Below are 247542 nucleotides of genomic sequence, written 5' to 3'. Positions count from 1 at the left end.
AAGCTTGGGGTAGGCAAAAGTTTCTTAACTAGGATACAGAAGTACTAACAAAAAAAAGAAGAAATGGTAAATTGCTTATTGTAATAAAATGAAAGATAAGCAATTTTTTGCTATTGCTGTAACAAATTTAGAGACAAAAATAATTTATTATCCTAAAGATCTGGAGATCACAACGCTCAATTGGCTAAAATTAAGGTTTCGAGAAAGCATTGTTGCTTCTGGAGATTCTGAGAATGCATTTCCTTACCTTCTTCAGCTTATAGAGCCTCTATACATTCCTTGGTTCATGGCCCCTTCTTCCATCTTCAAGACAGCATGCCTTCGTTGGCGTGGCTCAGTGGATTGAGTGCAGGCCTGCGTTGCAAGTGATCGGCGTTTGGGTTCCCAGTCTAGGCACGTGCCTGGGTTGCAGGCCAGGCTCCCAGTGAAGGGCCCACGAGAGGCGACCACACATTGAACTTTCTCTCTCTCCCTCCCTGCCCCTTTTTAAAAATAAATAAAATCTTAAAAATAATACTAAAATTTTCAAAAAAATACTTTTAAAAAAAGACAGCAGCAGAACCTCTTCAAAATTTTCTCTGACTCTGCTTCTATCATCAAGTTGCTTTCTCTCTGACTGTCATCCCTTGCTATTATAAGGACCTTATGACTACATAGGTTTCACCTAGATAATTGAGGGTGATTTCCAGCATCTCAAGATTGTTAACTTGATCACAGCAACAAAGTCCTTTTTGCCGTGTAAGGTAATATACTCACAGTTTCCAGGAATTAGGACATGGACATCTTTGGAGGGCCATTATTCAGCCTACTATAGCTATCATTAAAATGAAAGCCATTAAAAAGCTCATTAAGAAAGTAAAAAGATAAACCGCAATGCATACACTTGACAAAGGACTCATTCCAGAATACATTTTTTTAAAAAACTCAAAGTCAATAAAAAGATAGACGATTCAATACAAAATTAACAAAAGAAGACAACTGCACTCCACAAGAAGCCAATAAACACATGAAAAGGCACTCAACTCATCACTCATCAAGGAAATGCAAATAACAGTACACTCTAAGGATGCAGTGTAAAATTAAAAAGACTACACTGAACACCCATTAGAATGGCTAAAATTAAAAATCCCTACCACAGCAAGTGCTAGTGAAAATGTGAAGTAACTGGACTCAAATGTATTACTGGCTACAAACTGCTACAGCCACACTGGAAAAGAGTTTAAGTTTCTTATAAAGCCAAACATACCTAATATATAACCGAACATCCTACTCCTAAATATTTACCAAAAGAAATAAAAATTTATATCTATGTTCACTCAAAAAACATATGAATGCTTATAATAACTTTCTTTATAATCACTAAAAGCTGGGGACAACTCATATGCCCTTCAACTTGATAAACAAACTGGTACATCCAAACAATAGAGTACTATTCAACAATAAAATGTAATTAACTATATATAAACACAAAGTCATAGGCAAATCATAAATGCATTTTGCTAAGTGAAAGAAGCCAGACACCCCACCCCACCCCCCAATCTCACCCCACCCCACCCCACACTCCAGTCTCTAGAGTTGACAAGAATACATTGCATCTAGCACACACACACACACATTGTGGTATATATATATATAGGTATAAAAGGGCATAATCACTTTTGAAATACCTATTTGGTTTGGCAGTACCTATTAAAGCTAAATATATACATCCTTAAGGTGCAGCAATTCACACCTATGTATGCATATGTCCACAAAAGGGTATCTACAAGAATGCTCATAGCATCTGTATTCACTGTAGTAAAAAAATGGAAACCCAAAATCCTATCAACTAAAGAAAGGATAAGTAAATGATTGTATTTCATATGATGGACTATTACACAGCAGTAAAAGGAACAAACTATTGATACTTGCAACAACATGGATAAATCCATTGCTAGATGTACTTTCATGGATGAAAAATGTTTTTAAGATTTTATTTATTAATTTTTAGAGAGAGGGGAACGGAAGGAGAGAGAGAAACATCGTTGTGTGAGAGAGAAACAATCGCCTCTCACATGCCCCCAACTGGGGACATGGTCCACAACTCAGGCATGTGCTCTGACTGGAAATCGAACCGGCAACCTTTTGGTTTCTTGGCCGGCACTCAGTCCACTGAGTCACACCAGCCAGGGCAGAAAAATATTTTATTAAGTGAAATTGAGCAGACATAAAAGACTACATACAATATAATTGATTCCACTTCTATGAAGTTCCAAAAAAGGCAAAAGTAATCAACAATGACAAAAATTCAGAATAGTAGTCAACTGTTGTAAAGAATACATTGGAAAACAACATCAGGAAATCTTCAGGGACATGAGGAATTTTTTTTTAAATAAATTTTTATTTACCAATTAGAATTAACATGTAATATTATTTCCATATGTAAAACATAATGATTAGACACGTACTAGGAATACTCTATTTGTCTGGTCAGTGGTTATAAGGGTGGTGCATATATAAATTAAAAATCATCACTTGCTTTACACAATTTATTGTATGCGTGTTATATCTCAATTTTAAAATTAAAAAAGAAAAAATAATCTTATTTAAATCCTCACTTATAAAGAGGAAAAAATCAACAGACAAAATGAAGAACAAAACTTACAAATATTGGCAAATATGTTGAACTTTAAAGATAAAAATAAAGGAATTGTCTATAGGAAAAAACAGGGTATCTTCAAAGGAAAAAAATACCAAGTCAACCTTCTCCTCTGCAATAGATGTCAAAAAACAATGGAACAAAATCTATAAAATCCTGCAATAAAATTAATGTGATTCAGCCCTAGCTGGTGTGGCTCAGTGGACTGAGTGCCAGCCTGCAAACCAAAAGGTTCGATTCCCAGTGTAGGGCACATGCTTAGGTCGCAGGCCAGGTCCCCAGCAGGGGGCGTGCGAAATGCAACCACACATTAATGTTTCCTTCTCCTTCTCCTTCTGTAAAAATAAATAAAAGTTTAAAAAAATTAATGTGATTCAGTGACTCTTTATCTAGTTTGAAAGATAAGAAACATCTAAATGCAAAGTTAAGATAAACATCAAAGTCTGAATTGAATTAATAAAATAACTAGTTATTAGAATACCAAGGCTAGAATAACTGCCAGAGAGAACAGATTTTTCTACAAAAGAATAGCATTAATAGAGTTCTTATCAACAACCATAAATACAAAAGATTAGGAACTTATATCCTGAAACCATTGAGGGAAAATAACTCTCAGGTTAGAATTTAACCCAGATAAATGTCATTCCACGGATGATATATCTATAGTTCAGACGTAGAATAGAGTTTACCACCCAAAAACCTTCAATTAAAAAAAAAGCAGAGCCCTGAGTAGTGTCACTCAGTGGGTTGCGCCTCCTCCCCTGGATAAAAAGGGTCGCCGCTTCCATTCCTAGGTTGCAGGCCAGATCCCTGGTGGGGGCGTGCAAGAGCCAGCCGATCGATCTGTTCCTCACATATTTGTGTTTCTCTCCCTCTCTTTCTCCTTCCCTTCCCCTCTCTCTCAAAATAAATAATTAAAATATCTTTTTTAAAAAAGCAGAGGGAGCCCTAGCTGGTGTGGCTCAATGGATTGAGCACCGGCCTGTAAACCAAAGGGTCTCCAGTTCAAATCCCAGTGCAGGGCACATGCCTGGGTTGTGGGCCACGTCGCGAGCAGGGGGCTGCAAAATGCAACCACGCGTTGATGTTTCTCTCCCTCTGTCCCTCTCTTCACCTCTCTAAAAATAAATAAATAAAATATATATTTTTTTTTTAGCAGAGGGAAAGAGTGGAATAAAAGAAACAATAAAAAAATGCATTGGTGAATTCAATTACCTATTCCTTAACAGTGAGATTCATCTTAACAGTATTTTAAAAGGAAAAAATCCAGCTATGTAGTGCTTACAAGAGACACCTACAAAACAAAGCTCTATTGAAATAAAGGGATGGGAAAATATTTACCAGGCAAATATCAACCTAAAGAAAACTGTTGTAAATATTAATAGACAAAAACCTCATTTAAAATGAAGTTGGGAGGCAAGAAGGGCAAGCTCTCACACCCTAAGTGGATTGCAGAGCAGACCTGGAAGAACTCTGTTCATAATAACTCTCCTAACCTTCTCTTCTTCTCTAAAAAAGAGTTTCCACTCCTTTGTTTCTGGGGACTTGATCATGATTCACCATTAGATCACCTTTTCCAAATTGTAACTCTTTGTTGCTCCCAAATAAACCCATTTTGCTAGAGAAATATCTGGCTGTTTGTTTGTGATCAACACTATTATAGCAATAATAATGTCAAAGTAATTACATCAAGGCCAAAACACATTACAAAGGATAAAGCAGACATTAGATAATAATAAAAAGAATAACTTATCAAGAAAATAATCCTAACTTCTTAGAAGCCAACATCACAGCCAATCAATATATAAAGCAAAACAGTTCAAAGAAAAATTGACATATCAGCAATCATAAATGGAAGATTTCATTTTATTTTCTTTATTTTTTCCATAAATGGACAATTTTAACACACCCCTACCAGAGACCAAAAAAAGCAAGCAAAAGTTGATATAAATTTTTGAACAATAAAATTAACAAAAGCACAAATAACCAATATGAGAAATGAAAATGAGAACATTGCCCAAATTACAATAATAAACACTAAGAAATTTTCAAACTTTCAGAAGGGACTCGGTAGAATAATAAACAGCAACTTTACCTGTATCTCCTTTAGTTTAATTGGTTTGGAGGAAGTGAGTAGAGAAATTTGTGCACCAGTCAATATTGCTTATTTGTGCAGTGATGTGAGTTTCAAACTATTTTCTAGAAGTCATTTTAATTTGAGATTGAAAATCCCTTGCCTAATTGAAATGGGTCACAGACCTAAATAAGAGACAAAACAACAAAATTTCTATAATAAAACTTAAGAGAAAAATCTTAGTGCACTTAGATTAAGCAAAAACTAAAAAGTGCATTAAAACATAAAACATGAAATAATAAATGGTAAGTTGGATTTCATAAAAATTAGCCCTGACTAGTGTGGCTCAGTGGGCTGGGCCTCGTCCTGCAAACTGGAAGGTCACCAGTTTGATCGCCAGTCAGGACACATGCCTGGGTTGCCAGCCCAGTCCCCAGGTGAGGGCATGCAAGAGGTAGCCTATCTACGTTTCTCTTGCACATCAATATTTCTCTCCTCCTCTTTTTCATTCCCTTCTCCTCTCTCTAAAAATAAATACATAAAATCTTTTTAAAAATTAAAAACATTTGCTCTTCAAAAGACACCATTTAAAAAAATGAAAATGCAAACCAAAGATATTTGCAAAAAAAAATTCTAATATGGGAGTAGTATCTATAATATATAAAGAACTCTTACAACTGAATGATAGGATGACAAATAAATCAACTTTTTGATTTTTTAAAAGACCAAAAGACTTGAACAGACACTTCATCAAAGAAGATATAAAATGACAAATAAACACAATGCTCAATTACATTAGTAATTAAATAAATAGAAATCTAAACCACAATAAGATACCACTACACAAACAATAAGATAACTAAAATTTAAAAAACCAATGATACTAGTGTTGTCAATAATGTGGAATAATGCAACTCTCACAGTATTGATGGAAATTGAAAAATGGTAAGACCACTTTAGAACACAGTTATACAGTTTCTCATAAAGGGAAAATGCATTTATCTTAAGTTCCTACAATTTCAATCATAGATATTTACACAAGAATAATTAAAACATATGAAAGCCTTAAAAATAACAACCAAAATCTGAAAAAAAAATGTCCATGTGGATATATATGGTATAATAGTAATTATAGTATATAGTATAGTATAGTATACAATGGAATATTACTGAGCACTAAAAAGGAACAAAATGATACATGTAACATGAATGAATCTCAAAAGCATTGTGCATAGTGAAAGACAGACACACAAAAGACTATATACTATATGATTCCATTTATATAAAATTGTAGAAAAGGCAAAACTAAAGTGATGGAAATCAGATCAGACTTTGCCAGAGGCCAGAATGGGGAACAGGCAGTGACTCCTAAAAAGACACAAACAAATTTTTACTTATTGATTTTAGGGGGAGAGAGAAACATTGATTTGTTGTTCCACTTATCTAGGTATCCACTGGTCATTTCTTACATGTGTCCTGACCAGGGATCAAACCCACAACCTTGGAGCATGAGGACAATGCTCTAACCAACTGAGCTACTCAACCAGGGCCTATATAAGTAAACTTTTAAAGGTAACGGAAATGTGATAAATCATGATTGTAGTGGGAATTACATGATTAGATACATTTGTCAAAGCTCTTTGAATTGCACACTTGAAATCTGTAGGTTTTAATTGTAACTAAATTATACCTAACTGAAATTGACCAAAGAAAAGTACAGGCTGGAGGAAATTTCTTTGATTTGAGAACAGAAAAAAAAAATTTGTTATTTTTGTTTCCTTTGACATATAATGAAAAAATAAATAAACATACAATCCAAAAAGATAGGTGATGAGATTTTCCAAGAAATAAACGTGCCTAAATGGTCAAAAGGTAACATTTAGAACTGTAATCATTATGTTGTATACCTGAAACTAATATAATGTTATATGTCAGTTATATCACATTTTTTAAAAACTGGAGTGTTGTATTCTCTTTTACAAACACAAAGTCATGATGATTAAAGCATTTAGAAAGATAACACCCCCTTACCCAGACCCATGTGGCTCAGTTGGTTGGAGCATCGTCCTGTAAACAGAAAGGTCACAGGTTGATTCAAATCAGGGCACATGCCTAGGTTGAGGGTTTGATCCCCAGTCAGGTGTGCAGGAGAGGCAGCCAATCAATGTTTCTCTCTCTTAGATTGCTCTCCCCTTCCCCCTACTTCCTTCCCTTTTCTCTAAAATCAATATGCATGTCCTCAGGTGAAGATTAAAGAATAAAGATAACCCTCCCCTAAATAAAGGATTGCAGGTAGATAATGTGACATTAAATTATGAGCATCATACTAACGTTGCAGACTCCAACTTTTCTCCCTCACTATGTACTCTTACTGTTTATTGATTTACTATTTTGCTGTGGGTTTTGTTCAAATAAATTCTAATGAAATGCCTTTCAAAGAAATCCCAACAAAATAAATTATATCAGGTTTTGTATAAAACTTAATGATGTATTCCTTGGTCTCAAGCTGAAAATCAGACCTTGTACATTCATTTCATGGGTGATAGTCAAGCTAATCAATTTGGTCATTCGAAAGTTTGTAAGTGCAAACCCAGCACATGTGCATGGGTAAAAACTGAAATTTCATGTATTTCACTTTGAAAGAACAGATTGCTGACTATCATAAATACCTCACTTCAGAGGGATTAAGAGATGTGCCAGGCAAAATCATAATTTGGACTATTTTGGTACATAATTGCTTATTTTGTTATCCGGAACAAGGAGTGATTGTCTATACTTAATGAGCCTCAGGCAAAATTAATTCACTATACTGTACCCTGGGATACTATATTGGAAATAAGTGGTCAACAAACAGAATGTAGAGTACCAATATGGTATGGAGGAAAGTAACCAGGAATAAGGCAACCAGGGTTTCTCCCCAACACCTGCTGTTCCCATACACCACAACTATGTAACATAATTGTATTATTTACCAAGGGAAAAAGAGGGTGGGGCTGGGGTAGTGCATTACTCTGCTCAGGCTGCCTTAACAAAATACCACAGACCAGGTGGTTTAAACAACAGAAATTAATATTCTCACAATTCTGGAGGCAGCAAGTCCAAGATCAAGTTGTCAGCAGGTTTAACCTTTTCTCCTGAGTCCTCTTATCCTTGGCTCAAAAATGACCACCTTTTCTCTAAGTCCTCACATGGCCTTCCCCCAGTGTCTGTGTGTCTTAATCTCTCTTTGGATAAAGATACCAGTCATATAGGATTAGTGTCATATCCTACAACCTCACATAATCTTATTTACCTCTTTCAAGACCCTATTTCCAAATACATTCAACATATAAATTTTTTTTTGGTGGGGGGGAACACACAATTCAGTCCATTACATGAAGTTTACTGACACTCTAGGGTTCTACAACCCTATCTCTCCTTGCTTCTTTTCGAATAAACAATACTATCCAGGAATCCCCAAGGTGGGTGGGGTTAATGTTCAACGGTTTAGCAAGGCCTACACAAGACAAGAGTTAAGAGGATGGAATAAATCAGGAACCCTTCTTTAAATTTTACCATAATTGATGGTGGAGAGTTGTGATATTGTATAACAGGCTAGACCACCCACAGGTGAGTTTTCAGTCAGGTCTGATTATTATTTAACACAGGAGGGGAAAAAAGTATTTCTTATACACGTGAAGCCAAGCCAATGAAGAATGTCAGAATTATTTTAGTGTGGAGCAAACTATTATCATGAAATTATTAAAAATTACCAATGGCTAAAAATGCAAGGTGCTTATAGTGCTTGGGGGAAAATATAACAGCCTTTAGTGAAATCATACGTTCTATTTTTCTTCTTTTTCATAAGCTTCAATATTTCGATTATGGTTTGAATGAATGAATCACTTGTTAATTTTGAAAGCTGCTGAATCAACACATCCTTGTCTACTTCCCTTTCTCAACTTCAGTAAGATGCTAAAGGTGTCTGTGATAATCAGAGCAGTCTTGGAAGCTGTGGGCCTTGCCAGCAATAGCAAGCATCTCATTCTTTCAATCTAGTGGTAAAACGAGGGCTAGAGATGGCCCTTCCCTGAACCTTGTCCCTCCAAGCCTTCTTAAGAGTTTTATAAACCTCTTACCGTTGGCAATATCTAATGCAATTTCTCTTTTCCTGAATAATAAAACTGAACAAAATAATATTTAAAAGTTCTAAAGACAAATGACAATCCATGTAAGAGTTAGTATTTCTTTCATTAGAAGTTACAGAAAATAATTCAAGATAGCATAAGAGAAAAAGAAAAATGAGTAAAAAAATAAAAGAGTAGGTTTACTCATAGAACTAAAAAACAAATGCATTCAGGACTAAGAAAGTACTAGTACAAATCATTTGTTAGGCTAGCAGAAACCAAGGCAAGTGTTTTTTAGTGTCTTGTTTCTTTGTCAAAAAAGGCTTCAACTGTTTTGTTTTGCTACCCTCTCTAAATGATAGAAAGAAGTTGGCAAATTTGGCTCCCAAGTTTTTCATCTTCATCATTCAAGATGCCCATCTTGAGCTCAAAGTCTCTCAATTTCAAGCCCAGATTCTTCAAAGAGAAAATCTGATTAGTCCAACTTGAATTGGCTCTTCTTCCCAAGCATGACATAGTAGCGGAGACGTGTTCAAACAATAATAGCATGGCTGCTTGAACCACCTTGAGATCGGTGTGGAAAGTTTCCAGAAAGAGTAGATAATCAAAGAAAACAATCGTGTCAGGTGTCCACTACAACTGGGAAAATTTTGCAATACATAAACATATAGAATGGGTGCTGTCCAAGTCTACCATGTACCTGTGTACAGGTTACTCAGCATCTGGCTGAGAGTTAAATAGAGGATAAAATCCCACAAATCCAATGTCTGGACTTCCTAGGGGAGTTTCTATTGATTACTCTTTTTTCTTCATATGATCCGTACTTTCCTGATTCTTTGCAAGTCTTATTATTTTGTTGTTGTTGGAAACAGGACATTTTAATTAACATAAGTGGCAACTCTAGAAATCAAATTTCTCTGTATCCTCCCCAGGGTTTACTGCTGTTGCTATTTGTTTGCTGTCATTTGTTCATTAGTATAAGAGATTTTCTGTGCTATTTCTGTAATATCTGTATTCTTTGTCATATGTAACCACTAAATACCTATTCCAGTTACTTTAGTGGTCAGCAAATAATAGGACAGAGATTCCTTTATTCTTTCAACCAATAACTAGCCTACCCTTTGCTGAGTAGCTGTGTATGTGCTGGGGCATACTACCAATTCTCTGGCAGGCAGTTTGCAACTCTGCCTTAGCCTCCAATTCAGCCAGAGGTAAGACAATAGGGCCATCTCAGGATCTCCTGGAGTGTGTGGACAAAGCTGCATACATGTGAGTGTTACCGAACAGATGGACCCGTGGCGGGGTAGGGGGACGGGGGTGCCCAGATGCTATTACTGAAACAACCCCCCCCCACCCGCTTACCCGTGGTCCCTCGGTTGTAGGTCGTTTGCCCACCACCCTTAGAATTATGGCTCTCAATAGCAGAGTTTGGTGAAAAGGAAAGGAACTATTTATTCAAAAGTTATACAGGTTTGATTAATGGCTAAATGTCGTTCTTAAACCTCAAAATCCCTTTAAAACACCCACCAACACACACAGTGCTGCCTTCTCCTCTTTGCCCAGTTAGGCCAGTCAGGCCGGTCAGGAGTACCGTCCTTCCTTCAGAAGGAAAAGAACAGAAGTCCGGGGCTCGGCTAGGCCGGCCTCTCGCGGTTCTCAGCACCATCCACTGCGTCATCGCAATCTCCAGATCTTAATCCATAACCATGTGGCACCTTTTCATGGCCCACTAGCAAGAGTCCTTTCTCCCCTCTTTCTTCCCACGTGATCTTCACATTGTTCCCCACAGTCTGTGTCCCTTTGTCTCTCTCGCAGGCCCCTGTCTCTCCCACAGGCCCCAGTCTCTCCTCCTTCCTCTCCCAATTACATTCTGTATTAATTAAGTCTTTCAAATCTTCCTGATTAGCCTTGGTGATATGCAAAATAACCCTCTTTGCATATGAGGAATAAAGCTATCCTGTTATTGACATGCAAAATGACTCTCAATGGCCCTGCTCCAAGTCTCCCATCCCCTGTGGTGGCCTGCCTTGAGGTGGGGAGAATATATTTTTCTTGGACACCCCAACTTCTGGACCCCATTACAAACACCCTTTGGGGGGCCCTGGATGTGCCCCGTTATGTGAGGCCTTCCAGATTTCCAAAAATACATCATTGTTTTCAAAGGTCTCCTTGGACATCTCATTCTCCAGACTCCTTTTAAGTTTTTGATTTAGCCTTTTCCTTGCCCCAACAGTTATTGCTATCACAGCCACTGCAATGGTAAACAATTGTAACTGATAGGTTTTGATAAATGCCCTGAGGATAGGACAATTGGCATGCAGTGAGTTGAGTCAAGTCAGAAACTTACTCAAACAACAGAGATAAAAAGGGGTGGAGGTATTACCGAATAGCAAGTGGGGTACTGCTGCCTGCCTCCACCTTCTAGGCAATTTTCAGGAGGCAGATGTTTGGTGAAAAAGGAAAAGAGTCTTTATTCAAAAGCTACACAACTTTGGAATAACAGCTTTCCACAGGCATTAGTCACTTAAGCGTATCAACTAAGGCTAAAATCTTTAACTCTTGAGTCCCCCCTATCATAAACCCACTAGTTTTTAATTATCTTATATCTATAAAATTAGTTTATAAACTGAAACAACATAAGATACAAAGGCTACACAGTTTTGGAAGAAATGCAGGCTTCTGCCTCAGAGCCCATCCCAGAGAAGAATAACCCTGCCACCCTCTGCCTCACCAGACCAGTTCTATCTAATATGCATGTGGAGTTCCTTCTCCCATTTAAAATACTGTCCTTTTGGAAATGCAGGCAGATACAGCAGGATCATCCAGGCATCCCAGAGGAAGAGCAAGAGAAAGTCTCTTCCCTCCTGTTTAAATCTTCTGTCCCATAATTCCATGTGTTCTGGAGGCATCCAGCTTCTCAGCCAATCCTGTCATAGACTGGCAGCTCTGCACATCCCCCCACCCTCCTCCATGTCTCTACCTGAGGAGGCGGAGATCCGTCAAGTGCTGTGCTATCTTGTTTACCAATGCCTCTGGCAACGCCCTCCTAAGGCCCCTCTGTCACTCTTCCCCAGTGACCTGGTAAGACCTCTCTGTATCAGGGAGAGGATGAAAAGGGGAAAGGGGGTCAATATACAGGGTAGGGCAGAAGTCGGTTTACAATTGTAGCATGTAAAATAGTGTTTATTCTTGTAGTATTATTTATTGTATTATTTCCCACATGAAGAACTTAAACCTACTTTTGCCCTAGCCTGTATGGTGATCAAAGGAGACTAGATTTAGGTGGTGAGCACACACTATAATACACTGATGATGTGTTATAGAATTGTACGCCTGCCCTGGCTGGTGTGGTTCAGTTGATTGGGTGTTATCCTGCAAACCAAAAGGTCATGGGTCCTAGTCATGGTCAGGGAATGTGCCTGGGTTGCAGTTCAGTCCCCATTCAGGGTATGTGCAAAAGGCAACCAAATGATGTTTCTCTCCTCTTTCTTCCTCTCTCTAAAATCAGTAAAAAGAAAAAAAGAGTTGTACTCCTGAAATTTATATAATGTTATTAACCAATGTCATCCCAATAAATTTAATTTAGAAAGATAAGAAAACCCCTGAAAATTGAGCTTTTCTAGAAAGTTTCCAGCAAGTTTAAATAGTGACAGTTCTCTAGGGATGGAAATTTTGGGGGTGCCCCAAATCTTTTCTACCCCTTCAAGCGGTGCTGGGATACTGCTTTTCATAGCCCTGTGATTTCCAAGCAGTTTTTTTTCGAGGCTACTTCAGAGCTGAAACTGGAAAAGTCAGCATTTGTGCTGCCTGCCCCTACCAGAACCAAAAGGATTAAATCTGTATGAGTGCTTTATTCAGATGCCATCAATCTGAAAAGATGGCAGGTTATGTAGACTCAAAAATCATCTTAACCTCTCATCTCAGGCCAATCCTTTTATAAGGAGAAGAAAGGGTAGGTAAGGGGTTTGGAAAAATGGCTAATTGGATAAGAATTGCAGTCTGGGGGATGATTTTCCCAGTATCTGTTGGTCAATTCTTTACCTCTGTCACAGAGGTTCCCTCCCTGGAACGCAGTGGCTCAGATACCATTTCCATTGCTTGCAGAACCCCTGGCGCACAAGGTTGAATTGCTTGAGGACCTCCTGGAGTCACACGGTCATACGTTCCAGCTTCTGAAACAACAGCTTCCCACCTGTATTAATCACTTAAGCCTATCAGCTATGATTGATGCTAAAATCTTCACTTGACCTTAGCCAAAAGGCCAAGAAGCAGTGAAGCTAAAACATTTAACTCTTGAATTCCCCCATCAGAGCAAGGGGGAGAAGGATGAAAATAGGCAAGTTAAAATACCACAAATATTGCTATTTGGAGGTTCGGTTGTTTTTCTTGAATCAATGTTTCTTGATTGGTGAAAGTCTTCAATTAATTTGCAGAGTTTGGGGAAAAAAATGATTATTTGATTGTTTGCAATTTCTGCCAGCATCCTCAATGTTTTTATGGAGGAGTGGTCTTTGAAGGTCCCTACTCTACTGTTCTGGATGTGACTCCCATTATTTATTTTATATCTAAGCTTGAGTATCCACCAGTTGTGAGACACTGGGCAAATTATAGAAATTGTTGTCTTGAGAATACTAAATGAGGTTAATCATAAATTACCTAGCACAATAGTGACTGTTTAAAAGTGAGTGTTCAGGAGAGGACCCTGAGAAGATGGCAGAGTAGGAATCTGTTTCCCAACCTAGACAACAATTGCACTGGCAGAATCTGTCTGATATAACTATCTTTGAACTCCAGTCTATTATCAACTTCCAAGAAAAGATGTAATGGAAAATTGCAGCTAATACTGGTCAATTTCATTTCTTAGGACATGAGCAGCTGCCTACACTCTTTGGGAGGTAATTAGACTTAGATTAGGTCAAGAGTGCCCTGGCCAGGTGGCTTAGTTGGTTGGAGCATTGCCCCATGCACCAAAAGGTTGTGGGTTCAATTAGTGGTGAGAGCATCTACTTAGATTGTAGGTTCAATTCCAGGCCTTGGCCCATATGGGAAGCAACCAATTGATGTTTCTCTTTCACATCGATGTTTCTCTCTCTGTCTCTCTGTCTCTCTCTCTCCTCTCCCCCCAGTACCCGTGGGTGAGGATAAAACATAAATAAGTAAAACAGATTAGGTCATGATGGAGTTAGTGTGCCTTATAAAAAGACAAAAGGGGAGATAATGAACATGTATCACACAGAGGAAAAGGACATAAGAGGATACAGCAAAAACACAGCCACCTGCAAGCCATGGATGGTGTCTTCACCAAGAATTTCACCTTGCTAGCACCCTGATCTTGGCCTTCCCAGACTCTAGAATTGTGAGAAATAGATGTTGGTTAAGCAACCCAGCCTATGGTATTTAATTATTGCAGCCTAAGCTGACTAAGACATATATCTATATTTTCTTTTTGCAATTCAATTTTTGGGGTTTGTTAAGTAAATCTCTCCTTAACATTTAATCATAAACAAGATCCTTGTGCTGCACAACTTCAGGGGGGCACTAACTAATATGGATTACAACATGAGTGGTACTCTCAGGAGTTGTGCAATACAAGAGTTATATTTTTCTTCTGAGTTTTTAAGACTGTACTTATTTATTTTTAGAGAAAGGGGAAGGACAGGAGAGAGAGAGGGAGAGAAACATTGATGTGTGAGAGAAACATCCATCAGCTGCCTTTCACATGCCCCCTACTGGGTACCTGCCCTGCAACCCAAGCACGTGCCCTGACTGGGAATCAAACCAGCGACTTTTCAGTTTGCAGGCAGGCACTCAACCCATTGAGCTACACCAGCCAGGGCTTTTTCTTCTGATTTTAAAGGTATACTTTTACATTAAATCATTAAACTGTGTGGAATTTATTATGTGTATATCTGAGGTACAGACCTTATCTTTGCTTTCTATATGGAGCTGTCCCATTGCTATTTATTATACATTTCATTCCTTCTCCACAAATTTTTAAGTTTATTTTAAATTTGTAGTTTACACAATATTATAGTAGTTTCAGGTATACAACATAGTGAGTAAGCATTTGTTCTCCACTAATTTTTAATGCCTGCCTATCTCTGGGTTCTCTAATCTGTCCCACTAAATAGTTTTTCTTCAGTCAATGTCACACTCATATTAATTACTCCTGATTGTTAAGTGTGCTATTTTTCCGGATCAGTTCTGTGTTGTAGAGATCGCTATTTGCTCACTAACCAAGTCAGGTTGTTTTTTTCCCTCTACATATTTAGAAGGCTAAAATTTTTCAGTATTGCTTAAAGTGAAGCGGGACTAATGACACATTGGTGGAAAGTGGTATTTGCCACTTCCAGACCTGGCTCCTAAAAATATCCCTTGAGATTCCCTCTGCCTTCTCTCTAACCCCTTCTGCTGGTTGGATACAGCGGATCCAATTGAAGACTCTGAAGTCCTATGGGATGATGGATCCACTCTTGTGTTCCTGGGTGGCTAAATGGAACAGAGTCTACCCTCCCACTTGTTCTTCTTCCACTGTCTAGTATTGCACTGTGACATGCGTTAAAGATAAACTTTATTGTGCTAAAGCTCTGAGTTACTGCAGGTGTTGACTGTAGCAATTACCCCACCCTAATTATAACTTTCCTTCATGTTCTTTTTGGATTCATCTTGCCTGTTTTGGGCCTTTCTGTAGGGTTTTCAGAGTCAGTTTATCAAGTTCCTCAGAGTCTTGTGAGAATTATAACTGGAGTTATACTGTATTTATAGACTGATTTGGGAAGAATTTTTGTCTTTATATTGTGGATATAACAACTATCATATGTCCATTTATTCAGGTCTTTTATGCCCTTTGATAAGTTTTATAATTTTTCTCCTTTAAGGCATTATACATCTTTCATTTGTTTCTAGTGGAATTTATTGCTGATACGTTGGAATTTATTGCTACAGTGAATATGATTTTTCTGATTACATTACCTGATTTATTATTTATACTTTAAAAGGTCACTACTGACTGATCTTATGTTCAACAACACACTGAGCCTTTTCTTGGTTGTAATAATTGTACCTTCCCTTAAATTTTCTATGTGGATAACATATCATCAGCAAGTAATGAAATATTTACTTTTTGTTTCCTGATGCTAATATCTTATTCATATTTTTTGTCTTGTATAAATTAAGTCTTTCTCATTCTCTAATCGTAGTTTCAGAACAAAGCAAAGAGCTCTGGCCAAGTGGCTCAGTTAGTTGGAGCATCATCCCATACCCAGGTCAACGCACATACCTTAACTTGCGAATTTGATCCTCAGTCAGGGCACTTACAGAGAAACATCAATTTATGTTTCTCTCTCAAATAGATGATCCTCTATCTCTTTTCGTTCCTCTCTCTCTAAAAGATCAATGAATACATCCTCAGATGAGGATTGAAAAATAATAATAAAATAAATTTAAAAAATAAGAAAAGAAAAGATAAAATCTTGTAGTTTCACTTTTTATTTTTATGTCTTTAATCTACCTGGGCTTGGTATTTTTATTCCTATATTCTAATATGAAACTATAGATTTTGTATGTTTATCATATTCACCTTCTTGAACTCTTATACTAATTTCAATAGAATTTTTGTCTATTCAGTGTTATTTTTCTAGACAGACAATTCAGGCGAGAGCTATCTACCTGGCTTGTAGAGGGCTTCTTGCTGTGTCCTCATATAGTTAAGAGAAAGAACTCTGGTGTTCCTTCCTCTTCTTATAAGGGCGCCAGCCCTAGTAAATTAGGGTCCAACCCTTATGGCCTCATTTTACCTTTACTATAGGCCATGTTTCCACATATAGTCATGTTGAAAGTTAGGGTTTCAACATAAGTATTTTGAGAACACCAACATTCAGTCCATAACAGGTGGTGTTTCTGAAAAACTGTCAAGGTTTTTTTTTTCTCTTTTTTTCTATGTTAGTAGATTTTTAAATGTTTACTTTGGTATATATTCCTGTAATAAACTTTAGCCACTCTGAAAGCAACAGTTAGAAAATTGTGGTGAATTGAATTGAGTCACCATTCTTAGAGAAGCTAGAATATCTCCCAGAATTCTCTTCCCTATATTGTTCTACCTTAGTGTTGGCCATGAGAATTAATGTGAGATTTGGCAGAAAAAGTGAAGCAGTTCTGAAGAGTACTGGCCACAGAGTATCGACTCGACCCACAGCTTCTCTGAGTCTTAGGTCAGGCATGAGTTCGGCTCCATAGAGATTGGTACCATTTTATTCTGAAGGTTATCCATATCATTGAACTTAGAGGTGGTGAGATAAAGTAGGATGCAATTTGTCCTCATTTGTTCTAATTTGTCTTTAGGGGTTCCAGTTTGTGTTTACTCTTCCCTACTTTGCACCAGTTTCTGCATTTAAATCATGCTGACCTATTGCAATGTTAGGCTCCCCTCCAGACACAGAGGCAATAGCTTTCCACAGGCCTCTTTATAAGCCCTCTGAAATATATGAAGTCTAATCCCTATAATTAATCTCTTAACACCATTATCTCTTATGGGATTCATAGTGGTTCTGCTTTCCAGATCATACTATAGCTGATACAAAAATACATAAACTATAGATTTATGAACGAAGTACAAACTCCTTTGCATAGCATATAAAACCTTTAGCCAGCTTTTTATCAAATGCCTGTCCTTCTTTTCTTTATGTCTATCGTCCCATCGATCTGAACAAACTTTCTGCTTATTACATATAGTTTGCTATTTTATTTATTTATTAAAAATGTTACTTCTTTCTTTTTAGTGAAAAAAAGAAGGCAGGGATAGAGAGAGGGAGAGAAATATCAATATGTGGTTGACCCTTGTGTGCTCTCTACTGGGGGCCTGGCCCACAACCCAGCCGTGTACCCTGACTGGGAATCGAACCTGCAACCCTTTGGTTTGCAGGCCAACACTCAATCCACTGAGCCACACTAGCCAGGGCTATTTTTTTTTTTTAAATGGGGAACCTGTAATGTGAACTGTAGTGGAGGGTACAATATAGGAAGGCTATTTTCTAAAATTTTTTATTTATTTTCAGAGAGGGGAAGGGAGTGAGAGAGGGACAGAAACATCAACATGAGAGAGAAACATCAATTGGTTGCCTCTGGTATGTGCCTGGACCTGGGACTGAACCTGAAACCCAGGCACGTACCCTGACCAGGTTCAAAATGGTGACCATTTGCTTTGCGGGACGTAGCCCAACCAAGACACTTCTTATCAGGGCTGTTAGGAACATTATTGCAGTTGTCTTTTGGTACACATAGTACAGCACCTTTTATATCCTTCAATTTTAACACTTTTGCAATATATTGCAATTATTATATTATATATTTGTTTACCACACTAGTGTGAATTCCCTGAGGGGCTTCGTACCCTCAGTGTCAGTTACATCACCCAGGACATAATAGGATTTTTAAAGTGGTCATAAAGGAAAGAGCACATAAAAGAATCCTTTTACCGTTATTTAATATTTATTCATTGTATTTTTAAAATTTTTTTTATTGTTCAAGTACAGTTGTCTCCATTTTCCCACCACCACTTTCCCCTGCCCCACCCACCCCCACCTCCCACCCTCAATCCTTCCCCACTTTGGCTTTGTCCATGGGTCCTATATACATGTTCCTTGACTTGACCCCTCCCCTTCTTTTCTCCGTTATCCGTCCTTTCTTCCCTTTCGTTACTGTTGATTTTTTCTTTCAATGTTGCTGGTTATATTTTTCTTGCTTGTTTGTTTTGTTGATTAGGTTTCATTTATAGGTGAGACCATATATTTGTCTTTTACTCCCTGGCTTATTTCACTTAGCATAATGCTCTCCAGTTCCATCCATGCTGTCGGAAAGTGTAGGAGTTCCTCCTTTCTGCTGCATAGTATTCCATTGTGTAAATGTACTGTAGTACACTTATCCACTCATTTATTGATGGGCACTTAGGCTGCTTCCAATACTTGGCTATTGTAGATTGTGCTGCTACGAACATTGGGGTGCATACTTCTTTTGAATTGGTGTTTCAGGATTCTCACGGTATAATCCCAGCAGTGGGATGGCTGGGTCAAAAGGCAGTTCCATTTTTAGCTTTTTGAGGAAATTCCAAACTGTTTTCCACAGTGGCTGCACCAGTCTGCATTCCCACCAACTGTGTACTAGGGTTCTCTTTTCTCCACAACTTTGCAAGCACTTGTGTTGGTTTGTTTATGATGGCCACTCTGACCAGTATGAAGTGGTATCTCATTGTGGTTTTAATTTGCATCTCTCCAATGGCTAGTGATGCTAAGCATCCTTTCATACGTCTCTGGGCCCTCTGTATATCCTCCTTGGAGAAGTGTCTGTTTAGGTCCTTTGCCCATTTTTCAGTTGGACTGTTTGTCTTCCTGGAGTAGAGCTGTGTGGGTTCTTTAAATATTTTAGAGATGAACCTTTGCCCAAGGTATCATTGGCAAATGTTTTCCCATACAGTTGGTTCCCTTTTCATTTTGCCAATGTTTTCATTAGCTGTGCAGAAGCTTATTTTGATGAAGTCTCATTTGTTTATTTTTACCTTTATGTCCCTTGCTCTAGGGGGACATTCAGTGAAATTATTGCTGCATCGAATATCTGAGACTTTCTTGCCTATGTCCTCCTCTAGGACGTTTATGGTATTGAGACTTAAATGTTTAAGTCTTTTATCCATCTTGAGTTTATTTTTGTGCATTGTGTAAGTTGGTGGTCTGGTTATGTTGTTTTGCATGTAGCTGTCCAGCTCTAACACCATTTGTTGAAGAGGCTATTTTTACTCCATTTTATGCTTCTGCCCATTTTGTTGAATATTAATTGACCATAGATATGGATTTATTATTTTTCAGCTCTCTATTCTGTTCCATTGATCCATGTGCCTGTTCTCATGCCAGTATGAGACTGTTTTGATTACAGCGGCCTTGTAATATCGCCATTGTATTTCTTAAAACTGATAAATGTACTATTTTACCCTTCTTATGGTCAAGTGTAAGAAGTGGGCCTATTCTTAGAATGCTTTACTCATTGTGGCTATCATTTTGTAATATGTACAAATACTGAATCATTATTTGTACACCTGAAACTAATATAATGGTATATTCAACTATATCTCAATAGAAGTGCTTCATATGAGGCACTGTACTGAAAGTTCTGAAAGACAGTAGTATCCCATATACTTTTTTAGATGCCTCTTTATTTTACTTTTTCTGTGTTCCATATATTTTTCTTTTTTTTTAATTTTATTTATTTTTATAGAGAAGAGAGGGAGAAGAAAAGGAAGACAAACATCAATGTGTGGTTGCCTCCTGAACACACTGCACAGGGAACCCAGCCCACAACCCAGACATGTGCCCTAACTGGGAATTGTACCACAGATCCTTCGGTTTGCCAGCTGATGCTCAATCCACTGAGCCACACCAGCCAGGGCCCATATATTTTTAAATATTTATTTTTTAAAGAGATAGGAGGGAGAAAGAGAGGGAGAGAAACGTGATGTGAGAGAGAAACAGATTGGTTGCCTTCTCATGCCCCAACCTGAGGAAGGAACCTGCAACCCAGGTCTGTGTCCCTACCAGGAATCCAACCAGTGACCTTTTGGTTTGCAGGAAAATGCCCAACCAACTGAGCTACACTGGCTAGGACTCCATATATTTTAGTTCATATTTGAAAGGCACTTTGGGATCTGATTCAATTCATATTCATTACATTTTAGCAGAAGTTATCACATCTAAAACAGAATACTTATATGAAAAAACTACTTTTTAAATACCTAAACATTAATAATCTCAATTTTCTTTCTTCTTATGCTTATTTCCTTGACTGGAAATGTATACTACCAGCAAATGGAAATTCAACAGAAATCATCAGCTGGAAATTCTTAATGATTATTACCTTTAGACCAACATACTGTAAATCAGCTTATTACAGAAGCTTAATAAAGTTGTCAAAATTAAAACCTAGATTATAAACACCTAAACCCTTTTAAAAGTATGCATGATCGAGTAGATTGAAATTGAAAAGAATGTTTAAGAAGAGTAAGCAGTACATATTAAACAGTCTTCCTAGTTTGAGTAAATTAAAAAAATTTTAGTTTCTGTGTTCTGTTGAAAGTCCAAGATTTAACATGTTTTTGTTTGTTTGTTTTTGTTTTTGATGGTGGGAGGGTTGACTGGCTCCTAGTTCTGCTACTGAGTTGTGGGGCCTTCAGCAAATCAGCTAACATAGTCATTCCTATGTCTCATACGATAGGCAAATACCCGGCACTAAGTAAGCCATAGTACTACCTGACGGCACTCTGCTTTGTTATACATAATCTCAAAGTTAGTACGCAAGAAATTAGACCCCAATTTTTTGACTCCGGCCTCGCCACACAAAGACACCTGTAACAAGCAACACTGCGCGTTCCTCCGGCTGAAGCGAACGTGGTCTCGAGAATTTGCAGAGTGCAGGGAAGTAGGAAGGAGGGATTTCCGCCGCAACCGCTCAAGCGCTAGCCGGATCAAGCCCAACCGGAACAGGTGGGAGGAACGCCCTTCGGGAGGAGGTGTCCGGAAGCGCCAAGTCGGAGAGACTACATTTCCCACAAGTCCTCGGGACAGGGTGTGGGGCGGGCATCAGGGACATTACCGGACTGGCCTTGCCGGGCAATACCAAGGTAAATACCGGCACTGCGACTCCGAGGGAAGTGTAACTTAGAGTCTGTGCCTAGATTTGTACTAGTAACCCTCCTAACCCTCCCGAACTGACAAAAACGATCTAGTGACTTTGGGGTTTCAGGGCCGCAGGACTCCAACCCCACGATCCATATCAGTTACCCCACAATGGGCCTGGGGGCGCTTCCTAGAGGCCTTCGTATGCCGGACGTTGTGCTAAAAGGGTGAAGGTTCAGGTACCCCTTTCTAGAGTTGGCGATCCGTACAAATTCCTCGTTCACCCCTCCCCTGCGCTCTGTCTCCTATTAAATGGGGGTGGAGCTGGGCTGTGCTCAGCTCCCTGCGACTTGGTGTTAGAGGTGGTGCCGGGGAAGGTGCTTTTCTTCCCCCCGCCAGGCTAGTAGTGGGCGACCTCCCCTTTCCTTCCTTTGGTTTTTGTTTGGACGTCTTTGCCTCGAGCGGCTAAAGCGCTCGAAGTCTTGCGAGCCAAGCACTGCGGAACACCATCCAGCATACTTAGGTCCTTTTATCTACCCTTTGAGGTGATAAAGATTGCCATCGGAGAAGCTAAGTTAATTTGACCTAGGTCGCAGAACTTAAATGTCAGAATTTAAGGTTCGCACTAATCCTCTCCGGATCTAAACCCCTTTGCTTACGTCCCATCATCTTCCTCTAGCCTTAACCTAACAGAGGGCAGGCCCTGGTGACCAATATTTTGTTTTTGTTTTTGTTTTTTTTGCCAGCGGTATCGACGCCCACCTTTGGGCCCAGGGGAAGCAACCCGCGTCGCAGGTGAGCTGCGCTGGTGCGGACACATCTCTCCGGTGTTGAGCACGGGTCCTCTGGCGATCCATCTCACTTCTCGTTTCCCCTTTCTCCGGCCCTTCTCGGGGCACCGACGGACAGCTGTCTTTAACTCTGCGGTCCCCAGGCGGGTGGGTGGAGTTTGCTGCGAGGCAGCGGCAGCGAGTGGGTCCTCGGGTGGCTCCGGGGCGGGGCTGTGGGGAGTTCGCGGAGGGACTGAGAGACCCGGACGCGATGGGGGGTGTGGCTGCTCCGCGAGGATCCTGCGGGTGGGAGAACGGCTCCGCGACCACCCGTGGACGGAGCCCCTCCGCCTTTTGCTAGAGATGGTCTTCCTCTCGGTGAGTTCTGTCTTCGCGGGCTGGCTTCTCGGCTTGGTCACGCCCCCGGGAGGAGGAAGGAGCCGGGCCACCTAGGTCTCTGTGGCCTGGATAGGGCAGGGGAACTGACCAGCTGCGCTCCTAGGCCTCCTCCCTTTGGGCATGTTGATCCGCGGCTGCGCTTCGTGTTCTAGTTTCATGCAGGCTCTTGGGAAAGCTGGTGTTGCTGCTTCCTGATTCCAGCCAACAGACCTTGGGACCGAGACTGGCGCTGGCGGCTGGAGATGGCGGACAACAGATCCGTGCATGAAACCAGGTTTGAGGCGGCGGTGAAGGTGATCCAGAGTTTGCCGAAAAATGGTACGTGCACTGGGGCCCCCGCTGAAGAAACCTGCAGAGGCCTGAGGTTCCGGTTCATGAACCTTACCTCCTTTAACCTTTCTTCTTTTACTCTTGCTTATTTAACCTACTTCTTTTCTGCGTTTAAAAGGAATGTAAGTAAAGGGAGGCATCAACTGTGATTTAATTCCCTGCTGATCTTTCAAGCCTGAGACAAATATGTTATCCAGATTTTAAGTCCTTTATATTGTTGAAAACCAAAGTCTTGTTTCTTATTAACTGCAGTTTTGGGTGTGATGAAAAACAACTGGAATAGGCTGCCTGGTGCTGCACACTCAAAAAGTCTATTATTTAAGCCTTTTGAAAACTTTTGATAAGAAGGGAGAGAGAGGAAAGAACAACTACATTCATTTGTAAAATGATTTATTTTAATAAATATATATTTACTGTTTTTGCTGTTGTACTAGTTTTTTTTTTTATACTAATATTGGATCTAGCAGGAAAGTCATTCACGTTCTTTTATATTTAATGTGTCATTTCTGTAGCTACTTAGATTTTTCTCTGTTACCTTTGATTTTCTGCAGTTTGACTAGGATGTATCTAAGTATGGTTTTCTTCATATTTATCCTCTTTGGAGTTTGCGGTACTTTTTGAACTTACAATTTTATGTCTTTGACCAATGTCGGGAAGTTTAAGGCCATTATTCAAATTTTTTTTTTTCCCCTGTGGAGAAGCTTAGAGAGGGGGACTTTCATTTTTTACTTCATATCCTTCTGCAATAATATATGAAAAACTAAACCTGCATTTAAGTGATGCTTTTAAGTGCCATTATTGTGCCAGAATGTAATACTAACAGTCCATTAATTAATGTATGACTATAGTATTTAATACTATGTTCTCTATTTGTATTAATCATTTGGCCGCATATTGAATATTCAACACCATTGAATAAAAATGAAGTGCAGATTCAAAACATTTGGAACATATACACAAAATAATATTTTCTTTGTAATCTTCAAACAGAATTGGAGGAGGACATGTGGGGGATTGAAAGATAGGAGTAAACAAAACATAAAGAAATATTATAGAAACATATTTAGGTGTTGAGTTTTTAAAAGCCCAGTTAAAAGGGTTTATGGAAATGCATGATTCTTAGAGTTTTGTGTAAGTTGTACCTTTATCTTTTCCTCTAAACTACGTGTTTTAATATATTTTTGGAAACTGATAAAGCTAGACTTGATTTCACTAGTCTACTTCCTACCGTGGATGACATTACGTGTCACTTATTTTTGTTTTTTTCTTTTTTCTCTTTTTATGTTTGTTTTTTAAAAATTTACATATCACTTTTTAGAAACCCATGCAAATGTAAATAAAGTTTCTGTTATGTAACATTTAGGAAGGTATTGCAAAGTTAAGATGCCCTGCCAAATGGCACCTGTGTTGGACAATGTTTAGAATACCATTATTCCCTGGAACTAAACTGATATTAATTGAGGCAGAACTATTGTTATAGTGAATTATTAAATATTTTTACATTACTTTTAAATTGTTTAGTATGCCCTGAACTGCTTTGCAAAAAGTAAGATTTTATAACTTCTTTCCTTTTTGCTTAATCTGTATTTAAGGACTAAGGTTATAATGAATCCTGTAGCATCTGTGTTTGGTATTCTCTTGGCCTTCAGAAGTTTAAATTCTTCGATAATATTTTAAACACATGCATCAAATTTATTATGTATGAGCACCTTGAGGACAGAAATTATACTTTAATCCAGTGTTTTACTAGAATACATTTCAACATATGATTTCAGTTTTTGCTGTAATCTATGCTAAAGTATATATCATCTACCTTAACCAATAAACTTTTACATTTTATTTGATTAACTTCTTGAGGGTATTATAAAATGAGGCTTTTGATGTTTGAATTTTAGATTTTTGTTGCTTAAATAGATAACCATTTTTAACTGTAGTATTTTCATTTTTTTCCCTTTGCTATATAAAGAAGCACTCTATCATTGAAATAGTGTATCTAATGGATACTCTTAAATGAGCATATGTTACGTAGATGATGATTATTGTGGTTTTGAAATTAATTATTTACTCTTGGCCAAACCTGAAACATCAGCTCTCATCTTGTGTGTTTTGTAATTTTCTTGTTTATATACTATCAGCTTTTGGTTATTACATGTTTTCTGTTTATTATATAATGTATAAAGTTTTAAAAATAGATTTTTACAGTATTTATTTTTATAATTACTGGTATAAAAGTAATACACACTGAAAGTAAATTTATAAAAATATCTTACCTGAGGATATGTTGATTGGTTTTAGAGAGAGAAGAGAGAAAGATCAATCAGGTGCCTCCTGTAGGCACCCTGATGAGGGTTTGAACCCACAGCCTAGGCACATGCCCTGACTGGAACTGAACCCGCAAACTTTTGGTGCATGGGATGACACTCCAACCAATTGAGCCACCTAGCCAGGGCTGAAAGTAAATATTTTTAAAACAAACAAGGGAAAAGGAAAATAAAAATAATCTGTATGCCTACTATACAGAGAGATCGTCTTTTAACTATTTGATGTGTTCTACTATATTTTTTATGTATTTAACTACTTGCTTTGCAAAAATGGATTGTGCTGGATAGGCTGTTTTTAAACTGCTGTTCCACTCTTAGTTTATAGTAGATCATGAAACTTTTCTCATGCTATTATTAATATTTTTTCTATAATTTTTAAGGGTTATACTTATAAATTATCATATGCTAGAAGGGTCTCATATTTATTTAGCCAAGTACTTATTATAAAATATTTACAGTCCAATTTTTTCTTTGTTATTGAGTATTGCGCTTGTTTATACAAATTGAAAATTTTAAACATAAAGAGGTTTTAAATATGCAAAAACACATATGAAGACTGTTCTTTAAAGAAATTAATGGGTCCAAAATTACAGAGGTAGGAAGTGAGAAATCGATTTTATCTTGGATTAATTCTTTTTCAACCACAGTACACTCTGGTTGGATTTAGTCAAAGTTCCTTAGCCATTGAAAAATTGAAGTTTGGCCAAGAAGAGTTGAATTTCTTTTTTCTTTTCTTTCTCATCTATTGCCTTCTTTCTTTCTTTTGGAGTTGAATTTCTTACTGTTACAATTTTATTAAGCAGAGTAAACATTTAACTCTATCATTTGTGCTAGTCACTTATGGTTTGTTACAATCTTTGAATAAAAAAGCCTTATTACAGTTGTGTAATACAATTATTATATATTTTAATATACTTGTGTTTATAAATGATATTTGCCAGTTATTTTGGTTACACCTAGGGCATGTTTGTTCATTTATTCTTTTATTTATTGAATTGTGTTTGGCATTGTTATTAAAGTGTAAAATCTCAGAGTTGTTGTTTTTTAATTGAAAGAGTAGTACAACTAACAGAACTATAACATTTGTTTTTATAGGATAGAAATAAATAATTATCTGAAGTATTAATGAGATATTAAAAAATCACAATTTGTATAACTCAGCAACTTTGCAGCCATATAGTATTAATTGTATTCTACAAGTCATCCTTATTTAATGTTTGTTTCCAATAGGTTCATTCCAGCCAACAAATGAAATGATGCTCAAGTTCTATAGCTTCTATAAGCAGGCAACTGAAGGACCCTGCAAACTATCAAGACCTGCATTTTGGGATCCTATTGGAAGATATAAATGGTAATTCTATATAGAAAGCTATGAAGGAAATTTTATTGTAATGATTGTTATGTATATGGTTATATGTTATTCTGTACATAAAATGTTCTGGGTATAGGATACAATTTGTATCCTCCATGTGCTCTTAACCCAGTTTCACACAAATAGGAAAGTCTTGGAGAAGAGAGGAAAGCAATAAAACCAAAAGGGGTAGTTGCCTCAGAGATAATAAAGCCTTTTCCTTTAGCCTTTCCTTTTTTGGAGTTTTTCTTTTTATTATGCCAAGACCAACTCCCAAACAAAGTCGAAGAAACAAAACAAACTCTTCTGCCTCTTCGACCTGACATGAAAAATAATGACTTTTGCTTGTCAAGTGGTATTGTTTGCTTTGAGAATTTAAAATAAAAAGTAACTAGGAACATAACTCAGGCACTGTCATACTGACATTTTATCTAAGCCGTCTCTCCTGTCCTATTATACTTGAATAAAAATTTGATTTTTAATATACTTATGAGAATCATAATATATCCAGAGATACCTTTAGATATATTTTTCCAATTGTCTAAATTTGATGGTTTGTTTTTTTAAAGGTACCTGACATTTAAGATTTTATTTATTTATTTTCAGAGAAGGGAAGGAAGGGAGAAAGAGAGGGAGAGAAACATCGATGTGTGAGAGATATGTTGGCCTGCAACTCAAGCATGTGTCCTGACCAGGGATCGACCGGGAACCCCTCGGTTTGCAGGCCAACACTCAATCCACTGAGCCACACCAGCCAGGGCTATTTGATGTTTTTAATGCTTTGGAGGATGTTACAAACGTCTAACAAAATGTCTGACTACGCTGTTTGTTATGAATAGAGTATGCTAATTGGTGAAGCGTGTCTTGAGAGCCACATATTTTGATGGCTAAACTTCTCCCTAAATTGGAAGTCCTTCAACTCCTTTGAGGATTTCTTAGTTGTCTGCTTTACTATGAGAGCTTCATAAATAGTCATAAAATAATAGGTTAAGGATAATAGCAACATGCTATTTAATCTGTTTTAAGAAAATTTATTTACCATTTTCCCTCAGAATTGACCTTTGGTGGAGTTAAATTGCTTCTGAGGAAAAAAATATAAAAAGAAGTTTTCATTTTAGGCAAAAGTTTTAAAGGACTATTCTCATTATCCAGAGGTCTAAAATTTTCCTTTCCCTTATATTTTTATTTTTTTAGAAGTAAAAAATCATTTCCATCTTTCAAATGTGTTAGGCTGTTATTTAAGTTAATGGACACTTTTAACCAAAACTCCTATTGTTGAAAACATGGCTGTGACAGTTCTCATAGAGGCTTCTAAAATACTTATTTCTGTTATTCTTTATAATGATATTAAAACCTTTAAAGAGTTCTTAGCAAATATTTATGAATAATTTATAGTCTATATAATATAGTGTCTATATCCATAGTCTGTAGAAGGGTGACATACTTATTATTTTAAAATATTGTCTAATTTGCCAGTTTATTCACTGTGATACTTTTCTCCAAGGTGGTGTATTTAAAGAGATCCTTTAAAAATATAACATGGCTTTAAATAGAGCTCATTTTAAATTAATGGCCCTATACCATCAACTATAAACTATTCTGAGCACTTTAAAATCAGCTTTTATTTATTTTATTTTATTAATCCTCACCTGAGGATATTCCTTGATCATTTTTAAAGATTTTATTTATTTATTTTTTAAGAGAGGGGAAGGGAGGGAAGAAAGGAGGAAGAAAAATCAATGTGTAAGAGAAATATCGACCAGCCTCTCACAGACCCCCAACCAGGGACCTGGCCTGCAACCCAGGCATGTACCCTGACTGGGAATTGAACCGGTGACCCTTTGGTTCACAGGCTGGTGTTCAACCCACTGACCCATACGAGCCAGGGCTGTTCATTTCTTTATGGAGGAAGGGGGAGAGAGAGAGAGGGAGAAGAGAGGGAAACATTGATGTGAAAGAGAAACATAGATTGATAGCCTCCTGTGCGCTCCAGGGCCAGTGATTGTATGATGCACTACAACCCAGGAATGTGCCCTGACTGAGAATCCAACTCATAACTTTCCACTTAGAGGAAGATACTCCAACCAACTGAGCCATACCAGCCATGGGAAAAATCAAGTATCTTTTAAATTCGTAATTACAGAGCACTTCCAGCCAAGATGGAGGTGTAGGTAGATACACTGCCTCCTTGCACAACCAAAATAAAGACAACAACAAGTTTAAAAACAAAAAATAACCAGACTGCCACAAAATCGAACTGTATGGAAGTCTGACAACCAAGGAGCTAAAGAAGAAGCATTCACACAGGCTGGTAGGAGGGGAGGAGATGGGCAGCATGGCCAGGCAGTAGCTGATGGACCATGTGATCCCACATGTGCATGCAGGTAAACTGGGAGGAACAGCTGGGGAACAAGACAGACCGTGCAATCCAGGGTTCCAGTGAGGGAAAAGAAAGCCTCAAAACCTCTGGCTGTAAAAAAAACCTGTGGGGTTTGTGGCAGTGAGAAAAACTCTCAGCCTCACAGAAGAGTTCGTTACAGACACCCACAGGGTCCTAGAACATACACAAACTCACCCTCCTGGGAACCACCACTAGAAGGACCCAATTTGTTTGTGGATAGCAGAGGAAGTGACTGAAAGCCGGCTGGGAGCCAAGCAAGCGACCTTGTTCCCTTTCGGACTTCTCCCCCACATACAGTGCCACAACTCAGTAACCTGAGTTGTCACTCTGGCAAATACCTAAGGCTCTGCCCTTTCCAACATAACAGGCACACTGAGACAAAGAAATATGGCCTAAATGAAAGAACAGATCAAAGCTCCGAAAATAGAACTAAGCGATGAACAGATAGCCAACCTATCAGAAGCACAGTTCAAAACACTGACAATCGGGATGCTCACAAAATTGGTTGAGTATGGTCACAAAATGGAGGAAAAGGTGAAAGCTATGCAAAGTGAAATAAAGAAAAATATACAGGGAATCAACAGTAAATGGAAGGAAATGGGGACTCAAATCAATGATTTGGAGCAGAAGGAAGAGAAAAACATTCAACCAGAGCAGAATGAAGAAATAAGAATTCAGAAAAATGAGGAGAGGCTTAGGAACCTCTGGGACAACTTTAAATGATCCAACATCCAAATCATAAGGGTGCCAGAAGGAGAAGAGAAGGAGAAAGAAATTGAAAACTTACTTGAAAAAATGATGAAGGAGAACTTCTCCAATCTGGTGAAGGAAACAGACTTCCAGCTCAGAGAGTCCCAAAGAAGTTGGACCCAAGGAAGTACACACCAAGGCACATCATAATTACATTATCCAAGATTAAAGATAAGGAGAGAATCTTCAAAGCAGCAAGAGAAAAGGAGACAATTACCTACAAAGGAGTTCCCATAAGACTCTCAGCTGATTTCTCAAAAGAAACCTTGCAGGCAAGAAGGGGCTGGAAAGAAGTATTAAAAGTCATGAAAGCCAAGGAACTACATCCAAGATCACTCTCTCCAGCAAAGCTATCATTTAGAATGGAAGGGCAGATAAGGTGCTTCCCAGATGAGGTAAAGTTAAAGGCGTTCATCATCACCAAGCCCTTATTATATGAAATATTAAAGGGACTTATCTAAGAAAAAGATGAAGATCAGAAACTATGAACAGTAAAATGACAACAAACTCACAACTATCAACAACTGAACCTAGAAAAGAAAAACAAACTAAGCAAACAACTAGAACAGGAACAGAATCACAGAAATAGAGATCAGAGGGGAGGGGAGAGAATGGGGGAAAAGTTATAGGGAATATGAAGCGTAGTTGGTAGATACAAAATAGACAGGGAGAGGTTAAGAATAGTATAGGAAATGGAGAAGCCAAAGGACTTATATGTACAACCCATGAACATGAACTAAGGGGAGGGGAATGTGGGTGGGACAGGGGATGCAGGAGGGAGAGGAATAAAAATGAGAAAAAAATGGGATGACTGTAATAGCATAATAAAATATATATTAAAAAAAAATTGGTCAATGAGGCAGGGCCCCAGGCTCCTCGTCCTCTCCTGCAGGGGGCGGGGGGCGGGGCACGAGGAGGGGAATCTCCCCGGTGGTCAGCTTCCCTCGCTATAACAAGTCTTGGCATAGCCCTGGCTGGTGTGGCTAAGTAGATTGAGTGCTGGCCTGCAAACCAAAGGGTTGTGGGTTTGAATCCCAGTCAAGGTACATGCCTAGGTTGCAGGCCAGGTCCCCAGTAGGGGGTGCATGAGAGGCAACCACACATTGTTTTTCCCTCCCTTTCTCTAAAAATAAATAATATATATATATTTTTTTAATTAAAAGAAAATAAATTTGTGGTTACAAAATAGTCATGGGGATGTAAAGTACAGCATAGGGAATGTAGTCAACTGTTGTGATAACTGTGTATGGTGTCAGATGGGTTCTAGATTTATTGAGATAATCACTTCATAAGTTACATACATGTCTAATCACTAGGTTGTACACCTGAAACTAAAATAATATTGTACATCAATATAATTGAGAAATATAAATTATTTTTTTAAAAAATAAAATTAGATGTCTGTTTGTTGTTATGTGGATAATTTCATTTCTAGGGATGCTTGGAGTTCATTGGGTGATATGACCAAAGAGGAAGCCATGATTGCATATGTTGAAGAAATGAAAAAGGTAGGGAAAAAAATTCACAGAAGAAAATAAAAATACTCAGAGCCATTCTAATTTAATTTGGTTATCAGGTAAATTAGTTGCTTTGTTTTAAGAACAAAGAGATTGTAATATATTGAAAGAGAGAATCTAGATTATTGAATTTATTAGGACTTTATCTGTCTTATCAAAGTTCATCTTAAGGTGAGTGTTTTTTCCTTATGTCACATTGGGGTGACATCATAGTCTCCCACCCCCCACCACTTCCCTGTCTTTCTGTATATCTTCTCTTTTGCAGAAAGTGCATAAATATGAATATCTCAAAATATTGACATCCCTTACTCAGGAATCTGAGAAATACCTGGACTGTCTTGAAAGCATTTCTGCTTTGGAATTGTTTTATTTAGGAGAAATAGTTAACAAAACTGCTAACAGTGGTCTCAAACACCTTTTGACCCTTAAATTGAGATAGTAACATCATTTTTCCTTAGTAACAGGCACTTTGCCATCAATGCAAAGATCCTTTAGAAGCAGAATAAGGATGCTTTTAGTTTCTTTGATAACAACTAAAAAGTGCATCCCTTATTAACTAGCTTTTTTAAGTCTGTTCAGGGCATTGCTTAGAGGTGCAAATTTATGAAGAAATTGTAGATTTAAAAGATGGACTTAGTACCATTTTATAAAGGACTGTTTTTATGTTGGAGATGGATCAGAAGGTATGAAATCTAGGTCTATCTATAATCTTCAATTATCTTTGAACATAAAATCTATAAAAAGAATAGTTTTTGGGGGGAGGCAGGTGGTTTAATAGTATTAATCTGTAGTAATTTCTATTTAGTAGATTCAAAGTAGTTTTTGTTTTGTTTAATCACATCTACATTGCTCAAAATTGTGCCATTTGTTACATTTTCACAATTTTTGTTTAACGGACTTTGATTATAATGGCACGGTTTGGTTCTTTTGGCTGTTAACTATAGCAGTAACATAACAACAAAGGAGCCTTTCAAAAACAGAAAGAGAATCTAAAGACTTTTTGGTTTGATAACTATTCCTTTTTCTTTACCTTAAATATCATAATTTTTACAACACCTCAGTAATGTAAAGCTGAATTGACACATTAAGTAAAATTTACTCATTTTTCATATTGAGTTTTATTAATACATGATGTAACCACAGTTAAAAGTGGGAGTGGGGGTGAAAAAAATGTGTCCCACTTTTTTTTTCCAAGAAAGATTAAAACTATACTGCTGTCTTTTAGCTGTCTTAAGATGCTTCCACTGTGTCTATAGATTTCTGTAACTACTTCCCTAATTAAAAGAAGACACCAACTCCTTTGGCTGGGTAGCTCAGCTAGATAGATCACCGTTTTGATGCACCAATGTTGCGGGTTCTATCTCTGGTCAGAGCACATACAAGAAGCAACGAATGAATGTATGAGTGGGTGAACAGCAAGTTGATGTTTCTCTCTCTCAAAAAACAAAACAAAACAAAAAAACACCAAGTATCTTTACTGAGACTTTATTTATAATTTTCATTTAATACTATGAATATAATACATTTTATAGGAAACTGTTATAGGTCAATCTGAAATATTAAAATATGCATAGATTGAAAATTTTGTTAGTGTTTTCAGTTATTTTCAGAGTTTAGCATTGTGGACAGCAGTAGATAAAATTGCATCCTTCCAAATAATCGTGTGAGTGTAGTACGTTATCCCAAAGATTTCATAACTAAATTTGAGGCTTTTTAAAATAATAATAATTTACTAACTGAAGCAGCATTGAATTATGTTCTCAAATATAGGTCACAAATCATGGTACTATTGCTCTTTAGAATTACTCTTTTAGTGTACATCTCGTTCCATGTCTTTTAGTGTACATCTCGTTCCATGCCTAGTTTTATTTATATGTTTTAATACATAATGATTTACAGAAAATTGCTTTTTATAATTTATAAACTGTTTGGTGAAATATCACCAAAAAAGTTGCTAGAATAAAAAATTATTTAAAAATAATTTAATAGAATTTTAGTTTTGAGGGATAGAGTAATGTAGTTTGGGATGTATAATCCATGTTTCTATACATAGTTTATTTTGATTTATAATCAAAGGGAAATACAAAATTCTATTTTCTGTACAATTTTACAGTTTATCTTATGGGGATTTCCAGGAAATCAGACAATACTTGAATAATGTGCATTGTGTCTATTGAGTTTAAAGAGAGATCAATGTACATTCCAGGACCCCTAGTTGATACCTAAAACTGTAGATGGTATTGAAACGTACATATACTGTTTTTTTTTTCCCTATACATACATACCTTTTCATTTAAAGAAAGCATTTTATGGCTTCTCTTTTGGCATATTTCATTGACATCAGTCACCAGTTGGTGGCTATTTATTTGAATCCTTGTCAGTTAATATGCCTTCCTCTTTAAATTCGATGATTATAAATTGGCCCACAGTTATGAAGGTGTCTGAAAGTGGTTATTATTTCCTAGTTTTGGAAACAGTACCATAGTTAAAGAACAATTTTATACTAACCCAACAGTTTTCTATTTTATTTAACATTAGTGCCCTTAGGGTTTTTGGGGGTTTTTTGTTTCCCTTTATTGATTTGGGAGAGAGAGAGAGAGAAAGAGAGGTCAGCTTGTTGTTCCACTTATTTATGCATTCATTGGTTGATTCTTGTATGTGCCCTGACTGGCCATCATGAACCCGCCACCTTGTTGTATGGGGATGATGCTCTGACCAACTGAGCTACCCAACCAGGGCCTAGTGCCCTTCACTCTTAAATGCACAATTTATAGATTATTGGGTAAAATTTTGCATGAACTTTATGTGAAATAGTCTTTAAATGGGAACGCTTTTAAGTCTTTATTGTACTTGAAACTTTTCCAGGAGGTTATATAAGTATGTATTAATACAGATACTTTGGGAGTCTATAAATGAACTTCACATCTCATTTATCAATATGTAAGTTGTAAATGTTATATTATTTGATAGTAATTTAGATCAGATTAATAGTTTGTGATTTCACAATATTTGTTTCTTTTGATTCCAGATTCTTGAAACTATGCCAATGACTGAGAAAGTTGAAGAATTGCTACATGTCATAGGACCATTTTATGAAATTGTAGAGGACAAAAAGAGTGGCAGAAGTTCTGATTTAACTTCAGGTTGGACTATTTTACCTCATTTTCAACTCAGCAACTGATATATTATGCATGCATTAATAGTTATATGTCTTAATTTTTTTTTTTTTTTTACTCTCACATGCCAGTCCGACTGGAGAAAATCTCTAAATACTTAGAAGGTAGGAATAATGAAATCCATATAAAATTGTGTTTAAAATTTACATACCAAAGAATTCTACACAAATTTATCTAACTTATAAGCTGGTCACTCAAGAGTTTTAATTCAAGCAAATACATTGCATAAAGGTTTAAAATATAAATGCTTAAGTTTTAACTCTTAAGTTATAGAAACATGATAAGTGATTCACTTAGCAGGTATAAAATTGTAACAGAATTCATAGTTTTATTTTGATGGATTATATTTTCTAATTTGCTTTTCAATTTTATTAGCAATGCCATGGCTGAATTTATTTTCTAGCTAATATTGCTATTATTTTGTTAATCCTCACCTGAGGATATGTTTATTGGTTTTTAGAGAGAGAGGAAGGGGGAGAGAGAGAGAGAGAGAAAGAGAGACATTGATATGAGAGAGTAACATCGATCGGTTGCCTCCCATATGCACCCCGACCTGGGATCGAACCCATAACCTGGGTATGTGCCCTGACCGGGAATTGAACCTGCAAATTTCTGGTGTATAGGATGATGCTCCAACCAGCTGAGCCACCCTGCCAGGGCTCTAGCTAATTTTAAAGTGCTATGTTTCAACAAAACAAGTGAATTCACTAAGCTTAGTTTTTCTTTTTAGAATTCTCTTTTTGTATCCTCTGTAAAGAATGGAAAGGTGTATTTTTTACATACTAGCAGGAGTTGAATACTATGCAGATTTGCAGGTATTAACTTTAAACATGTGCTCTTTAAATTATTTTTAGAAAGCTGAATGAAATGAACCCATGAGAGTCATTTTAAATGAAAATTATCCATGTTTTAATATATATAGTATCCCTCCTTTTTTACCTGTCATCTCTATTTTCAAGGCATCTTTTACTAATTGACGGAAATTACAGTGTTTCTGAACAGTAATCATCCTGTCCTGTCATAAGGTGTGCAGTTTGTCTGCCACAACTTCTGGTGACTGCTTACTGGGCATAATGCTGTACCATACCTTCTATATCTGATTTGCCTAGAGGAGTCAAATGCTTTCAGAAAACCTTCCTTATTCATGCTTATTCAACTCAGAAAGAATACTGTGTTTCTCTGTATGAAGTATGTTTTTAGGACACAAAGGGGCATAAATTTAGACCTGTTTTAGTAGTGTCTAGCCTACTGGCCAGAGGCAGGTGTTTGAACAACCAATTATGAAAACAAGGAAGAGTGAGTAATAATAATAATAATAATAATAATAAAGATTCAGGTTCACAACTCCTTAGCTATAATTAAAAAATTCAAAATGCTTGATAAACCAGAGTTTTTTTTTAAAATAACTCATTTGGCAGTAAAACTTGACCTCACATGAACTAATTGAAAGGGCAAACCCTGACCTAAAATGACATGAAGCTATTTTAACTATCCCATCTATTCATATGTTTCGCTGAAAAAAAAGTTAGCTTTTTTTTTTGTCAAGTGAGAGCTTCCTAAACTCTGTTAGTGTTACATAATATACAGTATATATAGTGTATGACCTTTGCAAAATTAGAATATTCTGGATTTTGAACCATATCTGAATCCAAGGGTGGTAAGGGACATGGACATGTAGCATAATGTATTTAATCTATACCATGCTAATGTACATTTAGATCTTCTGATCTTCAACAAATACTGATGAAATTAATCATGTGCAAATGTCATTTTAATATTTGGAAGTATATTGTAAGAAATAATATTGAAAGTGTAATTGCTAGATGAAAGGATATTGGTATTTCATAGGTGTTTATAATTTTGTAAAATATTACCACATTTCAGGATAGTTTGTAACATTTATTTTTTTTAAAAATAAAGCATTTTGTTCCAAATAGGTATTTAGGCCCAGTAGAATAGATGTATATTTTCCACATGGGCTTTTTCAGAATATACTTACATAGTAAGTTTTGAAATTAGGAGTTATGAGCTGTCCAACGTTGTTCTTTTTCGAGAGTGTTTTGACTATTTTTGATTCCTTGCATTTCCATATGAATTCTAGAATCAGTTTGCCAATTCTTGCCAAAAGTGCCAGCTGGAATCTTGATAGGAATTGCAATGAATTATAGATCATTTGGGGAAGTGTTTTCATTTTGACATTATTGCCTTCCAGTTGATTTATTTAGATCTTTAATTTCTTGCAACAGTTTTGTCATTTTCAGTGTATAATTCTTACACCTTCTTTTTGTGTAAAATATTCTTAAGTATTTTATTCTTTTTCAGGCTTTTGTATTTTGAATTGTTCTCTAATTTTTTTGGATTGTTTATTAGCTTATAGAAATACAGTTGATTTTTATGTATTGACTTTGTATCATGCAATGTAGCCAAACTATTTATTAGTTCTAATAGTTTTTGAAGATTTCTTAGGATTTTCTCTATAGGAGAGCATGTCATCTGCAAAAAGAGGTTATTTTACTTGTTTCTTTCCAATCTGGATGCTTTTTATTGTCTTCTAGCCTAACTGCCCTGGCTAAAACTTCTAGTACAATATTAAATAGAGATGGCAAAAGCAGATACCTCTGTGTTATTCCTTATCTTGGGAGCACAAAATTCATTCTTTCTATGTTAAGTATGGATGCTAGTTATGAGTTTTCTTCATTCCTTTTATCAGATTGAAGAAATTCTCTTGCATTAATTTCTCCAATATTATTATCATGAAAGAGTGGTGGATTTTGTCCAATGCTTTTTCCGTTTCTGTTGCAATAATCATGTAGGTTTTGACCTTTAGTCTGTGAATATGATGTGTTACATTAATTGTTTTTATTATGTGGAGTAACGCTCTTTAGTAACTGTGCTTTCTACAACTCTCATCACAGGGCTGTTGTGATGCTTTTTTTTGCTGCTGTCAAGTAGTTTTTGGCATTCATCTATTTGGTGGCTAGATTTAGGGGATTCCCTGTTACTTAGTTTTGTTGAAGATGTCTGTGAATGGTGGGTATTTCTGTTTTTTGTGGAAGATCTTCCACCTCCTCCTGAGTACGAACTGGCTCCATCCAAGTTAGAAGAGGATGTGGATGTTGTTTACCTTATTTGAGATTACCATGCACTGTAGAAAGATGTGCTTAGCTTTTTTTCAGGTGACAGAATCTGCAAATGGTGAGAATGGAATTCACTTCCTTTTAAGTAGAGATGGAAAACGAAAGAGTGATGCCTTAATTGAAATGAAGTCAGAGCAGGATATGCAGAAAGCCTTAGAAAGACATTGCTTGTACATGGGGCAGCAGTATGTGGAATTAATTATATGAGATAAACAATGAAGATATGGATGCCTTAATGAAGAGCCTGCAGGTCGAATATTTACTTGTAAATGATGGTGGGGTTCGTTTGAGAAGACTTCCTTATAGTTGCAGTGAGAAAGACATTGTAGATTTCTTTGCAGGACTGCATATAGGTAGACATTACTTTTGTGAAGGACTACAGAGGGATTATAAAAAAGGAGAAGTCCATGTTCAGTTTGAAGAGCCGTGAATGGTCAACGAAGCTCTATTGAAACACGGGGAAGAAATGGGTAACCGATACATAGAGGTATTTCTAAGCAGAAGGAATGAAGTTGGAACACATGTGACTTTGGGCAATAGGACAATTTGACTTTTTATTTATTTTTTAATTAAGTTTTTTTGGAGTGGCATTGGTTAAAATGTGCCTTTTAAAATGATCACAGTAACTGATAATTTTTTTTTAAAAAAGCTTGTATGTAAAGACATAATGATTTGTGCAAAAGAAAAAAAATAAGTTGTATACCTGAAGCCCTAAAGATAATAAAATTTAAAAAAATTTTAAGGTAGTCCACCTATAATATTGATTTGACTGTTGTGAAGGCCAAAAATAATATATTTATGTTTTCAGTATGCTCACCTGTAGAAACTGTCTCTTAATTTACCATGTGTAAAGATCATTCATCTGTAGCTTTACTACTTTTTTAAACTAGAATTTCTTTTTTTGTTAAAACTTTTTAAAAAAGATTTTGTTTATTTATTTTTAGAGAGAGGGGAGGGAGGGAGAAAGAGGAGGAGGGAAACACCCACTGGTTGCCTCTTGCACACCCCCATCTGGGGACTTGGCCTGCAACCAAGCATGTGCCCTAACTGGGAATTGGACCTGTGACCTTTCTGTTCCTAGGCCAACACTCAGTCCACTGAGCCACACCAGCCAGGACTATAGCTTTACTATTTTGACTGATGTTAACTTAAAAATAACTTGTCCTCTGCCTTTTCAGAAAAGTTTTAAGATTGCTTTATTATTTTATTTATAGTCAGACAAAAGAATACTGTAATTATATGTCAGCATGTTTACTTCAAAATTATTCTGTTACTTGTAAATCACAGTGTTATTGTATGTTATATCATTAGAGATTAAATGCTCATTTTTGTATTTTAGATCTTGGCAATGTTCTGACTTCTCCTCCAAATGCCAAAACTGTTAATGGTAAAGCTGAAAGCAGTGATAGTGGAGCTGAGTCTGAGGATGAAGAGGCCCAAGAAGAAGTGAAAGGAGCAGAACAAAGTGATAATGGTAGTCTTTGGATGATGGGATAATAATTTTACAATTAAATAAGATAAAAGGACATGGAGAGGCTTGGGCTGATTTGGCTTTGTATGGGAACGGTGGGATGTGGGTTGTTGACCCTGTAACCAGACTTGTTGTGGATCAGAAGGTCTGCAGAATTAGGGACAGCCATCCTTACGCATAGATGGAAAACATGTCCACTGAAGGCTAACAAGAATATGCCGCTCTTTTAAAGGTAATGCCTGAAATGCTGCATTAGAAACATATTCATTTAACGTATTATTTCCAATACGAATATTCATGTTACCAAGAACAGAAGACAACCATCCTCTTGTCAAGAACAGAGTGGAACCCAGAGAATAGGATATAGGCAGAAATTTTGATGAAGAGGGAACATTGGAATTGGGGGCCCTGTATTATTAGGGTGTCCTTATTAGTAAGAGTACCAAAGATTCTTGGGAAGACTTTTCTAAAAAAAAATTTTTATTGTATTTTTTCCCTGTTACCATTTATCCTCCTCCCCACTGCAGTTACCACACTGTTGTCCCTGTCTATGAGTCCCATTTTTGCTGGGTCCCTCTACCCCCTAATGCCCCTCCCCAGAGCTGTCGGCCTGCTCTCTTTGGGTCTGTCTCTATTTTGCTTGTTAATTTAGTTTGTTCATTAGATTCCACATATGAGTAACATCATACCTTTCCAAGGCATTTGGCATTTGTCTTTTTCTGACCGGCTTATTTCAGTTAGCATAATGTTATTCAGATCCATCCATGCTGTTGCAAAGGGTAAGTTTTCTTTTTTTACTGCTGAGTAGTATTCCATTGTGTAAATGTCCCATAGTTGTTTCATCCATTCATCTACTGATGGACAAGGATGACTGTTTTAGAAAGGGGAGGCAGAAAAACACTTAAACAAACTCTACAAACTGTAATTTTGCCTTTCTATTTCATTAAGGTATGAAAATACCTTTTTTGAAGGATTTTTTTTTAATTGACTATATGTACCTCTTTGTCCTACTGGGCCTCATAGAACAATTTGCCTATGCTGAGAGAGTGTGAAGACCTTGATAGCTTATCTCTTAAAGGAGGGTTTAGTAAATTAACAGGGAACTGAAGCAGTTTTGAAACCAACACAGTTTGTGTGAGTTCTCAGTATATAAAACAGCCCTTTTTTAGGAGCACCCCATCTCTGATCCAAGTAAGAAACCCTTCAGAGCAACTATGGCAGGTTGAAGAAATGACTACTTGATATTAGAACATATACAGAGGTTGATCTAATGTGAACTTTTATGAATCTCTCCATTTTCACATAAAAGATAGGAAAATGATGAAGAAATCCACAGAGCATAAGAATTTGGAAGTTGTTGTCAGTCAGGGCTGTGATAAAGACGGCTGTGTTCAGGATGTACAGAATGCTATCCACGCCAGATCTTCCCTGAGTGGCAGAAGCACCGAGGAAGCCACACCCGTAGATCAAAACTTGGAGCAAACTGGAAAACCTGCTGTCTGTGTTCACCAAGGTATTCTTCCAGAATAATTATTTGTCCAGCCTCTTTCCTATGAATAAGATATTCTTTTGATAATTTCAGATTATTAGGAGCAATGTAGAGTTTAAAATCTCTTATTCAGTAGTATCTATGGATTTATTAATTTTACAAGGGTGTATACCTTTGAAAGACAGTGAATTAGGGCATTTATGTTTTTAATGAGATTTTAAAATTGTTTTTAAGTGACATTTTAAAATAAAATTGTAAAATTTTTACTTTTATTCCTGATTTTTTTTTAACTTAAATCCCTGATTATATGATACCTTTGTTCTCCGATCAGCTAGGTAAATTATGCTCTTTTCATATGGTCAGGCCCTAGGGGCCAGCATGTAACATAATATGTATATGGTGAATTATTAACACTATTGCAATTCAGCCAAGAAACTGAGAAACATAATTTCTAAGTGTTACAACCAAACTTGCAATAGTTGCCTCAGAATTTAGACTTCCTAGCTGCTATTCAGTTTTTTCTTAAAGGTTATTGAGTTCTATAAGGTTTGACCTGGACAGTATCTTTGAATAGTTCCATAATAAAATACTTTGATATCTTCTCAAATAAAAATTATCAACTAAATTTAAAGTTTTGGTAAGTTAAAAGAAAAAAGGTGTGGCTTGGTAAGTCAAATTTGTCTCCCAGTGTGAAAATAATATATAACTAATAAAGTTTAAAAACAGAGTAAGTGCATTTTTTTCTTCAGTTAGAGAATAATTATTCTACCTGGGCATTTATTCATATGTAGATATAAATGATGATCGTGTTGAAGATGTTTCAGGAATTCAGCACTTGACAAGTGATTCAGATAGTGAAGTTTACTGTGATTCTATGGAGCAACTTGGACAAGAAGAGGTAAAAATTACATTTTTTTAATTGGCAGTTTTTCAAAGTGGTATATCAGAATTTGAAACATAATTTCTGTTAATACCAGATGTACGTTTTGTTGATCACTTTGAAAACATATCTTTAAAATATTTAAGTATTTGTATTTTAAATTATTTTTGTGTGAATTAGGAAGTATGCTAAATTCCTGAATAGTCAAAAAATTTAAATACTATAATTTAGAATATTTGTCAATATTCTGAGAGAGATGGGATGGGGAGGCAGAGGGTAAATTCTTTATGGTAGTTCCTATGTTTAAAATATTGATTAACATTTTTAGAAAACTGAATAGTTTTCAAACAGATCTGTTTTTCACATTGAGTTTAATATGTTGAACTGAAATACTTTTCAAATTTTAGTTAAGATTCAGGATTGGAAGCTAACATTTGAAAAACTGTTAAAACTACATAAATTTTTCTTTGACCACTTTTTCTGATAATGAATGAGTAGTGCGGTTTTGACAGCTATATTTATGTTTGGTGGTTTTGAATCCTTCTTCCACTATTTCCCTACTCTTGTTCTAACACAGTTCAGTGTGTCTTATAGAAAATTATCTTTTTCCTCCCTGAAGTAATGGCTTCAATTTTTTCTCTTTCTGTTTTTCTTTCTTAAAAAATTTCATAATGCAAGTAAATTTACCTCTTAGCTTTCTCAAATTTAAAAACACATGAACAGAATACTTTTTAACTAAGGTCGAATACCAATAACTAGCACAGAATAACGATAAGAATTCCAAACTTAGAATGAGCTAAAATGAGTGAAGAATGTAGCGATAGAAATCCAGATTTCCTTTTATTTTTTTCTTTTTGAAAAGGTTTGATTGGGGAAAGTTGGTGAAAAAAGACTGGCTGAGATTTATCTCAGTAAATATCTGGCTACTAGATTCTAGATTTCCTCCTATTTTCTCTTAACATCAATTGATGGACTAAAATCCTTCATGAGACTCTGTCTGAGCTGGTTCCTACTTACGTTTTTCGCCTCTGTTCGCACCACTCTCCTGTTTGGGCTTCGCTCATAGCCACCCTGGCCTTCTCTCTGTTCCTCTAATATGTCAAGTCCTTTCCCCTTCTGTCCTCCAGCACCAGCATCTTTATATACATTTTGCTGGAATGTAATTCACCACTCACTGTCCATACATGGAAGTGACTCCTAGACATCCTTTAAACCCTAATTCAGATGTCCCTTCCTTAAGGAAACCTTAGATAAGATACAGCCCCACCACATTACCCATCCTGACCAAGTCTAGGTTAATTATAGGTTGTCACCCACAAATTTCCTAGGTGGGTTCTTTTAAAAGTATATTTAATCTCTATGATCAGTTTAGGAGTCCTTGAGAATCAAGATGTTTGTCCAAATTCTTTTTGTGGATAACTAATATCACATTCATTTATTGTTTGCTGATTATGATTTGAACATTTTCCTTTTCTCATTAATTTCTGCTTATAAAAGTACTTCTAAAAATTTTATAATTGCCTCTTGAATGTAGCAGTTAAGCATGCCCCTTATCCCCAACACACATACACAGAGTAAATGATACTTTTAAATTTTTTGATGTATTTATTTTGTTGCAATAAAGTGTTTAGCCTGATAATATGATGTTTAGGATTTGTTTCAGAATAACTCACTGGGGATGGGCATGAGAGTCATAGGTAAAATAAAACAAAGCTTGCCCTGAAGTGATAATTGATTAAACAAAGTGATTGGTACTCTAGTATGTTTGAAATTTTCCATGATAAAAAGTTTAAAAAATGAGCATTATAGTTGTCTGGAATATTTCTTTAACCATGTATTGTATTTTCTAACTTATGTAGCCTCTGTAATGTTTTTTTCCCCCTCCTTTTCCTTCTTCCATGAGAATGTTGAATTTATGTTCTACATACAATTGCATTATCATTATTATTGCTTTGTAATACAGTTATCACTTCATAATGAGTTACTTTTGCTGTACTTTCTTATGACTTATGGAATAATATGTTCTAAAGAGTCATTATTTCGTCCTTAAGCTTCAACTGGTTTTTATCCATTGAGGTATTAGCCAATCTGCTAGTATGATTAAAATTTTGTTTTATTATCTGACCTATTGTTAATCTAAGCTCAATCTTAAATAATATTACTTTTAACTTCTTTATCTATGACAGGTAATCTGTAATACAGTATTTTCAAAAAGTGTAATATTATCATTTTATTTTCTGGATTTTTGTAGTGGTTTTTGAATACAGTAATGGTTTCACCTTGTTTTATGTAATATTTTCTTGCTTTCTGTCCTTTCCAAAGGGTTCATTGTCTGCAAGCACTATATCCCAAAGGTTTTACTGAATTTCTGAGGCAATAGACAACCTCATGCTTTCAAGGGCCTTATCTCACTAAACAAAATAGTGTTGAAAAGAAAGTCAATTTTTTATTTCACAGTTTTTCTTTTCAGTCCTGTTTAAATAAGTTGAGTAACTTACTGATCCCTTTTTAAAGGTTGAGATTTTGAAAGAGCAGATTATTAGCAGTTACTGCTTTGCAGAAGCTGAAAGCAAACCATGTTCTAGAATAACCACTTAATGTAACAGACAATTGTGTGGAAGTACTGTTCTGAAAATGAAATAAAGATTTGGAGATAGGAAATGTTTTATATATACATACATAGAGTTCTGATGTCATTCCAAACCAGTATAACAATGTACATTTGGAATTTTGTCAGGTGAGTTAGAAATCTAAGGTAAAAGACTAAGAGAGAAAAATATTTTAGGTCTTTATTTTCTTCCCCTTTGTTTTATATATTCACCTTATCTATTAAGCAGCACTTCTCAAACTTTAATGGGGAGCTTGTTATAGCACAGATTCTTGGGCCTGAACCCCACAGTTGGTTGTTAGGTAGGTCTGGGGTAGGACCCATACATTTCCATTTCTAAGCAGCTTTCAATTGACGCTGATGGCATTGCTGGTTGGTAGACCACACTTTGAGTAGTATCTAAGGCATAAGAAGCTAGAGTCCTACCAGAATAGGTGATGTGAGTAGAGGATTGATACTCATTACTCCCATTTCACCTTTTCCTTGCTTTCGTCAAATAATTTTGTTTACTCTTTCACAGAGAAGATAGAAGGCACTAGGTTATTACTCCTTCAACTTCACACCTGGACACTTAACTTCTTTCACTTCCTGACTATAAGTTACACCCATTCAGACCTTGCCACCTTTTTTCCCACCTCAGTGGAAGATCTTCTTCCCATCTAAGGCCAGTTTCTCTAATGTGTATCTTATTTACTCCCACTTCTTTGGAGATGTTCATTTTTTATATCCTCTAGACTCTTCCCAACCATTGTCCCTCTTCTGGTGCTTTCTTCTAAAGGTATTCATATTCTTTCCATCTTTAAAACAAAATTCTCTTTCAAACTTATGGTGCCCTCTATACCTTTATGGCCAACCTTTCTGTTGGTCGTTGTTCCTTCATGGTATTGATCCATTTCAGATAACATGCCAGCGTGCCTTTTTTGCTCATTTGAATGGATTCTTTACATTTTCTATGTCACTTAAATATCATTAAACATTAGCCACTCTCTTGTTCAATATATTTCCTTGGCTTCCATTACACTATTTTTAAGGTTCCTTCCTTCCTTCCTCCCTCCCTCCCTCCTTTCCTCCCTTCCTTCCTTCCTTCTTCACCTCTTAGCCTTGCTCTGTGGGTTTTTCTTCCTCTTGTTTGACCCCTTAAATTTGGCATATATCCCTAATTATTACTACTTTGGTTTCAGCCATCATTTACATGCTAATGGCTCAAAGTGATACCTCCAACCTATATCTCTCCTGAATTCTAACTGCTCTGTTAGACATCTTGCCTAGGAACCTCAACTTTTTTCTTATTTTTAACTATATCATTTTCTCTTTTTGCCCCCTGAGACCTCCTTATTTTCTATATTTCTTATTTTGGTGAGTATCACAAAACCAGCTAGTCTTTTCCTTTCCCTATTCCTCACGTTCAGCCTTCAAGTCCTATAGATTCTATATTCCAAGTCCTATAGATTCTGTAATCTCAGAAGTTCTCACATCATCCACTGTCCCACTGCTACTTCATTGGTGCATGCTGTCATCATTACCACAGCTTTGAATTGGCTTATGCTCATCTGTTCAAGTTTAGTTCATATCATTTCTTCCAGTAAGCTGTCCTGACCACGCCCCTACTCAACTCCAGTATGAGTTAGACACCCCTCCTATGAGCTCCTATAGTCCCCTTTGTACCTCTTTTTCATAACACTTATCAAACTGCGTTGTAAGAATCTTCTCTCCTTTGCTAAAACTATAAGCCTCTGGCAGACAGAGATTTTTTCTTTTTCAAATTTATCCCTAGAGTTTTAACATAGTAACTAGGATAAAAATGCACATTTAAATGTTTCTTGGATGAATGAGTGACCCATGAGAACAATTCATTGACATAACATCTCAATTCTTTGCTCATGGATGATCCGTTTCTATTTCATTTTTTCCCTACATATGGCAGAAGATGAATTGAAGTAATTTTTTAGAAAAATAATATTTATAATAACAAAAAAATTTTTTAAAGGCAGTAATCTATTACCAAGAAAACTTTGTATAATTTATGTTTATAGCTTTTAACTACCTGTTGTTTTGAATTTGTAGTCTTTAGATAGCTTTACATCAAACGGTGGACCACTTCAGTATTACTTGGGTGGTGATCCCAATAAGCCCTTGGAAAATTCTGGTTTTCCTGAAGATGTTCAGATTTCTCCTGGAAATGGCACCGTTGGGGAGATGCAGGTGGTAGCAGTCGAAGGAAAAGGTGAAGTAAAGCACGGAGGAGAAGATGGCAGAAGTAACAGTGGAGCGCCACACCGTGAGAAACGGGCTGCGGAAAATGAGGAATTATCTAATGTCAGAAGAGGAAGAGGTGTGTATTACTTTTAAGATTTTTATTTATTGTTTTGAGAGAGAAGGGAAGAAAGGGCGAGAAACATTGATAGGTTGCCTCTCATACTCTCCCATCTGGGGACCAAGCCCGCAACCCAGGCATGTGCCCCAACTGGGAATTGAACTGGTAACCTTTCTCTGGGAGGAGGATGACCCACCAACTGAGCCACACCAGTCAGGGCTCTTTTTTGTTTTTGCTGTCTTATAAACTAACTAGTGAAATGGGAGGTTCTAGATAGGAGAGCCACTAGACCTGTCAGTCTATGGAAGGAATGTAAAAATTATCTGTACATAACATCTGACCATTTTTCTTTATGTCTAGTTCTCTTCTTTGATTCCACAAGCCATAGTAGTGTGTTCTCAAAAACTATGGGGGAAAACATTTCTATTTTTATATCTTTTTTTACATTTTTTATCTATTTTTATATTTTATATGCTATTTTTTGAAGTAGCCAACTTTATGTTTTATTACTCCCTTGAACAATCTCTTACCAGTTGCTCCACCTGTGCTGATGCTTATTTTACTCACTTTTGGTAAAAATTAGAATTTTTTTTGGTTTTTTTTTCACATTTCCCCACTTAGAGCAAAAAATATCATATAAAGATCAAAAGTTATGTAATAGAGATAAAAGAACATTTAACAATTCAAAGGTAAACATTAAGAGCAGTAATGTGATAAGGTAATAGTTGAATGTGGAAGAAAAGTAAATAATTTATCATTGTAGTAAAGAATGAATAGATATTGTAAAAAAAACAAGAAAGAGAATTAATGGAAAGACAAATGCCATATGATCTCACTGATGTGGAATCAGAAAAAAAAAAAACCAACAACAAAAGACTTAAACCACGGAACAGATTGGTGGTTCCCAGAGGCAGAAAGCGGGCAGGGGTTTTGAGGTGAGCAAAACAGGCAAAGATGGTCAAAAAGTACAAATTTATAGTTATAAAATAAGTCATGGAGATGTAATGTACAACATTGTAACTACAATGATACTTTATTGTATATTTGGAAGTTATTAATGAGAGTAGATCTTTAAAGTTTTATCACAAGAAAACAAATCTGTACCTGTGTATGGCGATGGATGTTAACTAGACTAATTGTGGTGATCATTTCACAATATATACAAGTATTAAAAAAAAAAAAAGAAAGTCCCTGTTTAACTTCATAAAGTCATAAAAACTTAAAGAATAATCTGTGTATGTGGTTTAACAATCTACATAAAATAAATTAAGACATGGCTTTGGGAATGCTGCTATTTTAGGATTCCAGGATGCTAAAGGGCAGTGAGGTAGGTGATTATTGTTTAAAACAAAAGAAACAGATCTCGCCCATTATATTAGCAAATATAAAAACTTAAAATTTTTATTTCTGCAAACAAAAGGTAACATGGTAGTACCTTTTTTTTTTTTTTTAAGATTTTACTTATTTATTTTTAGAGAGGGGGAAGGGAAAGAGAAAGAAAGGGAGAGAAACATTGATATGTGGTTGCATGTCCCCTACTGGGGACCTGGCCCACAACCCAGGCATGTGCCCTGACTGGGAATTGAACCAGTGACCCTTTGTTTTGCATGCTGGCACTCAATCCACTGAGCCACACCAGCCAGGGCTAGTACCTTTTATATACTGCAGGATAGAACGGTCTCAGCCTTTTTGAAAAATAACTTGTAATACTCGTGAAGAATCTCCACAAAGTTGTTAACTCTTTGACCCAGTAATTCTTCTGTGAATCTATTTTTCCTAAAGAAGTCAGCAGAAATTTGGACAAGAGTTTATGTACAAGGACATTTATTTCAATGTTATTTGTAATTGTAAACTTTTGGAATCATCCTAACTACCTAAAAGTGGATAAAGTAATTGAGTAAATTCCTTCATGTATTACTAAGGAATTTATGCAGCCATTTCATTGTTTTTGAAATAAAATTTAGTAATGTAGATAAATGTTTACAGTATTTTTTAAAAGTAGGATACAAAATCATATACAGTCTGTATAGAAAGAAGAATGGATGGATATATAACAAAATTTTAAAAGTAATGAGATTTCAGTATTTTTATGAGAAAAACATTTTAACACCTTTTGGGAGGCCTACAATAACTAAAATGGAAAATTAAAAAAAGAGAAAATAAAGCTATTTAGTGTTGTTCTTAATCCTTTTAAAAAGAGAGAAAATAAAGCTATTTAGTGTAGTTCTTTTTTAAAAAGAAAAAAAGCTATTTAATATAGTTTTAAAAAAGAGAAAATAAAGCTATTTAGTGTAGTTTTTAATGCTCTAAGTGAGATTTCACTATTTCTATAAGAAAAGCATTTTAAAACCTTTTGGGAGGCTTATAATAACTAAAAAGGAAAATAAAAATAATGAAAAAAAGTTATTTAGTGGAGTTTTTAGTATTCTACTTAGTGTAATTTTTAGTGGTTTTTAATATTTTAGTGTAGTCTTAAAAACGAGAAAATAAAGCTATTTAGTGTAGTTTTTAATACTCTAAAGAAAATCTTCAAATTTCTTCAGTCTTGTTACCTTTTAGTAAAGAATTTTTGAGAATGTACCCTGAATATGATTTGCTAAATATACACATTTAGTTGTGTACTTGTATATTAAGTACATTATAAAACCTTTTTAAAAAACCCAAGAATATGTCAATAGAAATAGAAGTGTACATATATACTCTTTGATCTCAATATTTTATTTTGTGTAGTTCCTGAAATTGCTTCCACTCCATTTTGGAGATTTAGATCTCAAAGAAGTAGTATGAAAATGAATAAAACACACAATTTCTATTTTTACAGAAATAACTTACAACGAACCTATTTTGCTCTCTTACACTAGGGCATAGGATGCAACATTTGAGCGAAGGAACCAAGGGCCAGCAAGTGGGAAGTGGAGGTGATGGGGAACGCTGGGGTTCAGACAGAGGGACAAGAGGCAGCCTCAATGAGCAGATTGCTCTTGTGCTCATGCGACTGCAGGAGGACATGCAGAATGTCCTTCAGAGACTTCATAAACTGGAGACACTGACAGCTTCACAGGTAAGCTTACAAATTTGTCTTATCTTCTACTTGTTGATCCTTCAAAATAGTGTATAATCTGTATTGATCAGATTTATAGAACCCAGTGTATTTTAACTATTTTCTCTCTTTATTTATTTTTTAATTTATTTATTTTTTCAAATACATTTGTCTCTGCCTCCCCCCACCACTTTCCCTTGCCCCCTCCCTCCTTCCCTCCCTCAGCTCTTCCCCTTTGGTTTTGTCCATGAGTCCTTGCTATATGTTCCTTGACTTTACCCTTCCCTTCCTTTTCCCCGCCTCCCCCCCTCCTTCTCTCTTGTCTCTGTTGATTTCTTTTCCTTTTAGTGTTGCTGGTCTTATTTTCCTTGCATCTTTGTATTGTTGGTTAGGTTCCACTTATAGGTGAGATCATATGGTATTTGTCTTTCGCCCCCTGGCTTATTTTGCTTAGCATAATGCTCTCCAGTTCCATCCATGCTGTCGTGAAGTTTAGTAGTTCTTTTTTTCTTTCTGCTGTGTAGTATTCCATTGTGTATGTGTACCATAATTTTTTGATCCAATCATCTACTGATGGGCATTTAGGTTGCTCCCAACACTTGGCTACTATAAATTGTGCTGCTATGCACATTGGGGTGCATAGGTTCTTTTGTATTGGCGTTTTGGGATTCTTAGGGTATGGTCCCAGCAGGGGAATTACTGGATCAAAAGGCAGTTCCATTTTCAGCTTTTTGAGGAAATTCCACACTGCTTTCCACAGTGGCTGCACCAGTCTGCATTCCCACCAGCCGTGTACTAGGGTTCCCTTTTCTCTACAGCCTCGCCAGCACCTGTTGTTTGTTGATCTGTTTCTGATGGCCATTCTGACCGGTGTGAGGTCGTACCTCATGGTGGTTTTGATCTGCATTTCTCTGATGGCTAGTGATGCTGAGCATCTTTTCAAATGCCTCTGGGCCCTCTGTATCTCCTCCTTGGAAAAGCGTCTGCCCAGGTCCTTTGCCCATTTTTTGATTGGATCGTTTGTCATCTTGGAGTGGAGTCAAGTGAGTTCTTTATATATCTTGAAGATCAAACCTCTATCTGATGTATCATTAGCGAATATATTTTCCCATATGGTTGGCTCCCTTTTCATTTTGCTGCTGTTTTCTTTTGCTGTGCAGAAGCTTCTTATTTTGATGAGGTCCCACTTGTTTATTCTTTCCTTTATGTCCCTTGCTTTAGGAGATATATCAGTGAAAAAATTGCGTGGGATATCTGAGAGTTTCCTGCCAATGTTCTCCTCTAGGACTTCTATGGTGTTGTGACTTATATTTAAGTCTTTTATCCATCTTGAGTTTATTTTTGTGTATGGTGTCAGCTGATGATCCAATTTCAATTTTTAACTATCTTTTAGAAAATGAATATGACCTTCTTTTGAAAATACTACTTAAGACTGACCCAAAAGCTAAATGCCGTTAAAAATACAAAATTTTTAGTGTAAAATTAGCCCTGCCATTTTGGAGAAAGCAGTAGGTTGCTTGGTATTAGAAGAATAAGAACTTTTAAATAGTTTAATTTAAGGAACTAATAAAGATATCATACGTAATGCCCTGGAATTCATCATTAAAGAGTCATTCTTTTATAGTAAACAAATCCTTTATCTTGATTTCTTTTGAAAATGCTGTAGAGTTAACATGTTAAGTTATTGATTCTTGAGTATAAATTAGTTTTAGGATCAAAACTTCAAAGCTAAAGAGTATTGTGGAATTACAGTCTGACCTCTGCTATTATTCGACCCTGGAAAATCAAGGGTATTAAATCTTTAAAAAGGCGGTACAACTAGACAATTGAAGAAATTCAGGCAGAACCCAGACAACCTGTATCCCAGGGCAGTGGTCTTTCTACTATGGAAGATTGCTGTTCTGTACTGAATAAAGCTATACAGATGAGTATGGAGAAGGTACTGAAACAAAAGGAAAAGGGTTCATAGGAAAAGACAGTTCACCTTGGTTCACAGTTTTGACTGGACTGTGATAATCCCTGGATTTAGCTGCACTGCTTTTAGGTAGCTACCAGTGATGTGCCCCATGTGTCCCCTGACTTGTTCCTCCTCAAGTAACATTGATTGGAGAAAAGAATAAGACAGCTAGCCACAATGTCTGACCTAGCTTCAAACATGATACAGCATCAAAGCAGCTTGCTGTACCAGATGTTAAGAAAAATATATAGGGATTAATCAGAGAAGATGTGTTTCCATTACAAGATGAACACATTAAATATAGATATATGTAAAGAAACTAATACTGTAGGCTTTCTAACATGCTATTAGAAACGATCTCTGAAAGTATAGACTTAATACTGTAAGCTTTCTAAACAGACATTGTGAATATCTTAACCCTTTACCTAACTTACTCAAATTATCACAAGGTTTTTCAATTATATGCATTTCAATGATTCTGAATTACATTTTCTTATCATTCGATTAGGAATCTCTAGACTTTTGTCAGGCTGTGAACATCCTAAAATAATGTGCAAATTTCTGTATGATTTTGTATTTTTGAAGAGAGAGGGTTCTTTGTCTTCTGCAGATTCTCAACAGGGTTCTTTAATGAAAAAGAGGTTAAGAATAGTGCCTTAAATAAATAACATTATCTTGTTTGTCCAGGTAAGTGTAGGTCATTACTATCAAACTATTTTATTTGCATCTTTCATTAATAAGAAAATTCTACTATTCCTTATTAGCTTGAGAAATTTAGGCCCCTGATCCCATCAAACTATTCCTGTATTAAAACAGAACTGTTAAAGGAAACAAAAAAGAGCTAACTCATGTGGGAAACCTCACTGGTTAATTTAGTATTATAGAACATTATTGTTCTGATAGTCTATATTTTCTTGTTCTGTGACTTTTTAAAAAATAATATTTTGTGCATATTTAATGTCTTGGATGGTTTTTAAATTCTGCTAAAAATTCCTTTGATCTTTTTTTAAAGAAATTTTCTCACTCATCTTATAAAAAAAAAATTTAAAAAGATTCTGACACACTAAGGACTTTCCCCCATTAAAATTAGCATAATTCATGTGTATGAGTAAATTTGCATATCTAAAAGAATAAATTGATGATGGTATAGCAGTAGATAATAGAACTGAAGAAAACTTAGTTCAACACCTTTAGTTCAGCCGATGAAGACGCTGTGATACTGAGAGCATGCATTAGTGGCAGAGCAAGGCTTGTAACTTAGTTCCTGATTTCTCATGCAGTGTGTCTTCCATACCAGTAAGCTGTCTGAACTATATTACTTTTTCGTAAAATAGTTCTGTAGGTTCATTCTCTTAATGAATATTTGTCGAATAGTCACAGACCAGATGCTTGTCTAGGCAACAGACACAAAAATGAAAAGGGAGATAGTACAGTGTGGTTGACCTTCAAGAACACTACCTAAGTTCAAATTTTAGCTCTTCACTGTGACCATGGTTAGATTTCTTAACCTCTTTGTGCTTCATTTTTATTATCTATAAAAAGAAAATATTAATGCCTACCTCATAAGCTTGTTCAGAGGATAAAATAGAGTGCTTTATACAGTGCTTGAAACACACATGAGATGATGATGACAACAATGCTGGTAAAACAGCTTGGCTTCTTCCCTCAGGAAGTTCACAGCCTTAGGGGGGACCTAATTTAAATAATTTTTTGTCTTTATATTTTCTTTGCAATGGTTACTATTATATGAGATATCTTTCTCTTCAAAATGATTTTCAAAAAAAATTTAGTAATCCTTTTTTTAATCTACCAATAGATTACTAATGAAATTTCTAAATATATAAAAGATACATAGAAGCTACTTGATATTAACAAAGATTTGTTGCTTGACCAAACTTTAGTCAGGCTCCTAAACCGTCTCTTAGGCCCATCTATTCACTTCGTCCTTTAAAATCCAGTTTTCACAAGAACCCTGCTTAGTCAGTTTAACGAGAACTGCCCGCCCTCAGTATCTGAGGCTCCTCATCTTCCAACATCACCCAGGTGATCAAATCACCTTGGATTGTGTTTAGCAAGAATCTTGTTAGGTTGGTTTCTCCCTTACCCCTGATGTTTGCTCTTAGTAATTTTCCATCTGTTGATCACTACTCTACTCCTTGAATATAAATTCCCACTTGTCCCTGCTACATTGGGACTTGAGTTTAACCTTTCTCTCCCACTGCAGTGGTCCCTATTCTTATACTGATAACCCTCGTTTCTCCCTTGAATAAAGTCTTTCTTACCATGCTTTAACAAGTGTCATTGGATGTTTTGTCTTTAACAAAATATATGGATAAGTATTAAATCCAAAAATTATAGTGCTAATTATATAAGTATTGTTGGTTACTTCTTAGGTGTGAGCAAGTGTCGTTGGGAATCTTAATTTGCCTTTCCAGACCATTTATTACTTAGAAAAAAAATTACATATAAGAAGAGGTCTGTCCAGAAAAAGTCCAGCCATTTTAATGTAAAGAGAACAGTTTGCGCAACATCAGTGTAACCTGGTAGCCAAGGAGAGCGGACTGGAATACACATGTGTGAAGAATGACAACTTCACTGTACTAGTCAGTGAGGGCGGTGGATGCTGTGGTGAGCATGTGTACTGTGTTGCTGTCACATTCAAAATGACTGAGCAAGTAGAGCAACAAATCTGCATCAGATTTTGCATTAAGCTTGAACTTTCCTCTGCGGCAACTATTTGGATGACTCAGAAGTCTTTTGGGGACCATGCAATGAGTGCAGTACAAATAAGTATGGCACAAATGCTTCAAAGATGGTCAAGAATCTGTTAAAAGTGACCCACAGTCTGGAAGGTCTGCATCAAGCAGAACACCTGAGAATGTTGAACATGTACGGGCTGCAATCAGCAAAGATTGGTGACTGACAGTGTGAGAACTAGAAGCTGTTCTGGGGATTCCAAAAACTACTGTGTCCAAGATTTTGACACAGGATCTTGGCATGAAATGTGTCATGGCAAAATTTGTTCCACGGCTTCTGCTACCAGAGCAGAAGGAACATTATCCTGCAGTTGCCAATATTTTGATTAAAGCTGCTACCAGTGAACCAGATTTCCTCAAGAAGGACATAACCAGAGATGAATTGTGGGTCCACAGCTATGATTTGGTAACAAAGGCCCAGTTGTCCCAATGGAAGCCACCCGGTTCTCCAACCCCAGAAAAGACACCGGCAAAGTTACAGCAAGAATCAAGACCAGGTCAACTGTGTTTTTTGATTGGGAAGATGTTATCCATCATGAGTACACTCCTCCAGGCCAAACAATTAATAAGGAGTACTACCTCAATGTTCTTTGTTGGTTGAGAGATGCAATAGGGTGAAAACGGCCGCAGCTATGTGCAACTGGTGATTGGCAGCTTCATCACAACAACATGCCTGCTCATGCATCACGTCTTGTGCAGAGTTTTTTTGTGAAACATCAAATCACCCAGGTGACTCAGCCCCTCTAACAGCCCAGATTTGGTGCCCTGTGACTTCTGGCTTTCCTCAAAGCTAAAGTTACCTTTGAAAGGGAAGAGATTTCAGATTGTTGATGAAGATTGAAGAAAATAACAATGGGGCAGCTGATGGCGATTCCAGCAAAGGATTTTGCAGTGTTTTGAACAGTGGAAGAGAGATGCTGGGAGAATTATGTAAAGTCTCAAGGTGCCTACTTTGAGGGGGACTGAAGTGTCATTGTACTATCTACAATGTTTCTTGTATCTTCAATAAATGTCTCTCTTTTTCATAGTATGTGGATGGATACTTTCTGGACAAACCTGTAGTTGCATTTATTAGTTCTGATTCTCTCTTAATATTTGTTAGAGGTTGGTACTTTAATGAAGAATAGTTGTATCATTACATTAGGATTTGTTCCCTCGAGATTCTTTCTAAATCATACTGAATAATGGGACCTTGGATAAGTCATCAGATTCCTGGGAGCCCTATTTTGTAAATCTACCCTTTATTTCATTAAGTCTGGAGAAGTGCCATTAAGTAAATCTCTTGTTTAGATATTATGCTTGCAGGGTACCATTACAAGTAACATCATTAAAATCCTTACTTTGTCTAGATTATTTCCGCATATGTAACTTAAGTGTACTGTAACTTTAACTTCTTTAATACCTGAATGGTCTGAAGGATTAATGCACCATTCAGAGGAAATTAGTTTTACCCGTAAGGTATAGTCATACTGGGCCACACACACTTGCCAGTGGGCTCCCTTCCACCCTGGGTCTTGGCACTTGGTGTTCTCTCCATACATAAGTTAGCCACATAGCTTACAATTGTCAGCAAAGCCTCCCCTGGCCACTCTAGCTTCTAAGCTTTCCTTCCTCCAACATGTCTCTCATCTTCCCTTCCTGTTTCCTTTTCCTTTCTTTTTTTTAAAGATTTTATTTATTTATTTTTAGACAGAGAGGAAGGGAGGGAGAAAGAGAGGGAGAGAAATATCAGTGTGTGATTTCCTCTTATCTGCCCCCTACTGGGGACTTGACCTGCAACACAGGCATGTGCCCTGACTGGAATCGAACCTGTGACCCTTTGGTTCGCAGGCCAGCACTCAGTCCACTGAGCTACACCAGCCAGGGCTTCTTTTTCTTTATAGCATTTATCATTACCTGACATATTGTATATTTTGCTGATTTAGTTATTATTTTCTGTAGCCTTTCATTAGAGTATAAACTTCATTAGGGCAGTGTTTTTTGTCATTTTTGCTGTCTGCCCAGAATAGTGACTGACACATAATCAACACTCAGTAAATATTTATTGAATTAATCATTGAATGAGCCAGTTAGTCTTCTAGCATTTCTCTGAAGTTATAATAAATGGAGAAACTGGAGTAATGAGTTGCTAACACCTAGCCTAAGGAAACTTGTGTTTGGGATGAGCTCAGTGTCCTAAATTAGTTTCAATTTCTCTCCTTAGGGTATGCTTCTCATTAAAAAACCTATAACACTCTCTCCTCAAAGGTAACTATATGAGGTGTTAATTAACTCAATTATGGTAATCATTTCCTAATGTATACATATATAAAATCTTCAAGTTGTATATTTTAAATACATACAGTTTTATTTGTCAATTATACCTACATAAAGCTGGGGAAAAAATTAAAACCTACAACACTAATAGTTCATTTCTCGTATCTCTCAGTAAATACCTCTTCTGCTATAATTTGTTACGGATTTCCAAAACAGATCTTTGGATACTTTTTAAATAATCTTTATAATAATTTTAATTAATAATAAAGACTGTAGTTCTGAAATGTGTTTGTAAATTGTAGTTTGTATGGAAATTAAAAAATTAACAAGCCCTGTCCAGTAGCTCGGTTGGTTAGAGTGTAGTTCCAGTATGCCAAGGTTGTGGGTTCAATAATTGGCTAAGGCACATATAAGAAGCAACTAATGAATGCATAAACAAGTGGGACAATAAACTTATGTTTCTCTCTTCCTCTTCTCCCCAAAAAAAGTCAATAAATTTCTTTTTTAAAGAATGAGAAAGTTGATTAGATAATTTAATAAGGATGTAAAAGAAGTAATGGTTTAGGTACATTTGAAGTTTTATTTTGATAATTTTCTAGTATTTGAACTATAATTTAAAAAATAAAGTAAAATAAAAATAAAATCTAGTATTTAAACTATGAAGTGTAAAATGTCAAAGGTACTTATCTGGCTATTAATTTTAGGGACCTTGTCATTTGGTCAATGTGGGTTTCAGGATAATCAAAGCATACTTAACAGAAAAAAAAAACAACTAATATTTCAGTTTTGTTTATAAGATAGGAAATTGAAAAATTACTGTACTTTTTTTTTCATTTGTGAGAGCTAAATCACTTTCATTTGTATTTGTAGGCAAAATCATCAACATTACAAACTAGTAATCAGCCTTCCTCACAGGTAAGAAATCTTCTTTAAATCTAAGTATCAGGGTTTCAAATAAGTTACAATCAGTTTAGATTATATGAGGCCCTTATGGAATTCCAATTGAATTCTACCCTTAAGAACTTTGAAGTTAAAAGGATATTTATTTTGTATTTATTTAAGTCTCAAGTACTCCTGAAAGTCTGTTTACTAAACTATGCTCTGAAATACACATTATCTCTGTCTCTCTTTAACAGGAGTTTTATTATTAGTTATATATTTTTAAATTATGAATTGTTTTTAAGTTTATACATACAATATGTAATAGATTGGTGACTAGCCTATTTTATTTTCTTAGAAATCATCTTGGTGGCCCTTCGAGATGTCTCCTGGTGCATTAACCTTTGCTATCATATGGCCTTTTATTGCCCAGTGGTTGGTGTATTTATATTATCAAAGAAAGAGAAGGTAATATTATAGTTTTATAATTCAAGTGGTGTATACACTCTTAAAATAGACACAGCGTTTAGCTGCAGGTAAAAGGACATAGGTCCAGCCCTAACCAGTGTGGCTCAGTTGGTTGGTTGGGTGTCATCCCACAAAGCTAAATATTGCCAGTTTGATTCCCAGTCAGGGCACATGCCTGGGTTGTGGATACAGTTCCCGGTCATGGCTCATGCAGAGACAACCCATCAATGTTTCTTTCCCTCTCTATCTCCCTCCCTTCCCCAGTCTCTAAAAAAATAAATGAATAAATAAAATCTTTAAAAAAGGATAGGTCAATTTCATAGATAAATTGTCATGCTGAAAATTCTATATTGATCCCGAGACTGAAATTACCTTGGAAATGATATCTGGTGGGTTTTTAGTTTTTTGTTAGACTTAAAATTTTTTCACTTGAGAGCATCTGCTAGTTTTTCTCCCCTTCATTTAAGCAACAATAAGAAAATTATTATAGACTTAGTTTTATGGCTTATGAAGAAACAATGTTCTTAAAGTCTGATGTTTATTTTGGGCTCTTTGCTAATAAAAAGGACAATGGCTATGCCCTGGCTGGTGTGGCTCAGTGGATTAAGTGCTGGTCTGTGAACCTAAGGGTCTCTGGTTTGACTACCAGTCAAGGCATATGCCTGGGTTGTGTGCTAGGTCCCCAGTTGGGTGTGTGCAAGAGGCAACTGATTGATGTATCTCACTCAATGATGTTTTTCTCCCTCTCTTCCCTTCTCTCTAAAAATAAGTCATTATTTTTTAAAAGAACAATGGCTAGGTAAAAATAAATAAATAATGTGTGTGTGCTCTAATGTCTTTGTAGACATTGCCATTTCAGAAAATGTCCAGTTTGATAGTTGATTATCTCTAGAAATAGGAATTATTCTTTTTTGAGGGCCAGAAAGCCTAAAGTTTGGGATGATAGGAGGTAACTCAAATAAATCTGAGAATAATAGATTACAATCCTTGCAAGTGCTCTGAGATTGTTTCCGTTAAGAATACCTGAAGCCAAAACTGTTGAGTTTAAGAAAATTTTTAAAGCACTTTTTTGGGCTTTAAACTATGTAAACTAAGCTACTTTCCAGGGGTGGGCCCATAGACGATTGTTTACCTCACTGATGGATGGCCTCATTGATTATGTTTTTGTACTTTGTTACCGTTTCTCATTAAGTGACAACAGGTGGGGAAAAGAAACAGGGTATTTGATAAGGTTTTAAGTGCTCTCTTAAATATGTGCAGTAGAAACACATTTTTATAAATCTGTAGTTTTGAATAATAACAGGTGTATATTGTTCCTCTACTCAAGAACCCAAGTTTCTAATTCTTACATTTGATAGCAAAGCAAAAACCAAGCATTTGCTCTTCTCTAATGTAGAAGAGATTATCAGCACACTAGTGTAAATGCTCCAATTATAATATTTTATAGTTGGGAGACTGAAATGCATTTGATTTTGGGTGAACTGTTTCAGTCTTCCTTGTTTTCTGCTTTATGTTCATAAATGAACTAAGTTTTTTGATACATTAATGTCTTGGAATATACCTGCTCACTTGCAAAAACTTCAGTAGGATTTCAGAAATATCATTTGCTTTCTCAATATTATTTACTCCTTTCCTGGTCCTCTTGTGTATGTGTCATTTCAGCTGTTGAGATACAGACCTTATTTAAAATTCTTTCTTTTCTTCTGTCACACATTTTACATTTCTTCTACAATAGTTGAGTTTAGTGCTGCATAACATTTTAAATTCTGATTTCTCTGATAATAGGGAAAAAAACCAAAGCTTTTTTCAACAGGAAATAAAATAACATGTAGTAATTTAAGCGAGAGGGAATAGTGGCACTAAAGCCATATGTATACAAACTTTGCAATGCATTTCAGTGTTCCCTTTTATGTTTCATGTGTAGAACGTGGGGAATTGGAGGGTAGAGAAATTGGCATAAGACAAAACCTAAAGTTTAACTTTGGTTAATAATTTATGCCCAAGGTTGAAGTACCTTGTCACTTTATTAAAAACTGAATAAACAGCGCTGGCTGGGTGACTCAGTTTGTTGTCCCATACACCAAAGGGTTGTGGGTTTCATTCCTGGTCAGGGCACATACCTAAGTTATGGTCCCTAGTCAGGGTGTGTACATGATGCAACTGGTCGATGTTTCTCCCTCACATCAATATTTTTCTCTTTCTCTCTCTCCTTCCTTTCTCTCTAAAATAAATAATAATGATGATGATGATGATGATGATGATGATAATGATGATGGCATATCCTCTGGCAAGGGTTAAAAAAAAGGACTGGAAAAACAAACTATACTTTCCTTCAGCAGTCATCCAGAACAGCAGTTATTCTAAAATTATTTATTTATTTTATTTAAAATAATGTTTCCTTTTTAGAGCAAGGGGAAGGGAGGGAGAAAGTGAGGGAAAGAAACATCTGTGTGGGAGAGAAACATCAATCCCCACCCAACCAACTGATCCCGCTGGTCAGGATCTAAAATTACTATTTTTTAACTGTTCCTTAACTTATAGAAATATATACCATTTTTCTTTATATCTCTTTCTGTTGTTTACAGATGTCTCTGAATGGAGAAATTCTTTCCTATTTTTAATTTTCTGATGTTATTATTGCATCATTATCAAGTTTTTCACTCTATGTTATGTGTTTAGTTCTTCCAAATTGCAAGTTTTTTAGCACTGTACTACTGCGTTTGGATGAGATACAGTGTTTTTATGTATTGTTTGCTTATATATGTAACAGATGAACTGGGGTTAGAGACAAGAGTGGTGTTTAATTGGGAGATAAGTTTCAGTTTTGAGGGGATTAGGCAGGATTTAATCTGGCAGGGTTTAACAGTTTTTAATCCAATGTTATAAGAAAAAGATTAGAGAGCAATGTGTATGGTTTGGAGGACATAGGTCTATTTTAGAGGTGAAGAGAAAGATCTAAAAGTCCAGTTAGGATGGGGAAAAGTGTGGGAAAGAGAGAATTTGCCCTACTATCCTGTACAGGACTATGCTGTACCTCATCCCCTAGTACAGTGTGTGGATGTAGTAGGCTTTCAGTAAATAATGTGCTGAATGCATGGCTGAATACCCGCTGTTGGCAGGGTGGCAAACTGAAGTACCATGACATGGAAAAGCTTTCATTTCATCTAATAAGTATGCATCTGGACCCAAACAGACACACTGAGATAGTCCTTTACCTATGTAACATAAGTGGCTATCTGTGGTAAGCTTCAAAAAATTTTTGTTGACATTAAAAGTAATACTTAAGGTCTACCGCTTGATTTTTTTTTCCAGTACAGAAGAATGTAAATTTAAAAGTAAAAGATTTCTCATATCGCTCTACAGTGGATAAAAAAACATTCTTTTTATATGTGAATGAAGTACAACATCTGCAGAGGTGTTCAAAAATAGGCCCTGAACAGTCGCCTATAGTGCCACCTCTCCCCAGCTACCTAACCTTATGGTACTGCTATTAAAATTAGCCATGTGTTAAATACGACAGTAGACCTGGTAAGGCAAAAAGACTGCTCTTTTTTTAAAAAAAAAAAATTGATTTGACAGAGCGGGAGGAAGGGAGAGAGCGGGGAGAGAAACAGAAACATCCATTTGTTGGTCTGCTTATTTATGCGTTCATTGGTTGATTTTTGTATGTGCTCTGACTGGGGATCAAACCTGCAACTTTGGCAGATCAGGACGACGCTCTGACCAACTGAGCTACCCAGCCAGGGCCAAAAGGCTATTCTTTACGTATTACTTTTTATGATTACTTTTCTTTATCAGTCTGCCTAGATTAATAACTTTGCTGTCATATAGTTTCCTTGGAAATACCATGCTTTTTGTAGAGAGGTAATCATTAAAACCTGGCAGAGAGGATCTCAGGAGAAACATATTACCAGTGGAGCCCGGGGTAGATGGTACTGGCCCAAAAAGGCAGGCCCACACTTTTGAGGGAAAAGAATCTCAGCAGTACAGCCAGAGTAGAGTTCAGCAGACTAGGGCAAAGGCAGAATTTTATTCCTATCTTCTTATTTGTTGTTTTCTGTAATTTTTATTTCTTTATCACAACATACTCTACATTTTGCAAGTTAATTTTTTAAAAAAGGAGAGATCAATCTTATTAAGAGGCTGAAAAACATTCTAAAGTTCTGAAAACAGTGATTTATGTCTATACTAACTATTGAGCTGGCCAAAAAGTCCTATAGTTTTTTTTCTGTAACATAAAAGACACATTTTTCATTTTCACCAATAACTATTGATTTGGATATTTTGAGTATGTTGGCTATCTCCTGCGTGGTATAACTTTGATTGTTCTCAATTAATGTCTTGATTTGATCGCTATCAACATCAACTGGTCTACCCGACAGTAGAGCATCATCCAATGAGAAATCTCCAGCACAAAACTTCACAACCAGTTAGTTTTGACACATTCGATCAGTCACAGCACCTTCTCCATATACTGCACAAATCTTGTTTTTTGGCATTTAGGTTGCGTTTTTACCTTTCTTGAAATAATAGAGCATAATAGGCTGAAAATGTTGTGTATCTTCTTCCATCTTCAATATTAAAATGGCTACACAAAAATTCACTAATTTTGATTTTTTTTTAAATGCACACTATTGCAGGTGTTGCAATACAATGTAACAAAATTTTTTCAGACTTAGTTAAAGACAACTAAGCATTAATAGAGCCATCTTACAGAAAAAAAACAAACGATTTTTTTGGCCAACCCAATAGTTCCCCCATTGTAATAGAATAATGTAGAAGATTAGCATTCTTAGACCCAAGTTGTATAACTCTGCAAAGGACTTTGCATAGTTATCTGCATCACATGGGTTCTTGATTAATGTTGCTTACTGTTCAGGCACCTTCTAGTAATGTTTCTGCTAAAACCTACCCAGGCAATCAGTCTTTAGAACCACCTGCAGTTTTATTCCTCCAGGGGCCTTTTTTTCTTTCTTTTTTTAAACTTTATTTTCTTTCTTTTTCTTTCTTTCTTTCTTTCTTTCTTTCTTTCTTTCTTTCTTTCTTTCTTTCTTTCTTTCTTTCTTTCTTTCTTTTTCTTTTCTTTCTTCCTTTCTTTTCTTTTCTTTTCTTTTCTTTTCTTTTCTTTTCTTTTCTTTTCTTTTCTTTTCTTTCTTTTGTTCGAATACATTTGTTTCCACCTTCCCACCACCATTTTCCTCTGCCCCCCTTCCACACCTCCCTCCCTCAGTCCTTCCCCACTTTGCCTTTGTCCATGGGTCCTTGTTATATGTTCCTTGATTTGACCCTTCCCTTCCCTTTACCCACCCACCTCTCCCTCCTTTCCTCTTGACTCTGTTGGTTTCTTTTCCTTTCAGTATTGCTGGTCTTATTTTCTTTGCTTATTTGTTTTGTTAGTTAGGTTCCACTTATAGGTGAGATCATATGGTATTTGTCTTTCGCCCCCTGGCTTATTTCGCTTAGCATAATGCTCTCCAGTTCCATCCATACTGTCGCGAAGGGTAGGAGTTCTTTTTTTCTTTCTGCTGTGTAGTGTTCCATTGTGTAAATGTACCATAGTTTTTTGATCCACTTATCTACTGATGGGCATTTAGGTTGCTCCCAACACTTGGCTATTGTAAATTGTGCTGCTATGCACATTGGGGTGCATAGGTTCTTTTGAATTGGCATTTTGGGATTCTTAGGGTATAGTCCCAGCAGGGGAATCACTGGGTCAAAAGGCAGTTCCATTTTCAGCTTTTTGAGGAAATTCCACACTGCTTTCCACAGTGGCTGCACCAGTCTGCATTCCCACCAACAGTGCACTAGGGTTCCCTTTTCTCCACAGCCTACTACAGATGTTCCCATTTTGCTCTCCTTTGCCCACCTCCACCCAGTTTCTGCCCCCCTTCCCTCTGGCTACCACCACACTATTGTCTGTGTCTGTGGGGCATGCATGTGTGTTCTTTGGTTAATCGCTTCACCTTCTTTCATCCAGTCCCTTCTCCCCACTTTCCTCTGACAGCTGTCAGTCTGCTCCATGTGTCCATGCCTCTGTTTTTATTCTGTTTGCCAGTTTATTTTGTTCATTAGATTTCACATATAAGTGAGATCATATGGTATAAGCCATGAGTTATGTGAAGTTGATCTGATTATTTAAAATGTCACTCCTGCCAAGGAGATGTACCTAACTAGATTGCTACACAGGATAAAGAATGATCCCATTATTTAAGATATCACTACTATGAAGGGGGTTGCCTAAGAGTATTTTCAAAGAGAAGAGGAATAAATCTGCACTGAGCCAGTTAGCCAGTTGGGCATCTTGAGTGCTGGCGAGGGTATAATTTTACAGCTGGGGGAACCTTTCCCAGAACTCAGATCACATGTGATTGTTGTGTCTTGTGCTAACAAGCCCACCCTTCTCTGATAGTTCATCACTCTATCATTAAAACCATCACATTATGCATATCTGAATTGTTGGGGCTTATATGTCTCCCCACCCCCCTCAACTAAACCAAGAGCTCTTTTCAGGACTGAGAGCCTGCCTCATTTATGTTTAAATTCCCAGTACATGCACAGTGTCTGGAAAGTATCAGATGCTTAGTATATGTTGATTAAATGAATAGTTCAGATCTGGCTGGTGTGGTTCAGTGGGTTGAGTGCCAGCCTGGAAACTGAAAGGTCACTGATTCAGTTCCTGGTCAGGGCACATGCCTGAGTTGCGGTCCATATCCCCAGCTGGAGGTGTGTGACAGGCAACCAATCCGTGTTTCTCTCACACTTTGATGTTTCTCTCCCTCTTTCTCTTCCTTCTCTCTCTAAAATATAAATAAAATTGTTTTAAAAAGTCCAGATTGTACATGTATCAGTCTTTTCTAGTTTTATTAAGATTTTTATTTCACAGTTTTTCCATTCTGATAAAATTATGAAATAGTTTTCAAAAATCTGAATTGTGTAATAGCCAACTGGAAAAGGATGAGAATTTAGAAGTTATGAAGGAAGAGTGTACATTTAAATTATTTATTGAAAACTATTTTGATAATGTCAGCACTTGCAATTAGATCTTTCCTATGGAACTATCAGTGACATGGGATTTCCTCAGGATCATTTGTAATTTTATGGCATTATTTTGAATTTGAATGTTATGATTATGTTAGCAAATTCTTTGGCATGGGGTGTGTTTCATATTCAGGTTGCATTTCCATTCATAGGAAATTGGTTTTTACTTTCTTTTTAAAGAAAACTGAACTGAAGAAAATGGTATTTTACTCAAGAAGACTACTGGGCCTGGATGACTGCGGAATGGAATGGATTGTGGAGCTCACAAGAAAATCCTAGTTTGTGATGATTACATTTCTTTTTGTTGTCCAACAGTTTGGTTTGTGTACATATATACATATATATTTTGCACTACACAAATGATAACATTTTAAGGACTAATATTACTGATACTTGAATAATCAATCTCAACTAGGTTGTAAGTAGCATACATAGATTCCCCCTACCCTTGAACTTGAAGGACATTAAATTACTAATTATTGTTTGGTAACTTGTTTACCTGATTATCTCCCATAGAGAAGTATAAGCTGCTTAGATACAGTTGTGATAATGAGATCAGATTTATAACTGGGTATTTTTCATTTTCTAAATTAAATATGAAAAAACATACAAACCAGGAGTGAATGTCAAGTGAGGTTAAATTGACTTTATATCTTAGTCACTGAATTACCATGCCAAGCAGTAGAAAACTTCCATAATCTTCATTGGGTGTTCACAGTTCTGACTTTAGTGTTCAAACGTTATTATAAACTAGAGCTCTATATACAAGGCTTAGTTTTTACAAGTGAGTCACAGACTAGACATAACCTGCTGATGGAAAAGATGAAGAATGGGCTTAAACTAGGCTTGAATGTTTATTCTGAGTCTGGAGATTATTAATAAGATTTTTATTCAATCCTATACATTTATCGCTTTGTAATCATTTGTCTTTAACTGAGGATATCTTGTTTCTGCTTCATCGGGTGCTTTGAAATACAAAATGAAAAAATTACGCTGTTTTTACTAAGGTCAAAAAGGACACACATGAAAATTACTTTTCTGCAACTGGTAAACTACACAGACTGGAACTCTTAACCTCTTAGTGCCTCAGATTTTCCTTCGGGGTATAATATTTGAGAAATACCTATTTCACAGGGATACTAACAGGAGTTGCAAGCTAGCAGGATATGTGCTTCCTTTTGAATAAAGCATACCCACCTAATGTAAATTTAAGTTTCTTTCCCACACCTCCCACATTTAAACTAAAAGGAAGACTGTAATTTAGATTCTTGAAGGCTTTGTTTGGAATTATTTTTCCTGTGTACCTGCTCATTTAGGTGTACTTTCTACTTTAAAAATAACTCTGATTCAAAGGCTTAGTAACAAGTATTTTAAGCATTCTTGGTATGTATGACATTCGGTTTAGCATCATGTGTTCAGAGTGTTTGCAATAAGAGAGAGAGTAATCTGTCTCTTGTATGGAGGGTGGTTCTTCATTTGCCTGCTGAAAAAAAGTATAAGAAACAATTTGATTTTCCCAAGACTCTTTTTTCCATATTTTTTTCTTTCATGTAACTTGATCTTTTAAATTTTTAATCTCATCTTAATTAAAATGTATCTAGAGGGATCTACTAAAATTGGTTTTTAAAAACTCCTCCATTTAGGGAAAAAAATAAAGTTTAGACTTGTGGATCAGACATTATTTTCAAAAATTAGATTATCAATATGGTGTCAAAAAAGGGTGGCTTTTCTCTTAGTATATAAAGAAATAAAATGCAAATTAAGAATGTAAGCGGTTAAATAAAAAATAAAAAGAATGTAAGCAGTTGTGATTCATTATGAGCAATTGGCGCGTACTAACTCTGATGGTTAACTCTTTGTATCCAATTCCAAAGTCTTATTTTATAGTTTGAAAAGCACTTTGCACACAGTTCTTGTATATACAAATAAAGATGTAATTATAGGATATAGTGTTATGGTTTTGTTTAACATAAACCTCATTTAAAATTTTAAATTGACAACTATGGTATTTTTTTTAATCTATACTTCTTTTCAATTTCTTTATTGTAAACCTAAGTTAAAAATAAAAGGTTAATGAGAAATGATATGGTTTTTATTATTTGTTACTGTTAGAATTGCATCGATTATATGTAATAAAGATTAAATGAGAATAGTAGAAATTCGTAGAAAGGAATCATACTCTTTCAAAATAAAGCCATGCTAGTACATGTAATTTTATAAAAATCAGAAATTGGGATAAAGATTAACTCAGTCATTTAGTTGAGAATGTTATTGCTCCAGTCAGAAAATCTGTTTCAATTCTTATGCCATATAGACAACTTCCCACAGCCACTCAATGCATCCTTAATCAGAGGTCTTAGATACATACAGGTGTTTGTAGGTGGAAAATGGTGACAGGGTTTGTCTTTTTAATACAAATATATAACGTACACAGTAATAAAAGTGATGTTAGCTATTCGTACTATTTAAGATATTAGTATTCTCCTACATGTAATAGAAACCTAACTATGTAGCTTGACCAAATAAGATTTGTATTTTTTCCTCATATATAAGGAGTCTGAAGGTAGGAAGTCTAGGGCTGGTAGGTGCTTCCACAATGCCACGAGATTCCATCTGTCTTTCTGTTCTACCATCTTAAGCATGGGGCTTTTGTGTTTAGTCTTGCTAGATGGCTGCTGTGTAGCTTGGTCTAAGGTCTACATTACAGGCAGGCAAAGATCCCTATCAGGGAACTCTCAGGGAACTGTAACTTTCTTGGAAGTCTCACACAGGACACTCCTCCCATCTCATTGGGTCTATCTTTGTCTCTAAAAATATTACTTAAAGAATATAATTAGGTCCTACCTGCATAGCTCAGTTGGTTACAGTGTCCTGATACGCCAACGTTATAGGTTCGATCTCTGGCCAGAGGATATGCAAGAAGCAACTAATGAATGCATAAGTAAGTGGAACAACAATTGATGTTTCTCTCCCTCTCCCTTCCTCTCTCTAAAATCGATGTTTCTCTGTCTCTATGAATAACTCAATTTTTTTTTTAAATTAAGAGTAGCCCTGACCAATGTGGCTCAGTTGGTTAGAGCATTGTCCCATAACCAAAAAGCTGGAGCATCACCCCATAACTGAAAGGCTGCAGGTTCGATCCTGGTCCAGATGCATGTAAGAGATCGATGCTTCTCTCTTGCATCAATGTTTCTCTCCTTTCCTCTATAAAAGCAATGTAAAAATGTACTCCAGTGAAGGTAAAAAACATACTGAAAATAAAGAAAAATTTATAAATTTAATTTTGCCCATACATGGTAGGAAAAGCCATGTTCTTTGGTTTTCAATGCCGCCTTTTTCTCTTCTTTCTCGGTTCCCCCCACCCCCGCCACCTCCCCTGCCCCCGCTTCTCAACCCTTGCTTTCTCACTGAGTTTCTCTCCATTAATCTTTCTTCCCAGTTGTACCACATTTCACAAAGCTGGAAAATGATAAATGCCCTTTTCCTTCTTAAAAACAAGAAATCTTTTAAATATATACATAATACAGGTGAGGGTGTAGCTATTGAGTTTTGGGATTTTTTTTTCTGCCTAGCACCCTTTCCTCCTGATCAGAGCACCACTCTTTGTCCCTTCCTCCCTTTGGAGAGTTTTCCTGCGCTACTCCAATCAGGTGATTCCGGGGAGGCTGCCAAAGGGAACACCCAGCTACGCCCATCCCTGCCCTGCCCCAGGGAATAGTAATAGGCCTGTGACCCAAACCCAGCCAGTGTATATCCCATTGACTGACCACAGGGAGGGTCCTTGGGGTGAGCATGTGACCGTCAGTGAGGCAATCGGAGTTATTTTTTGAGTTCATTTCTTAAAGCTGAGAGCATTTCCTTTTCCAAATTGTCAGTTGGAATCATACAGTATGTAGCTTTCCAGATTGGCTCCTTTCACTTAGTAATGTGCATTTAAGGTTTCTCCTTATAATTTCATGGCTTTATAGCTCATCTCTCTCTATTTTTTATGCCTGTGTTTCAGTAAAACTTTATTTACAAAACAGGCAGGGGGCCAGGTTTGGCCCATGTCATATTGTTGGCTGACTTCTGAGTTAAACAGCTCATTTCTTTTAGCACTGAATAATGTTTCATTGTATATTTGTACCACAGTTCATTTATCCATTCACCTATTGAAGGCCATCTTGGTTGCTTCCAAATTTTAGCGATTAGGAAATAAAGCTGCTATAAATGTCTGTGTGTAGATTTTTCTGTGGTCAGGTTTTCAGCTCATTTGGGTAAATAGTGAAGAGTGCAATTTCTGGATCCATATAGTAAAGCTATTTTTAGTTTTGTAAGAAACAATCTTGCAAAGTGGCTATACTATGTTGTTTTCCCACCAGCAGCGAATGAGAGTTCTTGTTGCTCCACATCTTTTGTCAGCATTTGGTGTCAATATTTTGGATTTTAGCCGTTCTGTAGGTGTGCGGTGGTATCTGATTGTTGCATTCTTTCTTTTTGAATGACAGCCTGTTATTTTATTACCCGAGAGATTCTGGGGCCATATATCCTGCCACTTGGAGGAATCTTAGATGATAAGACCAACAACATCTAGACCTAGGAACTTAGACAAGTCCGAAACAATGAGTTCAAGTCCCTTAATCCATTTAACTCTGAATCATTACCCCTTTCTTTATGCATTTTGTTTATGTGGGTTAAGAAATTTCCATTTTTTTAATTGATTTTAGAGAGAGGAAGGAAGAGAGATCGATTAGTTGTTCCACTTATTTATGCATTCATTCGTAGTTTCTTGTATGTACCCTGACTGGAGATCTAACCCACAACCTTGGTGTTTTGGGATGATGCTCTAACCAACTGTGTACAAGGCCAACACAAGAAATTTCCATTTTTACTTAAAGTAGTTTAAGTTAGGTTTTTGATACTTGTAACCAGAGTCCTGACTAGTATAGGTAGCTCCTGACTCTCAGAACTGAGTACAACTCTGGAGCAGACTGTCTAGGTTCGAATTCTCTGCAATCAAGGGAAAGTCCCTTTTTGTTTAAACTTCCTCATCTATAAAATTTGAATAATATATCATAGGGTTAATACATGTAAAATGCATAGAGCAGTGCTCAAGATGCAGTAAGTACTTTGTGACTGATAGCTATTGTGATGGTAACAATAATAATTGTCATTATTTCACTATCAGTACTTTTACAGAAGCAGGGCAAGAAGACATAAAAATCCAAATCCCTTTTTATAGGCATAGACACCAGAAGCACTGGTGCAAAGGTACAGATATTTTTTTAAACAAGAGAGCCAGTCTCTTCCACTCATCCTCTGGGTACTCGCCCTGTCCTCAAGGACTTTGCCACATTTTTCTTCCCCAGAGGCGACTGCTTCCATCACTTTTGGCTCAGTGTCTTGGTACTGTCCTCTTCAAATAATTCGAGTATGTTTGAACTGCTGCTTTTGATAGTTCTGTCTTAGGCATTATTTATTTACTTCTCTTTATCAGAATGGAAGGTGTCATTCTTTTTGCTTCCTTGACAGTCACTGCTCATGTGTATGTATCCTTTTCATGTTCCCACCTTTGAAAGGCAGTTTGTCAAAAACTGTGGAGGGTCTAAGATTTTAGTCTACATTCAAGCTAACAGGTTTGCCTGCCACAGGTTATGGGTGCCAGTAGAAGGAGGGAGAGTTTGTTACACATGACAACATTAGCAGCGAGGGTATCTGCATTTTTTTTACTGGTGTTCCAATACCCAGTGCCCACAGGGTGATGCCAAGAAGCCAGATGACACCTGCACATATGTTACAGGAGAGGAACCTCGACTTTCGGAACCTGAATCTTTTATAATGGGGAGTAAGCAGGACTAAACTTTATTCCAGAGAGAGACCTTATCTATATTATATTAGTAAGTATCCTGGGTTTATGCAAAAGGAGATTCCATCACTACCTCCCAAGGCTCTTCACTCTATAAGCATCCTTGAAAAGATGGTCCAGAATGAAAAGCAGTCAGTGCCTAACTCACAGGACATGCAGAAATGCAAGAGAGCAATGAAGAATTATTTCCTCACACATTAATATTATAATTATGGTTAGATCATTACTCAGGGTTCATATTGTTAAGGCCGTGAAAAGATCCTCACAGCTGAGCAATTTATTAACCTATGCTCATTTTCCCTTTACTGCACAGCTTTTTATTGTTGCTGGAGTTAACTGTCTTCCCTCCGCCCCCACTTGCTAGTGTTTTTCTTTTCCCTTATCAATACTTCAATCTTTGAGTCTTCCCCAGTTGTCTATATAACCTATCAAGACATTCAGATACACCAGATACGCTACCAATTTTATTGATATTCTATCAATTTCATATGACTGACAGTCTCCTGGGGACTTTTGGTCTGCTCTGAACTTGCTGCCCCCTATGCCTGGCACACAGCTATTATCCTGGCTTCAACCTTGACCATCATGCTTGGGGCTTCTCTTTAACTCCCTCCCCTGTCAGACAGCCTGCTTCCCTTATTCCATGGATTCTTCCTTTAGTTCACTCTTTTATTTTGAGGGAGCATGATTTCCACTGTCTTTCGGAGTAAGGGTGCACAGGAGGGAAGAATTTAGGGACTTTGCATGTGTAAAAATGTCTTTTTCTTTCAGAAATTTGAAGATGTTGCTCTGTTGCCTCTTTGTTTGCAGTTGTTAACTGTTAGGAAGTTTGAAGACATGTCCTATACTTCTTTCTAAAAACTTAATTGTGTAGAAAAAACAATCTTCCTCCTGTGTTTTCCCTGTATTCTTAAACTACTCACACTCACGCTTCAGACAACTGTGTGGATTTTTCCTTACATCAATAAGGAATTCTGTGACATCGGCTGGGTGTTCTAGAATTTAAATCAATTCTGACACTACCTGCAGATAAGCCTCAGATCCCCCAGGCTGAGGGCTCAGTCCCACAGGATTGCTCTCACCTGACTTCAGATACCAATCGCAAGTCCAGATTCTCACCTGTGCTTTTGACCAATAGGCTACAAATTGGAGGTTCCCACAATGCCCTCCTTGGGTTGCATTAATTTGCTAGAGAGGCTCAGAGGTCTCAGGAAAACTTAGTGCTTACCAGGTTACTATAAAAGAATGTGGTGAAGGATACCGATGAACACTCAGATGGAAGAGATACGTAGGGCCACATTTGTGGGAAGGGGCACAGAACTTCCTTGCCCTAAGTGCACCGTTTTCCCAGCATTTCCACGTGTTCACCAACCTGGAGGCACTCCAAGCTCTGTACTTTTGGGATTTTTATGGAGACTTTGTCATGTAGGCATGATCAAACATAAACTCTTTTCCCAGTGTCTCCCCTTTCTGGAGAATGGAGGCGGAGGTGCTGACGATTCCTAGCTTTTAATTGTGGCTTGGTCTTTATGGTGACCAGCCCCATCCAGGAGCTCACCCAGTGTCACCTCCTTAGAACAAAAGACACTGCACCCAGGAAATTCCAAGGGATCCAGGAGCCCTGTGTCAGTAACTGGGAACAAAGGCCAAGTATTAGAATAAAAGGTGTCCCAAATGTTATCACTTAGGAAGTTAGGAATTTTAGGAGCTCTGTGCAGGAACTGGAGGCAGATATATATAATCATGTATATTTATATGTTTTAATATATATTTAATATATGATATGTTTTAATAATGTTTATATATTTTAATATTAAAAAATATATTTTCTTATTATTTCACACCAGTCTTTTTCTTCCTCTTTGGATGCTTATAGGATCTTCTCTTTGCCCCAATGTCTGAAATTTCACTGTGTTAGTAAGTACAGGAAAGATATTTGCTGCAAATAACTTTAAAACCCATTGGTTTACTGGCATTTTTTCCTTGCTCTTGAATCTCTGGATAGGCTGTTCCTCTGCTGGGCTCAGCTTTGTCAAAGCTAGGCTGTGACTTAAGTGCAGTTCTGCTCCATGTGTCTCCTCTGCCTACGTGAACCAACACACATAGTGTCTACTAACCTTCCATTGACCAAGGAAGTCAGATGACCCGTCCAAGATCAATGGAATAGGAAAACTTAGAACTACTCTAGTGGGAACACTGCACTGTTACATGACAAAGGGCGTGGAGTGGATTGGGAACTATAATCCCATCTAAGTAAGTTTCTCTTTTTATGCTGAGCATTTGGCTCTTTCAATGTGCAAATTTATCTCCTTCAATGCTAAACATATTCCTTGTGATTTAATTAGTAATTTCTATTTCTCGGTTCATTCTGTCTGTATAGTTTTCATTTCTACTATCATATTTTCAAGAATTCTTTGACAATTTTCTGAATATTCTTGTCTATACTATACCATGCTATACTATATGCAATATCGTTTCCTTCTGGGGATATTAATCATAATGCTTTGGAGGGGTTTTTTTGCGGGGGAGGGGAGTGCATAGACTTTGTTTCCCTCAAGGTGCCTTTTTCCTCCAAATTGTTTTGGTCTCTATATTTCTAGAGACTTTCCTCAGTATCCAGTAATCTTTGGTTGTTTGCTCGTATTTACGAGTAAAGGACTAAAGGGCTGGGGGGCGGGGGGCTTAGGACTGGTTGGCTTCAGTGAAGGGCTTTCTACATGAGCTTTTCACATCACATCTTTGAATATGTTTAAAGAGGTCTTGGGATGGTTAAATTCCTCAGAGAACGCTGTACAAGTCTCTTGCCTGGAGGACTGAATCCTCACTGTCAGTATTCTTGGAGCTGGCTGAGGGATAGGGGTTAGAGGACTGGGGGTCTTAGCATTTGGTGTGCATTCATTCATGTAAGGACATTTTGATGCTATTACTATATCAGTCAGAGCCCAAAATGGCAAACTCATTTGGATATGTTGAAGAGAGTGTAATAAAGAGCCTAATAATGAAGGAAAGAGCAGGGTGGAAGGAAACCACAAATAGTTTAGTACTTTGTTCAGGCTGCCATGACAATGTACCATAAACTGGACAGCTTAAACAAGAAAAATTTATTTTATCATAGTTCTGGAGTTCAGAAGTCCAAGATCAATATTGACAGGTTGACTTTTTTAAAATAAGATTTTATTTATTTTTGGAGAGAAGGGGAGGGAGAGAGAGAAACTTAGACATACAGAAACACCAATTGGCCACCTCCCACACGCACCCCAAAAGGGGACCGAATCTGCAACCCAGGCATGTGCTCCGGCTGGGAACTGAATCAGTTACCCCTTGCCCTGTGGGATGATGGCCAGCCAACTGAGCCACACTGGCCAGAGCAATGAGGTTGACTTCTTTTGAGACCTGCCTGCTTGGCTTGTAGATGGCCATCTTTCCCCCGGGACTTCACAGGGTCATCCCCCTTTTCCTGTGTCCTAAGCTCCTTTTCTCATAAGGGACACCAGTCATGTTGGATTAGGGCCCACCCTAGTGACCTCATTCAATTTATTTACCTCTTTAAGGACCTTTGTATCCAAAAACGTTCTGAGTGTCTGGGGGAAGGTTAGGACTTCACTATATGAATTTTGAGGTGACATAGTTATCACAAGTACCTGTAATGCCTAGAGGGGTAGTCACAGTAGGTTTCTGTTACCACCCTGTAGGTTCCCAGTGATGAGGGGAAAGAGCATCGTCATATGCCAGAGACAGACTGGGCCTCATGGAAAGGGTCTCCTTATGAGAACTGACACTTTTGGTCAAGGGAGACAGCCAGCCTGCCAAGACTCACAGAGGGGAAAGTGTGGGAATCAGTATTTCTAACCACCGTCTCTTCCCTTAGATCTCTTGGTGAGACTCTCCAATAGCCAAGCATAACTGGAAGCCAGAGTAAAGGGGAGTCCGTTGATGTAGTTGACACCAGTCAGCTTCCCAGGACACAGCAGGCGGGGGAAGGGGGGAGGTGCTCTGGAGGGGCAAATGGAAGAGCTGCAGGACAGTGCCCCTGCCGCCGGGTGTGCTCAGTATCCCCTCTTTACCCTCGACAGAAAAAAACCTGTATTTGGCGAGAGTCAGGGAGGGACAGTCAAAAGGGTGTGTGACGTTGGGGAGAGGATCTGGGGATCTGCTTCTTAAATGGAATTCAACCACAGGCATAGCTCATTTTATTGCACTTGGCATTACTGTGCTTTGCAGATATTGCAGTTTTTACAAATTGAAGGTCTGTGGCAGCCCTGCATCAAGAAAGTCTATTAGCACCATTTTCCCAGCAGGCTCACATGATGGTTAGCGTTTTTTAGCACAAACTACTTTTTAATTAAGGTGTGTACATACAGTATAAACATAATTTCTATATGCACTGGAAAACCAAAACATTTATGTGACTCACTTTATTGTGATATTTGCTTCATTGCAGTAATCTGGAACCAAACTTGCAATATCTCTGAGGTTTGCCTGTAATTATTTTTATTTATTTTTAATTTTTTATTGATTTTTAGAGGGAGGGAGGGAGGGAGAAACATTAATTTGTTGTTCCTTTTATGCATTCATTAGTTGATTTTCATATGTGCCCTGACTGGGGGTTGAACCTGCAACCTTGGTGTATCATGATGACACTCCAACTGAGCTACCCAGCCAGGGCCATGTGCCTGTAATTATTTTAACCATTTGCTTTCAACCTTACTTTGAGATGTTCCTGGTACCCACTTCTGACTGAGCCTTTTTGAGGACTTTTGTAGGATACATTGGATTGACTTGATTCTCTCCATGACTCACTGAGGATTTAGTTTTCCACTTTTTTTTTTTTTTTTTTTACTAACTCATCCTTTTTCTGTGTTCTTTCCTATTCTCTCTGTACTTCTGGGGTGTTCCAGTTACTATGGCTAGATAATAAATTACCCAAAAAGTCAATGGCATAAACAGCTGTCTATCATACACATGGATTGTGTGGGCCCAGAATTTGCACAGGGCACAGCAGGGCTCTGCATTATTTGAGTTGACCCAGGATCAGGGCTAGAGTCATCTGAGTGTGTACTCACTCATTTCGTGGTTGCTTCTGTGCAAATGCAAACAACTAGATGCTGGCACAACTGGGATTCTGTGGTTATTTCTTTTAAAATAATTTTTTAAAATTTCTTTATTTTTAGAGAAAGGAAAAGGGAGGGAGAAAGAGAGGGAGATAAACATCAATGTGTGAGAGAAACACCAGTGGGTTGCCTCCTGCACGCCCCCAGCTGGAAACCAAGCCTACAATCCAGGCATGTGCCATGACCAGGAATCCATCCTGTGACCTTTCAGTTCGCAGGGTGACACTGATACCGGCCAGGGCGGTATTTCTATTTATATGTGGTTCTCCATATGGTCTTTTCAACGTTGTGTCTTCAGTATAGCAGGACTTCTTACATGTCAGCTCAGGCTCCCAAGGTTCGTGTCCCAAGAAGAGAGTCAGGCAGAAGCTGTGTTGCTCTTTCTAACCTAGTCTTGGAATCTATACAGTCACTTTCACCACTTTCTTCATTAGAAGCAAGTCACTAAGGTGGCCCATAATCCAGAGAAAGGGAATTAGACTCCATTTTTTGTGGGAAGAATGTCAGAAAATGTCTGGACATAAAACCCCAACATCAGTATATACCTTAAAAAACGCTACCCAGAAAAACAAAACAAAAACCAAACCAGAACAACAAAAAAACCTGTACCTTTTTTAGCCATATTTCAAAAAAGTAAGTAGCTGCATTTATTGAATCTACCATTTTTTACCTAGAAATCTACCTGGTTTCTTGAATTACTTGGATGCCTAACAGATGTGTCAGACTTAATGTGTCGACCAATCCTGTCCCTCATTCCCCCTTTACAGGGTGTGGGAAAACTGGCCCAGTTGCTCAAGTCAGAAGTTAGATGCCAGACTTGGTTCTTCCCATCCTCTCACCCTCCTCTTCCCATCCATCAGTAGGTACCATTGATTCTACCTCTAAAACACATCTTGAATTCAGGTTGGCTGGATCATTAGCCTACTATTTAATTTCCCACCTTCAAAAATTGCCTTGCCCACAGTTATGACACATCCAAACTGGCTTAGTATTAATCGAGAGGAGACTTGGTGGTAACAGTATGTTTGCACAAACTTCTAGACTCTAAGTACATTTGTATTTCGCTAAGATTAAGATGGTTCTTTCTGGCAAAGTGATGACACCTGAATGTACTTCAAGATGGTTTGGAGAATATGGCAAGGTTTTATATAGTGATGATTTCTCAAATTCAAAATTAAGACAAATATTCTAAGTAGCTGAGTACTTAGGATTCAAATAGTGATCACTAATTAAACATCTTTTACGTTTGCTATGCATGAAACTTAATTCTGACAGAGGTACACCAAGGTACCTTTTCAAACATGTTTTTTAAAAATTTGTTTAACATGTAGTGGAGGGAATCAGTGTTTCCCTCTCTTTCTCCCTTCTTTCCTCTCTCTCTAGAAATGAATAAATAAAATCTTTAAAGAAAAAAACAAAAGACCCTTTAACATTTTTTGTAATATTGGATTGGTGGCAATAAACTCTAGCTTTTTCTTATCTGGGAAGCTCTTTATCTGTCCTTTGATTCTAAATGATAGGGTTGCTGGGTAAAGTAATCTTGGTTGTAGGTCCTTGGTTTTTATCATGTTGAATATTTTTTGCCAAACCCATCTGGCCTGCAAAGTTTATGTTGATATATCAGCTGACAGTCTTAACGGAGCTCCTTTGTAGGTAACCAACTGATTTTCTCTTGCTGCTTTTTAATCCTCTTTTGATCCTGTGTTGTTAACCTTTGGCATTTTAATTATGATGTGTCTTGGTGTGGGCCTCTGGGTTGATCTTGTTTGGGATTCTCTGCACTTTCTGGACTTGTGTGTCTTATGTCCTTGGTCAAGTTTGGGAACTTTTCTTTCATTGTTTTTTCCAATAGGTTTTCAATTCTTTGTTCTCTCTCCTCTTCTTCAAGCACTTCCATGATGCAAATGTTGGTACATTTGATGTTGTCCCAGAGGCCCCTTAAACTGTTTTCATTTTTTTGGATTCCTTTTGCTATTCTGATTGGGTATTTTCTGCTACTTTATCTTCCAAATCACCAGTTTGATCCTGTGCTCCACCTAATCTGTTGATTCCTTCTAGTGTATTCTTCATTTCAGTTATTGTATTCTTCATTTCTGACTGGCCCTTTTTTTAATGTTTTTTTAATCTTCATTTTTGTTTCCTATCTCTTTGTTGAAGTTCTGAGTTGATCTGTTCTTCCTCTAAGTTCATTGAGTATCTTTATAACCAGTGTTTTGAACTCTGCACCTGGTAAATTGCTTGATTCCATTTTGTTTCTTTTCTGGAGATCAGTCCTTTTCTTTCATTTGGGACATGTTGTTTTGTTTCTTCATTTTGGCTGCCTCTGTTTTTTTTCTATGTATTAAGCAGAGCTGCTACATCTCCCAGTCTTAGTAAAGTGGCCTTCTGCAGTAGGTGTCCTATGGAGCCCAGTGGAGCAACCTCCCTGGTCACCTGAGTGGGGGACTCCAGGTGCACGCCTCCTTTGTGCACTGTGTGTACCCATCTGGTGTAGTGGAGCCTTGATTGCTGTTAGCATACCAGTGGAAGGAAATGACTCACAGGACATTCATCTGCAAGGATCAGCTGTGACTACAGTGGAGGAGCTGCTGTGCAGGGTCCACCACACAGACCAGAACTCACTTTCAGCAGGGCTCTGGTGCCAGCTGAGTCAGCCCTTTGAATATGTTGCTGGTTGAGGAGGTTGAGTGGAGTTCCAGTAATTTGAAGCTATCCACTAGGTGCACTGGCTCAGGGGCTTCCCAGGAGGTACAGACCAAGGTTAGCCACTGCCTGTGCCCTGCCTGGGCCAACTGACATGAGCTACAAAGTGAGCTGCAGAGGGCTGCCACTTGGGCTGGGTTTGGAGGTGTCTGGGAGAGGCCAAGCTGCGAACCAAGGCTGACTGCCACTAATTCCAGAGGTGCAGAGCTGGACTCTGGGAGCCTCGTGGGGAACATCTGCAGCAGAAATATCCCTCCCCTCTTTTTTCTCTCACCCGAGGACATTTTTTCATTGTTTTATAGAAAGATAGGAAGGGAGAGAGATAGGAACATCGATGTGAGAGAGAAACGCCAGTCAGGTGGTTGCCTCTTGTAGGCACACTGACTGTGGATCAAACCCACAACTCAGGTATGTGCTCAGAGCGGGAACTGAGCCATGGTGATTCAGCGTATGGAATGACACTCTAACCAACGGAGCCACACAGGCCAGGGCTCCCTCCCTATTTTTAACTGCTACATGCTGGTGTGTAATTTGCCCTTTCCTTGTCTCCACCCCTCCTACCAGGCTCAAATGTGGCTTTTGTATAACCTTAGTTATAGGACTTCTGTTCAGTTAGATTTCAGGTATTTCCCAATGATAGTTGTTTATAGTTTAGTTGTAATTTTGATGTAGTTGCGGGAGTATACTAATACTGAGGTTACCTACTCAGCCATGTTGGCTGAAAGCCTCATGTTTTTCCTTAACCAGTGTTGGAACCCACCACATCTTGACAGGTGTATTAAAGGGTTTAAGTTTAGATAATAAGTCACTTGTACCCTGTGAACACCATTACAGCATGCAGAGTTCCAGGGGGCCACAGCTGCACATGCTAGGTCTATAATAGCAAACTTCCACTTACCGACATGGGCACTTGCCTTGGGAATGTACACATTTTCCCAATTATTCAGTAATGTTTCAAGCACCTGATAAAGCTGGAGTCTTGGGCAATTCTATTAAGGAAATGATGTGGTCCTTACTATTTATTTTTGAATCTTATTGTTACTTTTAATTTTCTTAGCTAGTTTCTTATTTTTAATCTGCCTATACAATCATTACCTTAGTTTTACTGCCCAAGGTCTTTTATGTGGTAGAAGAATGGTTTAAACTGTTTGTGCTTGATTCCACAATTCTTTTTACTACTTAAACATATTATAAAAGAATCCTGACCAGTGTGGCTCAGTGGTTGGAGCATCGTCCAGTAACGGAAAGGAAGGGCTGCAGGTTTGATTCCTGGTAGGAGCATATCTAGATTGCAGGTTCATGTCCAGTCTGGGTGCAGATGAGAGCAATCCCCAGTCCAGACACGTACAATTCCCGGTCCTGGCACAGATCTCCGGTCTGGGTGCATTTGAAGGCAACCAATCATTGCTTCTCTCGCATTAATCTTTCTCTCTCCCTTCCTCTCTTTCTTTAAAAAAGTAAAATGAAGAAAAGTGTTCTCGGGTAAGGTTAAAAATATATATATGTCATAAAAGAACAATAAATTATCCTATATTTTTACCTAAAGGAAAGATATATATTAAACAAAGTTTAATAACTTATTTTAAATATTTTATTAGAAGAAGTGACTACTAGGAGCCTTAAATCGAAGTAGTTATTACTAAAACAAGCCCAGTAAAAATATTAAACCTTGGATCCAATTAAATAGCATAATTATAATGGTCTATTTTTCACTGTAAGTTTTACACCTGTACTAGCTTTTTCAACTGCATTAGCAGGGCTCTTACTGGGACAGTAATGGAAAGTAAAAACATAAATCCAAGTGCAAAAGGAACCATAGTATTAAATATATTAGCAGCATATTTACATATGGTACATTTAAATTTGAACTCCGCTTTTAGGGGGTAAGTATGCTGAAAGCCTCAGTGAATATAACATATGATTTGTGAAGCTTAATCTGTGTGTATGTGTGTGTGCGTGTGTGTGTGTGTGTGTATAAAAGAATGATGTTGACAAATAATATACTTATGTTACAATTATATTTATTAAGTCAAAGCAAATTTTTTATAAAGGATCAGACTGTCTCTGGTAATACTGCCTATGTTTTAAACAAATTATTTTAAGATTTAAACTGTCACGTTTTATTAAGACTGAACAAGCTGTTAAAATTGCTCCAGTATCACACCTAAGCTTTCCAGTACTAGTTTAAACAAATATGTATTGTAGAGAAAGTATCTAAAGCAGTCCAGATAGCAAAATGTGTTCATAAGAAAGTAAGCTAAAACCACAGCCCTTTTGTTCATCCCACATTCCTAAAAGGAGCTGTACTACTGAGTGAAAGAATTTTCCAGCTGTATTTGGAGGTTACAAATGCAGTCTTAAAGGATTGCCTTTGAGACTAGCTTTTGGAGGCAATCATGTACAAATAAGTTACATAAAATTGAAATTGTATGGCATTTTGGTTATTTTAACACCAAACTTAATGGTAAACTGAAATCAACTGATAAGGAAATCAAGCTTAAGTCTCATTTGCTCAAAAGTGTTAGTGCCATTCTAGTTTTACTGATGCATTCATTTTCATAAAGTGCAGTGACAAAATAAATAAGATGAAAGAAGCTTTGAAGATCTATATACAACTTTGAGATTAAGATAAGTTATTGATTATATTCTTGATAGCCTTTTACCTCTGTGGAAGCTGTAACATATATTAAAAGCTCACTGATCGAGGTAAAATGGTTTCCCCCCTTTAAATTAATCTAGTATCAAGGAGTATATAATTATGCTAGGTTATCCCATAAGACAAGGTAAGCTTAAAGGGCAGACTTATGTGCTATAGACTAAATCCAGATACAGTCAGGCGCTGAGCATTATTCCTGGCTTCAAAATAGGATGTATCTGTTTCGCCATCTGGTTGGGGTATGAAAGGCATAGTTTGATGCTGCAGATTTTCCCAGTCCACTTCACTGAAGAGAGGATGATGTTTCAGCTCTTTGGAAAAACATAAAACAGAATATCATGACACCATTACCTAAGCAAGTACTCTTCTACAGGAATGAAGGACACTGCCACACATATATCTTGCCCTACTTTATTATGCCACTTCCATAGGCATTTGTTTGTCTGTTTTTCTATTCAACTACATACTTCTCAATGACACACTCTGTGTCATTTTGTACATTACTTAGTATAGGACAGGTTCACCATCACTATTTGTCAAATAAGTGACTGAATGATTTGCTTTAACAGAAGCCTATCTTTCTTGCTGCCTGCATCTTCTCACATAATCCCCGACTCACTGAGCGAGACAGTGGCCTACTTCCTGCTCTCCCATACAGCTTCTACACCACTCATCTTCCATGATTATGTCCCATTTCTCATTCCAAGTCCTTGCCACCTCTATATCTCTGCAATCCTTAGCACTATCTACTGCCCTGGGTAACTTTAGCAAAAAGCTCATCTGCATTCCCTTGCTGTCTTTGCTATGCTCCATCAGTATCTTTCATGGTGATCTCAACACATACATTGATGACACTTCTGACACATTCTCTTCATGGTTCTTTGACTTCCTTGGTATCACTGACTTGCATTTTCACAAGACATCAACTAAATATCTAGCAGTATGGTCACATCTGGAATCTTTACTGCTTCTATTTACAAAATCTCAACTTTGCTTATCTCTTTAGTTACATTTTCAATAATTGTCCTCTTTACTATTTCCTTTACATACTAAAATGAAAATATGCTCTTCTGATCATTTTGTTACATTTCGTTACTAAACCTAACTTCCCCTTTCAATCCTTCACTTCATAAGGCAATAATAAAGACACTGACAAAAAAAATGAAGTGGCAGTTAAGGCAGTAAACAGCTAAAAAAATCAGCAATCAAATTTGATGGAAATACTGGGAGAAGACTACACAGATGAGGGAGAATTATGGGTCTGTATTGGGGATGGTGGGTTGGGAAATCTGTAACTCTACATATGGCCTTTTTCCTAAACTGAAAGACTGGTAGGAAGAGAGATTGAAATAGCAAAAACAATTTTTATATAGAGAATTTGCCTTTTAATTGTTCAAAATAAATATCAGAGCATGGATTACTTTAGAGTTACTTGTTTTAATAACTCTTAAACTATGATATCTAGATGTGATGTGATGCTTTATGATCCTCTCATCATAGCTATTTATTTAACCTGAATCTTCCAGTTCTAATCTAGGTTAAGATTAACTAAACAAACAGTTGAAGCAACTGTTTTTTAACTGAAGAATACCCCTGTTGTTGGCTTTACTATGTGAACTGTTCATTAAACAAACAGAAGTCTGAGGTCATTGGTAAGAGTACTTTTCTTTTGTCTCCACTTACTTTGAGCAAATTACATTATAGTAATTACTAGGATAGTATGTATATATAATATAATGCATAATATGTAATTACTATAACATAATGTAATTTGCTAAAAAATGGTTTCTCAACTTCAGCACAATTGATATTTGGGACTGGATAATTCTTTGCTGTGGGGACTATCCTGTGCACTGGAGGATGTTCCCGACAGTTGTGGCAGCCCAAAACATCTCCAGACAATACCAAATGGCCTTTGGGGAGCAAATTCACCCCAGCTGAGAATCCTTGTTCTAAAGGAAGTGTTAGAGCTCAGTTGTCAAATATCTGTGCCCTCGCTTTACACAGGTTTTTGCTCAAATTCTAGTCTTCAGAGGTCTTCTTGACTACTCCATCTAAAAAAAAAAAAAAATCTCCTGCCATACCTTGTATTCTCTCACCCTGCTTAATCTTTCTTCATAGAACTTACAACTAGATGACATTATGTCACGGTTATATTTGTTTACTTTCTGTCTTTTCACTAGAATATAAAATCACAGGGATTTTAGTTTGGTTCCTCTGTAGGGAACCTCTAACACCTGTAACAACACTGTCTGGCACCTAGAGGTCACTCTATAGCATTTGTTAAACAAACAAAAAACCAAACAATGGATTTTATTAGAAGTGGATGCAAATGACATAATCCTAAAGCTAAATTTTCTAAATCCTCCTACTTCACATGGAAATGTATTTTGGGACATAAGGCTTATTTGTTTCTTTCCATATCCTGTTACAAAAAGGATCTTAGGGCAGCTCATGAGATTTACCAGTTTCAAAACTGTAGTTTAACCTTTCCCCTGCAGTGGGGAAAAAACACTGAAGGGATCATAATGTACCGAATTTGTCTCATTTGAGGTAACCTGGCACCAGATACACAATCAATAATGGTATTAGAAATGATGCAGTTAGAAAATATAGAATTATAATTTTGGTAAAAAAATGCTTCTTATTTTGTGAGTGGTTAACTTTATCAGGCCCTGATAAACCTAAGACACTGACAAGATAAGATTGTTTCAGGTGCTTACCTGACGTTAAAATTCAATAAGTGATTTATTACAACTTGATCACATTAAATTTTAATATAGAAAAAGGGCAAGTATGTCCATGGATACCCAGAGGGCAAAAATAAACTCAAATTCTTTTTAAACTAATCTAACAGTCAGATTATCTGTGGCATTATACTAGAACTTCGTATTGGGATTAACATTCACCCCCTGAAACAAGTCAAGGGTAAAAGAGTTTATTAACACAAAACCTTACCTTTCATTCCAGCTCTCTTTGTGTCCTCGATGGTTAAAAGTATTTCTACTGCACTTTGAGCATTATCAGATAACTTTTCTTCACCTTCAGGCCAAGGGATATCTACAAATATGAATAAGCCTCTTGATCATTGCTCAAAATAATAGGCAGAGGTAAATTAATCTGTCTTAATAGGAGAAAAAGAATCACCTCTTTTCAGAATATTCTGGAATACCTGTTGTGGTGTTTCATCATTGAAAGGGGGAATTCCTGTTAGAAATTCAAACAAGCAAACTCCAAGTGCCCACCAGTCTACTGCAGGACCTGGAATTTAAGAGTAAGTAGTTGAACTTGCGAGCATTTTCTGCAAATATTTGATCATAATATTTAATCAAATTTGGGCACAATCAAGGCATTCATTTCCTGAGGCTTCCTTCTGGCTTCATAACGTGCAAAACGTCAAATGACCTTCATTATGCAATATGGCAATTACTTTCTTTCCCTATTTCCTATGAAGTTTAGATCAGCAATTAATACAGCTAGTTAAAGAAAAGTTAAATCTATCTTTGGTCATTTATTAATAACTTCTGACATTCTGGATAGTTACTTGCTCTAAATTCTAAAACACGACCTAGTAATGCATTTAATCTACCAATTATCCTCTAAAACAGTTGCAGTAGTTCTCAATTTCAAATTGGGAAATAACATTAAGACAATTCCATATTCCACTCATTTCACAAAGTATGAGATGAAGTAGCAACATTTATACTAATTGGAGGATAGCCTGGTAATTACGCAAAGCTTTTCTTACAGAGTATTTCAATGTGCTTTATTCCTTTTAAGATCACAAATTAGTTTAACAAGGAATATTCACTTAAACTATAGCTTGAGGTAATTAGGATATATCTTAACAAATAGGAAAAAGTGATTTCTAACTAATATTTTTATTGAAAGCACCATTTATATACAAAGATGTTTTAAAGGATTATTTTAAACATGACTGTATAATCTGGTCTATGTTTTTGTTTACTTCTGTCTGTGAATAAGGTGTTTACTGAGCAAAGGTTAAATTTAGTCCAAAAATGGTTAACTTGAATATAAATTTAGAACTGGGATTGTAGTTTAGTGCTAAATTTGCCTAGAAATTACTCTTTAAGCTCAATTTCACCAACTCCGTTACTGTGGTTAAGCAACTGCTCCCCTCCCATTTCATAACAAGTAGGAAAGCACTGTGGAATCTGCTGTTAGGAAAAAATAATCACATGCACATAGAATGCCCTTTCACTTGCAAGCCAATAACCCCATTTTCCCTAAGAACTCAAGATGCAAATAGTAATAGTATGTTTCCATAGTAATCACTATAAAAACATACAAACCACCTCAGTTAGTAGATCTTTTAAGCAGCACTCAGAAAGTAATTAAATGGATTTGATGATATAACTAAACAACAGAAAAGTAGCAGGAAATCCGAAAAAAACATACATTTTATTTATTTTACTTGTTAGAAATTAGGACCCTTTTCCCAGTTCAGCCGAAATGTACGCATGTCAAAAACATACATGTTTTCTCCATGGATATGTCACACATACCCATATATGTAAGTCAAAGTCTAATAAGATCATATGTTGTGATCAATTCTAACAATTATAACATTAGCCAGAGAAAGAGAACTTACTTTACATTACTTTCTAATTCACAACCCACTTCTGTAATTTGTATATTGACATTGTTTATGACTATTTTCTAATAATAATAATGGCATTAAATGGTTTACAAAATTCCAGCCCTTTTGTAGCTGTCAACTGTAATATTTTTATCAAGCCTATTTCCTCTACTGCAATAAAAAAATACATATCTTTACTCTCTGCTACCTTTAAAAGTTATACAAATGTCAGAGGCCTACATTTGTTTTCAGAGAAAAGCAACCTCTGGATGTTCTCCTGCTCAGAAAACGGAAGACACTTCATTTGAGCTAAAATGAAAAAAAGTTTTTTTTTCTGCCATGCGATCTAGTTATACTTTGACTATTCAGTTTAATGTGCTTCACCATATTACTTTAGAAAGAAGCTCACTCACCCGAAGTCAGAAATCCTGCATTTAAGAAAACAGTAGTTAGGCACATTGTATTAAAATTATGAGTTCATTCTCACATCATTCATTGAACTAGATACCAGGGATTGTGACAGATATAAGGGGTACACAGTTGAAATTTAAAAAAAAAAAAAAAAAAAAAAGAGCTTTTTCTCAGGAGAAAATAGCCTACTCCGGGTAAGACGATACAGATAATTTTAACACAATGTTAAGATCTGAAACAAAAATAAGTACAAGAAGCTATGGGAGACTCTGGCCAAAGTTCCTAAGTCTGCTTGTGGAGAGGAAGACTGGAAGACTGTGGAGGCCACCAGAGGAGTCGTAGCTGTGCCTCAGCACGATGCTAGGAAACTGAGAGGTACACGTACGAGAAGAAGCATAGGCGCCAAGGAACTACTCCCTGGGGCCTGGGATCTGGGGGAAGAGGCAGGGAACAGGGAATTGATTTTTTTTCTTTTGATTATAAATTGCTTTGTACTATTTGTCATTTAAAAAAACTATGTATCAAGTTACTTTTATAGAAAATAATAACTTAAAAATATATCACTAGATAACTGAGGTAACTAGATATCCCACTAAAATAGTGGCAAGATCTAATAAAGTAAATCTTTACATTTGAAGCTTACTTTCATATTGTATCCTAAGTTAGACAACATACAAATTATAAGAGAGTAAATGGCCTAGCAAATCTGTGATTTAGCAAAAAGGACACTATACATAAGTCAGTTAAGTGCCCAGAGGAACTTAGTTCTTTGACTAAGAAGGGGAATATTAAGTGTGTCCACTTTTAGCACAGTAGAGATTATTCAAAACAGTGCTGAGTGCTGCTCAGGAAGTCTCCTGGAGTGCTATCTATAGGGAAACCTCAGACACTATGTCTTAGGATACTTTCTCAAGCTTTTGTAGTAGAGAAAAATACAACAATTATAACATAGGTAGAATAATGTAAGCTTTAAATAGTTTCTTTTGGGATTGAACCTGCAACCTTGGTGTACTTTGATGACGCTCTAACCAACTGAGCAATCTGGCCAGGGCTAAACAGTTTCTACTTAAGTGACATGGCAGTGAATAAATAAATCTCCATAACTGACCAAAGGATACTTTATGGAAGAGGTGACATTTAAGCTGATCATCAATGAAAGGAAATTAAACAGGAAGATGTTGGGGACTGGCTTTTTTTTAAACTAATACCTAAGTAAAATAAGGACAATTTGAAAATAATGTGTCTAAGAAGTAGAATGGGAATATAAGGCCTATAAAAGAACCTCTGAGAGATGTGGCTACTATGAGAGCTTGAAGCCCACATGCCATGATCAGTAATCTGGCTTTTAAGGAGACACCATAGTTTTTCAAGGAGGGCAGTAGCATGAACCATGATATGTTTTTAAAAAAATCTGGATTTTGTGCTGCTGCCCTATGGGATGCTCGTGGTCTCTCCTACCTTGGACTCTGGTAAGGAAAAGTGGGGCAAGGGTATATAGGCACAGGAAGAGAACAATTTAAATTGAATCAAAATCTAGATTGTAACATACAAAACAGCTCTGCTCTCTGTGTGTTTTCATTGGTTTTCGAATAAAATGTAGTAAATTTGCAATCAGAAAAAACAAAACAATATGGGGAGAAAAAAGGAGGAGATTTCTGGTGGCAATAATTATAAACAATAGAATGAAGTTGAGAAGACCAGAAAGAAAGCTATTAAATAACTTTTTTTTAGATTTTTAAAAATTTATTTTATTGTTTTAGACAGAGGGGAATGGAGGGAAAAAGAGAGGAAGAGAAACATCAATGAGTGGTTGCCTTTTGTGTGTCCCTTACTGGGGACCTGGCCTGCAACCCAGGCATGTGCCCTAACTGGGAACTGAACCAGCGACCCTTTGGTTTGCAGGCTGGTGCTCAATTCACTGAACCACACCAGCCAGGGCAAGGAAGCTATCAAATAATTGAAAGGAAAAGATGAGGCAGAGATAGTGGGAGAGATGAAACAGTAAGGAGAAATAATGCAGAGATGTAATCAACCAGATATAAATGCCAGAATGTGTGTGTGTGTGTGTGTGTGTGTGTGTGTGTGTGTGTGTATAAAATGTATATATAAATGCCCAATGTCTCTGTTACCACAAAAATGGTGAAACTGAGATAAGGCACAGAGGAAGTGAAAGCTGGATAACAAGTCCAGTTTTGACAGGCAGCAATTGCAAGACCTGTAGAATACTAGATACTAAGGCCATGTGTCTGCTGCCTAGTGAAAGTCAGGATTAGAGATCGGTATCTGGGAAACACTACCATAGATCCAACTGAAGTGATGGGAATGATGAGATTAACAGGGAGCACATGATAAGGGTAAAGGGCAGAATCATTAAGAACTTCCATATTTACAAGAGCTAAGGAAAGAACTGAGGAGTAGCAATAGAGATAGGAGTGAAACTGAGAAAAGGCTGGTAGATCTGTAAATAATGACACCATAGGTGACTGCTAATAAAAATTTCAAGCTTCCGGCCAAGATGGAGGCATAGGTAGAGATACACTTTGTTTCCTCACACAACCAAAAGAATGATGAGAACCAATTTTAAAAACAAAAAACAACCAGAACTGCCAGAAAATTGAACTGTATGGAAGTCCGACAACCAAGGGGTTAAAGAAACTTTTCATTCAGACTGGTGCCCGAAGACAAAGAAATATGGTCTAAATGAAAGAACATATCAAAACTCCAGAGAAACAACTAAGCAATGAGGAGATAGCCAACCTGTCAGATGCAGAGTTCAAAACACTGGTAATAAGGATGCTCACAGAAATGACTGAAATAAACAGGCGCAGATTAAGAATAGTATAGGAAATCGAGAAGCCAAAGAATTTATATATATGCGCCATGGACATGAACTAAGAGGTGGGGGAATGCTGGTGGGAAGGGGGCTGCAGGGTGGAGGGGAATAAAGGGGTGGAAGAAAATGGGACAACTGTAATAGTGTAATCAAAAATACACTTAAAAAAACAAACAAACCAAGAGCATTGGCTGGTGTGGCTCAGTGGATTGAGCACCAGTCTGTGAACCAAAGGGTCACTGGTTTGATTCCCAGCCCAGGGCACATGTTTGGGTTGCAGGCCAGGTTCCCAGTAAGGGGTGCGTGAGAGGCAACCACACAATGATGTTTCCCCGTCTCTTCCTCTCTCTAAAAATAAATTAAAAATCTTAAAAAAAAAAAAAAAGGATTGAGCGTGGTTGCAAAATAAAGGAAGAGGTGAAGGTTATACAATATGAAACAAAGAAAAATATACAGGGAACCAATAGGGAAGGGAAGGAAGAAACGGGACCCAAAACAACAATTTGGTACAGAAGGAAGAAGTAAACATTCAACCTGAACAGAATGAAGAAACAAGAATTCAGAAAAATGAGAAGTTTAGGAACCTTTGGGACAACTTTAAACAGTCCAACATTGGAATCATAGGGGTACTAGAAGGAAAAGAGGAAGAGCAAGAAATTGAAAACTTATTTGAAAAAATAATGAAGGAGAACTTCCACTGTCTGGCAAAAGAACTAGACATGCAAGACCAGGAAGCTCAGAGAGTCCCAAAGAAGTTGGATCTAAGGGGAAACATACCAAGAGACACATCATAATTAAATTACCCAAGATTAAAGATAAGAAGAGAATCTTAAAAGCAGCAAGAGAAAAGCAGTTACCTGCAAAGAAGTTCCCATAAGACTGTCAGCCGATTTCTCAAAAGAAACCTTGCAGGCAAAAAGGGGCTGGCAAGAAGTTTTCAAAGTCGTGAAAAGTAAGGACTTACAACCTAGATTACTCTATCCAGCAAAACGATTATTTAGAATGGAAGGGCAGATAAAGTGCTTAACAAGGTAAAGTTAAAGGAGTTCATCATAACCAAGCCCTTATTATATGAAATGTTAAAGGGACTTATTTAAGAAAACGAAGATCAAAACTATGAACAGTAAAATGACAACAAACTCACAACTATTAACAACTGAACCTAAGAAAAAAACCACCCCAAAACCAAATAAGCAAACAACTAGAACAGGATCAGAATTATAGAACTGGAGGTCACACGGAGGGTTATCAGCAGGGAGGGGGCCAGGGGAGATTGGGGGAAAATGTACAGGGAATAAGAAGCATAATTGGTAGGCATAAAATAGACAGAGGTTAAGAATAGTACAGGAAATGGAGAAGTTAAAGTACTTATATATACGACCCATGGACATGAACTAAGGCGGGTAATGTGGAAGGGGGCGTGCAGAGCTGAGGCGGGTAAAGGGGAGAAAAAATGGAACTGCAATAGCATAACCAATAACATATACTTAAAAAAAAGTTTCAGTGAAATATTCAGATTGCCAAAGCAAACATGGTCAGGCAGAGAAAAGAGGCAAACTTTGAAAAGTGAGGTAGTGAGGGGAAGATAAGGGCAGAAGCTAATTTTCACATTAAGGAAAAAAGCCAGCAAAGAAAGAAAAATAAAAGTTTTTTTGGGGGGTGGGGGTGGGATGAGACAGATGACCACCAAGAGTCCAAAGCAAAGGGAAGCGATTAATATCAAAATGTAGAAGGGATTATGTTGTGGGCTGAACTGAGGTTCTCTGAATTTGATGTTTGGAAATAGGGCCCTTGCAGATATAATTAATTAGGTTAAGATGAAGTCATATTGGAGTAGAGTGGGCCCCTAATTTGACCAGTGTCCTTATGAAAGCACACCAGGTGACCATAGAGAGACAAGAACACTGTACAAAGAGGGAAGATTAGTGATGCATCTACAAACCAAGAAACGTCACAGACAGCTAGCAAACCACTAGAAGCTAAGAAAGGCAGGAGAGCATTCCCCTCTAGGTTTCAGAGGAAGCATGGCCCTGTCAACACCTTGATTTTTAGACTTCTGGCCTCCGGAACAGTCAGACTATAAATTTCTGTTGTTTTGAACCACTCAGTTTGTGGTACTTTGTTACAGTAGTCCCAGGAAACAAATACAGTTCATTTTAGATGTAGGAAGGGAAAATAAGGTAAGTGAAATATCATCCTTTTATTCCTATGTTACATTTTGCAGGATGGTTTGTCTCACGCTTGACCCTTCTGGTGAAGGTATAAGTGAAGGTACACTCTAGGCAGGAATAGGCTTCTGCAGACAGGACAGAATTCTAGGTTCAACTTTGTATTTTTAAGCCAAAACTACAACAGACTTGAGGAGCCATTAGGAGCAAAGATAACGAGGGAGTGAAAGGTGGGGCTTCTTTAGATCACTGAGACTGTACCAGAAGCAAAGAACAAATGGCTGCATGTCTCCTTTCCTTGTAACAAATGTCACATAGAGGAGGAAAGAAAACTGCATGAGTTAATTTCTTCTCCTTTAGGTAATCTAAGTATGAAAGAAATTTAAAACAATTACATTTCAAAAGAAAATGTAGCCCCAGCTGGTGTGGCTCAGTGGACTGAGTGCTAGCCTGTGAACCAGAGGGTCGCTGGTTCAATTCCTGGGCACGTGCCTGGCTTGCGTGCAAGGTCCCTTGGCTAGGGGCATGCAAGAGGCAACTGATGGATGTGTCTCTCATGCATTGATGTTTTTCTCCCTCTCTTTCTCCCTCTGTTTCCCTTTCTTTAAAAATAAATAAAATCTTAAAAAAAAAGAAAAGAAAATGTAGTAATAGATAACATTTCAAAAACTCAAGACATGTATGCCTTACCATGGGCCCTGCCTAATAACAACTCAGGTGCGAGGTAGTCTGGGGTTCCCAGGATTCGCCCGTCATCCACTGGGGCTGCCCCTCTTCTTACACTCTTTGGAGTTCGATATGGAGTTCCTGACTTGACCTGATTTGGGGTCTGCTAATTTAAAAAGAGTTTTTAAGAGACAATTAATTCCTTTTACAGTGAACAGAAATTACAAAACAAAAAAGTGAGGCTGCTGGGCATGAAGGACATACTCAAATTCTTCATCAGTTTTGAAAAAGGACTCATAACTAATTATAATGATAAAAAGTCCTAATATCTAATGATACTCCAGAGGCTAGGTCACACCAACTATTTCAATAAGATATGGACATGAATGAAACAATAAAAAAGTCGACAAGAAAAAAACTCTTGATAGCACAGATTAATCCAAGTTTATGAAGTCACCGAGCGGGGCTGCAGCTGACAAATGACTGAAATGTTAGGATAATACATAAGGCAGAACTAAATGTAAATAACCTCTTGTGCTAACGGGCGTTTGAGTTTTTAAGATATTTAGTTGTCTCATAAGGACTCTGTGAGACCAGCAGGATAGGTGTCATTACATTCCACAGACAGGTGGAAAACAGAGACTCTGAAGTTAAGAGATTTCTAATAATCTGAATAATAAACACAAGTTTTGTAACTCTACATTCCTGGTTTCTACTCTTTATATTATGATATCTCTACAAGGGAAGGAAAAAAAAGATAATAAAAACAAAATAAGAATTGAAATATAGACTTTCAACTTTTTTCTGTAAAGAAGAGATTATCTAAATAGGTACTTAGAAGTAGAGTAGACTTTAACTCACAGTTGCTGGAATCAAGTGAAAATATATGATTATTAATATGTGAATTTAAATATGTGAAAGTGTGTAGAGCAGTACAAATGAAGATGGCATTGTCATTAAGAATAAACATTACGACTAGCTTTACTTTTCTGCATTAAAACTTTCAACAATCCATAGATTTCCAACCAGTAAAACAAGATTATATGCTTAATATCATATAGTCTAGCTGACAGGAAGGAGTGTGGCCTTCACAGTTTATTTTTCTACAATTGAAAGAACAAGTGTTAGAAAGTAATAACATACCTGATAGAAGTAGGGTCTTTCTTTCTGAGTAGGGGTTATGGCCATGGGATATGAACCACTATAAGCACATGACATATCCATCGCATCGAAAGTAAAGCTCATTTTGGATGGTTCTGAGTTATTGGATACATTAATATGACTGTTAAAACTTCGAAACGCTACAGCATTTCTTTTAGAGCAAGTTAATGTTTTCAGCACCTCCGAAGAAGGAGCTAACATTTTTTGGTTACTGTCTTGAACAGCAGGGTTCTCATCACCTTTTGGCAAGGGACTTTTTTGGCTGTTCAGTGATATAGTAAGTAGGTCTTCAATATTTGATTCCTCAAAAGAAGATTCTTTGATGCTATTATTTGGATCTAAAGACTGCCTTTCTAATGGACTTTCCATTATAGAAATTCCAGGAAAAGATGAATCAGAGTCTACATAAATACTTTTAGAAGCTCTATCATCGTCAGAACATAGAAAACTAGAACTTAAGTTGTCATTATGCTTGTCACAGTCTTCATCCAGTTCACACATAAGGTTTTTTGCTATCATTGGGATACGTGTTTTTTCTGGTGTTTGTTGTTTATCCATAAAAGAATCAACCATGTTCTCCTTATTAGCATAGTCATTTTGCTGACTTCTACATTCCGATAGCTTAAGGTCTTGAACTTCAGTTGTTAAGCTTGTACTTTGATTTGTATAACAATCTCTCATTTCATTACCATGCTTATACTCTGTACAACTTTTTTTATACTGTATGGTTTTCTGACAAGGACTGGAGTCAACTAACTCAAAATGTCTCTTAACACTTCTTTTCCCAAGATGTTCTTCAATCATATCATCAGAATCCACAGCCCCCTGATGTGACTGATGAAAATCGGACTGTCTTATGCCAGTGGCCATATTAATATTATTTATATCCAGTTCTCTTGCTTCCCAAGAAACTTTTCCAGAGAAGCATTTTTTAGCAGGGTTTACACAATAGCTTCCACTGGCAGGAATGGCAGTGCTGTTCTGAATGGGAGAAAGGGCTAACTCAAGATCTTTCTTACAGAAACTTCTGGTCTTGATGGCGTTTGTAGATTTTGTGCATAAAGACTTTTCCGTTGTGCTCCAACTCATCATGGCAGAGGCCAATGCTTCCTCACTTTCCTAAGGGGAAAGGGAAGGACCTTTTTTCAGTTACATAAAATTGAGGTTCTTTAACCTGTGTTAAGCCTCTGTCCACTTATATGGAATAAATGACCCAATAAACTGTTGTGCTCCTTATTCCCATTTTCTAATGGAGCAAAAGAACAATGATAACAGATAATTAAAAGCAATATAAACAATTTTAGTATACATTTATATACATTATTTTGAGTGAAACACTGGTTGAAAACATAAATCAAATATTCTATACTTATTTGATAGTGTATTACATGTTTAAATAGAACAAGTTAACAGGTAACATATTTAGACAAATTTGGGGAAAGGCTCTATTATGCATATATCTGTTTTGCATAGGAGTATGGATGATTCTATTTTGAATCGCAAAATCTACAAGACTTGACGTAAATATAATTAATGGAAAATTATAGATAAAAAATATTAGTAATGTAAACATGTATCACTTCAAACAAGTAAAAGAAAGCCAAGCTGATAAAAATGAGGCTAAATTAGTGGTAATTTATAATGAGAAACCCAAAGTAACAGGAGTTAAATCCATTGTCAACAAGCTGAACTGATGACTAATACCAAAATGTTTTTCTTGAAAACTGAGTTCCAGCCACCTGCAGAAGCTCTTGGGTGATCAAAGCTTTGTACCTAATACCGCAAATTGGTGCATGGTAATCGTGATGTTTACACGATTACTCAGTGAGAGGGAATCGTCAGTAACTCTAATAGTGCCTATTTTTGAAATGAGAAAATCAAACTTTATTAACTAAGTAATAACACAGAGCACTTAGTCATGAATCAGAGAAAATTTCTGAATTACAACTGATTGATCTTCGAGCATAGAAAATGATGTATTTGGGATTAGCATAGGGTTATCAGGGGTCCCTTGTTCTTCTGTCGATCATAACTCGAGAAGAATCACTAGAATCCAATCATTGCATTCCTTGGGGATGCAGAAATAAGAGGAACAAGGTAAGGCTGTGTATAGTTGAAAGAGCATATTTCTTTCTTACAGAAATGAAATAATAGTACTGGGAATGCAAATATGGTTTATTCTGTCACATGCACATATTGTCTATAAAGCAGCCTATAAGGAGAAAGGAAAAAAGATTGAGAAATCCTGCCTTAACTAAAAAATTTGACCTTACTCCTAAAATGCAAATACCCAACAATAATAAAGATCATATGGCTGAGAATGAGGAGCAAATGCAATCCAAATTATTTTATCAAATGGAAGGTTTATTCTTTGTGTACTACCATTCTTCTAATCTAACATTATTTTATTGGCATTCTATGAAGGCAATTTTATTATAATTTAAAATTTCAGTTCTTCTCAGCTTTAATTGCTTTTAAAAAGAGAAAAAGAGAAAATTAAGTAAAAAACCTAAGTAAATTCATTCACTTAGCAAGCAATTTTCTTAGAATACATATTTCTAAAATTTTTTTATTTATTTATTTTAGAGAGAGGGGAAATGAAGGAGAAAGAGAGGGAGAGAAACACATATGAGAGAAAAATAGACTGGCTGCCTCTCTCATGCTCCAACTGGGGACCTGGCCCGGAACCCAGGCATGTGCCCTGACCAGGGATCAAACTGGCGACCTTTCACTCTGTAGTCCGGTGCTCAGTCCACTGAGCCAGGGCAGAATAGATACTTTTGAAGGTACATCTACATTATCTTTGTGGTCTAAAAGTCATTTCTGATCCAGAAGAGTTGCCATTCCATTAAATGAGAAACTGGCAGAAAACAGTACAGAAGGAGGTAATGTGAGTTTAAAAATAAGATGTACATTTTAAAAAAATCAACAAGCTAATGTCTGTGTCATGGCAGGGAATTGAAAAAAAAGTCTATTTAGATGCCTGGAAGCCAAACATTTACTATCAATTTATAACAAAGATTTAAAAATTTGAAATCTCATTATGTAAACTGAGAATAATTTTACATTTGAATGAGAAATAGATATTTCAAAAGAATTTAACGGAATGTACAGGAAAGTGAAAACTACCTTGACTGCTGCTCATATAACAGTTTCATTTCCATAAAGCATTTAAAAAGGTAAAATGTTTCTATGAATAATTTCACACACATAATTGGTTATGGTTAAGATAAAGTTCACTCTAACCTGGCAATCCTTTTCCCATCTGGGGCTGCTGTGGCATTCAGATCCCACACTGGACACGAAAGTGTGGGACTGACTACTGGCACTCGACGTGGCCAGCCTTTTCCTAGACTGGAGTAGATGAGAGGTTAGACACTGGACAGGTATTCCGGGGTTGGAGGCAACTATTTCAAGACCTGTAGAAAAAAGAAAATATTGAACTTTATGTCACATCTTTCTTAGTTCCTCACTGAACCTGAATCTTTACAAATAATTAGGCAAAGTGTTACGTATTGCACATCAGAGCTATTTCTTTATAAACATTATCCACTCCACAAAAATGGCTCTTGGTGTTTTTGGTGTACAAATACTGTTCTGAAAGTTAAAAAAAAAAAACCCTCTCAATATTTGTAAAGTAAAAATCAGGACAAAGGAACTGATTTATAATTAGGAAGAAATCCATTTAATATTCATTACCCAATTTGAAACTCTTCTAGAGAAAGGAGCATTGTTAATGTGCTATACACAGATGTGACTAAATTTACCTATAACTAAATAATTAAATCTATAATTAAAACTATAACTTTACTTTAATGTTGAGGTTTATGTGCTTACAAGTGTAAATTATACATATCTACAAGGGATTTTTTAATACCACTGGGTAAAATAAATAAGTAATGGTAAATTGGCTAAGAGTGAGCTATTGGAAAAAAGCAGCACTATCAACATGATGCATGTCCCTTTATCCTATAGATAAATAACGATGCCAAAAATTACTGCTCTTGAACTTATAATTAGACACAATAGACAACCATGCTTTTAGCAAAGATCATAAAATGTAAAAATATGAAGCTTTTATACCTATATAAAAAGATATCTTTATCTTGTTTTCCTTTTTCCAAAATGGGTTGAACATAACTTCAAACCCAAATAAATTTTTTAAAGATTATTTATTTATTTATTTTTAGACAGAGGAGAAGGGAGGGAGAAAGGGAGAGAAATAACAATGTGTGGTTGCCTCTCTTGCACCCCGCACTAGGGACCTGGCCTGCAACCCAGCATGTGCCCTGATCAGGAATCGAACCAGCGACCCTTTGGTTTACAGGTTGGCATTGAATCCACTGAGCCACACCAGCCAGGGCCCACAGAAATTCTTAGTCTTAAGTTTTTTGACTTAATAAATCTTATTAAAACTTTAAATCTAGAAGAATTTCAAAGTCCATCTAAAACAATTTTCTTTATGGGACATAAATCCTCGCAATGGAATTCTTGAAACTCACTGAACACTGACCTTGATATTTGACCCAACTATTCGGCTGCCTTTCCCCATAATATGGAACTTGTGTCTAATTGAATATGTGCATACTGTATATCTACTAACAAGTTCTTTCTGAATTATCGATGCAATCATGCCATTTCCTACTTTGGAACTTTTGATATAGCTTAAATTCCATGACCCCTGTAATGACACTTGACCCTTTCCTATCTATCTGCTAAGTTTTCTTTTTCATTGTACATAGTTCCCATTCTCACATAATACATTTAGTCCCTACGATGTGAAAATGGAATATACTTCTATGTGTACATGCCTTTGTTCATGCTAGGGCCTCTATCTGAAATGTCCTTTCCCACTACACTTGGAGCTATTAAGTATGTGTTTCTCTTTCTGGGTCTGGAAAAAAACCCCTATAGCTTGGCTGTTGTTGAATCTTCATTTAGAATCATTAGTTAGTGTTTGTCAGTTTCTGTGTTGCATAAAAGTAAGTCTCTGTGGCATCTATTTTATAGGATTGTTATTGCTATCTTTTTAAACTTGTAATTACCACAAAATTATAATTTTTCTGAGGCAAGGATGTCTGTTATCCATTTTTATATCCATAGTACCTTGTCTTGCACCTACCTAATTATGACTGGATTAAAGAATTACTAAGGGAGTTACAATTATTTTTTCTTAAGACTAAAGCTATAAAATAACATCAGCATATTACATATTTTAACAGTCTCTGTTATCAAAGCTATATATATGTATTTTAGCCATTTTCATTTTTACAGTGGATTTTGCCAGAAGAAATGAGATTCACTGAATTTGGAGGAAAGGGTAAAGTGAACAGAAAATTGCATTTACAATCAGGACTTGGCTTACCCATTTATTAGTATATAACTAAGCATTTTCAAATACCAGCTTGCCAATTCTCATTGGCAAAAAGAAGACAATACTACATGTACAGATTTGTTGAGGACCAAATTCAAAATGAGGTAACATCCATGAAAACAATTAATGCTAATTACCCTTCAAGCATCATTATTCACATTCCCAAGATAAAGAACATGAGTGCAGAGAACTAAATTGTCCACTGTTGCCACATTATAAAGGGTGAAGTTACGTGCCAAACAAATATCAAATATCCCACTCTCCTCTTCCAGTATTGGACTTTGTCTTTTATTGTGTGCTACTTAAAAAAATTATAACTTTTTTTTGACTATTGTATTTAAAACATTTTTATTTACTTTATTTTATTATTTTATTTATTTTTAGAGAGGGGAAAGGGAGGGAGAAAGAGAGGGAGAGAAACATCAGTGTGTGGTTACCTCTCACACGCCCCCTACTGGGGACCTGGACCACAACCCGGGCATGCGTCTGTACTGGGAATCGAACCAGTGACCCTTTGGTTGGCAGGCCAGCACTGAATACACTGAGCTATACCAGCCAGGGCATATTTAAAAAATCTTTCAAAAATAATTTTACAAAGACATAACAATGTTACAGGTACTACATCTTCTCTATATAAGACTTCTGTAGATCCAATATAGTGATATCTACCCAATGATCGTCCTAACGTTATGGATAATTGAAGAATCTCTCTTTAGTTAGACATTTTGTTCTGCTCTGTGGACTTAAAAATCAACCATAATCCCTGTCAAAAATGATGTCTACATAATGAAATATAGGAATACCACAGACTGTTCAAGTATTTGCATTTTTAAATTATTAAACTGATATTAGAAAGGAACTATCTTTTTTTTAATACTCACATGATTTCAGTAGTGTGCTAGAATAAGGAGTACTATCCTTTTGATCCATAGACATAGGACAGATTAGTCCTTGAGAAAGTTGTGATGTCTCAGACGCATGAGTTGAAAGAACATTTTCAGATTCCTCACTTTTGTCTGCAGCTGGTGGTGGGTGCTTTTAAAAAGAAAGACAAAAATGCTAACATTCATCATCACAATAACACCACCTAAGCGCATAGACAGTTATACCACCTGAGTAGATTAATTGTTACATAATCTAACATGCTCGATATTTACATTCATCTTGATCATTTATTAAGAAAAAAACCAAGAAAGAATGGGATTTTAAATTTTAAATGGTAACCATGAAAGGGTATGCTATATGAGGCTTTAAAAAAAAAAAAAATCAAGTACTTACAAATCCCAAAGAGCTGATGAGAGATAATACTTGTCCTGGGGTTCTTGAATAATCTTGTCTAGGTTTAGCCATTGATGGTGTTATAAGGATATCCATCATATTGATATCTATGCATGGAAAGAAAATATATGAAATTCTTTAAAAACTTCAACTGTCTATATTCTTAAATTTCTTCAAAAAGTACTTACCTGCTATTATTTCTTACCTCTATTTAAAGTAACTTTGGAAAGGCCAAAATCTGTTAGTTTAATATGACCTTCATTAGAAATAAGCATATTGTCTGGTTTCAAATCCCTGCACATACAAAAGATAAATATCAGATAACTAAAAGAGAGCTAGTATTGATGTTAGAATTACTGGGGGGAAAAATTTACGGAAGTTTTGAAGCCCTATTTATTTTCTCTAAAATAAGGCACTCATTGATGGTTTTGAAACTGCAGTAAAGTTTAAGAAGCAAACTATCATTTGTATATATGAATCTACAAGAAAGTTAACTGATTTAATGGTAATCTTTTGCATTATTCATTAGTCCATTAGAAGAAATCAACCTCATTACTTAAAATAAACCTCAAGCCAGGTCAAAATCCTATTTGCCTCATTCAAGGATGTTAAGGTCAAAATTTCATAGGGCAGAGCCACTTCCCTGACTGTCTGCACAGAACAAAACACTGTAATCAGCTGGGATTATAAAATATAGCACTTTTGAATAATGGTATGATGGAAAAATGATTCAATATTCATCATGATAAAATGACATACTCATGGGCAAAGTAATGTATTACAAAAACATGAGGCAGTAAAGGAAGACTTAATGGAATTTGTAAATTTACACAAGTCAGCAATAAACTTTAGATAACCTGGATATATGGGCAAATGGTTATGCAACTGTTTTAGATATACTTTGATTATTTGTATTTTTAAGTAATAGAGTGGAGAAAAGTCAGTTTTTACCTGTGAATGATTCCATGTCTATGAAGGTAATCTAGAGCCAATGCCACTTCAGAAATATATTTCACAGCCATCTTTTCATCAAAATAACCATATATATGTAGGAGAGACTTGACATCTCCACCGATAAGATATTCCATTACCTATCAAAAGGGAGCATAAATGTTACAGAATAAAACCAATGATTACACTAAAATATATATTATTTGAATAATATATTATTAGTTATATGTTTTTAGCATGGTTCTGTACAACACACATTTTCTTGGTATTACAGTATGCATTAATACCAGGTTTGGTCATGTTGCCTTATAATTTTTTAAATATAAATTACACTGTTTAGTCTGATAAAAAATTCGGACTTACAGAAAGGTATAATAGTACAATAGAATGATTTCCCATATATTCTTCATGTAGATTAACACATTGTTAGCATTTTGCCAAATTTACTTTCTTCCTCTCCACACATGACTATACAATAAATAATATTTATGTTAATCATTAACATAATTATATTTTCCCTGATGACATAATAAACGTAACAACAATTATTAACCTCATTAACAGACTAAAGAGTTTAATTTAAAAAACTATATGGCAACATTAGCAACTGGTATCAGTGTATAACTTTTAAATTTTTGCTGAATAAGTCAAGAATAAGTTGACAAGATTGTGACCCATCACTACTAAATTCTTTATTATGTATCTACTAACAAGGACTTTTTCATATAACTATGATGTAATATAATTCTGAGAACTTAACACTAATATAATGCTATTAGCTAATGTAAAGTCCATATTTAAATTTCTCTGATTATCTCAATATTGTCCCCTGAGAGCTGGAACCATGAATGGGATTTATTTGTCATGTCTCTTTAGTATCTTTTAATCTGAAACAGTTATTAGCTTTTTGGGGGGGATAGTGGGAGACAGTGTTTTTTGATATATTATTACTTTTTCATGATTCAACTCACATTATGCATTTTTGGCAGGAATACATTAGAGACGTTAAATCCTTCTCAGTGACTCCCACCAGGTGAGATACTCAACTAACATCAGTGTGCTCTATGACTGATGACGTTAACTTTGATCACTTAGTTAAAATTGTGACTTCCAGATTTCTCCATTGAAGAAGTACTTTTCACCTTCTGTAATTACTTTATTCTGGAGGAGATACTTTGAAATTACATAAATAATCTGTTTCCCAAAAAACTTTCATTCAATGATTTTAGCATTATGTAACGACAGATGATTCCATAATTGCTGTGTGTGGTTGCAAAGCTGTTTTTCCTTCTATATGTACTAGTTTTAAATTATAAAATTTTCTATAGTTTTCTATAGCTGTAAAATATGCCTATTAAGAAGTAAATAAAACAAGGTAATTTCTTTCCTCCTTAGGTTAGTATTTTCCCTGATACATAGAAGTTAGTATTTGTTGATGAAATCAATCATTAAAAAAATTGATGAAGCACAGAATCTGTCCTGTATACTGTGCCAGTGCTGGGAATATAATGCACGAATAAAATGTAGTCACTGCACTTAATGAGTTTATCATCCAATAGAGGGAAATAAATAAGTAAACAGATAAAGTATCTGAGCGTATGAGATGCTTATTTTCTTGTATTCTCATCAACAGTGATTACCAATCCCTTTTATCTTTGTCAGTCTAAGGAAGTAAAGATGGATGTGTTTAAACGTTTGTTTATTTTTAGGGAAATGTAGCATCTTTTCATACTGTTTTTGGCCTTTAGATTGTGTTTCTCCTGTGAACTACTTCTATTTGCTCATTTTCTTTTGGGGTATGTATTCTTTTTTATTGATTTGTAAAATATGTTTACATAGTAGTAAAATTAGCCTTTTGTCTGTCTTCTGGATAATAAAAATTTTCTCCAAACATGTCATCTGACTATGTATATAGTATTTTGTCACATGTTTTAAAATTTAAGTACTGTATTTTGCCATGTAAAATGCACAATTTTTTTGCCCAAGTTTTTGAGGGAAAAATAAGGATGCACAATTATACATGGGTAGTATCTACATAATTGTTTTAAATTCTTTTATTTATTTTATGGGTTAAAAGTTTAACTCTAGAAAGCAATAACAATATCTGTATGCAAAATAATACCCTGCAATATTAGAATCGGCTTTATATATAAATAAAAAACTGAATTAAAAAATAAAAATGAAAGACTTTTTCCTGAAAGTTTGGGCCAAAAATGTGGGTGCACATTATATACAGGAGCACATTATACACAGTAAAATATGGTAAGTTTTATGTTGTACTTAGTGTCTTGCACCATTCTATGATTATAAAAATATATCAGTTTTTTTCTAGTTTAAGGATTCCTCCTTTTAAGTAGAAAGCTCTTATATGAAAGGGGAACAAATGAACCTACCTCTACATCAAGTTTTATACCCACACAGAGAATCATTTCAAGTGACTTAAGGAAAAAGAATTTGAAAGCATATTCCAAGGACAAAAAAAAACAAACCTGCAAAGAAATCCTAAAATGAATCCAGTTGTTTTAGTGTTAGTAAAACAATATTGGTATTGTTATTTTGAAAATATTAGATACACATATATTGTATGTTAAATAAAGCAAATAGGTAATTATGTTAATTTTATTAGGATCTCAGATTCTCAGTGTAAAAAATATACATATTTTTCCCAAACATTTTTATAGTTTATATATTTTTCAAAATGTTAAGCAAAAACTATAATCTTCTATTGAATTGAAAATATTCATGCATTCATGACATTTTTCTCTTTTTATAAAAATATGTGTTCTCTTGTCTGTTCACTGAAAAGGCCTATAGGGGCTGATCACCTAGTGGCAATGAACGGTACTATTCACTATCACCTAGATTGTGGTCTCTAAACACTATTTCACAATAAAAGTAGCTAGACTTCCTTGCCTAGGTCTAGTACAGGACATTTACAAAATGAGCCGTAGGTATCCTGTCATGCCACAAAGAAAGCAAGCTATCAGGATACTAGGACAGTATAAAAAGGCAGATTAACCGAAGGGGTTGTCGCTAACCAAAGATGGTACAATTTGAATATGATCAGAGTGGATTAAAAACACATAAAACCTATGTATTATAAATCTATAAAATTTCACGAATTCATAAAGATACTTAATAAAAACTAAAAGTAACACTATAAACATCTGGAAGTAGCTCTTCTGAAAATTAGCAATGAAAGAAAAATATCTGTATGCAAAATAATACCCTGCAAATTTCAGACTATAGAACTGGATGACAAGAGAAAGTTCTTTATAAAAGAATTGCAGCTATTAAGAGCTGAAGCAATAATTAAAGTGTACAAACCATCGTTTTCAAGCCTTAATAAAATAATGAGCCCTGGTAATGACTCAAAGGAATCAAAGCCACTACGTGAAAGGTTGATCTAGTTTATCATGTTAATCTTTTGACTTCTGTGTATGTTTAAATGTTTCCATAATAAATGTTTTCATTTTATGTTCTTGTTCCTAGCATAGTACCTGGCATACAGTAGTCAATTATTTTTTTATTATTGTGGCTAAGTTCAGTCATACCTTATCTTTTTTTCCTCAAAGTAGCTTCCCATTTCTGAAAAATCTTTCGTTTTTCTCTAAACCATTGCTTCTCACACTTTAATGTGTCTGGGATCTTGTTGAAATTCAGATTCTGATTCAACAGATTTGGAGTGGGACTTGAGATTCTGCATTTCTATTAAGCTCCTGCATGACGGTGACATTGCTTGTCTGTGGATGACACTTTGAGTATCAATGATCTAAACCAGTGATGAAGTCAGTAGACCAGCTATGGTCCTCTATTCAATTCCAGGAATAGAAAATAAAAAAACATTATCGCTATTTACTTATTTCACCAATTTTAGGACACAGCATTGAAAAAAAATCCACCAAAAATCCTGCCCTTCAACCACGACTCTTAGACTAGGGTTGTGGAAACCCCTGGCTGCCATAGGGCTAAGTCTGGGTTGATGCTGCCAGTCATGGCACTGGGAAAGGCACACACACTGCATAGGACACAGGCCGTGTCAAAGGTATGACAGAGCCCCAATAAGAATTAAAGGATCAAGTAGCTTCCTACCTTCTTTGGAAATGACATATGATATTCCCTTCCTTTTCTGTAAAGAGCCAGATAGTATATATTTTTAGGCTTTGACGGATATCTGGTCTGTTGCTACATGAGAATAAACAATATGTAAACAAAAGGAAGGGTTGTTTGTGTTCCAATAAAACTTTACTTATTGACTGAAATTCAAATTTTATATAAATTTCATGTATCACAAATTCTTCTTCTTCTTTAGATTCTTCCCCAACATTTTAAAAAACAGAAGATGTATTCTTAGCTCACAGGCTATAAAGAAACAGCAGGTCAGATTTGGCCCATAGCTTGCCAACCACTGGCTTAAAAGATGGAAAGTAAAATATTCTTATTCTTTGGTTTTCACCTCACTACTACCATGTATTTTTTCAACCCACTCAAAAAGTGAATATCCTTAAAAAGTAGACCCCCATCTCATGCCTTCTCAGAACCTAGGGGTCTTCCTCTGAGGGTGAATTTCAATACAAAGTTGCACCTTTACTCCAGTATCTTTCCCCCGAACATTACCCAGTCTTATCTCCCACAGAGGAGGTCATCACAAACAGGTATTGCAATGCATGCTAAGGTGTTCATTGGACTGTGGTTTAGAATAGTGAGTAACAAAAACAAAAACGAAACCCAACCAGTTAAAGGAAATTACAGAATTCATAAATAAATCTGTGTAATTTTATGTACTCATTAAGGATGAGGTCACCACGAAATGGAAAAAACAGGTAGAATACTATTTATAATATGATCATATTTTATACATTCATTAAGCAACTGTCATTTGTAATATTTAACATCAGTCTAAGTATACTCACAGATTTACTAAAAGATTAGAAATGTATTTAACCTTTAGGTACTAACGGAGTTTTAGAACAGACTATTTTATAACCTATTCTAATGCTCAGGTCTATAACTTGAAGCTGTATATCATGTTCTTCAATATTAGAGTTCTGTTAATCTCAAGTTTTAGGTATAGCAAAAAGTTGAAGTGTGGCACAAATATGTTCCACTGAGTTGCAAGAAAGCTTTAGCATATCAAGGATAAAGGGCTTGCACTCTTAAGAACAATCGAATTGTGAAAAGAACGATCCTTCTGTTGATAAACATATTTCCCAGGTTTAAAACCTGACATTCTAAAGTCCAATTCATTCACAGAAAACTACTTGTATATACTAAACAGAAGCTACCTGAGTTACCAAACATTTAATCCACAGACCGTCTCTGAAGTCAGAAGACCCTCTAGCATTTGTAGTCAAAGCATGTGCTATCCTTACTTCTTCCTCACTGCTCCCCTCCAATTCCTCATTAGAATTAATAGAGTGCAAGCTGCTGCTTTAAATGAAGAGCAAGCACCTCTCAAACTACATATACCCAAAATCTACTCCTTCTTAATATCTTTCTTATTATACACTAAACTTTACATATTTTTGTTCTTACCAAGTATTTTAGCACTATGTGCCCCACTGTTCTTTGTGCTTTACATTAACCTACGAAAAGTTCATAACCTTTGAGGTAGATACTATTATTATCTCATTTCGTAGACATGTGTCATTTAATGAGGGGAATACATTCTGAGAAATGTCTCTATGCATTGTCATTGCGCAAACATCGCAGAGTGCGCTTACACATACCCAGTGGTACAGCCCACTACACACCTGGGTTATATTGTATTGCCTATTGCTACAAGCCTGTACAAAACAACATGAGATTGAATACAGAAGAGAAAATGACATGACCAAGAGAGGCATTACACTCAAGATGTATGAGAGTACTGCTAGAGTATCAAGGCATACTGTTTTACAACAAGCTTTTTTTTTTCCCTGTAAATAGAAAGTACATTGTAAAAGTAATGAAATAATGATAAAAAAGTATAGTATAGTAAGTACATAAATCAGTAATATAGTCACTCATCAAGTATCATGTACTGTACATTATGTGAGCTACACTTCTATATGACTGGCAGTGTAGCAGGTTTGTTTACACCAGAATCACCACAAACACGTGAGTAATCCATTGCACTACAATGTAAAGACGTCACTAAAAATAGGAATTTCTCAGCTCTATTAAAATTTTATGGGACCACTATGCTATACATGGGCTGCTCTTGACCAAAATGAGCGACACATTACTGTAACTAATTTTATATGTACTTGGCTAAACCATGGTACTCAGATTATTTGGTGAAATACCAATCTAAATGTTGCTATGAAGGTATTTTTGTAGATGAGATAAACATTTAAATCTTCAGACTTTGAGTAAAAGGTGATTACCCTCAATAACGTGGTTGGGCCTCATCCTACTAGCTAAAGGCCTTAAGAAAAAAAAAGAGACTGAAGTGTTGTCTCTCACCTGCAACTGCCACCCCCCACCTCAGAAAGAAGAGAGAATTATGCCTCTACATTGCTTTGGGATTGGTGCTACTATGTCAACTTTTTCCTGGATTTACAGCCTGCCAGCCTGCAGTGCAGATTTCAGACTGGCTAGCCTGTATAATCACTAAGGGCAATTCCTTAAAATAAATCCCCCACTACAAACACACACATATGCACTATTAGTTCTTTTTCTTCGGAGAAGACTGACTAACAGAACAGGTAATATAACTGGCCAAGATCCTAAAGCTAGTAAGTGCAAGAGCTGGAATTTAAATCCAAGTACTTTGAGGCCAGAGACTGGACTCTTAAGTCACTGGGTTCAGTGACTGCTGATTGAAGACAGAAAAGTAAGATCGTTTACTCACCAAGTAGATATTGTTCGCTGACTGCAGTGAATAGTACAAATGGACAATGAAAGGACTTTTGCTTAGGGCCAGTGCATCCCTCTCAGCTTGTACCTGATGAGTCATGTTTTTGTTGATCATATCTGCTTTTTTGACAACCTACAGTAGGTAACATGACAAGAGACATTCAGTTTTACTTTTTTATTACAAATTATTCTCAGGGTTGAAATTACCATCATGAAACAACCAGAGGAAGACAACACAGAGATATCATTTGGATTTCATGTTGCAATCAGGAAACTGCTAGAAAAACAACTAACATGGAAAAAATAAAAACCGAACTTTTTAAAGAGAATTGCTTATCTTGATATCAAGTGTCAAAAGTATCACATCCCTTTTGAGGAGGAAAAAGAAGTAAAACAAATGCTTCCTGACTGCCCTGTATATTAGTAGGGAAAAAAGATTCTGTTCTGCTCTTCTTAAAACAAAGTCAAAAGATAGTAACATCCCTAATGGCTTGCAGATAACCGGGAACCTAGACACAGAGAAATACACACATATGTATATACGTGTGTGTGTATGTATAAATTCTGATTCATTGATGGATGGAAATGGAATCATAAAGAGAAAGTTTGCCTAGAAAATAAAATTTTAAGAATGGTTAGAACTATTGAAACAGTGTCAAGTGCTGTCTCATAGAAAATAACTGACTACTCTTTTCAAGTTTCAAGGTAATTGGTACAGAATCAAAACTATTAAAGGCAGAGCCCTAACTGAATAGTCAATAACTTTGAGATCAAGTCTCAGGACTATCTCAAGGAGAAAAAGGCATATTTTTCCAAAGATTCATTATAGTATTTAATAAAATCATGAATACACTGTAAATCCCAGCCTTATTCCCTTTCCATAAGGAAACTGAGAGCCACTGACAAAGCCAGTTTATAACATGATTTCACCTATCATTCCATTAGATCGGAAACTCTCTGAAGGCAGGTTTGTTTTGTTCACTGTAGCCCAGATCTTAGAAACAAAGGAGATGCTCAAAAGAAATACTAAAAAATGATTTGGTGTTTTCATTTCAACAGCTAATGACTGATTAGTAAGCAGAGTAGAAGGAAAAGCAAAACATTTTGGGAACATATGAAGCAAGGAAGAGTTAATTTCAATGGGATGGGTCTGAAAGGTCAGGGAAGGTTTCAAGGTGAGCTAAGATAAACCTTAATATACATAAATAACACAGGCGGAGAAGAGCAGAGAAGGGTAGAAGAAAAGCACTTAAGGAGCATAAACACAAGCTCAGAAGGGCAATATGCAGAATTCAGAGCCTAGTCAATTGTCTGGAGTGGCTAGAACACAAGATATGTGGAAGATACAGGAAGGTTTAGTCAGAATGAAGCATGAATGTTCTCTCTCTCTCTCTCTCAAGTTTAGAGTCAGAATGAAGCATGAATGTTCTCCCTCCCTCCCTCTCTTCTTCCCTCCCTCTTTTTATGAATGCTTTTCTAAGGAGTTTGGACTTCAGCTTGTATGTCATAGCTTAAGGAATGGATGAAAAAATGAAATAGTGATTCCGGTTAGGGGGCTATTCCAGTAGACTAGGCATTGAAATTAAGGCCTGATGAACCTCCAAAACATCATGTCAAGTGAACAAAGACCAAAGACAATATATTGTATGATTCTATTTATGTACAGGGTCCAGAAAAGACAAACCTATAGAAAGTACATTGGTGGTTACCTGGGACCAGAGGTGTAAAAGCGGGGGAGGCATTGCAGATGGGAAGAAGAGATCTTTTTGGGGTGATAGAAATGTTTTAAAATTGGATTGTGGTGGTGATTACCCAATCTTTAATTTACTAAAAAACCAAATTGTACTTCTAAGAAGGAAGGAAGGAAGGAAGAATGAATGAATTAGAGGAGGAAGATAAAATGAAGAGCTACACTTGGGCAGACTTGGGAATGAAATGGAAGGAGTGATTAGAATAGAGAGAGCCCTGACTGGTGTCGCTCAGGGGATTGAGTGCCTACCTGCGAACCAAAGGGTCACCAGTTTGATTCCCAGTCAGAGCACATGCCTGGGTTGCAGGCCAGGTACCCAGTTGGGGGCGCTCAAGAGGCAACCACACTTTGATGTTTCCCTCTTCCTCCCTCCCTTCCCCTCTGTCTGAAAATAAATAAAATAAAAAAAAATGAGACAGACTTGGCAAGACTTGTTAAGAAGATAGGATACACAGATGAAGGAGAGGAAAGTTAAATGACTCAGGTTATGACAAAGATGATGGTGGTAGTATTAAATGGAAAGGGAATGCAGAAGGCTCAGAGTTTAGGCAGTTAGATGGAGGTGACTGGTCTAGGTTAGGTAAGTACAACATGGAGGTGCCTGCTACCATTTACATAACAATGTCCAACAGACAGCTGAAGTCTCCCACTATTCAGACTGCTGGCTTTTCCCTTCATCACTTTCACTAATTGCTGAACTGTGAGTAATATGAAACTATGAGAGAGTGGATAACCAAGAATGGCCAGAACAGCTTCAAATACATTGAAAGCTCTTGAATGATTTTGGAATACTATATATTGCTGCAAGGATAAAAGGCTGATTTAGGACATATTTCAGTTTAGTCTTTAAATAAAAACACACTCTAGATTTATAATGGAATGTTTGAAGAAGAAAAATGAGGTTGCTTAATAAGATCCTTTGATTTATATGTCAGAAATTAATCCACATCAAATTGATGGAATTAAAACATAATTCGGAAAATAACGTTCAAATTTAAAGTTTCAAACTTAATCCTCATAAAGGCCAAATCAATATAAAGGATTCAAAAGTTCTGGTGTGTTCTGGTGTGTTCTGGTGTCTCTATAGCACTCGCAGTGTGAAGAGAAGGGCGTGGCAGAGGAGAAACAACCGACTTGCCCTCGCTGAAGTATCTCCCAAAGTGAGAAGTCAGCTTGCAGGGCTATGCAGGCGTCAGCAAGTCAGGCCACCCAGTCTAGTTGCTCCAGCAGCCCTGGGGTCTGACCAATTCACGGGACAAAAAGAAGGGACGAAGGGCTGGCCTTCTTCCCTTGCTTTAGTCCTTGACTTCTTACCTTCACCGCATACAATTTGCCGCCTTTCTGTCCCAGATACACCTTCCCGAAGGCGCCACGGCTAATCGGCTTCACTATGGTGAATTCCTCAATGGAGGGAGGTCTTGGCACTGAGATCCTACTCACACATTTCCCTGCAGCCGCGCCTGGTCCACTCTCCTTTTCGCTCCCCGCGGTGGGCTCCATTGCAGGCGAGCCAAGATTGAACCCTCAAGCAGCAGCCACCTATACCCCTTTCCCAGCCGCAACTCCCGCCAACTAGGTTCAAAGTAAGGCTCCGCCCACCCCTCCCGCAGGCAGTGACGTCACCCCGTCGCCGCGCTCCCTGATCTCGAAGCAGCGCTGCCCCGAAGGGCCCAATGGGCGTGAGGGTGGGGACTCTGGGAAATTCTCCAACCAACCACACACTCTTCGAGGGCAGTGACTACTACCCACTTTATTTGTAATGGGGCGGGGGGGGTGGGTAGGCGGTCCCGCTAACCAAGGGGAAAAAAAAAGGGGGACACCGGGGACCGGAATCTGAATCAGAGGATTTGAAGAGTTTACACCCGACCTTCAAAGGAGACTGTTGGGACCCTTCCTCCCGCATTTTTTTTTTTTAACTTCTTCATGACTTTCTCCTACCCACCCTCTGCCCTCCGACTAAATATAAACCGGTTGGATTTGTTCAGGAAAATGGTGGTTAGTGAAATCGTAGTTGTGGCGAAACTGGAAGAGCAGGAAGTGGTGGTGCCCCTGTAATCTGACATTTTAACAGGCTGTAATATGCCTGATTGAAACAGATCAGGCTCAAGAGTAAGAATTTTCTACTTATTGTGAGGAAGATAAAGAACACTAACTTGTAACAAAAGACCTTACAGCTTATTCTGTTCCAGTCGTAACAATACATTGCATAAGGAAGCTGTGAAAAGGTTTAATAGGGTGGATGCCCGGGGTGTAAAAAAAGGAAAAACACAGGCAGAAATCTTTGGGGGTCAGGAAGTGCACTATTCAATGTGAACATCAACGACTTTGGAGGGCAGCACCGCAGGCAGGAAAGCCGCTGGAAAAGGTTGAGCGCTGGTACCAGCAGGGGCTGGAGGCGCTCCCCTGCCCCGGAAGTACTGTTGCTTTAGAGCTTTGCTTTCCGGGGCAGATTGTCCCTGCAGCAGCTATAGAAAGGGGAGGCCATTTTCTATTTCTAGGAAGATTGCGGGAAAGGGGAGGGAGAAAAAGGAAGGCAATAAAGGGCTCAGCGCCTCCCTGCCTGGACGGGAAGGGCAGTTTCAGCAGGCGGGTCAGGTCGCTGAGGTCCCGGAGGAGATGTTTTCCCTTTCGAGCACTGTGCAGCCCCAGGTGAGTCCCGGCATCCAGTCCGTATTTCTCCCCCCACCCCACCCCCCCAACCTCCCTTTTCTCCCCACGGCCCAAGGCTGTTTGCCATTTACTTTTCTTGGAAGGGGTTTCGCGTAAGGGGTCCTTGGAGGGAAACCAATAGACCGACACGAATTCTAGCGGGGAGAAAGGATCAGGGGCAGCGCTGAAAGTAATGGGCTCACTGACGGTGAGACAGAGGCGTGACGGTGAAGCAGAGCCTGATGGAGACCTAGGCTTGTCAGGTTGATTGCGTGGAATATTTGCTAGAGAATTTATCAGGCATTGTTCAGTGCCCGACTTCCAGGGGTGGAGGTTGGGTCGGGGAAGATCATTGCCGTAAGTGTAAAGGAAGCAAGTAATAGTCTTTCTATCTTTCCGCCTTCGGTCCCCTATCCTTTCTTTCCCTTTAAGTGGATTTTAACCAATACGTGATGTAAGCATTTCAGTAATCTGCCACGAAGGCTTTCCTTTTTTTGACCAGAAATGACAAATAAGTAAGTATTTTCAAGTTATTGATTGCTTGCAGTTAAAATTTTGATTGTGCTTTCTCCCCATGTTTTCTTAAAGCAAAAGATGGGGCAGAGAAGAATGATTCCAAGAGTTTTCAGTTGTCTTCTTAAGACTAATCACTTATAACACTGTTTTGTTCTTGGTTCCCTTAAAAATCTTTTTAGATGGTAACATTTTGATAGATTTTTTTCCTTGAGAATTCTTATAGTTTTGCAAATGGGTTTTGGAAAGCATTCAGATTTAAAAAAAAAAAAATTATCGATTGATTTTAGAGAGAGGCGAGAGAGAAATCTGTTAATCATTCCACTTATTTATGCATTCATTGGTTGATTCTTGCCCTGACCAAGGATCAAATCTGCATATCAGGAAGAGTCTCTAACCAAGTGAGCTACCCTGGCCAGGTTGAAAACATTCAGATTTAAAAATTTTTGGATGCTCTTTGGTTTCTCACTTTAAACATATATTTAGGTTCCTTTGTATAATCTATAAACCTTTGTGGTTTTTGTTGTTGTTGTTTGTTTGTTTTTCCAGATAATAGAATATAGAAGTGATTACTTAATGGGTATCAGTAATGTGCTAGGTAAAGAAGGCAAACACAAAATCTTGATGCTGATATGAAGTAAAAGATGAGTAGGAGTTAGTCAGGTGAAGGATAATGGAAGTGAACAGGTGTCCCAGAGGGTCGGAAGGTTATCTGGAAGTCCTGAGATAGGAAAGAGCTTAGTGGATTAGAGGAACAAAAATAAGACCAGTGTGGCTAGAGTGTGGTGATTAAGGGGCACAATAACTGAAATGCGGTTGGGGAGAAGCCCTGAAGCAGGCCATACAGGGGTATAATAAGGGGCTTGGGGTTTTATTTTAATTATGTTGGGAACAATTGAATACTTTTAAGCAGGGAGTCACATTATCAGGTTTATATTTTTAAAACACTCTGGCTTATGGCTGTAGAGACAATGTGAAAGATTAGGAGTGAACATGCTACTGCAGTAATCCAGGAGAGGGATAATGCACAACTAAAGTGGAAATGGTTTTGGAAAGAAGGGGATGAGATTTATTTTGGAGAAAATAGAATTTCATGAGGATTGGCTATGAGGGGCGATGGGAAGTAGTGTTTATGGTTTGATTTAGCTGCATGCATGAATATGTTATTTACCAGGAAGACAATGCCTGAAGGAGCCCTACCAGTTGTTTAAAAAAGAAGTTTGACTTGACCTGTAGAATACAGTATTAAGCCTTTTGAAACTGAACTTCAAGATGTTTACTTCCAGAAGACCCTATTTTGGGAGAATTTATCATCAGCCAGATGGAACGTTAGTGGTACATGACGGTGGGGCACTGGTGCAGCAGCTTAAAAGGCACCAGGGGCATATAGGAGGAATTAAATTCCCTAGCTTTAGGGTGAACTCTGGAGGGTCAGCTTTCTTACAGATAGAAGTGTTGTCAGAAGCCATTATTCCTTTGCTGAGCACCCCCTGCTTTTGATCCCAGATGGCAGAAGGGTGCCGTATCTGAGACTCCATTAGCCTGGCTAACTCTGTTCACCTTACCCTGGTTATTCCCGGAGACCCGGGCCCACCCACGCCATTTCCAGTGGCTTTTGTGTTACAAATGGCCTGCCTTAGCTCATGCTCTATCTTTCCTAAAATCTCTCAAGGTTCACAAACCCCAAACAAGCAGCATCTGACCTGATATACCCTGTACCTCTCACTAAGTGATCATAGGCCTGGCACTAGTGGCAGCCAGCCTTGGTTCCCAGCTTGGTGGCCTTTCCTGGGCACCTCCAAATCCTGCACAAGTAGCAGCCATCTGCAGAGCACTCTGTAGCTCATTCTGGGTGGCTCTGGGCATAGCACATGCAGTGGCTGATCTTGGCTTACACCTGCTGGGAGCTCCCACAGCCAGCACTCACTCTGGACAGCTTCAGACCACCAATTAACCACTTCCACCAGAGCCCTGCTAAAGTGAATCCTGCTTTGTAGTGTCAGCCCCTGCTCAAAAGCTCCTCCACTGTAGTTGTGGGCAGTCATCACAGCCAGTGGCCCTCACAGCCAGTTACCCTAAGGGTAATATTTCTCATTAATGTGTCAGCAACAATCAAGGCTCAACTATGACAGGAAGACACACCTGGAACACCCAGCTCAGGGGACCAAGAGATTGTGCCATCATGGCCCACAGAACACCTACTAGTTAAGGCCACTCTACCACCAACGGGAAACATAGCAGCTCTGCCTAATATATGGAAACAAACACAAGGAGGCAGCTAAAATGTGGAGACAAAGAAACATATCTCAAAAGAAAGGAAAGAACGAAACTCCAGAAAAAGAACTAACCAGAGGTATCCAACCATGGCCAAAACTATCATGAAGTTTTCAATGCTTGAAAAACTTCAGCTAGAATCTCTGCTGGGTTATGAAAATTGTAATAAACAAAACTGCAGGAAATAAAGATTTAAAGATTTCCAAATGTTTGGAAATCTTTATTTCCATTTAACATTTTAAATGCTAAAAATGCTTTCATTTTATACTTGAATCACTTTCTGAATAAATAAATGAAAGCTGGAAAAAAAACCCCATAAAAGAGATCAAGTTAGACAGGAAGACTACAATAACTGAAATGAAGAGTATGTTAGAGGAAATCAATAGTAGCTTAGATGAAGCAGGGTATCGAAACAGCAATTTGGAAGATAAGGTAGTAGAACATACTCAGTTAGAACAGCAAAAAGAGGATAGTTTGAGGAGCGTATGGGACAACATCAAGCATACCAACATTTGCATCTTAGGGCTACCAGAAGGAGAAGAGAGAGAGAGAGAGAGGAGAGAGAGAGAGGAATTGACACTTATTTGAAGAAATAATAACTGAAAATTCCCTAACCTGGTGAAGGAAATAGACATTTAAGTCCAGGAAGCACAGAGAATCTCAGACAAGATTAACCCAAAGAGGTCCAAACCAAGACACATTGTAGTTAAAATGCCAATGGTTAAAGACAAAGAGGAAATCTTAAAGCAGCAAGGGAAAAGCTGTTGGTTACTTAAAAGGGAGCTACCATAAGACTGTCAGCTGATTTGTCAACAAAAACTTTGTAGGCCAGGAGAGATTGGCATGAAATATTCAAAGTGATGAAAAGCAAGGACCTACAACCAAGATCACTCTACCCAGCAATCATTTAGAATAGAAGGATAAAGAGCTTCCCAGATGAGAAAAAGTTAAAGGAGTTATAACCCCCAAGCCAGTATTTTAAGAAATGTTAAAGGGATTTCTTGAGAAGAAAAAAGGATAAAGAAAATGAACAATAAAATGTCAATAACTACAAATGTACTAACAATTACTTTAAATATAAGTGGACTAAATGCCCCAATCAAAAGACATTAAGTGGCTGGATAGGTAAGAAAACAAGATCCTTACATACGCTGTCTACAAGAGACTTACTTCAGATCAAGGGACACACACACGGAAAGGAGAGGGATGGAAAAAGATATTTTACGAAAACAGAAACAATAAAAACAAAATAGACTTTAAAACAAAGGCTATAATGAGAGACAAAGGGTCTGGCAGTTTGACTTCTGCATATTTATCTAAAGAAAGTCAAAACAAGAATTCAAAAAGACATACGAAGATATGCATCCTTATGTTCATTGCAGAATTATTTAAAGTAGCCAAGACATAGAAGCCAGTTAAGTGTTCATTGATAGATGAATGGATATATATGGTGTATATATATTCCATATATACAATGGGATATGACTCAGAAATATGACTCAGCCATATATACAATGAAATATACGTATATACAATGATATATGACTTTTCATATATAAAATGAAATATACAATGAAATATGACAAAAGAATAGAATCCTGCCATCTGCAACAACTGGATGTACCTAGAAGGTATTGTGCTGAATGAAGTAAGTCAGAGAAAGACAAATATCATATGATTTTACTTATATATGGAATCTAAAATTAAAACAAATGAATAAACAACAGAAATAAGCTTATAGATAGAATATATGATGGTGGCCAAATGGGAGGTGGTTAGGTAGAAAGAAAAACGAGAAGGGATTAAGAAGTACAAATTGGTAGTTACAAAGCACTCATAGCAATGTAAAATACAGCTTAAAGAGTAGAGCCGATAGTATTGTAATAATTATGTATGATGTCAGATGGGTAATAGATTTATGAGGGTGATTATTTCCTAAGTTAAATAAATGTCTAATCACCATGTTGTGTACCTGAAACTAATATAACATTATATGTTGACTATAATTGAAAAAATGAAAAATCATTAAAGAGACCTGGTTGGTGTGTTTTGGTTGGTTGGAGTGTTGTCCTGTGTTTTGAAAGGTTGTGGGTTCGATTCCTGGTTGGGGAACATACCTAAGTTGCGGGTTTGATTGCAGGTGAGAACACGTGCGAGAAGCAACTGATTGATCTTTCTCACAGTGATGTGTGTGTGTGTCTGTCTTCCTTTCTCTCTTTCTCTCCCTTTCTCCCTGTCTTTCTCCCCACATCTGACTCCCTCTCTCTCCTTACTTCCCTCCTTCCCTTCCTCTCTGTCTGAAAGCAGCGAAAAAGGTCCTTATATGAGGATTAAAAAAAAATCATTAAAGGAAAGATCATTTAACACACCAAAAGTAAGAGAGAAGAGATCATTCTCTCAGCAATTTAAAGCTTTTTTTGAATGAGTATAGATATAACTAAAGTTTTCAAAGAAATGAGCAGGAAATATGTATCTTAACATAATCTTACTCCTGTAGTTTTAAAAGAGCTTATCATTTTTCTCTGGCTTTAAAAATAATACAGCTCATTGCCAAGAATGCCGAAAAGAAAAACATAAATAATAAAAGATCACCCATAATCTCATTACCCAAGATCACCTTTTATGATAAACTCTTCTATACTTTTTCATCTCTACACAAATAGGTATATGCATACTTATGAGAAGACATTACAGGTAGTTTTTACAGCTTTTTTTCCTTTCATTTAACAGCATATCATAAATTTATTTTTATTTCAATAACTAGAGAATGGAAAGTCATTACTTGGAATCTGGAGTCAGATTATCTGGGTTAGAATTCTTGCTCCTATACTTAGTAGCTGTGTAACTTTGAACATGCCACTGAGTCTATCTAAATTCTTTCTGTCTTAATTAAATAGGAAGTATAATAGTAACATGTTTATAGCTCTTAAATGAGATTTATATGATAATATAAGTAAAGCACAGAGTATAAAACCTGGCAAATAGGGAGAACCTATTTGTTTACTCAAAAAATGTTTACTTAACATCTACTTTGTGCATTGCTGCTGCACTGAGCTACAGTATTGAATAAAATAGAGAAAAATAAAATATATAATATGTAAGATGTATTATGTAAAACATTTTATAGTAAGTAATTATATAAATGAAATAAAGAAAAATAAAGTAATATAAGGAAAAAAGCCCTTGTCACATGGAACTTATATTTTAGTTGGAGAGTGTGGTATAATAAAAAATAAATATTTAATCTTTATTCCCAGTTCTTGGCACAGAGTTTCTAAGACTTTGGAATTTCATGATGGGAGAGACATTCTTAAGGAGTCCTTTTGGGATCACTCCTGGATTTATGCTAATAAAGTCACTTGGGGTGGGGTTTCTAGATAGCATCAGGGCTAGGCTGATCGAAGATCTAGTGATTAGAAAATGGAAACTGTTAGCTCTAGCGTCTGGGAGGGAAGGTGGGCTGGCCTGAAGATTGAGCTCTCTGAAAACTTTTAACAGTGAAAATCAGTGCGGGAGGGTAGGACACTTAAGATAGATGAATTCCTTTTGAGTTAAGAACTCAAGGGTTTATGAGAGCAAGTTAGGTGACAAATGGACAGGAGGAAATAAAGAGTCCAAAGACCTTGAGGTAAGGACCTGCCAGGTGTTTTCCAGGAACAGTAAGGAGTCCAGTGGAGTTGGAAAATGAAAGGGAGCATAGTAGTGGATAAAAGATAATAAACACCCATGGATGGCTTTGTCTTTATGACTTTGGCTTTTAAGTGAGAAGAGAAGCAATTGGAAGATTTTGAACAGAGGAGTGATGGCTCTGACTTTGGTTTTACTAGAGCACATGTAGGGAGAGCAGTGATGGTTGAGAAGTACCAAAATCTGGACATATGCTTACTTTTTAAAATGTCTTTGAAAAATTTCATTTTGTGGTGGTACATACTACTTAGTATCAACTTTCATCATTTTCTAGGTTACAGTTCCTCTGAGTCATCTCATCAATGCCTTCCATTCACCAAAAAGCACATCTGTCAGTGTGTCACTTTCTCAAAACCAGCATCGAGATGTGGTTCCTGAGCATGAGGCTTCCAGCAATGAGGTAATAGGTTTTACTCTGGTTGTATGAGAAAGCATTTTGATTTAGTATGTTGTAAACATGTTTGAGCTTTTGTAATGTGATTTCTGTTATCAGCTTAAACTTTTTTATTGTTAAGGATGTCTAATTCTGGCTTTATTGTACAGATAGGAAAGTTATTGTTTTATTCTTTAACACTTAATTTATTAACAAAATTAATGTGGCAGTAAATTTGATATTCACTTCCAGGTTACTACTTGTGTAATACCATTCAAGTTTTCTTTTGTTTTGCTCCAACAGTAGCAGTGAACCCATAGTTACTGACCACATTTGCCTGCCAAATCTCAGTGAGCCTAGAATAGTAAAAAGTTATCACCTGCTGCCTTATAGGAGCTTTCAGTGTAATTGAACAACTAGAATATAAGTACTTGCAAGTGAAATGTAGACGCTGTGAATCAGTATTGTCTGATCAGGGTGGGATATAGGGAATTCACACCCTGGGAACCATTGCATTTACAAGATTCATTAGTAAGATAGTTGCTTATAGCTCAGAATACATTTTTTTTTTAAAAATAGGAAACATTATAGTCTGTAGGCAAGTTTCCCAAAACCTCTTTAACCAGTAAATAGCTTATATTTTTAGTTCTGATAGCAGGGAGTATGGCAAAAGGCAGTAGAGGAAAAGTTGAAGAAAGTTTACTTTTGGGGGAGTGGTTGTTGGGTCAGTCTTAAGATAAAAATTTTTTTAAAAGATTGTATGTATGTATGTATTTATTTATTTATTTAGAGGGGAAAGGAAGGAAAAAGGGAAAGAAACAGATTGGTTGTCTCTTGCACACCCCTAACTGGGGACCTGGCCTGCAACCCAGGCATGTTCCCTGACTGGGAATCAAAACAGCCAATTTTCAGTCTGCAGGCCAGCACTCAATCCACTCAGCCACACCAGCCAGGGCATAAGATAAAATTTTAATTTGATGAAAATTTGTCTTTTCATCTTTATGCTTTCCTTTTATACTGTTTACCCAATTCCTATTGCCTCTTTCTGTAGGCATCCATTTTTCTACTGCCCTGACATCTTTCCCCAAATTATACAAGAGAGCTTTCCTAAAATTATCAAAATTGCTACATGCAACAAAGTTATGTTCATTTTAGAAATTTTGGAAATATGTACATGGAAGAAAGGAAATTGACTTGTGAAACTATTCCTCAGAGATGATGTTAACATTTTGTCTTTATATTTCATGTCTCTTTTTTCCTCTTATACTTTTATATTTTATAATTGGCTCATACAACAGTGCTGATTTAGATTCTCCTTTCTTCATTTAATAGTCTTAGGAACTTGTTATGCCATACATTTTCCAAATCGTTACGTGACTTTATAAAACCTTCATTATATGATGTCCCATTGTTGGATATTGTTTTCAATTTTTTGTTGATTTTACCATTGTGTAGCTAAATCTTGGACTCTTTCATCAAGTGAAATTGCTAGGTCAGTAGTGAAGTATATTTTGGGGGCTTGAAAAGTAACTAAACTCTAGAAGCCAGTGTTAAGACCAAAGGTCTCAAATACAGAATTGGTGTTCTTCCCATCTAATGACACCTTTGTTAGTCCTATTGTTTATCTTTCATGAGTGCTTGTAATTGCTTCACAAACATTTTCATCCTTAAGCATCCTACCTCATCTCTGCGCTCCCACTTTTGCTATGCGGTGAGTTTGCATTCATCAAGTCTTGCTCATCCAAATATCCATACCATAACACAAGCAAAAAAATTTTAACTTTTAACTTTCTTCAGGCTGCTAATTTCTTTTTTCTTTGCTTTCAGACTTCCTGAAAAAGTAGTATGAATTTCTTTCTTTTTTTAAGAGATTTTATTTATTTACTTATTTCTAGATAGAGGGGAAAAGGAGGGGAGAAACATCAGTGTGTGAGATAAACATTGATCGGTTGCCTCTCACACACACCCAACTGGGGACCTGGCCCATAGCCCCATGCATATGCCCTGACTGGGAATCGAACCAGTGACCTTATGGTTTGCAGGCTGGCATGCAATCCACTGAGCCACACTAGTCAGGGCTAGTCCGAATTTCTAACTGTAAACTAATCTCACCTTATCTGTGGGGGATACATTCCAAGGTCCCCAGTTGGATGTGTGAAATTGTGGATAGTGCCTAACCATATACATATATATTATGTTTTTCCTATACATACATATCTGTGATAGTTTTATTTATAAATTAGGCACAGTAGGAGATTAACAACAACAAATAATTTATTGTTATAAAGTTGAACAATTATAACAATAGGTTGTGATAAAGTTATTTGACTGTGGTCACTTGTTCCAAGGAATCCTGCTGAAGTCTTTCTATAGGCTCAATGCTTTCTGGTGCAACACATTCCCGTCAGTTGGGACATGTTTTATGCTCACGTCTTCCACTGACAAATTTAATGCCTTTTCCATCTTACCTAAGCACGTATGCACTGTGGGTGTAACCTTTTCAATTTGAGATAGGACAACAAAGCTGGAATGAATTTTTTTCCCTTTACAATTCCAGGTAGAAGATTCATTCTTACCATAGATCTTAGCAACCTCAGCTTACAATTTTTTTCTCAAGTCAAGAACTTTCAGCTTTTCATTTAAAACAAGTACTTTACGGATTTCTCTTTGACATATCTGAATCGCCAGCATTACTACTTTTGTGCTTTGGGGCCATTGTGTGTTAAGTAAAAGAAGGGTGACTTGAACATGTGGTGGCAATCGGTCTGATAACCAAAACTGCAGTCTTGGATCTGATAACCAAGAGGCCTAGTAAGTGACTAACTGGCGGGGAGAGTATTCAGTATGGAGATGTTGGACAAGTGATGATGGATGGCCCTAGGCCTGACAGCACATAGCACAAAATTTCATCATGCTACTCAGAACAGCACACACTTTTAAATTCACGGATTGTTTATTTCTGGTATTTTCCATGTAATATTTTCAGACAGTGATTAACTGCCAATAATTGAAACCACGGAAAGCAAAACTATGGATAAAGAGTACTACTGTACTTGTTATATTTGATTCACACTGTATCCTGTTATAGTTTGGTTACCACTTATACCATTTTATAGAACTATTTTTGCTAAAGTCAGTGTTGACTTTCTTAGTGTTAAATACAGGCCTTTTTTAAAGTGCACATCTTTTTCAACTTTTCTTAACATTTGACCTTGCTGAACATGTCCTACTTCCAAAATACTTTCTTGAATTGAGAGATAGCTCAGTGGATTGAGTTGCCTGCCTGAGAACCAAATGAGGCAACCACACATAGATGTTTCTCTCCCTTTCTTTCTCCCTCCCCTCCCCTCTCTAAAAGTAAATAAAATCATTAAAAAGAAAAGATCATTGAGTGATAGTTCATCAATGATCTTTTTTTTTTCTTTTTGTTTTGCTAGCCTTTTTTATTGCCAACCTCTTAAGTATTGGGTGTACTATGCATTTATCCTTCATCTAATTTTAATTATGCACAGTCCCCCAGGTTGTGTAATCCATTTTCATATATTCACTTAACATCTATATATGTGTATATGCTGATAACTCCCAAATATATCTCCAACCCTAACATCTCTCTAAAGTTTTTGAGTAATTTAGGTAGTGCCTTACTAAATTGCCCCTCTGGATAGACTCCAGGGACTTCAAAATTAAGATGTCCAAAACTGAGCCGCTCCTTCATATTCCATTGTATTTGATCTTACAGTGGTTTTAGCCCCTCTTTATCAGTCTAAGTCCAACCAGGAGAAGAAATCACATAGTCATTTGAACAGTAAAAGTGTAATATAAAAAATACAGTATTTTAGTTCAATTTTTAAAAATCCTATTTTTATAGGTGATTGTAATAACTAGGGATTGGCTAGTAGTAAGTAAAGAAAACTCTAAAATTTATAGGACTAGCGCATTTATGGAGCAGCCAATGCTCCTAGGATTCAGGTAGAGCTTCCCAGGAAGAGTTCTGCACCCCCCCCCCCACCCCAGGTCAAGGTTTTGACCTTGTTGGAGAGGACATGGCCTTGGCTCACTGAATGGCAAAGAGGAAGTTAACTACAGTGTGATGCAAGCTGAACGTGATGGAAATCTGACCTATAAGGTACCAGGGAAGGCTGTTCATGGGATATATCTTACTGGAGAAGCTGCTGGGTATTGCTGGCCACTGTATCGCAGGAGCCAGGCTTTGGAGAAGAAGCTGCATAGGTGGCAGGAGCCAATCATGCTGGAGAAACAAGCCATAGGATGGTGCAGACCATAGCCTTGAGCACACCGGAACCAAAAAGCAAAAACTTGCCCCCTACAATGTCTCTTCAGTGCCCTCTACTGACAAAATTTAACATCGTGTCAGCAAAGCAAAAACATTTAAAGGGCCCAGATCCTTGCTGGTGGAGCCATCAAAAATGATGTAATGGAAAGAGACAACAAATCAATAACCAGCACATCTTTCCAGAACCCTCACAGTTCCTATATTCTACTGGTTTTTTTCAGATGTATTTCGTGTGTGATTTGTTATATCCATCCTTCTTAAACTAAGCTTAAATCAGGCTCATAACCATTTTTCTCTTGTTCCATCAGCCTTCTCTCATCCAGTTTATTGTCTTTATCTTCTGTTTTCTTCCTATAAAACAAAACTAACCATATTATTTATAGAATTAAATTCAAATAAGCCTCTTCACAATTTGGCCATATCCCATCTTTCTTGTCCATTTCATCACTAAATTTTTACTACATCTCTGACATTCCAGGCCCTTTGATGACTTTTTGTTTGCCCTCTTCTCCAAGGCTTTCTACCCCATCATTTTTCAAAGAAAATGTTACCTCCGTGAAGTCTCCTCTGATATAGGATGTTAATTGCTTTGTGCTCTGTGTTCTCTCAACACTTTTGAAAACTCCATGATAGCAGTTACTGTGTATGGTAGCTACCATGTTTATATGTACCATATTTTTCTTTATGGTTCCCAGGACCTGACAATGAATAGGGTATAATTTAATGTCTTCATTAAGTCTCCATTTTCCTTTTGAAGTCTGTATTATGAATAGACTTTCGGGCCTCCCATTTTAAAAGATAACTTTTGTATATTGTAGTCCTTCTGTTTCCATTATAATAATATGCTTTATATTGTATAGTTTTTAACAGCTTAAAAGGCACTTTAAAATATTTTGCCTTGCACCTTCCCTTCAGTGGGGAGGGCAGCTGCCTTTGGAGGGGCAGGCGAGCCTAGAGAGCAGCAGCTGTCGGCACCTTTACGCTGCCTGGGCAGGAAAGTGCTGTGAGGCTGGCTCTGTGCATAGCATGGAGGGACTGTGTCCACCCTGGGATTCTTCATGCAGCACGGCAGGGCAGCAGCTGCGATCCTTGGGGGCTGCTGGTTTCTCCATGTTGTGGAAGGGATTGTATGTTGTAACTGGCTCTTTAGAGAACCCTGCTTAGCTAAACTTTTAGAAAACCCTGCTTAGCTAAACTCTTCGACCTCAGTCTCTTTTCACGGTCACTTCTGAAGCTACTTCAGAAAAATGGTGTGACAGTTCTTATCAAAAGCATTGTTGGAAACATAATCTCTGTGAAGGAAGTGGCTCTTTTTCCCTTTTGCAAAAGAGATGTGGTCAAATTCCAAGAAGCCAGCCAAGACCCCAGTTAATCTGAAAACTGCTAATAAGAAAGAAAAAAAATTTAGCCCTTAGCACTGTGACTCGGTTGGAGTGTCATCTGTGCACCTAAAGGTTGTAGATTCAATCCCTGGTTGGGGTACATAGAGGAGGCAATTGATCAGTGTTTCTCTCTCATATTGATGTTTTTCTCTCTCTCTCAAATTAATAAACATATCCTTGGTGAGGACTTTTTTTTAAAAAGGAAAATTTAAACTGAGGGACGTTTTGTCTCATGATATGGTCAGTCTTGCCCTTGGAGACTTTTGCTACATCATTCACATTGGTAAAGAGGGCCAATGATGTTCTCTTTGGAGATATTTTCTTCTTCAAGGGAACTATGAGCTTTTTACTTGGAAGCCGGGAGAAAGCTTGCTGGAATCTGTTCCCTGGGCGTATCGAGTCCTTCCAGGCCAACGGCACCTCAAACTGTGTTAACAGAAACACCCTCTCCTGTGTTCAAAGATGTCATCTCCCTCCTAACCATGGAGAGTCCCAAGCACTCATGTTGCTTTTATTGTCACTGGTGACATTTAATTCCAAAGAGGAGACCTTTGGGCCAACAAAGTTGCCCAGGCTTAGTTTGTGAGCATGTCATGGAGGAAAAGGCTCTGGAGAAAAGCAACCTGTTGGAGGATAGGACAGTCCACCAGAGAGATGTCTTGTGGGGCTCCAGTGGGTCTGCATGGCAGTACATCCAGAGCAGGGAGAGCCACTTCTCCAGCCTTTCAGAATGGTAACTTGGCTGCCCTGCTAAGGACATGTTTGACCATCCCACCCTGGGCAAGGTTGTCAAGGATAAGAGTAAAATCAGAGGAGTCCTCTGATCTGATGGGCTCCCTCCTCTCTGCAACTTGATCTTGGGCCCTTATTTCTGGATGAGGTGCTGAATGTTATGAATAAAAATAAGTAACAGAATGTTTTCAGCAATTCCTTTGGGGTAAAGGTATCCAAACAAAAAACAAAACAGACAACCAAAAACAACAACAACAAAACACAGCCACAAAGAGAAGAACTTCACTGGTTATATTTGCAGTTGTTTATGGGTTTTCTAAAATAATGTTTCTAGAGTTTTTTCCCCCTCTTTACCTATTGTGCCCTGTTTGCAAAAACAAGTTAAAAAAAGAAAAACAGGAAAAAAAATCTGTCCTGGAGAAAGAGAAAGTGAGTCAGTCAGAATCCATTTTCACCAGGCCTGGCTGATGTTCAGCTCACATGTTTTGTTTGTAGACACAAAAGAAATCTGGCAGGCCCAGGATGGGCACTACCTATAAAGTGCTGCACAAGTTATATTGAGGAACTTGATACTGCTCCGGCACTCTCTGAGCAAGGGAATTCAAAATTTAACACCTAATCCTTTTTTCTAGACTCTTTTTTGTACTATATTGTTTGGGCTCACCATTATGAGATTCTTTAGTGTAAAAACTTTTCTCTGTTTTCACATTTAAACAATTTTATGAGTTTGGGGATTTTATTGTAGCTTATATATATATCCCTTATGTTTTATTGATACTGTAAAATTTTGACTGTCATCTACATGTTGGTAAGACACAAGCAAAGTATAATTGTAACTAAGTTATTTTTAAAGTTAAAATATATTTTTACATGCCTTTGACTTTTTATTGCAGACTTTGCATTTTGTAGATAGTACATCAAATGCTGTCATTTAATTTGTTTCTATTGCAGTTCCATAGTAAGCTTTGTATGTGTATATTTGGAAAAGTGTATTCATATTTTTTTCCTCTATCTGTAATACTTATCACAGTAACCAATAATAGATTGTAAAGTATAAAGACACAGGTTATTCATGATGCTTCCACAGAAACTGGGAGCTATCCCACATACTGTTCTTTGTAAATATGAGTATTTTAATACACTAACATAGTTGGCATTATGTAGGTATTTCATCCAACATAATAAAGAATATGCTAAAATGAAAAATTTTATGTCATGATGCCTTTAAATATCTTATTATGTAGGAGAGGATATGTAGATGAACAAAGTAAGATCTCTTTCATTGATCTGTACTATCTCATGAAACAGGCAGGACATATTTCATGGTTATTTTACTAATGAGAAAATGGATTCTAAGAATATGAATCACCTATTAACAAAGCTAATTAAGTGACAAACCCCTGGGCATCAGTCTAGTACTATATAACTCATGGATCTAACTTTACATAAATTATAAAAAGTTGATGCTTTATTTGTTCTTTATTTTTGCTCTCTTTACTTGAAGTTCTAGCTATTGGGGCTTGTAATTGTTACCTGTTTTTAGTGTCTCAGTCAGCTCATGTGGACAATAAAATAACTCATCCCTATCTGTTTGTAGTCAAATTACAACTGTTATATGCCTTTGACTATTTATTACAGACATATTACTGTTTTAGGTAAGTGCAGTTCATGGTTTTCACACATCTTTTACGTTGTTTAGTTTCCCTCTTATTGGACATTAGATATAGGCAACCACAGAACCTCTCAGTTCAAAGAAGGATCTTTGCAATGAGGCCAGAGCAGTGGGCTATCCCGTGGTAGCAGAGCATACCCTTTATTTGTCAAATGGGTTTTTAAAGACATTAGAGACTGGAGGGTGCTTTAAAGCTCCAAAGACTGGTGATAATGCCATTGGAAATACAGTTTTTTTCAGTCTTTGTCAAATCTCCCATTTACTGACCTCAGGAAAACTAGAAGTATAAAAATATTTTCACGAATTTAAATATTAAAAAGAGAATAGTCCTGGCTGGTGTGGCTCAGTGTATTGAGTGCTGCCTGTGAACCAAAGGGTCACCAGTTCAATTCCCAGTCAGGGCTGTTCTCTTGCCTGGGTTGCGGGCCAGGTGTCCAGTACAGGGTACTTGAGAGGCAACCATAGATTGATGTTTCTCTCCTTCTCCCTTCTTTCCCCTCTCTAAAAATAAGTCAATAAAATTAAAAAAAATAGATATTTGTATCTATTTTTAAAAAAAAGAACAAAGAAACCAATTCATTTGTTAGATTTTTAAAATCCATATTGTTTCAGCTGCAAAGTACCCTATAAATTAAATATCTTGATAACATTAATGCTTACTTGGTTGACTTAATGTTTTACAGCCTGTGCTTAACTTAAGGGACCTTGGATTATCTGAATTAAAAATTGGACAGATTGATCAGTTGGTAAACCATCTACTTCCTGGACTTCATAAAGGCAGAAACATTTCTTCCCGTTGGCATACCTCTTATGTCTCTGCACAGTCCTTCTTTGAAAATAAATATGGTAAGTAAAATATTTTTTGTTTTAATTACTTTTAATACTATTAATAATTATAGTAGGTACCATTTATTAACATTCACCATGTACCAGGTTCTTTGCTGAATTCCTTTCCTTCCTTCCTTTCATTTTTTTAATTGGAATAATTTTAGATTTGCAGAGAAATTGCAAAGGCAGTACAGAGTTCCTATATACATTTTACCTGGCTTTCCCTAATGCTGACTACTTATATAACCATGGTACACTTGTCAAAACTGAGAAATTAACATTGATGCATTACTTTTTTTATCATTTTCTTACTTTAAACTATCGACTTTATTTAGATTTTACCAAATAAAAATTTAACTTCTCCAAATGAGTAGTTTTTCCACTAGGATCCATTTTCTGTTCCTAATAGAGCATACTAGATATATTGGATTCTAGGTAACATATGATACTTTTTTTAATCATTTTCTTACTTTAAACTATAGGCTTTATTTAGATTTTACCAAATAAAAATTTAACTTCTCCAAATGAGTAGTTTTTCCACTAGGATCCATTTTCTGTTCCTAATAGAGCATACTAGATATATTGGATTCCAGGTAACATACTACTGATCTCTGAGAATATATTGAAGGAACAGTCACAGTCCCTTTTATAGAATGTCCACATATTTTCTTGAGACTTGTAACAATCTGGAATTGTAATAAGTGGACATTTTGTTGAAAGGGATGTCAACTTTATTAATTTCTTTTTGGATGATTCTTAAGGAATGTTAGAGGTTTGTCAAAATACTTGTTCTATCTTGACAGAAGAACAGACTTTTCAGATTGGTGCAAGTTATAAAAAAACGCCCAGGAACAAAAGAGCGAGCAAGTTTGAAAAGTTTTTTGTTGAAGGTTTGATTTGAAACTGTACCTTGTATAAACTTAATTCATTTGCTAATTGTTTGTTTGTTTATTTGTTTGTTTGTTTTTGCCTTTAATTCACATAAGACCTGGAAGATAAAGAATTCAGGAGTGAAAAAAAATTAAAAGTTTTTTAACTTGGGCCTTAGATGAAAAATCTGCTTCTATTTGCTAATCTTTTTTGTGCAATACTGCCTTGTACTTGAGAGATGCCCTGAGACTTTGTACTTAAGAGTAAGGGGTAGAATAGGATCAAACACAATCCTGCCACTGACTGACTATGGTATTTATTGAATTTCTCTAAATTGCTGTTTTTCCATATCAGTATGAGGAATAACTGTCTCACTTTAGAGGACCAGATGAAACAATTTAAAGTACTTGGGGCCCATAGTAAGTGTTCAGTAGAATAAAATTTTTATTGTTACCATGTTGTTATTATTATTTATTATCATTATTATTGCTCTTCTAATCTTCATATTTACATTTCCTTATAAGGTTGTTTCTCTTGCTGCCAGCCATCTCCTAGGCTTAAGCAGGGAGAGGTATTAGGAAGGGGTTTCTGACTTCACTTTAAGTGTTCTAGAAGAATTCCTGAATCCTAACTGGGATGTAGGGATAGATGTGAACCATTGTTTTTGTTGTTTCTGCGTACCTTTTCTGATCATGGATGTAAAATTGGATGGGGCCCATTAGTCAAGAATAAGAGTTAGGAAGGAACATTGAAGTATTCATGGTTTATAGCTATGGAAGGAACTTTCTTTGTTTCAAATAACTATGGAAGCTTTAAGAGAGCAAGGGAAGAGTACCTCTGGTCTTACCACATTGTTCCTAAGAGGTTTTTAAATTGTCTTTAGGAAATAATGATTCTTTATCTTTTTACGCTCTTAACTAAAAGTAACTAACATATATGTCTTATTTACAAATAAAAGGCAAAACTCATATTTTGGTTTTTGTAATACTTGGTGAAATTATATTTTATTTGAATTTTTTTATGGTTTGGCAGTGAGAACACTTATTATTTTCAATTTCCCTCCAGGTTACATAGATGTATTTAGTACCTTGCGTTCCTCTTGCTTGTACAGACAACATTCAAGAACTCTTAAAAGCATTTGTTCAGATCTTCAGTACTGGCCAGGTATGAAGCAACAACTTTTATTTATTTTGGAAAAAAATAGGTGTATTTAATATATATTGTGATCTGTTTTTCTTAATGATGCTAATGATTTGAAACATTCATTTGTAGCTTACAATAAAACTTTGGAGTATTTGTTATTGATTAGTTTCGGTGAGCTACATTTTGAATGAGTGATAAGTGCCAAGTAAATCATATTTTTTAGGGTACTTCTCTACACCTGCTTCAAAATAATTAAATAAGCACGTTTATATACTTCCCCTCATCTTCAAAATCCCATTTTAAGATTAAAATAAAGAAAAATGAGAAAGAAATCAGGGCAAGAGAGGGATTTCATCAATGGATCAGAAATTTTAGGATTTTACATGAGGTATTAAGTAGATGACATCAAATTGATAGCAAAATCGAGTATGTATTGATTCATATTTATTTTGATTATATGGTAATACATCAGGTACTAGTGATGGGTTTTAGGTGACAGTGATAAATAAAAAAGACAGATGCTACTTACCTTTATAGAACTTAGATTGACCAGAGGTGTGTACTATTTCCAGTAGAACTTTGGAAAAACTCCAAAGTTCAAATCAGTAATGGTGGGCTCTGGGATAATTGATATAGTAAACAGTTGAAAGATTGCCACAAGTGGGCCAGTTGCAGAGCAGATACAGCTTTCAAATTTTAGGCTGCAATTGGCAAAAAACACCTTTGTAATACAGGGGTGGGTGTATGTGAGTTGAGAGGAGTCTGTGTCTGAATCCTCCTGGTTTAAGCATTGATGCCAGAGAGAGAAACAAGACCGTAGTTCTCAAGATTACTTTTGGACTCAAATCATACACTGAAGGTATCCTGCTCAGTCACCGTTAACACTATGTTTTGTATTCTAAATACATTGACCACCATGCTAGTTTTGAAGAAACCTATCAGTGGATTAGCAAGACTCTCCATATATTTGAGGAAAACTTGTAGCATGAAAGAGAGGCATGAAATTGAGCAAGTGAACAGTAATCCTTTGAAGAAATTGTTAATGTAGAAGATAGAAGTATACTTAAGGACAACATACTTTTATTTTTTATTTTTTCCTTTTTATTGAATATATTGGGGTGATACTGGTTAACAAAATTTACAGGTTTCAGGTGTACAGTTCTACAACACATCATCTGTACACTGTAAGGATAAGGATGGAGACATAAAAACTGACCATGTATTTGGGTATGAAGTGTATCTTCATTTTCAGAATGTTTATAGCTCAGAGGTCAGGTTTTCTAATCATAAAATTAAACTGAAATCAAGTAACAGGAAGGATAGCTAAAAAATAGTTATTTTTCTGAGTGTCTTGTAACTGAAGGGAAATCTCAGAACTGAAATTACAAACAGTTAGTAATGAACCATAATGCAAATTTGCATACCAAAATGTTTGGGTTGACACACAGATGCTGAGAGCACTGTGTAATTTATTAGGAAATGGGGAAAATGGGACATAAATTGATTAACATTAATTTAGAGAATTTTTTTAAATGTGACAAATTAATATGGATAAAACAGACATTAAATGAAAATGACAGCAGGGACATATTACTTAATTAAACCAAGAACAAGTTTACTTTGAAAAAAAGAAAACAGAACAAACAAAACTGGTTAAGAAACAATAAGGAAATACAGACAGTAGTAGAAGTGAAAAGTGGAGCCTGCCACAGATAATGAATATTAAAATATTATAAGACTGTTCAGAAAGAGAAAGACAATACAGTATAATTTCACTCATATAAGGAATCTTCAAAAACAAATCAACAAGCAAACAATGCAAAAACTCATAGATCCAGAGAAAAGATTAATGGTTACAAGAGAGGAAGGGGTTTGGGAGGTGAGCAAAAAGGGATGAAGGGGGTCAATTGTATGGTGATGGACAGTAACTAGATTTTGAGGGGTGACCACTTTATAGTATATACAGAAGTCAAATTATGAAGTGTACCTGAGAATCATGTAATTAAACATTAAAAAATTACAAGATGCTGTCTATAATTTTATGTTGTAAGTGTGTTGAAACAGGTAATTATCCAAGTTATAAATTAGCATAGTAGACCAAATAAAAGATAAAACTATAAGCATAAAATCTGAACAGTAATAGGTGTTTCTTTTTTAAAGATTTTAAATATTTACTTAGATGAAGGGAGGGAGAAAGAGAAGGAGAGAAACATTGATGCATGGGAGAGTCATCTCTCATTTGCCTCTCACACGCCCCGAACTGGGGACCTGGCCTGCAACCCAGGTATGCGCCCTGACTGGGAATTGAGCTGGTGACCTTTTGGTTCACAGGCTGGTACTCAATCCACTGAAACACATTATCCAGGTTGAAAAGTAATAGTTTTACAGTATAATTCTTTTGCCCCAAAGGCACTACGTGCAGATGGTTTTATGGCCACATTTTGTTTTTTAGGATTAGGAAAAACTTTTTTAGTAAGGAAAAGATAAAATAGGCTTCTCAGTTTATTTCATGAAATGACTGATACTAAAATATTAAAAAAGATACAAAGCGTCGATTTTGCTTAATATATAGATACAGAAATCCTAAATAAATTGTGGAAAACAAGTTTAGAATGTGCTAAGAACTAACAATTAAGGAGTACAAAAAAGAAGTATGTTATTATGTTAATTTATTGGAGAAGAAAAGCAGTGCTATTTTAGTGTATGATTAAAAGGTGTATGATGTATTTTAATTGCTGTGCTTCCTAAAAATTCTTAGTAAGCTAGAATAAAAATTTTAATTTCTGCTGGCTAAGATGGAGGCATAGGTAGGCATTCTTTGCCTCCTTGCACACCATTAGGAGGAACACAACTAACCTCAAAACAAAAAACAACCAGAACTATCAGAAAATCAAACTGTATGGAAGTCCTACAACTAAGGATTTAAAGAAGAACTACTCATTCAGATGGGTGCGCCAGGACAGGGAATTAAAGTAGCTCTGCCTAATACACAGAAACACAGGGAGGCTGCCAAATAGAGGAGACAAAGAAATACGGCCCAAATGAAAGAATGGATCAAAACTCCAGAAAAAGAACTAAACGACAAAGAGATAGCCAACCTATCAGGTGTAGAATTCAAAATACTGGTTATCAGGGTGCTTAGAGAACTCATTGAGTCTGGCAAATCCATAAGGGAAGAAGTGAAGGCTACACTAAATGAAATGAAGAAAAATCCACAGGGAACCAATAGGGAAGGGAAGGAAGCAGGGGTTCAAATCAATGATTTGGAACATAAGGAAGAAATAAACAGTCAGCCAGTACAGAATGAAGAAGCAAGAATTTAAAAAAACTCAGAGAGAACAAGAAGACTCTGGGACATCTCCAGAAGTGCCAATATCTGAATCGTAGGGATGCCAGACAGAGAAAAGAAAGAGCAAGAAATTGAAATTTTAATTGAAAAAATAATTAAAGAAAACTTTCCTATTTTGGCAAAGGAAATAGACATACAAGTACAGGAAGCACAGAGAGTCCCAAACAAGTTGGACCCAAAGAGGACCACAGCAAGACACGTCATAACTAAAATGCCAGCAGTTAAAGAGAGAATCTTAAAAGCAGCAAGAGAAAAGCAGAGAGTTACCTACAAAGGAGTTCCCACAGGATGATCAGCTGATTTCTCAACAGAAACTTTGCAGGCAAGAAGGGACTGGCAAGAAGTATTCATAGCAATGAAAAGCAAGGACCTGCAACCAAGATTATCTTACCTAACAAAGCTATCATTTAGAATGGAAGGGCAGATAAAATGCTTCCCAGACACGGTAAAGTTAAAGGAGTTCATCATCCCCAAGCCCTTATTATATGAAATTTTAAAGGGACTTATCTAAGAAAAAGATCAAAACAACATATATTAAAATGACAACAAACTCATAACTACCAACAACTGAATAAAAAAAAAAGCAAACAAGTGGAAGAGGAACCGAATCATAAATAGGGAGATCATCTGGAGAGTTATCAGCTGGGAAGGGGAAGGGAGAGAATGCTGGGAAAGGTGCAGCAATTAAGAAGCATAATTGGTAGGGACAAAATAGACAGGTACCTGTTAAAATAGTATGGGAAATGGAGAAACGAAAGAACTATATGCACGACCCAGGGACATGAACTTGGCGGGGATTGCTGGAGGGAAGCGGGTACTGGCTGGAGGGGGGCAAAGAGGAAAAAACATGGGACAACTGTAATAGCATAATCAATAAAATATACTTTAAAATTTTTAGCTTCTTAAGGATATCTATTAGGAAGAAGATCTGTAGTGCAGTATTAATCAAGAGGTTCTGAGTAGTGTGATTAAAAACAAAAAGAAGGGAGTCGAGGAAGGATTATAATTAGCAGTGATATGATTGTTTATCATGAAATTCAAGAAAATCAACTGAAAGGCTACTTAAATAGTAAGAGTTCATTACATTGGTACCATATAAAATAGATGCATAAAAATCAGTAGCTTTCTTTTATTCCAGAAATAGTTTTTATGTACAGTTTCTTCAAAACCCATTAAATATATAATCTCACAACATAATGTATATACACATACATATATGCATAGAAAAGTCCACAGAAGGAAATAAAAGAAGAGCTGAGCAAAATAAAAAGAAAAATACCATGATCCTTTTTGGAAGAACTTAGTGATATAACAGTATCAATTTACACCCAAATTTATCAATTCAGTACAATTCCAGTAAAATCCTAAAGACTTGTTATGAAAATCAAGAAGTTGATTTTAAACTTGGGTATATATATAAAAAAAGAATCGTTATTTATCTTTTCTTACTTTTCATAAGACAAAGTTCCAAATAGGTAAAGGTCTGAAAACAAAAAAATTCAAAGTATTATATGAAGTCAGTAGACTGCCTTTAAAATCGTAGTTTGGGGATGAGACAGTCTAATCAAAAACACAGTGCAGAAAACTACAGATTAAAAGATAGAGCTACATCAATTTTATAAATTATTCTATCATTTAATTAAAAGACAAAGACATTAAATTGAATGTTTAAAATATACATAACTAAAGGTTAGTATACATGGCATCCATATTCTAGAAATGAAAATATGTGCAAATGTGTGAGTAGTCAGTTCACTAAAGAAATAAAAATAGTCAATAGAAATAAAATTTTTCTTCAAAACTCTCAATTATAATCCGAAATGCAAATTAAAACAAGGTATTACTTTTTGCCCATCAGATTTGTACAAATTAACAAGATGTATATTATCCGTTGTTGCAAAGGCTGTGGAGGAAAGGATAATCATATTCATTTGTGGGTGTATAAATTTATAATAGCCTTATAAAGGGGAATTTCTTAGTGTTAAATCATGTAAAACTTATAGCTTCACTTTTAGGAATTTATTCTATATATATATTGAAAGATAATGTATACAAGAATTTTACTACAGTATTATTTTTAGCAATAAGAAGTAGTAAACAGCCCTGCCTGGTGTGGCTCAGCGGATTGAGTACTGCCTGTGAACCAAAGGGTTGCTGGTTCAATTGCCAGTCAGAGATTGGGAATTGCCTGGGTTGTGGGCCAGGTCCCCAGTGGGGGGCGTGCGAGAGGCAACCACACATTGATGTTTCTCTCCCTCTCTTTCTTCCTCCCTTCCCCTCTCTCTAAAAATAAATAAATAAACTTAAAAAAAAAAAGAAATAAGAAACAACTAATGTCTGGAGTAGGGAAATGTTTTGAATAAATTGCTATGCTCAGATAAAAATTGGAAAACTATAAACGGCTAATTAGCTGAATGTACTGTCAGACCTATTTTGGAAAATGTCCATGATATAGTAAGTGAACGAAAACAATTGCAGAGAGTTGTAAACTATTTTTATAGAAAGAGGATGTATTGACATAGAAGGATAGCCATGGAATTACTAACTTACACAGATTACTTATAGGAAATAGGAGTGGGGATTGAGGAATTTGGAAACACTTGAGTTTTAAAATTAGATACTCATCAATGGGTTTTAAGAAAAAATTTTTTAATTATCAAAAAATTACAAAAAATAAACTTAATTATGTAGATTAAATCAATTTTAATGACAAGTGTGTTGAAGTGTTAGGGAAAGAACTGTGTAAAAAAACAAGATGAAAACCTATGATGTACAGATACAGTGTCAGCAGTTTTGTAACTTAGGCATTATTTTCTTGAAAAAATTTATAATGAGAAGTAATTGTGATATTGTTTCATTCAGTTTTCATACAGTCTCGGGGATTTAAAACGTTAAAATCAAGGACACGACGTCTACAGTCCACCTCTGAAAGATTAGCAGAAACACAGTATATAGCACCATCATTTGTGAAGGTAATTAGACCTTTTTTGTTTGAAAGAGCAACAACCTCAGTTACTAAAACGAGAACCTTCAAGATCTGATTTCTTTTGTGGGCCGATCGCCCCCCCCCCCCGCCTTTTTTTTTTTTTTTTTTTTATGAGAAAGGATCAATAATCCATGTAATCATAACTGCCACTCTTCTGGGTATGAAACTTGTCCCTCCATTGGCCTATTAGAAAACTCCCTCTTTTTTCTCTCTACCAAATTATACCTGCTTAGGAGTGGCATCATCTCAAACTATAAGCCTGCTGATCAACTTTGATTTGCCCATCTTCTCTTAACTCCCACATCCATTAATCACTAAGTCCTCTTGATCACTAAAATTCTATTGATCCAGCCTCTTAAATGTTTCTTAAATATCTTTTCATTCCCACCCAGTTCTATTGCATAGACAGACTATTAGAGTAGTCCAAGCAAAAAAATGATTGTAGATACTCATGTAGTCTCCATGCCTTTAGTTTTACTAACTTCAGTTTAGCCCCCAGATTGCCACCCACCTGTCTGTCTAAAATGTATTACATGTAATAATTGTATTCCTCTGCTTTATTGTCACCTGCCATGGTACACAGAGCATGTTATCTTCTGTGAAATATGCCTACCATTTTTCTGTTATCTCTCATTGTGTAGCCCCGCCTGTACCTCTCCCTTTCTCTCTTGGCATCTTAAAGTCCTGTCTGTCACATGAGATTGTGTGCAGTTCTTCAGCACTACAGGCTGTTGTTTCAGGCTTTTGTCAGTGTCCATGCTGATTGTTCCCTATGGCTAAGGTGTCCCATTTCTGTAAGGCCTTCCTTGACTTCCTTAGGTAGCATTTATTTTACCATCATACCTAGCTAGTACTTCTAACAGAACATCAAAACTTTATGTATCTCTCCTCAGTAGACAGAAAACATACACCTTTACATCTTCAGAATTTACACAGCACCAAGTACATGAGATGTGCTCAGTAAACATTTAATATACTAACAGTTTTCCTGTAGTACAGTTAAAGGAGTGTGAACATCAAGCCCTTAGAACCCTAAGTCGACCTGTTTTCATTATAGTGTTCATACAGAGTTTCTTTATATTAATTGATTGATACAGTTACTGGATCCATTGTTGGTTTTCTATCCATTGATTAAGTAATTCATTGTTGAGTTCTAATAAAATTTGTCACATTGACAATAAAATTGAAAATTCTAGCATGTCAATAAATTTTGTGTGTATGAATGGTCAGAATATTTCTGGGGAGTGTTACTACCTATGTAGTCAGTCAGTACTGTTGTGTTTGTGTATTCAGGGATTTCTTCTGCGAGACAGGGGATCAGATGTTGAGACTTTGGACAAACTCATGAAAACCAAAAACATACCTGAAGCTCACCAAGATGCATTTAAAACTGGCTTTGCAGAGGGTTTTCTGAAAGCTCAAGCACTAACACAAAAAACCAATGGTAAGCTAATTTGACATTCATGTTTGCAGGGAATATCTGAAAGGGAGTCATAGTCCTATCGTCAAGTGATTATGCATAACTTTTCTACTTATTATCCAACTTTCTATTGGTTATATTCTATTATATTTATAACTGAACCTGTGTAGAAATGTAAATATATACTGGCAGGGTGCTGAAAGGATATCATGGCAATTGTGCAAAAGAACACCAGGTTCCAAAATTGCATATGATGAAATATGATTACCATCAATAACCTAATGTTTGCATTTTATTGAGCTGTCATTTCTCATTGATTTCATTTGATTTAAAGCTTTTTCTTTTTTTCTCCAGATTCTCTAAGACGAACTCGTCTGATTCTCTTTGTTCTGCTACTATTTGGCATTTATGGACTCTTAAAAAACCCATTTTTATCTGGTAAAGGCTCTTTTAATTATCTGACTTTATTTTTTAAAAATCTCTTACATTCTTACTTCTTTTTCATGGTCTAGTTAAGACTTAGAGAAAAAACATTAATGCTTATAGTTCTAGGATCTAGGCCTTTTATTCCTAAACCAATACTTCTCAGATTGGGTCACTTTGAGATTATTTTTTTTGCACTGAAATAGAAAAGTTTTAATCTGTTAGAATTGTGTACCATCTGCCATGTCAGAGGACTTGTTATATTTACATTGTTTTGTGGATTACAAGAAAAGTTTCTTCAGGCACTATACAAATTCAAGTTTAATCGATTTTGAGAAAAATAATGTTTTTGTGAAAGTTCCAAGGATTTGTTAGAGTGAAAATGTTATTTTAACTTCTAGTAGTGGTTGGTTTTCTAGATTTTAGAAAATAATACCTGTCTGATTGTTAAATTAAAAAAACATTTAGCAGAATTTTATAATAACAGTACAGAGTGAGATAGTTGTCTTTTTTAAAGACAATGCATTAACTTTATTTAAAAACTAATGTATATGAATTAAATGTGTCCCATAGTTTTTCAGTTTGCCAGTCTAAAATGAAGTAATAATGTGAGGTTTAAGTGGTTCTAATTGCTTTTTCAACTACCATTTAATTTTTACCCTGTGTTCTCTACTCTCTTTGTGATTATTTTGAGAGAAAATAACTCTCAAAATAAGGTACATTAAGAACATCGGTTGACTTGATTCAGGACTTCACCCCAGAACTTATATGTAGCCTGAGATAGGTAAAAAATTTTTTGTGACATGAAACCTGAGATGAGGTTTTAACATACAGGAATAGCTTTTATATCTAGATTTACCGCCTCTTGTTTCTTTCTGTTTTCTAAAAAGAACCAATATAGGGATGATAGAGTAATATTGGTTGGTTGGTAGAGGGGATAGCATGAACTCTGATTTTTCTTTTGTTTTTTGATTGGTGTCTTATATTAAGCAAAACATATTACAGTATGACTTCTCCTGCTGCAAATTTATATGGATTATTTATTAAGTCCATCTATCTTGAGCCTTAAAGTAATTTAGTAGGCTAAACCAATTAGGGTCTATTCTAGAATTACTGTCGTAAATCTGCTCTCCCAGCTTGTATGTTCTTTTTATATTTAATCCTCACTGAGGATATGTTTATTGCTTTTAGAGAGGGAGGAACGGGGAGAAAGAGAAACACTGATGTGAGAAACATCGATCACTTGCTTCCTGTATGCACCCCGACCAGGGATTGAACCCACAGTCTAGTTATGTGCCCTGACCGGGAATTGAACCTGCAACCTTTTAGTGTATGGGATGATGCTCCAACCTACTGTGCTGCCCGGCCAGGACATGACTTGTGTGTTTTGCTATGTTGAGTGTTTCTTGTTAACCTACTCATTTTTGCGTACTCATTTTTTACTTTTATATATCAATTTATCCTTAAAGACCGTACATTTGACTTATTCTGAGGGAATTAGAAATTGGTCAGCTTATTAATTTATAGCTCTAGTGTAGAAGTTCACTCAAGGGGGAGAGATTTAAGAAAGCTCTTTGTTCCCTATAGTTGATTTGTTTATTCCCCGTAGTTGATCTCAGATATTTTACTATTCTACCAAACTTTCACTGTCTTTCTCATACTTAATGATGTCATTATTCATAAATCATCTAAGGGCAAATAATAACAGTTGTCAGAGGAAGAAAGCTATTTGAAAAGTGAAAGTGTTGTGCCTCAGCCACCCCCCCCCCCTTTTTTTTTTTAAATGCCAGTGTCAGTTTTGTATGCTAGGATAAGGGAAAATATTTCAGAGAGTAGCTGTCTGACCAGTTGTGTCAGGATAGCTAAAGGTGATTGTTAAAAATGCAAACTCTACAGTGTCCTTTTCCTAAATCTATAGAAGGACAGGGCTGTGGCCTGGAAACCTGCATTGGCACATCTCTCAAGTGATTTATAAGCACACTGGAGTCTGAGAACGATTGGTTTAATATTTATGTCATTAGTTATTAAAGGAGAAGAATATAATTCTTAGTGTTAATTGGAAAATACAAAGATGTCATTTTAATGTGAGTCATTTATTCCTTGAATGTGGTCTAGAAATCCAGAAGACCTAGTTTCTGTTCCTCACTCTGATTTAATGTATGTAAAGTTATATATTTAATTTTTCTGGACTTCCTTTCTTGCATCTGAAAAAAGAAGGTGGTTGGAATTTTATGAATCTATCCAATTTATAAACATTTTCTTTCCTTTAGTCCGCTTCCGGACAACAACGGGGCTTGATTCTGCAGTAGATCCTGTCCAGATGAAAAATGTCACCTTTGAGCATGTTAAAGGAGTAAGTTAAAAAGTTTCCCTTGACCTCCTCAAACATTAACTTTATAAGGTCAATATTTGATTCTAAAGGTATGACTAATAGAAAATATATGTATTGGTCTTTGCCACCATTTCCTGGTGCAGAGCTCCTAAAACTTCTGATTTCCTAAGTGATGGGAGCATCTTTTGTTCAACTATTTCGTCTTTGACCACTATTCCTGACACAGAGCTTCTAAATCCCTTGGAATTTCCTGGGTGAAATGGAGTGTCTTTGTTCTAATTAGGCATCTGTTGGTTGGCTTCTGGATAGTTTTAGGATGGGGACTGGTTACTAGAAAGACCAAGTCTTCATTAGAAGCTTGGAACTTTCTGACCCACCTCACATTCTCTGTAGAAGAGAAAGGGACTGGAAATAGAGTCAATAATTGTATTTATATGATGAAGCCTCCATAAAAATCGTACTAATTAAGGTTTGGGAAGCTTCCAGGTGAACATGTGGTGGTGCTGGGAGAGTGGTACATCCATAAAAAACCATGGAGGTTTTTATTGATCTTCATAACTTCAGTATTTAAAATGTCTGCATCTTGAGTAAATAAACTGAAAGAATGCTAGTTCATAGCCAGTTAATGAAATTACTGGTTTGACAGATATTTACTACTGTCTCCTAAGTTCCAGCCCCTGTTTTAGGTACTGGGATAAAAGAATTAAAACAAATTTCTGCCCTCATGGAGTTTTAATTCTAACATGAATTGGACAAGGATATGGTATGTAAGGAAATAATAGAGTATGTTAAGTAATGAAGGATTATGGTGGAAAATAGAGTGGATGTAAAGAGGATCGAGATTTCTGGGATAAAGGTCACAATTTTTTAATTATAATTGTCAGTTTTTAAAGATTTTATTTATTTTTACAAAGAGGGGAAAGGAGGGAGAAAAAGAGGGATAAACATCATTGTGTGGTTGCCTCTCACACATCTCCCACTGAGGACCTGGCCAGCAACACAGGCATGTGCTGTGACTGGGAATCTAACCAGTGACTCTTTGGTTTGCAGGCCCACATTCAATCCACTGAGACACTCCAGCAAGAGTTACAATATTATTATTTTTAAAAATTTTATTTTTCAACTTACAGCTACATTCAATATTAATTTTTATTAGTTTCAGGTATATAGTATAGTGGTTAGACCATCATGTATTTTACAAAGTGTTCCCCTTGATATTCCCAACACCCACCTGGTATCATACATAATTATTACAGTATTATTGACTGTATTCCCTATGCTGAACTGTATATCTCCATGAATGTTTTAACTACCGATTGGTACTTCTTAATCCTTTTTCTTCTCTCACCCAGTCACCCAACCTTCTTCCCCTCTGGCAACTGTCAGTTTGTTCTCTGTATCTATGAGTTTATTTCAGTTGTGTTTGTTCTTTAGATTCCACATGTAAGTAAAGCCATGTAGTATTTGTCTTACTCTGTCTGACTCATTTCACTTAGCGTAATTCCCTCTAGATCCATCCATGCAGTTGGAAATTCTAAGATTTCATTCCTTTTTATGGCCAAGAAACACTCCATTTTGTATGTGTACCAACTTTTTTGTCCACTCATCTATTTCGGGTTGCTTCCATATCTTGGCTATTGTAAATAATGCAGCAGTAAACATAAGGGTGTATATGTTCTTTCAAATTAATGTTTTGGATTTCTTTGGATATACACCCAGTAGAATTGCTGGGTCACAGGGTAGTTCCATTTTTAATTTTTTGAGGAAACTTTATACTGTTTTTATAGTGGCTGTACCAGTCTGCATTCCCACCAACAGTGCACTAGGGTTCCATTTTCTCCACATTCTCTCCATTGTTTGTTGTTTGTTGTTTTATTGATGACAACCATTCTGACAGGTGTGAGGTGATATATCATTGTGATTTAATATGCATTTCTCTGATGATTAGTGATGTTGAGCATCTTTTCATATATCTGTTGGCCATCCATATGTCCTCTTTGGAGAAGTGTCTATTCAGATCCTGTGCCCATTTTTAAATTGGATAGTTGTGTTTTGGATGTTGAAATATATGAGCTCTTTATAAATTTTGAATATCAACCGCTTTTCAGATATATATCATTGGTAAATATGTTCTTCCATTCAGTAGGTTGTCTTTTTGTTTTGTTGATGGTTTTATTTATGCAAAAACTTTAATTTGATGTAGTGCCATTTGTTCTTCTTTCTTGTTTCTCTTGCCTGAGTTGCTATGTAAGAAAAAACATTACTATGAGAAATGTCAGAAATTTTAGTGCCTATGTTTTCTTCTAAGAATTTTATGATTTCAAATCTTACCTTAAGTCTTTATCCATTTTGAGTTTATTCTTGTATGTGGTTTGTGAGAATGGTCAAGTTTCATTTTTTCCCCCCATTTTTCCCATTTTCCCCATCCAGTCTTCCCAAAACCATTTATTGAATAGGCTGTCTTTACTCCATTGTATGTTCTAGCCTCCTTTGTCAAATACTAATTGCCCATATAGGCGTGTGTTTATTTCTGGGCTCTCTATTCTGTTTGTTGATCTATGTCTCTGTGTTTATGCCAATACCATACTGTTTTGATTACTATAGCCTTGTAGTATAGTTTGGTATCAGGTAGCGTGATACCTCCAACTCTTTGCTCTTCTTAAGTTTGCTGTGGGTATTCAAGATCTTTTGTGGTTCTATAAAAATTTTTGCAATATTTGTTCCAGTTCTGTGAACATGCCATTGGTATTTTGGTAGGAATTGTGTTGAAGCTATAGATTGCTTTGGGTAGTGTGGACATTTTATTGATTTTAATTCTTTCTATCCATGACCCTGGTATATGCTTCCATTTATTTTTCTCTTCTTCAGTTTCTTTAGTATCTTATACTTTTCTAAGTATGGGCTTTTACAACCTTGGTTAAATTTATTTCTAGGTATTTTTTAATGCAGTTATAAATGGGATTGTTTCTTAGTTTTCCCTTTTGATAGTTTATTTTTGGCATTAAAAATGCAGCCAATTTCTGAATATTAGTTTTGTTTCCAGTTACTTTACTGAATTCATTTATAAGTTGTAATAGTTCTGGGATTTTTTTGGTGGAATCTTTAGTGTTCTCTATATACATTATTATGTCATTTGCAAATACTGACAGTTACACTTTTTCCTTTCCAACTTGGTTGCCTTTTGTTTCTTCTTTGTTTACTGTGGCTAGGACTTGAAGTACTAGTTAGAATACTGGTGGTGAAAGTGGGATATACCTGTCTTGTTCCTGATCTTAAGGAAACATTTTCAGTTTTTCACCATTGAGTGTGATGGTAGCTGTGGATTCGTTATGCAAGGCTTGTCCAGAAGGATTCCAGCCATGTAATATGAAAAATAGAGATGTTTATTGAAAAAGATACAAAAAACGTACATAGGACAATGACACCTCAGTCCCCTTCAAAGTAGGCACCTTGGGACCTTACTTTGATCCCAAACTAGGGACCAAATAGGTCAGAAAAATAGTATCATCTGTCCTATTTTCCTGAATCTTATCGATGGTCTGAAATCTCTTCTCTTTCAAAGTTGATTTTAGTTTTGTGAAGAGCCGGAAGTGGCAGAGCACCAAATCTGGGCTGTAGTGGGGCACCTGGGTGATTTGATGTCTTGCTAAAAATATCTGCACAAGATGTGATACATGAGCTGGGTACATTGTCATCACGAAGCTGCCAATTGCCAGTTACCTGTAGGGCTGCGGCCTTCTGAATTATCTGAATAGTTTCTGCAGAGGAATGTTCAAGCTTAACACAAAATTTGAGGCAGATTTGTTTCTCTACTCGATCAGTCATCTTGAATGCAGTGGCCACGCAATACACTTGCTCACTCAACGGTGTCCACCGCGACAAGTACTGTGAAGTTGTTATTGTTCACATATGTGCATTCCAGTCCACCCTCTTTGGCTGCCAGGTTACATTGATGTCACGCAAACTGTTCATGTAATAGTAACAAAGTCTGGACTTTCTCCGGACAGACGTCATATATTGCCTTTATCGTATTGAGGTACATTCCCTCTATTCCCACTTTGCCGAGAATTTTTATTTATTATAAAATGGTGCTGGTTTTTATCAAATGCTTTTTCTGCATCATTTGATATGATCATATGATTTTCATCCTTCATTTTGTTTATGTGATGTATTACATTAATCGATTTTCAGGTATTGTACCAACCTTGCACCCCAGGAATAAATCTCACTTAATCATGGCATATTATTATTATTATTATTTTTTAAGTGTTGCTGGATTCAGTTTGCTAATATTTTGTTGAGGATTTTTGCATCTGTGTTCATTAGGGATATTGGCCTACAATTTTCTTTCTTTGTAGTGTCTTAATCTGGTTTTGGAATGAATAATGCTGGCCCCATAAGATGGCTCGAGAGTGTTCCCTCCTCATGAGTTTTTAAGAAATGTTTGAAGAGGATTGGTACTAATTCTTCTTTGAACGTTTAGTAAAATTCACCTGTGAAACCATCTGTCCAGAGCTTTTGTTTGTTGAAAGTTTCCCATGCCCCAAATCAATATACATGGCTTTTGTTGCACCTTTAAAATACTACAAATAAATCTGAGGAAACTTTCAGCATCTTGCTGTTTCTAGAGCTGGACAGCTTAGATCTTGTTCATCAGCCTGTTGAACTGTTCCTTTTTCAAAAGTAGATACCATTCAAAAGTTTTCTGATATCCTTGTTTTTAACTATTGTGGCTTGCTGAATCAAAGCAGCCAAATTTGATACCAGTTTGATGTGGTTTTACTGAAGAATTAACTCTTCTTTCCGGGCTTGAGATAGTGAACACACAACACCTCCTTTCCTCCAAACCCTGTGGATGTTATTTTGTCTGTGAAATTTCTGGTCTCAACAAGAGAACTGTTTTCCTGAGTTATTACGTCGATGGGGAAGTGAGCACACACAGACCTCATCTTGTAAAAGAAGCCCAGTGTAACACCCTTGTTCATGTTCTGTGCATGACTGTAGATTGTGCCAGCGGTGGCCAGTTTCTTTCTATCTCCCCACCGTTTGTCAACCTGGAGCTTCTTTTTTCCTTTCTAAGGCTACTGAGTTCTACAGTGATGTGACTGAAGTTCCTCCACAGAGTGCCTCTTGGGTCTTCACAATAACTGTACGCCCCTTCAAAGGGATGTTGACATGTTCTGGAATGTCGACAGTCTGATTGCTGGAAATGGTCCTCATCCTTGCAGTAGATGCAGCGGAGAGAGTGTTCAGAGTTTTTTGATTACTGCTTTGATTTAATTGGTTTAATTGGTCTGTTCAGATTTTCTGACCCCCCCTTCGTTCATTCTTAGGGAGCTTGTATGTTTCTAGGAAATTTGTTATTTCCAGATTGTCCAATTTGATGGCATATAATTTTTCATAGTATATTCTTATATTCCTTTTTATTTTTGTAGTGTCAGTTACTTCTCTTTCATTTTTTATTTTATTTATTTGGGGCTTCTCTTTTTCTTGACAGGCTGGTAAACAATTATCAATCTTGTTTCTCTTTCTGAAGAACCAGCTTTTGGTTTCATTGGTGTGTGTGAGTGCGCGCGCACATGTGTGTCTGTGTTCAGATTCTATTTCATTTATTTTCATTCTCATCTTAATTATTTTATTCCTTCTGCTCACTTTGGGATTTGTTGGTTGTCCTTGTCCTTGTTGCTTTAGGTGTAGCGTTAGATATGAGATATTCCTTGTCTCATGAGATAGGCCTGTAATGCTATGAATTTCCCTCTTAGGACTGCTTTTGCTGTTTCCCATAGATTATGAGTTTCCATTTTCTTATTTTCATTTGTCTCAAGGTAGCTTTTGATTTCTTTCTTGATCTCATTGTTAACCCATTCATTGTTTAGTAACAGGTTATTTAGAACCATGTGTTTTTGTGTTTTTCAGGGTTTTGTTTTTTTTTTCCCTATAATTGATTTCCAGCTTCCTGCCATTAGGGTTGGAGAAAATGCTTGAAATGATTTCAACCTTCTTAAATTTATTGAGGCTTGTGTTATAGCCTAATGTGTGGTCTATCCTGGAAGATGTTTTTTGTGCACTTGAAAAAAAATGTGTATTCTGCAGTTTTATGGTGTTCTGAAAATATCAATTTTGAACCATTTGGTCTAATGAGTCATTTAAAGCCATTGTTTCCTTTTTGATTTTTTTTCTTTTGGTCTGGAAGATATTTCCATTGATGTCAATGGAGTGTTAAAGTCACCTAGATTACTGTCTTACTATTGACCTCTCCCTTTATTCCTGTCAATATTTGCATTATGTATTTCTGTACTCGAATGTTGGGTACATAAATTTTTACAAGGGTTACTTAGAGCTCCTATGTTGGTGCATGAGTTTTTACAAGGATTATTTCCTCTTACTGGGTTTTTTAAATCATTATGTAATGACCATCTATGTCTCTTGTTATAACCTTTGTTTTAAAGTCTATTTTGTGTGATCCAAGTATTGCTTCCCCAGTTTTGGTTTGTTTGTTTTTCATTTGCATGAAATACCTTTTTCCATCCCTTTTGGTGTGTGTGTGTCTTTTGTTCTATGGCAGCTCTCTTGTAGACAGAATATGTGAATTTTGTTTTCTGAGAACACCTTTAGCTTTTTCTTGGAAAACTATTTAGTATTCAATTTTAAATGATAGCCTTGCTGGGTAGAGTAGTCTTGTTTGTAGGTCCTTGCTTTGCATCACTTTGAATATTTTGTGCCATTCTCTCTGGCCTGCAAATTTTCTGTTGAGAAAATGAGCTGACAGACTTACAGGAGTTCCTTTGTATATAACTAACTGCTTTTCTCTTGATACTTTAAAGATTCTCTTTTTATCTTTAAGCTTTGCCATTTTAATTATCAAGTGGGGCCTCTTTGGGTTTATCTTGTTTGAGACTCTGTGTTTCTTGGACTTGTGAACCTCTTTTCTAACTAGGTTAAAAACGTTTTTAGTCATTTCTTCAAATAGTTTTTCAATTCCTTGCTCCCTCTCTTCTCCTTCTGGTACTCCTATGACGTAGATGTTGTTAGGCTTGATGGCCCTTAGACAATTCTCAGTTTTCTCAATTTTTTTTTTTTTTAGCGGTAGTTAAGTCTTGGATAAACCTCATTGGCTACGATACTGCCACCGTGTAAAGCTCAATTCTTTTTTTCTTTATGGTGCTCTTCTTGGGTGTTTTCTACTACCTTGTCCTTCAAGTCACTGATATGGCCCTCTACTTTCATTTGCTATTGATTCATTTTAATGTATTCTTCATTTCAGATATTGTATTCTTCATTTCTGACTGGTTCTTTTTTATGGTTCCTATGTCCTTTTTTATGGTTTCTGTGTACTTTTTTATGCTGTTATCTAAGTTCTGAGTTCATCCATTTTCTCCCTAAGTTTGTTGAGTATCGTTATAACCATTATTTTGAACTATGTATCTGGTAGCTTGCTTGCTTCCATTTTAGTTAGTTAGTTTTGAGGGGACTTCTGTTCTTTCATTTGGGGCATGTTTCTTTCTCCATTTTGGCAGCCTCTGTGTGTTTCTTTCCCTGTGTTAATTAGATCTGCTATGTCATGGTATAGCGGTCTTATGCAGTAGGTGTCTTGTGGGGCTCAGTTGTGCGGTCTCCCTAACCACTTGAGCTAGGTGCTCCAGGAAAGCCCCTTGTGTGGGTTGTGTGAGCCCCCCTGTTGTAGTTTAGTCTTGATTGCTGCTGACCGCTTTGTGGGCGGTGTTGGTCTTCAGGATGGCTCACTGTGGGGACTGACCCTGCCCACTGTATCCGAGCTGCTGTGCTGGTGCTGACTCTCTGAAGTAGAATTCACCCCAGCAGGATCTGGTGCCTGCTAAGATCTCCTTTTTTGTGTGCCACTTTTGGAGCTAATTGGGTTGTGCTCTGGTGTGGCCTGAAACCCAACACTGTGTGCGTTGGTTCTGGGGCCTTTTGCGGGGGACTGTGGTGCAGGTACATGCCAGATGCTGCCTGTAACCAGCCTTGGGTTTCCTGTCTGGAACTATGAAGCGATTCGCAGAATTTGTCTGCCTCTGCTGGGTCTGGGTGCATGTGGGAGGGGCCAAGCTGCTACCGAAGCCTCCCTCTACCTGCTCAGGGCTTGTGGGTTAGGTCAGCAAGTGGCTCAAGGAATCCCGAGATCTACCTCTGCCTGCCAGCTGCCTGTTAGGCTCAGTTATTGGAAGAGCCTGTTGCGGTGCATGAGTTGCATGAGATAAGGTCTCAGCGAGTGGTGTTCACCCCAGTTGATACAGATTTACACTTGGAGCTGGTGCCGGGTCTGAGGTCACACAGCAGGTTTTAGGGTACACCAGAGATAGCCCTCACACCTGGGACAAGTGTACTTTTCTGGTGGAGCAGGGTCTCAGAGATTCATTGAGGTGAAGAACTTAGCAGAATTCACCAGGCTAAAACTGACCAAGATCTGGCTGTGTGGAGTGGAAGTTCTGCACAGGAATGGAGGTGTAGCTCAGGTTCACAGGGAAAAATGGCCCTCCCCTCTAGCCCTATAACTCAATGTCTTTCCATGTGATTGGCACTGTTGAAGCCTTCCTGAACATCATGGAGAGTTTCCAATAAAGTCTACACTGCAGGCTCACCCTGGAGTTTGCAAAAGACTGGGAGTAAACCTGGACAGGCAGGGCCTCCAGGAGTCAGCAGGAAGGGGCTGTTGCCTGTCCAGGCTGATGTTGTATGGAGGGGAGGAATTGACTGTGGATGACATGGGAGAGGGACCCCTTGCACAGGGACACTTGCTGCTGTCACTTCAGCCCTACCCCTTCAGCCACGCCACTTAATTTATCCCTTTATGACTCTGGTCCATGCTAAGCAGTTGTTCCTCTGTGGAGTCCAGGGTGATTCCTGTGACTGATCTTCCGTGCACTGACCCATCCCACTTCTTACAGGGCAGGTGGAATCCCCACTGATTTTCACAGCCAGTCAGAGAAAGACAAATACCATATGCTGTCACTTGTATGTGGAATCTAATGAACGAAATAAACTGAGGAACAAAATAGAAACAGAGGCATGGACACATGGAACAGTTTGAATGCTGTCAGAGAGGAAGGGAGAGGGGACCACTGATTAGCCAAAGAACATATATGCATAACCCGTAGACACAGACAGCAGGGTGGTGGTGGCCAGGAAGAAGAGGGAGCGGAGGCTTGGAGGAGTGGGGTAAAAAGGGGCAAATGGGGTATCTGTAATAATGTCAATAATAAAGATTAAAATTAAAAAAATAGATATAAATAAGTGCCCACACAGACACATTTGTAATTTTAATTGGTAACCAACATTTGTAAATAGGAAAATTTCACCCATAAAAAGGTTTTGGGTTTTCCTTGGAGAATTTAAGTCTAGAGCACTAGGTCTGTATTTCTTGGTAGCAAAGTCATGGTTTTGGTCTCTTTAATGGACTGTTGATTATTAGTTTAGCATTGCCGTCACTGTTGAACACCTGGCATTCTGCACTAATTTTTGTTATCATTTTGACATTAGGTATTTTATTTGTGACTTTATAGTATGCTAACTTGGAAAATTGCTCACCATTTCTGATCGTCTCCTTTTGTAATCTCACATCAAGAGTCTTTAAAGTTGAGCTAATGTTCTACTTATTTTTGTTGGCCACATTGGACTTCATTCTTGCTAGGCATGGCAGTATTTTGGGGATTAAATCTTCTAAACTGTGTTTGCCATAACCATTTACAAAATAGTATCAGTACACCGTAGCTTAATTGCAGTCACTGTCCTTTGGCATTTGTTAGGAACTGAATCATTTATAATCTAGTAGTAATTTCTTATAATGAAACAGCCTCATAATTACAAGTTAATGTTTTAAGTTAAACATAGGTCCTTTATTAATATAGTGTAGCAATATACTATTAACATATCATATAATAATATATTTATTAATATAGTATTATAATTCCACATAATTTGCCCTTGAAGCTTATAATCAGGTCCAAAAAAAATTCTGGATTTGAAACTTGCTAGATCAAATGCCACTGACACATTTGACTAGAATTTTGAATATAATAGTTTTTGTTAACTGGCAGAAGCACTGTTTTTTAAAAATGTAAGAAGTTAGCCCTGACCAATGTAGCTCAGTTGGTTGAGTGTCATCCTGAAATATCAAAAGGTTCCCGGTTTGATGCACATGCCTGGGTTGCAGGCCCAGTCCCCGTTGGGGCACATGGGAGAAGCAACCAATTGATGTTTTTCTCCCTCTCTTTCTCTCTCCCTTCCTCTCTCTCTAAAAAGAAATAAAACATTTTTAAAAAATGTGAGAAGTTAAACATGTCTTTTGATGGGATATGTAAGGAGACTTTGCAATAAGGAGAATTGGCAATAAGGGCTAGGAGGAAACCCTTTGTGTATTTATAAAGGGGTATTTTTATATACTCCTACTGGAAAAAAAAAAGACAAATTAATTTCCAGTTAAATTTACATTTTCCAAAGAGGATTCCTTGATCATCTAATTGTTATTTAAAATTGTTTGTTAAATTGTGTCACTTTAGGTAGAGGAAGCGAAACAAGAATTACAGGAAGTTGTGGAATTCTTGAAAAATCCACAAAAATTTACTGTGCTTGGAGGCAAACTTCCGAAAGGTAAGATATCTTCCCTTTATCTGACTTGATATCAAAAAATACCGTAATATATTACTACTTCAGTTTTTATCAGATTTAACTGATTAAAGTTTAGAGTTCTTAACTGCTATTTTATAAGTAAGTGTTCATTGTGAACATACTGGCCTATAACCTTTTTGGAGTCATTTTAAATGTTATCATTTCAAACTTGGAGTGAATTTGCAAGAAAAGGACAGAGAACTATACTCAACCCAAACTGAACAATTTTTAATATTTTGTCCTATTTGCTCATTTGCTTTCTTTACATGTATTTTTTTAAACAGTTGAGAGAAAGTTTTATCATATTATGCATGCTCCTTTACTCCTAAGTATCTCAATGTGTATTCCTATGAATAAGGATATTTTGTTTATACAACTCCAGTACAGTTGTTATTAGCATTGATCCAAAACTTACCAATTTACAATCATATTCAAATTTCAGTATTTGTCCCAGTAATACCCTTTGTAGTTTAGTTCCCTTGTTCCCAGTCCCACCTTGGTTTGGGACCCAATCCAGGGTCCTGACATTTAGATTTTTTTAATCTGAAAAAATTCCTTTTTTGTGTGTATGTGTGTCGGGGGGGCCGAGAGTGGATGTTTTATGCTCTTAAAAATGGTGTAGAATACACACAGATTTGTAGAATATTCTCAGTTTGGTTTGATGGATGTTTTCTCATAGTTACTCAATATGATTTTAATTACTATGTGACATTGTGATTTATACTAAATATATTTAGTCTTAGTCCCTGTTTCTAACACAGAGCTCCTAAAACTCTTGGAATTTCCTAGTGAAAAGAGCAGTGAAGTTGTGTTTATGAGGTAACTTTTGGAGCACACCTGAGAATGGGGGCAGGTTGTCAGGAGAACCTACCCTGTGCTTAGAAGGTTGGACCATTTAGTACTACCCACCCACTCATTTCCCCACCCCTGAGGAGTGAGAGAGGATGGATGTTGAATCAATGTTCAACCTCCAATATCAATCATGCCTATGTAAGGAGGACTCCATAAAAACATAGGATGGGGTTTGTTTGCTCTACCATCAGGCTGTTCCTCAGTTATGTATATTATAATAAACCAGTAATCTACTAAGTAAATGTTTCTCTGAGTTCCATGAGCTGCTCTAGCAAATCAGTGTACCCAGGAAACGAGACATGGGAACCTCTGACTACCTTGTTGGTCAGAAGCACAGGAAACAGCCTAGTCTTGCCACTGAGATCTCGAGGGGGCAGGGGAGACTGAGTTCTTAACCTATGAGATCTAATGCTGTCTCCAAGTAGGAAGTGTCAGAATTGAGTTGAATTATAAGATATCCAACTGATGTTAGAATTGCTTGTTGGTGTGAAGGAAAAACCTACATACTGGAATTGGGTGCAGAATTGTAATGACTTTATTGTATCCTTCTGTATGGTTGTACTATACTTAAAACATTTATATTGAACTTTTAAATGTTTCTAATCTTTACTATTGAAATTAGCACCGTGATGCTCATCCTAATATCTTAAGGCTTTGTTCACATGCTTAAATATTCCCTTAGAACAAATTCTAGTTTTATTAATTTGTCAGTTATAGATTATTATAGATTCCAGTGCTAGAAATGGAGTTGATGAGTTAAAGGGGGCACTTCTATTTTAAGGCTTGCTTTTTATACTCTGTAGTATTTCTACTGAGAATGTTCAATAGTATATAAAAATAATATGCACGAATCTTTGCTAATTTAGGATTCATTTATTAAATCAATAATGTAACATCATAGGAAGCATATTTAAAACCATAAAAATAATTACATTTTTCTTTCTGACCACAAGAATATTTTATTAATTTGTGGGAAGGTCCTCAGGTACTAAGATATAATCTACGGAAATTGATGAATGATGATTTAAACCAGTTAGGAACCATAGTAACATGAAAATAAAAGAATAACTTTTTTAAACGCTCACCCAAGGATATGTTTATTGATTTTAGAGATAGAGGGGAAAGAGAGAAATATTGATGTAAGAGAAACATCGATTGGTTGCCTCTTGCATGTACCCCTACTGGGGATCAAATCTGCAACCTTTCGGTGTACGGAATGATGCTCCAGCCAACAAGCCACCTGGCCAGGGCCAGGGATAATCTCAAGGGTATTTTTGAACTTTACTTAAAATGGGTTTCTAAATGTTAAAATACAATAGTAATATAGTTTTGTTGCCTTTTTAAATGTCTGAAAAATGAAAACGTTACCTAAACCAGAGAATTCTGTTATTAATAACTTAAGAAAAACGTGTTATGAAAATTTTCAAACATATGGAAAAGTTAGAAAGAAAGTTGTAGACATTAACTACTTTACATCTAAATACTTTGTTATGCATCACCCAAGAGTAAGGACAATATCCTAAATAAACGGTAACTTATCCTACCAAATAAAAAATCTTATTTTCTTTTTAAAAATATTTTATTGTTTATGCTATTAAAATTGTCTTGATATCATGTACTCTTCAGTATTTTTCAAATTTTCACCAGATGTTTCTAGAATTTTTTAAAATGCATTTTTTTATGGAAGAGTATCAGTTTAAGGTTTGTGCAATACATTTGCTGTCTAATCTTTTAAAATGTTTTTATTTTAAAACTTTATCTTGTTTAGTGATAAATAAGTTTATATTAATTTCTTTCAAGATTCAGTCTTATTTATGTCTGATATGTAGACAGTACTTAGATGATACAGGAAAATGAGTTATGGAGAAGATCCTGAAGTGAATCATTAGTAGAGACAAGTGTTTTGTTCTCTTTCAAAATATTGGGCATCAGTGTGCCTTTAACCTCAAAATTATAAAAATTAGTAACTATTGGTTTTCAGACTTATATCAGGATTTGTTTTTTTTTGTTTTTTTTTCTTTAAGTTGAGTCATTCTTAAATACTTTTATTTTTCCTTTTTAGGAATCCTTTTAGTTGGACCACCAGGAACAGGGAAGACACTTCTTGCCCGAGCTGTGGCTGGAGAAGCTGATGTTCCTTTTTATTACGCTTCTGGATCAGAATTTGATGAGATGTTTGTGGGTGTGGGAGCCAGCCGCATAAGAAATCTTTTTAGTATGTTTTAATATATCCTTTATACAATAATAATTTTATTTTAATTTCAGGGAAAGAGGGTTTCTTTCTTTTTAGATTTTATTTATATTTAGAGAGAGGGGAAGGGAGGGAGAAAGTAAGGGAGAGAAATATCGATGTGTGAGAGAGGAACATTGATGGGTTGCCTCTCGCATGCCCCTAACCAGGGACCTGGCAGGCAACCCGGCCATGTGCCCCCACGAGGAATCCAGCTAGTGACCTTTCGGTTTTCAGGATGACACCCAACCCACTGAGCCACACCAGTCAGGGCAGAAAAGGGGTTTCTTACCCTTTGTTTGCTACTTGATTAAGATTAGTAGTGAGCTGGTACCGTTGTTGTGGTGCTGTTTTCAGGTAATTTCATGTGTGAGATAAAGCAGAACTGTACTTTTTTTCATAAATATAGTCAGAATAGCTAGTGGTAGTATTAGATGCGGTTGAGGGCTGTGGAAAACCTGTTTTTTGTTGTTTTTTTTTAAAATTCAGTAGTATGCAATTAACGTCTAACTATTATGGTTTCTACAGCTAGGAATAATGAGTGAATGAAGACTTGGTTGTTTTCATTGTATATAATAGTTTTTCTTTTTAAAAATTTTATTTATTTACTTTTAAGTAGAGGGGAAGGGAGGGAGAAAGAGAGAGGGAGAAACATCAATGTGTGGTTGCCTCTTGCACATCCCCTACTCACAACCCAGGCATGTGCCCTGACTGGGAATCGAATCTGCGACCCTTTGATTTGCAGGCTAGCACTCAATCCACTGAGCCACGCCAGGGCTATTACGTATCATTCTTTATGGTATAGTTTTCTTTTCTTCTGAGGCTATTGTTCTTGAATCAGTAAAAAAAACAAACTTTTTTTTGTGTGTATTTTCTCCCTAATGAATATCTTTTGACAGTCTTACATGATTTTGTGCAAAAAGTGTTGATTTCATTAAACTTACTTGAATCTTCTCTCTTTTCTTAGGGGAAGCAAAAGCAAATGCTCCATGTGTTATTTTTATTGATGAATTAGATTCTGTTGGTGGGAAGCGAATTGAATCTCCAATGCATCCATATTCAAGGCAGACAATAAATCAACTTCTTGCTGAAATGGATGGGTAATTGACTCTTCCTGCCTTTGGAGTATGGTGATATATTTGGTGACATTCAAGAGAGAGGAAAAATGTTAGTTTATAGGCAACAGAGTAGTCCCTCATGCAAGAAGTCAAGACAAGCTATTCTTTGGATTGTATTATTTTTAATCCTAATGGGGTAATTAATGTACTAGTTCTTTTTAATGAGTGATATCTACACATTTTTTAAATTTATTGTATTGTGACAAGAAGGCAGCGATTTCTGACAAGACAGCCTATTTGGAGATGTAAAGGGAGAGTATGCTGGTCCCTGGACAATTTGTGACCAGACTGGAGTGTTGAGGTACATTAAAAGCTTATATCAGCATTCATAATATACAAAGCAAGAATTGGGGTTGCTTTGAAAGAAGCAGAAACGTTTGTTTTTTCTATATATATGACATTTTGGAACCAAATAGGAAGTCTAGGAGCAAATAATTTAAATTGATAAACTTGAAAATAATTTCTCAAAAATTAGTCAGATGCCCAAGCTTTTTGTGGTAGATCACTTCTTCCTAAGTAGAACAAATATTGTGCAGGTGTCTTACTATAGATGATTTAGTAATTTATTATTAGCAGTTTTATTGATGTACACTGGTGTAACATTTGTTCCTTGTAAAAAATAGAGGTATCATTTGAGGCATAAAATATATTAGTCCATTTTCTTTGCTGTTAAGATTAATGTTAAAGAGTTTTATGTAGAACATTTGTGTATGTGCACTGTTTTAATTTTTAGTGAAAAGGTACTTTTTTTTTTTAAATAGTTTCAAACCCAATGAAGGAGTTATCATCATAGGAGCCACAAACTTCCCAGAGGCATTAGATAAGTAAGTATTAAAGAAAATTTTTGTTAAGCACTGATACATGCTGAAACATGGATGAACATTGAAAACATTATGCTTAAAGAAGGAAGTCCATCATAAAACATCACATATTATATAGTTCCATTTATATGAAATGTCCATTATACATAAATCCATAGTTACAGAAAGTTGATAGGTTAGGGGTTGCCAGAGATGAGGGAGATTGAGGAATGACTATCATCAGATGTGGGGTTGCTTTTTGAAAATATTCTGCAATTAGGTTGTGGTGATGGTTGCAGAGCTCTAAATATATTAAAAACCCCTGTATTATGCACTTTATTTATTTTTCAAATTACAAGAGAAAGTTTATTTAGAAAGTCACAGAGAGAGAGAGAGAACGCATGCAAGAATACGCTCACATGGATTATTTACTTTACATTTGGTGACATGTGAATTCTATCTCATTAAACCTAATAACATAAGCTTCTGACACCTTATATACCACACAAACGTTTTTGGGTGGAGAGCATTTTAAAAATAAAATATACTATAGTTTTATTTTTTGTTGATTGTATTATAGAAGTTAGTCATATTTTTATTTGATATAATAGTTGTCTTTGCCTGAGACTCTAGTTTAACATTCTGTATTTACAGCAGTTAAGAGGGGTATGGAGCTCTTATAATAGATGTATAAAATTATTTGGTCCCGGCCTCACTGACTTGCACATTTTTGTTTCTGAATGCTGTGTACTATCTAGATGCACACATATATCTGTGTATACTTTTGATCTGCTTTTTGGTTATTGAAGCTTATGTGAGATACTTTTACAAGGAATTATCTGAACACTTATGTTCAATACTCCTTCTAAGCTCTGGTTGCATTGTCTTTCCATCATTTCCTTAGAGTGGTAGTCCTGTTTAACTTGACCTTCAACACAGGTTATTAATTTTCAATTTTTTTATATTCTTCCGTTAGCGCCTTAATTCGTCCTGGTCGATTTGACATGCAGGTTACAGTTCCCAGGCCAGATGTAAAAGGCCGAACAGAAATTTTGAAATGGTATCTCAATAAAATAAAGTTTGATCAATGTAAGTCTAATTCCATGATACAAATGTTGTTATCTTCATAAAATGGTAATATGTCAGTCCACTCTGTTTGTGCTTCTTACTTGATCAGTGTCTTTTTTTAAAAGACCAGTTACTTTATTTCTCCATTTCGTAATTAATCTATATCCAGGAAATGTTGTTATTTTGAGTCCTGCTTCTATGAAAGTTTTCTTTTAAGTTCCTGGATAGATAAAACTTCAAGATGAATACATGTATGTTTTTTAAAGATGAATGTAAAATATGAAATGTTATGAAATGTAAAAATGTGCCTGTATATTATGAACATAGGACCTCATGATATAATCACTTTGGTGCCAAAGGAGGGGAAAGCCACCTGTAAAACAAAACACATGGAAAGGAAACATCATAGTTTCCTGAGTAATAAAATAGCTATTAAAGTTGCAGTATTTTCAAAGATACAAGAATCAAGTCATAAAACCAAATATGTTTCCCATAGTAAAGGTTGCTTTTATGTTCAAAGTGTTCCAAGGTGAAATTTAGAAAACATAATGTTGAGTGTGAATGTGCTGTTTCGATTTGTCATTAGGCCAGTAAATATATAGGTCATAATTGAAGGTTTTAAAATTGTCTGATAACTCTGCATTTCTCTATTTTTGACAAAGTTATTGAAACTTAAGAATGTGCTTTTCCCAAAGGCGATTTTAATGGCATATGTAATAGCAACTTTGGCTTCTTCCCCTTAGAATTTAGTAAGTAAGTTTATTTTTGTTTCATTAAAATCAATATTTTAGCCCTGGCTGGTGTGGCTCAGTGGATTGAGCGCTGGCCTGTGAACTAAAAGGTGACTGGTTCAATTCCCAGTCAGGTCACATGCCTGGGTTGCAGATCAGATACTTAGTTGGGGGCCTGTGAGAGGCAACTGAATCCCTGTATCTCTCGCAAATTTATGTTTTCCCTTTCTCCATCTCTTTCCCTCTCTCTAAAAATAAATAAATAAAATCTTAAAAAAGAATCAACCAATGAATGCATTCATAAGTGGAACAACAAACTGATGTTTTTGTCTCGCTAAAAATTGATAAAAAATTTTTTTAAAAGATAAATATTTTATATTATAGTTCATAATGGCTCTTTTCATTTTTCTTTTGAAATTTGAGTTCTTTGTGACAAACTTTCTATTAACTATTACAATTTTAATATTGTGTTGATATATCTTTATAGCTGTTGATCCAGAAATCATAGCCCGAGGTACTGTTGGCTTTTCTGGAGCAGAACTGGAGAATCTTGTGAACCAAGCTGCATTAAAAGCAGCTGTTGATGGAAAAGAAATGGTTACCATGAAAGAACTAGAGTTTTCCAAAGATAAAATTCTAATGGGTAGGTTTTCTTTTTTTTATATTTTATACTATTCAGTATGTTAGAGAATAAATTTTTCATTTTGAGAGGTTAATAAAAACAAAGGTATAGGAACAAGAAAATATATATTTGAATGTAGCAAAATAATTTGGCCTCTTACAGGCGAATATAGATTTTATGGTGATACTTTCTGGGGAGGATGGGTGGCCATGTTTTTACTCTTCTCTGATATTGCTGAAAAAAGAATAGTTAATTTAACTGTTTCAAGTATTTACTTTTTATTTTAAATCTTGAACTGACTTCAAAACAGGTTAGTTATGACATGCCTTTTAAATTGGAAGTTTATTTTCTAGAAATAGAATTAAGCTTTCTTTTTTGATAAAAGAATTAAGATGATATTTCTAACAATTTTGGTTTTCAGTTAATGTTGTAGTTTACAGGGTCTGTCTGGGAAAAGTCCAGCCATTGTTAACATAATGAGAATGGTTTGCAGGCTGTCAATGTAACCTGGCAGCCAAGGAGAGTAGACTGGAATGCGCATGTGTGAACAATGTCAACTTCACTGTACTTGTTAATGGGGGCAGTAGCTGCCACTGACTGAGCATGTGTACTGTGTAGCCATTGTATTCAAAATGACTGAGTAGAGCAATGGATATGCCTCAGATTTGCATTAAGCTTGAATATTTCTCCATGGAAATTATTCGGATGATTCAGAGGCCTCAACTACGGGCAACTGGCGATTGGCAGCTTCATCACAACAGTGCACCCACACATGCGTCATGTCTCATGTCTCATGCAGACTTTTTTGGCAACACAGCAAATTACCCTGGAGACTCATCCCTGCTGCAGCCCAGATTTCGCGCCCTGTGACTTCTAGATTTTCCCAAAACTAGACTCACCTTTGAAAGGGAAGAGATTTCAGACCGTCACTAAGATTCAGGAAAATAGGACAAGGCAGATGATGGCAATTGGGAGAACTCTGTGAGGTCCCAGGGTGCCTCCTTTGAAGGGGACTGAGGCGTCATTGTCCTATGTACAATGTTTCTTGTATCTTTTTCAGTAAATCTCAATTTTTCATAGTATATGGCTGGATACTTTCTAGACAGACCTTGTATATGTGTAGAATTCTACCCATTTTTAAACTTTGTTTAAAATATTTGTTAATGATAGTAAATGATATTAATTTAAGAACAACTTTGAGCCCTGGCTGGTGTGGCTCAGTGGACTGAGTGTTGACCTGTGAAGTAGGGGGTCGCTGGTTCAATTCCCAGTTGGGGAACATGCCTGGGTTGCGGATCAGGTCCCCAGTAGGGGATGCACAAGGGGCCACCACACATTGATGTTTCTCTCCCTCTCTTTCACCCTCCCTTCCCTCCTAAAAATAAATAAAGTATTTAAAAATATATTTTTTATATATATAAAACTTCAAAAAAAAACAACTTTGAGGCAAGTTGGTTTTATTCACTTAAATAGATCTCTCTAATGGAGTATTTTACCTGATTAAATTTTTGCCTTTAGGTCCTGAACGTAGAAGCGTGGAAATTGATAACAAAAACAAAACCATCACAGCATATCATGAATCTGGTCATGCTATTATTGCATATTACACTAAAGATGCAATGCCAATTAACAAAGCTACAATCATGCCACGAGGGCCAACACTTGGGCATGTAAGTATTTTGTTTTTTTGCTTTCTAATAGCACTTCCCAGAAGCTTATATATGGAATTGCTGATAAAAACCACTTAGAAAGAAAATTCAACTACTTCTCAAGTTTGTTGATACTTTAACTTCCTAAACCATCTTGAAATTAGAGATACTTGTGAAATGTATCTGCTAATAAAGAATATCCTTAATATTTCAGGCACTGTACCTTTACATTATGAAATTTGATTCTGGAATGACAACACAGTATAATTATTAATTATGTAATTGTTATTTTCTACCCACAGAAGAAATTATGTACTGGTTCAATAATTTTTCTAAGATTTTTCTTTTTGAGTACAAATTTTATTTTCATATCTTTCTATTTATAGACATTTTAAATATTTTTGTGCAGCAGAGGTTAAAACAGGGCTATAGCAGCATTATCTGCCTGTTATTTATAAAACCCATTTTGCTTTATAAGGAATTTTTCTCATTTTATAAATTAATGGTTTTGTCATCAGTCATCTGATGACCATCTACACTAAATGTCTTTGGGCGTTCAGCATCACGGTATTAAGCAAGGTGAGAGAGCCAAATGGTGATTCTGGTTATTAACATAAGTGTTTCAAAGCCGTCTAAATTTTTCCCTGACTACTGTGGCTCTGTTGGTTGGGCATCGTGCTGCAAAATGAAAGGTCTCTGGTTTGATTCCCAGTCAGGGCACATGCCTGGGTTGCAGGTTCAGTCCCGAGTTGGGGTTCCTGTGAGAGGCAACCAATGTTTCTCTCCCTCTCTTTCTCCCTCCTTTCCCGTGTCTCTAAAAAAAATAAATAAAATCTTAAAAAAAAAAAAAAAAAAAAGGTCTGAATCTTTTCTCTATTTTTCAATTGTCTAGGTGTCCCTGTTGCCTGAGAATGACAGATGGAATGAAACCAGAGCTCAGCTGCTTGCACAAATGGATGTTAGTATGGGAGGAAGAGTGGCAGAGGAGCTTATATTTGGAACTGACCATATTACAACAGGTTGGCTATGTAGAATGGCTTTAGTTCAAATTACGTTTGTTGGTTTAGATATATTTTAAAAATTGAGTTCTATGTGTATTTTTAAATTTTAGGTGCTTCCAGTGATTTTGATAATGCAACTAAAATAGCAAAGCGGATGGTTACTAAATTTGGAATGAGTGAAAAGGTATTGGCTAATTTTAATTGTTCTCATGTCTTAAATGATAAGTACCAAGTGTCTCTGTGAGGGTGGGCTCTCATTTTAAATTGATAACATTTACTTTCCTCTGTCTTGTTCCAAATGGATTTGTACCAGCTTATTTTTAACTAAACCTTATTTTCTGAGTAATCACATATGGCATTGTTTCTATTCTAGCTGCTTGAACAGTAACAGTTGTTACTTCATGAGTTAACCAGATGATAAGACAAATTGTTTAGCTGTTACTATTCACATGACATAAAAGACCTACTTGCTGAGTTTGCCATACTTTACCCTTTTCACGTATTTCACTCTTACATTATTGCTGTGGTTCCAGGAAGCAATTCTAATATTCTGAATTATGGGTTGCTGGAATTGGAATAGCTGCCAAGGATGTCTAAGAAGGCACTCACAAGCATACTTATGATTTTAAATTTTCTCTCTTGCTTATTCTCTAATTTTAGTCTTATACTTTCAGAAGAATGATGAAATTTCCTTGTCCTTAGGCCATTTTTATATTGAATTTCTTCTTTGCCCCCACCCCCTGTGAAATTTGTTTTCTTATATATAGGATAGTACTTCCTCTGTTACATTTATTAGTGTTTGGGGTTTTTTTTGTTGTTGTTGTTGATGTTCAATTTCTTCCCATTTGTTTTAGCTTGGAGTTATGACCTACAGTGATACAGGGAAACTGAGTCCAGAAACGCAGTCAGCTATTGAACAAGAAATCAGAATCCTTCTGAGGGTAATGATTGTAGTTTTCTGTGCTTATTTAGCCATAACGTGCCTAAATAGTTGAGTGCTTACCAGATAACTGAAGGCTTTTGTTCTTAGAAATATGACTGTGTATAATAAAGATAATAGGTGCACCATTGCAACAATGATTTAAATACGTTGTTAGAGAACCTCTCATCGTAGGCTAGATCTTTATTCTGGCCATAGGCTAAGAACAGTTTATATCAATGATTATAAATATTCAATTCTCTATTTGCAAAACCATAAGAAGTATTTGAATCAGGTATATTTATTACTGAGTCTTTACTGTTTTCTCATTCTGACATATATTCAACAAGTATTGTTATTTGCCGATGCCCAGCAGTGTGCATGTGCTGAGAACACAAAATAAGCAAAACAAAGGTCATTTTGACTGCAGTGCCCAATACAGATTAGGGTAAAAAAAAAATGTGTAAGAATAAATTCAGTGAGATCACTTAGGTTCTGTGGTAATCTAGTCATGGTATAATGGATACTTGGATTAGGGTGGTGAAAAGTGGAAACTGAGAAACATGGGGTTCAAGAGATATGGATGTAGTGAAATTAAAATGCCTTTGTGATATGGTGGATGAGAGAGCACCTAATTCAGTCTAAAAATAAAATTTTTAGATTTCTGCCTCATGTAGCTATTTAGTTGTGTCATTTACTGAGTAAACACTGGTGATGACCTAAGGCTGGGAAGGATGTAGATCATGAGTTCAGTTTCATACATGTTAAATTTGAGGTGTCTTAGTGAAGATTAGAGGTTGGGAAAGATATGTGGGTCTGAAGCTAGTTCAGAGGTTGAATATGTGTCCACTTGGGCACGCGTGAAGGCAGGTCTTGGAATGGAAGAGACTGAGCTGAGTGCTAGAAATCTTCAGTGAATGAGGACTTAGGTGGCACAGTGAAGGGTGTTGGGAAAGGCTGTAATCTAGTAGTATAAATTTCAAAGGAATGGTGCTTCACAGAAGAGGATTGTATAATAATGGTCTGGAAATATTGATGGGAACAAAGAGCTCACATCTTCAACCTGAAGAATCTGGAATGAGAGTAAATAACTGCCACTTGGGGTCTTTGGAAAAGCAGTCTCCCCTGGAAAGTGAAGTTTTTATTAACTCAAAGGAGGTAGAAGAAATGTTTTAGAGTAGTTAAGGATATGGCAAGTTTATATAATGGAAAAGTTTAGAAGGTGTTACAGAAGTATCTGACTTTCTAGAATCTTAATTCTCCTTTCCTTACTATTTATGATATTCTGAGTAAATTATCTATGTTTTAGTACCTAGAGCATCAGAAACACTCTTTCTTTGCTTTAATATGTTTCTGAAAACTCAGAACACAGAATGGCAAAAATTGGGTTCTTGATTTTTTAAATGATAGATTGGGAAGGCAGTAGGTACTCCTTCCTCTAGATGCCAAGTTTACATCGTCATTAAGGGGACATGATTACTAGTTCATAGTATTTTAGGTTCATGTTTATATGATCTATGCTTTTTGGTGTTAGTAAATTCACTTTTATATTTTCTATCCAGTTTTTTAAGGACTGAAATATGATTAAATACTCATATAGGCAGAAACATTGCACAGACAACTGTGTCACTGCCAGAAATGAACTGTTAGTAGTGCTGTTGTTTATGACCTAATAAACTTAATCCAGACTCACCTTTGGAAAGATAATTGAAAGATTTAAGTGACAAAATCAAGGTTGGTTACAAAGAAAAAATGCACTTAAATCAAGGATCAGCTGCAATAATACTGTTACAGTTATCACATATTGACAAGTGAGTGTATTACCAAGTGAAAAAATGTGAAGATCTTTTTCTGGCCATTCTAGATCAAATAAATTGGTGAAATCAAGAGGCAAAAGGATCAAATTTCCTTCTTTTTAAACATATATATTGAATAGAGAAGCAGATTTCTATGTTCACAGTCATTTAAAAAGCAGATAAGTAGAGTGTATAATTTCTTAAAGTAGCATTTTGTCTGAGGTAGTCATATTTCTATGTGATAGATTTTACAGTTAAAAAAGAACACTTGAAGAGTACAAAAGAGTTATTTTTGGGAAGCAAGCTTTTAAATGCTTTTATTTTTTGTAAATAGAAATAAATTTCTCATTTTTAGTGTACATAAAGTTTTTTTCTTTTTCTTTTCTAATTTATGTTTTGCCTGTTACATATCTGCTTTTCTATTTTAGGACTCATATGAACGAGCCAAACATATCTTGAAGACGCATGCAAAAGAACATAAGAATCTAGCTGAAGCTTTATTGATCTATGAGACTTTGGATGCCAAAGAGATTCAAATTGTTCTTGAGGGGAAGAAATTAGAATTAAGATGATAACTCTCTTGAAATGGGTACATTGTTGGTTTTACTGCAAGAATATATGTAGCATTGCAGTATGCTCCTTTTGCAACGCTTTTCTCCTGTTCTTGACATGGTACCACTCAAGAGTGTGAAACACATTGTCAACCTTTTGTCACACTTACCTAATTTTGGTTATTCTCACAGTGATACATATTGCAAATTAGCAATCCATCCCAAATATGTTAAAGAAAATAAAGAACTATCAAGATTGAAAACATCTTGTTTGAGAAATGTTCATCAGTTATTAGGTTGCACATAAGTAATGATTTTATTGTCTGTTACTCTATTAGATGTAAATAAAATTGTGCCTTTAGCTCCTTGGAAGTGTTTTTACTTAACAAAATGAAATTGTTGAAGAATTGTCCTCATTTCTAGATAGTGCCATTGATCTTAGACAAAGAAGTACTGCTATTTGGCTTCTGGTAAACCATATTTCTACATACATCAGTGGAAATTTCAGTAAGATGCATTTAATTATGCTCCAGATTGTTCATCTATAAAATGGTTTTTAAAATTCTCAAGAATAGAGAATTGTTAATGTATGGATATAATCAAAATGTATATGATTATAAACTTAAAAGTACAGCTTTCATTTTCATGGTCTTTGTTGTTAACCTTATTACCACACTAATGAAATTTATTTCAGAGTGGCAGTATTTTGTTAAATAAAAAAGTAGCCTTTCAAATTCTGAATAACTGTATAATTATGTTTGGTATTCAAAGTAAAATTAGACTGAAAGCTCAGTCCCCTTCAAAATGAATTTTTTAATTACCCTGTGTCAGAAATTGAAAATTGTGTTTGCTTTTCATTCAGAATTTGTGAATATGAACATACTGTTACAGGATTTACAGATAAATTTATTTAACTCAATAGAAAGATTATTTTAGAGTACATTGTATTGGTTTTTATATTTAACCAAATTATATTCTTGAAGTGATTTTATTAAAATTACCTATAGTTTTCTAATAACTTTTAAGCTGTATATGGTCTTCATTGAAGATGTTGATAGGAGGAACTTGCCACATGAGAATCTTGCCCCTTTTTAAAATAATTTTAAATTTTTTATCTAATTTAAGACTTGCAGAATGTTACCAGAATAGTAGAAGGAACCTCCATACGTGCTTGACATAGATTAATAAATCGTATTCGTTTGCCTAATTGTTTTTATTGCCACCTCCCTTTTTCTCTTTTCCTCCTTTCCACTCTCTCCTTTGTGTGTGTATATATATGTGTGTGTGTACATGTCCTTGTGTGGATTCATGTTTCATTTTTCTTGGGTAGACTTCTGGGATTAAAATTGATAACTAAGGTAGTAAGTTTTATGAACCTGAGAAACTGTTTTCAAAGTAACTATACCATATGATATTCCATTCACCAATGTTTTAAGTTTCCAGTGTCTCCACATCTTACACAGTACTTCTTATAGTTTGTCTTTTTGATAAGGCCATTCTAGTGGATATGAAATAATATCTCATTGTGGATTTAACATATTTTCCTAGCACAAGTGATGTCGAGCGTTCTGTCCTGCGCTATTTGCCATTCTTAGATATTTGGAGACATACCAATTCAAATATATGACCCTCTACCCCTTCAAAAGTTGCTTGTTGTAGGCATTTTAAGAAACCATATATTATGTCCCTGGCTGGTGTACCTCAGTGGATTGAGCACTGGCCTGTGAACCAAAGGGTCGCGGGTTCAATTCCCAGTCAGGGTGCATGCTTGCGTTGTGGGCCAGGTCCCCAGTATGGGGTGTGCAAGAGGCAACCACGCATTGATGTTTCTCTCTTTCTCCTTCCTTTCCCTTCTCTCTAAAAGTAAATAAAATATTTTTTTAAAAAAAGAAACCAGATATTATGAATACATGTCCTGTATGAGCTTGCCTCTTTTTATAATCTTCACCCAAGGATATGTTTATTGATTTTAGAGAGAGGAGGAGGAGGAGAGAAACATTGATATGAGAGAGAGCATTCATTGGATGCCTCCTGTATGCGCCCTGAGTGGGAATCAAACCCACAACCTTTGGGTATACAGGGCGATGTTCCAGCCAGCTGAGCCACCTGGCCATGATTGGATCTTGCCTTTTTAAAATCCAGTCTCACTATCCCCTGTTATTTGAGTTGGAGATGTAGTTCATTCCTGTTTAATATTGATACAGTTGTTTTTGATACCTGCTATTTTCTGTTTTTATCATAGGCAAAGAGATTCCTCTGTTCCTCTTTTTTTGAGTTATATCTTAGTGGTTGCTCTAGGGATGATAATATGCATCAACTTACCACAAAATAATACAAATTCTGTTAAAATGTACTAATTTTGTTTTAGTATATCTTTGTGCTGATAGTGTCATTTGTTATATCTGTTCCTGTTACAACTCAACAGTACAAATAACTACTGCTTTATATAATTTTATATCCTCAGTCTTTGGGAATGTGTTTATTTTGCCTTTTAAAAAAGAATTGTTTTGTTGAATATAGAGTAATACATGGTCAGTTTTTTTTTTTCTTTAATCACTTTGAATATGTTTTCTCACAGACTCCTGACTTCCATTATTTTTGATAAGTCAGCTGTTAACCAAAATTAGGGTCGTCTTTGTTTATAGGTTGTTTATCTCCTGTTTTTCTTTTGTTGTTTTTAAGAGTTTTCTTAGCCTTGTCTTTTAATAGTTTGTCTGTGATATATTTAGGTGTACACGTCCTTGTGTTTTTTCTACTTGATTTTTCTGAGCTTCTTGAATCTGTAAATCAATATTTTTCATCAAACGAGTTTTTGACAATTATTTCTTCCAATATACTTACCTATTTGTTTTCTCTCTTCTGAAAATATCCTTTCTCATGTGTTGACACACTTGATGCTGATCTGGTCTCTCAGGCTTTGTTACTATTTTTCGTTGTTCTGTCCTCTTCAGTTTCAGTAATTTCTGTTGATTCTTCAAGGTTACTGGATTCTTCTACCATGTCAAATCAACTGAATTTTTCATTTCAGATCATTTTAGTTTTCAGCACCAATTTTTTTTTATTTTAACTAGAATTAGCTATTTTTTTATTTATTTTTTTAATTTATTTTTTCAAATACATTTGTCTCTGCCTACCCCCCACCACTTTCCCTTGCCCCTTCCCTCCTTCCCTCCCTCAGCTCTTTCCCTTTGGTTTTGTCCATGAGTCCTTGCTATATGTTCCTTGACTTTTCCCCTTCCCTTCCTTTTCCCCCCCCCCCCCCCCCTTGTCTGTTGATTTCTTTTCCTTTCTGTGTTTCAGCACCAAATTCTTATTTGGTCTCTCATATACTCTATATCTTAATTGAGATTCTGCATTGTATTGTTTTCATCATAGGTTTCATTCTTAAAAATTTTTTAATTTATTGATTTTAGAGTGGGGGGAGAGAGAAACAGATTTGTTTTTTCACTTAGTTATGCATCCATTGGTTGATTCTTGTATGAGCCCTGACTAGGAATCAAACATGCAACGTTACTGTATTGGCACAGTGCTCTGACTAAATGAGCTATGTCCCCAGGGCAGTTTTCATTAATTCTTTAAACATGACTTCCATTAGTTCTTTGAATATGTTCCTAATAGCTTCTTTGAAGTCTCTGATCAATCCAAAATGTGGAGGAGATACACAGTTTCTATTTTCTTTCTTAGTAAAGGCCCATTTTCTTGTTTCTTTGTAATTTTATTGAATTTCAGCTAATGTTGCAAATGAGTGATTTACTTTGTAGAGGGTCGCTTTGTTTTATAATTTGCATCTAGTAAATTTGTGAAGTCTCTCCTTACTAGAGTGTGTACCCACTCATGTCTCTGTTCATTTAAAAAATGTTTAAATCTTGTTGCCTAGGGTTTGCAACTGTGTCTCCATAGCGTAGCATTTAGCCAAAGATTGAACCCAGGTTGTGTTCAAACCCAATTATTCAAGGCCTTCCACTCTGCTAACTTTGGCTGGCAAGCACATTCAATGTTCAGGTCATTTTCAAGTTAGCCTTGGTTTTGTACATGCCAAAGAGCAAGTGAATCAGTTGTGGCAAAGTGCTTGATACGTTTCCTCATAACTTACAAGAACAAAACATAAATGGCCTTTGGATTGGAATTAGAAAACTTGCTAAGGGATTTGTTACGGTATCCATCTCAGTTGTTTTTCATCATAACACTCAACACATTAATCCATTAGCATAACTTAAATGAGCGTGCTGGAAAGCTAAACTAGGGCATTATCTGAGTCTTAGATAGGCACAAGAGTTATAAGCAACAGCTTTCTACAGGGCATCTGCACTGGATCTGAAATTAGTTTCGTCATTTGCACTGTGGGAATGGGAAATCTTAACTTTTCAATTGCTTGTAAGAAATTCGGTATCCAGGTAGCATTTGACTAAGGAACACAGAAGCTCAGAGTTGACCTAATCTCTGCATTTGATTAAGGAACACAGAAGCTCAGAAGTTGAACATACACATCTTAAGTTGCTTTGGTCCATACAAAAACACTAGGGTCAACCAAATCTCTACAACCAACCTGGACTCTTGGTGTGTAGCTCCTCCTCTGCAGTCTGGTAACATCTTTGACACTCATTATAAGCTTCATCAGGAAATGCCTGAGTTTTCTCTTGAGCTGTCACTACAGAGAGCTTTTAGGAGTCTGAGGAAACTAGTAGGGTACATTTTTCAAGTACTCATTGCAAATATTGAAGTAAACATTGCCAAGAGAATACTGAAAAGGATAACAAGGAGGGGAAACTTTGGAACTGTAACATTAAAATACATTTTATAAAGAAATTAAAATAGAGGAGTACTGATGCAAGAAGCAGAATATCCAATGGATGAGAACAGAAAACCTAGAAATTAACATAACCTGAGAATTCAATGCACAGTAAAGTGGCATTTAAAACTAGGTGAGGATGGTTTGCAACACATGAAGAGCCGTTTTTTAGAAAAGATTCTTTAATGTTACACCATACTCCGAAATAAATCTTGGATTGATTAAAGATTTAATTGGGGGAAATAAAAGTAAAATGGAAATTGAAGACTAGGACAAAGTGGAGGATTTAGAGGCATGCAGAAATGAGTTTTCATTTGATCTAGAGAAGGTACATTGGTTTCTTAAAAATTTTCATTTGTATACACATATTGCCACAATCGCTGAAACAGTGAAAAACTTGTTGCATCTGTAAAATTCCTTGGAAATTGGATGGGGCACAGAGGTAAGTGGAAGAGGAATAAACAGAGGGGCACGGAGATACATTAGTTTTTTAGGGGAGCTTTATGAGCTGGAGGCCTTCAGCACCCTGAAATTTCACACCACTGTAGCCCCAGACGTAAGCGAAGACAGCTTTCCACTGGGGTGCTTTTAACTTTTGTAGATTTATTAAAACACTGCTAACTCCCACTGGCGTTTGAACGGAACCCGCACTGTTCACAATCGCTAAGTTTTTTAAATGCCTGGGCCTAGCTTTCGCCCTCTGGGTATCTTTGGGTGCAGGGCGTTTGTGTGCATGCGTAGTGCTTGGAATCCGAGGGGTACACCTGCAATTGTGTTTGCATGGGGGGTGGGGGCGGAGCGTTGTTTGGTTACCATAGTTTTGGGCTGAAAGATTCCAAACCGCCGTTCTGCCCAGTTGGAGTGTTTTGGTGTGGGGCGGTTGGCTTATCTAGAGCGATAGAGAGAGCTGGTTGGCTTATCTAGAGCGATAGTGAGGCCGTTTGGTTTGTCTAAAGCGATAGTGAGGAGATTGGCTTGTCTAAAGCGATAGTGTGGGGCTCATGAGGCCTCGAAAAGCTGAGGTGAAAATGAGGCTTCTCTGAAGCCCTTAGGCTATCTGCGATGAAGAAGATTTTTGTTTTGCGGAGAAGGAGGGACTTGTCCACCACTTCAGGGAAACAGATAGTGGGAAATAACAGCAGTAATAATGCCACCTCGCGGCAGGCGTACCAGATCCTGGACAAGGACCTGGGAATGATCCACAAAGCTGCTGTAACGGGCAATGTAACAAAAGTGAAGCAGAGTCTATTGCTCCGGATAAATGGCGTGAATGACAGAGATAAGAAGAACAGGTAATAGGAACTGCGAGGCCAGCGGCCAGGGCGAGGGGTCGACCGACCGGGAGGAGGTGGAGTGGACCTGGGAGAAGCGCTCACCTGTCCGGGCTCAGCCCGGTGGAGCTCAGCCAGGTGGAGCTCAGCCCTCCTGTCACGGAGGGCGCTGGGCTGCCTTCCCGCCGCAGCACCTCGGTGGTGGTGACCTCACGTGGGGTCTAGCGCTCAGGCCGACTTTAGGAGCAGCAAAAACAAAAACTTAAGGACCCACTCATCATTCCTCTCAAAAGACACTTTAAGTATATGTAGCATTTTATATTTGATGTTCATATGTTGTGGGAAACTCGGTTCTTCTCACCCATGCAGTAAAGAATCAAAGATCAGCAAGCTGATTAGTATATAGGTAGAATTTATTGGTGACAGGTTCTCGTGGAAGAGCATGGGCCTTGGCGGAGATGGGGAGAAAGGCATGGGTAAAGGACAGGGCAAGGCCTCAGGTCCTTTGTGAGAGGACTCACGCAGTTGGCGGGATGGGGCAAGGGAGTTACACATTGATTGGTGGTTAAAGGTGGTGCCAGCTCCGCCACCCGCGCCCCCCCCGGCCCCCAACGTGACCACCTAAATAAACATAGGCGTGCAAGGAAGGTTGTTAGCCAGATTCTGATCTTGCTCCAGGCCACCTCTTGCCATCCTTTGTAAAACAGACAGGTGACCAGAGGCAGTTTATCAGTTTGGGTAGTTAACTAAAGTTGTTTATGGGCTTCTTCTTTGAGGACTGTGGACCTTCTCCCACTTTCCTCGTGCATTTTCTAACTTCTATCTACCTAACGATGCTATATACTATAGAAAAGTGCATAATAAGGGAAATAATATCCATAATAGATCAACTTCTGGGCTAAAAATTCCTGGGATAAAATTCAATATCCATTTTATATCAGTGTACACTGATGTACAAGGTCTGTCCAGGAAGTATCAAGCCATATACTATGAAAAATAGAGACATTTAGTAAAGAAGATACAAGAAACATTGTACACAGGACAATGATATCTCAGTCCCCTTCAACGTAGGCACCTTGAGACCTCACACACTTCTCCCAGTGTGTCTTCCACTGTTCAAAACATTCTGCAAAATCCTTTGTTGGAATGGCCATCGGCTGCCCTGTAGTATTTCCCTGAATCTCATTGATGGTCTGAAATCTCTTTTCAAGGTGATTTCAGTTTTGGGAAAATCCAGAAGTCTAAGGGTATCAAATCTGGGATATAGGGAGGGTGAGTCACCTGGGTGATTTGATGTGTCACCATAAAGCTCTTTATCACATCTCAACGTGATGCGTGAGCAGGTGCATTGTTGTGATGAAGTTGCCATAGCTACGGCCATAGTTGTCATATTGTATCTCTCAACCCACAAAGAATTTTGAGGTGGTACTCCTTATTAATTGTTTGGCTTGGAGGGGCAAACTCATGATGGACAACTCCTTCCCAATCAAAAAAACACAGTTAACATGGTCTTGATCTTGTTGTGACTTCACCATGCCTTCTTTGGGCATATAGAACCAGGTGACTTCCATTGGGCAACAGGGCTTTCATTTCTGGATTATGCGAGTAGCTGTATACTCACAATTCAGCTCCAGTTATGACCCTCTTGAGGAAATCTGGTTAATTTGTAGCACTTTAAATCAAGTCATTAGCAACTACAGAAATATGTTCCTTCTGCTCTGGTAGCAGAAACTGTGGAAAGAATTTTGCCACAACATGTTTCATGCCAAGATCCTGTATCAAAAACTCAGACACAGTAGTTTTTGGAATCCCCAGATCTGCTTCTAGTTCTCTCACTGTCAGTTACTGATCTTTGCTGATTGTAACCTGTACATGTTCAACACTCTCAGGTGATCTACTTGTTGCAGGCCACTTTCAACAGATTCTCAGCCATCTTTGAAATGTTTGTGCCACACTCTTACTTGCGCGGCACTCATTCCATCATACCCAAAAGCCTAAATCATCCAAACAGTTTCTGCAGAGGAATGTTCAAGCTTAAAGCAAAATTTGATGCAGATTCATTGCTCTACTCCTTCAGTCATTTTGTATGTGACGGCCACACAATATACATGCTCACTCAGTGGTGTCTACTACCCCCACTGACTAGTTACAGAAAAGTCATCTTCATTCATGCATGGGCATTCCAGTCCACTCTCCTTGGCTGCCATGTTACACTGATGCTGCACAAATTGTTTTCATTATATTAACAATGGCTGGACTTTTTCTTGACCTCAATATTTTTTAAGTTGACAAAGACCTCAAAAGCAAAGTTTCTGAGGTTGACTGTGTAATATAAAAAATTAAAATTGTCTATCAGAAAATAATATCCTTTGTTTTGTTTTTTTAGCTTGAAATTTTAATATGCATAGCCAATAGATGGGTTTTTTAAAAATTGTTTATACTATGAGAGTTGTCCTAACTTTTCCCCCCTTAACCCTCCTCCATCTCACCCACTCCCTGCTTCCATAGTCATTCTGCACACACCATTATTTATATCCATGGATCTTTCATATATGTTCTTTGACTAATTCCTTCACCTTCTTTCAAACAATCCTCACCTCTTTCTTCCCCTCTTACAGCTGTCAATTTATTTCATGATTCTATGCCTCTTGTTCTATTTTGCTCATTAGTTTATTTTGTTCATTAAATTCTTCTTATAAGTGAGATCATATGGTATTTATCATTTACCGACTGGCTTATTTTACTTAGCATAATAGTCTCCAGTTCCATCCATGATGTCATAAAATGTAGGAATTCTTTCTTTCTGCTTTGTAGTATTCCATTGTGTAAATGTATCAGTTTTTTAATCCACTCATCTACCAATGGGGGCTTAGGCTCTTTCCAGCACTTAACTATTGTAAATATTACTGCTGTAAACATAGGAGTGCATAAATTATTTTGAATTGGTGTTTTGGGCTTCTTAGGATATATTCCCAGCAGTGAAATTGCTGGGTCAAAAGGCAGTTTCATTTTTAATTTTTTGAGGAAATTCCATACCATTTTCCGCATTAGCTGCAGCAGACTGCATTCCCATCAACAGTGCACTAGTGTTCCTTTTTCTCCACATCCTCACCAGCACTTGTTTTTTGTTGATTTATTAATGAGAGCCATTTTGGCAAGTGTGAGGTGATTTGGTTTTAATTTGGATCTCTCTGATGTGTAGTGATGTTGAGCATCTTTTCATATGTCTATGGACCATCTGTATGTCCTCCTTGGGGAAGTGTCTATTCAGGTCTTTTGCCCATTTTTTAATTGGATTGTTTGTCTTCCTGGTGTTGAGTTGCATGAGTTCTTTTTATATTTTTGAGATTAAACCCTTGTCTGATGCATTGTTGGCAAACATGTTCTCCCATACACTCAGTTCTCTTTTCATTTTAATGATGGTTTCTTTAGCCGTGCAGAAGCTTTTTAATTTGATGTGGTCCCATTTGTTTATTTGCAGATACATGGGAAAAAACATTCCTACGTGAGACATCTGGAATTTTACTGCCTATGTTTTTCACTAGAATTTTTATGGAATCATAACTTCTTTTTAAGTCTTTTATCCATTTTGAGTTTATTCTGGTCTATGGTGTAAGTAGGTGGTCTCATTACTTTTTTTGTATGTACCTGTCCAATTTCCCAACACCATTTATTGAAAAGACTATCTCTACTCCATTGTATGCAGATGCCTCCTTTGTCAAATATGAATTGACCATAGAGACATGGGTTTATTTCTGGTTTCTCTATTCTGTTCTATTGATTTATGTGTCTGTTCCTATGCCAGCACAAGAATGTTTTGATTACAGTGGCCTTGTAGTATAGTTTGGTATCAGGTATTGTGATCCCTTTAATGATGGTAATTCTTCCTATCTATAAACATGGTATATTCTTCCACTTATTTTCATCTTCTTCAATTTCTTTCTCCAGTGTTCTATAGTTTTCCAAGTACAGGTCTTTTTATCTCCTTGGTTAAATTTATTGCTAGGTACTGTTTTGATGTTGTTGCTGTAGTAAGTTGTATTTTTTCCTTAGTTTCTCTTTCCGATAATTCATTGTTGGTGTACATAAATGCCATCGATTTCTAAAAATTGACTTTGTATCCCATTACTTTGCCAAATCCACTTATTAGGTTAAGTCATTTTTTGATGGAGCCTATAGAGTTTTCTATGTACACTATAATGTCATGTGTGAATAATGACAATTTTACTCCTTCCTTTCCAATTTGGATGCCTTTTATTTCTTCTTGTCTGATTGCTATGGCTAGGACATCCAGTACTATGTTGAATGAGAGAGGCAAAAGTTGAAATCCTTGTATTTACCATTTTCTTTTAATGTAAAGCACCATGGATGGTATGATGTCCAATATTTTATGTACCAATAAGAATTTTTTAAACAATGCTGCCAATTATAGTTGTAAGACACTCTGAATTAAATTGCATTCCAATGTCAGAGATATTAAAATGTGAAAAAATAAGCTTCTTAGAATCATTGAAATACATTGTACGTTCTAATTCTTAAAACACATCTGCAAAGTAGGTGTAATGTTATGATTTTACTTAGTTGAAATGTCTTTGTAAAGTTGCAGTAATAGTAATAATTATAATAATATAATCTAAATTACTGAGATTTTTTTTGTGCTAGGAACTATAGTGAACACTGAATAGCTTTTGATTTAAGCAAAAAATGGTATTCTGTGAGATAACTATTATTTTTAACCCAATTTTGTTGATGAGGAAACTGAGGCAAAGAAAGGTTAAGTGATAGCTAATGCACGACAGAGTTAAAATGAGATCAGATGTAAGTTGAACTGAATGCCCAGGTCATGCTCTCTCTATTCAAATAGGCTACTCCTTCATTAATGTGGTGAGTAATGAGAATTAATAAATATTGTACTGTCTCCAGAATAAAACTAAATATTTGTTTTGAAGGCATAGGGATAACTTTTAATGCTTACAATCACTTGAATAATTATGTTTTGAGATAGAGAATAATTATACGTTTAGGTTCCTAAAAATTTCTCTCACTTTCGTAGGACTGCTCTACATTTGGCCTGTGCCAATGGCCATGCAGCAGTGGTCACTCTCCTAGCAAAGAAAAAATGCATGTTGAACCTTGGTGACAATGAAAACAGCACAGCTCTGATGAAGGTATGTAGTGGCCAACTATGTCAGCATGAGATGGATTTGATTTAATTACTAGAGTAAAAATGAATTTATCTCATATAACTATGAATTAATTATTCATGAAACTTGTGGAATGTTTACTTTGAATTCCTAGAATTTACAGTCTCTTTTTTTGGCATAATACTGACAGGCTGTACAATCTCAGCACGAGGAATGTGCAACTATTCTGCTAGACCGTGGTGCCGACCCAAATATAATGGACATCGATGGGAACACGGCTCTCCACTACGCTGTCCTTGGTCAGAATACAGCTATAGTTGCAAAGCTGCTTTCACACAAGGCAAATATTGGAGCAAGAAACAGGGTATATATTAAGTAACTTTATTTACAAAATATTTCAAATACATGTTTTTATTTTAGCCATAAGCATTTTTTTTTCTGACATACATATACTGAATACAGTATATCAGGCCCTGTTATCCTGGAAACAACTCCAAAGCCAGGTCAAGCAGGGATGGAGAAAAGTGGTGTCTGTAGAAAGGGCAAAGCTCTATTTCCAGCTACATTTTACCCCAGAAGGAAAAGCTTCCTGTTAGTGCCTGGGAGTGGGTGACAGGCTCAGAGCCCACCAAGGACTGAAGGCCCTTGGGGGGTGACGTGATGGTAGCGACTGGCTACTCTGCAGGCAGGGGCTTAGGAAACAGGGTGCTGCTGGGGATGGGTGGGAGGAGGAGGCCCAGTACCCAGCAGGGGGAGCTGGGTGAGTACAGATGGGAAAGGGAAGCAGAAGTCCACAGGCCCTGAGCACTTCAGGACCCCAAAGTTCTGAAGGTTGTGACAGGAGAGTCAGGTCATGTCTTGACATAAGCAGGGTCATCCGCTTGTGCTCATAGTCCCTCTGCCAGCCACATACCACCTTGGGGTTTTCCACTTCAGAGCGTAGCTCCTGCTCAGCCTCGTGCAGCTCCTCAGTGGGGTCGTGGTTGCATGTAGGGTGCAGGTGATGGCAAAGCAGTTCACTTGCTTTTTCTCCTGGAGATATATTACCTCTTGCCACTGCAACTCCAACAGGAACAGCCTTGGTTGACAAATGCAGGGTCAATTTTATATACTGGGTTGGCCAAAAACTTCCTTTAGTTTTTTCTGTATGACTGCTCTAGTAGTGCTTAGCTGCCTTTAACTTCATTTGAAACAATTTTGTTAGATTGTATTGTGACAGCTGTCATATCAGCATGTATTTTTAAAAAAATTATCAAAAGTGGTGAATTTTTGTGTAGTTATTTTAATATTGAAGATAGGAGAAAATTAGTGACATTTTCGATGTTTCTCTATTATTTCAAGAAAGGTAAAAATGCAACTGAAATGCAAAAAAGGATTTGTGCAGTGCATGGAGAAGGTGCTGTGACTGATCAAATGTCTTAAAAGTGGTTTGTGAAGTTTCTTGAACTATTGACATTTTGGCCAAATAATTCTTTGCTGTGGGGCTGTCTTATGCACTGGAAGATGTTCAGCAGCTCCCCTGGCCTCTACCTGCTAGAAGCCAATAGTGGGAGACAGCCGACATACTCAGAATATCCATAAAGTTAATTGTGAAAATGAAAAATGTGTCTTTTATTTTACAGAAAATGCCATACAGACTTTTTGGCTACCCCAATATCTGGAAGCTCAAGTATTCCCTAACAGGGAAAAAGGAAATGGAAAGGGAGAGAGCAACCAGAAATATGCAGGCCAATTTGGAAATGTGGCAATTGAGGGGAAATAACCTGAAAAGTTTTTTTTGTGTTTTCTTTTTTGTCTGTATTTGGTTTTTCCTCTCTTTTCATTTCATATGTTTAGGTAAGGTGCTCTGCAGTTTTCCGGGACAGTAAGTTTTAGTTTGGGAGAGTACGTCAGTGAGTTGTAAACTTGCCTCAAGATCCATATTAGGAGGCTCTGAGGCAGCCAGACTGGGAATGAACAGTGGTCACTAAGTGGGAAACAAGAGGAAAGGACAGGTAATTAACTGAGATATTATCCTATTCTGGCAGCAACAGCCACTTAGATAAGAGTCTGAACTTTGCTTCCAAATCTAGAAGGTCACAATGGGATGTAAGGAGTTTATAAGTAACAAAATCAAGTTGCATTTTTAGTTTATTGGTTCCTTTCAACCCCTACACAGGAAATTACATGCAATTTTGGTAAGTTACTCTTATCTCTTACACTTTTATTTGGCCCAGTCCTCAGATGACAGAAGGATTTTGCCACACAGGTGAGAAACAAGACTAAAGTGGCTGTATGCTGCGCTAGTTCTCAGCTTGAAGCTTGCTGGTGAATCACAGTCACCTGATGAACTTTTAAAAGTTTACAAGCCTACGCTCTTCCTTAAAGATTTTGACTGAGTAAACCTAATAATGCCTGGACGTGTGTATTTAGAAATATTTCTTTGAGATTTGGATACAACACCTGTTTAAGAACTACTGAATGGATAAATGTAACATAAATTAACAGATCCCACAAACTTAAGAAATCTCTAGAAGATCTGGAATTTTATAGGTGATGATGCTTTCTTGAACTCTTTCCATTCCAGCAATATTGGCCTGACTTTCAACTCTTTCTATTTCTTCATTTGGGAGTTATACAGGGAACATTATTGGCAATATCACTGGCTTAAAAAATACCTTTTTCCTTTCAACCATTAGATTCCCTGGCACTCAGAGAGTCTTTAGAAATTTGCTTATGGGTCATCAGGTAATAAGTAGAATCTGACCCATTAAGAATTTTGCATCTTTTGTTCTTGTTTAGGTCCTTAGATCAGCAAGTGTTGATTACAAGCAGGACTTTCCTGCAATAATATTGTCTTGAGCCTTTATTGAACCAGTGACCCTTTGGTTCACAGGCCGGCACTCAATCCACTGAGCCACACCAGCCAGGGCTGGATTTTAAGCTTCTCTTAAAGAATCAAATCTGGCACCTTATCAGCCCCTCCTGCTGCTTGCTCTCCTGTGCAGAGGCTGCCCCTTTCCTATGAGACATGGGTTCTCTAGTTTGCTGCCATCCCCACCTAGATTCTCCACTTACTTGGGTCACCTACTTTGCTTCTGTAAGCACTTAAGTTTACAATTCCTGTTTTATAGTTTATATTATTAAAGACTTCAAGATCTTAAAGACCACCTACACTCATTTATAATATATATTTTATATTAATCTTCTAAGAATGAGATTGAATTTTTCAAGTTAGAATTTATGTTGTTGTTTTAAAAAACTCTTTTCTTTTATATGTTCTATAAATAATCATATTCTTGTTACTGGAGCGAGTCTGACTCAGGCTGGCCTGCAGTGTGTGGTTCTTAACTTCATGTAGGAAAGATTTTACAACATGAGTCCAGGTGATTTTGAGAGTACATTTATTAAAGCTGAGGACAGTGAAACAAAGGAAGAACTTAGGGTAGAAGAAGCAACAGGAGAGAGCCTAGGTGGTAGTCTGTCTGCTTTAGCTCCCTAGGAAAGTTATAGGAAAGAAGGAAGCCAAAGCAGTCAGAGAAAAAGGGAACCTTGAAGACAGGATCAGGGGATAAGCTTGGGGCTAACTGCCCCTGCCTGCTGCTCCCCTGGTTGCGTGTCTCATGGGGACCATTAGACTCCAGGAGGAAGTAAAAAAAGGCGTGGGCGTGCTCTAGAGGGAGCTTGCACTGATATTGTTTGTTTTGGGGGTTTTCTCTCTCTTTGAGAGGGAGGATCTTAGGGGAAGGTTTCAGCTGAATATTCATCAGCTTTCCAGGTGCTTTTTTAATATGCTGATGGCATCAAAATGAGCTAATTGGGGGATTTGGGATTATTCTTTTGTCTGCTATACTGTTTTACTTTTATCTTGCATCTGTCTGGCTTTTAATAGGGTTTTTGTTAACTCATACTCAGACTTCGCCTGTCCTTGGGTTTAGCTGGCACAAATTGGGTCTCTGTTCTCTATTTCCCAGGCCAGGGAAATTTCAGCTATGTACTCTCTGGTTAGGGAGGAGAGGTGTAAACCATTTGCTCTCAAGTGTCCTTGGTTAAGAGAGATAGGGTCTTGCAATTCACCAGTTTGCTGTAAGTTGTTCAGATTGTTTGGCCTTGTTTAATTTTCTTGTCTCAGTTTCCTCATTCCACTTGTCCAGGAATTTTCCTAGCATCTTACTATTGTGTCACATTCTCATGGGAATGTCTGTGAGTCTTAGGAGAAAGATAATCATGATTAGAATTGAATAGGGTGTGCATATTTCAGATAATATCATATCTTTCTCCTGAGCATTGTTACTAAAAAATGGAAGTAGCTTTCTTTGTGCTGAAAATAATTTGTATAGGTTAGAGTTAAAATTTTTATTGAAAAGCCATTTTACTTTTATTTCTGATCTATATTTTGCCTCAAATATAACTGTGAGGGCAATTAAATGGAATCAGGATTAAAACAATTTTTTAAAAAAATATATATTCCTTAGGGTCCCAGGATTGTCAACTTTATTGAGAATATATAGTTTCATATTGAGCTTTCTAACAGCTAGGATGAAAAGTTATCTTCTGGTAATAGAAGAAAACCCACGGACCATTTAGTAGTAAGCAATCAAAGTGCATTTGAAGCCTATCTCTTTTAAGTTAGAGTCCATTTTTTTAGAAACCCTTTTGGAGAAGGAGTGACTGATGTTGACATCTGGGACCCTGATAGCTTTGGTAGGAGAGAGTCAAGCAAGTGTGTGTGACCTGGAGGAAACCTTCACCTCTGTTGAAAAGCTCTCCAACCTGTATCCCTCGAACTCTAATTTGCAAATGTTAATGTTTGCCACAGAAAACTATTGACAAATTGGGATTGATCAAAGTTAAACATTTCTTTAGCACTGGGCATACAATGCACAGTTTTGTAATATTTCTTAAACACAGGTGATCTTTCTGGATCCTTTTTCTTTTGGGGCATAGTACAGAACTTCTGGCAATGTACATATTCCTTGAAATATAATATAAGAAATACTATAGATTTAATCATTTAGGTTATTAATTCAATAAAAATACTAAAAGCATTTACTACTGTGTTTTATAGTTATACAGAGATCAAAAAATAACCTCAGCCATTAAGAAGCTCTTGGTTTAGATGGGGAGCAATAAAATAACAACAGTATATCATGATAGATACTGTGATAGGAGCAAAGATTCTTGGAACCAGCACTATAAATGTTTGAAGTGAGTTCTGGATAATGATGTTGCAGTTAATCTAATGAAGAGGGAGAGGAGGGCATTTTATAGAGAAGGAACAGCCAGTGCATGGGGGTGAAAAGGAAGGGGCTGAAAAGGAAGGGGCTACTTTTTATTTACTTTCTACGTTATATGTTTAAGTTCAGAGGATCTTTTCTAAGTTTTAAAATTCAGTTTGGATATGTGTAATTTTATAAATTATAAATTGTTTTTGCTGTTTTACAGAAGAACCGCACAGCACTTTCACTTGCTGTAGGTGAAAACAGAAAGCAAATAGAGGAATATTTGGAAAAGGAAGGTACAGAGGTCAAGCTGCTGGAAAGGTACAGTTGTTCATTTTTTTTTAAACCTTGGTATTGTTCTAAAGTGGTACAATCACTCAAGTCAACAGAAAGCTCTGAACAAAAGTAGGTTATTGGCGTTAGAATTCCTAAGGCCCCATCCACGACTCATCAGTGTCCATGTGTGACAAGTAGTATTGTATCTTCCAAGTCAGTTGGGGGTAAACAGGGAGATAAAGCATCATTCTCATAAAGACCTGTTCATTCAGAATTTGAGGAGGTAGAGGAGGGACAGTAGTAGTCCAGGCCAGATCCTGACTTCTATTAGTTGTCTGCCCTTGGTATGATTCACTAGAATAATAGGGGAGTATTATGTTATCTGATTTAACGAATTAATATATTTCTAAGTAAATTTAGCTGCAAGTTATCTAATAGCTTGCCCTGAAATAGAAACCACAAAGAAAGAATGGCTAATAACTAAAATTAATAACATTTTCTGAAACCTGCAATATGTGAATGTTAGAAACTATGAAAAACCCACGTTGGGGGTTCTTTGGGATTACAAAATAGGTTCAAGAAATAAAGTTCATGAACAAATTTTTCCTGTGCTATACTGTTTCTCTGAGCACCTCTTTTTGGTATATTATCTCTTTTAATCAGTCATCCTAACAACCTTGTAAAATAAGACAGTAAGATTCTTATTTTGTAGAGGACTTTGAGCCAAAGAAGGGAGACTTGTTTGAGAACAAATAGCTGTTGGGTATGGTGCTAAGACTTCTGAGTTCAAGACACTATTATTATATCAATCTAACTCTTAATTAATGTACAGAACTGCATTCCCTTAAATCATAACTGTTTCATATTATATTTTTTATTAATAAAAGTTTGTAGAATTTACAAATTTGAAGTGTGTGGTATAAAGCTTTAATATTAGCTCTCCTGTTATCTGAAATACTCTAAGAATTTAATATACAGCATCTAGCAGAAGTAATGCCTGCTTGAGTGTGGTTGGTGGGGTAATAATATGGGTGTAATAATTTGTAGTTTTAATTTGAAAGTTTCACCTAAAATGTCATATGGTGTGCTTGAGTGTGATATTGTTATGTTAGAGAATTATATGCTTATGATTTTGTAATAAAAGATTTCATAATTCGTGCCAGACCCTGTACTTGGAAAGTATTTTTTACATCAGTATTAAGATAGTAATATTATTTGTCACCATTTTTTTATATGCAGAAATCATCTAGTAACTTTTGCATGGCAAGAAGAAGGGGGATTCGATATGAGTTCTGAAAGTAGCAAAAGTCTTGGTAAGACTTCTGATAGTGAATTATTCTTGATGGTCCTAACATAGATAAGAGTAAAGAAGTTATGATAATGATAGAGCAGTGAAAAAAATCCTGTAAATTGCATGTATAGTTCTTCTTTCTTAATAGAATAGTATTCAGTATTCATTAAAAAGTTAACGGTAGGTAATTTAAGATCTGGAGAAATATTGTCTGAAAAGAAGTTCATTTATTTAGTCATAACCCCTAAAATTTCATATAGTACCTTTAAGTAAAAGAGAAAAAGGATGTTGAATTAGGATGTTGTATGTTTTTTCTATAGTCATTTAATAAAAAATTGGACTTGTTATAAAAATGGACCTTTTCTTTAGTATTTACAGAAAATGGTACTTTTAAAGTTCTTTATTTTTCTACTGTTGACTTAAAATGTATTTTCCTTTTTTTCTTTATTAGTGAATGAGAAGTCTGAGAAAGCCTCTTCCAGAAGGTAGGATTTTATGGATTTTAAAAAAATTATATGTTCACTAAGGGAATGCAGAGAAAAGAAACTAACATTTCTTGAGTGTTCTACCCTGGGCAGCACACTATGTTATGTAATTAACATGTGTTATGCAGTCACTGCAATACCTTTGCAAAGTAGCTGTGTTCTTACAGCCTACTTTACATAAGTGAGGCAACTGTGGTTCAGGGAGGCGGATTAATTGACCCATGATTCCATAGTTAACAAGGGGCTGACTCATGAGTTGAGTGTCAACCTGCTTAGCTCCCAAATCCATTCTGCTGTCCCTCAACATACATTGATAAGTTTCTATGTAGCAGTGGCATTGAGATGTGGATGCAAATCAGATCCCCTCTGAAAGTCAAATCTAGTTGTGTGTTAACTCTGATTTACAGTTTACTTAAGAAACCCAACCATTTGTCTTAATAGGGTCAGGCACAAATAACACCTGTTTTTTATTACAAAATCATAAGCATGTAATTCTATAATGTAACAACATCACACTCAAGCACATCATATATTTTTGGAGAAATGTTCATATTAAAATTATAAATTATTATACCTATATTATTACCTTACCAACCACACTCAAGCAGGTATTGCTTCTGCCAGACCCTGTGCTTGACAATTACAGTGGTAACTACTACTTTGTTTTTCCCAAAAAAGGCTTTAGGTCACATCTCAGTTAGTAATGGCCACATAACTAACTTCCATAGGTTTTACCTAAGGAAGGCATACCTAATCAGGAAAGTGTTTTTAAGCATGATGATACCTATTTTTCTTGATATGAATTATTCTTCTGTAAATGAAGAATGTTATGTGTAGACCACTTTACATCAGTTCAATTCAGCATCTATGTAGAGGACACTTCTAATTGATTTCTCTACTCACTGACTTCCCGTCTGGTTTTCCCTTCATGCCACTAATTTTACGTAGTTGTATGAAGCTTTCCCCGCTTCCCCCCAGCCCCCCCACCAGAGTCCTTTTTCCTTTCATGACGTTTTTTAATTTTTACTTTTTAACTTTCTTCTCTGCCTTTTTTTGGAGTTTTTCTCATTGCGTTATTTTTTCCACTTCTGCCAGCTATGTGTTCTCCATTTTTCTATAGACAGAATCAAAAGCACATAGAATTTTAGGACTTTAAGGAATCTTCGCGATCAATTAATGAAAACATACTCTAGTACTTCAACCTGTGTTTAACATCCTGGGCAACCTGCGTTTTACATTCTGGCCAACTGGTTGCTCTCATGGAGAATTTGAACTCAAAGAAATTAAAGTGACTTATTTGGATATGGTAAGTGGTGGAAGTGAGATGTAAATTCAGCCACTTATTGGATTTTTAATTCAGCCTTTAGGACTTTTGGTGAAAACAAACCAACTTCAGGCTTTGCCAATATATTGGCTGTCACTCTGGGAAATTGGAGTGTGTCTTCATTGAATAGTTTATAGGTTGGGTGAGGCAGAGGCAGAAATAAATAACTAAAAAAAACCCAACAAGCCAAATTTTAATTATATAAAGAAATTTCATTTAATACACAGATAACTGACCTTTCACTCATTTTTTGGGGGTTGCTTTTTAACAAAATGAACTAATTTCTGTTGGCTATTTTTACTCTAAAGTATTCCCTGCAAATCTACCGCTAATGATTCAGAGACATCACTAGATGACGAAGACTCCGATTTTTGTATCAAGGTAAAGTGCTCCATCATGGAAATAATTTTCCTGCCCTGAGTTTAGTCTTGTGTAGCACTTACTCTAAAAACTTAATAGTGGTTGGCCTATCATTATTTTATGTTTGTAATGGAAAATTTGTCAGGGCAAACCACTTTTGTTGAAATATGATGTCTTGTATTTATTTAAAAATTTTTAGTACTGAAGGTAGGGGCTGAAAAAGAGAAAGGGGGAGGGGAAATACATAACGATAGAAAAATTATGTTGGGGAAGTTTCCCACAATAGAAGAGATGAAATTTGGTTAAGGATAAGGATTTTTAATGTGACTTTTAAATTATACAAGCATGATTTTTTTTTCAGTGTATTTTTTATTTTTTAAATTTATAAATCATGTTTATTCTGTTACGGTTGTCTCAATTTCCCCCCCTTTATCCCCTCCACCTGCACCCTCTGCTTCCTCAGTCAATTCCTACTCTGTTGTCCATGTCCGTGGGTCATTCATACATGTTCTTTGTCGAGTCCCTTCCCTTTCTTTTCACCATTGTCCTATTTCCCCATCCCCTCTGGTCACTTAAAGTCTTCTCCATGTTTCCATTCTTGTGGTTTATTTTGTTAGTTTATTTTGTTGAATAGAGTCCACTTATAGGTGGGATCATATGGTATTTGTGTTTCATCAACTGGCTTATTTCACTTAGCTTAATATGCTCCAGTTCCATCCATGTTGTCACAAAAGGTAGGAGTTCCATCTCTCTACCTGTCTTCTTTCTTCTTTCTTTCTTTCTTAAATGCAGATTGATTTTACTTTTTATTGTCAAAGTTAATTATAAAATATTAAAAAATTTAAAACCATTATAAAGTCTCAGCAATTAAACCAACATGACACCAGCACAGAAATAATCAAGTAGATCGATGAAATATAATGAGCATTCTGGAGACAAACGCATATATCTGTCTAACAATGTAATATATGATTAAGTTGATATTTCAAGTCAATGGGGAAAATAAGGCTTATTCAACAAATAAGGTGCATGGGCCACTATTACTTGAAATAAAACAAATATAGAGCCCTATTTCACACATTATACAAGAAATATTCAGGTGAGTTAAAAATCAATGTGTAGAATCTAAGGAGTTTTAGGAGAAAATACAAACTAATATTTTTCTTACCCTGAAGTAAAATATTCAAACCCTATTCAGAAGCTATAAAGTAAAATATTGACAATATGACTATATTAAACATTTAGGACTGTACAGCAATATACATATAAAAAAAGGTAAAGGACAAGTAATTGAATTGGAAAGTATTTGCAACACATCTAAAAAAGGGTTAATGGTTTGTTTTGTTTTGTTTTTTTAGGGAAAAAATTCTACAAACATTTAATCAAAAAATGGATAAAGAATACCAAAAAGTCATTTAAAGCTTTTTAAAAATAATAGAAATAGGCAAGAAATATGCAAAAACAAGTTCAGTTTCAACAAATAACACAGGAACAATTAAAATACCACATCATTGTCACAATCAGATCAATAAGTATTAAGAGATATTGGTAATGTCAAGTAGTGGCAATTGTGAAAGGAACTGGGTATTTATAGACGCTTTCTTCATCTTAAAGCAGTCCCCTGTAGCATATTTTGCAGTGCTGGTTTGGTGGAGGTGTAGTCTTTTAGCTGCCTTTTGTCTGGGAAACTCCTTATTTCGCCTTCCATTTTAATTGAGAGCCTTGCTGAATAGAGCAGTCTTGGTTGCAGGCCTTTGCTTTTCATGACTTGGAATATTTTTGCCACTCCCTTCTGGCTTGCAGTGTTTCTGTTGAGAAGTCAGCTGCTAGCCATATCGGGGCTCCCTTATACTTTACTACCTCTCTCTCCTTGTTTCCTTGAGGATTCTCTGTTTGTCTTTGATATTTGCCATTTTAATGATGATGTTCTTGGAGTGGGCCTCACTGGGTTCCTCTGTGCTTCCTGGACTTGTGTGACTTTTTCTGTCCTCCAATGAGGGAAGTTTTCCATCATTACTTTTTCAAACAGGTTCTCTATCCCTTCTTCATCCTCTTCTCCTTCTGGTATCCCTATTGTACAGATATTATATTTCAGGTTGTCCTGCAGTTCCCTCAACGCCTCTCCATTCTTTTTGAGTCTTTTTTCATTTTCTTTCTCTTTCTGGGAGCTTTTTTCTACCTTGTCCTTGAGCTCGCTGATTTGCTCCTCTGATTCATTGATCCTGCTTTTGATTCCTTCTGTGTTCTTCAATTCAGAAATTGTATTCTTCGTTTCCTCATGTCTTGTATTGATAGTTTCTCTGTCCTTTTTCATGCTGATATAGTTTGCAGTAAGTTCCTCATAGTTTCCCTGTAGTTTTTTGTAATTCTCTCTGAGCTCACTGAGCTCCTTGAGCGTTCTTAGAACTGTTGTTTGCAAGTCGATATCTGATAGTTTACTCGCCTCTATTTCATTTAGTTCTCTTTCTGGGGATTCCTCTTTTCCCTTTGAGTAGGGGGTATTTCTTTGTCTTCCCATGATTTGTGAGGCTCTTCTTTGTTGTTTCTGCTTCTTAAGTTGATCTGTCTTGATTTCCTGACTTTATGGTGTGAACTTCCATGGTTGGAGACCGCTGTTTTTACTTTCTGTACCTGCCTCCATAGATGTCAGATATCTTCCCTGTCTGACCTTAGGTGATCTGTTGGAGACTTCAAGGAATCTACTGTTTGTGGCTGTCTCCTTCAGCTATTAATCTAGTCACTCTGCACTCAGCAGGCTGCCTTAGACAGCTCAGGGAGGGGCGGAGTCCCTCCTTGGGGCAGGGTTATTGGGTCCTCTCCCACTGCTGCCACATGGGGGAGGAGTCAGCACTGGGCTCCCACCAGCTACTCTCTCAGTTCTCTCCCCAAAGCCTCCTTCCCCATTCTCTCCTCAGCTGTCTCTATCCCACTCTGCCCTCTCCTTTGCCGGAGACCACGGTAAGTGGCTGCAAATAAAAACTTATGCTTTGGCCCTTTAATTGGTTCTTTGCGTCTCCAGCCGCCAGTCTCTGGCAGAGAGCAACCCTGCCACTTTTTGCAGCTCCCTGTTTTCTGTTTACTTTTTCAGTTCTGGTGGTGTAGGCTAGAGATCCCCGCTTTTGGTTTAGACCCCGCTCTTCTCAGGGAGATCCCACCGCCATTTCAATATCCCTTCTGCTGCTGCTGCCTGTGGGTGCCCCACCCAGGCTCCTCTCTTGCTATTTTTCAGTTGTTTGTTCCAGGTGATATCTCCACAGTTTGGTTGTAATTCCAGGTTGTAACTCCTGGGAGGAGGTCAGTGTGACTTCCACTCACTCCTCTGCCATCTTGATTCTCATTTATTTATTTATTTATTATACTGCTCTGCTTTGGTGTTTTTTTCCTACCCGTTTTGAATCACTGTTTCAATATTCTGCTTCATGTAACCTACTTTTTATTCCTTCCAGTGTATTATTTACTTCAGATACTGCATTCTTTATTTCTGACTGGTCCTTTTTTATGGTTTCTATGTCTTTTTTCATGCTGTTGACTATACTCTTAATCATTACTCTAAATTCTCTATCTAATAAGTTGCCTGCATTTCATTTAGTTCTTCTGGAGAATTCTCTTGTTCTTTCTTTTGGGACCTGTTTCTTTGTCTCTCCATTTTGACTGCCTCTTTGTTTCTGTGTGTTAGGTAGGTCTGCACAGACTCTGGTACAGCCCTATGTTGTGTGCTCCTTGTGACTGGCCCTGGGCAACTTTTTGGGAGCTATCAACGATCCAGAGCTTGAGCCTCCCTCTGCTCAGTTGGGTGTGTGCAGAAAGAACCAGGCTGCACGCTAACATTGGCTTTTACTAGCACCAGGCCCAGGGGAGGGTCAGTTAATGTCTCACAGTTCCCAGTGATCCACCTTTGCTGTTAGACTTAATCACTAAGATAAAAACCTCCATCTGTACTCCTCAGCAGCCTGGCTTGAGCTCCACAGGATGCGGTAGAGTGATTCCTGTAGGTTGGCTATTGCTTCCCCTCAGGCTGATGCCATTCAGAAAGGAGTGTTCTGGCTGAGAAAGATGGCTCCTGCAGTTTGGGGAATGACTCAGCACAGGGATCCTGGCCACTGTTTCTTCAATTCTCTCCCCAAAGCCCCCTACCCCGTATTCTTCTCACAGGTCTCAACTCCACTCTGCCCTCTCTCTTCCAGAACCTGGGGTAAGTAACTGCAAATAAAAGTTTGTGTGTTGGCCCTTTAAGAGGCTCTCTGTATCTCTAGCTATATTTCCCTGGCAGACAGAAAACCAACTGCTTTTCACAGCCAGGTGTTATTTGGGTTCCTTTCCCAGTCATGGTGCTACAGGCTGGGGAACCCAGCTTGGATTTTAGACCTCACACTTCTCAAGGGGAAGCCCCTCGCCTCTGAAACATCTCTCCTGGATTTCAGTTGTCAACTGTGGGATCCCAGCCATCCCTCTGGTGCTTTCTCCACACTCCCTGCCAGTCTTGTTGTGGTGAAGTTGTTTCTTCTCTATGTCCTTGGTTTTAAGATTCCTCTTCAGCTACTGTTCAGCTGGGTATTCTGAATAATTTTTCTTATTTTTATTTTTTTAAGTATATTTTATTGATTATGCTACTACAGTTGTCCCACATTTATTCTTCTCTTTATCCCTCTCAGCCCGGCCTTCCTCACCCTTAATTCATGTCCAGGGGTCGTACATGTAAGTTCTTCAGCTTCTTCATTTCCTATACTATTCTTAATCTCCCCCTGTCTATTTTGTACCTACCATTTATGCTTCTTGTTCTTTGTACCTTTTACCCCCATTCTCCCTCTTCCCCCTCCCTGCTGATAACCCTCCCTGTGATTTCCATTTGTGATTCTGTTCCTGTCCAGTTGTTTGCTTAGTTTGTTTTTGTTCTTGTTTTTTTAGGTTCAGTTTTAGATAGTTGTGAGTTTGTTGTCATTTTACTATTCATAGTTTTGATCTTCTTGTTCTCAAATAAGTCCCTTTAACATTTCATATAATAAGGACTTGGTGATGATGAACTCTTTTAACTGTACCTTATCTAGGAAGCACTTTATCTGCCCTTCCATTCTAAATGATAGCTTTGCTAGATAGAGTGGTCTTGGATGAGGTCCTTGCTTTTCATGACTTTGAATACTTCTTTCCAGCCTCTTCTTTTTTGTAAGGTTTCTTTTGAGAAGTCAGCTGATAGTATTATGGGAATTCCTTTGTAGGTAACTCTTTTTCTCTTGCTGCTTTTAAGATTCTCTCCTTAATTTTAACTTTGGGTAATTTAATTATGATGTGTCTTACTGTGTTCCTCTTTGGGTCCAACTTGTTTGGGACTCTCTGAGCTTCCTGGACTTGCATGCCTGTTTTCTTCACTAGATTGGGGAATTTTTCTTTCATTATTTTTTCAAATACATTTTCAACTTCTTGCTCTTCCTTTTCTCCTTCTGGCACCCCTATGATTTGGATGATGGACATTTAAAGTTGTCCCAGAAGTTCCTACACTTCTACTCATATTTTTGAAATCTTGTTTTTTCATTTTGTTCCAGTTGAATGTTTATTTTTTCCTTTTGTTCCAAATTGTTGATTTGAGTCTTGGTTTCCTTCCCGTCAGTGTTGGTTTCCTATATATTTTTCTTTATTTCACTTTGTATTGATTTTTCTTTAATTTAGCTGTAATTCCAGTTTTCTTCCTGGGAGGAGGTTAGTGTAGCTTCCACTTACTCCACTACCATCTTGTCAATCCATATTTACATTCCACTGTGTTTTAAATTATCCCATTAAGAGTCTATTTAAAAGTATTTATTGAATTGAAGAGTACATGTTTTGCCTAAAAAAGCTCTAGAAGCAGAAATTCTTAACTGTGTGGTAAAATATCAAATTTCTTGTGTTGCTTTTAAAATTTTTTATTTCAGTTTCAATTGATTTTCAATATTATATTAGTTTCAGGTGTATAGCATAGTGATAAGACATTAATATAAATTTAGTGAGGTAAAACTAAAGGACTTCATCATCACCAAACTATTATTATATGAAATGTGAAAGGGAATTACATATGAAAAAGAAGATCAAAACTGTGAACATTAAAATGACAATAAATTCACAAGTATCAACAATGGAATCTAAAAAACAAAACTAAGCAAATGAGCAGAACAGAAACAGAGTCATAGATATGGAGATCATTTGGAGGGTTATCAGTTGGGAGATGGAAAGGAGAGAATGGGGGAAAGGGTGCAAGGATTAAGAAGTACAAATTGGTAGGTACAAAATAGACAGGGGGACGTTAAGAACAGTATAGGAAATGGAGTAGCCAAAGAACTTATATTATGGCCCATGAACATGAACTAAGAGGGGGATTGCTGAAAGGAATAGTGGTACTGGGTGGAGTGGAGCAAAGGGGGAAAATCGGGACAACTGTAGTAGCATAATCAATAAAACTTATTTAAAAATAAAATAACTTTTGATAGTTATGCTGTTATTGCCATTTTATTTTTCATTTATATATTTTCTCTTTTTTAAGAAGTCCCTGTAAAATTTCTTGTAAATTGGGTTTGGTGTTGATGAAATCTTAATTTATTTCTCATCTTTATCTCTCCTTTGATTTTAAATGATATCCTTGGTGACTAATCTTGGTTGTAGGTCCTTGTTTTTTATTACTTTGAATATTTTGTGCCAATCCCTTCTGGGCTGCAGAGTTTCTGTTGAGAGATCAGCTAACAGTATTATGGGCTCTCCCTTGTAGGTAACTGTTTTTTTCTTGCATTTGATTCTTTTTTTTTTGTCCTTAACCTTTGTCACTTTAATTTTGCTATCTTGATGTTCATCTTTTTTGGGACTCTCTGTGCTTCCTAGAATGTATGTTTATTTTCTTTGCCAGGAAGTGGAAGTTTTTAGTTATCATTTCCTCAAATAGATTTTCAATTCATTGTTCTCTCTCTCTTGTAATTTTTTTACTTCTATGATATAAATGTTCTTAAGGTTGATAGCGCCCCAGCGGTCCCATATGCAATCTCATTTTTATTGGAATTATTTTCTTTGCTGTTTTGAGTTTGTGTTTTCCATTACTTTGTTTTCTAAATCAATGAATTGATTGTCTGCATCATCTAATCGGCTGTCTACTCCATCTAATGTATTCTTCATTGCTTAGGGGTGTCCTTTGTGTGGGTTGTATGTGCCTTCTTATTGTACTTGAGCCTTGATTGCTGTTACCACATCATAATCCCATGGGCGGGATTGACCCTCAGGGTGAGTGGCTGTGATGACTGGTTTTGACTACAGTGGATGAGCTGTTGTGTTGGGATATCAACTTTAACCAGTGAAATTTGCTGTTGCAGGGCTCAGGTGCCTATTGAGTCCCCTCTTTAGGTTTGTCAATTTGTGAAACTAATTGGGTGGTGTTCTGGTGTGGTCTGAAGATTGTCACAGGGTGTGTCAGTTCTAGGGCCTTTTGGGAAGGACTCCAATGCAGTCCCATGTCAGCTGATGCTATGTCCATTTGGGGCCACCTGGTAGTAGCTGCCTGTGGTTGGCTTGTAGGCTCCTGGGAGAAGCTGTGCTGTGATCCGAGGTTGGCTGCCACTATTGTAGCTGGGGCTGCTTCGCAAGAGTTACAGGGCATGCGAAGGCCAGTTGCTGCTTATTTGGAGTTTGCAGATTTTTGAGAGTATTTAGGGAAGTCCACAGCATGGGCTAAGGGCAACACCTTGAAAATAACAGTCACGCAGAGAGGTTCTAGCCTGTGTATGGAATACGCTGTGATGAGTTCTCAGGAAATCATCATAGTGTGGGGAGTTCAATGCAGGTTCAGATTTGGAGTTCAACTGTACCTGTTAGCTCTGTGTGGAGAGGGCTAAACAAAGGAAGAAAATGGTGGAGTGAGCTTCCCCTCCAGCTCTGGCCCTGAAGTCAGGCAATTCAGTTCCTTCTCTTATATGCCTGATGCTTTTACAGCTTCTGCCCAGCCCTGGAATTCAGAGTGAGTGTGTTGGTCAGTGAGTAAGTTTGTGTGTGGACTCTGTAAGAGGAACTTCTGACACTCCAACAGCCCTCTGTCTCAGTGGATAGCATTCCTGATGATTTTCAAAGGCAGGGGCTGTGGGGACACCTGTTCCCAGCGCCAGTGCTCTGGGCTAAGGAAGCTGATACGAGGACCCCAGTGTAGGGCTGGCACGCCTTGACCACTGGGACCGATACAGCAGAAATATGCCTGCCGATTCTTAAGTGACACACATGGATGTAGGACAAGTCCATTTTTTGCCCCTCCTACCAGTTTTTTCTTAATTATATTTTATTGATTATGCTATTACAGTGGTCCCATTTATCCCCCTTTGTCTCCTCCCACCCAGCGATCCCTAGTCTCTCAGGCAAACTCCCCACCATTGTTCATGTTCATTGCTCCTCCTACCAGTCTTTTCTTAATTATATTTTATTGATTATGCTATTATAGTGGTCCCATTTTTTTCCCCTTTGTCTCCCTCCACCCAGCGGCCCCTAGACCCTCAGGTAACCTCCCCACCATTGTTCATGTCCATTGTTCATTGTTCATGCCCATAGGTCATAAGTATAAGTTCTTTCCTACATTGTACTTTACATCCCCATGGGTATTCATAACAACCAATTTGTACTTCTTAATCCCCTCACCTCTTCACCCATTCCCCCACATCCCCCTCCCAGTTGGCAACCATCAAAATGCTCTCTATATCCATGATTCTGTCTCTGCTATTCTTGTTTGCTTAATTTGTTTCTTAGATTCAGTCGTTGATGAATATGTTTTATTGTCATTTTATTGTTTATGGTTTTGATCTTCTTTTTCTGAAGTAAGACTCTTTAACATTTTATACAATAATGGTTTGGTGATGATGAACTCCTTTAGTGTTTTCTCATCTGGGAAGTCCTTTCTCCACCCTTTGATTCTAAATGATAGTTTTACTGGGTAGAGCAATCTCGGCTGTAGGATCCCACTTTACATAACTTTGCATATTTCTTGCAAATCCCTTCTAGCGTGCAGAGTTTCTTTTGTGATATCAGCTGACAGTCTTATGGGAATAAGTAGGTAACTAACTGCTTTTCTCTTGCAGCTTTAAAGATTCTATCCTTATCTTTAACCTTTGGCATTTTAATAATGATGTGTCTTGGAGTAGGCCTCTTTGCATTCATCTTGTTAGGGACTTGTGTGCTTCCTGAATTTACATGTCTATTTCCTCCACCAAATTAGATAATTTTTCTTTCACTACTTTTTCAAATACATTTCCAATTTCTTGCTCTTTCTCTTCTCCTTGTGGAAACCTGTGATGCAAATGTTGGACGCTTGAAGTTGTCCCAAGCCTCCTTACACCATCCTCGTTTCTTTTCTATTCTTTTTATCCTCTTTTTGTTCTGAGTGATTGTTTTTCTGCTTCCTTATGTTCCAAATCACTGATTTCATTCTGGGCTTCATCCTATAACTATACTGTTGTTTCCCTGTAAGTTGTTCTTTATCTCAATCAGTGTGTCCTTCATTTCTGACTGGATCTTTTTTTTTATGCTGTTGAGGTCCTCAATAAACTCTCTGAGCATCCTTAAAGCCAGTGTTCTGAACTCTGCATCTGACGGATTGCTTATCTCCACTTTGTTCATTTCTTTTCCTGGAGTTTCTTTTCCTGGAGTTTCCTGGATCTGTTCTTTCATTTGGGCTATGTTTCTTTGCTCATTTTGGCTGCTTCCCTGTGTTTGTTTCTGTGCGTTAGGTAGAGCTGCTATGACTCCATGTCTTGGTAGCGTGGACTAATGTAGTAGGTGTCCTGCAGGGTCCAGTGCACAGTCTACCTAATCACCCAAGCTGGGAATTTGAGGTGCACCCTCTGTGTGGACAGGGTACCCTCTCCTCTTTAGTTGAGCCTTGATTGCTGTTGGAAGGTCAATGGGAGCAAATTACTCAGGCCAGACAGGTTCAGGGACTGGGGGTGACCACTGACCACCAACCTCTGCCCTCCATGGAGGATCAGTTGTGTGGGGGCTGGGTGGTGGTCCTCCAGTGTGGTCTGTAGTTGTCCATTGAGCACACAGGTTCTGGCACTTCTCAGGTGGTGCAGGCTAAGGTCAGCACCCACCTGTGTTCTGCCCAGGGCCACCGTGCATGAGCAACAGAGCAGTCTGCAGATGGCTGCTACTTGTGCTGGCTGGGAGGTTCCCAAGTGAAGCCAAGCTGTGAACCTAGGTTGGCTATTGCTAGTGCCAAGCCTGGAGCCACTTCAGAAGAGGTATGGGAGTTGAGGGCTCACTGAGGTCCACCGTTGCTTGTTTGAGAGGATTTAGTAAGTTGGGAAGCATGAGCCAAGACCAACCACTCATATGGAAAAGCAGCTTGGGTGGGCCATAAGTTCTGTGAGGCAGAGCCTCAGGGGATCTTCATGGTGGGCAAACAGTGTTAGCTAGGTGATGGAGTCTCAGATATAGCACTTGGCTGCTGGCTCTGTGTCTCTGTTGGGGGAAGGTTCAGAAAAGGAATAATGGCTCTGCACCCATTTCTGTCTGGGAGAAAGCTGTCCCCAGCTCTTGCTGTGATGCCAGACACTTCAATTCCTCCCATATGCCACTGGTGCCTGTCAAGCTGCTACTATGGTGCTGGAGCTCAGAGGGAGTGAGTCTGAGTAAGTCCATGTGAGGGTTGCTTAAGAGGAACTGCTGGGAACTCCAGAAATCTCTTCCACCCACTCAATCCCTGCTGGTTTTTGCAACCAAATGTTGTGGGAACTTATCTTCCTGGCATTGGAATTATGGGTGGGGGAGCCTGGTGTGGGGTTGGGACTCCTTGTTCCCAATATATCCCTCCAGAATTTTTATTCACCACATGTGGGTGTGGGACCAGACCATTCAGTACCTCTGAATCTCTGCCACTCCTCTCTGTCTGGTTGGGTGTGGTTTCTTTAATTCTGTAGTTTCTGGACTTCCATTCAACTCAACTTCTGATGGTTCTGAGTGATGTGGTCTTCCAAGGAGGCGAGCCATGTTTACCTATGCCTGCATCTTGACCAGAAGTCCTCCTACCAGTCTTGATGTGGCTTCTTGATGTTCTTAGTTGTTAAGAATTCTGTTCAGCTAATCTTTAGTTGGTTCTCAAGGGTGGTTGTTCTACAATTTAATTATAATTTTGATGTGGTCATGGGAATGTTGAGCACAGCATTTAGCCCTGGCCATCTTGACTGAAGCCAAGAAGGAAGTTTTTGTATTGTATTTTAAAAAAATATTTACCCAATGTCATGTATCACCTTTTAAATGTTCAAATTTCAGATGTTTTAATATTATAGTTATTTAAATATTCATTTTAAATTTCCTGCATCACTGTAAGCTAGTGGAGGTTAGGAAACATAATTGTACATATCCTGGAGCACCTAGAATAAAGTATGGCATGTAAGAAGCACTTTTTATATTCTTGAAGTATGTATATGTAAACAGACAAATGGAGTACTGTAAAATGAACTGTTACAAGTATATATCAGACATCAAACATCCTGATTAAATTATTTAAATTTCTAAAAATATGACAAATTCAATTATGTTGAGGAAATTTGTTATAAATAAGAAGAAAATGAGAAAATACATGATAATGTAGAAACTGGGTTATGGTATATTTTTTAGCTTCCTTCAATTGTGAGCTTGTAATTTTAGATTAAAATTTTAAGCTTTTCATAGCCCCATGTCATATTCCTTTAAATATATCTTTTCAAACCATACGATTCTCCTTAGAACTCTGTTTATTAATTCTTTCTCCAAATGAAAAGAGGATGTATTAGGAACTTTTTTTTTCTATTTTTATCTCTCTAGTAAAAATGTACAGCTTTCAGATTGTCATGGATGAACATGTTCAAATAATTGAATGACTTATTTTATAGTGACAAAAATTAAACTTTAACACAGTGGTATATAGGAAGAAATAATGATAGAATAATACAAATAAGTATTATGAGGGATATACTATGAACAAAAGACTATTTTATGTAGTTTTTATATATTTATATTTTATACATTATATATATTTCATATGTAATATATTTATAAATTTTTATATGCTTACATATAAAATAACACATTTTATATATATTTACACAGTTGTATAAAATTTTATGTATTTTAGTATATAATAAAATATATAAAATGGAGGCTTTTCTATTTTGTATATTTATAGTTTTATGAAATGTTATATTTTAATAATATAACAAAAATATGTATAAAATGGAGGCTTTGTTCAAAGTATATTTCTAGTAATATTGATGTATAATGTACTTTAAATATATTCATATATACTGAAATTCTATATACTTTTCTCTGCATATTATATTGTACTTATTCTTTCCCTTTTCTTCCTTGTCTTAGGCTTCTGCTTAATTAACTGATTATATCTCATTTTTTCTTTTCTTTTTCTTCCCCTACCCTTTTTTTCCTAATTTACCACTAGCCTAGTTTTTTCCTTGTAGAAAACATTTCTTTAATGTCTGTTTTCCCAGCTCATTTCCCTCTCTCCACATTGTCATATATTTGGTAATGGCTTTCTATTTAATATGTATTTGGCCCCACAGCTTTATTCTTTTCCTTTTCTTGGAGGAAGCTAAATTAAATCACTTCTTCTTAGGTTTCTGATAAACAGAATAGAAGCAACTTTATACTGTTTGCAATTCCAACCCGTCTAAATACAACTGAAAACTAAGCTCTCATGCTTTCCCACAAAAGAGATAATCCATGTAAATATAAATAATGCAACATATTACAAAACATAACAAATAAGTAACTTAAATTTCTTAATGTTAGTTTTTTGCAGTAGTACTCTAAACTACAGAGGGCAAATTTTATAATCTAGTGGATATTATAGCATTTAGATAATATTCATTTAAAGGTAAAATAATATTTCGGGGCTTACTATGTCATCTCTCATCATCCTTACCCCATGAGAAGATGGAAGTTAGTAGGTGGCAGAACTAGTATCATTTTACATCTGAATGATTCCATTTGTATGTTAGATCACATAGTAATGGTAAATATTATCATTATTGTTGTTAAATTTGATACTTAATGATTATTTTTTTTCCCCTAGGGTAACAGGAAACGCAGCTTGAGAAATCTACTGGCTGGTTTTCCACAATTCCAGAAACCAGTAAGCTATTTGAAGACGTCTGTTCTTGTGTTTTTCACTGGTTTGAAGTTCAAATATTCTCATGTACTCTTTACTTTGTTTTACTGTAGCAGAAGTAAAATATGCCATAGTGAGACCAGAAAATAGGACCTTATGTAAAGACAATAATTTTCATAGCAAAAATGAAGATGTGGTCGAAACCCTTTCTAACACATCAGAAAAGTCAAGGGCTTTTCTATAGAAGAGGTCACTTGAACCTCTTCTGAAAGCTCCTCCGATGTCCTTAGCAGTCTTTGATCTTAGAAAGAAGGGTTTTTTGTTATTTTAAATGTTTTTTCCCCATGATTGTTCACATACCATACCCCTGATCCTTGTATAGTAATGACAAGGACCTTAGAAAGAAATGGAAGTCCTCAAGATCATAATAAAAAAGAAGTATAATAAGAAGAGTAATATATATACAGGATTGGGATTTATAGAGGTTAGTAGGCTTATATAAACAGTTCTTGTATCTGGCATATTGGAGGGAAAACAGTGGAAATCAATGGGAAAGAACAGGTAGATGAATGTGAAGACAGTGAAGACAAAGAAGGGAGAAAATTCATTTAAGAAGCTCAAGATGAAAATAAAGATTTAATAAGAGAGTCAAGATGAAGAAATTATTGTAAAGACACAACATAAATAGGGGACTTAAGTGGGGCAAGAACTTGCCATATTATGACATGATAAAAATAATTTTAAGTGCAAATTAAGAAGAGAAACCCAGGTAATTAAAAAAATGCTTAACTCCTCTGAATTACTCAATAGCTAATTTTTATGAAGAACTGAAGGAAAATTTAATTGTCATCATTTTTTGGTTATTAAAGTTTAATTTGAAGTTGTTTTTTTATCCTCCCTTTTAAGTTTAATAAATTAATGTCATATATTTTATCTAGCAAAACCTGTGTTCATAAATAATGTACATTGAAATCTCTTTTAGACCTTACCAGATTTATTATGCATTATGAATTTTTGCCCTCCTTTCTCTTGCTGTTTCAAACATCTTACAATTTGCTATATAATTAACTTTGTAAATTACCTTACTCTTTGGCATAATCTGAGTAAGTGTTTTAGATTTCTTTTGCTGGTAAGATAGATAGTAAGTATTTTATTTTGTTTTTTCATTAATTAAAATTAAAAATTATGATTATGTATATGAGGTTCTTAATTTCTGTTAATTAAATGAGAAATAAATTTAAGCTGAAATACTCCTAAATAAAAAATAAAAATTCACTTTTTCTTAGAGATTTATTTTTAAAATTATTTTTAATTGTATGATTCCTTTTATATGAAATATCAGGAATATGCTAATTCATAGAGAGAGAAAGCAGGTTAGTGCTTGCCAGGGACTTGGGATGGAGGGAATTGGGAGTATCTGTTTAATGGGAATGGGATTTTCTTTTAGGATGATGAAAGTATTTTGGAACTAGAGGAGATGATTGTTCAATATTGTGAATGAATTAAATGCTACTGAATTTTTCACTTTGAAAAGTTTAATTTTATGTTTTGTAAACTTTTCCTCACTAAATAAAAAATACCATCAGGACAATAATCAATCAATTAATTAAATTAAGATGTTACAATTTATTTTATATTTAATGTTTAAATTACAGTTGACATTCAATGTTATTTAATATTTGTTTTGTGTACAACATGGTGGTCTGAAAATTACATAATTTATAAAGTGCTCCTCCTGATAATACTGGTACTCACCTGTCAACATGCATAGTTATTTCAATATTATTGACCATATTCCCTATGCTGAACTTTACATCCCTGTGATTATTTCTTAACTTTTTATTCCCTTCATCTCTTTTATCTTTCCCACTCCCTTTCCACCTGGCAACCCTTCAGTTTGTTCATTGTGTGTATGAGTGTTTCTGTTTTTTGTTTCTTTATTTTCTTTAGATTCCACATATTAATGAAATCATATGGTTTTTGTCTTTTTCTGTCTGACTTATTTTATGTAGCATCATTCCCTGTAAGTCCATCCATGTCACAAATAGTAAGATTTTATTTTTTTATGGTAGAGTAATATTTCATTGTAAATATTTACTAAATCTTTATGCCATTGTCTATTGATGGATATTGAGTTGCTTTCATATCTTGGCTATTGTAAAAATGCTGTAGTGAACATAGGGGGCGCACATTAGTGTTTTGGATTTCTCACAGATATTCCCAAGAGTGGAATTCCTAGGTCACAGGGTAGTTCCATTTTTAATTTTTTGCAGAAACTCCACACTGTTTTCCATAGTGACTGCACTATTCTGCATTCCCACCAACAGTGCACGAATGTTCCCTTTTATCTACGTCCTCACCAACACTTACTGTTTGTTGATTTATTGATGATAGCCATTCTGACAGGTGTGACGTGATTTCTCATTGTGGTTTTAATTTGCATTTCTCTGATGATTAGTGACATTGAGCTACTTTTCATGTGTCTGTATGCCATCCGTATGTCCCCTTTGGACAAATGCTTATTCTGGTTTTCTGCCCATTTTAAATTAGATTATTTGTTTTTTTGGATCTTGAGCTCTATGAATTATTTATGAATTTTGGATATAATAGATGTATTATTGGTTAATATGTTCCCCCATTCAGTAGACTGTCTTTTTGTTTTGTTGATGTATTTCTTTGCTGTGAAAAACAGCTGAGTTTGGTGTAGTGCCATTTGTTTATTTTTCTTTTGTTTCCCCTCCCTGAGGAGATGTATCATAAAAGAATTACTTAGAGTAATGTCAGAGTTTAATGCCTATGTTTTTTCTAGATATTTTATTGTTTCAGGTCTTATATTAATTTTTAATCAATTTTGAGCTTATTCTTATATATGGTGTAAGAAGGTGGGCTAGTGTTATCTATTTTTATTTTTTTTGAGATATCTGTCCAAATTTCTCAACACCATTTATTGAGGAAACTGTCTTCCCTTTATTGTACATTCTTGCTCTCTTTTCTTTTTTTAAATTATATTTTATTGATTATTGTTATTACAGTTGCCATGATTTTTTCTTCTTTGCCCCCATCCACCCAGCACCCCCTACTCCCTCAGAAAATCACTCCACCATTGTTCATGTCCATGGGTCATGCGTATAAGTTCTTAGGTTACTCCAAAGTATAGTATTTCCTATACTGTACTTTATATCGCCATGGCTATTCTATAACTACCTATTTGTACCTCTTAATCTCCTCACCTCTTCCTCTCTTGCCCCACATGCCGCTCCCATCTGGTAACCATCTGGTAACTAACTTCTTTTATCCTGCTGCTTTTATTTTTTTCAATTTTTTTATTTTTTCTATTTTATTTAATATATTTGTCTCCATTTTCCTGCCACCACTCTCTTGCTGCTTTTAAGAGTCTTTTTTTATCTTTACACTTTGGCTCTTTAATGATGATGTATGATGGGCCTCTGTATCCGTCCTAATTGGGACTCTCTGTACTTCCTGGACTTGAACATGTATTTCCTCACCAAATTAGATAATTTTTCTTTCACTACTTTTTCAAATACATTTCCAATTTCTTGCTCTTTCTCTTCTCCTTGTGGAAACCTGTGATGCAAATGTTGGACGCTTGAAGTTGTCCCAAGCCTCCTTACACCATCCTCGTTTCTTTTCTATTCTTTTTATCCTCTTTTTGTTCTGAGTGATTGTTTTTCTGCTTCCTTATGTTCCAAATCACTGATTTCATTCTGGGCTTCATCCTATAACTATACTGTTGTTTCCCTGTAAGTTGTTCTTTATCTCAATTAGTGTGTCCTTCATTTCTGACTGGATCTTTTTTTTTATGCTGTTGAGGTCCTCAATAAACTCTCTGAGCATCCTTAAAGCCAGTGTTCTGAACTCTGCATCTGACGGATTGCTTATCTCCACTTTGTTCATTTCTTTTCCTGGAGTTTTGATCTGTTCTTTCATTTGGGCTATGTTTCTTTGCTCGTTTTGGCTGCTTCCCTGTGTTTGTTTCTGTGCATTAGGTAGAGCTGCTATGACTCCATGTCTTGGTAGCATGGCCTATTTTACCTTCATTTAAAACTAAAATAACATTTTGCAGCATACTATGTCATCTCTCATCATCCTTACCCCATGAGAAGATGGAAGTTAGTAGGTGGCAGAACTAGGATATGATTTTACATCTGAATGATTCCATTTCTGTGTTAGGTCACATAGTAATGGTAAATATTATCATTATTGTTGTTAAATTTGATACTTAAAGATATGATTTTTTTTCTAGGTTGAAGTGAAGCCAAGCTTGGCAATGCTACTAGCTGGTTTTCCAGCTGTCCCGAAAAGAGTAAGCTATTTGAAGACGTCTGTTCTTGTGTTTTTCACTGGTTTGAAGTTCAAATATTCTCATGTACTCTTTACTTTGTTTTACTGTAGCAGAAGTAAAATATGCCATAGTGAGACCAGAAAATAGGACCTTATGTAAAGACAATAATTTTCATAGCAAAAATGAAGATGTGGTCGAAACCCTTTCTAACACATCAGAAAAGTCAAGGGCTTTTCTTTAGAAGAGGTCACTTGAACCTCTTCTGAAAGCTCCTCCGATGTCCTTAGCAGTCTTTGATCTTAGAAAGAAGGGTTTTTTGTTATTTTAAATGTTTTTTCCCCATGATTGTTCACATACCATACCCCTGATCCTTGTATAGTAATGACAAGGACCTTAGAAAGAAATGGAAGTCCTCAAGATCATAATAAAAAAGAAGTATAATAAGAAGAGTAATATATATACAGGATTGGGATTTATAGAGTTTAGTAGGCTTATATAAACAGTTCTTGTATCTGGCATATTGGAGGGAAAACAGTGGAAATCAATGGGAAAGAATAGGTAGATGAATGTGAAGACAATGAAGAGGATGAAGTAGAGAAGACCAACAAGCTCTTTTTACAATGCCAGCATTGTTCTGTGTCCAAAACCAGGCAAAGACATTCCAAAAAAAGTTAATTGTAGGCCAATATTCCTGATGAACATAGATGCACAAATCCTCAATAAAATATTAGCAAGCCAAATTCAATAATACATTGAAAAGATTATATACTGTGATAAAGTAGAAGTTATTCCTGGCATTCAAGTTTGATTCAATATCGACAAATCAATTAATGTGTTATACCAACTTAAAAGAAGTATAAAAATCATATGATCATATCAATAGGTGCAGTAAAAACCTTTTATAAAATCCAGCACTGTTATGATAAAAACTCTCAGCAAAGTAAGAGTAGAAGGAACATACTTCAACATAATAAACACTGTATGTGACACACCAACAGCTAATATCATACTTAATGGGAAAAGCTAAAAGCATTTTCTTTAAGGCGAGATCACGTTTTACATTTTAAAACCATCAAATGGGCTCATTTAAAACATGTCAGTTAACATTGTTTCTAAGTGACTACTTTGGTGCAATTGCTGAGAAGGTTTATATTGTGCAGAACTTGCATGAGTTATTCATTTGGTCCTCTATAGATGGACAGCCATTGTAAACAATGATACATGGAACATCTCTGAGGTGTAGTCTGCGCACTGCTCCTGGGCAGAATCAGGCTGAGCAGACTGGGAAGGCACACAGACTCCCCCTCTGTGTTGTCCGAGTGCCTATCACAGTGCTTCACTCTAAGACTTTTTAAGGAATGGGGCCCAAAGGAAGAAAGAAAGTGTAGGAAGGCACGAAATGGGAGTGGGGATGGGAAGGGATGGCAGAGCCAAATGTGGTTTTACCATGGACACATATGCAAATGTCAAATGAATGAAATCACAATTTCTGATTTTCTTCTGATATAAAAGCTTGCTATTATAAAATAGCAAGGAAAGATTACCAACAGAGTATACAAAATTATCTGTGTAAGATGATTTTTACTTTATAAAATATCTCCAGCAATGGGTGCATTTCATATTATTCCTAAGAAGTTTTATTACCTTTAGTATTCATAGTTGTGAAACCTAACGTGAAAATTCTTTCATATCTAAATCTCAGACATCCAGGTGACTTGATGTTTTAGCCCTCTTTTCATTAAGTCCTCCTTGATAATTGTAGATATGTTTGACGACTTTAAGTCTTCAACTTAGATAATCATAGTTTTATTAGTTTTTATACTAGATTTTTAAATATATATATCTATCTTTAAGTATCATCCCATATAGAGTAGACAGGTAATCAGAGCCATTAGTGTGCTGTAGGCAGGGGAATAAGAATATCATGTAAATTTTAAAATAGGATTTTATATTTTCTTCATACATCATAATGGTACTTAACAATGCATCATAATTTTATAATTACATAAACATTTCTCTTCTACAATTTAAAACTTGCCTTGTAAAATTAATTTTTAAAAGAGTCTCTAAAATTGTGAATTTGTATTTTACCACTAAATTTTTAAATTAAACTTAAAATGCTTATATTAAGATATCCCATAAATATTTGCATATGTTTGTAAAATGTTATTTTGTTGAAACAAATTTTGAAGTGTATGATGGGAAAACTGAATCCCGTATTATTTTTTTCCCCTGCTTTTGCTTTTATTTTCAAAATTTCAGAAGTTCTATGTATGTTTGCATTATCAAATTATATCAGTTTAGTATATTTTACAAATATTTATCTTAACATCATATACTTTTCCTGAATAAAGTAATCTATTTTTACTTAAAGTGTATTTATCTAGATCTTTCTTCTAAGTCCCCTGGGTGTCTCAAATTTGTTATGCCCCAAACTGAAGACATTGCCCTGACCCTTCCCCCTTTCCTGACTCTGTAGCCTGCTCTGTCACCTGATTTCCCATCCTCATACATAGCAGCACTGGAACACTGAAGCAGGAAAAATCCTGGTCTGCAGCCCTCCCTGAGATCACCACATCCAGTCACTCACCAAGTTTAATACTTTCTACCTGATGCCATTTTTTATGTCAGTACTTTACTTATAGTAATTTACTTTCTCACTTTTGATTTTGAAATACTCTTTTCTAGTTTTGCTCTCCTTATGTTCATCTTCACATTGCTGCCAGAGTGACTGCTCTAAAATATATTTGTGATGATGTAACTCCCCTGCATATGTAGTGGCTCTCCATTACATTCGGGCAAAATTCATATGCTAGCATGACACTTGCCTGTTTTGGTTAGGCTCTGATTCTCCAGTTTTATCTCTCCCTCCCATTTTCGCCATTCCGGTTTTACCACATTCCTTTTGTGCCCTCACTTACCTTATGCTTTTGCTCATGCTGACCTTTCTAGAATGCCCTTCATGCTCCCCCTCTGCGCTTAGTACATCTTTCACGGTATGTCATTTCCTGAGCTTCCCAGGCGCAACACACTGTTGTCTCCTTTGTGCCCTTACTGTAGTTTACTCACTTCAGTTGTAGAACTAGAAAATGATACTTTTCTCTTCTTATTGTTTTCATGTATCTGTACCTTTACTAGAATATTGGGCAAAATCTTTTATTTATATTTCTAGTTTCTTCCAGGTTAGTGCCTATGATTTGATAGATGACAATAAACGTTTGTTGTTCTACTGACTGAGTGATTGAGTGAGCAAATGAATGAATATGACTTTTTCTAAAGTTGGGTTTTTGTTTTGTTTTGTTTTATAGGAAGAAGCAACAAAGCCAGAAATTAAAAAAAAAGGAAATGGTATTGATATTATTGAAAGTGCTTCACAAAACCAAACAAATAATGACAATTTGACTTATATTGATGGAGAACACAAAAGTATAATAGTAGTGGTTAGTTAGTGGTTATTGATGGATTTTTTTCTTATGCTTAAATGCTGGTATAAACAAATCTAATTTGTATAGATCCAAATATGTTATCCATTTTTTGAAGTATTTCTTTTGCTATCTTTATTCAAAAGTATCCCAACTACTACCATCTTTTTTTCTTCCTGTAAATGCTTCAACCCTCTAAAATTTTTTTCTGCTATTATTTTTATTGAAATATCCAAAAATGGAGATAGACCACTTAAAATTCATAGTAAAAATGTTCACATTAATATATCTGTGGCTACACTTTATAGGTAGAACACCAGTATTAAGATTAGGAAAAGATGAAGATACAGAATCACCATGGGATTCGGAGGTACTGTTGTTTATTATTGTTATTATTGTTTTTAAATATCAGCATTGATCATGTTCAAACATAAAAGGGATGCTTTGACTTTATTTCCTCACCTCTGTATTTGTCTGTAAAATTATTTTCTGATTTTTTTAACCTATAACTAATAAAATAACTATGTGCTAAATACAGGGTGGGGCAAAAGTAGGTTCACAGTTGTTCATATGGAAAATAATACAATAATTAATAAATTATAATACAAGAATAAACTCTCTTCTGAATACTCGCAACTGTAAACCTAGTTTTGCCTCACCCTGCAGAGTACAATTCTGCTAATTTGCAAGATTCACTGAGTAAAATCAGTGTAGTATATTATAAATAACTAAGGCTTTGAAGTCATAAATAATCAGTTTGGGTTCTGAAGTTAAGTTTATCTAAAAACTAAAGAATTAACCCTGGTCAACCTATGGCCAATGTGTGTTACTGTGGTTTATATGGATATGTAAAACTCCTAATGAGATTCAGATAGAAACAGTTTGGGTTGTAGTTTTGTTTGTTTGTTTTTTATAACTTGGCATTTGTAAAGATAATGCCTGGGGTTTCAAAGTATTGTTTAATTAGGATTGTCAAGTAGATGTGCAAGGAATATTTTGAGAGAAAGAAAAGCATGGTAAGTAGTAATAAATACGTAGGATTATAACAAAAATTTGTCATAGAGGTGTTTAATAGTTAATATATAAGTTTAGATAAGGAGTTAATAGTTAATAGATAAATAAATTTAATAGATAAGTAGCAGGTGTTTTCAATAGTTAAAACAGCATGCATTGAAGACTTTATGGCAACCATACTAGTTGTAACTTACATATGAAGATGTGATGAACTGATCTAAAGGAACAGCTGTGGGAGGAGATACAAAGAGCATAATCTCTTGGTAACAGGCACCTGCTGCCTGATGGCACAAACACAGTACTTGAAGTCCAAGATCATGCCAGTTAGTAGCAATGGGATCTTGGGAAAACTTGTTTTAACCTGTTGGAATATCAGTGATCAGTTGGAATATGAATGAATACCTCATTCATAACAATGGTACTAATACCTACCTTTCATGTACACGTGATGAACAAATGCGGTAACAAGTGTAAAAACACTTTGTAAGCTGTAAAGCGTGCTATGGAAATATAAGACTACAGTGATCACAGTGATATTCAGTGACTTACTAAATATTGAGGACACTTTTTGTAAACCTGAAGGACAATAAAATGGCAGGAGTGTTAAGGAAAAAAATGGCAAAGTTAGAAAGGGTATGTAAATTTCTAACTTGAGGGCTGTTAAGTCTTTGTAGACTATTAATGGAGATACCCTAGAGGTATAGAGTGCTTTGGTAATTGAGGCTTTCTTGATGAGGTCATACATGTTTTGACCTTAATTAAATTTATGATATTGAATAACAATTCTGTGCTGGGCAGTTAGATGCTGAATGTGCAAGTTGAGCAGTTAGGCTTTAGTGAATGGGGAGGAGTAAAAAAACAAGTAAACAATAATCCATTATAAGTCACTATAAGTGCTTTATATAAAGAAAATGGAGAACATTAGGTTAGAGAATATTGGGGGAGTTTTTAGTTAGAATGGGAATGGGAATACAATCTAGATGGTGAGAAAAGATCTTTCTGAATGTAACAAAAACTTTCAAGTGAAGGAGCCAGTCATGTGAAGGTCTAGGAGAAAGACTTGCTGGACAGAGAGAACAATGAGTCACATCTGTTCATCATTTTTCTCTGACATCTTGGAGTGATCTGGAGGCAGGAGGCAGGGCAATCATGGTAATACCATTTTTATTATTGTGGTTGTGTGTAGAAAAGAATCAAAGTATGCATAATAAGTGGCTGGAACATTTTAGATGGTTAATAAACAAATGTTTTTACTCTTCCTTTATTAAAGTTTACTATATTTTTGTGAAAAATTACATGAGTATGTACAATTTTTGCAATTATTTAAGCATAATTTAAAGAAACGTTTTTCTTACTACTTTGCCATTTTATTCAACCATTTTTTCTATCAAAAATTTTATCAAATACTAATAGTTTTGTCTAAGCACTACAGTAACTAAATGAAGCAGGTTCTACACTGTTTTGTTTACATTTAACATGACACATTCCAAGGTTTCTTATTGTCAAGTATCTTTTTTTAACATTAAAAAAAGTTCTGTCAGAAATATTTAAAATTTTTACCAAGTATACGTATTAGATAATTTTGTTTAAAAAAGTTTTTCTTTTCAAAACATTCTCTTATTTCAGTGGAGAATGCAAAGTAGAGGTAGGTGTTTTGAAGTTAGTTCCTTATTGAAATGTGCATATACATCAGTATTTTGTCTAGGAAAGTATTTTTTCTGGGTTTACAAGCTCAATATACAGTAAACAGCCAAATGAAGATAAAAGAAAGTTTGATCTAGAGAGCACATATGAGGTTTTCTATATAAATGTTTTGTTTAACACATGCTTCTTTTATTTTTAGGTCTAAATGCTTTTAAAGTAGGCAATTAAGGTATCTTTCTAGGAAGGGGTTAGGAAATCTTTATGTAGCACATTATTAATATACATTTTATCAGAGTTTCTCTGCAAGTTTTCCACAGAAGTGTAATAACCATTTACCTGAAGCTTCCAATCAAGGAGGAAAAATTATACTAAACAGACAAAAAGAAGGTAAGAACTGTATTTTATAAAAAGATCCTTTGACAGAATGTTGATTTAAAACATGAACACTTACATATCCTAATAGTAAAAAAAAAAAAATCACCTGCTAAATGCATAGCAAGCAAAAAGAGGAGTGAGAAGGAGGTAAGTTGTAAATCTTATCAGGTATCAGTAAGAAATAAAATGAAGAGTGTCGCTGCAAGAGCCAAATTATTTTTTCCATTTCAAAATTCTCTGAGACTTGAGAAGAGTCAGAATATAAGGAAGAGGCAAAGAATAAAATAGGGAGTGAAGAATAAGAAAGGTAGATATACAGGGAGTAAAGGAAGGAAAAAGAAGCAGGTATATACAGGGTGGGGCAAAAGTAGGTTTACAGTTGTGTATGTGAAACACGGAGTTTATTCTTCTATTACTCATTAATTATTGTGTTTCTTATTATGTCAAGTATCTTTACAAGTAAATTATTAATGTATTGTTAATAAATCACAGATTATTAATTTATTAATTATTGTATTATTTATTAATTATTGTGTTGTTTTGCCCCACCCTATATAGTGGGAGGTGATAAAATAAAATAATTATTAAGAAAAAGGAAGAGCAGAGTATTTGAAATCTGGGAAAAATATAAAGAGAGCTTCCAGCACCAGAATTTCTCAGAGAAGTACAGCAAAATTTTCACACTCTTACTCTTTTCCTCACTATTGGGAAGGCGTTATGGATCATGCAGAGCTGTATTTTATCTACCATGGATAAGCATAAGCATATGTGGTCAGCTCTAAATGTCTATACTCTGAAGTCATATAAAATGTTGCTACTTCATAGGATGGTATTCTATAGTCCAGAATGAGAGCATTGGAAAGAAGGAGAGAACAGGGTTAGTTATGGGAAGATCAAAGAAGTTAGAACCTGATGAACAGTCCAGTAGAAAGTTTATGACTTCTAGTGCAGTTTCAAGCCTAAAGAAATGCCAGCATGAGGCCTGGTATTCTAAATTCTCACAAGCTGTCAGGTGACACCAGTACTGCTGGTCCTAAGACCATGCCTGCTCTGAGGAGAAAGGGTATAGACTTCTCTTCAAAGAAATCTGGAAGAAGAACCATTGGATAGATAGTTTAAGACATGAAGAAATTAGGCTGCTGTGGCTGTTAGGCTGTTAGGCTCTGCTCCGCTAAGCTCTTCTCTGCTCTGCTCTGCTCAGAGTTGGCCTGCTCCCATGTTCTGTATGGCTTAATAAATCTGCTTTTTCTCACTTTCTGCTACAAACTCTGTGTGTTCGGTTCAATTTTTTGTCGGCGATCACCAAGAAGCTGGTTATCTGAGCCCACCTGTGAGAACTTTCAGCAAGCCAATCTGGAGTAGACACCGGATTGGTAAGTCCCCTTTGCTGCCCTGCCACCCAAGGATGCCCCTTTCCATTGCCATTTATTCTGTTTTGGTGAGTCTGATGTTCCCTGATGGAAGGTCGGCCGCTAAACTGCGGACACGGGTTGGGCAGTTAAAAGCCACAAGGGCGCCTGCCCCTTGAAGACACCTGTGATAGGATAACCTGGGTGCGGAATGGGGTTAGCCTGAGTCCCCACCAGGTGCAAGAAAATGTCCGCACACTGGTCAGGCACACTGTGAAAACCATAAGACACCACCCCACCCTGCAGCTGCTCCGTCATAGGCATAGTTTGACCTTCCATACTGGATATCACTCACCGCTTTGTCTGCGCTATGGTTCCCTTTTGCGGTCTCCTCATCAGTCCCACAGAGAGTCTTTTACTCTTGTCCTCCCGGGTTGATTTTGGCCTTTACACCTGCACCCACACTCCATTTGCCTTCTTTGTTTAGGTGGGGTTCCTGCTGTCTTTGTACCCAGAATGTTACCGAATATTAGACCCGTTTGGGGAAGGGGACTACTTGTTCAAGGGTTGTGTAGATTTTGGGTAGTGAATGTTGCCATTGGGTTTCAGAGGCCCTTTGGGACATTTACCAATGCACAGTCCTGCCTTTCCCCGACTTTGCCCCGTTAGGCCACCTGGGCTGGTCTGGGGTGACTTCCTTCAGAGTAAGGGGAGTGTATGTCCAGAGCTCAGCTAGGCAGGCCTCTCGTGGCTCCCAGCGCCATCAGCTTTGTCGCCACGATCTCCATTACTTAGTCCGGAGCCACGTGGCACATTCTCACGGCCCACTGGCGGGAATCTTTCCTCCCTTTTCCTTCCTGCAAGGTCTTTGCATTGTCTCCCCCACCCCCTTCCCCCATGAAGCGAGCCATCTCTGAGCTCTCATCTCCATGCCCTGTAACAGAGACGGGTGCTTCCTAGTTACATCTTGGGTTGGAGTTGTACAGACCTTCATGGTTGGTCTTGTTGGTGTGCAAAATAACTGTATTTGCATATAAGGTGTGGAGCTGTCCTGTTAGTGATATGCAAAGTAACTCTTGATGGTCAAGGTCCTTGTCTCCCATCCCCCATGGCGGTCGCCTTGTGAGGGGGGAAAAATGTCCTGTGTTTTTCTTGAACACCCCAAGTTCTGGACCCTGTTGCAAATCCCCTTTAGGGAGGCTTCAGACACCTCTTGAAGTCCCTACTGGGGAAATTTCAGACTCCAGGACAATTTCTTAAAACTCTAGAAAATTAGATAGAATATCTGAGTGTCCTCTTTGTGATTTGAAAAAGAATAATTTTGTAATAAGGTCATCTTGATGCCTCTCTTGGTAGTTTATGGGGCCAGAAACTATTTTGCTAGTAAGATACCTCCTTTGCCCCAGACCTGAGGCTTATAGTAAGATAAGGGTCTCTGCAGATGGAGAATACAGGAGTCGAAACGTGTTCATATTACTTAGGTAGAACAGTGGGTCTGGGATCATCAGGATTATAGACAATTGCTCTAGAATGCTGGAATGGTTCCTCCCAACAAAACTGGACTGTGGCGATCCTCTCAAGTCTTTTAGATTTCTCTTTAGCATCACCTCAGTCGAGATGGGAACCACACCTTCCATCCCTTCCAAATCACCATTGGGTTGCATTCTTCGCAATTGGAATAAATTTGACCCTAAAAATCTAAAAAGGAAGAGATTAGTTTTCTTTTGTAACACTGTTTGGCCCCAGTATAAAGTAGGAGATGAAGAGAGATGGCCTGAAAATGGGAGCAAGAATTATAATACCATCCCACAGTTAGATCTATTCTGCCAGAAGGAAGGCAAATGGTCCAAAATTCCTTACATGCAGGCATTTATGGCTCTGTATCGAGATCCCTCCTTTTGCCCCAGCCCCACCCTGACAGAACCTAAGGGCTCAAGTGTTGATCAATTAGAAGGTGGCCTCCTCAGTTCCCCACCTGTCTCTCAGAAGAGATCAAGGGGACCCCAGAGTTTCAGAGCCTCTGCCCCTACCTTAGAGGGATCAACGTCTATACCACCCTATGCTATGAGCAACCTAAAGCCACCAGCTGAGGAAAAACTCAGCCCAGCAGGACAAACTAGGAGTTTGTCCTTCTTATCTCCCTACCACACCCACACTCTTACCCTTGAGGGAGGTAGCAGGCCCCTGAGGGCTCTATAAGAGTCTCTATAACTGATTTCAGTTCCACATCAATTGATTATGCTCCAGGGTTTCCAACCACTCCCAGAGAATGACGTTGAAGCTGACCGACATACAGTGTCCATGATGTCCTCAGGAGCTCCTCTTCAACCTCTAGATAGAATAGGGTGAGAGTTTTGTGGTTCTCAATAGGCAGGGACAATTGCTCTATATAAGCCGGAAGAAGTTACAGAAGAATGACCTTCGCCCTTCAACAACCCCAAAAAGATTTTTGAGACCATATCTCTCAAGGGGGAAGTTAAGGCAGGAGATAGTCAGGAAGCAGGAAACTCCAGAGGTGCCCCAGGGCTAAGATAAAGAACATGGATAAAGGGCAGAGACCCTGTTCTAAGACTGGTAGTTTCTGCATCTGGAAAAGCATTGAATCCTAGTGAATCAGGAATGCACCGGCGCAGAAGATGCTACCTGACCTCTGCTTCATTATAATAGCATTATAATAAATTAGCATTGTGGGACCCCCTTCCCAAGCCAATCAAGGAACTCATGGGAGACCCACCCTAGGGAATAAAAGCCCTCTAGCCCCTGAGTTTGGGGCTGCTGCTGCTGTTAGGCTGTTAGGCTTTGTTCCGCTCTGCTCAGAGTTGCCCTGCTCCCATGTTCTGTGTGGCTTAATAAATCTGCTTTTTCTCGCTTTCTGTGATTAAAAAAAAAGTCATGAAGAAATTAATGAAAAGTATTGTCTTGTTTTCACTTCTGAGCATGTCTGTGGCCAAGGGAAGCAAAGGGATGAAGAAATATAAATTACAGATGTAGGATGCTACTGCTAAACAGAGGGAAAAGGGAGAAGTATTAAGACCACATATCTAGAAATTACTTGTGGAGATGAAAGGGAGATAGTGGAGAAGGAGGGAGGAAAGAAAGGCATTAGCCAGGTAATTTTGGACAAGTTGATGAGGAAATTGGAGAGACTCACCCTAGAACTTCAGGATATTGGCAGTGAAACAGAAGATTAGATCATTGCTGCTCCCAAGAATACTGAAAGCAGGAGGGAGTGCTAGTACTGGGGTGAACTGTGGTCCCTTGTTGATCCTCCTCATGATTATCAGGCATCAGAGATGTGTGTTACATTGGTATTTGTCATTCCAGTGAAAGTAATTTGAATATAGATGCATTGGCTGTGTTTTTATGGTAGCGCAGGTTTTGATAAGATAGTTGTTTTATAAAATGCCTTTAAAGATGAACATAATACACAAAACTGATTTTGGAAAGAAAAGAAATTAGAGTTTATTCTCTAAGTGCTACAATTATTATTTTTAGCATATATTACACTGACTTAGAAATAAAGAATATTTTTAATATCTAATAACACTGTGGCAATTAAATTAATTCTTTTCATTTTTAGTAACAGCATTTCAATATTGAAAGCTCATTATACATTATTTCTTATATGTGTTTTATGTACATATATACTTCTTGCATGAGTAGATCAAGAAACTAAGATGGCTAAAGTAGAGGATACAAGAAATGTAAGCATACCAGTAGCCCATATTTGTATCAAATAAATTGAATATTTTTAATACCTATTATTCTGTGAGTGTATATCCAAGCTGATCAAGTCATAACACTTTCTCTGTTGATAAATGATTATGCATTAAACTGAACTGTCCTCATAATTATGTACTTCCTAAGTTACAGAGCAGATTGAGGAACATGATAAATACTTGTAGCATAAGGTACATGTGATTCCGATGCATTGCATTAAGGATCTGCTGTTGCCTTCTGCTTCACAGTTATTCTGTCAGGGTCATGACTTGTTTCTCTGATTAAAAATCGCTTTTCTCCCATCAAGCATTAAGTTCACTTTGGTGTATGCACACATTTCTATTTTAGTTAGACTCTTTTGAAACATAATTATACTTTTGACATCTCAACTGCATGTTTTGTTAAACCTATATTCTTTTTTTTTCTTCAGTACTTGTAGTGTATTCATACATTTCTGTTTAGTTGATATTCTTACCCACTCACCCCCTGAAAAGAAAACACAAAACACTAACTACTAATGTAATTATTTCTAAAGCCAACCATGAGGATTCAGCCCTGTACTAACTCTGCATGAATGTGTAGTTGGTTTTCATATTTTTATATAATTTAATATATGTCCCTTTGCTTTTTAGATTCTCCTGAAAATGATTCTTGCTTAAAGGTAATAACTTTTATATTTTTATTTGTGGTATTAACAACAGATTATATGAAATGAACATTATTTATTAATCATCTTGTTTCAAAACTCATTCAGCCTACTGTTGCAGTGAAACATCCTGTTCCTAAGAAAGCAGTAGAAATGAATTTTGTACAAACATCCACATCAGGTAAATTTTGTACTACAAATTTAATTCTGGAAAGGAATACATGAAAATATTTGATATGCTTATAGTTTTTTATTTGTAATTATGTTCTTTCTTTTGCAAGTTTAATTGTAAGTTTTGACATAAGTAATGTAGATGCCATTATTGGTATTCATGTTGATATTTACAGGGAAAAAACAAGATTTTAAAAACATAAGCTTTAAATAAGATATTTTTACTTTTGTTTTGATACTGTAAAGTTTCAGTTAAGAATCCCTATTCTTATTAGGGATTTCTAGAGCTTAATTTTTAGGTTTAGTAGAAGAATGCTCCTCATCCTGGAGAGCTTTGTATGCCCCTCCAGAACCATTCTCCACCCTTCTCAGCCCTGCCCTGAGCCCCAAGGGGCTGAGCTGTGGGCACTATGCAGCTTTTGTTTCACCAACAAAGAACCCAGCAGGAGGTCAGAGGGAGGAGACTGAGTCAGAGTTGCCTTACCCCCACTACCCGGCTTGAGGTGGCCCAGGGCAGACCACACCCCATTCTCCCCCTGGCTCCATGCACAGGGCCGGCTCTGTCTCTGCTCCCTCCCCATGTCCAGTCTTCGGGATGACAGTAATGGCACCCCTGCTGTTGCTGGTCCATGGACACCCCACCTCTTGCCATCTTTGTCCTTGAAGGGGTTCAGAGCTGGCTTCCCCAAGATGTGCTACTTTGGCATGTAGATTATTTTGGCAATGGACACCCTGCAGGCTTGGGGGGGGCGTTTCCTTTTCTCTTAAAGACTTTAACTGTGGGGCCTTGCCCATCATAAGAGTATTCACCAGAAATAACTTTTCTATGAGCTGCCTATAGGACAGGGCAAACTTCTAATTACTGAACCCCTGCTCTTCTTAAACATGCTGCAATGCCCCCTCCCCTGGCAGCCTCAAGGCGCTGAGCTCACCCCCAGCCCAGAACGCCATGTGCACCTCATTTCCCTCCGTCTCGGAATCGCTCATGCATGTGGGGCTCCCGCACGTGCATATGTAATGAAATCTGGTTGTTTCCTCTTGTTGATCTAAACATGAGATCAGAGAGAAGAACCTAGAAAGTAGAGGACATTTTCTTCTCCCACATCTCTTTATTAAATGCTTCTAAATTACCCCAGTTTGAATGTGCCTTCTCTTTCCTGCGAGGACACCGGCAGATACAACCCTCAACTTGAGGGTCCCTTTTGCCCTCCCCGCTGACAGGGTGTAATAACTCTGACCTCTGACCTTCAACTGAGAATGACCAAGTCTCACCCATCCCCCTCTTCCTTTCAGCAAGACAGTTCTTACCTCCAGGACCACACCCTATTCTCCCAAGTCTTTAGGGCCACTTAATTCATTCCCACTGAGCACGTGCCTTGTAAGACAAAGTCTAAAGAGAATACAGAGTAACCCCACCAACAACCACAGTCTACCTCTGCTATTTATCCTCCCTCCTTGACTATTGATGAAGACAAAAATTAGGGGTGTATACTAACCCCTGAAACACAGCAGTAATATGCAACCTGATGCAAACAGGGTGAACAACACTATTATTGAAGAATAATATTAACAAGGCTCTGCCCCTTCCAATGTAACAGGCACACTGAGGCAAAGAAATATGGCCCAAATGAAACAACAGATCAAAGCTCCAAAAATAGAACTAAGTGATGAACAGGTAGTTAACCTATCAGATGTACAGTTCAAAACACTGGCAATCTGGATACTCACTGATTTGGTTGAGTATGGTCACAAAATGGAGGAAAATATGAAGGCTATGCAAAGTGAAACAAAGATAAATATACAGGGAACCAACAGCAAAGAGAAGGCAACCAGGACTCAAATCAACAAATGGGAGCAGAAGGAAGAGATAAACATTCATCCAGAATAGAATGAAGAGACAAGAATTCAAAAAAGTGAGGAGAGGCTTAGGAATCTTTGGGACCACTTTAAACGATCAACATCCGAATCACAGAGGTGTCAGAAGGAGAAGAGGAAGATCAAGAGACTGAAAACTTATTTGAACAAATAATGAAGGGGAACTTCCCCAATCTGGCCAAGGACATAGACTTTCAGGAGATCAGGGAAGCTCAGAGAGTCCAAAAGAAGTTGGACCCACGGAAGCACACACCAAGGCATGTCATGATTTTATTACCCAAAATAAAAGATAAGGAGAGAATCTTCAAAGCAGCAAGAGAAAAGGAGACAGTTCCCTACAAAAGAGTTCCCATAAGACTGTCAGCTGATTTCTCAAAGAAACCTTGCAGGCAAGAAGGGGGTGGCAATATGTTTTCAAAGTGATGAAAAGCAAAGACCTACATCCAAGATTACTCTATCCAGCAAAGCTATCATTTAGAATGGAAGGGCAGATAAAGTGCTTCCCTGGTAAGGTCAAGTTGAAGGAGTTCATCATAACCAAGCCCTTATTATATGAAATGTTAAAGGGACTTATCTAAGAAAAAGAAAAAGATCAAAAACTTATTTGAAAAAATAATGACAGAGAACAGTAAAAGAGAGTGGCGGGAGAGGGGGAGGGGAAGAATGGGAGAAAAGGTACAGGAAATAAGCAGCATAAATAGTAGGTACAAAATAGGCAGGGGGAAGTTAAGAATAGTATAGGAAATGGAGAAGCCAAAGAGCTGATATGTACAAGCCGTAGACATGAAATAAGATGGGGGGAATGCTGGGGGGATGGGTTGGTACAGGATGGAGGGGAATAAAGGAGAGGAAAAAAATGGGACAAGTGTAATAGCATAATCAATAAAGTATACATTAAGAAATATATATATAAATAATAAAAAGGGTATGAAAAAGAAAAAATAGAAAAATAATGAAGAATCAAGATGGCGGAGGAGTGAGTGGAAGTCACACTGACCACCTCCCAGGACCAACCTGGAATTACAACTAAATAGTGGAGAAATAACCTGGAACAAACAACTGAACAATAGTGAGAGAGGAACCTTTTAACCTCAGAGACAGAAGAATTGGGTTTAGCGCAATCTAACTGTAAAGAGTGCAGTAGAGACTCGAGAAGGTGGGCGGGGCACAAATGGGTGGCAGCACCAGAAGGATATTGAAATGGCCAGTTGGATCCCTCTAAGAAAGGCGGGGTCTAAACCAAAAGCAGGGATCTCTAGCCTACAGCACCAGAGCCCAAAAAGTACACAGAAAATAGGCAGCTGCTGCAAAGCGGCAGGGTTGCTCTCTGCCAGAGACTGGTGGCTGGAGACACAAAGAACTATTTAAAGGGCCAAAGCATAAGTTTTTATGCAGCCACTTACCATGGTCTCTGGCAAACGTAGGGGCAGAATGGGCTAGAGACACCTGAGGAGAGACTGGGGAAGGAGGCTTTGGAGAGAGAACTAAGAGAGTAACTGGTGGGATCTCAGTGCTGACTCATCTCCCATGCGGCAGAAGCCATCTTGCTCAGGCAGAGACCACTCCCCCTGAGCAGCAGCAGCATCAGAGGACCCAATATCCCCACCCCCAGGTGGCATTCCACCCCTTCCTGTGCTGTCTAAGCCAACTGCTTGGTGCAGAGTGGCAGCCACAGATAGTAGATCCCTGGCTAAAGGGGGCACTAGAGGTCTGGAGACACTCGAGGAGAGACAGGAGATGGAGGCTTTGGGGAGAGAACAGAGAGTGTAGCTGGCGGGATCCCAGTGCTGACTCCTCCCCCATATGGCAGCAGCGAGAGAGGACCCAATAACCCCACCCCCTGGAGGGGATCCTCCCCGCCCTGAGCTAAGGCAGCCTGCTGAGTACAGAGTGACTAAATTAACAGCTGAAGGAGACAGCCACAAAAAATAGATTCCTTGAAGCCTCCAACAGATTGCCTAAAGTGAGACAGGGATGACATCTGACATCTACAGAGGCAGATCCAGAAAGTAAAAACAGCGGTCTCCACCATAGAAGTTCAAACCACAAAGTCAGGAAATCAAGACAGATCAACTTAAGAAGCAGAAACAACAAAGAAGAGCCTCACATCATGGGAAGACAAAGAAATACCCACCACTCAAAGGGAAAGGAGGAATCCCCAGAAAGAGAACTAAACGAAATAGAGGCGAGTAAACTATCAGATATCGACTTGCAAACAACAGTTCTAAGAAAGCTCAAGGAGCTCAGTGAGCTCAGAGAGAATTACAAAAAACTACAGGGAAACTATGAGGAACTTACTGCAAACTATATCAGCATGAAAAAGGACATAGAAACTATCAATACAAGACATGAGGAAACAAGGAATACAATTTCTGGATTGAAGAACACAGTAGAAGGAATCAAAAGCAGGCTCAATGAATCAGAGGAGCAAATCAGTGAGCTCGAGGACAAGGTAGAAAAAAGCTCCCAGAAAGAGAAAGAAAATGAAAAAAGACTCAAAAAGAATGGAGAGGCGTTGAGGGAACTGCAGGACAACCTGAAATATAATATCTGTACAATAGGGATACCAGAAGGAGAAGAGGATGAAGAAGGGATAGAGAACCTGTTTGAAAAAGTAATGATGGAAAACTTCCCTCATTGGAGGACAGAAAAAGTCACACAAGTCCAGGAAGCACAGAGGAACCCAGTGAGGCCCACTCCAAGAACATCATCATTAAAATGGCAAATATCAAAGACAAACAGAGAATCCTCAAGGAAACAAGGAGAGAGAGGTAGTAACGTATAAGGGAGCCCCGATGCGGCTAGCAGCTGACTTCTCAACAGAAACACTGCAAGCCAGAAGGGAGTGGCAAAAATATTCCAAGTCATGAAAAGCAAAGGCCTGCAACCAAGACTGCTCTATTCAGCAAGGCTCTCAATTAAAATGGAAGGCGAAATAAGGAGTTTCCCAGACAAAAGGCAGCTAAAAGACTACACCTCCACCAAACCAGCACTGCAAAATATGCTACAGGGGACTTCTTTAAGATGAAGAAAGCGTCTATAAATACCCAGTTCCTTTCACAGTTGCCACTACTTGATATTACCAATATCTCTTAATACTTATTAATCTGATTGTGACAATGATGTGGTATTTTAATTGCTCCTTTGTTATTTGTTGAAACTGAACTTGTTTTTGCATATTTCTTGCCTATTTCTATTATTTTTAAAAAGCTTTAAATGACTTTTTGGTATTCTTTATCCATTTTTTGATTAAATGTTTGTAGAATTTTTTCCCTAAAAAAACAAAACAAAACAAACCATTAACCCTTTTTTAGATGTGTTGCAAATACTTTCCAATTCAATTACTTGTCCTTTACCTTTTTTTATATGTATATTGCTGTACAGTCCTAAATGTTTAATATAGTCATATTGTCAATATTTTACTTTATAGCTTCTGAATAGGGTTTGAATATTTTACTTCAGGGTAAGAAAAATATTAGTTTGTATTTTCTCCTAAAACTCCTTAGATTCTACACATTGATTTTTAACTCACCTGAATATTTCTTGTATAATGTGTGAAATAGGGCTCTATATTTGTTTTATTTCAAGTAATAGTGGCCCATGCACCTTATTTGTTGAATAAGCCTTATTTTCCCCATTGACTTGAAATATCAACTTAATCATATATTACACTGTTAGACGGATATATGCGTTTGTCTCCAGAATGCTCATTATATTTCATCGATCTACTTGATTATTTCTGTGCTGGTGTCATGTTGGTTTAATTGCTGAGACTTTATAATGGTTTTAAATTTTTTAATATTTTATAATTAACTTTGACATTAAAAAAATAAAATCAATCTGCATGAAAGAAGGAAAGAAAGAAAGAAAGAAAGAAAGAAAGAAAGAAAGAAAGAAAGAAAGAAAGAAGGAAAGAAAGAGAGAAAAATGGAACTCCTACCTTTTGTGACAACATGGATGGAACTGGAGCATATTAAACTAAGTGAAATAAGCCAGTTGATGAAACACAAATACCATATGATCTCACCTATAAGTGGACTCTATTCAACAAAATAAACTAACAAACAAAATAAACCACAGGCATGGAAGCATGGAGCAGACTGAAAGTGACCAGAGGGGATGGGGAAGGAGGACAATGGTGGAAAGAAGGGGAAGGGACTAGACAAAGGATATGTATGAATGACCTGTGGACATGGACAACAGAGTGGGAATTGACTGTGAGAGCAGGGGCTGGGGGTGGGATGGGTGGAAGGGGATAAAGGAGGAAAAATCGAGACAACTGTGATAGAATGAACATGACTTATAAGTTTAAAAAAAAAGAAAAATAATGAAACAAGAACCAAGTGGATTCTTCTCAGCAGCCTTTGTTTTGCTTGCCTCTGATTTCTTCCTTTGGATACCGCTCTGAGTTCTGAGTGTAGTGTAAGCCAACGTCAGGTGCTATCCCTGTCTGGCACTCAGCAGCCTTTTCAAAGTTACAAGTGATCCACAGTTTTGGCTAATTCCTCCGGTCTTCACTGCTCCCAGGGTGGGCCAAGCTGCTCTGCAAAGCTGGCTTTTATCAGTGCTGGGTCCAGGGATGTGTCAGCAAACATTCCAAGTCACCATAGGATCTGCCTCTGCCTGCTGGCCTGCCGTCAATCTTAGACTATTTGGAGACCCAACTACTTCTAGTATGGCTTCTGACTGAAACCAAGCGCTGTGATTCCTGGATCTCCCATGGCAAGTGCCTTTCAGAATTCAGGGAGGATGGTGGGTATTTCCCCCTCCTCCAAGCTACTAGTCTGAGTCTGTCCATGACTATTTCCCTGTACTCAGCAGGGCAGGGCCCGTAGAAGGCCTTCAGAGCCCAGACTTTTGGCCAGCTTGATGCCAGGAGGGTGTGTCTGTGGCTGTCCTATTAGGATGAAGCACCAGTCTGTTTCCCAGGAAAGTGCATGGATTGGCTGCACCCTGTAGCCAGTCCCTGACAACTGAAGTCTATTTATGTTGGTGTCTTCTCAGCAAGGCTTGAGATACCAGATAGGAGAAAAGAAAGGTTAAAAAACAAAACAAAACAAAACAAAGAAAGGTTAAAAAACAAAACAAAACAAAACAAAACCCAAAACCCAAACCAAACAAAACTCCAAGACAGATCAAAACTGGGGAAAAAAAAAAAAAAGTGCAGGGTGTAGCAAACAGGATTTCAGAGGGTGAGGCTGAGGGTGGGTAATTGATTTTCCCCCTAAGAGGGGCTAGCTCTTCTTAAGAAAGATGGTTGCTGTGTAGCCCAGGTATATCCTAGCCGCGAAAATTCCACAGCCACTCCCCCAGGTCTCTTCTCCCCTGCCCCGCCGTGCTTCCCAGTCCGGACTTTCCTCTTGTGATTCCAGTCTGCATCACCTTTCCTTCCCTCGGCCCCAAGGTGGGTAGCCACAAACACAAAACCTGTGTTTTGTGCAGGTAAGGGAAAAAAACAAATGGTGGGTTGGTCTCTAGCAGTTTCATCTCTCCCCAGCAGAAAGCCCCTGTGCCTGTCACTGCTGGATGCTATGTGGTGGCCCGATCTATGCATTGGTTGGTGCTCTGTCCTTTGGAGCCTGGTCTGTGCTCCTGGCTTCACTCCTCTCAGGGAGACCCGCTGTCTGTGTGTGTGGGGCTGGCCCCTTTAAGATGCCCCTGCCCTTCCTACTGATCTAGGGGTGGTTTTTTGTCGTTGGTTAGAAAGATTCTTTTTCAGGTAGCCTTTGGTTTAACTTGGGTGATTGTTCTCCTTTTTAATTTTATTTCTAGTCTGGTTCTGTGAGGCTATGTGTGATATAGTCTCCTGCTCTGCCACCGTTTTACCAGATCTGATTGTTTTTCTTTCCCCCCAAAATTTCTGGCCTCCAAATCTCTTTCCCAAAGTGCTAGGATTTGAATGCCACAATACGAAATGACTCACGGTTTTGTCCATTAATGGTGTGTGGGTTTCTTTAAATGAAATCCATGTTAGAGGCTATGGATATCAATATTCTGCAAAACTGTCCAGGATCCAAGCTTCCAGGAGGACCACAGCAGGGGCTCCCCACCCATCCCAATGGCCTGCACAGCTGGGTACCACCTTCCTTGTTTTGTTTCTGATTGTTTTGTTTATTAATGTTGGGTGAATGAATTTGTGAATAAAAATTTGAGATGTTTCTGTGCCTTGAACTTTGTGATATATAATATTTCCTAAAGGCTTTGTTGAAGTTTTCAATAATTAGAAGTGTTTCTTAAAGAAGTAAATACTCAGCTAAAGATTAAGCTTAATTTAAAGTCTCAATTGATAAAATATATTTTCCGTTTTTATAAAGATTGTAGCTTTTAACTCTTTTAAGTAGTTCATTTTAACTAATATATGATTTGTTGGCGAAACTTGACTTAGAAGTGACATCGGGGAAAGAGGAAGAAAGGCTTGTTGGAAATGAAAATAACCACGCACAGGCATGTAAAATTTAAATTTAAATTTCTAGTATAATATTGTTTTCTATGTTTTAACAACTTAACATAGTCTAAAAAAATTACCTTTCAGTAAGCTTTTAGAATCAGTAGATCATAACTGAATATTTAACATTTATAAAATTTAACTCATTATGACACTTAATTATTTTTAGAATCTGTAGTAACTTGTAGCTAAACTTTACCCTTGTAATGGAGGAAAGAAATTGCCAAATATTGTTTGCTTCTTTCATTTTAATAACTTCCTTACGTGATAAAGAAGGTAGCATCAAATATCAAATCATATCATTGAAATTATGAACAATGTAGCAATGGTGGCCACTGAGTTGGATGCATGTGAAAAGAGTAATCATTGTCAGTGGTTCAAAATTTGCAGTGTTGTATTGCTACTCACTAATCCGAAGGTTTAAACTTTATGCTGCCTTGTGAGCCCTATCAGGGTCTACATAAAGGGAGAGAATTGGGGTCATAAAATCACCTCAACTGCCAGGTAAGAGTATCATTTCTTCCCAAATGGCAACTTCTGCTGTTAGGGTACAAACAATAACTTTTTAATTTATTTAATTTCAGTGTAGAAAATCAGTAAATATTATTAAATTTTTATCCACTCTCATAGGTGAATATTAGCACAAATTGGAATTGAATATACTAGATAACGATAGCAATGCATACACATCATAGTATATTATGTGAAATAAAATTTAGGAATTCACTTTTCTTTTTGATTGATATTAATGATTTCAACTCCTAATAATTTAAAGTTTGCCTCTTCTTCAGTTACTATTCTTTTTAAAAAATCTTTATTTTTTAATAGTATTTTAAATTACAGTTTACATTCATTATTATTTTGTATTAGTTTTAGTTTCAGGTGTACAGCATAGAGGTTAGATGGTCATATACTTTATGAAGTATTTCCCCAGATATTTCTACTACCCAACAGACCACATACATAGTTATTACAATATTATTGACTATATTCTTTATGCTGTGCTTTACATCCCCATGACTATTTTGTAGCTACCAATTTGTACTTCTTAATTTCTTTTTTCCTCTTAAGATTTTCTTTTTTTCTTATTTATTTCTTTAAAGATTTTATTTGTTTATTTTTAGAGAGGGGGGAAGAGAGGGAGAGGGAGAGAAACATCAATGTGTGGTTGCTTCTTGCGTGCACCCCCAATGGGGACCCAGCCTGCAACCCAGGCATGTGCCCTGACCGGGAATCAAGTCAGCGACCTTTTGGTTCGCAGGCCAGCACTCAATCCACTGAGCCACATCAGCTGGGGCTACATTTATTCTTTATTTTGTTTTTTCCATTACCATTTATCCTGCTTATACCTCCTCCCTCCATAATCACCACACTGTTGTCCATGTCCATGAGTTCTTTTCCCTTTTTGCTCAATCCCTTCACCCCCAACCCCCCACTCCAGAGCTGTCTGCCTGTGCTCTATGAGTCTGTTTCTATTTTGCTTGTTAGTTCGGTTTGTTCATTAGATTCCACATATGAGTGAAATTATATCGTATTTTTCTTCCTCCGACTGGCTTATTTTCCTTAGCATAATGTTCTCTCTCAGCCCTCTCCCTTCTGGCATACATCAGTCTGTTCTCTGTATCTATGAGTTTGTTTTTCTTTTGTTTGTGTGTTTATTTTGTTCATTAGGTTTCACATATAAGTGAAATCACAGGTATTTGTCTTTCTCTGACTTATTTCACTTAGCATAATACCCTGTAGGTCCATCACTGCTATTGCAAATGGTAAGATTTCACTGTTTTTTTAATGTGTGAGTAGTATTCCATTATATATACATACCACTGCTTTTTTATCCATTTGCCTATTGAGGGGTGCTTGGGTTGCTTCCATAGTTTGACTATTGTAAATAACACTGCAGTGAACATAGGGGTGCATATATATTCTTTGAACTAGTGTTTTGGCTTTCTTTTGATGTATACCTAAAAGTGGAATTGCTAATCATGAGGCTGATCCATGTTTACATATATTTGAAGACACTCCATACTGTTTTTCATAGTGGCTTCACCAATCTGCATTGTCACCAAGAGTGCACAAGCATTCTGGTTTTTCAAATTCTTGCCAGCACTTGTCATGTATCGATTTATTGATGATAGCCATTCCAGCAGGTGTGAGATGACATCTGATCATGGTTTTAATTTGTATTTCTCTGACAATTAGTGACATTAAGAATCTTTTCATATGTCTATTGGCCAACTGTATGTTTTCTTTGGAGAATTGTCTGTTCAGATACTCTGCTTATTTTTTAATTAGATTGTTTATATTTTTGGTTTTGAATAGGATGAGTTATTTATAAATTTTGGATTAACCCCTTATCAGATATGTCATTAGTGAATATGTCCTCTCATTCAGTAGGTTGCCCTTTCATTCTGTTGATGATTTATTTTGATGTGCAGATGCTTTTTAGTTTGATGTAGTCTGATTTGTTGATATTTCCTTTGTTTCCTTTGCTGTAGGAGATATATGGGCAAAATTATTGCTACATGAGATGCCTGAGATTTTACTGCCTATATTTTCTTCTAGGACTTCTATGGTTTCATGACTTATATTTAAGTTTTTTATGAATTTTGAGTTAATTCCGGTGTATGGTGTGAGTTGGTGGTCCAGTTTAATTTTTTCCATGTACCTGTCCAGTTTTCCCAACACCATTTATTGAAGAGATTGTCTTTACTCCACTGTAACTCTTGCCTCCTTTTTCAAATATTAATTGACCATAAAGGCATGGATTGATTTCTGGGCCTCTGTTCTATTCTGTTGATATATATGCCTGTTCTTATGCCTATACCAGGCTGGTTTGATTACAGTGGCCTTGTAGTATAGTTTGATATTATGTATTGTGATACCACCAACTTGTTTTTCTTTTTCAAGATTGCTGAAGCTATTTGGGGTCTTTTTTTAGTTTCATATAAATTTTTGGAATATTTTTCCTAGTTCTGTAAAATATACCATTGATATTTTAATAGGAATTGTATTGAGTGAATAGGTTGTTTTGAGTAGTATGGACATTTTAATAATGGTCATTCTTCCTATCTATGAGCATGGGATATGCCTCCACTTATTTATATCTTCCTCAATTTATTTCTTTAATGTCCTGTAATTTTCCAAATACGGGTCTTTTACTTGCTTGGTGGAATTTATACCTAGGTACCTTTATTATTGTTGCAATAGTAAATGGAATTGTTTTCTTAGTTTCTCTTTCTGATAGTCCATTACTGGTATGTAAAAATGCCACAGATTTCTGAATATTAATTTTTTTTCCTGCTACTTTGCCAAATCATTGTAGTAGTTTTTTGGTGGAATCTTTAGTGTTTTATATGTACAATTTGATGTCATCTGCAAATAATGACAGTTTTACTTCCTCCTTTCCAATCTGGATGACTTTATTCCTTCTTCTTTTCTAATCAATGTGGTTAGGACTTCCACTACTATGTTATATAAGAGTGGTGAAAGGCGACATCCCTGTCTTGTTTCTGATTTTATGTTTTTGCCCACTGAGTATGATGTTGTCTATAGATTTTTCATATTTGACCTTTATTATGTTGAGGTATGATCCCTTTATTCCCACTTTGCTGAAAGTTTTTATCAGAAATGGGTGCTGGATTTTATCACGCACTTTTTCTGCATTTCTTGATGTGATCACAAGATTTTATCTCTCATTTTGTTTATGTGATGTATCACATTTGTTGATTTGCAAATATTGTACCAACCTTTCATCCTAGGAATAAATCCCCCTTGATCATGGTGTATGATCTTTCGAATATATTGCTAGATTGAATTTGCTAATATTTAATTGAGAATTTTAGCACCTACGTTCATCATGGATATTGGCCTATAATTTTCTTTCTTTGTAGTGTTTTCATCTGGTTTTGAAATTAACATATTGCTGGCCTCACAAAAGAGCTTGGAAGTCTTCCCTCCTCTGAATTTTTTGGAATAGTTTCAGAAGGGTGGTGTTCGTTCTTCTTTGGATGTTTGGTAAAATTCTCTTGGGAAGCCATCCAGTCCAGAACATTTGTTTGCTGGGAATTTTTTTGATTACTGCTTTAATTTCATTGGTTTTAATCACTCTATTTAGGTTTTCTGACTTTTCCTGTTCAATTTTGGAAAACTGTATGTTTCTAGGAATTTATTCATTTCACCCTTGTGTTCCAATTTGTTGGTATAGGGTTGTTCCTAGTATTTTCTTATAGTTCTTTGTATTTCTATGATGTGATTTGTTATTTTTCCTATTTCATTTCTGATTTTATTTATGTGGGTCCTCTTTTTTTCTTGGTGAGCCTGGTTAAAGGATTGTCAATCTTGTTTATGTTTTAAAAAAACTAATTCTTGGTTTCATTGTTCTTTTGTTATTATTTTTTAAGTCATTGTGTCATTTGTTTCAGCTCTGATATTTATTGTTTCCTTCCTTCTACTAACTCTGGGCTTTTTTGTTTGTTTGTTTGTTTGTTTGTTTATTTGTAGTTCTGTTAGTTGTAAGTGTAAGGTTAGATTGTTTTTGTTTTTGTTTTTTTTTGAGATTGTTCTTGATTCTTGAGGTAGGCCTATAATGATATGAACTTTTCTCCTAGGACTGCTTTTGCTGTGACCCATATACTTTGTGTTGTTGTATGTTCATTTTAATTTATTTCCAGGTAATTTAAAAAATTTCTTTCTTGATCTCATTGTTAACTCATTCATTGTTTAACAACATACTGCTTAGTCTCCACATGTTTGAATGTCTTGAGTTTTTTTTATTGTTGTTGATTTCTAGTTTCATGCCTTTGTGATCTGAGAAGATGCTTGATGTAATTTCAATCTTCTTGAATTTGTGAAGATTATTTTTTGTTCTAGCGTGTGGTCTATCTTTGAGAATGTACCATGTGTATTTGAGAAGAATGTATATTGTGCTGTTTTTGGCTGAAATGTTATGTAACTCAATTAAATCCATCTGATATAGTGTGTCATTTAAGGTTGTTTCCTTGTTGAGTTTTTGTCTGGTAGATTTATCCATTGATGACAGTGAATTGTTAAAATCTCCTACTATAACTGTAATGCTGTCAAACACTTCCTTAAAGTCCACCAAGATTTTCTTATATATTTAGGTGTTCCTATATTGGGTACATATATATTTTCAAGGGTTATATACTTTTGTTGGATGTATCCCTATAGGGTTATATAGTGACCTTCTCTGTTTCTTGTTATGACCTTTGTTTTGAAGTCTGTTTTTATCAGATATAAGTATCACTACCTCAGCTTTTTATTTTGTCTCCATTTGCATGGAATACCTTTTTTATCCCTTCACTTTCAGCTTGTGTAAATCTTATTCTGAAGTGGGTCTCTTGTTGACAGTATATGTATGGGTCATGTTTTTTTATATTAAGCTACCCTATGTCTTTTGTTAGAGCATTTAATCCATTTACATTTACATTATTGATAAGTATTTATTGCCACTTTTTTCTTTATGTCCATGTTCTTCTCCCTCTATTTCTTCTTAAAGCAGCCCCTTTAGCATTTCTTGCAATACTGGTTTAATGGTAATGAACTCTTAGCCTTTTTATTTGTTAGCCTGGAAGATCTTTATTTTGTCTTCAATTCTAAATGATAGCCTTGCAGGATAGAGTAGTTTTGGTTGAAGGTCATTGGTTTTCATCATTTTGAATACTTCATACCAATCCCTTTGGGCCTGAAGTGTTTCTGTTGAGAAATCAGCTGACCACCTTATGGGAACTCCCTTGTAAGCAACTAACTGCCTCTCTCTTGCTGAAATAAAGATTTTGTCTGTCTTTAACATTTGCCGTTTCAGTTATGATGTGTCTCTGTGTGGGTGTACTTCAGTTCATCTTTACCGGGACTCTCTTGCTTCCTGAGCTTGTGGAACTTTTTCCTTCACCAAATTAGGGAAGTTTTCTGCCATTATTTCTTCAAACAGGTTCTCTATCTCTTGCTTATTCTCTTCTCCTTCTGGTACTCCCATGATGTGGATGTTGTTGTACTTCATTCTGTCCCAAAGATTACTTAAACCCTCCTCATTTCTTTTAATGCTTTCTTTCTAATGCTCTGCTTGGGTATTTACTGTTATTTTGTCCTCTAATTCACTGATCTGATCCTCTGCTTCATCTAACCTGCTATTGATTCCTTCTAGTGTATTCCTCACTTCAGATATCATATTCTTGATTTATGGCTGGTTCTTGATAATGGTTTCTATGCTCTTTTTAATGCTTACTATCGCTTTGTTTAAACTGTCACTGATATCATCCATTGTTCCCCTGAGATCCTTGAGCGTCCTTATAACCATTGTTTTAACCTTTACATCTGGTATTTTGGTTGCTTCCATTTCATCCAATTTACTTAATTCTTTTTCTTGGGTTTTCTCTTGTTCTTTTGTTTGGGGCATTTTTCTTTGTCTCTCCTCCCCTCCCCCTTTTCTGCATTAGGTAGATCTACTATGACTCCCAAACTTTTTACAATGATTTTGTGATTAAATTGTCTTATTGGGCTCAATAACACAATCTTCCAGATCACCTGAGTTTCTATGCTCCAGGAATGTTTCTTGTGGGTTATGTGTACTCCCTGTTGTAGCTGAGTCTTGAATGCTGTTGGCCCTTTTGTGGGTAAAGTTATCCCTTCAGACTGGGAGACTGTAAAGGTAAACCTCAAATCCCTATGTACGAGGTACTGTGCTGGGGCTCTCCCTCCAGGTGGTGTTGTTCCCAGTAGAGTCTGATGTCTGCTGGAAATGCCCTTTCGGTGTGCTGCTTTTGTGCCTGGTTGGATTGAGCTCTGGTTTGGTCTGAAGCCCACCTCTGGTTTTGTTGGTTCTGGGTCGACTTGGGTGGGGTTAAAGTACATGTCAGATGTTGTATGTAACTGGTTTGGGGCTACCTGTCTGTAGCTAACACACTGTTCACTATTTATGCTTTTATCTACTGGATCTGAGTACATGTGGGAGGGTACTCACGCATACTCTGTGTAAAGTGGTCAGTTTCTTCCAGCTTAGAGCTGAGGGAAATTCTGTAAAATGATTGAGGTTCCCTGAGATTTGCTTCCACCTGTCAGCTACTCTGCCTCCCCCTGAGGTTGCCTGGTTTTCCTCCAGAGCTTTCCAAAGAAAGACTAGAATCAGCTCAGGCTAGCTACAATGCACAGCCCCTTCCGCAGGTTGAAAGCTCAGTAAGGCAGGGCAACTGGGGTCGAGACAACAAGGCTTATTGGTGCCCTAAGTGGAGGTCATGTAGTCAGGCACTCAATGAGAGGAAAATGGCCCTTGCTTCAAAGCCAAACCCCTCAGTCTCTGCCAGTCTCCAATGCCAGTTCCCTGAATGGAGGCTCACTGCAGATTCAGGTTGGGTGCCTCCAGTCATCCCCTTTGCAGGAGGAAGCTCAGCAATGCTGGGCTCAGGGGTGTAAAAGAGACTGCTGCTGGGGAAGGGAGCAGGCAAAGTACTTCATCCTGGTCACAGACAATAGCCTCAGAGAGTCTCATACTTTGTCCCCACTATGAACATCTCTCCCTTTCCCCCTATGGGATATCCTGGACTTGCGGGGGTGATCCAAACAGTCTCCTGTTGGGGGTGGTGGCCACAAGCCTCTAGGAGGGGAGTGGGCACTCCTCTTTCCTTGGATAGTGTAAGCTGAACTTGCAGAAGAGCTAGGTTTTGCCCCAGTGCAATGTAGCAAAATAGCTCAGCATTTTCTGATTCATCTCCTGGATAGAAGCCTCCCAGGGAGACACAGTCCAAAAATCTCAGCTCTGCACAGCATTCTGGTTCCCCATGCTGCCAAGACAAGCAGGATGTGGCCTTAGGTGGCACTTCAATAACTCCACACGACAATTCTCAGCAGGACTGGGGCAAATGTCCTCGCACCACATGCCTCCCTGTGCACCCAAACCCAGCAGAACAGTGACAAAAGTCCCAGCTCTGCGTGGCTTCTCATGCTGCCTAAATTAGGACAGCGCAGGCTGAGTGACTCAGCAGGTGGGCATTGGGGCTCTGACTGTGTACTGAAGGTGAGGGAGACCAGAACGCTTTCCCAAGCCATACAGTTTAGTCACTGTCTGGGTATTCACCAAAAACCTCCCCAGAATAAAGAGAGCCCCTTAAAGTTGCTGCCAGCAGACCCCTCCACAGGCCCCAAGTGCAGCAGCGTAGCCTCACCAGCAGTCAAAGTCCAGACTGTGAACACCCCAGACTAGTGCTGTAACAGTAGGAGTGCTCTTCTCTGGGAGGCTCCTCTCTGAGTCTCCCAGGCAGACTGAGTCCCCACTGATTTTCACTGCCAGATGCAACATGGGCTCCTCTTTTCATCTCTATTTCTCTGGGTTGGGGATTCCTGGGCGGGGTTTACACCCCATGCTCCCAGAGGGAGGGAGCTGTGCAGCACAATATCCCTTCAGCTGCCTCTGCTCCTGAGTGCAAGAGCTATCCCATCCCACGTCTCTGCCCTTCTTAGCAGTCTCTATGTGGCTTCTTCTGTAATCCTTGGTTATATTTCAGGTCAGCTAGCTTTCAGTTAGTTGTTCAGGTTGATTGCTCTGTAATTTAGCTGTAAATCCAAGTTGGGGCCAGAAGCAGGTAGGTGCAGCTTCTGCTGACTCTGCAGCCATCTTGGAATTCCAGAAATATTTAATTTTTTACAGTGTTTCATCAATATTGATAATGCCCCTTTGATTTAATGTATATTATTGAGTTTTAAATAATCTAAAAATACTGATTCAAAATATGAACTGTGATCTATATAATTAAAATGATTAATTTATTGCAATTCTTGGCACCTAGTAAATGCTATGTTTGTTTTTTTATTTTAAATTATATTTTATTGTTTATGCCATTACAGTTGTCCCAATTTTTCTCCCTTTGTCCCCCTCCACCCAGAGTCCCCCACTCCCTCAGATAATCCCCATGCTGTTGTCTGTGTCCATGGGTCATGCATATATATTCTTTGGCTACTATATTCCCTATGCTGTACTTTACATCCCTATGACTATTCTGTAACAACCAATTTGTACTTCTTAATCCCTTCACTTTTTCACCCATCCCCCAATGCCCTCCCATACGGCAACTATCAAAATGTCCTCTGTATCTATGATTTTGTTTTTGTTCTGCTTATTCTTTTATTTTGTTTTTTTAGATTTGATTATTGATAGATAAGTATTTAATACCATTTTATTGTTTACATTTTTTATTTTCTTCTTAAATAAGACCCTTTAATATTTCATATAATACTTGTTTGATGGTGATGAACTCCTTTAGATTATTCTTGTCTGGGAAGAGCTTTATCTGCCATTCAACTCTAAATGATAGCTTTGCTGGGTAGAATAATCTTTGTTGTAGCTCTTTGATTTCATCACTTTGAATATTTCTTGCCAGTCCCTTCTAGCCTGCAATTTGAGAAATCAGCTGACAGTCTTACAGGAGTTAGGTAACTAATTACTTTTCTCTTGCTGCTTTTAAGATTCCCTCTTTGTCTATAACTTTTGCCATTTTAATTATGTGTCTTGGTGTGGGCCTTTTTGGATTCATCATGTTTGAGACACTCTGTACTTCCTGGACTTGTATGTCTATTTTGTTTCACCAAGTTAGGGAAGTTTTGTGTCATTATTTTTTCAAATACGTTTCCAAATTATTCCTCTCTCTCTTCTCCTTCTGACACCTCCATGATATAAATGTTGGTATGCTTGAAGTTGTCCCAGAGGCTCCTTATACTGTCCTCATGTTTTTGGATTCTTTTTTCTTCTTGTTTTTCTAATCAGGTGTTTCTTTTTTCTTCCTTATATTCCAAATCACTGATTTGGTTCTCAGCTTCATCCACTGTACTATTCATATCCTGTAAATTATTCTTCATTTCAGTTAGTGTAGCCTTCCTTTCTGTCTGGGGTTTTTTTTTTTAATTTTTTTTTATGTTCTTTTTTATTCTGTTGAAGTTCTCACTAAGTTCACTGGGCATTCTTAGAACCAATGTTTTGAACTCTGTATCTAGCAGACTCTGCTGTCCTTTTTGTTTAGTTCTTCCTCTGGAGTTCTGTTTCTTCATTTGGGCCATGTGTCTTTGTCTTCTCATTTTGGCATCCTCACTGTGTTTGTCTGTATGTATTAGGTAGAGCTGCTAAGGCTTCCTGGCTTAGAAGAGTGGCTTAATGTAGTAAGTGTCCTATAGGGTCCATCACCCAAGCTGGGTACTTGAAGTGTGCCCACTGTGTGGACTGTGTGCACCCTCTTCTTGTAGTTGAGCCTTGATTGCTGTTGGCAGGTCAATGGGAGGGATTTACCCAGGCCCAACAGCCTCATGGTCTGGTTGTGATCACTGAACACCAACCTCCGACCACTGTCATCAATCAGATGCATAGGGACCAATTCCACGGAGGAGCACTTAATTTCTGCTGTGCTCTCATGCCTTCTTAGTTCACCCCTTGAGTGTGTCACTTGTGGAGGTAGTTGGGTGGTGGTGCTCTGATGTGCTTTCTAGCTGTCCACTGGATGCATTGCCTCTAGGGCTTCTAGGAGGTGCAGGCCAAGGTTAGCAACCAAAAGCCTGTGTTCTGACCAGAGCCATATGGCATAAGCTACAGAGTGATCTGCAATTCTTTGCTACTTATGCTAGGTTTAGAGGTGCCCAAGTGATTCCAAGCTGTGAACCAAGGCCAGCTGTTGCTAGTGCTGGGCCCAGCACCACTTAGCTAGAGGCACAGGGCATGCTGAGACCAAATGCCACTTGTTTGTGAGAATTTAGGAAAATCTGAAGCATGAGCCCAAGACAAGCTATTTGTATGGAAAAACCACTGGAAACAGCTTGGGTGAGCCCAAAAGTTAGGTGAGACAGAGGTTTGGATAATCACCAGGGCTGGGCAAACGGTATGAGCCGTGTTGACGAAGTTATATATGGTGCCCACCCACCTGCTCTGTTGGGGAAGGCCCAGAAAAGGAACAATGGCCTCTACCAGCACTTTTGTCTGGGAGAAATCTGCCCCCTGCTCTGGCCCTGATTCTAGACACTCCAATTCTTTCCCCTATTCCTCTGGTGACTTTCAGTCTGCTGCTCCTGTGCTGGAGCTTAGAGGGAGTAAGTTCAGCAAGTCTGTGTCTGAGACCTTTTACAGGAACTTCCTGGGACTCTAGCAGTTTGTCTTCCACAGCCTCAGTCCCCTCTGGTTTTTATAGCAAGAAGCTATGGGGACTTATTTTCCTGGCGCTGGAACCCTGGGCTTGGAGGGCCTGGTGTGGGGCTGGGACCCCTCTTCCCAAGATATCCCTCCCTATTTTTATCTGCCACACATGGGTCTGGGACCAGCCCATTATGAATCTTTGCCCCTCCTATCAGTCGCCATGTGGTTTCTTCTTTAATTCAGTAGTTGTAGGACTTCCATTCAGCTCTATTTCTGGTGATTCTGAATAGTGCTTTTTCTGTAGTTAAGTTGTAATTTTGGTGTGGTTGTGTGAGGAGGCAAACCATGTTCACCTACACCACCATCTTGAATGGAAATATATTTATGTTTTTTAAATGAAGAAATGGAAGGTAAATTTAGCTTATTGATTAACATAAATATTAACTTTGTTTTTTTGAAACATAAACATACAAGCTAAATTGCCTTGAAACCATAATGGAAGTAGTCTAATGTCTTTTTTAAAGTTTTTATTTCTCAGTATTGTATTTTTGCTCTTTGATAAACTTAGCTACTATTTAAATTAATATTTGAGTTTTTCATGGAAGGTAAGATTCTTATGATTAAAATGGCTACTTCCTTTTAACAGTTTGTTTTTTTTAAGGTTCTGCTCTTAAGCTTATGACTTCTTTTTTTAATGTCATGAGACCAAAAACATAATGAAATGTGTCTCTAGGTTGTAGAAGAGCAAAGTGACACTCAGAAGCAACTTTCTCAGGAACAGAATGCCAGCATATCACAAGGTGGAATTTCGACCAGTCACCTTTGCAAACAAAATGAAATACAAATAGCTCATGAGAAAATAAATTCTGAGGTATTTCGCTTAGTCATTTTCAAATGCTCTTGTGTTTGTATTTTTCTGTGTGTGTATCTTAAAAACCAGTACTGTACATATGGGAAATATATAGGCTTCCAAAACCATATCTGCACAAACATGTAAATATGCACAAACACACAATCCTGAATTTGCTTATGTTTTTAACCTCTCATTCCAGATTGTGAGAACTCAATGAGTTGATGTATGTAGATGTTCTTAGTACAATGCTTAGATGATCAGTTATTAGTACATGTAACTAATATAACTGACTGTGAAAGTATTAAAAAGTTGAATATTTATGGAATGTTCTCAGGAAAAAAGAATTATAGGAAACTTAATCCAGTGAAATATATGCAGAGTGAAAACTCTTACTGTAGAGTTCTGTATATTCAGACTGTTAACTCAATTTTTAGATGGGGTGGCATTTCTGGCCTACTGGGTAAAATGATATTCTTAATTCAAATCTATTTGTCTCCAACAGTGAAGTAATGACATTCACTATAGCCTCATGCAAAGAAAGGCTTTTAATATTTTCCGTAGGATTGATGAGCTTTCCATGATCTCAAAAATATTGCTACTAACAATAGATATTCCAGTTTTTAGAAGTGATTTCATCCCTTTGATATATTAAGAAAGGTTAGTTTTCACTCCCACTGATGATAAGGAGGAAAACTATAGCCAGTTCAGAGGCCATATTTTAGATGCCCTTTTCCTATTTTTGAGAAATATAACAGTTTTCTCCAAGTAGCATCCCATTTTAGTACAAAAAGCTTTTGAAGGAAATAATATGCCATAATATATACTTAGCGATAATTTTTTGATAAGTGTTTTATCTCTAGTAAAATAGTTCAGTGTATTTTCTTCCATTTCACATTTATTACTACCTTAAACGTCACAAAGAGGAAATGAAAGTCATTGTAGCAATAAATAATCTCATGATTTTTCTAAGAGGAGTTTTATAAATTTTATCTTACCATTTGTTTTTAAAATATAAGGCTTCTTTTTTGTTTATTGTTCACACTAGAGAAGTAGCTATGAATTGATGCAAAAGCACTAACTGTGTAGTCAGAAGACCTGGGGAAAATCCTGAACTTGCATGTCTTTTTAACCTCTTCATTGATATATACAGAAGTGCTTACAACAATGCCTAGATTATCAGTTATTAGTAGATGTAGTATGTATAACTATAAAACTACTATAAAAGTATAATATCTATGCAATATTCTTGGGAAAAAAGAAGAGTTAATACTTTTACCGTGAGGTAACTGTGTGTTCAGACTATACATTCAATTTTTAAGTATAGTCAGATTTATTAATGTTTTATTTTATGCCTTCTGGGTTTGTGGTAATTCAGAGAAAGGCCTTTTTAATTCAGAGACTCTTAAAATTTCTCTTAAAATTCTTCTTTAATTTCATGGATTCATCACTTTATATTAGATTTTTGAAATTTGAAGAATTTATACTTGTACAAATTTGGAGATTTGGATCCAACTCTGTTTTTTCCAGGGGGATATCCATTTATTGCAACCTTCTCATTATATGGATATATAGGTTATTCTTTAATTTCAGATATCATGATACATCATTTCAATGAGTGTTGGTTACACATCTCCTTTGTTTTTCTTAGGTTTCTGGTAGTTCCAAAAAAGGAAAAAAATGGTTGCGTGAAAACCACATGTTGGCAGCTAAAGTTGCCAAACTAACACTGGAAATAGACACAGTAAAAAATCAGAACCAGGAAATGGAAAAAAAATATCTTGAGGACATTGCAATTATCAAAGAAAGTAATGACTTTCTTCAAAAGACAATAGAACTGAATGAGGCAACATTTACAAGAACAATATCCGAATACAGTGGGCAGCTTAACGTTCTGACAGCTGAGAATAGACTACTGAAGTCTAAACTGGATACTGAAAAACAAAACAAAGAAAGACTGGAAACAGAAGTTGAATCATACAGGTTTAGACTGGCTACAGCTGGTCACGATCTTGAACAAAGTGAGACAATGAAAAGAGACCTGCTACTTGATTTCCAGAGAGCAAAAAATGAATGGCTTCATTTACAGGACAAAATGAATTGTGATATATCTGACCTGAAAAATAGAAATGAGATTCTTTCTCAACAACTTTCTAAAGCTGAAAGTAAATTCAATAGCCTAGAAATTGAGCTTCATGAGGCCAGAGATGCTCTCAGAGAAAAGATACTGGTTTTAGAAGATGTACAAAGAGACCTAAGCCTGACACAGTGTCAAAAGAAGCAAGCTGAACACATGTATCAAAAGGAACAAAGTAAAGTGAATAAATACATTGAAAAGCAGGGCTCCTTAGAGGAGAGGCTGTCACAACTACAAAGTGAAATTGTGTTACTTCGACAGCAGCTGGATGATGCTAACAACAAAGCTGACAATAAAGAAAAGGCAGCCATTGATATGAAAGATCATTTACAGGATATCATAGAAATGTTTCATGTCAAAAGTGAAAGTCAAGCTCATTTGCTGAATGAAAGAAATAAGGAATTAATCAAGGAGTGTAATAATTTAAGAGAAAGAATGCATCAGTGTGAAAATGATAAAGCAGAAAGAGATGTAAGTATCAAAAAAGGTAAATATTTTTCAAGTTTCCTAGAAGAAAATTCAAAGTAATATTTGATGATGGCTAAATGTTGAATCTAGTTGAACATTAAAAATACATAGATTATAACTGTGTTTGCTCTCTCAGCTTGAAAACAAACATTGTATCCTGCAAATGAAAGTTAGAACTGAGAGATGTTTTGTTTTGAGTAAAGACATTGTGTTGCCTATGAAATTTTAAGAGGTTAAATTATAGATTGTTAATAGATATAGAATGATAATAATTTAGTCATACTGATAAAATATTAATTTTATTCTGTCACCACATTTTAACACCATTATGAAACAGATAGATGGAAATGCTCATACCTAAAACGAGTATTTTGAAATTAAGTTTCAGTTAAGTGGATTATCTTGACAGTTAATTTCAGATTTCCCAGATGAAGTGCAGTGTAGACACTCTCTCATAGTACTTTTCCTTCAGTGGCTTCTTATACTTTTTTTTTTTTTGGTATAATGTTATTTTTATTCATGTCAATTTGAATTAAACTTGGAAATATTTCAGTCTTGAGTAATGTCATCTTATGACCTTTCAACTCTTTGAAGGCATCTACTTTTTGTTAAATCATAATTTGACACAAATGTGATGAGTTGTAGAAAAATTATACTTGATTTAATCTTTCCACTACTATTTACAGTTTTCTTGAAATATTTTTGCAATTCATTTGCTCATATTTCTCATTTCAAGACCCAATTACTATCATTTGGAGATGTTTCTTTAATACAGAGAGAATTGTAGTTCTCTGTGATTTATTAATTTGGCATTGGCTCTCCAATTCAGACTAGTGAGGGGTGGCAGGACTTACGTGTAGTGGGGAGGAAGGTCAAGGCCAGATTACCTAGTAAACAGGAATGTGTCCATATGGAGAAAAGAAGGTGAATTGATGTATGTGGTGATATTTTTCCAGTTAATATATTATGTTAATCATATGACTCTAACAAAGTATATACAGGATGGGGCAAAAGTAGGTTTACAGTTGTTCGTATGGAAAATAATACAATAATTAATGAATAATACAAGAATAAATTTTACTTTGCATATTCATAACTGTAAACCTTACGCTCCGCTCTGTATGTGAAGTTATATATTACTAACATTTAATAATAGTGTGATTTATAAAATCAGTAACAGAAATATCTTACTAGGTTGCTCTGAGAAACCTTCTACAAGAAGTGGCTAATTCCCTAAAAAAACAGTCTATGTCAGAATCTTCACTGCAGTTTACATCACATTCTCATATGAATGTAGAAGATGAGACACAGGAAATAAAGAGGAAATTAGGTCAAATCCAAAATCAAGTATGTATGAAATTTAATATGTCATCAGTTAATCTATAGCTGATTAAATAATATGAAATGTTTTTAGGATAGTAATTTTCATGGGCAGCTTTCTTTCTATTTTTACTGTAATTAATTGATTATAATTTTATTACCTTTATAATGCACTTATTTCTTAAACCCTGGCTCTTATTCTGCCATTTGTACTTACGTTTTCTCTTATAATATTTACTCTTAGGAAAGTTGAGAATTATGCCCTATCCTTCATAGAAATCAAGAGAATTTTTTTTCTACTAAACAATATTTTTAGTGACATCTCCATTATCATGATAAGGCAGACAGATAAAATCTGAGGATAATGTTTAATGGAATGTTACAGAAAATTGTTTTATTTATCATCTTCACTTTTGTGAATGGATATAGATCTGTATTCATTTCATAGATTTCATAGTAACTTGTATGGAAACATTGTACAAACCAGCTGAAGTAGGCATTTCCTTCCTTTTCTCTCACTTAGAAACATTGTAAAAGCATGGGAATATTCATATCATTATAGTATGCACATCCACAACAGAGAATTAAGAATATTAAATTTAGATCTATCACTGGCTTTTTAAAAAAAAAGTTGTATTGATATAATTCACATATTGTATAATTTGCCCATTTTAACTTTACATTCAATATATTTTGACATATTAGAGTTATGCATCTGTCACCTCAGTCAATTGTGGAACATTTTCCTCACTCTAAAAGCAAGCTCCACATCTCTTAACGGTCACTCCCAGCTTCTCATCTTCCCCGCCACCAGGCAACAACCAGTGCACTTTTTGTCTCTATCGATTTGCCTATTCTGGATGTTGCATATACATGTAATCACACAATATACAGTATTTGTGACTGGCTTCTTTTACTTAATGTCACATTTTCAAGGTTCAACCATATTCACTGTGTGGCTAAAGCAACTATTCATTCATCAGTTGATGGAACTTTGTGTTGTTTTCACTCCCTGGCTGTTAATAATTTTACTATGAGCATTAGTGTACAAGTCATTGTGTGAACATATGTTTTTATTATCTCCCTGCCATTGGATTTAATTGGGCTGATTGCAGCTTCTCTCGGCCTTTACTCATGCTGTCCATTCTGCCTTTTCCGTTTCTGTTCCTCTTGCCTAACCCGACACCTCTATGGACCTGGCTCCCGATCTCCCTTCTCCATGACGCTTTCTCTGACTGTTCTAACTCTCATTGCCCTCATTCTTTTCAGCACTTGTCATCTTTTTTGTGCAGAATTATTTAGCCCTTAATTTGACATTGCTTTAATTTTTTTTTATGAGAGATAATCTTGACTTTCTAAGTATAAATTTGTCTATGGGGTACAGTATTAATATGATGGTACAGTATTGATATGATATTGATATGACTCGTACACTTATCTTTGTGTATGAGTAAATTGAAAATAGTTTAGCTTAACTATTGTTAGGATAAAATTACTTTGGGCCATAACAACACTTTCTTCTTGGAGACATTGATATAATTAAGCTTTTATTCTCAATGTTTTTTAAGCAACTAAATATAAATATATTGAGTTCAATCAGAAGCTCATTTTTTTTTACCCTCAGTGTAAGAAAAAAAGAAATCAACTATCCTTCACTATGCAACCAGAACTGTGGTTTAGAGATTAATAGCACTTTACCCACTGTAAATCTCTGGGGAGGACTTTTCTGACATGCCATTGCACGTCACCTTAATCTGCTCATCAGAGTACTTGCTAAAGCAGCCCAAAATAGACAGTGGCTGGGGACGAATGGACCTGGGAACTTTGATTTTGCACAGAGCCCATGATCTCCATGTCAGTGGCTTTACCTTGCCTGTCAGGTCATGTAAGTGATGTACTCAGTCCCAGAGGTGCTATTTGCATTGCTCATGATTAGTGCCTGCTGAGTCGTACAGAGAGGAAATAAGTTATAATTTGTTATTATAAGCAGAAAAGTGTTATTGGCTAGCGGTCTTGGTGAAAGCTTTCTGAAGTACTGGGGATATAGCCTGGGCCTCATGCTTCCCATTTGCTACCATTGTCAATGGTATGAAGAATGATTTCAGTGTAACTTGTACAAGAGATCACCTACATTGCCATCTGCCTGAAGTATAAAATTTTATTAGAACTTAAAATACAGCGATAATAATAATGCAAACCCTTAAAGTTTATTATGGACCATGTACTCTTCTAAGTACTTTACATATATTCCCTAATTTAATCTTCCCAAAATCCCAGTGAGGTAGGTAACATTATTATCTTAATTTTACAGATGAAGAAACAGACACAGAAAGTTTAAGTAATTTGCTCAAGGTGACACAGCTAGTAACTGGGGGATGTGGGATTCAAACCCAGGCGTTCTGGCTCCTATGTAGATACTGCCTTTTGGGCTATTCAGTGAAACATCTTGTTGTCACCGAAAGCAGCACGTTAACTTTCATAATCGCTAGAATAACCATTCTCATTCATACTTGTGAATATTTAAATTTATAGTTGGTGTGGTGCTTAGAATACAAAAAAAAAATGAATTTTAAAAAAGAATGTTTATCATAAGGTAATTTTGTATTTTCCCCTTTTGATCATTTATAAATTTGTATATTTATCTGATAAAAGATCATTTAAAAACATGAATAGTGTTTTTGTTTGGGTACTAGAGAAGTGGTTGGTGATCTTTTCTGTAAAGGACCAGGTAGTAGATATTTTAGGCTCTGTGGGCGATGAGGCCTCTGTCATCACAACTTGGCTCTGCTGTTTTGGCACGAAGTAGCCATAAACAAAGTGCAGGTGAAAGAGTGGGGTTGCTGTCTGATAAAATTTAAGTTACAAAAACAGGTAGATTTGTACTAGATTATCAGTAATTAAAAGTATTTTTTTCTTTATTTTAGCTGCAAGAAGCACAGGATCAATATGCAGCGATCGTAAAATATGCTGAGGAGACACAAGATAAAATGCAAAAGTATAAAGCAGCACAGAAAATAACATGAGTATTTATAAAGCATATGAAGAGTGTAGCATGAGAATTAGATCAGTTATGATAACGAATACATCATTGTTAAGCTGGATAAATATTTAAGCTTTGAAATACTTTGAAATGCATAATTTGTGTATATTACCTTTAAATTTTGCACATCATTCACAAAACACAACTTGAAAAATGGTGCAATACCCAATTCATCTACTTTTCAAATTTTAAGATTTTATGTAATTGTACCTTTAGATGTTTATTCAGAATTTATCTTGTATCTTTTAAATTGATATGTGATAATAATCATTTTAAAATGTGTACATTTTAGGCTTGAAATTGAAAATACCAAGTTAAAAGTTACAGTCCAAATGCAAGGACAAAAAATTGAACAGTTTCAGAAAAACCTGTTAGGTACAAATTTGGTAAGTCAATCTCTTAATTTTCATCATACTAAAAAGGAATTTTTATTTTTCTAGTAGTAGTGTATAAGATATTTTGGGCAATATGAAAAGTCTCACTGATAAAAGTATTTATTGTATTCATATGATATTACTTGCTACTAGTAATGTAATTCTTCTTTATAAAGGAAGTTGAATTCATAAATGATTTTTGTAGTAAGATTATAATGAAAAAAGTTGTGATAGTCTAGAAGCAACATTTGACATATACCACATTTTGTTTATACATTCATTTGTTTAACATTTATGTTTTTCCAGCTTTTGGCTATTCTTGATAATGCTGCTATAGACATTGGAATACAAATATTTGAGCCCAGAAATTTGAGCACTGATTTAATCTAGGACTCTGAATTTCTCTTGTAATCTAAACTCTTCAGTTAGATTTTGAGAATGAATTACTTTTAATGCTGTAATATATTCTCTTCATCAAGAATGAGTAATAGGACATCATGCAAGTGTTTTGTGAAAGGAGTGTATTTTTTCCTTTTGCTGGATTTTGAAAAAGAAAAGAGGTGCCAGTGAAAAAGTAGAAATGGCTGCTTATTCAGGGCCTCACATGGCGACATAGTGCTCCTAGCATTGCAAGTTTAGAGACTATTTACTTGTTTTAATCAGCCTTTTAAAGGTTAACAAATTTGTCTCAGAAAAGATGGGTGTATAATTCAGGACTCAAAATTCACTGATGAATGGTGAAAACTACACAGCTATTTACCAAGCAGCACAGGAATCTTCTGCCATTCATACTCTCCTCTGCAGGAGAGGCTACCTATAATTTAAGATCAGAAGATTGCATTGTGAACCCTAAGTTGGAGCAGTGAGGTTGATGGACCTATCAGCAAGTTTCTTTCAGTCACAATAGCTCAGTCCATGGCAGCTGCATTATACAGATACAGCTATCAGGGGAACTAGAATATTGTGTTGACTGGTTCTTCTTGTGGCTGAAGAAACACTGAAAATTATTTTTTTAGACTTTATGTAAGTCATATTGTATTAGTATAGTTTTCATACAAGTGAAATGATAATATGTTGGTAAGGAGTCTTCTGTGGATGAGAGTGCCAGGAGTTGTCACCTTACAGTTTTGTACAGAAATCTATTAAGGTATCAAAAATTGAAAAATTTGTAAGAATACCCCAAACTGATGAAGCTTATGCAAAAATAATGGGAGATTTTTTTTAAGATTCCTATAGAAATGAGTTAGGTTTATAACGTAGAATTATTAGCCACCATAAGGTCTACTCTGTGAAGCAAAAATTTAATAAGAGACAGCTTTCAACCTATTTAATCAATAGCCTAAACTTCTCTCGAAGGTTCTTATGTCATGAATCCTCAGGCCAGAAACTACCTGGGCTAAAATATTTGATCAGTACAATGGTGAGGTGAAGAATCTGAATTGGCAAGAGGAAAATAGCTCTGGCTTTGTTAAGCTTTCAAACAATATAGTTGAATATGCATATGAAGAGACTTTCAGAAGGGTTCCATAGGTCAGGCCTCCATGGAATAAGAAATTGTTATTATTTTTTAAATAAAGGCAAATAATTAATAGTCTGATGCTTGGGAAGTGTTTTGCTTTATAAGAGAAAAACAACACAAAATATTCTGGTCAACATCCTAAGGGTGAAGGTGCCCTTAAGATTGGAAAATAACACTACACTCAAAGTAACACCCATGAGAATCAACATAAAATGTATAAGGTTAGCTATATGCAAAGGTAATCTCTACCACATCATGGTTTATGAGTGTGTGGTTGAGGATACTGTCTATGAGGAACTAGAAGGGAGAAAGAAAAGTACAGATGACCTCAGGAAAGGGGTCAAGGCTGGAAATGTTGATTAGAGAGTCTGGTTTGAAGTGCTGAGTTTTAAGGAACCCTGAGAGATTTTAAAAAAAGGAATAGAAAGAGTCCAGGACTTGAACATCAGAGTTACTGTTTGGCAGTGAATCAGGGATAGAGGAGCAAAAGGAGGGCATGTGTGGTCTCTGTTGCTGCTAAGAAATAAAGCGGGATAAGGAGTAAAGAAAAAGATGACTCTCAGAAATTTTTTAGTGCAATTATACGATTCAAAGTCAGGTTTTATGTAAGAGAGTAAGTGTTGAAAATATGAGTATGTGGATGAGACCTTGCATTAAAGAATATTTGAGTTCAATGGAAGAGATAGAAAAAGATGCAAGAACCAAGTAAAAACTATGTTTTTATAAAATATAGAGAGACAAGCTTATTTTTCTCTTTAAATAAAGCGAAACTGAAACCTATGGAACAATGCTTACAGAAAATGAGAGTCTTTACCTGATCCTAAAGTTAGATTATCATCATAAGGTAATGGGGACTGCATGGGAATTCTTCAAAGATTATTTCAGTAAGATATGATTTAACAGAATCTGGCATATCTTAAAATATTGATGAAAATATTTCTAGAGCATCTTTAGAAACTAAAATGTCAATGTAGCCACTCTCAAATTTTTTTTAACAATTTGTATTTTATATGCAAAAACCTCCATTTTAACAAATTTTGGCAATTTAAGTTCTAGAGAAAAAGTGACGAAAATGTAAAGTCAACTTAAGCTCAAGTAAGAAGTCATTATTTTTGAAATGTTTTTATTGGCATCAGGTTTATAAACTACATTTATTAAACCTGACTACATATATTATTCATGAACTCATAAGAAATAATATTTTAGGAAAGAAGAGTCTCTAGATTTTTAAAAATAATTTTCTTTAAAAATGTTTTTCAAAGTCTCAGGATGAAAAGGAACAGTTAAAGAAATATATTGAGTTAAAAGGCTCTCTGGAATATAGCTTGGATGAAGAAAAAGAGAAAAATGGTGAATCAGAAAAAGAGACGCCTGGGTAAGATTTTAATATTTCAGATCATTTCTATCATTAATTAAGATTTAACTATCATTTTACTTTGTTAAAACCAAAATACAAATTTATTCTCTATCTGTAATTTTCATAATTAAACAAATTATCCTATTTAAAAATTTGCTTCATAATCTCACAGCACAACCTGAAAATTATTTGAATGCCAAAAGATTCTGCTTATTCTTTAATGATTCCTAAAACAATGAGAACACCTTTTGCATATCCTGTAAGCTGTGCTTTTCATGTCTACCTTGACTTTTTATTTCTGCCAGATATCTTTACTCTCTTTGGTACTCTTTCCTTCTTTTAGTGGTGTGCTTTTCTTCAGCATTCAAAAAGTTTAATATCTAGAAACCTATCTTTGTCATCATTTAATAGCCTCAAAAGTTATCTTGATTTGGCTTATAACTTCTTTTTGGTTATAAAATATATGACATATGAAAATGTGCATATGACTTAAAGAAGTTGGGTAATCCTGTTTTTACCACTCATATAAAAAAGTAATGGCATCTTTCCTAATGTCTGGGAAGCCCCCACAGGCTTCCTTTCCCTGAGTATTTCAGTTTGTCCAGTTTCTCATCAGTGTTTTTCCTCTCATTTAACTGTCCTCCTCTACACTGTTTAGTATCCCTTTCATTTTGTTAACACTGTCCTAGCAAATTTCTCCTAAAACAGTCTTGAGACTGTTACACGTTATATCTGGATTCTTTTCTTCTAAAACTCTGCCCCTTTCCACATTTCCCTTCAACTAAAATGTCAAAGATTTTTCTTTCCTGCTTCTCTTTCTATTTTAAATGATCTCCTTCATGTTTTCTTTGTTGTTGGTGGTGGTGCTTTTCTTCTTATATAGACTTTCATCAGTACAAAAAAGTATTTTTGTGTCTTTTCAAAACATTTGCTTGTAGTTATGCTTTTCTTCTTCACCTTGGGTACTGATATCTGATTTCTAGTTGATATTTAATAATAGGTTAATGTTTTATATTACGTACTAAAATGAATATTAATAACATTAATAAGAACTCTATATAGTTACAATATTAACACCATATCATACATATAATAAAATTTTTTCATTTTTTTTACATAAGATTATAATTTAGATAGTATGCTTTCAAACAATACTAGATTGGAACAAATAAGATTATGATTTATAGATTTGATTATTTTATATGACAGGACATAATATCTGTTAAAATAATTATTAAATATTTACTTTTAAAGAATTGACTTACTCATTTTGTATATTTCTGCAGATTTCAGAAATTGCTAAAAAATACAAAAAAGAAGCTAAATGAATATGAAAATGGAGAGTTTAGTTGCCCTGGAGATTTAAAACGGATTCAAACTGAAATGGACACTCAGATTAATGTATTAAAATATAAGGTAGTCTTTAATCAGTTTTGGGACCCCAAAATTACCTAATTTGGGGAAATATATATCATTTAATGCTTTGAACAATAAATAGAGATTTTTCTATTAATTTTATAGACTTGATGTCAGTAAAAGAGGTTTTTTTAAAAAATCATTTTACTATAAAAAGGGATTACTGTTAACTCTCCTATGTCTTGAACCCCAGCAAGAAAGGTATCATTACAGGCGCCCAAGCAGTAGCACCAAATCAAAAAAAATTTTTTTTTGTTAACAGCTATGTTGAGATGTAATGAACCTACCCTACAGTTCACTCATTGGAAGCGTGCAGTTCAGTGGCTTTTTGTATGGTCACACCGCAGTTCCACTGTATTCTGTTCACCAGGAACCGGTTACTGACTAAGGCCAGCACCCATTTCATGGGAAGTGTGCCAAAGAACTTGTAGACATGTTTTAAAAACTCCACATCACTCACCTTGTCTTACCAAATAAACATTATATCTAAAGGAAAGCAGTTTTTCCTAAGTCAGTATGACTGAATTTCCAGCGAGTTTATGTTATTGTTGTTTAGTATGTTCTCTTATGTTATGGGAAGTAACAAAGAATTACAAGATAGCACTACTGAATTAAGACTTTGTTGTTGTTCTAAAAAACAAAAGTTTAGTGTATTCTCAACTCACTAAACTTTTACAGTGGAAGATGGGATTTCTCTTATACCTGGAAATTCTTCTATGGATTTCTTCTTGGAATGCATTTCAAATGAACATCAAATATTTGTAGCTCTATAAAAGTTTTATGGCATTAGAATCCATATTTATAAGATTTATTAATTAGAGTCTTATTTTGAAATTTTTATTTTGGGAGGTATTTATTGACTCAGGCCTAAATAACTCAATATAACATCCTTAAAACTTCTTTTAAAATTTTAGAGAATTATTATTGGAGAAGAGGTAAGAGACTTTCTACTAAGAGGTGACTTTACAGTCTTTTTGTGGTGGAAGACATGAAACAGTACATAGAAAGAAGAGTATAAAAGCAAGTGCAGATGTTGTGTGGCAAAGACGATGGTAGTTAATATATTTTTGTGACCAGGAGTCACAAAAAGAACAAACTTTAACTTTGTTGTTGATTCTGAGTAATTCAAAATTTCACATTTTAAGTCTCTACTGCAGTACCAATAACATTTTATTGCAACTGAATTTATTTCAAAATTTGATACTTGTATTGACTTAGACTATTCTCAGTCTGTACCTTCATAATGAAACTATATTATTTTATTCATGCAGAATGATGCTCTTAAAGCAAAACTGGAAACAGTATCTTCAAAATGCCTAAATCTGGATGAAAAAAATAAATTTCTTCAACAGGAGTTATTATCTATGAAAGCCATGCAAAAAAAATATGAAAAACTAAAGGATAAGAAAAAGGATTTGAAACAAGAAATAGTAAACCTCAAAAGTCACATGGTAACGAATACGGTAGGATTCTGTGAACTAGAATAGTATAAAAGGGAATGAACACTTTTCTTATTTAGGAATGTTTTGCTTTTCGCAATTCATCAGGTTGATAATTAGAGCTCTTTTGTTTTCCAGCAGAAGGTGCGATGGCGCAGTTTTTGTTTTTTCCTATTGCTGCTGCTTAAGCCGGAGGGCAGGGGGAGAGGCCAGGTGTGGGATGCTTTGCCTTGGATGTAGGAGTGGCGGCCGGGTGACCCGAGTGGTGGGTGGCAGTGTTGTATCCGGTTGT

At 36.6% G+C, this 247542-nt stretch overlaps 4 protein-coding genes and 1 pseudogene across 11 annotated transcripts; 4 read left to right on the top strand and 1 right to left on the bottom strand.

Moving 5' to 3' along the window:
• The first annotated feature begins 21416 nt into the window (after positions 1–21416).
• On the top strand, positions 21417–66779 carry ACBD5 (acyl-CoA binding domain containing 5). Of its 6 annotated transcripts, XM_054592351.1 has the most exons (15): positions 21417–21476; positions 22218–22266; positions 22793–22958; positions 26522–26642; positions 31229–31301; positions 34339–34453; positions 34558–34590; positions 38963–39097; positions 40404–40607; positions 41375–41481; positions 46136–46403; positions 49247–49446; positions 57265–57309; positions 57632–57741; positions 64960–66779. In XM_054592351.1, the coding sequence occupies exons 3-15, from the start codon at positions 22883–22885 to the stop codon at positions 64970–64972; spliced, it is 1500 nt and encodes a 499-aa protein (XP_054448326.1). In that variant the 5' UTR covers positions 21417–21476; positions 22218–22266; positions 22793–22882; the 3' UTR covers positions 64973–66779. The 6 variants fall into 6 exon arrangements, with proteins under 6 accessions (XP_054448326.1, XP_054448310.1, XP_054448316.1 ...); XM_054592335.1 differs by lacking the exon at positions 21417–21476 and having other exon boundaries at positions 22249–22266; positions 22842–22958; XM_054592341.1 differs by lacking the exons at positions 21417–21476; positions 22218–22266 and adding an exon at positions 22499–22619 and having other exon boundaries at positions 22842–22958.
• Positions 66780–81247: 14468 nt separating this feature from the next.
• On the bottom strand, positions 81248–110626 carry MASTL (microtubule associated serine/threonine kinase like). Of its 3 annotated transcripts, XM_054590270.1 has the most exons (13): positions 110441–110626; positions 107372–107509; positions 100537–100676; positions 99791–99879; positions 99586–99692; positions 99189–99342; positions 96180–96352; positions 92916–94052; positions 91797–91938; positions 86108–86122; positions 84242–84355; positions 84053–84154; positions 81248–81405 (listed from the first exon to the last, which is right to left on the bottom strand). In XM_054590270.1, exons 1-13 carry the CDS (start codon positions 110624–110626, stop codon positions 81248–81250), a joined length of 2655 nt encoding a protein of 884 aa, XP_054446245.1. The 3 variants fall into 3 exon arrangements, with proteins under 3 accessions (XP_054446245.1, XP_054446252.1, XP_054446262.1); XM_054590277.1 differs by lacking the exon at positions 86108–86122; XM_054590287.1 differs by lacking the exons at positions 84242–84355; positions 86108–86122.
• A 940-nt stretch (positions 110627–111566) lies between these two features.
• On the top strand, positions 111567–164279 carry YME1L1 (YME1 like 1 ATPase). Its single transcript, XM_054592297.1, has 19 exons — positions 111567–111775; positions 118524–118649; positions 127386–127548; positions 129466–129564; positions 135755–135864; positions 137172–137322; positions 137653–137736; positions 139992–140074; positions 150571–150661; positions 153594–153746; positions 154729–154861; positions 155641–155703; positions 156656–156768; positions 157966–158121; positions 159619–159770; positions 160642–160768; positions 160861–160934; positions 161605–161691; positions 163894–164279. Exons 1-19 carry the CDS (start codon positions 111743–111745, stop codon positions 164035–164037), a joined length of 2142 nt encoding a protein of 713 aa, XP_054448272.1. The 5' UTR covers positions 111567–111742; the 3' UTR covers positions 164038–164279.
• LOC129087363 (cdc42 effector protein 3-like) lies at positions 119286–125342 on the top strand (annotated as a pseudogene).
• Positions 164280–169867: 5588 nt separating the features above from the next.
• Positions 169868–247313, top strand: LOC129087683 (ankyrin repeat domain-containing protein 26-like). The gene is given in 17 exon segments (XM_054594634.1): positions 169868–170097; positions 175130–175244; positions 175411–175584; positions 180645–180742; positions 184106–184178; positions 197212–197271; positions 201512–201571; positions 204859–204976; positions 205281–205342; positions 234064–234201; positions 235832–236788; positions 237980–238132; positions 241030–241100; positions 241438–241531; positions 244301–244413; positions 245682–245811; positions 247083–247313. Coding segments are annotated over 17 exon segments (2877 nt in total).
• The last annotated feature ends 229 nt before the right edge of the window (positions 247314–247542 follow it).

Source organism: Pteronotus mesoamericanus, unplaced genomic scaffold (assembly GCF_021234165.1).
Source record: "Pteronotus mesoamericanus isolate MK-2021 breed Mesoamerican mustached bat unplaced genomic scaffold, CSHL_Meso_final contig_130, whole genome shotgun sequence".
Lineage (NCBI taxonomy): Eukaryota > Metazoa > Chordata > Mammalia > Chiroptera > Mormoopidae > Pteronotus > Pteronotus mesoamericanus.
Note: the sequence above shows the minus strand (reverse complement) of the source record. Positions and strands in the feature narration are given on the sequence as shown.

Bases quoted from the DNA above. Each gene is read 5' to 3' on its own strand.
- ACBD5 (XM_054592308.1), top strand. The intron at 34,454-34,557 runs GTTGGACTATTT...CTCACATGCCAG, and splicing joins AAGTTCTGATTTAACTTCAG to TCCGACTGGAGAAAATCTCT. The intron at 57,310-57,631 runs GTAAGAAATCTT...TTATTTTCTTAG, and splicing joins GTAATCAGCCTTCCTCACAG to AAATCATCTTGGTGGCCCTT.
- MASTL (XM_054590270.1), bottom strand. From the start codon at position 110,626: ATGGAGCCCACCGCGGGGAGCGAAAAGGAGAGTGGACCAGGCGCGGCT. The intron at 100,677-107,371 runs GTGAGTAAACGA...CCCTTTTGATAG, and splicing joins CAGCGAACAATATCTACTTG to GTAATGGAATATCTTATCGG. The intron at 94,053-96,179 runs GTTAGAGTGAAC...CTTTCCCCTTAG, and splicing joins GATGGGAAAAGGATTGCCAG to GAAAGTGAGGAAGCATTGGC.
- YME1L1 (XM_054592297.1), top strand. From the start codon at position 111,743: ATGTTTTCCCTTTCGAGCACTGTGCAGCCCCAG. The intron at 118,650-127,385 runs GTAATAGGTTTT...AATGTTTTACAG, and splicing joins ATGAGGCTTCCAGCAATGAG to CCTGTGCTTAACTTAAGGGA. The intron at 135,865-137,171 runs GTAATTAGACCT...TTGTGTATTCAG, and splicing joins TAGCACCATCATTTGTGAAG to GGATTTCTTCTGCGAGACAG.